This window comes from Diuraphis noxia, unplaced genomic scaffold (assembly GCF_037042655.1).
Source record: "Diuraphis noxia isolate RWA-SAM2 unplaced genomic scaffold, SU_Dnox_SAM2 contig0002, whole genome shotgun sequence".
Taxonomy (NCBI): Eukaryota; Metazoa; Arthropoda; class Insecta; order Hemiptera; family Aphididae; genus Diuraphis; species Diuraphis noxia.
Genome location: NW_028301712.1, coordinates 16,228,484 through 16,451,444, shown reverse-complemented (window position 1 = coordinate 16,451,444; position 222,961 = coordinate 16,228,484). Strand labels below are relative to the sequence as shown.

Below are 222,961 nucleotides of genomic sequence, written 5' to 3'. Positions count from 1 at the left end.
CAGACGGTCTGTTTTAACCTACAATATTACCAAGCATATTTGATGATATTATTGTGATTAAAGTAATTTATTTTACTGTTAGGTATAGTTGTATAAATACTATAGCAGGTTAAATTAATTTTTATCAAAATCTTACATTTGAAAATGGCATTATGTGTATAAAATATAATAATATACGTCAAACGTTTCAAGTACCCACGAGTATTTATAATATTTAATAAAATAAATATAATAAATAATATATAATGTAATTATTATTATTTATTAATAATGTTAATAATTTTTTAAATTATAAGAAAATAACTAAAACCAATATTCTTATATATCTATAAATAACTCATTATAAGTCAAAAATATTAGAGAAAATGGTAGTATACACATTTGATAAATATTTTATATATCAATAATGGTAATATTTTTTAAGTTACACAAACACAGATTTTGCACAAAAATTGTGTTTTTCCTTAATATTAATTTATTTTTGGCAGTTTCTTTTAAACTACAAGACTCACTATCGGAAAATATAATGAAGTTGAAAGTCGAAGCATTACTTTTATTAGTTTTATTACTTATGCGTTATGATGGATACAGGCACAACTAGTTCTGCTCAGAATTTTTAACTTCCATCAAGGCAACAAGGGCTACAGCATTATTTGGAAATGTTCGTTGACAAATTAAATCAAAATTTGAATTTCAAATGCTTTTAAGGAAAAATATGGTGACTATAATGTGTTGTTTCGATAAACTAAGTATCCATAAATTTATGAAGTTTGTTGTATTAAATTGTTGACTTAAAAAACAATAATTTAATTGGATATGAATCAAAATAAAACAAAAAATAAGATTTTAGATTCTAATAGGTCTAGAAATAGCTCAAAAAGAGACAACATATTTTTAAATTTATATCGTATCGCAAGAAAATCCTAATATAAATATTTGGGGAAAATTTCAAGTGTTTAAAATCTGTATATAATTGACTGAGAATAATATTATGCTAATTAAAAACATAATAATATTATAAGAAATATGTTAATAATCTCAGACTTCAGTAAGAAAGATAATTATAAAAATAATATCGTATATTTGTAGGAAAGTAATTACATGATTATACTGAAATTCAAATTTATTCATTTTATTTGCTTATATCTTGAATACAAAACAACCTTTAAAGGTACTGCACACATTTTTTATATTATTATAACACATTTATGTGCTAAGGGCATTTTTTTTCCATTTCTAATATTTAATGAAATAAAATACATTTTGCAATTAAACAAAATTGTCTTATATGTTTGATAAATTGTAAGGAAATTAATATAATACATTATGTAAATTTTCTAGCCGTTATACTTCGATTAATTAGATACTGTCCTATAAAAGATAATAATATATGATGGTAAATTTATGTTGTCAAGTTATTACTTATTAATAATTATCATCAATTAGATTGATAATGTAATGATTACACATAATGAAGACGGAAATCAACAACTATTAAATAACTAACGCTTTAAATAAAAGATTTTAGAACTATCTACATGCAATTTTATACTGAAGGTAAATTATTAATTATATTTATGTTTATGATATGTAATGATATATTTTATAGGTATAACAAAAAACATTAAAAATGATAAACAATAAATGATTTCGTGAAAATCGGGTGGTAAACATAATAATATGAACTCTGACCTAGGTGTAGTGATTAAGTATATCACATGAACAGCGGGTGAGCGTTTGGAAAATATGTTGTTGAGTGAAAATCTTTTAGATTAAAAATTATAAATTACAAAAATATCAAAATTAGCAATTATAAAATTAAGATAAAAACCTAGGTATAATTAATTTATTAATTTTATGAAATAAACAAAATCTTATGTATTTACATTAAAATGAATGTAACCCCACGCAATAAATAACAATATATAGCCATATATAATAATATACAATATATTGTATTTCATTTCATAATTCAAAACCTGTTTGTAACCAATTACCTTTTTTGTGGATGTTATTATTTTTTTTTTTTTGTAAGAAATTAAAATTTCAAATATTTTGATTTAATTATTTTTGTGTTTATACATAATAATTTGTATGAATTTTAAATTTAATTTACCCTCAATTAAAATTTTAAATTATTTGGGCGACTAAAAAAATTAAACGAAGCTTTTAAATAATTTTACCAATATAAGGAGTGATAAAAAAAAAATAAGAATAATAATAAGAACTATTATACACCTATATAGTAATATATTGGCTGACAGACAGTCTTCTATCAGAAGTGTTTTACTTATATCCAATGATTTATTGTTGAATTAAATTTAATACATATTATATTCCAATGCATTACTCAATGACGAGGTACACTTGGGTACACGCAGGACTCAACTGTATTACTATACTGTAGAGCAGTTGCCTACCTTCTCATTTTTTTCATATGCAATTTGACCATTTCCGTTCCCGGTTTTTTTTTTAAATATTTAACTTATTAATTATTGTAGTAAGTACATACAAGTATGTAAACACGTTAATATTTTTGTTTACCCATACAATTTCAGCGATAGCAGTTATGTACAGTAATACATAAAATATTTCTTTTTACAACAGAGTGTTCATAAACGTTTTCCAAAATACCTTTGACCTACAGATAAGAACTATTGGGACTCTCGTCTCTTGACGTGTATGGAAAAAGTAAGGTATCTATGTAAAGCATAATGGTAGCGTTCAAATTATCTTTACCTTACGTTTTTAATTTATATCAATAACTAAACATTAGCAAAAATAACAATATATTATATTTGATTGTTAATATACCTATTTCAAGATATTACAATTTAAATTTGTGATAATATAATCCTTAATATGTTATATATACTTATATTATGTTTATTTACTTGTTTAATCTAAACTCTAACTTAAATACTGATAGGTACATATAATTTATAATATATAACAACAAACTATTGTTAAACGTGTGGCCCGTATTGGAGGTGACTAATGACTTTACAAATATTCTACAAGTAGTAATAGTAATATTATTCTATATACTATATACTATATTATAGTATTGTATTTTCAATAGGAAGAAAGAATCCATTATGGGCATTGTGCACGTGGACATGGTAACCGCAGGTGGTTGTCAGCCGTTTTAAACCAATTTATTAGTGGTGATGATAAGGTATGTAGTGCCAAACGGCAAACGTAGTCGACTTATATTATGACTCATCGACATTTCAGTATAATATATACTTCGCCATATACTTAGACCTATTAAGAAGTCAGAAAGGGCTTAGTTATGGGGGCGGGAAGGGTGATGGAGATCGATTCCAAAAAGCTTAATGAACGGAGTTATGAATCCATTGCAACAAATTTCGATGAAGTTATTTTTAATTTTTCTTTTTGTGTGAAAACTGATATTAATACTTTAAACAATTTGCCACTTAGAAGATGGTTTCTGAAAATTCTCAGAACTTAAACAGCGTGTATACAATGTACATTTTACTTCGATTTGTAAAAGCACTGAAGAGTATGATTATATTTTAATACATTTAAATCAATTCGGAATGCCTTAATAGAACATTTTAGTACAAGACCATCAAACTATTATGTTTGTTAAGATAATTATTTAAATTTTAATTTGTACATAGAAACAAAGATGCACATTGGAACGATTAAGAGCAAATTGTGTAAATATGTAAATGATTATCATACCTATATAATACATTAAATTAAATTAATATAAATTATGGTAAATATCCAAATATAAAATATTTATTTATTTTAACATATAATTATTATTATGTTATTACCGTATCAAAGGTAATAGCTAGTATAATGGCAATAATCAAATGTATTTTGTTATTTTGAAAGAAGAAATTGTACTCTATAATCTATTGTCTATAGTATAACATTTTAACAAATTTATTTTAAACAATTTTATGGTTACACTTGTACACTCACATATAATCGAGTCGCGATAATTCAAAGTTGAAGAGGGATCAAAATTGACTACGAAATACGTATTGTTCGAAATAACTAACTCGAATTTTTAAGTTAAGTTCTTAGGAGAAAAAAATCGAGTTGTCAAGTTATTCGAGTTATCGCGACTCGACTGTATTTAATAAATTAAAATAATATAAATTAAAATTTTTAAGATATTATAAAGTAATTCAGTAATCTGGTGCCTGATATAGTGGTTTCTATTTTTTTTTAATTTGTATTTCTCGTGCAAAATAATATTTTAATATAAATTATTCTTAATTCAACCATTATAAAATAAACCAAATACTGCAGTCTCCCATATAGCCTTTAAAAGTTTAAACAGGATTGTATATTCTATGAAGTTTAAACAAAACTTTATCTGTTATATCAAATAATTACCGAACAGATAAAAACGCTAACCCTCATAAAGTTAGCAGCACAATCATAACCTGTTACAGACACTTATCTTATAAAATACAATTTTATAGATCCAACACATTTGAACCTATACAGGCCCCATCACTACAAAAATAAATATCTAAATAGGTACCTACCTAGTTATACCAAATTAAACATTTTTAGATTAGTCAATTAGTGTACAGTCGTGCAGGTGGGTAAAAATTGTCTATATATATATACAGCTATATCTGTTTTATACAGTTTACAACTTTAGCTTCTCGGTGACAATTTTAAATTCAAGTTCACCCTACACAAGATTAATAATAATTTGCAGTACGTCAGCACTAATCTTGATCTACTAATGTACTTACTCATATAAAAGAAAATAAATAAATTCAAATACGATTTTTGTAAACGATATTTTTTCGAGCTTACAGATAACCGATTCCAGAATAGATGTTAGCCGAGGAAGCCTTACGTGATTATTATCGCCTTATGCTATATTCTTGTCATTATAAAGTAGTACCAAACTCTTAATACGCATGCCGGCTAAAATCATAATGTTGTGCACAGACTCAGCTATTTCTGCATGATCGAGTAAATAATAATAATAATAATCAGACAAAAAGTCCAGTTTGAAAAAAATTAAACAAAAACACAAAATATTCTATTAAATTGCATTCATAATATTATATAAATAATAATGTAATATACTTTATAGATATTATACATACGTAATATATATGTATAACATTTATAATGTTTTTTTAAATCACATAATATAAGGTTCATTATTTAAAAAAAAAACGTAACTATCCTTAAATTATTATTATTGTAGAATTATTTATGTTTGTATTGACTATTTTAGATTCTGAGCGGAGTTATTAATGTATGATTTTAGTGATTTTACAATGAAGTGGGTTTTTAAAATATTTATGTATGTCATTACCTTTTGGACAGTAGAAATGCTTAGAATTTCTTCAACAGCATCTTTTCTGGTTGAAATGTTTACTTAGTTGGCATAACAGGGGTCAAAATTAAAAAATTCCCAATAGCTTCAGAAAAAAACAAAAATTGAAGGGAAATCTGAGGTTTTTACTCAAAATTGATTTTTCGTCAAAGTCGATTTTGGTTTTTGATATAACTCTAAAAAAAATACTATAGTTATGAGAAATGTTCACTCGTTTTGACAAACGTTAAACTATTTTCAAGTGAGTATTTGAAATTTTCGATTATTATTAGAGTTTTAGATTCTGAACGAAGTGATGAATGTATTGATTTTACAATGATGTGTTTATTTTTTTTTGGTTTTGTGTCTGTGTACAGCATAACTAGTCGAAATAATGCTTCAATTTCAAACTTTGGGGGTGGTTTCCGATGTAAAAGTGAATATCTTTGGTGCATTATAGAGGTAAAAAACATTTTCCAACAGTTTTCAAAAAAATCGAGAAAAACAAAAAAAAAATGACAGAAAAACGGGAATTTTTACGCAAAATCAGTTTTCGACCAAATCGGTTTTCTTATATGGTTGTAATTCAAAAACTAATCACTGTAAATACTTGAAATTTTCACCAAATGTTTATGTTAATGTTATCTATATACAGTTTAATTTTCGATGATGTTTTGACTTTTTTTGAGTTATTTATAGACCACTGAAATTTTCAATTATTTTTAGAATTTTATTTTGAAGTGCCGGTAAAAAAATGTTGGACGACCGAAAAATTGAAAATTTAATACAAGGTTCCTTATGAGTTGTTCTTATTGTAGCTAAAAAAATTAAAAATCGTAAGTCACAATTTTTTTTTATAAGCGTTAATATTTCAAATTTTTACGAAATCTGTCGAAAACGCGAAAATTTGCAAGTGATTTTGAAGTTGAAAAATCATAAAAATTTTTGTGTTTATAACTAAGGATTAAAAATACAACACTAAGTTTTCCTTAAGTTTTCCTTCAAGTAGCTATAGAGAAAACTCGAAGCATCATTATAGGAACAATTTTAAGTGCGTTTGAATTCTAAATTTTTACGAAATAGCGTAACGATAACGATTTATTCTCAAACGATTTTAAATATTTGTAATTATTCAAAAAGTATAAGTCGTAGATATTTGAAAATTTTATCAGTTACTTAGATTGGCGTTTTCTTTACATGATTTAATTTTCAAAATATTTTGACTTTTTTCGAGATATTTATAGACAACTGAAATTTTCAATTTTTCTGAAAATTTTTTTTTGAAATGTCAATAAAAATTTTTTGGCCCTATCTAAATACTTGAAAATTTAATACAAAGTTCCTTATAAGTTATTCTTATATTGATTAAAAAATTATAAAAATACATAGGCACAATTTTTTTTATTAGCATTTGAAGTTCAAATATTGACTTAATACGTAAAAATTACGGCAGTTTTCAAATTATCTTAGATAGAAATTCATAAAAGTTTTTCTCTTTAGATCGAAGATTTTAAAATTAAATTCAAGGCTCCTAACACAGTGTAACAATAGCAGTTGAAAAATATTAAAAATACATAGGCACGATTTTTTTTTTATAAGCGTAACTAGAAATTCATAAAGTATTTTCCTTTTATATCTAAGATTTGAAAAGTTAATACAAGGCTCCTAACATATTTTTATAATAGCAGTTGAAAAATAAGAGAAATATATAGTCACAATTTTTTTTATAAGCATTTACAGTTCAAATATTGACTAAATACGTAAAAATTACGGCAATATTCAAATTATCTTAGATAGAAATTCATAAAAGTTTTTCTTTTTAATTCTAAGATTTGAGAATTTAATACAAGGCTCATAATATATTTTTACAATAGCAGTTGAAAAAAAAAAGAAATATGTATATAGCCACATTTTTTTTTTACATGCATTCAAATTTTAATTTTGACAACATACGTAAAAATCACAAAAATTCGTAAATTATTTTATCCTAGAAATTCATAAAAAGTTTTTCTTTTTAATTCTAAGATTTTAGAATTTAATACAAGGCTCCTATCATATTTTTACAATAGCAGTTGAAAAATAAAAGAAATATAATATATGCATAATTTTTTTTAAAGCATTCAAAATTCGAATTTTGACAAATTACGTAAAGATCACGAAAATTCGCAAATTATTTTAGCTAGAAATTCATAAAAAATTGTCTTTTTAAATCTAAGATTTGAAAATTTTTAATTATCTATAATATATCCTAGACAGATAAACCGTCTCCGTTCAGAATCGTTTTTCGTATACAATGATACCTATCATTGCATTCAAATTTAACCTACCCTAGTCAGAGGTTCACCATACCCCCTAATGTACAGCAGAGCGATACCCATTTACCCGCTTTTTTTTAAATTAATGTCGATAAACACAATTTTTCTCAGTTAAAAAACATGAAAATGTTATTCAAAGTTCCTCGTAAATTTTGTTAGTGGAAATTAAACAAAAATGTTGAGTGTAAATTTACAATCATTTTTTATGAGCGTTTAAATATTGAATTTTAACAAAATTTGTAAAAATCACGAAAATTTGCAAATTATTTTGAGTTATATATATAACTTGAAAAAATTACATTTAATTTCCCCTAACAAAGCTTATATAAGCTCATAAAATATTTTCTTTTTAAACCTTATAATTTAGAATTCAAAATGTAATACGAAATTTCCTACGTTTAACAGAAAAAAAGTTTACTGGAAAGTAAATAAATAAATGCTTACGTGCGATTGAAGTTAGAAATTAAATATCTGCCCACTAACAAATTCTCATACCTTCAGCGATTTCCTTATTTTGCTGTTATTCAAAAAATAATAATTGGACATTTTCATAAAATGTTTATGATATCATTTCCTTTACATAATACAATTCGCAAAATATTTTAAATTGTTTTGAGGTATTTGTATCCATGATAATTTTTCTTTGATTTTTAAGTTATAGTTTTTTCCCTTGGTATTTTTCGTCTACCCTTGAAATATGTGCCCCATTTGTCTAGAAAAAAAATTTGAGGGTATGTTAATAATTAGTAATGGTATTTTTATTATTAAATATCTCAATAAATACTTTTAAATAATATCATTCTCTTTTATACTAATATACAGTTTTATTTATTTCAACAGAATAATAGTCCCCATAGCATGCTTATATGTTTAATGTTTCTGTATATGTGAGAAGAAAAAATAAATCAGGTAATTTTTAGCATAGACGTTGGAAATATTTCCCATCCCTGGACTATATAAGTATTCAGATAAGGTCATCTGTCGTCCTCCATTAGAATAAAAATGTTCACCAAAATAAAGTAAAAATTAAATACACATCAACTTCATCAACCACATTAAGCAATTATTATGAAATGCTCAAGTAAAGAAAGAAGTGAATTCAGCTTCAAACGACCTAAAAAATCAGATATATTTAAAAAAATGAACTGCACGCCTTTAAATAAAACGAAACGCGAATCATGTACTTATTCGTTTGCACTTACCTCTCCTCTCGGAAAATACCCCTCAGTCACACATGACTACATTATCTGTGATAAATGTTGCAATTTCAAATACTATTTGTAAGTACCTGGTGGCTGCTATATGGAATAATGAATAAATTACCTATAATGTGGATTTAACCTAATAGACATTATTAGTGACTACCTATGTCCTATTATATTGTATTTTATAACTTATATAAGCATTATAGTGGCACATAGATATACGATTAGTTTGATTTGTGCGGGGTTACAGCATTATTATTAAGCGTCGCACAGGGCAATTAGGACGACATGAGTCAGGGGTAGCTGCTTAGAAAATCTATTGCAGATAATGACGTACCTACGTATTTGGCGATAAGAGATATATCCAATAATAAACCGATGGGCCCCACCACGTGGTCTTATCTCCGTGAATAGGCGGCGGCCGCGGTCGAGCATTTGAGTCAAATGTGTTACGATTTTTCAATCGAATAATTCGATTATTTCTGTGTAATACGCGTCCCGGTGCAGATGACCGAGAAGAGTCTTATTATACTATTACACATTATTAATAACTTACTGAGGTAACGCGAGCGCGCACCGGTTTTCGTATTATATATTACTGGTGTTAATATTACTGTTACTAAATATTTTTTTTTATTTCAATTTTTCCTATTAAATTAAAAAGTTTAACGTCATGCAATTATCGTGAGTTTTGAGGTGCAAATCATCATCACCGCCGTTTTTTCTCTCGTCGAACCACGGCTGTTGCTTTGAAAATGTTCATTAACGATTTTCCATTCATGGAGTCCATGCCGTCCAACAACAATTTCGTACTCAAGTCCGAGCCGTTTAGTGAAGGCATTTACAATGGGAACGTTTGGATCACAGGTAATAATTTCGACGACCATCGCGCGTTATTCGTTGTACAGCTACACGACCTGCGCTAAAACGGGTTGACGCTGTTGACAAGTCGTTATAAATAGGTAATAGGTAGGCGGAGAAGAATATTAGATATTTTTACGTACCTCACTACCTTATATTGTTCTATTTATATAATTATATATGATTTTCCAATCGAAACCATAATACTGTACGCTATGATCGTATTATTAAATGTACCAATATTATATTTTATACTCATAAAATAAATCATGATATAGATAGCCCCAATATATCTACAACACAATATTATAATATATTACTCATATAAATGCAATAATATAATATTGCACATAGGCATAGGTAATAGATATACGTAAATATATTGAATCGTGCAGTTTGTCTAATATAATATTGTTTTATTACATTTTCCAATTATATCATTAATATTACTATTATTATTGCTGATCATATTATTGTGTCAGTATAATTCGTAAGTATTATCAGCAGCCATATTTCCTGTTTGTTCAATTGCCAGCAATTCGTTGGGAAACTAGTTTTAAACGCTATTTCAATTTTTAACCTATTTAATATATATTTTAATATATTATGGTCTCCTTAATGTCCCGAAAAACAGTATACTATACAGGCATACAGCTAGTTATAATATTATAATATTCGAACAAATTCATTATTAAAATATTATTGTTATTACAGTTATCACATTTTAGGTTAGTTGGTTTTTTTTTTTTGTAATATCCTAGGTGCTAAATTTAAAACCTTACATCGACGTTTTTATTTGCACATTATATTTGTGATGATGTCAAATTTATGTTATTGTAAGGTTGGTTCTTGACATCAGCGGAAGTCTCTTCCTCCGAAAAATGAAGAATATATTTTGTTATCACTCGTACTGGATAAAGATACTATGGTCTGTGTCTGTAACTCGGTCTGTGGTAGCTGTGAGCCACGGCTGCAGAATGTAAAATGTAATATAATATGTTATAGTTTATGGACTGTGGTGATAGTCCGGACCGTCAGTGACATAATAATGCCTTATTAATGATGTGATATCGATATATTATATTATTATGAATATTATGATATTTATATATTACATCGTTACCTATGTTTTTGATCGCCGTAACGAAAACGATCAGTGCCTAATACAGTGATACCTATTCACGTGTTGCCGTGGCCGTTTTAATGTTTATTCTTGCGTTTCATTATTTTGTTTTAAAAGAAATTAACAATACGAAATAGATAGTAGTATACTAGTATACTATCAGCCATAATATTATACTATTCGTTGAATTAATACGTATTTTATACAATCATAATGTCTAATATCTGTTAGATTTGGATTTACGATTATTAATTACTCAATAGTCAATACCCAGCAGTATGATTAAAAATAAAACAATAACAATTTAAAATGTATTTCAATTTAGGGTATTCCACGATATTTTAACTCTCCACTGTTCAGTACCTTAGTTTTAGATAAACCAATATTTAAGTAATATCTAATATGGATCTGTGTAGTGACGAGAAGTATCAGTATACTTAGTGTTTGGACAAAATCGATCGTCGGGTGTTTGCGGATTCTTTGGATATTAGCTTAAAAGCTTTTGTTTTCACATTATATTTTAACTATAAAATTAGTTATTTTATCACTCATTATAGTCATTATTATCTGTACGGCTTTAATACCTATTACTCGATTATTATAGAATTATGAATTGGCATGTGTACTGAATAGTGAATACTAACCTCATTAACACATTAAAGTGTATAAAATATATATAATTATAACGAGTATAGTTCTGATATTGATGTGTAATAGTTTAAATAAAAAAATTAATATACTTGTTTAAAATAAAATATATTATAAGTTGTACGAGCCAAAAAGGAACATAAGCAACATTCTTGATACGTTATTATTCATCATCATTAAATTTACAAATAATGAAACACATAATGTTGGAATTGATTAAATGATCTTATACTATGTCCAGCGAGAAACTACTTCGCGATCCGACAAAAATAGGTTTTTGCTTATGCCACCGTGACGCCCTGCTACAGTGGAACTAACTAGTGCCTGAGGAAATGCGCAGAATTGTAGTATTCTCTCGCTGGACAGAGAAAGATACGAAAATTGCCGTAAATGTTTTCAATTACAGCACAAAACATTCTCGATGAGTATTAAAAGTACGCATAGGCATTAGGTAAACTGACTTGCATTCGGTACTATTTGTATTTTATATTTTTTAGTCAGTAAGTTAAAAATTTTAATTAACACATCTGCTAAAGGAATTTAAATAATAATATTGATGCATACACAACAACTTTTGTTTATTTTATATTTTAAATTGCAGGCATATAGTAGCTAATCAATACTTAATATTCATCGTTTGTCTTATCTTATCAATTATAGGTATAGGTAGGTTAGGTATTCTGTAACAAATCCATCTAGGAAAAATAGTGTTATTTATAATTATAATTTTAAAAAAATAGCTCAACATTTGTTAACCATGATATCAGGTTTGTACATCATAATGAAAAAAAATTGTATTCGATACATTTCCAATATTATTTTATTCAATAAATTAATTAGGTAGCTACTTAAAAAATAAAATTAATAGATAAGTATATGAATATTTTAAAATATTTCAGATTTTTTAAATTAATAATAAAATATGTTTTTATCATGTTCAGCGTCTAAAATTCTGTTGAAAAATATTTATGAGCATATTTAATAGCACACACATCATTAGCTAATAATTACATTCCAAAATTAGATACTTCAAAGCCATCACACTGTGTTTTCATTTAAAGTGATTTTAGTCACGAAAAAGTAGATAATTTCTAGTAAACTGCACGCTCTATATAAATGTATTTTATTTTTTATATTAAAGGATCTAGTATAGTTTATTTGATTGTCAAACGCCGTAATAGATATTTTACGATTTTTAATATATTGCATTTGACATGCTACATTATGTGTAATAATAATAGCGCATTATTGCATGTACAGCATCGTTCTACAAAATACAAATAGAGCACTCTATATTCTCGAGGCTTGACCATATATATATAAATTATTGTAACAATAAAATAACCAATGCACCAACAGGTAGAGTGTTGATAATCTTTGATCTTTCCTCAATTGGCCTCTTAAATGCTTATAAAATAAAAATGCATTTTAAAACTAAATGTATAATGATATGTGATATTGAGGAATAAGTAGCTGATGTTGTATTATAATTAATACACATACATCAGATTATTCGTGCTCGAGTCTTACATTATCGTATTTAAATTTTAAGTTTTTAGAAATCTTTTAATTATATAACAACAGCTTATATTCATATTTAATATTATTTATCCATGATATTACTAATGGTGTAATAAAAAATTAATGTTTTTTCATTATATAACTTACTTATTATATAGATACCTACGTCGTTATTCCATTAATATATTAAAGTAGCGTGAAATATTGATTTATTTGTATAAGATTAAAACTAATATAAATTTAAAATGCTCATGGATAATCTTGTAAAATACTCAAGAATATTTTCTAAGAATGAGCATTTTCCTGCATTTGAATGTTTTTTATTACTTATTCATACTTCCATAGAAATGTAACTACAATATAAATATCTTGCAATTTTTATGTAATTTTTATGGATACGCGCATAACTAAGGTCTAAGCAATAATAAGCTAAATAAAATATTTATATCACAGTAAAATTTATTAATAAATGTACCTAGGCCAAAGGGCATTCAGAAGAATTTGTCAAAAGGTGGAGGTGGGCAAAATGTTTCATTTTTCAATTTTTCGTTTTATGTATACTGTCCGATCAATGATTAAGTATTGTTTATGAATTATAATATGTACCTAGATAGTAGATATAGTTGGGCAATTAAAATTTATTGACATTGTGTAATTTTAAATTAACAAATGCTATTTTTACTAAATAAAATGAGCCAAGGTATTGGACTTACCCTATTTCCCTTTGCGGAAGCTCTTGTCAAGTGTCCTATAAACTATTCAAACACTGAAATACATATTCTATGTATATTTTGTTATTTATTTGCTTCGATAATGTTTATTTTATATTATATTATAATATGAATTATTATGAACATAAATCAACAATATGGAGACAACTTTATGTAAATATTTTAAAACGGATACATTTTTTTTAAATAATATTATTGTATTATCATAATGACATAACATAAAAAAAGGTGGCAAGTGAAAACCGCTATGCGATTATCAGAATATTAGTATAGTTTTTATTATAAAATTTATGTAACAAAAGAAATAAAACCGGAATACAGGTAGTCTTTAGCATTTAATTTTCTGGGGTTCTAAAATATTTATAGTTTTAGTAAATTAGCATCGTCAACAAGTTAAATTTAAGTAATACGTTAAAAACAGAAATTAAAGTTAGCAATTAAAATGAATAAAAAACACAAATAAGTTCAGTATTGTAGGTGTCGATTGAGTTATTGACTCACTGTAATGGATGTACCTACAATTTAAATTCAATGATATCAGTGTTAAAAAAAAAAAAAACAATTCTGAGCGGAGACAGTCTGATAGTCTTATAGTTAAGTTTATAGTTTCGTATTATATTTTTTGATATTGCTATTAAAATATTTATTTTACTATTAGCATCACAGTAGGTTGATTTAATTTTTTCCGAAAACACTACGCATGTATTATATTATTATAATGGTTTTATAGTCTATATTTCTATTATACTATATTTTTGTTTATTGTTATTAACCTTCGAGTTAATACAACCGTCCTCACTTAACTGTAAAACAGTGTGAATAAGTTCATGGTATATATTGGTATCAATAGCTTTTAATTAGTCTAAATATTTTAGAAATGTAGTTGTTAATAATAAAATTTGTAATTTTAAGTCTCCGTGAAAATAATGTTTTTAAATTATAACTAACGTCACGTCATGATTCTTCATTTAAATGTCTAATTTTATCAAAATTTTAACTTAGTAAATAACATAATAAATCAAACTGTGTTAATCAATTTTTAGATTTATTGTTTACAATATTGATTACTTGTGATGAAAAAAGTTGTTTTAAATTGTTAATCCATAGCTGTAAAAAATTGAACATTTAATATATTTTTAACTACAAAATAATTTGCAATTTTTCGTAACTTTGATGTATTTTGTCTAAATGTTACCTAAAAAATACCTCTTTTTTCTGTTTAAACCGACGAAGCCGTGGGGACTACTTTCGCATTATTACCACGGCGCAAAACCTAAAAAATACTTAACTTAAATACAAGTTATTATAATTTACATGAGTAAATTAGTAATAAATAATAATTATTAAATTATGGGCTATACTTTTTATATTTTTGGCCCTTAAATTCTAGATTTTTTAACCTTTAAGTAAAAATAATTGCCAATTTGAGATTTATATTTTCTTTCGATAATCCACAATTTTATACAATTGTTCAAGACAAGTATGTTATTCTCTTCTCGTTTTTCCTTACATTGTGACGACACTCGGTTCATATATCATATGTATTTCACTTTTCACACATTCACGATTAACTGTATTTCCTACAGGTTAGACATGACGTATTGGAAGTTAAATAGGTTCACTATTTACTTATTATAAACCTGGATAATATTAAAATTTTATCTAAAAATAAATTACAAATTTGTTATTTTGGTCAACATTAATGAAAATGCTAAGATGTTTTGTCTCGGAATCTTAAAGGATTAGATTTCTCTAAAAATTAATAATCTAATCTGAAAATTTAAAAATCTTTTTTGAACTTTACTTATCATTTGCATATTAATACAATCCCAGTTCTTATTTTTAATATTCCTATGAATAAATACCTAATTGAATATACATTTGTGTGACGTTTTTAATAATTTTATGTCGGTATCGGAAGTAAATTTTTAAAAATAACCAAAAATGTATAGGCATATTCTATCTAAGGTAATTTAGTAATTCCAGTTTTCAAATATAATGTACAAACATTAAGACGCATGATGTACTTTGTCTGCGTGTCTGTCCCCGCGAAAAGAACGGGTGATAGAGCAACGGTGTGACATTATCGTGCGTGTAGGTTACCACCTCGTGGAGCCGGTAAACGCAGGTGGGACAAACTACTGAACTTTACTTTTCATAATAAATAAATATTAGAAAATAATCGCCATCGCGATGGCATCATATTATTGTAACACTGTGCGGTATACCCGAGCTTACCACGGCGCTGCTGTGGTGGTGAGCTTGTGTGTGGTATAACGGGCCGCGTGCGCCGTGTCTCGTGCAACAGGATTCTATTAAATGTACATAATATTATTATTGTCATATTATAAGTACGAATAACGATACAAATTCATTTATAATAATATAATAAATATATATGAATGATAAAGCGTTGTGCACAGAGTGCTCAATACCATCTTAATTATTGTACGTATTATGATATAGTACCTATATATTATTGATGTACCTATATTATGTTATTTACGTCGAACAAAGTCCGCGGCCAGAGATGAAATTTTATTATCTGTTGGTTTTCGTGATATCCAAACAGTGAGCAGCGCGCATATAATCCACACACACACAAATATTATATTGATAAAACCTAGTAAATAAGGTAATTTGAATATTAATTTGTAAACACAAATACGATGATGTCAAAAACGACGGTATAGACACCCGACTATAGGTATAATAGATACGCGCGGCAGTAAATCGACAAACGCTGTCCGGTGTGTATATTATCGCGGACGGCTGCGCGGTATGTTTTAATAATAATATTATAATATATTATGTAGTCCACGTATACTGTATATATAGGTCTCCATCATGCCCGACCGTTACTGTTGTTCAAGAATTATTTATGTTTTCTTTCTGATCATCATTATTGTAATATCTTTATAAAATATTTTCCACGTCCGTCCGTCCGTCACCGCCGAACGCGTTCTGTCGTGTAAACGTTTTTTTACTGTCCCGTTCATATATATTTTAATAATATCGTAGGTAAATTTCAAAGTTCAACAGCGTCCTGTGCACTATAATAGAACAAACACCAAAGCGGAAATGTGTAAGTTATTTACAAGAGACGTATTCATAAGAACATTATTGTTATTATTATTATTATTGCATTGGTTTTCGGTATGTAAATTGTTTTTGGTGTTCATTGGCTTATAATAATATACATTCATCACAGTTTCACACTGACTATGATAGTTATACTGGTATAGTGCATCCTGCTGTAATTTTGCAACATATAGGTATAGGTACCTATTTACACGGCTCTAAACATTCTGAACGGTTTTCAGTATTCACTATTGCGTATAATAATTATTATTATTACAAATCAAATATCATACACTATAGGTATAGGTAGTATTACTTACGCAAGCACTAAGCGATGGTCAATAACAATGCATCGGGTTGTAACAGGATTTTTTAAGTGAACTGATTCGTATACTTTAACTCCCGAACACGATGCTGTTTTTAATTCAAATGTTGATGTATTATTTTTGGGTGTAGAACGACCCTTGTCCCTTGTAATAACAAATCATGGTGAAATATTTAAAAATAATGTACACCTATACGGGCGGTTAGGTAACAACCGGTTGGTTGTTAAATATGTATTTATATTTAACAACCAACAATAACATTGATCAAAAACTATAGTTTTTGATCTATGTTATTGTAGATGTTCTCTTTATTTTCTTTCATACACTGGTTCGCTGCAGTGTACCAGTTGCAAACGCCTCGACATTTCGACATTTTCCTTTGTTTTAAAAGTCAAACAGAATGTATCAAATATTAGTTTTTCGTCGAGACCGTTGCGATTGTTGTATTCGGGAGCAACGTTCAATATTGCTTCTCCTCCTTCAGAAATATAGGTAAATTGAAACGAAACGAATTATTATAATATTATAATATTTCTGCGCTGTATACTGCCCACAGTTATCAATAGGTAGTATACCAATTAGGTACCATAGATTATCGTAGGTACACAAACAGTGTATGGTGTATAATATACAATACATACATTGTAAGTCCAAACAATCATTACCATAATGGTAATAAATAATTAAGTTATTTTTCCATCTGTATTATCACATTCATTAAATAGGATTTAAACTGTATATAGTAATGAAATAATGATAAATACCTACTAAAATAATAATTGTTTATCTGTACTTAAAAAAAAAAAATGTGTATTTTCTGGCCTACAAAAGACTACTCTAGGACTGAAGCATCACGATAAAAAATATTCACGTTCCCTTAAACTACGTTTCTTTTCCTAATCAGAGATCGCACATTATTACACTATAGTTTTTATATAAAATATGTATTATCATATTATAGTAAGTTGAACGTTATTTGGTGTATTTTATTTTTTAACGCCAGTCAAATCACGTAGGTATACAATACGATTTATTGGCGTTTTGATTTATTACTTTTAATTTTTAACTGCAACATATCGCTAACATCGTATGCCAATCATAAATCACATTAGCTATTACGTAATTCATATCGATTATATATTATTATATTTCGCAGCCATAATGAACGATGGAAATATTGTGGAAAATTGGGAAGTATTACACATATTATGGTGACCTCGGGTATATCATAGAAACTTTGATATATAATACAGAGAATTGGGATTTCATAGGTGAAATACCCAGACACTGGTACAATAGTAATACTCACTAATCACCATAATACCTATTATAACAAAAGGAGGGTTTCCACTATAATATATACGTTTGCTTAAATCTGATGCTGTGATTGGTTGATTAGGTTACCACGTGACCACGTTAACTACGTTACCGTGTTATTGGACATTGCTGAACATTTTTCGTGTGCACGGCACTCATTGTACGTATATAGTGAAAACACTGAAAACCCACTTTAACATGTATGTTAAACTTGGTTGTACGCTAGGTTTGGCTAATTATCAATCCATGTATCTAATTTGTAAAAATACCCATAAAGTTGCAAGTTGATTGAAACCTCTCGATATAGAGTCACTATAAGTCTATAACTATATATAATGTAATAATGTGTTCTTTATAAATATAATAAATAAATACTAGACAGGTATTGATGCGAGACAGCATGCTTATCGGTTATATTACGTTGACCATATTTACCCATATTTTCTTTAAGTTTCTGTTTATTTTCTCTATCCATTATCTTGTTATTATAACTAAAAGTCTTTGGGTGTTTAAGGTTTTAAATTAAAAATAATTGGTGATCATATTGTGGGGGAGGGGTATATAGGTCGTAGGGGCTACTTATCTGTAATACCCAATTACACAGTTGTATGAAAAAAATATCGTTTCAACTGTTTCAAGTAAATTAAGAGAAACTGATTTATAGCAGAATCGGACCTGAACGGCATGCCGGTGCACCGCGAGCAGACCTATTTGCAGACCATCGACACGCCGCAAGTACACTCGCCGCCCATGACCAATCAGAACCAGGCGTGCTCCATCTGCGGCGACCGGGCGACTGGCAAACACTACGGGGCGGCGTCCTGTGACGGCTGCAAAGGATTCTTCCGGAGGTCCGTCCGCAAGAGCCATTTCTACTCGTGCAGGTGAGTCACTCATTGCGCAGATCAGAGTTTTGAAAATCATTGTTTTTCGACAGACCGACCGACAGTTGTAGTTCCCCGCGTTACCCCCCTCGCCACCTTCACTAATAGAAAATTTATTGCACCGCGATCGGCGGATTTCATTGCAAATGTGTATAACCGCGTTGGTGCCATTATTAGGATATAACGTTAATAATATTATCACAGTATGAACTAATACCGTTTGTTTGTATCGTTGTGCTGACAGATTTTCGAGAAACTGCATCGTCAACAAGGACAAGCGCAACCAGTGCCGATACTGTCGTTTGCGGAAATGCTTCAAAGCCGGGATGCGAAAAGAAGGTAAGTCACTGACGGCGAATGACCGCGGATTATTCGACGGTAGCTCGATCGATATCTGACTTAAATAATATTGCAAAGTACTGGGTACTTATCGTACTGCATAATAATAACAATGTTTTTATGAACTTTCTAGCCGTGCAGAACGAACGCGACCGAATCAACTGCAGACGACCCAGTTACGAAGAGCAACCTTGCGCCAGCGGTTTGTCCGTCACATCCCTGTTGAACGCCGAAATTTTGTCCCGCAGCGAATCAGATGCAAGTGATATAATTGATATAATATTTCAATAACTATATATAAGTAAAATGTGTATTATGTTAAAAGCACCTGGAGTGCATCGTTGCAAAAAAAAAAATCGTTTCTGCTGTAACATTTTTTTCCTTTAGGATAATTTAAAATCGTTTCACCGCGGTCGTATTAGCGAACTGTATTACAATAATTATTTATAAACCACATCGTTTTATCTATAGAATTATTAACATTTTATTTTTAAGTGTCCGTAACATTGTAACAAATTTATACGTGCATTGTAATAATATACCTGCAAGTATACCTATAAGAAATGGAATAGTTTCGAGTAAGATATTCAAAAACCAAACAGGTCAAATATTCATATCCGTTAAATTAACATTTCAAATGCGATAACCGAATATCAAAATAAAAGTTATTCTCACGTTAATTTCTTAAAAAATAAAAGTATAGGCCAAAACTATAAAAATAGACAAATGATTTAATAGGTCGCTTTATTTATTAACTTTTATTTATATTATAATTTTTATTTATCCATCATAATATCAGTCCTATTTTACGGTATACACAGATATTTCTTAGATGTCGTGTACAAAAAATAAACTAAATCTACAATATAATAAAGTTTTGGTGAGTGACGTCCTAGTGTTAACCCAAGCCAATGCTAAATTGTCCTCAATATAATAATACTATCAGTTGTCAGGTAGAAATAATATTTTTGACCGATCAAAGCACCCCCCTATTGGTTTCGTGCGAATCGTTGTCTTTATTATTTATTAGCGCGTTCAAAATTTTTAGCTCTTCAGCTTTATAATAGATATTATTGTCACTATAATAATAATAATCATAATAATTTTAGCCATAATGGCTAAAAATATTAAAATTCCTCGATCTGTTACATGGGCGTCCCCACGAGGGGGCAAGACGGGGCACTTGCCCCCCTTGAATTTTAAATTTGTTTTCCAAAGCATTATTTTTAACGTGCCAATTTGGTAAACATAGATTAATTTTAAAATGTATAAAAAATTCTTCATTTATTTTTTAAATTAATTTTGCCACTCCCTAGAAAATTTTTTGGAGACGCCCATGATCTGTTATATTCTTCATGACGTCCAATATTTATCATGATTTATGATTGTTTACAGGCGGCCGAGGATTCTAACCTAACGAACAAGCACGTGGCAAACATCGGGGACGTGTGCGAGTCCATGAAAACCCAATTGCTTTTCCTGGTCGACTGGGCCAAGCGCATACCCGCGTTCACAGAACTCCAGCTGAATGACCAGGTATGTTACAACGTCCGTTATTTTCTCAATGGGACTGCAGATAATAATAGATTACCTACATGTTTTCGTAACTTGTTTCACTGTTCCATTATATAGGTTTCGTTGTTGCGGGCTCACGCTGGAGAACACTTACTCTTGGGTTTAGCTAAGAGGTCGTTAATGCTCAAGGACGTTCTGCTACTGGGAAACAATCGCGTTATAACCCGTCACGTACCCGGTAAGTGAAAACTAATTATTGCTATTAATTAATAAATAATTATCTATGATTATAAATTATAATAATAGGTATCAATCGAAAAAAATTACATTGTGTGCTGTCATATGCGTAACGTGCGTAATTTTTTCGTTGGGGCTTTAGTCCTCTAATATAATGACTTTAAATGCGTATAGCACTATAGCAGTGTGCAGCCCTCTTCTACTACCTCCCTCTCACTCACCCACAAACTGTATAGTTTATCGATATAATACGAATACAAATCGTCATTTACATTGAATGTATATTTTTTATAATATATCTTGTTTATGAATCGAACGGAATAAAATCGCGACTGACAAACACTGCAAATACCTGTGATAAAAAATGTCAATACAGTAGTGCACAATTGGGTTGTATTATTTTCGAATGTTTTTCACCTTTTCAACTGTTCTTGTCGTACGTGTCTATCAGAAATACTACTTCACAAAAATTTATTAAAATTATTTGAATATTATGGTATACCTCATAGTATAATACGCGTCTAACATTCAACTATTGTATTTGACCACCAGACAACGGAATTCCGTCGGACTTGGACATAAGCAGAGTGGGTTCGCGCGTACTAGACGAGCTTGTCAAACCATTGAATGACGTGCAAATCGACGACACTGAATTCGCGTGTCTAAAGGCCATCGTTTTCTTCGATCCAAGTAAACAACATTTTAATTTATTCAACAATAGATACCTATTACCTATTGATCTTTATTTTGTTATTGTATCACGATACCGTTTCTCCGTTATCGTGACGTGATGCCGGATACAGTGTACTGTGGAGTACCCACATGCTAATTGTTGTTACCGCCAAAGCGTGCAAACTGCAAAGAGATTTGTATGATCAGATTTGTAATTTATTTATTTTTATTCATACAGACGCCAAAGGCCTAAACGAGTCAGACCGCATTAGACGCATGCGCAAGCAAATCCACAGAAACCTAGAAGACTACATCAGTGACAGGCAATATGAGACGTGTGGCCGATTCGCCGAATTGTTGCTTACGTTGCCAGCGTTACAGTCGATCACCTGGCAAATGATCGAACAGATTCAATTCGCAAAGTTGTTCGGAATGGCACACATCGAACCACTGTTACAAGAGATGTTACTCGGAGGTATAAACGTCCTTAATTATATACGATATAATAATAATACCAATATTTGTACCTTTGAGAATTTCGACAAGTCGAGTGACTCTTACCTATACAGTCGCTGCATACTGATTGAGTCACAATGTCTGGACGGGAAATGATTTAGGTATATACGAGTAATACCTACAAACTGTGTCCCGGGTACAAATGAGAAATAAAATAATTGAGTCCGATTATTAGAGTAAAATATAAAATCAATTGTAATGTACGTATATATGGGATTACGTGATATCGTTCTTTATGACTTTCATCAGTAGGTAAATCTAAACACATATTTAGCAGTGGCATAACTAGACACTTGTTTTTGGGCAAGCCCAATATTTTGACGTAAAGATTACCAATGAATATCTTTATAAATTAAAAAGAATCTGAATACCGTATGTTATACATTTATTTATTTATTAGTATCGTGTCTAAAATTTCACGGTACTCTGTTAGTATAGCTATGTATATATATGCCCTAAGACAACTATCAACTCAATTTGTCCTAAAATGTTTTATTGTGACTCAGTTTGTACTTTGTGTCTTTGTAGGTAGCCTTACGTTACTATTTTTCGAGAAACACAATAGAGGGGGTTAAAAGACTTCTAAACCTAAATATGAAACTGAAAAGCTATACTCAAAACCTTAATTTTTTTTTATTTTAATTGGTTTTATTAGCATAGCTATTGCCGCAGTCTTGTAAAGTACTCGAGTTACTAAAAAATTGAATTTACTTCGACATTATTTTGTTTCTGTTATGATGCAAACACTTATGAGGGTTAGTTAGACATTTTAACGTTGAAGTAGTTTGATTTACGTTTAATGGTATTAATAGTTTGACGGTTTTTTTTGTTAATCAGTAATATTATGTGTCATAGAAAAAGAAAATTATTTTCTAACATGTTTTTTCTACTGTTATAGGAGCTTCAATCGATCCTGAAGCAAATGCCCATCAAGATAACAAAAACATCAATGTCATCAATGTGCCATAAACTAAATATGGCATTAAAATTCCAGAACATCTATTGCGATTGACCACATCATTGAATTCTTTATAATACAGTGTATATAGGTTGATACTTCTATTATCACTTTACATAATATTATAATGTTGGATGTTAATAATCGTCATAATTTATTGCCCGACTTATTTGAATAATTATTTTAATATTGCTATTAATTTAAATACCTACTTGGTTAACATACTATTTTTGTTATTGTTTTATTTTTATAATTGTAAGATTTTTGTTTAATATATTTCCCTACTCTCAAAATTAATTCAGTAATACAACAGACAGATTTAGGATCTCTTTAAAGTTTATACCTGTGAAAAATAGAATTATTCAATAACCATCTTTAAATATTCAAACTATCTACTATATCGACATTACAAACATATTATGTGCACCTTTGTTTAACAAATTATATTTTTTTTATTTATGTTAGATTTATCGTGTTAATTTACTACTATTCCATTGTCAATAATATACATATTTACAGGGTGTAACACAAATATATGTCAAATGAAACATATAAAAGATATGACATTTTGAAATATCTTTCTGTTACACTCTGTATATTCAAGTACTTTTCAAACTAGTATAACTATTTTGTACATTGCCATTAGATATAAATAGGTAAATTATATTGTATGATAATTCAATCGTTTTATAGAATTATAATTTTTATTACATTTTTAATTAAAATAAATAAGTAAATTGTAATTTATACTTTTATTTGAATACCTATATTCTACGTATTATAATAATTTATATATTAGTAAGACATAAGTAATAAGATCATAATTGTACCTTTATTAAGAAATGCTTTTTTTTATTTGGAATGTTTAAATCAATAGTTATTATTATTATTATTATTTATCTGTATATTGCATTATTATTGTATATTTTATTATCCAATTGAACTATAACGCTTTGCCCTTCAAAAACAAAAAGTTATGTACCTACATAATTTATAATTGTAGTAATACTGCTTTGTGAAATATGCACTATTATAATAATATAATGAAGATGTATTTATATAATCATTGATATAAATTTAATTGAAAATAAATTTTATTGTAGTGATGTAATATTTTAATAAATGTTTGTCAAATTTATAAAAATAAAATTTATTATTATTGCTTATTATTGCACGTCATTTATTGACATCTTTAGTTGATTATTATGCGGGTGTGACTTCCTCAGGTACATTAGTAATATTTGAGTGAAATTTCTTTTATTAATTTCTTCTCATCACTCATTAAGAAATAAATAATAACCATAACTAGGTAGTTATAGAATTATAAATTAGCTTTTACGCTTATTAATTATTATAGTCTTAATTCATTAAACAAATAACTGAATGGATAATTACATCATTTCCGGAAACTTAACACACATCATATATGTATTTTAAATTGTCCGATGTTTCCCTTTCCCTTTACAGATAACAATTAATTTGGACAATCTGGTCTTTACATAATATAAAGCTTGTGCATCGATTTTCTAATGTTAAAATTGTATGATTACTTATGTTGATTTAGTACTAAAGTGTTTTTATGTGGTATATTATATTTTTCACACCGTTATTTGGTTTAAGGATAAAAATCATTAAAATAAATTGAGATACTAATAAATTAAAAGTAAAATAAAATTAGTCAAAATGTAACTATTTAAGTACTTCAAGTAAGTGTCATCATATATCAAAAATAAACTTGGTGTATAAACAGACTAAATTCTATATTTCATTATAGTCTATGCCTCTATGGTATGTCACAGAAAAATAAATTTGGATAAGTAAATACTTATAACATTTCCAACTGCAATAGTATTTGCAAAAGTTCTACAGATATTAACCTTTGCTCTTTTGATGATGTAAATAAATGTCAAGTTATTAATTTTAAATATAAATTTATAAATTTTATTTATAATACCTTATTATATAAATTACAATTTCACTATTATGATGTTAATTTAAATCACAAATTGCTTTGGTTACTGCACCCAAATCCATTGGCATCTGCCATAAAATTGTTTTATTTTTATTCTAGAACACGACTTTCATGCATTTTTCGTTTTCTGTAATTCGATATCATGGCAGCAATTTCCATTTGACCTGATCCTTCGGTTAAATAAGTATTTAAATGTTGCTGCGCTACTCGAGCATCATTAAATATTGACCTTTCGAGACAGTCAAGTCTATTAAAGCATGGCAGATTATCATCAATATTTTGTGCCCAATCCATTGTTTGTTTAAATCTGTCTATGAATGTCTACATAAAAACAAATAATGTAGCTATATATTTTTATACTGGAGGTAAATGAGTAAATTATAAATTTAATCATTAGTACTTGAATTAATGTTCTTCGGACTTCATATGCTTCTCGATGTTCTAATTGAGATAAAAATTTTCCAAATAAATAGAAATGCTTACACAACTTAAACAAATCAACTACGTTCGCATCAGCCGTTAAAACACCCCTTTAATCAAAAATTAATGTTTGATTATAGCTTAAACTAAAAAAATTGAATTTTTACCATAAATACCTGTAAATTTCATTATATGCTTTGGGCATATCAAAGTTGATTGATTTTCCTGCTAAAAACACTTTAATCATCCATAGGGGAAGTTCAATTTTTGGATCTGCTTCTTCATCTTTTTCAGTGTTTGTCATATCTAAGAAATCTAAAAAAATATAATAAAACATTTTATTTTACTAATCACTGCATTTTCCAAACTATAATACCTTATATTTATATAAAATAGTGTTTTTAATTTGATACAATAGACATTGCAAGGTATAAATACAATACAAATGTATACTTTTATAGTGTCATTTGAATATGAAAAAAAATAAGTGTGATACTAGTATGAATGAATCTAGAGAAATTATTCAATATTAAAAAAGCCAAGGAGAACCAAATTGATTTATATACCCATACAATTATCTGGTATCAATTAAATATTAACGAGCTGGCAAACAGACAGAATATGCTGGTAATAAAGCACAAGAATAATAGAATAACACAATATACAAATAAAAACTTACCGACGTGCTCAACTTTTTTAATAAATGAACACTGAATTTTTTCTTGGGCGGCCATTATAGCATCAATTGAAAAGTAATGTGGTTTTATATTTCTGTACATACTAATCTGCAAACATTTTAAACAATCTACATAATATAACGATATAAAAATAATATTGTGGAGAAAAAAAGATTCAACATACCAGTTTTATTATATTCAATTTTGATACAAAATAAAAAAAAATGTTTAATGATCAGTTATTTGACGTATAAATAAACAACGATATTCTCGAACGTGTCTTAAATAATTGTAACATAATCAATCGACGCGAAATTCATTTTTAAATCAGTAATCCGTTGCAGCAATCTTGCGATTTATTATTTCAATAACAGACATTTTGACATTTTGTATTCTGTGATTATATTTACACTTATTGTAGATAAGCAGTCTATTATCACAAAGATAACTCACTTAAATTTTACAGTTTCTGAAAACAAAAAACGGTAAAATGCCAATACTGCATATTTAGTTGCCTGTATATTACATATAAGGGTTTGTAATTTGTAATAGATGTGTATAATTCAAAATTGATAATCTTATTTTATTTTATATATAAAATAACTTGTTCTGATTAATTAACTGACTGATTTATCATCACTCAACCGGAACCACCAAAGTTATGAGTGGGTATGTCATTTGTTCAGTATTTTCGCTTATTATGATGTAAAAATCAACTAAAAAAAGATTTTCCGAAATTCGGATTTTAAAGTGGTTCTCAAACAAGGATTTTTAAATTCACTGTGGAAAGTGAAACTTGTATTTGGTGTAAATGATTGTCATTTGTTAATTGTAACTATGGCAGATAAGGTATAAACATGCATGAGCATGATGCATAGGTGGCATTATTTATATACGATTGAGATTGACAATCGAAGAGAAAATTTCAAATGTCTATAAATAATTTAAAAAGATTTGATATACAGAGTGTAACAGTACTATTTGACAATTATAGTAATATTTGTAATGTAAATTTGTTAGAAAGTCCTGTTACACCTTATATTTTTAAAATTGTATCAAGTATATAAAATACCAGTATAAACATTCAGTGAAAATTCCATGTGTCTAAGGTAATTTGTTAGTTATACCAACATCTAAAATCGATTTTTCTAAAAAATTGGTTTTGCATACAAATTCGCCTTTTTCCTTATTTTTTTCCCCCGATGCTATTGAAAACTACTGGGAATTTCAAAATTTGACCTCTCCAATGCATCAACTAGATTTACTTTCCAACCGAAAGCTACTAAAGTTGAAATTTAAAGCATTATTTTGACGACTTATCGTGTATAAAGACACACAAAAAAAATAAAATAAAAAAAAATTTAAAAAAACACACATCATTGTAAAATAAATACATTCATAGCTCCACCCAGAATCTAATATAATAAGAATTTACGTATAGTTATATTCATAAAATTGCATCGACTTAATAATATTTTTATTATTATTTTACTCGCAAAATAAAATTTTAAAATTCAATGTTTACACTAAAATCCAAAATCAATTTTCGTGAAAATAATTTAAAACAAAAATTAGCAAATTATTTTTTTTTTTTTTTGAAAATGTATCATCCACACCTGAAAAACTTAAAGCTTTAACGCTTAATCGTACGTACAATAATTCACATACAAAAACATCTACTCCATCGTTTTCAATTTTCAATAAAAGTCCTGAACTCTTAACATTATCGCCTACAAGTAAAACATTAGGTATCGCAATATATTCGGCGTATATTCAAAATTGTGTTTAATAATATATAGAATAAGATATTTTTAATATCAATATGTAATAATATTATTACTATGAAGTATATATATATATATAATATTTAATTCCAGCAACAACTTATGGTGTGTCTTGTATAAATTGACATAAATCAAAAAAACCAACAATAAATTGTAATAATGGCTTTTGTTTAAATTGTACAATCTGTATAAAATATTTTTACATCAAGCCCCAATAAAGTTAGAAGAATACATTGAAGTCTTGATTGGAGAAACTATTCAATAATAGGATTTTCTGACATGGGAGAACGGAGATTAGATTGGGTTTCGGTGATTTGACTGATTTGCTTATTTAAGGTCACGTTTGTTTAATTGAGAGGTTTCAATCTTCAATTCTCTTGCTATTTAAGACTGCTGATTCCATGAGTTGAATTTAATGTAGGTAATATCACAGATTATATATAATATAATCTGTTATAATCTGTGATTGTATTGTTTTGAATAAATTATTAATAGTATTTGATAAGAACACTATTGATAACACAACTAATGACGTCATGGATCAGGAGTTTTTTCTTGCGAAGATCTATTCGTGAAAAACCGCCCAGTGAGCTATCTATAATATTTATAATCAACGCTATTACTTATCTGTGATAAATGATAATTATTATTAATTATTAATTTGTAAACACTAAATTAGTAAATTGCTTAAATCTAAATTGAATGTTTTAGTCTTCTACTATTCAGTATTTAAAACATTGTGTTGAACTATAATATTGGTTATATAAATATAAATATTGCTAATTTCACCGTCATATTATGTAGTATTAGCTATTTAGGAAGTTATTATAAACTGTTTATAGTTTGAACATACTGATAGGTACTCGTATTATTCAAGTTCTTAGATGTCTTGTGAAATTGTTAATGAAGTATTAACATATAAAGACAAGAAAAATAAATACCATTAATTTGGCATTAAACTGATATATTGTTGATTTAATTAATTTATATATTACAATTAAGGATAATGACTTCAATATTACAAAAAGTGTTGGATATCCCCAGTGTACTTTCTCATTTCTTGGAGGTTGATAATAAAGGTAGACTTTACAAGAATTTAATTAACATTTTTTCAGTATGCACTTGCACTAGTGTACTTAAACATTTACTAACCTATTTAATGTTTGAAACAGATATTACCAATTGCAAAATTTTGGGACAGGAACAAAATGGAGAGTTTATCTTGTGTTGGAACTTTAGAGATCAAGAGGGATCTTGTACTGCAGTAGGATTGTTTTTTTACACTATCAAAAAAATACAAGTAAATATTAATTAGATGTTATAATTGCAGTGGAGTACCGGGGGTAGTCAACCCCAATATTTTTTGAACGTGTTAATTTTTCTAAAATATCTGTTTTGGTATTTATCAGATCATTTATTGTGACTATCTTCCATAAGTTAACACTGAGGCTATACAATTTTAAAACAATTGTATTATATATAAGACAAAACAATATTAGTAGGTAGGTCTGCCCAAAAAACTTAATGTGTAAAGCATATAAAACCTATATTTAACTATCAACCAACATATTCCCTGTTATGTGTATTTTCACATTTTGAAATTTATCATGAAAAGAAAAATTTACATAACTTTTCCATAAAGTGTTGATTATGGAATTGTATCAGAGAGATGACACAAATCAAAATGTGGGTTTTCTACGATAGTTTGTAGTATGCGTGTCTAAAAAAAAGTAAATTATAAATGCTCATAATTCACTTAAAAACTAAGTTATCATAAGAAACCCTAATACAATCACAGATAATGTTTTTACCATCAAGTTTCATAATAGGTCAATTTACTCTAATTCTTACACTAACAGAGTTAAACATGATCTGCTAAGCCTAAATTTGTTATGTTACACACTTGCAAGACAAAGACAACAAATATGTGTGTAGCGTCCTCCAAGTAGATGAGGTCTCTGTGTTAGCAATGTAAGATACTAGCTTCTACAGTTATGAGTAGTAATTTTATTCCAAAATTACTAGGATTATAGTGGTTACATGTCTAATATATATACACTTTTTGTATCGAGATAACAGAAGTATTTTCATTGAAAAATAATATAATTAAATACATATTATTCTAATTTTCTAACTTCTAGTAATACCAGATCTATCTTAAATTATTTCCTTCATATGATTGTATACTTATACATATAATACATATAACAAAATAAATACGATACCTATTTTTGTTTTAAGTGAATAAAATATTTTTTGGATTTCTTAATTGTATAGGTAGTTTTAATTGAGTAATAAATTATATATTAATTTAATTTATATAAATTAGTTATGTCGTAATAAATCAAGTAATGAAATCTCTAAGAAATCGAATACCTATCTATATATTAATAAGTCTTAAATAAAAGTATTCAAAATAATCTTGATTATAAAACAAAATAATTTATTTTATACTATTTCATTTCCAGGTTTTAATTAAATTCAAATATTTGTTGAATATTGTTCAAGCTTCAATCAATTATAAAAACTCAATTCTTGGTAATACTATTTCTTGTTACTGGATATTAGTAAATACTAATGTATTTTTAAAATTTACTTTCAGGCTATGTAACCAAAGAGCCATTCGAAGACTGCGTGGAATATTATCGTGTTTTTATTATCCACCTTGATTATCCTAATTTTGAGCCAGTTGATTTATGTCTTAACAACCGTCGTCAAACAATGATTCAATTTTTATACAGAAAACGTAAACAGCCTGACAATGATCGTTTTTTAGTTTTTATTCATGAAACTTGTAAGTTTTTATTTTAAATTATTTTAAATTATTTTATGTTTATAATTTTAATTGAGAAAATATTCAATCAAAAAAATAATCTAAACCTAACAACTGATACAAAATTAATATTACTTCTATTTAGCTATAACACTTTATCAAGTGGAGGAAACTGATAATGTAAAGGTGAACAGTTCTTATAATAGCATGCTCAGCATTATTTTATAGTTGTCACTCATTTACTTTATTATTATTTGATTGAATTTGATTGATATTTTTAGAACCATTTAAGTATAAAAAATCAAGAGAAGGTTGTGAATCAATTTTCATGGGCTCAGTGGGAGCCCCAGCATCAATGTTTGTTTTACATTCATTATTCAAATATGGCCAACAGTAATTCAGATGAAGCTAGTCTCTCTGCTCTACAATTTCATGATGAACCTCAACATGAAACTGTGGTATTTATTTAATATAGTTGGTCTGTTGTTGTTTTTAATAATAATTATAATATTAAATAATATTCTAGTTAAATGTTCCATTAAACTTGCCAAACAGAAAAAACACTGCAGAAAATCTTTCCAATGGTTATTTTGATATTCCTGTACCATTGTGTGTTCATGACAGTATGTTAGATGTTCGCGTGTTGTCAGATGCACGAGGATTTGTTGCAGTTTGTCATTATTATTTATATCAAGTATGTACTTGTTGTATAAAATTTTTATTTCTTAAACTATTTATATTATTCTATAGAATTTATATTCATAACAAATGTGGACGACTAATAAATAATAGTTCTATATTTTTATATTTAATGATTCGATCTAGCTATTAAAAGGATTGGCTGTAAAAACTCAATCCATTTATTAACATAAGTTAATTTCAAAAACTTATTTTAATATCATTATTTTTGTACGAAGGAAAGTAATCCTTAGTTTCACTGATATTTGTTTTATAAGATTTTTATAAATTTTCATAGTGGTCACTGTTATATTAATTGATGAATATTATAATTGTATAATTGATCAATACATTTTGAAATGTTAAACACTTAGGTTAAAATCTAAAATTATTAATTTTAGGGAGTTAGTGCTCCATTGGCCAATGATCATTTGAGAACAGTGTATTTGGCTTTTTCGATTACTCTTCTGCACCACGGCAGTGTAGTTCACTGCAACATAGCTGGTGTACCTATGGTTCGTGCATATGAGTCTCGTCCAATATTTACTATGCAAGGAGGTAGTTTAAAATTGTTAACTTCTGAATGTATTCAAAGTTATATCTTTTTATTTTATTTATCTAGTCTTATTTGTGAGGTTCTTGTTGTGAGTCAATTAGTTACACTCAATTATATAAATAAAGTTTGTAACAATTGCATGAAAATATTTGAATTTGCATCCCAAATATTTTGCATGGTACCTACAATAGGTATAATTTATGAGTGGTCATAAAAAAATTGTTTCTATACATGCAATTTGCTTAGTTTAGTTAAGTTTAATTGTTTAAATATAATTTTACTATTGATGATTTTATGCTGTTGAAAACTGAAATATTTGGTATCTCTTCAATAAGTAAAAATTGAAAACCTACCTTAAAGTTCTCCTAATCTTGATGTACTAACAGGAACGGCGCTAGGGTTTGCGGGGCCCCGGGCAAAATAAATAACAGTCACATTACATATTATCCAAACTAACTAATCTCTGAACAGTATAAAATATAACTTAAGAACTGCGGGGCCTTGATTATAATTTTAAAATCGCGGGGCCCTGGGCAACTGCCCTTATTGCCCCCCTCGCGCTGTCCCTGTGTACTAATAGATGAATGAGGTACTTGATTCTTTTGAAACCCTTCCTCAATATTTTGATGTAATAGAGTCTATGAAATTTTATTTTTTAAAAAAAGGTACTATTTAAATGTTAAACACAATAGTACAAAAAAAGGTAAGATAGTTTTTAATTTATAGATATCTATATTAATAGAACAAAATATTTTGTGCATTGCCTGTTATTAAATGAATTTATTTTGATTTCTAACCATTTTTTGTTCTGTATATGAATATATTTTAACTATAAATCTGTTTTATGTTTTTCAATAAATAAACAAATATTGATCAAATAAGTTAATTAATTGTTTTTTATTATAGATCAACATCTATTGGTTCACTTTCCCAACATGTGTACATTACTTCTGGATGTAGGCCCTGACCATGAACCAAATTGTCATATTGTCATACCTTGTGCAGATGAAAACAGAAGTTGGAAGAGTACAATTGCCACTACAATCGGGTCTGCGGGTACAGTAGTAGATTTATCTACAATGGCTGTATTTGAAACAAAAATCACTAAACGCCACTTAATTGAAGCGTTTAAACAACCAGATGCCGTACTTGCCAATCAACAAGCCATATTGCACTATTTCATTGTACACAGGCGAGACATGGATATTGTTAACCAAGTAATGCTATTTATGATCAACTCTAGAATTAAACTCATAATAATTAATAACTATCAACTATTCAAAACTTGTATAGCTTTTAAATTCGGTTGTGGACAATAGTTTGAATATTAACTGTTCAAAATTGCTACAAGAAATATTAGTAGGCAGTGCTTTTGCCCAAGTCAAGCGTAATTTACTGTCTGACTCTGTAAGCCTTGCTAGATATTTACCTATTACAATATCTAAACATAACATACCACTAGAAATTAAGGTAACTACATTCACTTTAATTAAAAATTAAAATTTTTTACATTACTATACTCAGTTCATCGTAAGTTGACTTACTCACGCAACAAAATCTGGTCACCATCTGCTTAGAGCACTAGTTGCGATTGTATGCATGGCAGAAACTCTATTACGATAAGTAAACTACTCAATAATTACAGACCGCTGGTCTTCGACCAAGTGGGTCTAAACTTAACGTTTTTACGGTTCAGTATACATGTGCAGAAGTGGAACAACTATGGTGAACAGAGTATAGTTATTTTCAAAACAATACTTTTTCTTAAGAGTGATTAATGTGCTTGCAGTATTTTATGCGTTAAGAAAACCCCATACCCATATGTGTTTTCTCTGTTACTAATATAACAAATTTATGCTCAGCAGCATGTTTAGCTCCGTTAGTTTAAAAATTAAAGTGGATTGACCTCTTATACAATTTTAAGGTAAGAAAATTATCTATGTTTGTTTGTTTGGTTTTTTATGATAGTTCAGTTTTTAAGTTTGTTAAGAGCATTTTTAATTTATGTTATATTATATACACCAAACTTGCTAGAAAATTGAACTATCAATAATGTTCTAATCTTTTAATTTTATAAGAGATCAGTTCATTTTAATTTTTAAACTAACGGAGCTGAATGTGATCTGCGGAGTGTATATTTGACTTGTAAGACAGAGACAACACATGCGGATATGTCGTCCTCTTAAGTTTATTAAATTCTTATTAGTTGTTTTTTTTTTCTGTTACTTACTTCTTTAATTTTTTTCTAGAATTTAAAATAATAATAAATATTTTATTTATAACATAGGTAAATGGATATACACTTGCACTTTCTCAAGAAATGTTAGAAAACCCTAGGGTCATGTTGTTGTCTCCTCGACAAAGATTGATACCATTTCGAGATGACTTGTGGACAAGATTATGGGAACTCTTACCCGGTGGGTCTTTTGCAGAAGACAATGCTACTTCGAGACAAGAGATTCCTCGTTTTTCAAACACAACTGTTGCAGTCAAACTTAATGTATCATTAGTATGTTATCAGGTAATAAAAATTGTGTTTACATTTACGAAGTAATTCAAAAAGGATCATTTACATTTACCAAGTATATTTCTCAGCCCGAAGTTCTTTCTCGATGTAGCACACCTCTAACACCGGGAGGATCAATGCTTTCTAACAGCATTGCCAACATTGCAATATCTGATCTATCGCACTCGTTTCAATCGTCATCGGTGCAATTACCATTTGTAGAAACCGATACTTCAGCTGCTAGTAAACAAGAACATGTCATCTCTGTTGTGAGCTAAACTTAACTATACCAAATAATTATTATTTTTATATATTATAACTTGATTTTGTGTTCTTACAGAACCTCCGAGAACTAAGCATGCATCTACTGAAACAAAGTTCGATGCGTTCTAACAAACTTCGTAGCAGAAACATGTCTGAGCCTAATGCAATGCATGTACATGCTGTGGCCACCAAATATGCATCATCTCAGTTAGAGATCTCAAGGTCACTGTGTGCTCACCTAACCCTAGCAGCTGGTGTAGATGCAAGATTACATAAGCAAATCGGTTTCCAACTCATGTATGCTAATATCAGTTATACTAGTAGTTGATAATAGACATATAAATATGTCACTAAATAGTTATTTATGTTCGTTTTGTTCCTATTAATAATCGTAAATAGTCTCCTAATTTTTATAATTTTCAATTTGGTATTTATATTTTTGTAAAATAAATTAAACAAAATTATAAGCTTTTTGAATTTTCTTAAATCAATCTAATTTGAGCTAGTAGTTTTTGAGTTATTTAACTGTGTACAAAGAATAATATGTTTATGGACTTATGGTAATGTGTTGAGTAGCTGTAATGCCTTAGATGATTTGAAAATGTTAGTAATAACACTAATAACACTTAATATATCTATATCAATAAGTTTTTTAAATAGTTTAAGTATAATTAACACTACATCTAATATTACATATTATAGTTTATATTTTTGTATAACTATTTTAATAGTTCAATTTACTTATAAGAGTTTTGATTTAGATATATAAAAGTTTTTGAGAAATCCATCTACTAAATAATTTGCAGTAAAAAATTTTTTTTTTGGTTTTCATTTGAAAAATAAAAATGTGTATCCCCACAGAATAGTGTGAACTAGTGTAAAATATATTAAGAATTAGAAAATATGGTCTTTAAGTAGTTATACTTAACAATTCTGAAAATCAGAATTTGAATAAATGTTATCTGGAAAAATTGAGGGTGGAGCATGTTTAAAAGATTACCCTGGTAGAAATCTGTTTTATATTTTGAAGAATGAAGATAATAAAATACAATTTTTACATTATATGTAGTCCAGACTTGCAGTTAGAAATTATTGTATTTATGGTTTTTTTTTTGCTTTTCAGTGACAACATTGAAGATGAACAACGTCGATCACTGTTAACGGTGTTACAAAGACTCTCACATGCTGCAGACACATTGGCTTTCCCATTGCCTCAAGGTTTTCCATCATTCATCACATATCTCGGATACAAAGTTTTGTCAGCCACCATATTTGGTCAGTATGTTCGATGCAACACATTTTCGCTCAATGTGGACGTTATGAAAAAAATACTGACAGGTAAGTTAACATTTGATTATGATAATGTTATTTGTGATAAATTATGTATATTATTTAATCTGTAAAGCTTCAAAGTACAATAAAAAATGATTGAAAATACAAAAATAGCAAAAATTAATACTTTTAAACAAACATTATTTTTTTTAAATTAATATTAAGTATGCTTTTTTTTAAATCTGTAACATTTATTATTTCAAAATTAAAATGAAAATATTATTTTCTTCTAGGTAACAGTTTTTCATTCTTAACATACAGCTAGAAAAAAAAATTTATATGAAAAATGGGAGTTTGCTTTTTATATTTGATAGATAGCTGATGCTTTTTGTTTTTTTTTCATTTTTTTATTAAATAAAGTCTTACTGACGTATGTCATCTTATTATACATTTTTTTTTTACATTTCAAAATAGATAACAATTAGTAATAATTAGAAAAATTATTAGTAAAAAAGATACAATCAGTTATGTAAAGTATTTACAAATCAGAAGAAAATTAAAATTAATAATCATAGTTATAACAACAGGTTGTGTGGGCGTCCACGCTTGAATCGGCATACAGAAGGTGAATCACTTAGTCTATAAAATTATACACTGTGAGCAGAATTGATGTGTTCGAAGAAGTAAATTGCTAATTTTTTTATGTACTCAGTTATTGTGGGTAGCTGAACGTGTTTGTGAAGTGCAATAAGTGCATCATTACGTACAAACCATGGAGCATTAGAAATTATTCTCAGGACTTTTGATTGGAAAACTTGAATTTTGTGTATGTGGGTTTTTGTACAATTTTCTCACACAGGGACTGCATATAGAAGTAACGGTCATAGGATTTGCATATATAACATAAGAGAACATCTCCAGCCTAATGCAGTTTGTTGGTTGATCAATGGGTATAGTACTTAAAGCCTTTGGTAACCTTGTTGTAGTTTGGAGGCGATATGTGGATTCTAAGTTAATTTTTTGTCAAAAATTACACTGAGGTATTTTATATTAGGTGACCATGAAATACTATTACCATTCAATTTTAAGTTACCAGGAGTTTTGGGGCACCGGTTGAAGAAGAATACCGCATTGTACTCTTATGAGGGCTTAATATAATATTCCATTTATCTCCTCATTTTTGAATTTCATTCTAGTGGGTTTAATAATTTTGGATTATTGTTTCGGCGTCTTTAGCGCTTAAGTATATAGCACTGTCATCAGCATACAGTGCTACTTCAGTATTATTCGTTGTAGGGAAGTCCGAAACGTATAAGTCAAAAAGTAAAGGTGACATTTTTGAACCTTGTGGTACTCCTGTGTTAATTTGTTTTGTTTCCAATGTGGTGTTGTTGATTCAAACTTTAAAGCAGCGATCAGAGAGGTAGAATTTAATTAGATTATATATTGCAGTTGGAGTGTTAAATGTTTTTAATTTATATATAAGATGATACTAGTTAATGTTGAATTGATAGTATTACTTATTAACCTATTATATACTTTTAACAGATATAGTAGACAATAAAGAGGGGGTGTTGAAAAAATTAGATCTCTTACAGAGTTTACCACACTCTAGAGCTAAACGATTAATGAACCAATGGTCTCATCCCATGTCTGTCATGTTGAGAGCAAGAGAACATGCTGCAGAGATATTGGGTGGGATGTCTATCAGGACATCCAATTACCGTCGCAATGTAAAATACCGATCAAATTCTGGTTAGTTTAACTTTTTTCCAAGCATTCTTGCTTCATTTTTTTGGCAGTCATAACACATTAATATTGTTATTATTTTTTGTACATAGGTGTAACTTCAGCTTTTCCCTCACAACATCGTATGTCACCACTGGAAACATTTTTAGAACTCCTCACAGCTAAAGGTATTTATAGCTTTTAAATATTTTTAGAGTTGTGGTAGCAATTTTTTAAGCTTTAGTGAATACTTATAGATAGTAGAAAAAATTAACTATTTACACTCTGAATAATTTTTTCATATCACGATAGAATCCTTAAATTTTATTTTCACATGTATTTTGTTGATATTAGTTCAATTACATATTGCCAATATTTACAGCGTTTTGCATAATTATACCAGTTTGTCTAATAATATTTTGTAAACTCTTTATCCTACATTAAAAAAAAAATATATATAAAAAGTGTCCTGTGCGCATATACCCATTAGCCATAGAGAAAGACTTGCCGCCTGAACAAACCCAGTTTTTTGCTGTTTTACCTATAAACTAAAAAAATTATTAAAAACCATGAAAATAAAATGTTTAAAGGTCTAAACCTTCATCAAAATAAACTCTATAAAATTGGTATCTTTATATTTTTTTTCAAGAATTAAAAAATTATTTTTAAAATTTTGACCAAAAAATAAAATTAAAATATATGTAACCCTTATCTATGTGAGTTAAATAAAAATAATTTATTTATGATATATTTATTGTCTCAGGGTAAATCCTCTCAGGACACTCTGTATATTGAAATTTTAAATTATGTTCCCATTGTACAGTAGGGTCTCGATAATCCGAACACAGGCTAATCCGAAAGACGCGGTAATCCGAACGGGCTTGAGAATTATCTTATCGCCTAATATGTACATATGTATGTATTTATAAATAATATTTTCCGGTAACAAAGTTTTTCAATTATGTGGGACAAGGCATACCAATCCATAATGGGAACCAATGTATATAAAAAAAAATAAATCAATATTTTAAATGGTAAAGTTTATAATTATACTCATAATTATATTAATATTTTTATGTATTCATTGTCTTTTGAAATGACGAGTTTTTACACGATTAATACAAATAAAAATAAAATTTCATATTTTAAATTAAAATAAAATTGATGTTTTTTTTTTTAAGCCATATGTAATCCGAACAAATCGCTAATCCAAGCGACCCCTTTCTCCAATCTCGTTCGGATTATCGAGACCCTACTGTATGTATTTAATAAGTGATCATTAACTATTATTGTTTAATTTTTATTGTATAATATTAATGTATTTATATTTTGTTTTTAGCCATGTTGGCTGACATTGATTACAACCTGCTTGTTGACGCTACTGTGGCATCCACTAAAGAAAATATGTTCAACTAAGAATTTATTACATATATTTTATTTAAAAGTTGCACATAAGAATAGTTTTTTATAATCTTTGTGTATAAATTAAATATACTATAATATATATTTATTTATGATGTATAGAAATACAATCTAATAATTAAATTTAACATAGACAAAAAAAAGATCATAATATAAATAGTAAATAGTACCATAATAGGAATTAAATTACATGATACCAGTCGACTTTAATAATTTTGTATTAAAACATCGCAAATTAATAATAATAATAATAACAAAGTCCATTAAAATAAAAGTATTTTGTGTTTACAAAGTGTAAGATTTATAAGCCGAAGCCCAACCAGTCGTGGTAGTCCATTGTGGGAGCTGATTAAATAATTTTTTTAATTCAGGTGTATATTGATGTGGTCCGTGCATTCGATGCCCGGATAATCCAACCTCAATTTGCGGTCCAACATGAGTTTTTGGAACCTAAATAAAAACCAATATAGTTATGAAATCTATTTGTATAGAAGCAACTATAATTTTTTAATTTTATAGTTACCTCAATATCAATCCAAAAGTCCCATGGAATAATGTCGTTTGCACATGAATAATACACAAAATAAGTAGGACGGCCATTCCATCGTGGTCCTTTGAGAGGTTCACCACTACTGAAACTCCAATCTTTCAGCTTGATATCATCGTACAAAGATAATGTAAAAGTTATATGGTCAGGACCTATATATTAGAAAAACATTGATTTTATTTTAAACGTTCTGTAAAATTAAAAAAAATGAATACATACCAATGGCAGAGAACGAGAGCCTTTGGACATTATTTAGTCTGTAATCCCTATATGTTAAATTAAGACTCAATGGTATATCAACATCTAATGGTTTCGTATCAATCCAATGAGTTTTCCTAAAGCATTCAACAGTTTAAATTAATTATACATACAAATTATATAGACAGTCAACAAACCATATAAATGTAATAACAGGTATAAAGTATGGTAATCCACAATACAGTTCTTTGTTACACTCATCCTGGGTTATTTGACGGGCATTCATTAATTCAGGCGCATGCCTGACAACAGAGTGTGGACTATTCACATCCAGGTTTACAATCCACAATCCATTTTGATGGTCCCTCAGTGAACCGTTATAGCTGTAAAAACTGCGTTCGACGTGCTGAAAACAACAATAGATCAATTTGAATTTATCATACTAATAAATTAAATAATTAAAATAAAAAATTACCGCTATCATAAACCGTTGAGGTGCCAAATTATCAGGATCGCCAGAATATGGAAATCCGAGTGGTGTAAATACTAAAACTAGAAATGAAACAAATAGCACAACTGCTAACGAACTAAAGACAGTGTATGCTTTCTGAAGTAGTAACACCAACGGATTCTGAACAAAAAAATAAATCTTGAGTTGTCACTTATCATCGTGATTTCATAATATAACTTACATAAAAACTGAATACAAGAGTGAACATAGCTGATGTTATTAGTGACATAACTGACTCAGCATGATTTCCAGATCCTGATCGACCCATGATGGGAACAACTAAGAGAAGTGCCGCTTGAATCATGTAAGCAGACAACATAAATGGTACTAGCATACAGCCCCAATGTAACCACAATACTTTATAGCCTAATCATTACAAAAATAAATATTACTTTCTGAAAAATATTGGCAATTGAAAACCACTTTACCATAATTATTATTTAGTATGGTGTTGTGTAATATAATACTGATTGTGTTGCAAGTAACAAAGAGGGCAACTGCAAATCCTGATCTAATACGCAGTAACACACACAGCAAAAGAATCATAATGTATAGCAATTGATTTCCATCACGAGAAACGCAGTACATTAAGGATTGTGGGTAGTGGGTTCCTTTTTTACCCTGTGAACAAAACCAGTCAGTGACTTCAAAGTATTTAATCAAACATTTATTTTCAATAGCCTTACCCATAGGAATTTACGACCAAATAAAACCAACAGAACCATTGGTACTAAAATAGTTGGTGTAATATACAAAAATAACAGCCAAGCTGGTTGAGCAAACCAACTCAAACAGCGGTCAAGCAGGACAACAGTCAGTGACAATAGGGCTATCGTAAATAGAGTAGTTAACCATATTAACACGATCAAGCTTGAGCACTTGAAACAAGATTTAAAATAATCTTTAACACTAAAACCTAAAAAAAAATTCATATTAAATAAATGTGTAATTAAATCAAACAAATTTTAAATATTAAAGGTAATTAAAGAAGTTACCTGTAACATGAGTATGACTAGCATTGTACAAAATGACTAATAGAGAAACAATAATAACACTAATGTTGATTATATCAGATAACACTTCACTCCAATGAACAATAAAAATACCCAAAAAATCAAAAAACACCTAAAAACAATTAAGTAATTAATATCAATATGTGTAAAAATGAATAAATAATAAATTGTTTACTAAATTTCCCGTGCTGTACTTTTCAACATCTGATATTTGTACAGAGTTAACTAGTTTTAAAATTAAAGGTAGCATATTATCTCCAGTCCTTTGAAATGTACCTAGAGGAATCTTATCTACTGTGTCTGACTTAGTATGGTAAACATAACCATTAGCTGACCAAGCAAAATCAAGTCCTTAAAAAAAAAAGTAACAGTCAAAAATATTATTGTACATTAATTAAACATCATTACCAGAAACACGACCAAAGTCACGAAATATTCTATAATCAGTATCGCCTGGTATGATGCCGCTTTGAAATATTTCTTGAGCCATAGAAGAGGCCAAAGGATAGGGCACAGCATCTGAATAAGCCTAAAAATTTAAAAAAACTGTACTTAATCAAACACATTTAACCAATCTTGAATTTCGAGTTATACTTCCAAAAGCCAAGGATGATTAGGGCCAACTTGAAATAGTATTTCTTTACCACCAGCACCACAAGCTTCCATATTGATGAATGCACGTATGCTAGAAGCCCATTGATGTTGAGTAATGAACCCGTGTGATGCCTGCATCATATTTTCTTCGGCTCCATTGAAAAGAAAAATTATGTTATTTTTTAATGGCATTTTAAGACGTGATATTACACGTAATAATTCTAACATAATGGCACAACTGGCACCATCGTCACTTGCCCCTATAAAACAAAATTATTTATAAAAATTGAAAAATGTTAAAATGTATTTTATATTACCAGGGCTGTCCACGACTGAATCAAAATGACAATTAATCAACAAACTGTGACGAGAAGTTTGAATAGGACCAATTTTAACAACAATATTTTGCACATTTCTGTATACATTAGTCATACCATCTAGGAATTGCAATGAAAATGCTCCACTAACCCTTTGTAGATCCCATTCCACTTTATGTGAAGAATCAGCTTGTTTGATAATTGTCTTAATTTCATCCAAAAATAATTTCACAGCTAAAATTTCATTTTCTTTGCTTCCTACAGGCCTAGGTCCCATTGATGTCAATTTAACTAAATGATTTCTGGCTCTTTCAGCAACAAATCGGTCTGGATAATTGTGTTCATTTGATATTGTCACAGGTTCAGGTAAACTTTTTTCTAGTATAGCTAAAACTATATAAACAACAACCGATATCACAATACATAATAGAAAATGATGTGGTCCTGCAGGTGATCGTATTCCTTTAGAGTTGTTCACATATTTGAAAGCTGTATCTTTTACATGTTTTGGTAAAACATCATACTGTTTTGATGATTTTGTCCGGAAACGTAATTTGGAATTAAAATTAGAAAATGGTTCATTCTAAACAAAAAATACGATAAATTATTAATGTTATATATTATACCTACATTGATAGAAACAAAGAAAAAAGATTCATTACATTGCCACGAATCATGATGGGAAAAATTCTTTGTTACTCAGTAATATTTGGCTCCATTAATTCAATAAATTCCAGAATGTGAAGATTGCTTTTACAGTTTTGATGAACTAAATGTTTTTGAATATTGAGAGGAAATGTTCTGCGGTAAACATCCTGATAAAATTAAATATAATACAGAGTTTAACAATGAGATAATATCATAAGTTAATTATTTATTACTTAATTAGAATTTATTAGCATGCTCAGCTAAAAATCTTGAGAGTTTCTTAACCTAAAGAATCAACATGTTTATCAAATACTATATATACTCATTAAGATTTCAACAAATCAATAATAACCAATATAAACTATACCAACTAAAAACCAAAGAAATAATCCATTTTAAAAACTGTCCCATAATATAATAATTTTTTTTATTGCTTAAGATCAATCAAAATAATATAATAAATACTTATTTTAATGAAGTGCTTTGTTAGACAATTCAAAGAGTAACAAACATACGGTGAATATATTATATAATCAATGATGAAATAGTGAAGATGAAAAATGTGATTAAGTCAGTGAAACGTAAAATACAATATTAACAGACCTTAACTACATTACGCAAAATCACAACTTATTATATTTTATTTTATTAATCCACGCTTACCCGAAATGGTAATTGGTAAATAAATTATTATTTTTTTTTTCTAATAGGAATCGTTAATAAGTCAGTCTTAGAGATTTTAATATTGACAACTGACGTCTGAATGTCTGATTACATCTGATAAATGATCGAAGTACGAAAATTGCCTAATAGGCTAGCGTTTCCTTTGTGACTTATACATCAGTATTCAGTAATGTTAAATGTAGTGAATTAGTAAAGGATTCCGTAATATTTAACAATGCGTTATCGGCACAACTACAATCGTGCTATCAATTTAAAAAGTAATAATAATAATATTACATTATTAATACATCACAGTTGCATCTTATCAACCAATTCGTATCGCACAATAATAACAATGATAATAATAATAAAAATTATTATTCTGTGCAGCAGCTGTGACTTGTGAGTTGTGACTGACTCGACACTCGGGTAGAAAAACAATTCTAAACTCCAAAGTGTAAAGTTGTACAACACTGAATAGTGACACAAAATAATTCTATGGAAGTGACTGCTACTTAAAGAGAAACAATATCGTGTAAAATTCAAAATGTAAAATAATGCGTACGTGATCTTGCTTCGATTGTATCATTGATTTTAAATACTTCATACCTAATCGAATATCAATGAGTAATGACCGTACATAATGATTATTTATTATTTAATTAAGAGTAAAGGCCAAATCCGGATACGAGCTTACACTTAACGACATGGTGATAAGCAATAGACATATAATTTGCACATAGTAAACATTTTGCTATTACAACAATTGAGTATTGTCGCAAAGTCGTATAATGGGTACCTACTAACCTATAACCAAAATTATCTATAAAAAAAGTGTATCAACTATCAATCCAACGCGTTAATGTAAACAATACAATAATAACAATAATAATTATCAGCACAGTTAATGGTTTATTTGATTTAATTTTGAGCAATAATTAGAAATAATTCGAATACCTTATAACATCTGATCACTTCAAACGTCAAAACAATGATAATGATAAAAACTCAAAATATATCAATAAATAATAATACAATATATTTTGGTGCCTATATTATATAATGTAGGCTACATACAGAGGCGCAAACTAATTAAAATTATGGGGGGGGGGGCAAAACAAAAGTATTCAATACCCACCTATTAAAAAAAAAATTTTCACTGTGCTCACTTACATATAAATAATAATTTTAAAATATATCAAATAAAAATATAATATAATTACAATGTGAGATAACAGTATTCACCAAATTTATTTTAAAAGAATAACCATTAACTTGACTAAAATGCATTTTCAAAAAAGGCATGATAATAAATAAAACTAATACCTCATTTTTCAAATTTATTTTTATATTTTCATTTGATTATAAAAAAAGTATAAAATATTTGTATACAAAATGTTGATATCTAAAATCTTTATTTAAACATATATTTAGATATTTTCATATAGGTAGCACAATACTTGTTTACGTTTTATTCTGTTACGTTGTTACGTACTTCAAGTCGCCAATTGATTTTATCACAGTATAATATAATATTTAAGTTATAATATTAATGTTTTCATTATAATAACCAATGGGTTCAACGTTGTACCTACCTAACACAGTCACGCAGAACATTGTAAATTACGTAGTATAAGTGTATTGATGCATGCTTATTGTAATGTCTGAAAATTGACCATCGAGTATCAATCAATTGACCACCTACCTACCAAATGAAGGGGGGCAGTTGCCCCCCCCCTGCACCCCTAGATTTGCGCCTCTGGCTATATACATGTTTAGAGTTATGAATGCAGCCATCACGTCATATACCATGCCCTCGATTATCTGTTTAGTATAATTAAAGACCGGATTTTTGTGCAGCTAATACCTAAAAAACGTGCAATTAAAATGTGGAAAATCGTGCAAAAACAAAATTTCCATTATAGATACTTCAAATTTTATTTTAATTGCTATTTTTTCTTTCCATATAATATTAATATTTTATTAGTTGGCATTAAACATTATATTATATTCTGGCTGCTGCGGATAGACTGTAATACTGTATATATGTGTACATGTAATCGATAATCTGTCGACTATATTAGTACCTAGTCATTATATTAATTAAGTCGTATTATATACCTATATATAAAATTATATAATTATATTATAATATCATATAAAAGTCCAATATTTCATATAACAATATAATACAAAAATATTTGTATAAAAGTACTATTTAGTACATTTTTACAAAAAAAACTCAAAATGTGCAACTTTGTGCAGTAAAAAACTTTCTTTATTTTAATCTACATCTTTTGATTTAGATTTGTAGCTTGTTTATGTAGAATTTAGAACACGCCATAAAAAGATGCAATTGCGAGGGAATCCGGTCTTTAATTATAATAGCACCCACAAACTGAACCTGTATTTTATACAAGCTGTAAAAATATACAGTGTGTGATTTTTTAAGCCACTCACAGCTCACTCCCATTTTTCCTATTAATAGTGCATTTATTCAAATTATTCAAATTTTCAGAATTTCCAAGTATTCCCGAAGACCACATTTTCAAATTTCTTATATTATTTGCAATTTGTATTACTTAACCTTGAGGAGTGTCCTGTGGTGATACCAACTTTTATTTTTCAAACAAGAATTCCTATTTCTCACTGAAAATCATTAAACGGATGATTCACCATAGACATAACATTAACCTTAGGCTTCCTTAGCACACAAAGTTATAGAACCTAAAAAATATTCGCTTGAACATTGATTTTGAATACATTAAAATTCTCGAAAAAATGAAAAAAAGTTTCAATTATTAAAAATGAAAAAGGGGAACTCTTTATTTGAAGAACTAAAGTTTGTGTTTTCACATGAATATCCTCGAGGACTCGAAACTATGGCCTTCAAGTATATTTAAAAATTCCAAAAAATCAGAATTTGGATAAATATGTAATTTAAGCATAAAATAGTTGCGGGCAGTATTAAAAAATCACCTCGTATATACAAGTATAATAGTATTCTATATTATGAATTATGGCGTATATCTGTGCAGAAAGGTTTTTGGACATATAATGGATAATAATATTGAAATATTACATTTTTATATTAATTACAACTGATCATAATCTTTGTGTTGACATTGAATTAACCTTCTGCTGCAGTGCTGCTTCATCATTTGTTCAATGACCAAACATTTATTTATTTATCGAATGAAATTCAAACACAACGATATTACACAAAAACAACATTTTTGTTATAGTTTAAGAGAATTGGTTACCTAATGGCTTGTTTTGTCACCAGTTCTAATAATATCTTATTTAAATTTCTAATAATACATGCCTGAAAAATTGAAGTTACATTTAAAATTTAAAGAAATACATTTATCGGGTATTGCGAATTCGGCTTCCCAGAGGTAGTGGGGAGGAGGAGAAATTTTCGAGTCCGATGGTCGGTCACCTATTGTGGAGGGGTAAGCCGACCGATAACAAAGTACAAATGATAGTACTATGGTACCTAAACGGCTAAACGGTACCTAAAGTCGTATATTGTAGTATATTAGTATGCACTCATTGCATTCAATTAATTGATGGTTATAATGATAACTTTACAATTAGAGTAGGCACCCCTAGTATTGAAACATTTGAAACAGTCTTGACCCCATTATATAAATAAATTATACATTATTCATTAACTTTTTATAGGATGTATCGTCGTATATTTATTATTTAGAGTGTATAATAAGAATATAAACGCTGAAAAAAACTTGTAAACTGAGTATACCGCACAATATTACACTATACCATAGCTGTTGAGTGAGGGAGGATGACCTAATGGTATTAATATACTCACTATCACTGAAACGCTATACGAAACAATTTTTACTTTTATACTACACATGGATTTAAATTTAAAATTATTTTAGTTACGATTTTAAAATGTATTAACCTACTTCAAATTTGTCTATTATATTATGATATGGTAACAAGCAGCAGCGGTGGTCAGACGGATAGAGGGGGGTGAGAAGGATAGATCCTACCATGATCTTTCATTATCTATGTATAATATATCTGATTACCATAAGTTATATATTTAATAATTAAATAGTGCATGATAAAAATAGCCATATCCCTCCCCCATGACTAAATCATTAATTGACCGCCACTGTATGGTAGGTTGAAGAAATGCTTGTAAAAACTGATATCTACATAATATGTGACATACTGACATATGTCATTTATGGCCTTATGGGGCTCGGAAGTTGATGCATAGGTATTGCATAGGTATTGCATAGGTATTGCATTTTTTGTTTTTGAAACTTTTTAGACGATGCTCTCCTGGTCACGAATCTGTTTCATTAGCATGTGAATCTGAATAACTAATTTTTATTTTGCATTTTTTGGTGTTTATTACTTTTTAAGTAATTTTTTGACATTTTTAGGTCATTTTCCCACATTTTTAGTAATTTTTACTGATTTCACACTAGTTCATTTCCTATAATTTCTTGTCGAACATTATGCCGATAACTTAAAACTTATGAATAATGTTTTTGAATGACAACAAAATAACTTCAATCATTATTTTTCGTTTGAATATTTAATTTTGTACCTAAAAATTTAAACTTATCATTATCATATAATATTATAATAAATATTTGAAACACAGTTAAACTAGTAGGGATTTACAAGATAACTATTTATACACTTTATAGTATAGAACTCATAAGTCCTTATTTCCGTAGTAGATCAATAAGCAAATTGTCAATCAGAAACACTTGATCATAATTATTGGCTATCTCTATCGCATGAAATTTAGTATTTGAAATAAATTTGCTGCAAGGTGTGATTCTCCATTTCACCTTGATTTACATTTGAAATATTAAGTCACGAAAATATATATAATATTAGGGATAAAATGTTCATCGTATTTTTGAATGCTTTATCAATTGCTAATTATTTTAACTAAAAATAAATAAAAAAATAATCATTAGGTCATTATTATAAATTATTGATTAGTAATATACCTAATTGATATGTTTATAAACTAATAATTATTAAAAAAATAAAAATATAATATTATTAAGAATATTACTATAGGTACCTTTATATAAAATGAGTATTTTATCCTTGATAGATAATACTTATGTTTCAAGTGCCAAACTTAAGCATATATTACAATGTAGGCGCTAGGCATCAAGTAGCAACATAAGAGAATATGATTATATATTTTTACTGAAAAAAAAAAATGAACAAAAAATACATATTATTGTATTGGTTTTTATAATATTATCGGTTATTATAAAATGTTTATAGTAAAAAAATAATGATTATTCTTAAACCTTTTGAATTTCAAACATATATACTGATTAAAACAATGACTTGTAAATTTGTAATAGCTAGAATTCTATGATTGATGATCATAATGTAAACAGTATGATTTGAAATAGTCATTCGTTAAAATTTGCATTTACCGCAATTTCAATGCTAGGTAAAATCTTAGTTTGGAAAGAGAAACCCTTTTCAATTTCTTTTTTAAATTGGTGTAGTTATGGTATGGTATTTATCTAATAATTCTAATATATTCAGCAGATAAACTTCTCTCAGATTACTATAGAAAGATTTGAATTGTTTAATTCTATTAAATTATTTAATTCAATCTGTGTTTTAAACGTAAGTAAGGTAACATAAGTACGTATAAAAATTATCAAAATAAGCAATGTAATTTTCATTAGAATGTACTTATTTAATATGTATGTCAATAATTCTACGTTATATGTATATTTAGGATTTGCACATAAATTATTTGGTAGTTTGTGCTTATAGTGGAACGCAATGCAATATAGAGTGTTTTTTTATTGATGGGCACTTGATACAACATTAAATATTTATACTTCCGAAAACATACATTTTTAATGCACTGATCACCACATTAACAACAATTTTATGGCGTTTCAAAAAATAAAATAATAAGTAGGTATAATATTTACCAGATCAAACATTTTATACACGTATACGATTTGTATTAGCGTATTATTACAAAAGTAATGAAATTATATTATAATTGAGTATTTGAGTGGCATAGAACTTCTAGCTCACCACATCGATCACCCTTGATTAAAGTGTATGATAATAGCTACTCATTGCTTCCTGTGGGCTACAAACGTGGAATTCGTACTGTTTAACTGCATAATATTATATTTATTTTGATTTCATACTGCTTCCTAATCAAAATGTATTATTCAGTTTGGATTTTACAAACCTGTATATTATGAAGATGGAAGTGAAACTATGAAATAGTTCTTGGAAATTCTTAATGAATTAGGTACACACTAAAAAATTCTTTAATTAGATATGAAATTGATTTGATTTAAAAAGTATGAAATTTAAAAGTTCCATTTCACTATTGAATCGTGGGCTACACGAATAAAAAAACATTTATAGATATTTTTATTTTTAACACCGAAAATAAAAAAATCCAAAATGCTCAAATTGTAAATCTGGCCCTTAGAAAAACCTAACACTATAAAAATATTTATTTAATCATTTTCATTTGTTATAAGATTCATTAATTTGAAAAATAATATCTTGTAAAAAAAAATATTTACATATTATAAAATATCCATTTGAAAATTCTCATGAAATATTAACAGCATATACTTTTTAAATTTAAAATGCTTTTTACAACTGGATCAATATTACTAAACAAAAATAACAAGATTATAGAAGTAGGTAAAAATAAGCTTTTTTTCATGTTTTATCGATAACGCCGAGTAGGTAACTACTTTCACATTAGATACTTCCGCGGAAATTTAAAAATAAGCTACATGACTTAAATAAATGTTTTTACAGTCAATTTTTTTCTGTAAACTAGATTTACACATTTTTATTTCTAGTATTTTTTACATGATATATACAATCTGTACCTTGTGACACAATAAGAATATGGGCTAATTTACAATGACATGAATCATGAATGAGTTGTTAGGTTAGGTTAGTTGGAAGAAGCCACCCAGTAGATATTAAAAAAAAATTAGAATGAAAAATGTTATAGGTACTAACGTGTAGCGATTGCGCAAACATCTGTTAGACATAAAAAACAAAAATTAAATAATATTGATTAAAATAAAAGTTATTTCATTTGTCAGGTATTCCTATTACAGTTTAAACACGGATGGAAAATTGGAAATTCACTGCTTCTTATAGAAAAATAAATAAATATTTTTGTCATTGTTTACACAATCGTATACTGTCATAATTCAGTAAAAATATATCTTGCATCATTACGTAAATATTTATGACAAAATATTCAACATTTTAGAATTAACAAAAAAAAACTATATCTGTGTTAAGCGATATTTATTATTATTATACAGAAATTAACGACATAGGGTAATAGTTATTACCTATTTGTTGTTTTATCGATAGTTGAACTCAATATCCAATGATGGTTATGTCTTATATGTATAATCTAACCCATAATTAAATTTTAATTTTAATATGTAATATGTATGTAGCCATGTAGGTATTATGTATGAATAGTATTTATTACTCGTATTATCAATGCGATATAAAAGATTTCTAAAATATAGGTAGGGAACCTAGCTATACAACAAAAATAAATAAATTCGTGAATATTCTGATTTCAAAATATTTAGTATGTGTCTGCCTTCGTTAACAAAAATTTAACTTGAAACTCCAATATAGTCAATACCGAGATATTTTTTATAGATTTGACTGTCTATTTGTAAATAGTTTGATACCTTTGTACTATATTGTATGTCTTAAATATAAATCTAGATAAAATCAATAGATATTTTCTGGTTGCTGGAAGGTAATTAACATACTATGTATTACTTATACACTACGGCAATATTATAGATGTAGTGACGTACACATTATAATCGTTAAACCATTTGAATATATCATTTTTTTTTTCAACTACAATATAAGAACACTTGTTAATAGCATATGTAGTTATTGCAAATAAAAGTATAGGTATATATTTCAATTGTTAATATGTAATATTTGTTTCTGACTTCTGCAGTGTGATAAAAGAATACCAGATATTACACAGTAGTAAAATATCAATACGTGAAACAAACTTTGAAATATATTCAATACGATTTTAAATTGTATTCGTTGATATTTATGTATCTCAATATGTATTAAATTCAAATTAAAAAGACGTTTCTATAAACTATATAGTAATTGTAAAAATACGGTATTATAATGTACTTTAAAAAATAAGTTTTTATTTTAAATATCAAACTATTAAAGTTTAAATGATATACTTAAAAATTCAATACTGACCATATCAATATTATTTTACAATTCGGGTCTCGGAGTAAGTTTAAAGAATTATATTTTGGTATAATTAATTGTTTAAATAAAATACATAGTTATAGTAGAATATTGAAAATAGTTCTTTTAAAATATTAACTATTCATTTTCACATTTTCTTTGAATCAACTTGTTATTGTTTCAAGTTCATTGGTAAATGGAGCTTGGGACAGCTTTACTTTATTATAAAATTAACTATGTTATTTACTTTTTAACAATTCTATTAAAAATGAAAATTTCATATTATTATGTATACAATATTACGCCAAGAAAGTTTTATGCAGACCTTTATAATGGCTTTAATATGATTATATTTATATAATATATTAAATATATAGTTCTCAAATATAAGAAAGCAATCACGATATTATCGATATTTATTATTCACCTACCTAAATGGCTAAATATTAAGAAAGGCTTCCAAATGTTTATAGACTACAGTTTACTTTTGAAAATTGAAAGCGTAATGGTAGTTTGGTAATATTAAATCACAATTTACCATGGATTTTATAAAATGGACAATAGTTCTTTTGACTTCAACAAATGGATTTTGTACAAAATAATATATTTCTTCAGTCTTAGCAATAACTAGATTAATTTATAGAATACCAGTAGATATTATAGAATACAGATTAAATAAAAAAAAATAATTTACAAGCATTTCCATTTTCAATGAGCGTAAATATAGGTACGTTTTTCATAACTTAATTTATATTGTCTAGGTATTATAAAAAAAAAAAGTAGTTTTAATATGAGATGTAGTTTTATATTGAAGAATAAAGGAATGTCACGTTTCTCAGCCTCGTCCTATCTATTAATATTATAGGTTATTTAGCATATTGTGGTATACCTAATATTAATGATAATAATGAAACGGAAATTCAAACATTACATGATGCACTTGATACCTTCGATAGGTATGCATTTGAACGGAACACCTGCATGACAAAATATATGTAGATAACAATTACCAACGTACGGACATCCGACGTCGAGATGGCGGAAGATTGCAGCTACTGCAGTTGCGATCGTTCTATCATTTACGTGCTCGATTTGGCGACTCCACGGTTCGAGATCGTTGTCGGCCAACCACCATCACCGCTGGACTGCGGCGTACTGTCGTCGAAGAGGTCAAGTCGTGCGTACCAATCGATGATCGCGGTCGGAAAACCGGACGCGGTCCGGAAACGGTGCACGGCCAGCGTGGAATCGTTGCCTCGCTCGCCCGCGGACTATCACTGCGGGCATGTCCCTGTAGACCTGCAGCAGGAGCAGAGCAGCCGCTGTGGTGAGGTATTTCCGGCGGCCGACCGTGACTCTAGCGGAACCGATGGTCCACAAGCACCAGACTGGCAGGCGACCGACCCGCAAACTCCCGACTTGTGGGCTACCGATTCGCAAGTTCCTGATTTTTGCACTATCGAGTTGCAGAGTCCGGACATGAAACTGCAAGAGTACAATTTCCGCGCAACACATGACCCAGATGTCGTGCACAAGTCCTATGCTACCGACTTCTTTGCGGTCATCACACCCAATGCTAGTGACGACTTTGACGCGGTGGACTTAACCGCAGGAGATGACTACCACATGCACAGATCCGTTGACCTAGACGGCTGGGAAGAACGTGCGCCCACCCACTCGGTTCAGGCTCGATCTCTGGAAAACGGGGCGTGGGACACTTGCAGAGTGCAGTTTTCTGTAGGAAATGCCCGGAAAGATGAGGAAAGTTCGCTGTGGACGAGGTGCAAAAAGTACATAAGTCGCGGATTGTGCTGTCGACAATGGTCGGCTTAGATGAGGTATCTGAAGAGTAAATTTTCGGAATTTTCCTAGTGTTATAGGAAAAATAAAAACATTCACCGAAATTGAAAAACAAATGCCACCCATTACGTTATTATACTTGCATGTGTAGTCTCCGTCTTACAATTTAATGGACAGCAATATAATTAATTTTTCAAACTTTAATAACTTTTTTTGTATTTGAGATATCGAAAAAAAACAATGTTGTACAGTAAGGTAATGTAGTCTTTGTGGTGTGGACGTTTTGTATCTTATTCATGACTGCTGCTTTTTTGGTTTTTTGCCTCGAAAAACGGGTTATTCTATATTAATATAAGTAAAACAGTGACAACTCATGTGGGTATAGCGTCCACTTAACTTGTGACAGGAATCTCAACTATTTTACCACATATTTGCCGTTATTTTCTATATATTTTTGGTAACGTAAGCCGCAGTATATTTAGTTTAAACCACGGTTCAAGATAGAATCTATATATCTATCTATCTTAAACCGTGGTTTTAACCCTTTCGAGTATTGGTAAAAGGGAGTACTATTCTGCGGGCGGAACCTGTAAACATAAAAAAATGTTACGCTCAGCAGATCACGTTTAACTCAGTTAGTTTAAAATTTAGAGTGAATTGACCTCTCATAAAAATTAAAGGTAACATTATTTTCGAGGGGTTCTCATACGCTTTTTATTATATATTAATTTTAAAGCGAGTTATGAGTATTTTAAAATTGTAAATCGTTTGCATCTCTTAAAATACTCAAAACTCGCTTTAAAATTAAAACATAATAAAACGCCTATGAGAAGGACTCGATAATAATGTTACCTTTAATTTTTATAAGAGGTCAATTTATTATATAAATCAATTCACTATGAATTTTAAACTAACGGGGGTAAACGTGATCAGGTGACCATAAAATTTGATATTATGTTACGCACTTGTAAGACGGAGACAACACACGTGGGTGTAGCGTCCTCTTAAATCTTTTATGTTTAATTTTAGAAGTGAATTGACCTATTACTACATCGTTTACACTGTTGATCAAAATATAAATATAGGCTTATCATATAATAACACTTGGGCGTAATTAACGAGGCTTTGTTCACCAAAATATAATATAGGTACCTACCCAGAAAAAAGAAAAACAAAAAGATTTCTGAAAACCTAACTGTCATAATGACTAAATTAAAATGATTAATGATTTATTTTCATTAATCTTTATTTTAAAATGTATAAGAATGAAGTCGTAAAATAATAAAACCACACATAAAACACGCACACTTATAAACTCATGGACATAACTCCCATAATCTGGGAATTAAAATATTTGATAATAGTGAAATTAATATATATGTATATACTGTGTAGGTTGTAAGGTTGAAAAAGACATCCATACAAGCATAGGGTACTAGGCATACTTTTCAAGCGTCCAAGTGTTCTTAGTATACTTCTAGCTATGCACTACAGCCCACTTTTAAACTTTGAATCAAGTTTGACAATGTATTACAACCAATATTTGCTTACAATTATAATTTTGTAAAAATTATGTTAAACATTCTAATATAATTGTAGAAATTGAGGTGACACAAAATAACATATTGATTAATATTAGTCATAAATGTTTTATTACAACTAAATTACTAATATTGTATACAAATTATATTTTTTTCTACACAAATAGAATTAATTATAGATAGAGATAATATTAATTTATGTAGGCACAATTTTAAAATTAAGATGTAAATGTGATATTTATATAGTTGTATACATGTTAAGTAGGTTATATCAAGCTAGGTATTATTATAAAAGCATAATAATAATTCGTGTCGATTTAAAATTCTTGCATAATTATATTTTTGGTAGAAATTAAAACTAAACATGTAATTTACATATTGGTATTGTTATTCTGTTTGTATACAATTGGCTTGACTGTATAAACAATTTGTAAAAATATCTTACATCAGACAATAAGCATTAAAATAAAATATAGTTCAACTACAATCAAATTTATGAATTATTAAGAAAAATATAGTCAATATTAAGCAATAAAAAGTATATAAAAATATGATCAAATTCAAACAAACTTTTATATTATTTCTATATAATTTCAAAATATGAATGAAATATAAATCCAGTCTTAATTTTTTTTTTTGTAAAATGGTGAATTATAAATTGTTTTAATTATTGTACATTATTAAAATAAGTTACATTATAATATAATATAAGACAATATTATTAGCTTTATATCATAAAAAAAATTCTACATTTAAATGCACATTCTGATTGAAAATCAATGTATTAATTATTAATTAAATGTAAGTTTATTAGTATTAAGACAGTATAACTATTGAGCTTAAATAAAAATATTGAATAAATAAGAAATTCTTATACACAACCATAGTGAGATTATTTAAAGACACAGTAGTATCAAATTACACAGTAGTTTTAACTTAGACCATATAATTGTCAAAAGGAAAAAATAAAAATTCTAGCAGAATATGTGTCATAATATAATAATTAAATTACAAGCTATACAGACATTTTATACGTTTTAAGATCATATAACTTTTGTGTTGAATACAAAACAAAATACAACATTATAATTCGATATTGAATTACTATTTCTATTAGTAAAAATATTAATCTTAGACTTAATGTAAATACACACAAAAATAGTGTTCATTTAAAACCAAAATTAATTTTGACAGTTAATCACATGTAAATCATCACAATTCAGTTAATACGTATTTGGTATTTCACTATTTGACAATTATTGTTTAGAAAGGAACCAACAAAATAAACCAAATAAGGCAGAAAACAAATAATATCAAAAAAACTTTATAGCTTTGCGATTTTTATTTCTTCCATATAAATCGTCAAAACTCAGGAACAACGAAAAAACTAAAACTAATTATTACATATTAAATAAGACAATTTAGAATATTTAAATTATTGTATACATTTGATTAAAAAAAAAAATTATAATTTTGAAGAATCAATAATGAATCTGAGAAAAAAATAGTTTATTGAAATATACAAAAATACTATTTTTTTTTCAAAATATTTGTTTTATATTTGACTCACATTTTATGATAAAAATTATAAATATTTATACGAAATATTGTGCTGGTATATTCTTTAAAGGTAAACACATGAAGTCTTATTTTTATGATTATATATGAAAAGTAATTCTAACCATAATCAGTTCAAAACTAGGTAACTTAATATTTAAGATAATAATATTCTTTTGATAGCCAGACTATAAAAGTCGAAAATTTAAAGATAAAAAAAAAAAAATTGAGTCATTCACAAACCTTCGTTACTCAGTTGATGGCACAAATAAATTTAGTAATATTAATAATAACATGCTATGCTTTGGCTTTTTATTAGAACAGTTCATGTTTTTGTGATGTGTGAATTAACAATTTACTTCAGTCGATTTTAATGGTTGCATACCTGAAATAATTAAAATTCATATTAATGGAAATATAAACAAAATGTTAAAAACAATAGTCACAGAAAATAAACCTTTTCACTGGTACACTAGTTATGCTACGTAATATAAAATATTTTTAACTTTTAATGATGCATATTTTTTTTAAATTTTAGTTTTGAGATCTTTATGATCTAATTATTTAAGAGGACACCACACTCGCATGTGTTGACTCTGTCTTACAAACGTAGAACATACCAAAATCTGTACTAGCACAAAAATGCGTGGGACAACTGTTTCTCCTCAGTATTTATAGTAGAATTATCAGAATCCCACAATGGATAGGAAACAATTTTATCTGGGTCAATTTTTTTTGAGATATAAATATAATTTAAGTAATTAACTTAAGAAAATATTATTTAATTATTTAATTATTAAAAATTATTGGTTTGTGTCATCAAAAAAATAACAACACTATGACACAGATCTTTTAAGTTTGAAGTATTGTGATCCAAGGTTTTATTAAATTGTACTGTTACCGACAAATGATAATATTATAAACAGGAATGTAATTGTATGTCTGAAGCAGTGAAGTGTGTAAATGTTTTGGACATAATAGTATGTATTAGTACATATTATATTGATATATTAATATTATATATTATTACATATTATTATGTATTTTCATGTACTACTACAATAAAACATGGTTGTATGATTTACATAGTTATAGTCAATATCAATGTCGTTTATTTAAAACCATAGAAAATTATTTATAAAAATAAATATTGTGATTTATTTAGTTGCCAAAGAAATATTGAAGAAATTTGGGTTTTCTACAAAAACAGTTTTTTTCTGTTAATATAAAGGCAAAGTAAAACTATTTAAATATAATATATATAATGGGAGTTTTTATACAAGTATGGTATATAGAACATGGATAAAATATTTGATTTTGTATTGATGATATATAAATTTAACTAATATAAAGTGCACAAACCCATGAACTGTGGATAAACAGGATAAGCTCCAGGTGGCAAATGATGAGTAACTTCTTTTTTTGGTATATTTTGTTCTTCTGATTCATTGGGTAAAGAAACGGCAGCAACCATATTTGCATTATCATTTGAGTCTTCTATTAAAAACAAAGCAAAAAAAAAAAAATTGTAAAATATATCAATTTAATAGTAGATTCTCTATAGATTAATGAGTCAATTATGAATCAATAATGGAAAATGCATTATTTTTAAGCAAATTTTAACCACACATATTTTTATCATATGCCTATTAAAATATAATTGGAGTGTTGATATAGATTAAACATCATGATTAGAAAATTTAAATTGGTAAGTGTATAATCTTATAATATTTTGAAGGAAATATATAAGTATTTAAGCTATGAAGAATTTTCAGTTAATTATTACAGACACAAATTGACGGTCTTTATTTGAATAAATAAATATTGCATTTAATGAGATAAAGTTAAGTTAAATGCAAAAAAAATCTAAATTAAAGGAAATTCTAAAAGATTTTTTATCTATCAGTTTAAATCAAATTAAGTATAGGATCAAAAAATAAATTGAGTTCAATTTACCACTTGGCTATAAAAATTAAAGATGTACAATTAATTTATGAATCAGTTATTATTAATAATAAATTATTATGATATAATATATATCACTTAAATATGTGGGTATTAATAGTAATGACCATCAAATTGAAAACACTAAATTCATGTAATTTATGAACTCGAGAATTAAATAAATTGTTGTGGACTATTTTGCAAGCAACATGAAGAAAAAAAATTAATAATGGTTAACATTTTGGATAGAATTAGGTAGATTTGGGAAGCAATACTATTTGAATTTATTATTTTAGTGTATTAATCAATTTTTTTTAATGAAACGCATTTAAAAATTTTAATTAATACACTTTTAAGTCATTTCATTAATCTATTAAAAACTAATGAGTATAAATTATGTAAAATGCAAACTAATATACAAATATGAGTAAAATATTGGTTTTCTGTAGTTTTGTGTAACAAATTTTCAGTATTATATAAAATTATCAATTCAAAACAAAAAATAAAATAATAATTTAAAATTTTGAGAAATATACACAACTACTGTTAACTGATATATTAGGCATTATTTTAAGTTAAATCCACAAAATTTAATATTTTAATAGGAATGAAAAGTTTATTTTTACTGTTTAAAATTGTTGTATATACTAAATAAAGTACAGGTAATTGGTAAAATAATTTATAAATAAATAAAGTAACAAATATTTAAAAATAGTGATAATGATATTCATATTTTACTACTTAAGTATAGAAAATATTTTAAGCCATTAAGTAAACAATATAAACATGAATATTTTATCTTTAAGCTTTTTTCAAGTGACAAAGACAAATTGTTGTTCTAATCAATAAATTATACACTAGTATAATTACTATAATCCTTGTATTGGTACTGATTTCTTTATCATTTATTAGATAAAAACAATATAAATATTTATCAAATATGTACTAGGTAAGGTAGATTAAAACATTCTTCTAGAAAATAATTTATCAGTGATATCCTTTACTGATAAAATCTTATATTTAGTTTAATATTAAATAAATAATGCAATAATGTAAATATACATACATTTTTACTAATAAATATAAGTATAAAGTTCATATAATGTTTAGACCATTTATTTATCTATCCTATGTAAACGGGCAAATACACTTAAACAAATTATAATTTATATTTATATGACTATATATGTAAAAATATATACTGTAATAATTAGAGTAGTTTGATATTGTATTACTTGTAAAGGGATTTTGTAATTATTGTTGGATAAAATGGTTACTGTTCTCAAATCTTTCTTTATGAAGAAAATAAGAACTTAAAAAAAATTTAAAAATACTGTGCATATAATAATTAAGAAGAAATAAAGTATTTAAATTTTTATTATTGATACCTATACACCATGGGCTCAAAAAATTATAATTTATGTTAAATGTTAAATAAACAATCATAGTTAAAACTGATAACCAAGTTATATAAACTATACTCCTATTATACAATATTACAATATATACTATATTCAGTTTGGAGAATGTACAGGCTCTGCATTCAACATACGGTATCCGGACATTTTCCCCCTGATTGTTTTTGGTATAGTAGGACATTTTCCCCCCAATATATTTTCGATGCGAACATTTTCCCCCCATTTTTTTTTAAAATGTATTATTAAATAATATAATATAATTTATTGTTTAATAAGAAATTATTTTTTTTTTAATAAAATATTATTTTTATATTAAATAATATTATTTCCTCCTTATTTATGGAATGTACATAATACTATAAAGAAAAATACAGGTAGAACAAATAATATAAGTGAAGGTTTCAATAATAAATTTAAAACTTTGGTAAGAACTCAGCATCCAAATATTTGGATGTTCATTGAAGCACTACAAAAGTCAAATTCAATGGCAATTAATAAATTATTAAAAATTAAAACAGGTACGGTTTTTTTACAAAATAAAATAAATATGAAAGACGATTACAAAATATGTGCTTAGATATAAAAAAAGAATCAGAAATTAAATGTTTTTTACAAAATATATCATTTTTATGTCGGAATTTTTAGACTATTATACTTATATAATTTTTTTACGTTTTATTATACAATTTTTATTATATCTATGAAAAAAAATCTAATTTATAGTATAAATTTATAAAGTTAATAATAGTATAATTGATTGTATTTATAAAAAAAAAATAATATTTTATTTAAAAAAAAATAATTTCTTATTAAATAATAAATTATATTATATTATTCAATAATAAACTTAAAAAATAATGGGGGGAAAATGTCCGCATCGAAAATATATTGGGGGGGGGGGGGTGGGGGAAATGTCCTACTACGCCAAAAACAATCGGGGGGAAAATGTCCAGGGAGAAATTGTCCGCCATTCTCAACATACTACTAAAAGCTTAAGCCTCATTTATCTTTCTAAGGAACTTAGCTCTTCTGAAAGTAGTCGATTGGCAACTGTTAACATATATACACCTTGCAAATATTGATATTAAATTTATGGATACAGCGTTCTATACAAATCTATAAGCCAATATAGCTAACACTAGTGTTAACCGTTTATCATATATTCTTTCTTACTTAAATACATTTTTTGTTGCTTTAAAGTCAAAAGTTTTTGTGTGAGTGCGAATGAGAGTTACTCTCCATTATGAAGACCTTAAAATGTTTGGTCGGTGAAGATAGGAATGCCATATCCATATGTTTAATATTAATAGTTGCAAACTACAGTAGATGAGTCACAGGTGAATCATATATTCATATGCAACCAAAACAATTAAATGAAATGGAATTCAACCTCTACAGTAATTCCTAAATAAATGATTTTAGTAAATAGTTGTTTGATTGTACCATGTAGTTTCAATATTTATTAATGTAATTGATATTTTTATAGATAAAAAATACATGATTTGCTTTAAATGTATAGGTATTACCATGGAATCTAGGATAAGATAGCTACAAAATAAACTACATATATAATTTTTTGAAAAATGCCACCCATTTAAAATATTTTTTTAATAATGCTTAAAAATGTTGTCGCCTAGTGTTTACATGGTTAATTTTTAACTTATACTAGAATATTTTAAGAATATACATACTATAAATTGGGCGACGACGGCTCATAATGCAATAACATGGAATACAGATACAAATAACACAACATATCAATAACAGCCCAACAATTAACATCAGAACTATTAACAGGTCTGGCATGAATTTTAGAATTCTGAAAAACAGAAAATAAATAAATTTATATTTATAAAAATTATTGTTCTCATTGAGTTAATGATGTGGTACGGTTTTCATATGTTGACCAGTTATAATATACTGCTTTAAATATTATATCTGTTCTGTGGCAGAGGAGTCGCAGCTTGAAAACCGTACCTTAATAAAAATAAATTATGAAGAAAAATTATTTACAAATGTCGTAAATGTTCAGCACCATTGCAGCAATCGACACTATCAAACTTATCATAGCAACAAAATTTTGCATCTTGATCTGATTCAGATGAAGGGCAAGTCATTAAACGTTCTCTTATAATAGTTCCATTATATGTTTTCTTTACTGTACAGTTTTCACCTGTAATCAGTAATACATTTTTATTTAATACATAATTATAAATGACATGTGGAAGTCGGTAGATTCTAATAGCTCGAAAGCTACTTACTCTGAACTAATGTGACCAATATTATTAGATATGCGACTGACACAATCCTTTTAACAGTGTTCATAATGAAGACGCGAGTGCAAAGGTTAACACTAATTGTATTTGATAATTAAGTCACTCGAGTTAGATAACTAATGACGGTGATTAGTTATAAGACATAAAAGAACAACAAAAAACATTCATGTCTTATTAGAAAACACTAATATTAATAATGACAATTATGAGCAACAATGCAGTTCAAGACAACGTCGGGACGATCATTTGGGCATACTGATAAGTGAATTGTATTACTGACGGGCGACGGGCGACGGCTATTCAGCCAGAATGATCGTGATGCATAAAAAAGTAAAAACATACAATAAACATTAAACAGATCTAAACCTATCCGGTTCCAGTATTCACTACAGCTTGCTATATAGTATATACAAATACATATATATAGTACCTACCTATTGTAATCTTTTTCAATGATTATTATGTTTGCCGTTTGGTGTGTTCGGAGTTTGGACTGTTTTGTGTGATATTTATGGGCGGAGAAATCAGGGACGATGAAACGCAAAGAGGTTGTACGTGCGATAAATACAATTCTCTTTGAAATGTCATTTTGACCTTGTGAGTTGTGATAAGATGTTTCAAATTGACAATTTATGTTCACGGTGGTCGGTGATACGGCTTTGAAAATTTGGAAGGGTACTTGAATATAATTATTATTTATTATACTTTAAATGTTTAAATTTGATTATTGATTTTTATTTGTTGGTTTGTTACAGTTTGATTTTTGAATTTTTAAATTCAGTTTATCGAAAGCCATATCATTTGTACTTACAATATAGTTGGCAATATCTGGTTAAGGTGAATACTCTGGTTTTCACGCACCAAGCTCAAAGTCCGAAGGTGAGATTAATGATTACTGATTAGTTCAGTTGAAGCTAGGACATCTTCCGAGCATTAATCGTGAATTCGTATAAAGGTTTTATTCTACACAATAGCAATAAGCAATATTCAACATGAATTTGAAGTTCTGTGCCAATCTATCTTTCATGTATCAAGAAGCGAATTGCCTTTTGGAGAGGTACAGTTTAGCGGCTAAATCGGGATTTGCTTCTGTCGAATGTGCATTTCCTTATTCAGATACTTTAGAAAAAGTAGTAAAGGCAAAAACAGATGCTAATGTACAACAAATTTTAATTAACGCACCAAAAGGTGAAGCCCATGAACTAGGGTTTGCAGCAATTCCAAGTATGGAGGATAGATTTCGTTCATCTATTGACTTAGCTGTATCTTATGCGAATGCATTGAACTGTTCCAAAATTCATGTGATGGCTGGCATAGTTGCTCAACCAACAGAAGCCAATCACGAGGCTTATGAAAAAAATTTAACTTACGCAGCACAAGTATTTGAAACTAAAGGCATTATTGGTTTAATTGAGCCAATTAATAAGTATTCGGCTCCAGGGTATTATTTAAATTCATATGAACGAGCAATTGATGTTCTGAACAAAATTAATAGCCCTAATTTGAAGCTACAGTTGGATATATTCCATTTACAACAGATCAAAGGGGACCTAACAAATAATATTAAAAGTTTGTTACCTCATGTTGGGCATATTCAATTGGCTCAAGTTCCAGCACGTAACGAACCAAATACATCAGGTGAAATAAATTATAGTTATATTTTTCAATTATTAGAAGAACTTAACTATAATGAATGGATTGGTTTGGAATATAACCCTAAAGGTGATACTGACAAAGGCTTATCGTGGTTAAAGGATATAAAAAGAACTGTAACATTTTAATGAGAAATATTTAAAAAAGTATATTTTAACTTACAAGCATTTAAAAAATAAGATACAACACATTTCAATTTATTCTAAGATCCAGAGCATATTTACACCAGTCTTCCCAAGGTTGACACTTTCCAACAATCCATTTTCAGTTGTTTTGATGTGATGTAGGAACAATAAAACCGTATAGAAAAAATTATTACGACCCTGAAACAATATCAAAATATATGGATGTTCTATGTTTTTACTTTTTATTTTATTTATTGTTGTTGCAAATTCTATTGCTATCAGATTAATTACTAAGCCCAAACTTATGTACATTAATAATATATTACATTACCTTTGGAAAGTTGTATGTTTCTTTACCAATTTTTAAACTATAATGAGGTGGAATATTTGATTGTTGAAAAATGACCACTTGCTTATTATCAGATTTTAATTTTTCTGGATATTTAATCAGATGTTGAACAGAAAATGGGTTTTTTCCCTTAAGACGTGTTAATGGAGATAACTGAGAATCTAAGTATGTAGCTAATAAATGCATTACTAACTAAAAAACAAAGAAAATAGTTATATAGAATTATAGAAACTTAACCATTGTGAATAACACATTTGAATAAAATAAATAGTCCTTACAACTGCATCAGATGGTAATTCACTATTCCATTCTTTTCCTTTAAATGTTCCACCAGAATTCCATCGATATTCAGTTAAACAAGAACCTCTGGCCAATTCTGAAACAAAAATTAAACTCTTGATTACAAATATTTAAGTATCATGGGAAGGCCCTATCCTAAAAAAATCATTTGGAAATATCCCATCGCATAATTTATTATAATGAATTGAAGAAAATGTAATTTACCTTAATGTTCATTGAAATTAATTGAAAAAAATCACTTATAAATAACTCTCCATTAAACTGATGGTGACAAGATAATGTCTCTGGTATTTTTTTTAACTTATCTACATAAGCGTACAACAGTATGTTATAAAATTTAAGTACCAAAATATATTTTTATCTACTGATGATTATATATTTATTTGCTGCTTTTATACAATATTTTGTATGATATTACATGGAAATCACTAAAGCATATATATAAGTAATTTATTTTATGAATATTAAAGTATTCAAATGATAGACAGTTTAAACAAAGAAACATAAATTATGAGATTAAATGCAAGTATAAAAAACGATAAAATGAAATTTTTTTTAGGGAACACAATAACATACAAGCATCTACTATTAATTATTTGTTTACCTCTTATACGTTGAACTACATACTCTTGATTTGGGGATACTTCAAAGTATGGAATAATATATAGTAAACTAGGTATAGTTTGAGCGACCTGAATTGTATGTGCAGTTTTTTTTAATCTTTCTAAACCAACATTTCCTATTGATACATCTACAAATCCTTGGTTGTATAAAGCTTGATCAACATTTTCAATTTCTTTTACCAATCGAGAAATAATAGTTTGAGAAATCCACTAAGAAAATCCAATATTTTATTAAAACTCAATTAAATTAATTTTAAGTAAAAATTCTACTTACTGTTCTCAAATTAACAGACCATCTTTCAACTTTATTATTGTCAACTTTAAATTTACGCCATACTTCTGAAGCCATAGCTACAGTGGAAGTACTTTCATTCAGTTCAGATTTTGATTGTTCAGCTAATATTAAAAAAAAATTATATGTGAAGTCTTGAAATAATCTATTTTACAAACTTACGTGATGAAGCTACTTGGTAAATAGAATTTTGAAGCATTGAAGAAATAGATGTATTTGAACAACCTGAACGTTCCCACAAAGACATGCTCCGTTGTTCAGAATCACGTTCTAGAGGTATAATTTAATCAATATAAATTTATTGTTTTCAAGAAATAACTATAATGAAATAATTATCTAAAAATATATGTAATTCAATTCTGTATTCTCAATAAATTTAATTATTTAAGGCTTGTTACATATAGGCACATATACATTTATATTACTTATGACATCAGTGTCACGAGTGCAAAATAATATAAATGTCAACAATCCACATATGATCTTGTGAAATAGTAAACAAACTTAAATGTTTAGTTAGTAACAAAAATTAGTAATTACATAACTGACTGATCCACAAGTCATGCATTATAATAAAATATTACCGGTGAAAGAAAAGCTATTTTTGTTGTCATAGTCTTTAAGATATTGTTCCAAGGCAGAAATATCTTCTATAGTTTCATCATTTGTACTAGTCATATACTTAGTAGCACTTCTATTTTGTTTCTCTGGTCCAAAGTTGTCTGTTAATAATATAAATAATAAATAATAAAAATAATTTGACAATTAGTAGTTTAAAATGTATTTTTAAATAAATTAAAAATATTTAGTATTATGGATACTCTGTCCAATGAAAGTTTTACAGATAAATTTGAATAAACAAACAAACCGATCTGTCAAGTTAATTTAAATTAAAAATGTAATATATATCAATTACATTTATAGGTAAAATATACTAATGATCCAAAAATGTGAAAAGTGTATTATAATAATTATATTACAGCGTTTACCAGACAACATGTATTTTAAATTATGCGTGAAATAGTTTTTTGTTTATACATTCTAAACTTAATTAACATTATTAAAATATTCATTTTTAATAATACTCATCTTTATAAAACTAAAAATACTTGTATGGTTCAATAATAATAAATGATTAAAATTATATTGTTTGTTCTTGAAATAATAACTTACCAGGTGAAACATGAAACTGTTGGTTGCTCCATTTATTAGATATCCAGTTAATTGGTGTACTTGTGGTCGCAGGAGGTGTTATTATACTTGATGAAGTATCTGGTGATTTCACTTTTATATAAGCTAAAATAAACAAGACCATATGTTTAAACTATTGTATAATATAAATTTAGTTACCTATATGCTTACAATTGGAAAAGCCGAGTGTCTGGAAGTGTTCCGGTGCCAAGTGTAAGGTATTAGTGGTTACCCATAATTTTGTAAGAGACAATACATGATATAAAAGACTTAACAATACAACTATTGATGATACTGATTCAACAAATCTCCACCAAGGAGTATACCAAGAATATGGCAATGCCAATCTTGAAAAATAATAACACATTCAATTATTACACTTTAATACTTAATATCTTTAAGAAAAATATATTAGTATTCATGTAGTATTTAGTCCATAAAAATAACACTCATTTTAAAAATACAAAAACAATGAAAAATGTAATCCTTATGAAGTATAAATTAATAACTTACAGATCATAAGTCAGCATGGATAATACTAGGACATTTACAGTACCCCAAATAAAATGTTGCTTCATTCGGTTAACAGTAATCGTTAGCTGAATAGCGTCTTTCACTAAATCCTTTTTAAGTGATTTTTTTGATTGAAATTCTGGTGGAGTCCTATTAATCAAATTATGTGAATGTATGACAATACAACAATGAATTTTTAAATAGGTACATACCTCATGATTAAAATTCGTTATTAAGTAATTTTAGGCACTTTATCAATAAATAATATTTGTATAATATAATAAGCTGATTATAAATGATTAAACATAATATCGCTAATTTCTAAGAATTAAATCGTATATACACAAAAATAATAATAAAGATTAATACTTAATTGTTTTTAACGGTCACACTTTTAGGAAATCAAAGAAAACGAAAAATTCAAATAAGTAAAATCCGCATGTTTAGTGTTTACAGTAATGAATAATGATATCATTTTTCATTTCATCATCCATAATAGATAAGTACAAACTAATAGATTTTGTTTTATACCTATATAGATCATAATATTATTCTTATTTCTTATAGGTAAGTTATATTAAAACAAATTTAAAAATAAAATAAAAATGTTAGAAATTAATTTATAATTATTATAAACGTATTTTTTGCAAATCTCCAAAACGGTAAAACCAAAATGATAGTTATTTATTATTCCGTTTTTAACTTCAGTATATTATACAAAAATCAGCTCTATTATAGACGCGGACCACGATAAAAATGATAATGTCATGTCATGTCATAATAGCTAATAGGTATAGACTATAATAGACTGGAAAAGTAGAGAAATTGTCTTTGTCTATGAGTTCTTCACACCGGCACCGAATGTTTTCGGACTTCAGTGCTAACGGTGGTTATTTTGTTAATCCATGTTTTATACAGTCATACAGATGGCGTTGTAAGCAGGCTCTTGGAAATCGGCGCCAATAATTTTTTTATCATTATGTGGTATTATCATTAATATTGTTATTGTTGTTTTCGTAATTTCGTATTTCATTACAAGTTATTAAAATAATAAAATAATGAATAAAATATTAATAGTAGTAAATTTGTAATTTTACGAATCATTATAATAATTAGTTTCTATTGATTCTTAATAATGACTCTTATAAAGTAATTTGTATTTGATTTTTTTTTAAATATATTTTTAATTTTTATATTTTTAATATGTTAGTTAATTGTTAGCTTGATATTTGTATTCAAAAATGCGAGGTAAAAATCAAAAAGAAGAAAAAAAAATACTCAACTGCATTTGTGAAGTCAATATTGATGGAAAAATGGCTTTAGTGTCTTTGTACGATGATCTTCCTCATTTTGAATATGACCTGACAATTGATAATGTATGTATTTTAAAGATTTGAAATAGTATAAATCACTTTAAAATAAATCAATGATATATCTCATTATTTCAGTTTGTAAATATTTAGAGATAGTTTTGATAATTTCTTGAAATTTTTTAAAGTAAATAACGTATTCAAAGCCATACAATTTTATAAACATTTGCTGTCTTACATTATTCTATAGGGATTACTCTACTAATTTTCAATTCATCTGCAGGAATAACTATATTGTTACTAGTATAGTTAGACTCAGTGTTTAAAATGTTTGGATTCATATCTGTAATTAATCATCTGATACTTTTATAGGTAAATTACATAAATATTCAATTTGAATCTTATTACCTATTTCCATTATGCAAATATGTTTTAGTGTTTTACTCAGTAGTAATAATTATTATCTATTTTAGTTTATCTGTTTTGCAGTAGTGACTTAAAAAAAAGTACTTATGTACTTATGTAATCTACCTTACATCAACCTCAAGCCTGTGATTTGTTTAGTGTAATTGTAAATAAATACATTTCTTTATTATTCATAGTTTTAAAAAGATGTGCTTATGTTAACTGCTCTATTATACATGAGGTGACTTGTTGGCTACTGAAATAGATATGTTAAATTTAAATTCAATGGTGTACTTTAAATTATTGTACAAAAAAAATGATTCCAAGCAAACATAGTATGTCAGCCTACAGCCTATACTAAATTTATATTTTTAAATTACAAAAAAATAACTAAAATTATAATCTTTCATTTACCTAAATATCTATTTTTGTTCAAATTTAAACTTCAAAATTCTATGTATTTTATTTAAAAGAAACTTAAGTTTTTTAAGTTCAAGCTTTTTAATCCAGAAAAAGTTTATCTTATTTATATTTATTTAAAAAAAATCGAGTCTTCAAATGTGAATATAAAATGATATTTTGATGAAAAAGTCAAGTACCCACGATTATTCTATTAATTATTTAAAAATACGAAAATCATTCCATGAGTACTTGTTAGTTTAGGTTGATACTTAATATTCAATTTCAAAAATATTTGTATTCCAAAAGCTATTTGACATTCTGGTAAACTCTTTTATAAAGGTAGACAAACTTGTTAGGAATTTGTTTAAATTTTCAAATCTTCTAAGTACAAATAAAAAATATAAATTCTTTTACCTAATTTTTAACTCTAAATAATTTGTGATTTTTTAACAAAATTATCACACTTAGTAATCGTGAATTTATAGTTAACAATTTTTTTTTAATTACTACACTTATAACAACTAATGAGAAACGTTTAAACTTTGAAGTTTTTTGAGTAAATGGAACATTTTTTATTGACAATAATTAAATGAAAATTAAAAAAATTTGAAAATTTCTTATGCTTATTAATATCTGAAAAAAGTCAAAATATTTTATAAATGTCAACATATACTTATAGAAAAGGCTAACATTCGGTAAAAATTTTAAGTAAATATTAATGGTTATTCATTTTTTAGTTACACCAAAACCTAGATTGATTTTGTTAAAAACTGATTTTGAGTAAAAATTCCTGGAACACCTGAAATTTTCAATTTTGACCTCTCAAATGCATCAATTAAATCTAATCACTTTGCCACTAGATATGTTACTGAAGTTAAAAATCAAAATTTTATTGTGCACACAATACCTTACAACATTGTGAAAATAATGTATTTATATTTCCTCTAAAAATTTAAAACGGCGGTCATGCTATAGATTTTTTCTACTGATTTGTTATTCCTAAATTCTATATGTTATATCTCTATATCTTTGTGTAAGCCTAATGATTTATTTTAAATACACCTCATATTATAGTTATATAGATAATAATATTACTACTTATCTATGTGTGTTGTTTTATTATGCTTTAATTTTTAGTTGAAGAATTCAGTTACAAAACTAAAAACATTTGTTCAAGAATTGAAACAACGTATACAAAAATTGGAAAGTGAAAATAATCATTTCAAAACTGTCAATAAAGTATTGACTAAAAATATTACATCATTATATAAAACTGCTAGCATTGAAATCCAAAGAAAGGATAAAATGATTGATGATCTCCGCAAAAGGTACTTAAAAATAAAATTTTGTAATTTTACAAAGAAATCACGTTATTGTTTATTAATAATAATTTTTTTAATTACATTTAGTCAAATTGTTCCATTGCCATCCACATCAAAAATGTTTTCTTCTACAAATAGTTTTCAAATAGAAAATACTAAAGTCAATAAATTATCTGAAAGCAAGAAGAATACAGAACAAATTAAGAATACTATAGAAGATACAAAAGTACCAAATCAAAATAATAATGATAATATTACGACCATTGTCATCAAGCCTAACCATGATATTCCTAAAACAGTTTATTATAAAAGAATGTGTCAAAAATTAGCTCAACAAAATTATACCATCAAACCTAAAAATCAGACAGAACAGATAGAAAATAAAAATACTAATGATAAAATAATGCAAGATAAAAATGAAGAAATTAATAACGATAAAAATACATTAAAAGAAATTTCAACTTCTCCTATTCATAATGAATCTGAAGATATTATTAATTCTACACTAGTAATTTTTGAACCCGATATAACACCAAGTGACCGTGAACTTGATATTACTCAAGTTATTCAATGTAACAATCAAGAGAAAAATAAAGAAAATGTTTCCATAGATTCATTTGGTCCAAAATTAAAACAACCAGCCAAATTGAAAAAAAAATTAATCATAACTCCAGCTACTATTGGTGTTCATAATACACTAAATACAGCTAAAACTTTGAAATGTGCTAAAAAAATAAACCAAATAAACTGTTTAGCTTCAACAACACAATCTGAGATTACTAATTCACCTGAAAAACCAATAATAAAATCTTTAAGTAAAGATGGTCTACCGACATCTATTGAAAGTAGTTTTCCTGAATATGATGCAAAAATAGAAGATAAACCATTTACTACAGACATACTTCATAACCAGCAATTATTCACTTCTGAAAAAAGTAATCAAACCCAATCTATAAATATTGAAGTTGAACAATTCCCTATTAGAAGAAAAAAAAAAGTTATAGAAAAGGATAGTAATACTCTTGCATTAATTAATACGAAAAAATGTTCACAAATAACTGTTACTCATTTGGATCCATCAAATGACAATGAATTTAACAATTCAATAGAAAATGTTAAATGCTTGTCTACGAATAATGATAGAGAATCATCAAGTCCATCTCAACAAAAGAATAATCAATCAAAATGCAATTTAAATATCCTTGGTTGTGCAAATAGTATATCAGAATCTAAACACTTGAATAATTTTTGTAAAAGTTCCTCCAAAAATACTACTAAAACAAGTCCCACTAATAAATCTGTTGTATCATCTACCAATATCGAAAATAAACAAGTTTCAATTACAAGAACAACTAATGCATTAAAAAGGAATAGTTATACTTTAAATAAATCTAATGAAGTCACCCAAGAATTATGTATTAAAGATCATAAAAATAAGTATGACTCAAATACGCATGATAAACAACTTTCAACAGATACACTTCATAACCAAAAGTTATCTACTTATGAAAACCAAAAACAAATATTGTCTAATAATACTGAAGTTGAACAAGTTCCAGCTGTAAGAAAAACAAAAGTTTTAGAAAGCGACAATAATACTGTAAACAAATTCAAGAAGATCACTCAGGAACCATGTATTAAAAATTATAAGAATAAGTATGACTCAAAAATGGATGATAAACAACTTTCAAAAGACATACTTTGTAATCAAAAATTACCCACATGTGAAAAAATAAATCAAAATCAAGTATCGTCTATAAATATTGAAGTTGAACAATTTCCTATTAGAAGAAGAAAAACAGTAATAGAAAAGGATAGAAATTGTATTGATTTAAGCAATGTGGGAAAACGTGCATGTGTTACTTATATGAGTTCTTCAATCGACAATGATTTTAACAAGTCCCCTGAGAATGTTAAATTTTTGTCGATTAATAATGATAAAAACCCATCTAGTCCATCTCAAAAAAAAAATAATCAATCAAAATGTAATTTAGATACCCTTAAATGTGCTGATAGTTTAACAGAATCTAAACATTTAAATAATTCTTGTAAAAGTTCCTCTAAAAATACATCTGTTGAAACAAGTCCCACTGATAAAGCTGTTATACCATCCATCAATATTGAAGTTGAACAAGGGTTTGTTTTTAGACATTCTAATAGAAGAAAAGTAATAATGCGTTCAACTTCTGACGATAAACAAGAAACAAAGAAAGGAAGACGTGTTCAGTTGATAACTATAAAAGATCATTATTCAAAACCAGAGCCTAGTTTTAATGGTGCTAAAAAAACTGAAATTGATGTTAGCAAAAATTCTATTCTCTCAGAAAAAGTAGTTGAAAGTAGTAGTCACTTTTATGTACCACAAGTAAAAAGAAGAAGAACTATGAACTTTGGCAGTGCTGATTCATAGTTTTTTAATTTTTCATATTTCTAACAACTATTATTAATTATCTTATTCTCTATTTTCTCATCTATACAATATAATATATTTATTTTGTTACATTTTTACTCATATTTTACATAAATCATGATAACAGTGCTGCTTAAATGGATAAAAATAAGTTTTGTACATAATTTATAGTCTATAAGCATTAAAAAAAATTATTTTCAAAGGAGCTCAATTGAACAAACTTTGTTAAAAATGTATTACAATATGTTCTTGTATTGCTCTGCTTTTTTTTTTTTTATTAATTTATTCAATCAATTATTAAACTTTTTTTGCATGACAAAAACGTGTAAGAAGAATAATGTATACATTATAGCTCCATTATTGGATTTAGGATTAAGACAGAACATACAATGTAAATTCATTTGAAATGTAGTTAACTTAAATGCGACTAAACTTCAAATTTAAGGTACCTGAATAACCATTTAATATTAATTGATTTGATTTTAATTATTTGTAAATAATATTACCAAGTTAGATGATAAATTGTTCTTATATACTATATATATATATATATATATATATTATTACTGTGTTATCTGGTTTTAAGAGATTTCTAAAATATATTATCGCCATATTTTATATTTTTTACTGTTTTTATTTATATTTATTTTAAACACAAGATAACATCAATTTTATAAAGAGTTAAAGTATTTTAATCAACATATTTCACGAGTGCTCTACTCAGGTGTACCCAGTGGTGGATCCAGGATTTAATTTTTTTTTTTTTTTTGGGGGGGGGCCCATAGTCCAAAACGCAAATCTTAAATTTTTTCAGTAATTAACAAATACATCCAAATAGACAATAATTTTAAATGTGTATTATTTTTATTTGTAGATTATATTTAAATTATAATAATATTGTAAAAAATTTATAAAGATAAAGATAATTGTAAAATAATTATAAAAATTTATAATAAAAATAATAAAACCTAACTAATGCCAATTGGGGGAGGGGGGGCGAGGACCTCCCTAAAAATTTTAAAATTCATTGAAAAGTAGCGTTATTTATAGCCATTAGATATTTTGGATTTTTAGTTTTTAAATTTAATTACTCAGTGGCGCCAAAGTGTTTAAAAAATAATAAGACATAGTACATCAAGGGGCCCCCATCATCCTCTATTTTTATAATTTAACCATCAGATGCAAATCAAAGCATCCACAAATAAGTAGTAAGTACTGTAACGTTTAATCGTATATTTTTGAATTTAAACGCATATTCTGGATGCAGTAATAGACACGGCAGTATCTTATGGGGGGCCCCTAAAAAACGTGTAAATCTAAAAAATTTACTATGACAAATGTCTATAGTACATCAGAGCGGTACCCACTTGTCTTCCTTTTTTTAAAAATATTTTTATTTCGTGACATTGAACACAATTTTCAAATGCTGACATATTTTGTAAGTTTTTGGTAAGTACTTGGTGCCCTTTTTAATAATAGATTATGATACCCGAAATCAAACATTTTTGTTGGAGGATACCTCATTAGGGTTACTAGCTATTTCAAAACGCAATTGCTAATTATTACTGTTTAGTATCCAAGTGGTACATACACTTGTGTTTCACTTGTAAAATTTGCAATGACCCTTTAAATCCGAAAATTTACGAAACATAATTGATACAATGATATGTGACAACTGACAAGTGCCAATAGTACTATTTCACTGAACAAGTGGTTAACCTAATAAACCCGCTATAATTATAAAAAAGATATGTATATTTTACGTAATAATATAGGTATGCGTATTTCTGCATATTCTTGTCTTTCATGCTGCATTTAGTAGTTTTTTTGTTGCATATAATCTGTGGTAGGTATACAGGGTGATTTTTTTATCATGAACCACTCATTATTTCAAAAAGTATCAATGTTTTTGAAAATATTTTTTTACAAAGTTTCATGTTGTTAAAAAACAAGTTTTTATTAAAACATTATATTTTTTATCCTTATAATATTTTAAGTTTTTTACTTTTTTGAATGACAACCTAGAGTTTTAATTTCATATTCCAAAGCAGGATATTTTTCTACGTAAAAATCGAATTTTGGACGAGTAGTTTATGAGTTATAAGTATTTAAAGTTTAGATTGGCAGAGTGAAGTGGTACGGGGTTACCCTGCAAAATTTTTGTCCACTACTCCACTTCTCTAAACTTTTAATACTTATAAGTTATAACTCATAAACTACTCGTCCAAAATTCGACTTTTACGTATCAAAATACTTAGAACAATATTCTGCTTTGGAATATGAAATTAAAACTCTAGGTTGTAATTCAAAAAACTTAAAAAATATTTAAAAATATAATTTTTAAATAAAAAACGTTGTTTTTTAACAACATGAAACTTTGTAAAAAAATAATTCCAAAAGCATTGATACTTTTTATAATAATAAGTGGTTCATGATAAAAGAATCACTCTGTACATACAGTTATAATTTATTATATAGTCATAACAGAGGACACTTCGTGTGTAGTCTCTGTCTTATAAACGTATAGGTACCTACGAGGGTACAGCATGGCCAATTTGTGTTTATAAAGTGACACTTAACCAGTTATATATCAAACTTAAAGGTAAGAACATTATCTGTGTTCTTTCGTCGTCTTTTACAATACCTATTTTAATTTTTAATTGACACACCCATTTATAATTTATAAACTTATTAGGTAGGCGCTTATTTAAAAATTAAAATATTGTTAGCTACCCATTAGAAAACACAGATAATGTTCATATTTTTAATTTTGAGAATATGGCAGTATTCACTCTATTATTAAGCTTACTATACAAAATTGGGATTACGCTGCAGAACACAAATTTGTCGTATTGTCAGTTATAAACAAGCGTAAAAACATTCGTTAATTATAAACGGAGGCAACACAATTCTGGTGTGAAGTTCTGTCATAAATTCTTAGCATTGATAAAAATAGGCCCTAATATTTATACATGTAGGCCATATTACATGCTCTTATATAAGTAAATTGCAATCTAGTAAAAGATACTTTTTAAGGTATTCACAATTCAAGTACAGATACAAAAACTATAATACTTATTCTATAAAATGATTAAAATTCCTACGCATTTGAATATTCAGCAAAAAAAAGTATTTATAGACACCTTCAAATTGTTTAGGTATACCTTATATAAATGAACTGAACCGAATTTCATGTTGTGCGTTCATATTTTTTTTATAGCATACATTTAACACCGATCATTTTACATTTGATGAATTTTCACATGACTACTTTATTGTTTTTTTTTTTTTGTCGAAGTATTTTATTTTTGAGTGTGCATAATTCATAACAAAAAGATATTTAATACTTTATAATATATACATACTCTTATATTCTTAATTTCTTTTTCTACACGATCATAGTTTAAAAGAGAAAATATTATATAAACCAAAAAGAATTATTAAGGTAGGCACTTGAAATTAGTATTCGATTTTAAATACAGATATTTATTTATACATAATATTTTATTATTTTTTTATAAGATATTCCTAGCCAACAGTAGGCTATCTATATCTAGAGAAAGTATAGTATATTAATATATACGTACAGGTATATGTATATTTACAATTATAAATACTTTGTTGATGAACTTTTTTAAAAGTATTTAAAATGTATTTGAACATTTTAACTCAGATGTATTTATTCAAGTATAATACTTGACGAATTCAAATAATTTACCAATACTTGTACATTGTAATACCTGTAATGGTTATAGACATAGTTATAGGCATGACTAAATAATAATTACATGTTTAGCCATGGTAATTTACTATGTTATATGTATAGACGTTATGAATATATTTCTTTATCAAAAGAGTACACGACAGTAACCTTAGATCATATTGTATTTGTATTGTATATTATTGTATAATATGATCTAAGACGGTAACAGTAGCAAGGTCATTTTTTAATAAGGTACCTATTATGTCTTATCTTCTGATAAGTAAGTGCGTTACAAGATAACGATAAGATTGGTTACATGTGCCAAGCAAAATTAGAATTTTTGAACGTTTTAATATTAATTAATACTTGTCTTATTTTTCTTATATAGTTGTTTTTTATTAATCCGTAATCGAATATTATCTCTGGTTGTTTTTTAAAAACTGTTTCCGACATCGTTGAAGAACGTCTATAGTCTATATAAATCTATAAAATAAAGGTAAAATATGTATACATTATTTTTTTTACTCTGCATAATATAGGTAAGTAAACTGGTTAGTGTAGTTATTAATTCATATAAACTTTTTAAGTACTACATAAAAATGTGTTAAAATTATAACAAATAATATTACAGTATTTGTATTGATTAGCTGTAAACGAGTAGCTACTTGCCTAAACTACAAACATAGCCACATTTAAGCCCTATATAGAATAGAATATTAGAATAGAGAAAACTAATCTATGGCAGCATTACATAATTCACCTTTTCAGTTTACCTAATACTTTTCCTAGAAATATTACTTGATTCATATAGACCTTTGCATAGGCATCCATTACAGGGTCGCAAGAGGTTGTAATTGCTATCCCATCAATTCTATTTTTCTATCTAGCGACTGCTTTTAGACTTCATTTGACTACATACAATTGAATTATAAATATTATTCAACATGCTTCCTACCCAATGACTTTACTCCCAATAATACTGCTGAACCTTGGAACAGTTGGTACAGTTGTGTCCCAAAATAAGGTATTGACTAGTACCTATATTGTGTTCAGCGTTTGCTTTATTATTAAATGTTATATTTCTACTTTCTAGTACTATAAAATTGTATCTCTAATTAAAAATAATTGGTTAATAACAGTTGGAAAAAAATGTGTCATAAATATATGAAATAAAGGATATTATAAATTATTTTTTTAAGGGTTTAGTTGACATTTTTCATTTCAAGTTTTGTAAGAACAAGAACAAGTCCTTATTCTATAGAAAATCTTATTATCATAAATGATAAGCATTAGGTATGTCAAAAATATATAATGATAATTTAAAATAAAGTAATTTTTTCTTTATTGAGAATTTAAAAGATAAAACACTTGATAAACATTTTCAGTAGGATATTTGATTACCTATTTCATAATAACTACATTTATAATTTCAGTACATTCTATTTAAGTAGGTTATTCCAAATTGTACATTATAGAAATATGCTTAATATACAATACATTTCATTTATCATTTTAATTCATTTAAAATGTTAAATAAACCATTAGATTTTTAATGTTAGAAATTAGATAGGTGCTTATTTTTCTCTATTTAACAAAAATTTTTTTTTTTAGGGTTAGGGCTTAGACAACTGAGGTCATTAGCCTGGGGAACTGTAGGGGAAGGTATTGTAGGTTTTAACATGTGGGTTTTTGGTAGAATTTTGAATGGGCACCCGTAGGTTTCTGCCATGCCTGGTTGGGGGGGGGGGGGTGGCCTCTCTCTCCAGACACCGTGAAATGCCCAAAGAGTGATGCCGCCCGTGACTGAGATTCAAACAGGCGATTGCGTGCATCGCAACCGACGCCTTAGTCCGCTCGGCTACTCCACCCCCAGTTAACAAAAATTGTTTTGTATAAAGTACCTATTAATTTTACAATTACATTATATGTTTAATATCAAGTACTTAAACCTATTAACATACAGTTTAAATAATTAATGAATATTTTACAAAATACTGAATACTTGTATTTCTGTTTTTGCAGGTCTTGATAATAGTTATTCTGTGATATAAAATGCCAGTGAACGAGAATGTAATTCTTCTTGATATTGAAGGAACAATTACATCTATTAGCTTTGTCAAAGATACATTATTTCCGTATGTCACTGAAGTCCTCGAGGATTACGTTGAAAAACACTGGGACGATGAGAGTTTTCAACAAGATTTAGAATCATTACGTGCACAAGCTGTTGTTGATTCCAATATTGAAGGTTTTGTACCGATATCTACTGGCGATAATGCAAAGAAATCTGTAATCAATAATGTATTATGGCAGATGACCAACGATAAAAAAACTACAGCTCTAAAGCAATTACAAGGTCACATATGGAAAGATGGATATGAAAGTGGTCTTTTAAGAGGTCATTTGTATGAAGATGTATTACCAGTTTTAAATAAGTTAACTGAATTGGGTAAAAAGATATACACCTATTCCTCTGGAAGTACTAAAGCTCAAGAGTACTTATTTCAATATTCCATATATGGAGACGTGTCTGGTATATTTCTAAAATATTTTGACACTAAAATGGGTCCAAAAGGCTCAGAAACCAGTTACACAAATATTGCTAATGAAATAAATGTAAATTGTAGTGATATTTTATTCTTAACTGATGTAATAGTTGAAGCAGAAGCAGCTATAAAGGCTGGTTGTAATTCAATTCTCTTGGTAAGGCCTGGTAATGCTCCTCTGGATCCTGAGAAAAGTTCAAAGTTTAAAATTATAAAGACACTAGATGAATTATTAGAAACTTAGTACAAACATAGACACACATAAAATACATATTATGTGAAAACATAAAATATTTAATACATATCATTATTCATCAATAATGTTACATTTGTATTTTATTTATTATTCTTATAAAATAGGTTAAAAATATATGTACATTTTATAGATTTTAAGTAAAGTTTATTTTATAACTGTATAATTGTTTGTTTAAAAAGAGAAATCCTAAAGTAATTATTCTTTTTTAATAATAACATTGATTAAATTTAAAATTAAAATTAAATATTTAATCAATGATAATAAAGAATACTAAATTTCAACTTTATACTTTCAACAAAATTTTTTTTTAATTTTCTTATTAATTTCAAAAAAATTTTGTTGAAGTGTTGAGTTATTAATATAAGTTTTAATAACAAGTTATTAAGCAAGTTGATTATTTTTTTGAAAAAATTTAGAATATATATTTTCACAACTGTCAAATAAATATTTATTTTATACAAAACAAGCTAACCCCACACAATTTGTTGTCAGTTAAAAAATGCCATTTATTATATGATTTAAATTTGGTTAAAATTGTTATTTAATATGCTATATTTCTACTAATTATAATAGTATAATATAATATATACTATGTACTTAACCAAAAAGATATTTGTGTATGAGATTATTTTTAGCTTCCTAAGTATTTATTTATTTATTTATTGGTAATTAATTCAAGTTAGGTCAATTTTATAAAGGTGAATATACTAATTAGATATTCCTACATATTATTACAATACAGTTTATTATTATTTTTTTTTTATAATTTTCATTAGGTAACTTCCTTGGTATAAAACCGAATAGGATTGAAAAAAAAATATTAATTCCTGCTTATATTATATTGTAATATGAAATCTGGCAACCACTTATGAACAAAAAACAATTTATCGAAAAATCTTCTTGAAAAAAGGCCTATCAGGTTTTCTTGAATTTTGAAATTTTTCCCTTAGTAAGAATTTCATTCGGAAAATTGCGGACGTTTATTAAAAAAAAAACCCGGTCTAGCCGTTCTCAATTGATGCTTCTACCGGCTACCAATGAACAGTTTTTCATTTTTACTATAGCTACTTAAGCTACTTATAAGAATTTAGAATATGGAAGTCTTATAGTAGCAAAGAAATTACAATACTAAAATATCAGGTTAGGTATCTACCCAAGTTCAACGTTTTGTTGTATAAAAATATGTTAATAATGATAAGCGTAATGGCTTGTTTAAGTATTATTTTATATTACCTATTTTAAAAAACAAGGATATCACTTTAGTATTTTACTGTATAGTTGGTAGGTTTCGAGGGTACCTTGTCATTAAATAGGTCAATGAAATGCTAACAACACAAAATTGGTTCTGCTGAATATACATTTTCTATGTTATAAGTTTAAAAATGGAAGAAAATACGTGTGGGAGGCGTGACGTCCTCTTTAAACTTTGGTATTCAGCTTTTAAATAGTTTGGATTTTATAAATACGGCTAATCTATGTACCTGGATTCCCTACGCTTATATGAAATCGCATAGATAGGTATCGCAAGGAAATGCGATCGTCTCTGATCAAAATATTTTTTCATTCACAACAATTTTTTACGGAAATCATATTTAATGCGTACATCTATGATGCATTACAACGAGTCAATGAATTACACTAATGGCAAGGTACATTCATTAACTTCTTAATTATAGAAAAGCGAGTTTTCAGGATTTTTTTTTATTGTTTCCTTTAAAATATTACAATTTATTTCGTTTATGTCAGTTCTAGATCGTATAATAATATTTTTGATAATACGACGATTAGGTATCTGACACTGAATATTGATTTAAATAAAAAATTAAACATTTTATTTCAGTGATTTATTATGACGGTACTGTACATAAAGAAGAGTTAACACTATTGTCTACTTCAATTTTATCATAATGCATAATATTTGTACCGTGGAAAAATATTCGATTTTATACTTATGAGTTTTTTTTGTTAAAGATTATAACATAATATATAGTCATAGCAGTGGCGTATTTAGGTTTTTGTCATGGGGGGGGATATGACTTTTTATGATAATTATTAACTTGAGGGGGGCTACGCCCCCTCACCCCCTCCAAGTTTCCATGAATTATAAATATTAATATTAATACATTATTAATATTAAATATACTTTCTACGTTTGCCAAAATTATAACACACAACACATTACTTGAGATTAAATGTTTTATTAAACCAAAATCATGTTAATCATGTTATTACAATACAAGATAAAAAATATGAAATTCAATTGCTCATAAAAATTTAATTTGACTTTCCGGTAGAGATTTTTTTTTTTTTGATAAAAGTAGGCATACTTATGAAGAATCTTATATTAAATTTTCAAATCTTAGATTCAATAAGATCAATTTTTATAAATTTCTAACTCAAAATAATTTGCTAATTTTCGTGTTTTTCCGTATTTTGTCAAGATTTGAACTTTAAATGGTTATAAAAAAAAACTATGACTAAGGATTTTTAATATTTTTCAACCACTATTTTAAAAATATATAAGAAGCATCGTATTCAATTTTCAAGCTTTTTTACCCAACAAATAAAGTTTTATTGGCATTCAAAAAAAAAAAAACCTAAAAAAGTTGGAAACTAAGTATATCCATAAACAGCTCAAAACAAGTCAAAATAAATTGAAAATTGTATCAAATATAGAAAGTGTTAAATTAAACAACCAGTGAAAATTTCATGTATCTACAGACATTTTTTTTTAGAATTACACCAAAAACCGAAATCGATTTTTACCAAAATAGGTTTGCGTAAAAATTCCCGTTTTTTCCTTAATTTTTCATTTGTTTTTCACAGTGCTTTTGAAAACTACTCGGAAATTTTTACTTTTGACCCCCCAAAGTACCATATAGGTTCATTTTCCTATCAGAAAAGATACTGTTGAAGAAAATCTAAGCATTTTTACTATCCTAAAACGTGATGACAGACACAAAAAAATAAAAAAAACACACATCATTGTAAAATCAATACATTAATCGCTCCGCTCAGAATCTAAAAAAAGTATTTGAATGCATATTCATATTATTACATTTATTCGAATGCTTAACAATTTTCCAAGACTGAACTGCAGTCTGCAAGCATAAAACGTTATTTTCTATAGGGAATAATACAAATCTAGCCCGTCTGACTAGCAGCACTCGGCGGTTTTATTCATGCAAATTTAATCAATTATTGATAAAAAAAATAAAAATAATAGTCATAATATTTTAAATAATAATCGTCAAATTATAACCAGTCACGAATATAATTAATTGTGTGAATAAAGTCTATGGGGGGGGGGGGTTGATCCCCTTGATCCCCCCCGTAAATACGCCACTGAGTCAAAGAATACAATAATGTACCTAATATTTTATGCATAGCTAAAAGCCAAAAGGTAACTTTTCAACACATTCAAATCCGTTCTCAGATATTTGCATCAATATAGATTAGTGGGTATTGATCTGTGTTAGCTGTTTGGTCTAAGATAAGCCGTAAAAGTTTAAAGCTCCTCCGGGCATTGCAGGCGGTTGCTGCACACTCTTTGGTTGGTTTACCTATAAATGTAAATATTTTTACCAGTTAGATGATTATTCACGATTAACTACAAAATAAATGATACACAAGGTACTCATTGCCAACAATCTGTATGACTGTATTTATATTATAATCTGATATATAATTCATCTAAAATCTCTAATAGAGATAAAAGTTATTAAAATTATTATCAATGTATATGATAATAATGTTACAACGATCACTTATAGGGATTTATCAATAGATTTCCCACGAATGTGTAATGAATTATAATCATAATTATGTGCAACGTTTGTCATTGCTGATGTTTGATAATACTAATTAGTAATATTATGTAGTACCTATCCGATTAGTGTTGGCGACTGGCAAGTGGTTAAATGAGTAGGTAATAAATAATAATAATCCTTTAAAACATTTGTCACAAATCACAATTATAGCTATAGGTAATAATGTTTAACCTAATTATTTATGTGTATTTGCCTGTTTAAAATATATGTAATTATGTTCTGATTTGTGTCACGTAAAATGTTATGTGTAGGGGTACCTTTAATTGCAATACAATAAATACATAATATAATAAATTAATAACTAATAAGCATTAGTACTACTACTGAATGCCTCTCATACGAAACGGATAGACGGGAAGCAGGCATCTCAAACATCCTGTCAGAAGCCCTCCACTCAGACAACATAAGACAAATAATAATCTTTATTACTAAGTCCAACCTGACCAACCTTATCAATAGTATTTAATAAGTTACTTAGGTATATAGCATGTAAATAATTTAGAATTAAACCCATTGTTGCCAATGGCCATAGTTGCCGAGGCTTAATTCAAATAAAAAAAAAAAAAAGCATTATACTCTAAGGAAGAGTAGGTAGTTAAATATATTTTATACTGTGAATATATTATATACAGTTACAGTTCAGCGGTCGTGCGATAAACATCTATGGGGACTATCGGTGTCTTATCTGTTTATTTTTAGTTTCATTATGCCTACATCAACTAAATCTAAAAAAAACTCTCCAAACTTTACAGTTGTTGAAATCATCTATCAAATTAATGAACATCAAACTTGAAGGTATCTAAACTTCAGTTTTGGAACAAAAAACTGAATTTTTTGAAATTAGTAAATATCGCGATGAATTCTGGATGATATCTGGTACTGTTTCTACTTTGAAAACAAATTAAGATATAGTGAAAACGGAGGTACTTATCGAATTTGCGCCAACAAATCGATTTATTGACGAATAGCAACACTATCTTATCTTTTGAAGCAGTCCACGAAGTACAAGTTCGATTAAGAAAATCACATAATATTATAATAATTTTCAACGTTCCCGATAACAATGAATCCATTGGTGAAACTAATAAGCCTACCTCTAACATAATAAGCTACATGGTTCCAAATACACCTAACCTTAAAACTACCAGGTCGGGTAAAAACTGTAATAAACCCTGACTTATTTTAGTAGAGTTGGAAAATAATGATGCAGTATTGTCAATTTTGAAAGCATAGTCTGAATTTCGGCAATCTGATTACTGGAATCACGTATGGATCACCACAGACCTAACGATGACGCAGAGAAACCAACTCAATCTAGTCAAGTTGCAACTACGAAATAAACTCGACTATGGAGACCTGAGCTGGTACATCAAGTTTGTTCATGAAAATTCAATCCTGATTCAAAAACACGCTCAATCTGCCCAAGTATAAATACACTTTACACGAGTAACCAAGATAATCTTATTAGTACCTACTTCTTTTAATTTTAATGTAAATCTTTTATAGGCTATTATCATAATGTTAGAGACCTTCGTTCTAAATTATGTTTACTTAGACGCGATATTCATACTATATGTTTCGATTATTTTATATTGACCGAAACTTGGCTAAATAATAATATTAACAATTGTGAACTGGGTTTTGATTACTTTTCTCTTTATAGAACTGATAGAAACATCAGTAACTGTAATAAAATCGGTGGTGTTGTGATATGCATTAGTAATAGATTTTTGTCTAAAATTATAGATACCTATACCTAATTATAACCACTTATCGATCAATTTATTGTTCGTTGCCGTTAGTATCGGTAAGGTTATAATGTTTATAATTAGAACCTGTTATATCTCACCAAATAGTCACACAAGTCTATATTCAATAATAATTTAATTCATATTTCGCTTCTGTATATTTTTAAACAAACACAACCAACACGAATTTCGATAATGATAGAATGAATAATAATTGTAATGTAAATGTATCTAACGTAGATTTCTCGTTAGGTGAAATATTCAAAGCTCTTACTCAAGTTGGCAATTACCCTTCTCCTGATTATGACTTAATCCCTGCTCTTTTTTAACAACAATGTAGACATGCCTTATCAATTCCTATATTTATTATCTTACTAATGTCAATATCATCATTCATCAGGTATCTTCCGAATTCTTCCCCGACAAGTAGAAATTAAACTATGTAACACCAATTTTAAAATCTGGCAATAAAGAATACGTCACAAATTATCGAGCAATCTCAAAAATAATTGTAATTCCAAAACTTTTCGAGAAAATTATAAATAATAAACTAACAACCACTTTTAAGCTAACTCTATATCATCTAATCAATACGGCTTTCGGTCACAATGGTCAACTAGCACTAATTTATTAGTTTTTTATTCCGATTTAATATCCACAGTCGAAAGTGATGGCCAAGTAGATGTTATCTATACTGATCTTAAAAAAGCATTTGATACCGAAGATATTTAAATATTATTGTATAAACTTAAATTAATGGGTGTACATGATACAATTGGTACATTATTAAGCTGGTTAGAGTCCTACTTATCTAACAGACGATAGCAGGCAAAAATTAATAATATATTTTCTGATCCTATTGAAGTTACCTCCGGTGTACTTAAGGGGGGTCATTTATCTCCATTACTATTTTTATTATTTGTTAATGATTTAGATAAAACTTTTAAATATTCCAAATTTCTGCTATTTGCTGATGATTCAAAATTGTATAACCCAGTTAAAACATGACGTAATAATTGTTTAAGAGTTACAGGAAGATATAGATCACTTTTCTGAATGGTGTAGAATGAACAAGTTAAACATAAATGTAAATAAATGTCAACAAATATTATTCTCATGTTGTACTAACCCGATACAATTTAGTTATCAAATACATAACGTATCCTTGAATGCAGTTTCTTCTGTAAAAGATTTAGGTGTTTGGCTATCGAGTGACTTATCTTTTAAATTTCACTTTGTCAGACAAAATGTATAAAAAAGCATTAAAATTATTAGGTTTCATTAGACGCAATACTTGGGAATTCAATAATCCCACATGTTTTAAAGTAACTGTATTGTTCATTAGTACGTTTCATTCTGGAATACTGATCTATTGAATGGAACCCTTTAACTGTTATTTGGGTAAATAAACTTGAAAGTATTCAAAATCACTTTCTAAAATGGTTAGGTAGCACCTAAATTAAGATTACCAATTAATGATATTTCTTATGTTGCTATATACACGGGGCCTTGATATATTATCTAAACGCAGATTATTTAATTACGTTAATTATATATATAAACTTATAATTGATTGTCCCGATTTATTAACTAAAATTAAATTTAAGGTACCTACATTCAACTCTCAAAATCATTCATTATTTAATATTGATTGCCACCACCAGAATTACAGTTACTATAGTAGGTATGTGTAAGTTCAGTAATAACTTTACAAATTTTGATTTTTTAATGATCCACTGTGTTTAATTTATTCTTTATTAACTAAGTATCTAACTTATTGTATATATATTTTGTTACTTTTGCCCATCTTGGGCGTAATAAATAAATAAATAATAAATATTAAAACTGGAAATGACCACGTAATTTAAGTTATTTTTTTTTTACTTTAAAATTATGTTATTGTTCAAAAACAGCAAAATCAAATTGATATTTATAATTGATATAATTATTAGTTAAATTTAATTATACATACTATAGAACTTTTATAGGTACCTATCTCCTATATTATATTTATATTAGGTATTAATGAATTATATTAAAAACCTATATATTATCTATATCCTAATAATATTTTTTATGTATTACGTATTAGTTGTAAAATTTATCAGTTCATGAGTACCTATTTGTCTGTTATCGTTATATTTTACCAATAATTTACAGAGGGCGTATAAATTTTTTATTCGGGGAGGAAGAGCAGGAGTAGAGGAGTTTGAATATTGAGTAAAAAACCATTAGAGTCTAGATCATAAGTATTAGAAATCATTCTACATCCCTATTATATTTTAATAATAACATTTGGAAAATAAATAGTAAAAATAATATTTTGATTAAAAATTAGTTACTAATAAATTATTACACTAAACTTAAATGTTGGTTCTTAATTCGGTAGTCCAGTTATTAATGTTTACTCAAGTTTATCTAATACAAATTCAGTGAAACCACTATATATACTTATCCATTAACAGAGAATATACACCCACCATTACTATATAATACTGCAGTTTTAAATCTGTAATATTATGATTCCTTGAAATAAAAATTTCTTTAAACTATGTTTTAAATCTTATTGATATTGAACAATTGCGATCGGTCGATATGTCAGTCTAACAGAATATTTGATATAGTGGTAAATACATCATTATGCAAATCCATCATGCTAATTTTGGGCAAACTATTGATTAAAAAAAAAGAACTGGATTTACTGATTTCTTAATTGGCAACGCATAGGCCAGAATAAAATATTTATATATTTGTAAGTATATTATATAAAAAGTTTTTATTAAAGATATATCTATTTTTGATATCCATCTGTGATGTCACGTTTAAAGTTTGAATACTGTTTTATTGCAAATAATAAAAAAAAGTATATAAAATACTATAGCATAGTAGTGCAGCTTACAGGTATTTGATCTCAAGTATTCTAAATAACAAAAGTCTTTACTGAAAGCACTTTGACTTTGATAGGAGAGTGTAAACAATGACAATAATATAATATATAGGTGTATAAGTGTAACGTAAACAAGGTAAACGCTTGTAATTTTGTAGAGCACGTGGCTGCACGTTAGCGATTCGACCTATAATATTGATAATATTGTCGAAGTGCTCTAATTTATCGGCGTGTATATAGCATATATAGTAGGTCCTTGACTTAAAACAATTTCAATTACAATAAAAACATCGATGATAAAATAAATTGGTGGTGACGACAATAATATGTAAAAAAAATAAAAATCATAATAATATAAAGTGTTAACACTAATAATAATATAATAATATGTTATACATAATTATATTAAATTGTATAAATTATTTTATTGTCTATATGCGTAAAACATCACGTACACGTGTATAATGCGTATACATATATAATGTGAGATATATCTATACAGAGTACAGCAGGAGCGCTCACGACGTGTGTATATAAGGGTTGCGCGCGCCGGCCCGTCTGCTCATGGTCGTGCGTCGGCGACGAACGTTTCGCCGGCGGCGGAAGTCACTGGCCCGACGTTGTCCGGACCGGAAGTATTCTCTAATACGCAACACGCGCTTAACACGCACGCACGACCGCGGCGCGTAAATATAATACACGAACATTATGCACATAATGCATGCATATTCGTAAGTGGCATAATCGCGTATACACCACGGAAAGTCGTACCGGGCATCAGGAAATCGCACGAGGTTTACAGTAATAGTCGCGTACAAAAATTAATTAAAGTATAAATATTTTTGACCGCGGCGGCGAAAGTGCGGGAATATTAATAATAAAATATTACTATAACATCCATTGTATTATATACGTTGTATAATATACGATATATTATTCACCCTGTGCGTATAAGTGTCTAAGAGATTATAATTACTATACACACGTGCTGTGCTCTTTTTTCACCCCCACGAGAGTGGTGACCGTTTCCGCGAACGTGCGTGCGTGCGGTGCCGGCAGCGGAAACGTCTGGCGTTGCAGTTCCTCCGATCGTCGGACTCGCACTCGTATATATTAGCCCACTCGTAGTGGTCTCGCCGCTACCGTCGGTCGGTCGGTCGGATCGCGTGATCGCGTTTACATCGGCGGGCGCGGCGAGAGACTTGTGAGCGAAAACGAAAAACAAATAACAATTAGTAATAAAGGAGCGGAAAGACGAGAGAGAGGGAGAGAGAGAGAGAGAGTATGTGAGTGTGTTTGTGTCAGAAAAAGTGCGTGTGCGAGAGAGAGATATATATAAAAAGGCGCGAACTACCGCCCGCGAATCTTGTGGTATCGCACGCATCATGTCTAGGAGGAAACAGGCTACACCTCGTTCGCTGAGACGTAAGTACACCGATATTATACATCAGCTACATTCTATATATATATATATATATATATATATATATATATAAGGTGCTCATAAAATACGCTGTGTTCGACTATACCGTGTGGTGCTAAATCGTAGAGTTACATCGTACATGCACTGCGCTGGTTTTTATAGTTACGAGTCCGGAGCATGCGATACATATTGTACCTATATGTATACACTGTAACGTCGCTTTCGAATAACGTTCGCACATATATACCTACGTGAAATGCATCATATAGTGCATTATGTTATGATGCAGTGGAGTGCGCGGGATAAAAATCCACTTCTGTTTTTTTCGAAAGCACCGGAGGGTATGACATTTTTTCCTCGACGAGTGGCGGCGGTTATTATTAATGCTCGGCACACATATATGTACATGTATTTATATACAGGGAAACTCGATAAAAAAATGTTTATTATACCGTCGCGTCGGCATACTTGTGAAAAACTTCCAAACTTTTTAGACACTCTGTACCTGTATTAAAATAACGCACGGATGGGGAGAGATGTGTGTATACAACAGCATCATGCTTCGTCAACATAATATGCATGCCATCTGATACCTGGTTACCTTCCTATCTACAATTTTATTTGCTCGAATTTTTACCGTATATTTTCGTTACTAATAACTATCATCAATATTATAATACTATTTAAAATGACGTGGGTGGTATGGACAAGCGTAAAATACGATAATTGGCAACATGATATTATATTATTTATTATACATAGCATAGGTATACGGGGTATCGGTATGCCACATGCCACTGCGTGTTCGCCGACCGCGACTTTGCACTGATTAGCTGCACTGGATTTATAACAATATTATGTATAACTAACTACACGTTGTGTCTGTACCAATATCCGCGTTTTTGTAACAGCAGGTAGTCGATTTTTACTGTCTTAAATACTTTACTCGCTACCGTTACGTGGAGGACGTGTCGACAGCTATTAGGTATATATTATATATAGACAGATAAAATATTATACGTACGCAAGACAACTGTTGAACTGTTGCCGGTTTGAAACCTTTCCGTCTATTATTTCTATAAGAGTAACCGGTTGACACGGTGACGTGTAATGTGTAAACATAAGAACAATGTCAATTTTTATTTTCACGAACAATCAAATTGATGAACCACAAACGCGGGAGGTATTAAATTAGTTCGGCGTTGCATGTATATGATTGCGAGGACTTTTATATTTTTTTTATATCTATGATTGATTGACCGAACAATCTACGGTAATTTCTAAGTGTAATGAATTTATAGTAACAACTGTGTTAGAATCTAAAAATGTGAAATTATTGAGTTGTTAGTTGTTACAATCTGATAACTAATGATATAGGCTACTGTGCTGTGTTCATATAATAAACATGAAATTTGAGAAAAACGTTTAAGTATTTTATACATAGATAGGCCTTTTCAGTTCTCGCAAGGTATGTAATTATCATGCGCAATCTGAATTTTAAATTTAAGCTCTCTGCAGGCTGTTCTGAGGGCTGGGGCCTGAGCCAAACTTGACTTTTCGTAGAAAACAAATCCGATAATGTTGATCAAGCTTCATCACACCATTACCTCTCATGTATATAAACACGGTTATTGGTTTTAGTGACGGTGCAACTAATTATCACGATGTTGAATTTTTATAAATTAATCGGCTTTTGTTATTTGTTGTCGTTTAAATTAATTTAATCTAATAATCTATTATAATTGTACAATGTATGTATACATATATATTATAAACTCTGTATTATACTTATTACTCATATTGGTTTTGGGCATGTCTGTTGTTCACAAATTTATATAATTAAATATATTAAGTACATATTATTTGAGATTATTTATAAGACAATATTACAATAACACAGATACTGTATGATTTTGTAGTCACTAAAAATATTATGTTTAACATAAATAATACAATTCTAACTCTTATACTTCCTAAATGTATTAATATTTAAATTTGTTAATAATATCCATATATTTTCAACGAGGTTTTAGATTGAAAGTCATGTGTCACCTACGATATATTTTAGTTGTACGAAATAAATATAATGCTTGTATATATTCAGACAGGTTGTCGTGGAAAAATAGAAAAATTTCCATTGAATTATTACAATAATACAAATTTGTTGACGCATATATATTTAGAACTTTCCATAGAAATTCGTACCTAAGATGGAATGTACAGAAAGACAAAGCATGTAAGTATGTGGTAAATTATGAATCGGAAATCTGTAATATTTTCATAATATAGTAAAGTAAAATACAACGTAAGTATATTTGCATACAAAAATGTCTTTACCAATTGAATGAATGTTATAAATTATTTAAATTAGATATAATAAAATAAGGCTTAGCGGATTTATCCTTAAAATCATTTACTCAGGCCTATTTTGTAGATGCCACTAATACAGTGATACCTATCACACGCCAATAAATTACCGGCTTGGACGCTAGGTGAGGTACAAAAACAGTTAACATGAATTAGTATTATCACCAAAATTGTTTTATGATAGGAGTCTATGCTACAAATAATTATGTTACATGTATGTATAATACTTGACGATAAGAAAAACATAAATTTTTCATAATTATTTTTACGAAATTAACCAATTAGCGGCACCACCCAATACCGGATTATAAACATTAAGCGATTTAGGCTCATGCCGAGAGGCTTCGTGAAAATGGAAAACCTTTTTTTTATGGATTAACAGATCATAATTTGATATGAATATTGTAGTGTATATTATTATTGAAAACAATTTTTTTTAGTTTGTCGAAATTTAATTATTACTTGTTAGGTATGTATATATATTGTATATAATCAGGTGGTGACGATAACATTACAATCGTGCATTTCCGGCTTTCAAGTAAATATTTGAAGTTCAAATTTTTTAAACGAAGTATTAAAATTATCTATTTATTTACCTATTACCTAATTTTTTTTTGCTAAGCATATTTATTTTTTTAACTAATAGAAAAATTAAAAATATTAATTCAATTTTTTTTGTAAACTAATAAAATAGAGTTATGGTAAAACAATTGAATAAACATTATTTTATTTATTAAACTTAATTGGTATTATTAAAAATGCTTATTTTAATTATGAAGTAAGGAGTAAAATTTAAGACTTAATTAAGTATTAAAAATTGTTGTACAGAGGGCCTTGATATTTTATAACTACCTAGGGGCCCACAAATGTTTAATCTGACAATGGCACCACCGTCCAACTTCCATAGTATCACGGTTAGGTTATTGAATATTTTCACAGTTATTTTTTCTATAGAATAGCGCGAAAGCTGGAATTTCTACCACTGGTCACTGGTGTATGCGTTTACGAATATTACGGAGTGCTCGAAAAACTTTGCGAATTTCTGATACATTATACATTTCGTCATTTCGATAACCGTTCCAAATTCTAACAATGTAATACGGACGCAAGCATATAGGTACAGTTATTATAATATTATGATAATAACATCTTTTTCACATTCTTTCGACACGGACAGTTTCGTTGTGTCGTTTCTTTATTTATTCTTAATTAATACTTAGTTTTGTTATTGTAAATGTTTATCGAATGCTGTTGGTTTGCGTAAGCTCATAATAACTTTTTCCAGTGGGGCGCCATTTCAGTTTTTGTTAGACAACCACTCACTGATTTGCTAACTCAACTTATTTTTTCACGCAGATTCACTTAGCAAAATATTGTCTTAGTAAGTGAAGAGGGCGGGAACTTTACAGGTATTTGAACGTCACACATCGTAATCTGGAGTATTAAATATAAGCAATTTTGTTGTCAAACGAACTGTCATAGGATAAGCAATGCTTATTAAGCATTGTATACCTTAGTACACATTATACAAGTATACCTACGTTGATGTTTTAATACCACATTTACGTACTTACCTTACCACCGTCTAATGTCTAAAATCTAAATGTGTGAGCGCCAAGTACCAACTGCCTCACTTGGAGACGGCGGCTGATCGGCTATTTGTAGTTAGCACGATTTAAGATATTACTGCCTTGAACCGTGGTAATTAGTTGATAAAATAATTAAAAATTTATTTATTTATCAAAAAAATATCAATACCATGACAATGGCCTAAGAAGTTAAAAATAAGATTTGGTATAATTTTTAAACGTGTCGACTTATAGTTAATGTAAATGTTAGACAAGGGAAAATGCCCAAGTTGACTCCCCCCCCCAGATGACATCGCTGATTATTTGGCAATTACTTAACAATTAGAGCAGTGACGCGGGATCGCATATAATATTTATTTTTATAAATATACGAGTATTTTTAACCATTATAAATGTATAATGTAAAGTTATCCATGTCTCTTAAGAATCTTAATAATCTCTTATTTAAAATCCTTCAAAAAGTGGCCTAAATAATATTGGCTTTTTTAGTTATTGTTACCGACCAATAATATAACTCGAGTTCAGCTTTTTTTTCATAAATATCTATTTTCCCTTTGAGGAGCCATACAAATATAAACAACTATACTAAGTATAGACTGCATCCGTCACTAGGATTTTATAGGTTTAGGCTATTAAATGTATGGTAGTAAATAACAATGGCTGGTCTCGAATCTCCCACTATCGACTATTTGGTCGCCTCTGCTCTATATATGTTAATTAAATTATATACTTATAATAATAATTTAGAGATCTGCAGTATATTTTTGCTCGTTCTGGAAACATTATTACTGTGCAGGTATCTATATATATATATTATATAAAAAAAAAATCGATTCGAGATCATAATTACTTTGGGATGTCCGTCAGCGAGTTGTGCGCGGGAGGCGGTGGCGGCTGCAGGAACATCGGTCAAAATGAATTCCCATTGTAACGCAATGGGAAATTCAACGGGCACGGTCAGGTCTCTGGGGACGCGGCGTTGCCGGCTCGGTTTTCCCGCCGGTATACGCTTCTCGCGAGTGTGCCTTCAGCTCCACCGCCGCTCGCACCCTTTACACGAGCACAAAGGAGGAACGGTGGTAGTCGTCGTCCTCGGTTTTCCCTGACGAGGCGCCACCACCCCCTCTCCCACCCATCACTAGTGCCGTCACGTACCTCGACTAGACGGCCAACTGCAGGACGCATGGCGGCGGAGGTAACAAACTTTTCCGTTCCGATTCGCGTGTATAGTACCATTTGTCGTATATTAGTTGTAGTAGTAGTAGTATTATAGTTAGTACAAGTATTATACAGCTATATAGGTACGTATATATAGTATATATAGAATAATAATAATAATATACAGTCGTATAGAAGTGGCAGTAGTAGTATAGTGGCGCATAGTATACAAACCGTGGTTGTCGTCGTCGTCGTAGCCGGTCTCTCGAGGGTACACTATATATATATTATATATACCGATAGACGGACGGGCGCGGCGTCGACGACGATGCCAGTTTGTGCGTGTGCGTCCGTAGGGGGTGCGCGTATATATATATATATATGTGTGTGTGTGTGTGTGTGTGTGTGTATGTGTATGTTGCAAATACGGAGCAAGACGGTGGAGTTATATCGGTCGTGTGTGGGTAGGAGTGGGCGGTGGCTGCTCTCAGCGGCACAACTGCAGCGGGGGGACCAGCTGCTGTCTCTCGAGCGTCTCGGCGGCTGACGTCCCCCGGGGGATGTACGTCGTATATATAATATGTACTTGCATGAGTATAATAATATATATATATATATACGATGATAGCGCGCCCGTGCGGTTGTGTGTGAGCACGTATAAATTATATTATATGTGTATATACTTGGGTGTGGGCTCGTCAGACGCGGGTCTTTTGGTCGGGTTGGGAAGCGTGGTTTTAATGGAGGTATGAGTTGTGTGGAAACCCGGTCAGGTGTGGCCACGTTAGCGTCTCATCGGGGCGCCGTATAACCTTTTCGACCGCAAACCTATATCACGAATTCACGACCGAACGAGTGGTTCAGTGGAGGCATGATGTAGAGAAGATATCTGAGAGTGAAGGATATGTATATATTATAATAAACGTCATGTTGGCGTTCACTTCGTTTGAATTGGTACATGATATCTTGCAGGGTTTTCATGCATAATACTCATATGGAATGAAAAACGGAAAATAGCGAATGTTTCGACCACCTCGACTTAGTTATGGCGTTGAGCTTAAACCCGACGACGGTGTGCAGTGCGTTCCGATACATATTATATCGTTATTATTACTATTATTATTATTATTATTATTATTACTTGTGACAATATGACAACGTGACCATACCTAACCATACGTACCACGTACGGTTGTAATGTATCTATAATGTCTGATACATTTTTCACGGGGAGACGGTGGTTGGTGCTACAGATGTGGTGCTCAGCCGGTCAGTAAGGAGGCGCGGGAGCTTGCGGGCGAACAGCACGCGTGCTCGTCCATGTCTGTAAATTCAAAATCCTTCTTTTTGAAATCGATGTTATTATATCGCTAGTTGATCAGTTGTTCGCCTTACGGAAATGACCTCCCGGCTATGTCATAAATTAATCTCTCTCCTTTACGACCACGAGGAGCTGAGAGCGTTACATATATCTACGAGTATTTATAAGTATATGTCCATAATATCATAATATAATATAAGGTAAATCAAATTTGTAAAGCATGCGTGTTTCACTGTTATTCCTAGAAATTTCGATTTTTTTCTCAGTTCTAACTAGTCTGACGTGATTTTAACAAATATCTATTTATTAATACCAAAAAAAAAAAAAGTTGTCTTCTGTTGAGTCCGTGATGCATATTTGTTTGTAGGCAATTCCCAATTAATTGAATGTAGATAAAAGTTCATATCCATTAAAATTAACCGTATAGTAATAACGTTATTTCAAAATGTATCCTGCCGTTAAATCTATATAACATCAACTATCTGATTTATTATAATAATTATATATTAGTACACCATTACACGAATACGATTTAATAATATTTATTAAATATACACATGATATATTATACAGTATATACAATATTGTGTTTATATAATATAAAAACAATTATTAATGAGTCCAAGAGTCCATATAAAATACTAAAAACTGGAGTACATATTTTATTTTAAATTCACCAGAAACAGTATTTTGAAAAAATCATTGAAATGGAATTTAAAGTTTAGTTTTAAAAATCTCTAAACATCATGATTATAACACTTTGATATACAAACTATAGGATATCATAATACTATGCATAGTATATGTTTTATATTTAAACATTTTATAATTATTTTTATACCAAGCGTTTGAACTCTGTGACGGTTCACATGTTGTATCTATGATATTATATGCTCAACTATCCGACTTCTGATACAAATTACAATTCACATAGCTATATTATTTTAACAGGTATTCAATGCAAGTTAATAATAGTTAAAAAATAAAAATATTTAGATGAAATTGTGTAGGTATTAAATTAAAAAAAAAATATCAACAATTTTATTTTTCATATTGAGCCAATAGATAAAGAAAAACGGCAATAAATATGACTATATGGAAGTGAAATAATCTTCCGAAAATATTGATATTATAGTATTTCCTAATTAGGTAGACTATATTTCAATTAAAATACCTCAGCCACCATTAAAACATTATTACCGACGAGGAGGATGTTGTTAGATCCAATTAAATAATATACTACATTAGGTGTACCTAATATTATCTAAGATAAATATGAACACGAATAAAAATTACAATTAAGAAAATGACAATATTTGAAGGTGTTTGAAATTTATTAATTTTAATACATAACTTCTATTAAAATTATAACTTTTCATAATTCACATTGAAATTAGTTGAAATTTAAAATGAAAGTGCCTGTAAACTAAACTACAAAAATCTTAAAAATATGAAATTATGACATAAATTTTGTTACCAACTGTTTCTAAAATGTCGGAATTATTTTATTTTTTCATCATTTTGGGTATACGAAAAACCGTAATTTCCCATTTCCGTTAATTGTTATGGATTCCACCTTCTATTAATTAGGTATGTAGATTGCATAAAGTGATAAAACATAAAGTAAAAAATGAAACAAAATGAATGTGATTTGTTGATTCAAATAAATTGCATTCAATTTTTTTATCATCTCAAAAATTCATGTAATGAATAGATGCGAACATATAATTCGAATTGTATCTGCATTTATATGATCAAAAGTGATTCCAAGAAACTTTATTTTTAGAATCGTAATCCGCTTTTGATACAAATTCCGGTGCTTCAAGTTAATATTATATATATATATTTATTAAAAAAGGAATATTTGAAACGTTGGCGAATAGTAGTCACGTGGAAAACTTAAATACTATCCAGATTTTACTGCGCGAATACTTTCAAAGGGGCGTGCATAAATTCAAACATTTTTCGATGCCAATTGACGATCTCAAATATTTCGTTTTAATTAAAATAATATTATTCTATTCAGTATTGGCATTCAAACGGAGTTTGGGTAGAGAATTTCATGAATTTGTGCAAATATCACAGACGTCGATCCATATGAACAAAAGTATATTATATAACTTACAACTTAAATTCGTAAACAGTTTTATGAATATTGTTTAACAACTGAATTATATTATTTTAATCACGTGGAATTAAATTTGACACGTTGTCTTGTATAAATTATCACACATTAAACCATGCAGGGAATTGATTTTTCGGAATATTGTCGTCTTAAACATTTTTTTCCGCCGTAGTATTATCGAATGTGATGCCATCACACTACCAAAGTAAATAGTATTATTATTATAGTGCCGTCGCAAGTGCAATTACGTTTTACGATGGTAATAACAATAATGAATAAATGATAATATAATAACGACGGCCACACCACCTACACTCCCTCCCCAGAGACGGATTTGTCAACACTCGTGTCACTGGTTGACGCCGTTCATGTGCAGGGGGTTGTAATGTATTAATGTGCAGCAGCAGTGTACAACTACTACTGACGCCACTGTCATCGCGCCACGACGGACACACTGTATAATATTATACATAACGTCATCATGTTTGTTATACCATGTACTATATTACTACTTAGGCCCCTCCCTCCCCCAAGTCAAGTTTGCTGCACGAACTCACGCGTCGCTGGATTAATTGGCGTTACTGTTGGAGATATTGGCGCGGGCGCGGCCGATTGGACAAGCACTATATACTGCAGTTAGATGCGGGACGCGACGTGTTAAACTCACCCCCTGCTCCTCTCATCAACTCCATCGACACCTACCCGCCCGCCAACCAAACAACCCGGCCTGGAGAAAATAATCGTACAGTTTGCCGCTGCCTGCGGATAACAAAATGCGATTTGTCCGCGCACGGTGATAAACTACGAGACGCCAGAGGTCCCTCGAGCTATATTGTACAGTGACACGCGATCATTGCCACCCTTGAACAGCACGTCTATTATACTATTCCCGTGTAATACGCGATATTATTCGTTATTATATGTCAAATGACGTATTTATACGTTAGTTACAGTCGCAGTATACATTATGATATATATATATATATATACGTGACACGTGCACACAGCACATTAGATACTATATAACCTATATAGGTATAACCTAATAAAGCAATGATTGCATGTGTGTGTACAAGGTTCATTGGATAGTCACGGATATATCCTGCACATCATATAAATGGAGTCTGGTCAAAACTAGATAGTCATTCACTCACTCACTCGACAAAGTCATCGGCCCTGTTGTGTGGTGGTTAATTCTGTGATTTGTCGGGGGACCTGGTTTACCAGGCGGAATAGGTAACCAGCCTACCACTTTAAGAATCTAAATTGATGTCTAATTATGTAGTTTTTGGTACATTCAGTGTCGGCCTGATATTTAAAGGGTCCTGGATGCATTTCTTCAGAATGGCACCCAAAAATGTAATTTCATAAAAAAAATGCTTATGAGAATTAAAATATTATATTTTTAGTAATATCAGGGCTCCTCCACATAAATACGGCTGGGGGGCACGGATGTGTTCGCGGCCTAGTGGCCATGGCTAGGCCGACACTGGGTACATTATTAATTGGCTATTAATACTTATCACATAATACACTATTTTAGATCGAAATCGGCGATATATTTAGCGTTTTACATTATCGCTTTATGCGGTTTAATGTCTTATTTTAAATTCTGAGCGGAGCGACATTCTGGTCCGCTCAATTTAGTGCTTGAAAAATTCGAACTAATATTTAATTATAGTAATGATTTATAAGCGTTCAAACTACAAATGAGTTAATTAGAGTGACACTAGGGGTACCCGCAGAAAGTTGGCCCATCATAGAATACACGACCGTTCGTCTATACTTTAAACAAGTATAATACCTATATGTCTGTCCGATTTTTAAGTCATCTATATACATTACGCCGATCACCATTACACAGCCCTCACAAAACCCCCTTTTCGGAGGCGCATCAGGGAACTGTGTTGATGTTTTCTGCAGTGATTGTGACACTGTCTCATCGGCCAAATGTTTCGCAAAATCAGTGCCGAATATGACAATCATTTTACACTGCAGTGTTATCTTCGACTTTCGATTACAAACTTGCAGCGTCGATTGCACTCCAATCTCATTTGTACCACTTGTATAGCAATCATAGTCTTCGTACTTTTCGGCGACTTGAAAATTTTTTTTCTCGGCCAATTTGTGTCCCGGGAGTATTATTGATATACGCCTACTGCAGACTTGGACAATATGGACTTAACATCCATCGCCACGCCTCTCGTCGTCGTTCACTCCAATTCGCATCTCGTTCTGACTCTCAAGCGTTTTTGCTTTCTGCGTTTTAACACTTTGAGTCTTTGACATATATTTTGGTCTGAACGTAATGTTGTTCTGCAGCTGACATGTTTCAGGTGTAATCTGGTTAGGTTATATAAAGATTTTGAAAACAGTGTTTACATTTCTTAATGGAGTACGTATATTAAAGTACGATTGGTTTATGTTTGGTTATATTATTTTAAAAATACGTTTTTATATTAATATATATTTCATTACACATCACCACGCTAATAGATCAATTAAAACCTTTTTTTAGATTTAGTTATTGAATCGTTTATTTTACTGTACGCCGTGATATTTGGCTTTGAAATCCCTTATAATTTAAATAATAATGATGTTTGGAATTTATTTTAAGTTAAAAATAATTACAAAATAAATAGGTATCAATAATTATTGGATTAAAAAATAAATAGATTTAAAAACAGCAGGAAATTTCATAGAACAGTGCGATATAATCGATTTATTTTTAAATGCATTAAGTTGATTAGTGATGTCTCTTTTTACCCGTTGCTAAGTCTAAAATCTCAAGCGTCGTATCACGTTGGCTTGTAAAATTTCAAATAATATAAAACTTGTAAATAAATCAGCAACATCCACTCGTACAAAAATACAAAATATATTATTTTGTTAACCATTGTCGATTCGTACATAAAACCAGATGAGTGGTGGACAGGTGGACGTCATGTTTGACACGGAAATTTCGACGAATCGCGGAGGACGCCTCGACACGGTATTTTATTACGGCCCGCGCGTGTTTACGGTCTAATACGAAGTAATACTTTCAATTACGGTTGCGTGAATAATAATTATGGTAATAATGTACAAGTTTATGAAATGTACGCTGCGTCAGCGGTGAGGGTTGGTTCGTGGAAGACGTCGGTTGATATGGAGGGTGTAGAGGTGGGCGCGATAGCCAGTCGTACGTACCCTGCTCACGTATATCGCCGACCGCCGGATCTGTTATTAAGGGCGGCGGAGGCGGCCGCTTTGACTTTCTTAGAATATTCGTTATACGGCTTAAATGCGTTTCGGTTGTAGCACGACTTTGAGTTTATATATATAGTGGGGTGCACACGCGTTTCAATAACCATTGGATCTCGCATCGTAACAATGAAACGCGGTATACTATAGATAACAATTATATTATTAAATTTCGCCGCATACGAAAAATCCTCTATTAAAAAGTCAGCTTTTTTTAGTATACATTATACAATATATTGAACAACGCACGTGTTTGAAAATCCTTATTAGCTATTCTTATTACTGATTATACTTCGCCCGACAAAAAACCTTTGATTCTATAGTATATAACAATACATAATATAGATATTGACTGTGGCGTAATGGAGAGTGCGTACACCTCTCCCACAGATATGCCGTCAATATATATCATTGAATATTTTGTAATAAATGAAAATTGGATTTAACATAGGTACCTAGATATATGTATATTTTATATAAGATTTTTAATATTCTTTTCTCTCAAACTATTGCGTAAAGTACCTGCATTTATTTCACGGCTCTCCCGTTTTATAATAATAACGTTTTGTGGGTTATTAAAAAAACCCGATAGTATTTTTTCATGGATTATGATTACAGGATTATCATCACATAATTTCGGTAAATAAATTATATTGCTTCCCCCTTCACGCTATAGTTTTTTTACCCAGTTATACCGTACCATGGTGGTAGAACTGAAGAGGATTTTAAGGTAATACACCGCATACATAGAATGTCTTACCGATTCTAATACATCGATATGCCACGCCTCCACGCTCGAAAGGTCATGTTAAGTCCACTATGTGATTAGATTAAAAATAGAAAATATATTTATATAAAACACGTATACAACATATTATTATATAGCGATGGACGCGTCACTGGCCATTGAATTATTGAAGACTGAATTGTAGGCGTCACAGTACATATTATAACGATAGGTACACAGACGATATCTCACGTGAAATGTGCCAACCGTGCGAGCTATTCGCACTATTCGCAGTACTCGTATAATAATATGTAATATTGTGGCGTTTCGGATAATTACTCTTGAAACGCATTTGTCCATTAGGTACATATATGAAGTGCTCACCTATGTGACGCAAAATGCAGTTCGAGTAGGAATAAATCTCACGACAGGCAGAAAAATATTTTATTCAGCTGTGACGACGATGACAGGATGATACGTGGAATTGGAATTATCCGAGGGCTTAATGCACTCGTATAGTATACCCAGGGCGGTTTTGCAGGATATATTAGCATTATATAGCTGGTGCGCGACGCGCATAATATGGAGTACAAGTTTTTCGGAAACAACGCACTCGCTGGCGTTGCTAGCATTATGCGTTGTGTTATTATCATTATTATTATTGTACCTGCAGCCATTAGGATAAAATATTCGACAAGTAAATGATCGTTTTGATGGGATACATTGCATTGCACTTATGCACACCGCGTGCAATAGTCGCGATCGAAATCCCATCGCAGTTATTCCCATTTGGATTAAAATAATACCATTTTATCCCCGAGGTACACGAGCCATCGTATTATGATTATTGTTAGGTAGGTAATAAAAAATTCATCTACGACAAAATAATGCGTGCATTTTCGCCATTCCACCTATATACTTTTAATATTGATTGACTTGAAATGTTCGTCTTCACACAAGATTAGGTTATAATATATATCGGTGTATTATAATGTTTATGGTTTGCGACTGTGTTATAAGAAATTATAAATTAATAAATAGGTACAATGGTTATTGGTTTATAAAAATTTGATAATATTTTATGGTCATTAAATCAATTATTGAGCTAGTGGCGATGTAATGTAGCGTGTAATGTAATGTGGCGAATCATGTTGGACGTAGGGCGGTGGGTTTCCCGTCGACGATGTGGAAGACGAGAATACAATACGTTGAATTATGTCATCGTAAATTCGTAACCGTAAGAACCGTAGGTTAATAATACGTATACTGGCAACCATCATAATATATTTTTTTATCATAATTTGACGTAGTGCAAATAGGTATCTATATAAAACGACATGTTAAATCTATAAATATACAATGCAGTAAATATAATGCATGTTGGTTAAATTAAATTCGACTTTTGTACAGATATAAACAATACTCACTCATTCATCGTTACAGTGACCAAATTAATAGATAATAAAAATATTGTATTCAAATTTAACAAATTAGGACTGTGCATTATAGTGTACCGAATTATGACGGGTTTCACTAGATTCGAAAAAATAATATAAATTAAATAAGTTATGTGTAACATTATTATTATGTGGTGAACTGTAAATAAATTAAAATGTTATACTTCATTCGTATTTTAGTGACCGTTCAATAGTACGTTATTTTTGAACGAAAAACGCCGTAAATAATGTATATTTTGATGACCTTTAAGCGGTCATAAAATCACTTCTACTCTATCATAGTATTTTCAAGACATCGTAAAGATACCACTATTTAGAAAATGTTAAGTTGACATTTCATTGAATCGAAATATGTACGGGTAGGTACTATATAACTATAGGATATATATATTTTTGATTTTAAGTTTAAAGTTTAAATGAGAATACTTTAAGAATATTTTAGTTTTAATTACTAATTAATATAGAGGAACAAAACATATTGTCTGAAATAGAAGTACCATGCTTGAAATTTAAACTTATATTTGTCATACCTACTCATATAATTTAACGAATTAATATATTTAGAAGTTATGGTTTATTAAAAATAAATTAAAATATTAAATTGATTAAGTTTTATATGACATGTACCCTGGAAAATGTACTGTTTATATTTCAAATTAAGTTTAAAAAAAATATTTAATTCCGTAACTAAAGGTTGATGAAATTATGATATTATATTAGTACTGGATAAATAGTTAAATGACTTTTAATATTATAAGTATTAAAGTATCTATAGGTATGTGACTATTTGTATAATTGGTGAAATTATGTAATTATCAATAGTCCATATGGATATTTAAATTTTTTTAATAATAAAAAACGATTGTACAGTAATTAGTTTATAATAATTAATTATTATAATAATCATAATAGTTGTAATTGATGAATGATAATAGAATACGAATATGATAATGAGAGTATTAAAAGGTAAGAATGTGCCTATTGGTTCGGCTAAATAATTGATCATGTTAACAGTTTATCAGTTTTATTAGTTTAAAAAATGAGTCATAATTCTTAAACAAACGTTTAATGAAATTAATTTTAATAATTTTGCTCTTTTGTTTTATGTACAAATTTAAGTCAAATCTTTTAATAAGATTTTTGGAATTGAGTAGACATGGATCTATTAAAATGTATTACTTTGATAGTTAATATTTTTTATATATTTATTTGGTGCAGGACACGTAATATAGTCTCGTGTTAGATATACAACTATTTTTTGATGTTTTTCTCTTGCATAATAATATTTTATATACATATCTTATAGTGTTGTCGTGTTGAGATGATCGACAAGTCTGAAATAATATTTTCGTATTAATAACACACGCGTAATATATATTTCATATTTGTATATATTTTATGTTTTGTAGATGGAAATCTTGACGCGGAAGACGTATTTGACGACGAAGACCTCGTGCCTCCACTATCTCCTACAGGTGAGTGAAAATGAAAAAATAAGGATAATAATAATATAAGGAATTTAAAAAAAAATCATAAAAACATCGATTTTCCACCCTCTTTTTAGGTGTTTGTGCATAATATAAACGTATGCACAAGCACGCACGCACGCACACACACACGCGCGTCGTTTTCTCTTCTATTTTCGTCGGTAGGTCATAGGTATATGCACGTGTATTACATGTACATGTATATATATATATATATATATATATAGGTTTTCGTCCCAGCAGCACATATATGTGAATAAAATCCCAGGATTTTCGAGTCGCTCCCGCAGGTGCCAGGGGGATTTTCGGTGTCCCTGGGGGACGGCCGTAACGAAGAAACGAGGTGCAGGATAACCCCTTTTGCAATTTCCACTACTGCACGCCACATCCACCGTGAGCCTGACACGACGACGCGAGGTTACGTTTCAACTAAATTGGCCGCTTTTCACGCGGTATTTCCATGGTTCATATACGTGTTTCATTATGCCAATGGGAACGGTTTTGTTCTCTCCATCCTTTCGCATTCCCCACCATCAATGCTTAACCATCTCACCTACACTCACCATGAGCAAACTCCCAGACTATTTCTTTCTCAGGTGCCTCATCTCTTCTCTTATTATATTTTGCAGCCTGTCCATTTGGCTCTTTCAACTGTACACGCTCACACACTTATTTCACTAGTTTTCTTTCTCTTATTTATTTTTTACGTACTCTATCATTCTTTCTATCTATTTTCACGATTTTTTTCGTTTTACTGGTATATGTTATAAAGGTTTACTGAAAGTACAGTAAAAAAAAAAAAAAGAAAACATCATATCCATTAAAATTCCATTTAAACGATTTTCATAATATTTTTTCTATCGTTTATAATGGAAGAGAAAAATATGTGTATATATATCAAGACCTGGTGTAATATTATCTTTGAATGATGTATATGTATAATATATACAAGTTTATACATAAATATATATATATATAACGAGTGGCAGAGATAGAGTGGTAAAGGCCAAAGAGAGAGATAGAGTGATAAAGTGAGTGTCAGTGAGTGGGAGTAAGAGTGCAAGAGTGATAGAGAGAGAGAGAGGCCAGAGAGAGATGCCATTTCAATTACAGCGCGAAGAGATAAGAAGAAAAAGAGGGAAAAAACCATCGGTATGGCGTAGCGGGATAGAGAAACTTACCTTTTATTCGAGGGGGTTATGGTTCTCGAGGGGTTTGCCGACTAATCAGAGTTTTTCTTGTGCGCGTTTTCTCTTTTTCCCGGGTACCCTCACGGCACATGCAGCAGTAGCGTAAAACGACTCGACGGCGGGCAAGTCAATATTAGGTATGCGCCTTGTGGTATCCCCCCGGGGCATCGTGCCCCGCTTTCGGCGCCTGATTAATTGCATTCTACAGACTCGAAAAACAAGTTTTATGCCCTCTTCACCCCTTTCATCATGAAATCTATTATGGTTTTAAATATATTTGTGTGGTTGTTATAAACGTTTTTCTCAGTCTTTGGACGTTGAATAGTGTTTGTTTGGTTTGACTCCAAATGTCTGGTTTATTTGGTTTTTCAATATAAAAATTAAATAAGCAAATCAATTAAATACGTTGACAATTTAAATGTTTAGTGATACTTATGTCGATAAAACATAAGACCCTTGCCTTAATACCTAATATCTCAAGATTTATAATTATTTTTAAAAATGTCACAAATGTAAATATGATATAGTATACAACAGACTGCAGTTCCACAGTGGTAGTTTATTTAACGTAATACGTATTATACGAAAATTCAGTATTCAAAAAAATAAAATAAAATAAAAATACGTTTTAAAAACATTATAAATAAAGTATTTTATACGATGAAATATCTATGAATTTTAAAATGTATATATACTACTATAATATTTTAGTTTTATAACACAAAGTTTGGAGATTTTTCTAAAAACAAATCACAAATAAATTTGATGTATATTTATTTTATAATTAATAATAATATCGAGAGACGTAAATGATGCGGTACACGAAACATTCATATTTTAGAGGCAACTAAAATTAAAATAATTTGAAACGTACACTGTAGAAGCAGATTGTATATCTTTAATAATAAAGCATTGTGGTGAACTTAAATGCCTTTTTGGCCGTACAAGGAAACGGAAAGATTATCCACACGTAATTTAAAACGAAGAAGGTAGGAGAAGTTGAGCGAGGTGACTCCGCTTATTCCACAACAGTAATTTGTCATGCCTGAATGCGTTGAAGCCATCAGGGATCATTGCTGTCACCGATCTCTCGTAGTCGCGTCAGCTGTTTTCTGATATACACGATTTTTGTTTTATTATATTTTATTAGTAAATTAATCTTGAAAATTTCATAAATAAAAATTGTATAAGTATTATTTGATGTCTGCACGGTAATTAAACAACCATTTCCGAGTTAATCATCAAATATCAATAATACTTGCATGTGTGATATTGAATTCGGATATGAATCGCTAACAGTATAACAACTAAATTTACATTAAACTATTTTTTTTTTATAAAATTCTATTTTTAATTGTTTTCGTAGTCAATTGATATCAGATTACTTAAATAAATATAATTGTATTACATAACAAGTATATTATACGTGGCAACGCGAGTAAATAATTTTAAATTGCATATGTTTGATGAGATAATAGGTAACATTTTCAAGCATTCATATTATTGAATCTGGTGATATTATTTCACAATATTTATCAATTAATTAAATTAAATTAATATTTATTGTATGTTACATAATTTAATAAATTATATAGCTTTAATATACCTATATAGGATTAGCCGGTCCGACATATTGTACCTATAGGTTTCTGAAGCCTTGATCATTAAAATATAACATTGATCAGTTTTTTATAACTGTTTATTGTATTTCGTTTACTTACTCAACATATTTTATAGCATGACAGCGTAACAATAACACACCTATACAGTACTAAGTCATTTAATATTAATACAATTATAGTAACGCGGCGCATTGGTTAGGCAATTTAGGTACATGCACTATACTTTTATGAGTTTATGATCCTGGTATTTTATAAGAATAGTAGTTGTTGTACGTACATCAAAGTGAATAAGTGTAATTAAGGTTAAATTAGTTTATATGTATATATCATAATGTAATTTATAACAACTAAATGCAATTTTAGGTAGTAACCGGTGAAGTATAGTTTGTATTTTAATATATTTTTTTTTTATTTGGAATAAGCCGAGTATTTTGATAGTAGTTATTATTTTTAACAGAAAAACTGCAATATATTATCATTATTAAAATACTTTTTTCCAATAAACTATTTATTTTATTTTGTTTTTTAAATTTATTAATGTAATTGTTTCAATACACCAAGTATTTGTACAATGCTTTTACAATATTATAAAATTAATTAATTAATTACAGTTTACAAATAAGTTTACGGATACATCTTAGCTTAATTATGAGTCTGGATTTCAACTGCTTCAAGCAAAACATCTTATTGTAGCCGTGGTAGCTTTAGTCTGCGGTTTGGTTCTTTTCTCAATGTTGAAGTGGAGGGCACCTTCTATTGTTTCTAGTTTCGAATGAAGTTTTTTAATTGTTCATTGATCCAAGTAGTTAAGTATTCCAGTGCCGTTGTTTGTTTCGCATAAGGCCTTAAGAGCTATTCTAGGAAATTTGTTTTGTATCATTTGTAATTTTTTAATTTTTGTTGGGAATGCGGTTGCCCATATTGGTCATGCATATGTAATTAATGGTCTAATTATTGATGCCTATATTATAAGAGAGCATTTAACCTGAAATGTTGAACTTAACTGTTTATTAGAACGAATGAAATACCTGACAATTAATTGTATTAGAATATTGGATATTTTCATTAAATAGTGTTTATACTATAACTATAATAGAACTATACAAGCTTAATACAATATTTGTTCGGATTTTTAGTAATTACATAAATTACAGTAAAGTAAAATAGTTGAATATTATAATAAGTATATATGATAAATACTAATAGTACTATACAATAAAAGGAATAGATGTTAATGTTGGTCAAGTATAATTGCATGATGGTACGAGATAAATTATGATAACCATAAGAAAGTTTAGAACCAAATACAGAAAAGGTTGGTTCTAAAAGAATTGTAAGTATGAAACATACATATAGATTATAAATACTATTATAATTTATGGTGATGTGACAGTATATAATATATATATATGGATGACAAAAATGAATAGAATTTCAATATTTAGAATAAAAAACATGAATATAGAATTAATTTAATTTCAACTATAATTAAATCTTATACTTGTTATGTAAGTATATCAATTGATATTGATATAGATATAACAAAAATCGATTTATGATTAAAAACATGTGTTTATAGTTGGGGAAACATATAGTAAAATAAAGAAGTACCTATGTATTTAATTGAGTACAAATGGAAAATAAATTTGAGACGATTTTTAAGATTTTCATAAGTGAAATTTATATTTGAAGATTGGCTTGTGGCTTAGATAGTGATACTGATAACGTATGTATGATCAATTGATAAAACATCCATAATTATTATGATAAATGTTTGATTATAGAATCGTCGCAATCCGTCGGTAGTTCAATATAATTCGATATGTTATTATCTTCCAGGATGTATGCAATAATAAACCAGCACGTCTAATTCGACCAGACGTTCGTATAAATACGGAATACCGTTCGTTGGAAATCACACAATTATAATATTACAACCGTAAAGCATATGGAAGAAAGCATAACAATATTCACGCGTGACGACAACATACATATTATATAGTTTGTGTATGTATAGTACCTATATATTTTACTACGATGGTATACGAATTTTATTTAAAAGTCAAAAAAACACACATACGCCTTGGAACGTATAATAAATATACCATAGGTAGCAGATGTATAGGTACATTATATTATACATAATATGGCATGCGCGGTTTTCAATTAGTCGATGTCGGGGAATCAACTCGTTTCGCATGCACTCGACGTTGTTATGATAAGCCCTTCGTCGGGCGGTGGTGGCGTCTGAAAAAAATAAAAGCACCGAGCTTCCGCTTGCGGCAGATATCCTCTCGAGTGACGTAGACGGCGGTGCCGACGGTGGAGAGGCGAGTCAGACCAGTCGCAGGGGGTGAGTGGGCTCGGGTGCGCGGCGTTGTCGGTGTACGAGTGTTTGGGCGGGGGCGGCTGGGCTCGGGTTCGACCGGTGCGAATTCAGAGTTCCGGTGGCAGCGGTGGTGGATGTCGGTCGCGGTGGGAAAATGGTGAGGGGCGGGCAGATAAGCCGAGAGGCCGCCGGCCACCTGGGATTGCCGGCAACTCCATCAGAGTGGCTTAGCGAGGCGCAGCAATTTCCCCAGAGTAACGCTCGCGCTTTCGCCCCCCCCCCCCCACTTCACCACCACTGCAGCCGTCACTAAACCCCTCTTACCCCTCTCGTCCAACACACACTCGCACACACACTCGCACACACACTCGCACACACACACGCACACGCATATATACATACGCATTCTCTCGTACACACACACGCACGCGCGCAAGCACCTATACGCAAAAGCCGCTGCTTGTCACTCGCTCGCATCCTATACGGTTCGCAACTCCTGAAACCACTAGGAGAATTGATGAGTCCTACACGCACACTGCACCGCCTGTACATTACCGGATTTCACCCTGCATGCACCGGTGCAGCTTTTGTCGGCAAGGGTCAGACGTGTGCGCTACATAGTATGCATGATGTGTACGGCGCGATCGCCACATACATATGCGCCTGCCTAACATATATGCACTTATTGGTATGATATGCTCATCCGTACGTTTAACTTGGTTGGATAGGTACACATCGCGGTACAATATTCGTGGTCCGGACGATTTGGCGAAAAACTAGTTCGCGTTCCCTTCCGGCCCAACACCAATGACGGGCGCGAGCAGCTGTTTACGCGCGTCTTGCCGAAACCATTAATGGCATCCCGCGCGTACTGTATATACGTATATTCTTTACAATACGACATTAACGCACGTTTATCGGTATAAATAAAATAAAATAATGGATATACCTCTACGTATTTTGAACGGTATAATAATATTTCTATATACATACACGTACGAGGAGACCGCAGTGCGTCGGGCGGTAAAGTCGGATTGCGGTGGCAGAGTCGGGTAGTCAGCGTGCGGGGTGGTCGTCGAACGGCCTCCGGGGTGCCGTTCGCGTATAGAGGTAACCTTCGGAAAACGGTAGCTCGCTGACATATTAGTCTACGGGGGATACGCGTGTGCAACCCCGCAGCCAGTAGGGTGGGGGGGGGGCGGTAGAGAGCGCACATCATACTGTCGCCTCCCAGAGGTACCTGCGCTTACCTCTCCATACCTTCCTCACCTCGCCGCCGTCTTCCTTATAGTCTTTCTCCCGTTCGAGCACAGCATATAAATATACATATATATATATATATATTATATAGCACGTTATTGTTGTTATCTCGCGTGCACATGGCTTTTGTTTACCGGCTGAACGCCCGAAGGCGTCGAACGTCTCTTGGGACATACCGGCAAGTTTGCATTTTAAAACTACTCCCGGGAGCACTTCTTTCCCGCCGCGCGGTGCCCTACGAGTTGTATGTGCGCGTCTTGTGTGGGCCAGTGTGTGTGTGCGTACCATCGCGCACGCGCATATTTATACGCGAAATGTAATTTATATACGCGTACACAAAGGTGGTCGTAAAATAATCGTCGACGACGGCACGGTTTAGATTTTAGTCGTGTTAGCAAAAATTGACAGCATGAACAACTGAGTTTTTTTTAAGGGCGCGAGCGGAGGTGGTGGTTAGTGTATGAAGATATAAGATAGTTCTTAAAGAACACCTTTGAAAGATAGTTGGTGGTCATCCGTAATCTCAAAAATCATATTTTATCATTGCAGTGCTTCAACCAAGTTAGTGGTTAGAGACAGTTGGCTTAAAATAGAGATTAAAAATAATAAATATTACGTATAGAGCCGTATGATATTTTAAGTAGTGAAATAAATGTAGGTATTATACACGACAGTAATTAATATGAGTTTTTGAATATATGGTTCACGAACGTCGATGGCGATATTATATGACATTACGTGATCGTCCTCCAAGACGCACCCACCAAACAGCTTTGGCCTATATTACACTCTTCAAATAGCTTCGTGTCTAAACTTATATTTGTACACAATTACTAAACTACCTTATGAAAAATGTTAAGTAATTTATTCAAATTTTAAAATATTAAAATAAATTAACTCTATAGCTAATTCGCTATCTGTCGGATATTAAAATATAAAAATATAAATTATTACATTGTAAATAAATTATAATCATCGCGTATCTCGAATATGATTCCACAAACTGCAATATTTAAATGAAACACAATTATTAACGGTGATACTCCACAGATAACGAGACACTCCGTTTAATGTATACATATATTACGAGATGGTTACGTTACTAATGTATTCATTTGTAGCGCAAAACTATCAACATTCCCGTACTAACATATTATTAATTGATGACGGGAATTTTGACAGAGAATTGATTTTGTGTTTTTCTCGTCGGTTATTTATGTCACAGTTGTACGCGCATTACACCTACGTACGGCAGGAAACGAAATACTTATATGCGCAGGTATATGCATTTAGTAAATATGCGTATTAAGAGATATTTTACTATATAAATTACAACGGTAGGCCTGCCCTGCCACCACACCGGAATTAGTGGATTATGCACCCACCGATGTTACCTATATACAACATTATGCTCCGTAAATCATACCTATACGGTTGACAGCAAATTACGAACGTTTATTCACGAGTAGGTACGTCGTCGATCTGTGACAGGTGGGTCGAGTGCTTAGGCGCGCGCGTATACGTCATGGTTGAAGGTGGTTTGTACGTAATATACCCGGTATATACCTTTATAAGCACCGACATCGTTGCCCAAATGGTCCGAACTGGCAAGATTTGATTGATATATATTTTGCACATCGATCATTACGTATTTTATCACCCTGCAGTGCGGGTGTGCCGCATACAGCACGCGTTGTATTGAGTGCCTTTTGCGTATATTTAAGCACCTGCGCAGGAGTTGACGTCTGCTTAATATTATAATGCATATAGTAATATGCGCGAACACTTTGCGTTTGAAAAAAGTTATTTTGATGAAAAATATTACGTTGTATTACTATATAATATTCGTATAAAATATCCGGAATAAAATAGGATAGTTGCGTTTATTAATATCGATGTCGATGCAAATGAAAATACTTGTATAACTCATGCCTCGTGCACACCAACGTACATTATATATGATTATATATATATTATATATAATATATATATATGTACATTATATTGCGGTGGTATTTGTATGAACACCCATAGGATGCAAACAAGTAACATTAATCACGTCGAATCGTTATATATTTTTTTTTCCATAATAAAAATGGATTAAAAACAAAATCAGTTGCTACAAGTGTAATCAGATTGAAATAGTTAGGTAGCATACACAAATACAATAGGAATTTAAATACTTTATAACTAGTGTTGCTGGCGTGAATTCAAAAAAAAAGTTTCAATAATCGTCAGCATACTTATGTTTATGAAAATAACATAAATTATTTTATTTTTTATGTACAAATTTTGAAATCCATCACAAAACTAATAAAATACAGTTAATAGACGTGTTGTATAATATAAGTTAGTTCATAATATATAATATGGTATACCATATTATTAAAGTATGTCTATAAAAACTAATTACATAACTAAACATCATCTGGTGGATGATATGAGTAAATTTAAATTTTTTTTTATAACGACAGAGAATTTAAGGTTGCTTGCACGAGACAAGACTGCATTCTAAACATATTTGTGTGTTGTATGTAAATAATAGTAATAATATTAATATATAACATGACTGTGCATTCATGCGGTGACACGACAGTTGAAAATTATTGTTGTTAGACTTTGGTCTTTGAGTTATGTATGTTGGAATTGCTATTTTTTTCTCAAGATAATACACCGGAACATTTGGTAAATATCAAGTTAATTTTGATAAATCGATAATGTTATTATAAATACTTGTGAACACTTTGATAATAGATACCTAATATAATATGTAGGCAAATAATAGTTTTAATTAAGTCAATTGCTGTGGTAGTACAATATATGTTTCTCAATATTCATATTATTATCAAGTAATATGATGCTGCCGATGCAGGCGGCCACAAAGAGAGTAACGACTAGTGAGATACCTAGCATTCGCAGTAAACAGCAGTTACGCTGAGTTCGACTTAAGAGGGAAGCCATTGCCATACCTGTGTATCGTTTTCAATTTTCAAACTCATGACATCGCACACTGTACGTTCAAAATAATCAATTTTTCTTTAACCTAACTTATACATTTTAAAGGTAAGATTATTATCTAGGTCATTTTGAACCATTTTATTGATGTTTTAAAATGTGTACAGTTTTAAAAAGCACAATAAGACTTGCTACATATTTAAAATAGGTCAATACATTTCTCCGAGATGTTCTAAAAAAACAATTTCATCTTTATAATAGGTCAACTCACAATCATTTTAAAAGTAACAGAATAAAATGGATTACTGTGAATGTACACGTTTGCTATATTTGTAAGACAGAGACCACACATGCGACGTAGCGTCCCTTGAGATAGTATAACAATATTAGATTTTAGATTTTTACCGGAGTGTCTGAATCAGGCATATCTATTGGTTTTATATGTTATGTATTTAGTCATCATTCGAGTTGCCTTCTTGTTTTTGAGGAAATCGTCATAGTCGTTATAAAGTTAATCTATAATTTGATCAATTTTGAATTTTGAACGAATTAGAGTCACTCTGTTTTGTGTAATATTAGCTATAATAATAGCTATTATTATAGCTAATTATAATATTGTAAAAGAGCTTATCAAAGTCTCATTGATTTTTACTACTTTGCGGACATTTTTTTTAGTACTGGCATGACACGATACTTATCATTCAAAAGTATGTTCAATAGAACGTATATTGTTAATTCACTACATTACACATTATGTTGAACATAAATGGATATTTTATACTTGCACATTGTTATATAATTTTAGGTACAGCTCTATTGATATGTATATATTATATTCGAAACAAAACCTTGGAGAAAAGAATAATTTTTTTTTTTTATTAAACAACTATCCACGGCGTCTATGGCCATTGGATGTAACAGTACATTATCTATATTAGTATATTTACATATTACATTAATATTTAAAAAGATATACAAAGTAATTTAGTATTTAAAACAAGACAAAGTAGTAATAATTAGGAGTTAAGTGATTAGTATTATTTACAATTTACAGTTTGTTTATAAGATTCGTTTGTTTGAGAAATTGTATGATCTTGTGTATATTGTTGGGGTCCGGGTTGAGTGCTTCAGCGAGGTGGTTGGATATTTGATATAGCCTTCTTTCTTTGTCGTATATTCTGCATTCGGTTAAGATGTGTTTCACAGTAAGGAGTGTTCCGCAACATAAAGAATAATTTATTTTACTCAAATATATTATATTGTCTAAGTACAATATGATTAATTGCCATAACAACAAATTACCTAATAAATGTATATTAAAATTATTTTTACAACAAAATATTTCGTTTTTTTTTTTCTAGGGAACACTGAAAATTAAAATGTATCTAAAGGAATTATTAAATCATAAAATCATGACGATATTATGAATTCAACTAATGAAAAAATATAGAATTTACATCGTACATGTACAATTTATAGACACTAACTTGAACTAATAAAAACGTTATACGAATATGAGTTTACAATTGAATACCTATACGGCTATACACCATCAATTCGAATGTATTTATATAAATGTTACTACAAGTAAATCATTGTTGTTGAGCTTGCAAGATTTTGCTTTTACGTCGACGTTGATAAAAGATCTATGAAATAAATTAAATAAACTATAAACTTATATTTATGAGATTTAACTCATTTTATGTACATAAAAAAAAAAAACGTAATTTACGTTTCGCAATACCGTTTGATTATGGTATGGAAAAAAAAACGTTGATCCACGATAGTCGGCGTCGTCGGTAAAAACGAATACTTGGTTTACCACGACTATGTATAGAATTCTATCAGATGTTATTGCGGTCCACGTTAATAACGAATTATTAGGTATTAACGTGAGGTTTTTTTCCCCCAGTTTCTCTTTGTTTTCAATATCTTCTGTGCATGTGCATTATGTACAAAGTGCAAGTATATGACAGATGGGGATGGTACAATAATATTCTTGACCAATATATAGTATCACAATTCGGGTAAACAGAAAATGCATAATAGTACCTAGGTAGTGACATTCTGCGGCAAAGTGCATGTACTGCAGACGGTGGTGGTATGGCACTATGGCAGCAACGGATAATTCAATAATATTAACCGATAAATTATATTATTATATATTATATAAACTAGCAGGTATCACAATTATCATTCGAGAAAACGAGCAAAATAATAGTAGTGACATTCTGGTGTAAATGATAGTGTTCACTATTATTATTATCGGTATTATCATTATCGCCATCCCGCCTTAGGTATAATAATGCATCATCATAGGAAAAAATAATGAAACCTGCACCGCGTGCACTATAGACGTGCACTGTTCAGCATTTCAGTACCATGCAATTACCGGTGGATTCCTTGTATCGGGACGTCTGCGACTGCAATTTTCCGTATGGACGTACTACACCGTTTGCAGTACACATACTTTTATTATTATCATCATTATTATTATTATATTGTTTAGGTAAGACTGGCGTAAGAGCAATCGTACGAAGAACGCGCGACCGACCGATCAACTTAAACCCGTCCACCATCGCACAGCAGCGGGGTGTATGAAATTAAATTATCGGATATGCCGTTATTCGTGCAAATACCTTTATAATATAATATAAATGATTTTATTATATTATATCACTAGACCGTATTATTAGTATACTTTCTTTTTTTTTATTCTCGCGAAAACAACGTAGTGCAAACATAGGTATTACGTTGTTGATGTATTATATTATACTGCAGGATGTCTCATTTTGTCACTTGCCGCTTGTTTGCTCACGCAATAAAGTTTTGTTGTTGTAAATAATAATAATCATAAAGATAGGTATTAATAACTATCACATCGAAGATCGACTTAACTGTTTCAATTGTCACTATATATCTTATAATTTTTTTCAACTCGAAATATTAATAATAGTAAAAAAATAAAATTTTATAATAATATTGCAGTCTTCGCGTCCATTGTTTGTCCAAACCGGTCGAGGTAACCAATTCATAGCGCTGTAGTTAATGTAAAATATATTTTAAACAAACATTAATAATTATGAATTCACATTATGAATGCGATTGGCAACACACGAGTTTTAAAGCATAAGCGAGAGGCGAGTATAGTAGAATGTCTCTATACATGTTGAAGGCTGGTGTGGGCATATGTGTGTGGGGATAAACAGTGTGGCGAGAGTCTGCACTATGTGTGCTCGTATTATATATAGGTATATAAATATATATATACGAGTACTACCAAAGGGTTCGGTGAGGAAGGGGGGGGATTAAACCCTCTCCGGTATATCGACGCACCAGCATTCGCCGATATTGTCGGGGGACCGATAGACCGATGACCTGGACGACGGTAAATCGACGAGGATGAGCGGTGCGAGAGATGCGCGAGGGGGTCAGATCTAATAACCTGCGGGTACGGCCGACCGCCGCCGTTTAATTGATAAGTCCGGCGGGAAACAAGCGATAATTTATAACGTGTACATATATATTATATATATTGTTTGTATGTACCTATGTATAGAGAAAACAGTGAGATTTTTTCAAGACTTTTCACTATTCCAGGCCCAAAAATTATACGGTTTATGACGCTGACTACGGTTTTTTTTAAAGTAATACGCGTTTTATCAAAACTATTTACTAATGAAATCGTAAGTAAACAAAAACCGATTATTTAGATAACTTATGATAACTAATAAATAAAAAAAATATAAATATAATATGTTTATTGACGTTGTTGGTTGTGCAATAAGAGATGATAAATTACATGTGTTAGTTAGGTGAAATAAGGTTTAATTGCGTTTCAAACTGTAAATAGTACCTATATTAATTTTAACATAATTCGAAACTGAACTCTCGTGTCTCGTCAACAGGCGGTTGTAATTTATTATTAAAGTATTGTCCCAAATATTTTATTATTATTTATGAACCATATTATTATGATACGCATTTATGCCAGTGATATTTTCTGGATATTTTGGACTTAACTTACCATAAACCATAGGCACTAGAATTTGCAGTCACAGATTTTTTGTAGACCTAGTATAAACCAATTATCACAATTCACAAGTAGGTACACAAATTAAAAATGCAGTTTAATCAATATAAATTTATGAACATTATACTTTAGCGCATAATTAAAGATTTGAAAATGAATAACAGAATTCAGTAATTCATTTAATATAGGTACTAGGTACAATGTACCGAGCTGTAAAATATTGTCGGCGAGGTTGATGGATATTTGAATTTCAAACATTCAGTTAAAATTCTATGACAGCATTTTCGTCCGACGAGGCAGTTTGTTCAATTTAATTTTTTATAAGTATATGCTATATATTTAATATTCATATGGCATATGTTTTTGAACCAATTTAGATTTTAGAAAAAATTAGTACAGGATTAAAAGAGAATCGCAATAATAATAGACGCCTGATTTTTTTTTTAACCAAATTTTTAAGCCTACTTTACCTAGATATTCAATAATTATTGTTAAAACGAAATGTTTTCGAAATAAACTTTAAAATCATAACTTCTCGATAAATAAAAGCTCCCAAGTAATAAAAAAAAAAGACGAATAACGTTTAATAAGAGATAGAGCGATTATAGAACGTGTTGCGTAAATGTCTTATTTACTACAGATATTACCTGGCTCTGTGATTAATCATTTAATAATATTATAAATTATAATATATGTCACTAAGGATATAATTTAGTGAGTTATAACAATTGTTAATTGATACTCTCAAATGTCAACCATAAAATAGTTGTAACATAAACAAATAGGTAACAAAAAAAAAAAAAAAAAATGGTTTAACGTATAAAATTAAATAGTTAAATTAGTAGAATTAATTTTGTAGATCGTGATTGTATGGTTATTTTTATATAATCATATTCATAATATTTAAAACAACAAATGCTATTATGTAGCAGTTACGAAATAGAAAGTAAATAGGTACAGTAATTGTATTGACTAAGACAAATGTTTAAGTAGTAAATACTGGGTTTTCTAGTGAACACTATACCAAGTCTGGTTAAAAGTGTTAAAATCGGGTATTAATTAAGCCATTACTATTGTGTCAGTTACTAAATTGTAGAAGTTGTACTTTGTTTATTTATTCAAGTCAACGAGGGTACTGGGCGAGCAGTGCCAATCATTATTTATTTATTCAAGTTGGTTAATATTATTTTTTATATAACTATTATTATTAATCATATTTTCAAACAATTAATTGGTTTAAACAGTTTTAATCATAAACTCGTATAGACACAAAAATACAATATTTTTATTCTGATTTTTTTTTTGTGGAAACTTGCCGACCCCACTTATTATTATTCAATGGTTTTTTTTGTGTACGTTTTGTAATTTTATTTCATATTTATATGTTTTTAAAAGCCATAATGAATTAAAGTATAAATCTCTATCTGATTATTATGATCAACTAAAAATTAGTTATAATTGTTATGGTTATTTATTTTTATTATTATTAACATAATATTTATCTTCACATGGATTATAACGGTATGACTTATGAAATGTCGTATTTTCACAAATCATCTGGAATTCTAAAAATTACCTTTTAGTACATATTTTGTATGATCTAATAAATGTATAGAGTTCATATAATAACACTATTTCATTGTTTCTAATTAAAAATTATATTGCTAATAATAACATTTATAATATTAATTTTTCATTGGTTAACCCTTAGACATATACTTTCAAAACAGTCGTATGATTTTTAATTTAATTTGGGTTTTTTTTTTTAAAGAAGTAAGAAACTCAGTACCTTACCAGAAAAATAAAATACAAAATAAGTTTGGTTTTTTCGTGAACCGAAGGGAGCTGAAGTCGAAATGAATGTCATAATGATTTAAATCCAATGTCAATGCTTATTTTTGCAGAATTGATTGATATCATTTGAAACTAAGTGTTGTTTATTGATTATTAAAATAGTTTAATAGTTAAGAAAACATTATTTTACTTTAAATAGAAAAATAATTATAGACGTATACATACACAACACATTTTCTCAAACATAATATTAAAGTTTCAAGTACCAACTATAATTTAATATACGCAACAGCAACATTGAAATACAATGAAAACAAATTAATAAAGTCTATATCCTGAATAATAATAAAATAATTATTTCAAAGAGTGGATTGTACATTTGGTGACAAATTAAGTATATGTAATAACAACTGTATGATTGCTATTATTTTAGTAAAACTGTTTCTGTGGTTTTTTGTCTCTGGTTGTGTTATACCTTGGTTGTGCCTGGTTATGTTACAGTATTTAAACTATTTAAATTGCTATATGTATATAATGTATATTACTTAATTTACTATTTATTGTCTACAGGGTCAGGAAGTACGAAAAGCGACGAAGACGAAGGAGACGAAGACGAAGAAGAAGAGTGCACTGTTGATGATGATGATGACGTCGACGACGACGATGACGTCGACGACGACTTGCAGTCGGTCAGTTCTACTGAAGGATCAAATCACAGTCTGCTTTCCGGTAAATATTATAATATATTGCACTTTAGTAATATACCATAACCATAGTTACTTGCCTCCGCCTCGTATCGAAAACGATATTTCATGTCGAAAATTCGAAAATTTGTATTATTCAAATAGCTGATGAGAAATTCTTAAGAGAAAATGATGAAAAATTTAATTGGTGCAGATCTTACGGTTGGCTAGGTTGGGAACGAGGAAAATAATATCCGAACACCGATTTTATTGTGTTACGTTATACCTATATTATATTATTGTTTACGTATATCTTAGTGGACGCATTGGCACGTGCAACGTTTACAAAACTCCATGTTTCCCGTGTTTGTTTTGCGCGCTCGAAATTTATAGAATCCGATTAATGTAATATAATCATTGTTCATTATCATCATTATTATGGTGGGTAGGTACCCATAATATGTTGTGTAACGATATTATTCCGAATGGAAAGTCGCGTGACACGGCCTGCCTCTGAGCATTTCACTGTACTACATTTAATACTATTGACGAAATCATGTCTTTGTGGCGACGACTACTCCCCCCCCTCCCACTATCGTCTCCGTAGCACACTCAACCCTTACACCGTCTCCTCACGCGTACCACCCGTCGACGAGCCGTGTCGTCGTCGGAAGCGGAACGGTCGCATGGTTGTCGTCGTCATCGTCGTCAATGGGACACCGAGCATTGTTAGTCCGGCGGTGGTGTGTGTACCGGAAATAATTGCAGCCGCCACGGTCCGCATGAAAACCGACTTTAATCACCTTTTCCAGTCAGTATATACATGCAAGCCGAGAAAATCAAATATTATTACATGGAGAGCAAATAAAATTAATAATAATGATGTGACTATAGGACGTGTGGATGGCGTCCCCCTTCGTCGTCGCAACATCGCACTCCGCTATGGCATATTTTATTGGTAACATATATTTGAGTCAAAAATACTTGTATACCTCTATAATCGTGTTGTTTATGAGATCTACCGAAATTCGGGACTTACTGTTTAATACCAAATTACCGAATCACGGATACAAACGGACGTTTGTTTTTTAAAATTAAAAAACAAGATCGAAAAACAATGTCATACAGTCGTCTATTGTTCAAAGTTAAGGGGCCAAGAAAGATCAAATGACCAATAGAATAAGACCGAATCCATATATACAGAGTATTAACAATACGGTGAAGAGCGATAGTAATAACAGTAATCACTTTATACACTTCCGGATAATATAATAAAATAATTTGACGAATTTCTAATTCAATGACACATGCGATTTTGGAATTTTGGGATTTTTAATTATAATATTATATTCACATACATTCATCTATTTACGTGGTATATTTTAGAGAAGTTTGTTATTTATAAACCGCTATACTTAATTGTATATGTGGGAGCTGCAGGGAGGCGACTGTTTTGTGAAAATTTCGGGAGACAACTCGTATAATATAAACTACCTGATCATCGGACTACCATCGAAGACAACCATTATATATACTAGTGTGTTTTTCCGTATTATTTACGATAGTAATATAATAAGGGTGAGTGACAATTCGTATAATATTTCGTGAGTCAATTATATTATAATGATAGTCATATGTACGAATACTGATATTATTTCATACATATTATTAATATGCAAGCGCGTGATACGTCCGTGGAACCAATATTATTGTTATATCATATTATATGCACAAAGTACGCCTATGCACTCGAGCCAGCTGTGGCTGCAGTGAGTTAGTCGTTATCGCGTTTTGCAAACGTACTTTTTCTCGCGCCTCGATAGGAGACAAACGTCGCGAATGGGTTGTGCGAGAGCTTTCCGGGAATATAATAATAATTGTACCCTTGCTAAAAGTTGCCGGCGCCGTCGTCTGCGCACCGCTCACCACACACTAAAACTCCGGAGAAGAGCGGCGGCGCGGTCGTATCCCGCGGGAACCGTATAATAAACCCGTGGCGGAGATCGAGTGCGGGTGGTATGTGTTGCAGCGTATATACATATATGTATATGTATATCATATACGTTCGTTTTGTTTGATTGTTATTGCCTCGGCGGCAGTCGGCGGTCGTGCAAATGTGCAGCGGAGGGGTGAAAAAACGAGAAGTATATTCCATCTCTCTTTCTCTCTCCGCCGTCGGAGAGAAGAGCGAAAGAGACGGGGGAAAAAAAATGAAATGAAATAAAATAAAAACACCGTCCGTCGTCTACATACTTTATACAATATTATATAATATTATACGATGTTATATTACGTACTCGTCGCTGATGATGCAGCTGCAGCGAGCACTCGTACCTCTGCGCCTTGGTCGTCGGAAAATCGATATGACATGGGGTTTTTGCCCGGTCCGCCGTCGCCCGTAGACGTACGAAATTAACGAGAGCCGCTTGTCAATTAGCGACGGTGACGGCCGTGGATACAACGGCGGAGTACGACTGTCCCGGCAGTATATTAATATGATCGCGTATAGGTCCTTCCGGTAAGTCTGCCTCTCCCCATCGCTCCGTTTTCCGTAGTGCACACGTACATTACGCAGAAATGCACTTCGCCCCGTAATAATATTTCTAGCGCAAAAGTGCAATTCAATTATTTGCAAGTTTAGTTTAGGTATATATACATATATATATATATGTGTGTGTGTGTGTGTGTGTGTGTGTGTGTGTGTGTGTGTGTGTGTGTGTGTGTGTGTGTGTGTGTGTGTGTGTGTGTGTGTGTGTGTGTGTGTGTGTGTGTGTGTGTGTGTGTGTGTGTACATATATACTTACATAAATGCATATTATACATTCATTCATGTATATCAAATATAACATTGTATGCAGGTTTGTAGCTCTGTTGGTATAGTCTCATAATTTTATATATTATTATTATACGTATACACACAAAGATATGATAATATATCGTCGTGCCATGCAGTCATCGTATCAACGTATACGCGAACATTCTATTATTTGTATAAGTATGTACAGGGCAAACCGTCAGTATTGTTAACAAATTACAGTGAAAAAGAAAATTTGAAAAAACAGAAGTGTACTGAAGTTTAAAGACGCCGTTAGAATTGAAGAATTTTTGAAAATATGGTATCTGCTATAATACGTAATAGGTACTTCAAAATTCCAAAAATCAGAATTTGAAATATACTTATTTAATGGGAAAATCGAGAGAGGTAAATCACCTTGCGTAAAACATATGTATGAATTATCCAGTTTATGAGTGTCACATATATGTGTAAGTGCATGCGTGAGTGAGTTTATTTCAGAATCGTTCATATTATATTATATATACGATCGTAAGTCCCGCGCTGACATAACATTAAATTATTATATACGAATTTAAATAATAATAATAATCATAATACGCGTCTCCCCCGAGTACTCACTATGGCTCCTCCGTTGTACATTTCATGCATTGTAATAATATATTCGAGTATCTATATGTATGTATATATTATAATAAATACTCTTCTCTCGTTTCATTGTACAACTGGGGCGCGTGTACGACATATTATTATAATACGTAGATATAGGTCCTACACTTACGCGGATGTGGAACAGTACCTAATACTCGTGTGACCTAATCTTATGACACAGCGAGTACATATATGTATATAACTCGAGGTTACCGTATAGCTTAAAAAACATCAAATAGGTTTACGCATTAAATATAATGTATATACAATATTATAGGCAAAGGTGCATAATAATATTTTTTATTATACAATAATCCATAACAAATAATAATAAAATGCAGTTCGAAAATTGTTAAGATTATTACTAAAGATATTTTGAAGAAAAAAAATGTTTCGTATTTAAAAATTTAAAATCTTTTAATTACTTTACTCAAATTGTATAATAATTTATACTATACCAGACATCATTGCGTAAGCTAGGTGATAAATAGGAAGGGGAAGTATAAGCGTCAAGCGATACCTAAAGAACAAATGTTTAAATAGGATATTGGACCTTGGGTGCATTTTGATTGATATATTTATAGTAGGAATCGTGATAGGGGGAGGGGGCATAGTCAACAAGCATACATTTAACATATTAAGAATATTAGTCTACTCACATATAATTAGGTACCTACGTCAATTTTGAACAGTGGTATACAACACAATACAAATTTGAAAGGTACCTAATAAAGTTGATTAATTAATAATATTTGAATGACATGGTGTTGTTGTTTTGGTGCAAACGTATGGTAGTACTACGGTATAAATCTTTGCAAATAGTATTGATCTTTTTTTTTTAAATCGTTATAGGTAGCAAATATTTATGCATTATTTTTATAAATTAAAAGAATTAAATATTAATAAACAATTTTTTTTATCTTTATATTTTTTAATTTTGTTGTGAAACTAAAAAAAAATTGATAAAATGAATTAATTCATATTTAATTTCCAATATACATGTAATTAAATAAATTGTATCTAAAATTCATTACTATATACACTATTAATCATACACGCATATGTTATTTTCTGCTATACATTTATTTTTTTTAAAACAGTTACATTGTATCATATATTTTATTAACTACCTAATTGCCGCCGAGTGGAAAGGTTTGAACACAAATATATGTTTATTTGAAAACACAACATTTTTTTCAAATTACGCTACTGATAGGATAGGTAAGTAACATAAAATAACATTGTTAAATATACATTTTATAATGTTCTTATAATTCCTATTTGTATTATATCTATTGTATTTATAGTCTTGGTGTTTATATATTATTTTAACATTTCTCGTCAAAATAACCAGAAAAAAGCAAAATAAAATTATGAAAAACCAGTTTTTGACAAAATTAATTTAATATTTTCAAATAAATAACTATAGGCATAAAGTTTTTGGTGAATAATAATATTAGCATATATGTTTTATGTACATTATATTTTTTTTTAAATGGCTATTTTTCGGCTATTTATGGCTATGACTTTTTTGGTTGTTTACCGACGTATGTATAATACAATTTTTTAATATAAAGTTCTTCATATGATGTCCATAAAATTTGAGATAAATTAAATATATCAGTTTAGAGTAACAATATTTTTTTTGTTAAGTTTAAAGTTGTAAGAATTTTAAATTTATTTTATAATTTAAAATTCATAAAATGTTTATTATTTAAACCAAGGATTTGAAAATTTAATGCAAAGTTCATCCAAGTATATTATTATACAAGAAAAATAGAAATAAGTTGTATGCCATTCCCAAATTCCCAAATAACTTTACTGTTGAAAGCTTTTACACACAGACACACACACACATATATATATAACACATAGTAATTAACAATCGTCAAATACTCATAAAAACTTAATTTGACTTTCTGGTGGATTTTTTTTATGATAAAGATTAACAAACTTTTAAGGAATCTTGTATCAAGTTAAAAACTTTTCATGTATTTCTAGCTTAAAATAATTTGTGAATTTTTGTGATTTTTACGTATTTTGTCAAAATTCAAACTTTGAACGAAAAAAATTGTGACTATTTATTTCTTTTATTTTTTAACTGCTATTAGAAAAATATGTAAGGAATTGTATTAAATTGTCAAACTTTTATACTCAACAAATAAATTTTCATCGACATTAATTTAAAAAAAAACTAATAATCAACGTAAATTACATATGTCTATAAATAGTTCTAATAATTCAAAATTTGATGGTGGATAGAATATACTTATATAAACATTCGGTGAAAATTTCATGTAACTATAGTAATTCGTTTTAAAATTACATCAAAAACCAAAATCGATTTTGTCGAAAACAATCAGTTTTTTACCTACAATTTCCCTTTTCCCCCATGATTTATAGTTTATTATCCCGATTATTTATAAAAATACTGAGAAATTTTTACTATTGATTTAACAAGGTACTGAAGTCGAAAATCGAAGCATTTTTACTGCCCCATAACGTGATGATAGAAAAAAAATGAAATGCACATCAAGGTAAAATCTATATATTCCTCGCTCCGCTCAGAATCTAAAAAAATAAACGAAAATCCGTTAGAAAAAGACTAAAAATGTTCAACATATTTTTTTAATCTTCTGATTTCTTGTATTATTATTTTACATAATTTTCCGGCTGAAGTTTATATATTTATGGCTTAGAAGGTTAACTAATTACTATCCGTAAATTCCATGGACAAACGTTGGAATTGAATTGTAAGACGTTAGGTTACATTTTAGGATAATAGATACCTCTTACTATTGAAAAATAAGTTCACTACCAATGTTCCAATCGAACAACAACACTGTTAATTTATTAACGAATATACCCGATTGTGTGTATATATGTTATGAATCTTGAACAGATAAGAAAATGTCCACTTAAACTATTTAGCGATTGTATATTATTATACTTGTAAATGTACAGCGATTTGAATGTGTTGTATTTATTCTGTAGGTAATTTTTTTAAATTTTTTTGTCAATGATTAGGTTAAAAACTAAACAGTTGTGTATCACCTACGTCATTATTAACCTGCTATAACAAATATTTTTCTCGGCAACACCGACTTAATAGAAATGGATTTTGAACAATGCCATCGGTCCTTATAAAATGTATAATATTATGAACGTTGAACGCATATAATCGATTTACAGGTGGGTATGGCACGTGGTAATGCAGGTGCTCTCCGCGCCCGCTCTTCTTCCCGTTTGTTCTTCCATCTAATTTATGCTCTAACTTACTGGTTGTCCGCGGTCGTGCAGTAACAGGCCAGGTGACACCTGCTGCGAACCTTGTGACCATCGGATATAGCCTATTTGCGTCCAAAATAAAAAAAACTTTACACCCTGATTTATAACCCAAATGCGCCCATTTTGCATGCAACGTTGCCGGAAGTTCGTTTAAAATCGTTTAAGACAAATTAAAAAAAAGTAATTATTTTCAGAATAATGATAAATACTACACAGTATAAATATAATATATCAAAATATTATTTATATTGTATTAAATTATAAATTTCAAATAGTTAAATTTTTTTGTATTTTATCTGTAAATAATTGGCATTTGGCAAATAAAGTTCCACATACCTCGATAACATTCAAATAATTTTGATGGCAAAAACGCAATAACAAGTGGTCTATAAAATCTATTTACATATATATGAATCCCATTCATTTGACAAAAATGTGAAAGTCTATAAGTAAAAGTATCATCACCAAAAATATTAAAATTGTTGAAATCAGATAAAAAATTTAAATTCGTTTTGCATGTAATCAAAATAATATTATTTACATTATCAATGTAAACTCTTCGTTTTTATTTGTTAAAATTACTCAATTAGAAATTTGTTCAATTGCTTCGTTGAGTGATTTAGGAACTGGCGGTAATATTTTTTGACGTTCGCGGCATATAGATTTCCTGATATCATGAACATCAGAATGCTTAGCTGTACTGCACATGGAAAGCTCTGTACGTAATATTTTATTCGGTCTTAAAGTTAAATCTTCGCACGCTTTTTTTACACCTTCTTCGAACGTCCAGTAAGTTTACACTTTCTTCAGTTTCCGGATTATGGGTATGACTGTTTTTAATTTCGGTTAACTTCGTTTTTGAATTATTGGTTTTAACATATGCACTACAAGTTTTTTTTACACAACGCCAACTTATATCTCCAGAAACGAAGTTTCTGCTCACGTGATATTTAAAATAACGAAAAACTAAACAATGTTTTTGTTTACTCGAAATAGTTATATAAAATTTCATTATATTATAGTAGTGTTCACCGTTCATGTGCTGATGCAACTGACATATACAATACAAATGATAAATGCATTTTATATAATATTATCTTTATCGATTTGGATATTGGTTTCGATTAGCATGGGAAACGATCAAATATTATTTTAAATTTTATAGTTATACCAATACAGATCGACTATGGTAACTATAATAACATAATAACAATATAATACTCGGTTTGACCTTTGTTTCAACGATCAGTTTCCGTTGAAATGTCAGAATATTCAATCATATACTGCGCCGTATTTGCGATTGGGTTAATTATCAACGTGACTTAAAAAAAACAATACTATACAATACACACAACTGTAGTTGCAGTCATACTAAGTACGAATACGAATCTATGCGTAGCAAACAACACCGAAATAAAAGTAATAGTAAAAGATTTGCTCCTTTTTTGGAAATTAAAGAGTTCGAATTTTAAAACGTGAAGAATTCGTAATGTTTATAATGAGTAGACAATAATATTAGGCTGTATGTTTTATATATTAATTACAATATTACGGCTTTACATGGTTAAAGGTTGTTATAATTTAATCAAAACATTTAAAATAGTTCATCAAAATCCCAATTCGTTTTGTACATGCCTGTGGCAGAGCTATATCATTATACGTTTTTATGTAATTAATAATATAATCAAAATAGGTAAAACAATATATTATACAAGACGTTGTAATCATTTTCCCTCGTATTTTAATCATTCATACTTCTATATTAATCGTTATTTCACAATTTTATCGGATATGTGAACAACTTGAAAGATGGCATATTTTAACATTATAATCATATCATGAGTTTTGATTTATAGGGTGATCATATTTTTATGTAATTTCTATATTAGGTTAGGTTGATTATTATTTAACTTAAATATAAAATCAACAAAGTAATCGTTAAATCGTTAATTGTAAACTGTTTATTATTTTATTATGACCAATATGATTTTAAAATAATATAATATTATTATTATTATATGATAAAACAAAAAGGTACGAACGAATTTCGAATAGCATATAACATTTATATACCACTCCTATACGTGAAGTATGAGTAAATAAAATTTGTCTCCCGTGAATCTTATTTAGTTTAGGTGGGTAAACCCTGAATAGGAACAATAATTTAAGGTTAATACAGATCTGTAACGTATACATAAATAACTTAATAATAATTCATTTTTATATCGTATGTCTATACCAATAACATTAATTTGTTCTATTTCACTTTAATTGTTCAATTACTTATTTAGGTTATTACCTATTATTTAAGTTTTTAATAAGTTCAGCAATTTTTTGTTATGCCTACGTTTGTAAAAGCTAGACTAAAATATATTGCGCAATATAAGTTTCGTTTAACTATCTCTTTTTTTAGATTAATTTTTTTTTATTAAAAACTAATAAATAAAAAGAATATATTTACAATCTTTGTTAACACAATAAGTAAATCTGATAATTTATTTATTTACAATTATTAACATGAATAATATAAAGAGGGAGGCCAACCAGTGCTGGAATCCAACGTGAAATTATTTTAGATTTGTTTTAGATTATCAAATCTCTGCAGTATTTTCTCTTGAACCTATGGATGGGATTAATGGTTTGAGTATTTGATGAGATTTGTGACACTAATGGATTAGGATGGGAAGGTAGTTTGGAATAGAAAGATCTGTAGTGTTTTGTGACTAATTAGTCGATTGACTCAATTTTTAGGTCAGAATGTAGTGTAGAGTTGGATACAAACCACTGTGCAGACGTTATCATACGAAGAGTAATGGATTGGAAATTGGAATGCTTATATGGTACGAATTGGGATAGCTTAATACATCCCCAGATTTGGATTTTATATGTCCATATTGGTCGCAAGAGAGATTTATACATAATAAGCTTGGTGTGTATTGGGAATTTTGATTTTAAAATCCGACAAAGTATAGGATTAGTCGGCTGTTTAAGGTTTTTCTTTTTAGTTTAAGGTGCGGGCCTGAAGTTAGTTTTTTATCAAACGTAATGCCGGGATATTTGACATTTAATTATCTAATATTTATTTTTTATCATCAAGATATAAGTTATTCTCATTATTTTTAAACGCGCCCTGTGTGTAAGCATAAGTAAATTATAAGTTTAGAAATCATAACAAATGACAATGGAAGTTTCCTTAGAAAACATTTCGAATATTAGAATGACTTGTTATTCACTTGACGAATGATTGTGACAAGCGTCTGCGAGGTCTCTATCTCTCTTATTAATCCTTCAGCCCCTCACATATCGTTTTTGAAAGAGTTTCGATTACTCGGAACAGTCGGAACTATAATATTATATTGTGTCGGGTACGTAATCCATAAGACCATAACTGCAATTATTCGCTGTCTCGGTTAACGTTTAATCGTAAAACTTAGCCGTAATTATATATGTACGTTTGTGCAGGACTGCATCACAGACATACACACACACCAATGCTTGAAGTAATAATATTGTAATTACTCAACAAGAAATATTCGAGGGAAAGATTAAAAAAAAAAAACGAAGAAGGAAAAGTATTTAAAAAAAAAAATAATAATAATAAAACAGAAGCGACGTCAGACTCCCACAAGCTGTCATTAATTATGTCGTCGTCGCACAGCGGGAGGGTGACGGGCCCCAAATGCCATCCACACTCTGCCGCCGCCGCTGTTGTTACCACAATAGTTTTGTCATTTATTGTGTGAGTAATGGGCGGTGGAATTATGGGAACCGAGAAACCCAGGTGCTGGGACCCCCACGCCGAGATATTACGGCGGCGGCGGTGATATAATAATAATAATAAGACGAAATCCATTTTTGCCGCAATTCGGACAAGGGTTATATATATATACCACATTACCGGATTGTACACACAAACACACACTCACACATAAAAAAACACACACACACACCCACACACGCAATAGACACGTCGCGCGCAAAGGGGACCCAAATTTCAGATTACTCGCGAGCATTACGGACGAATGAATAATATATTATAAATATTCTTGCAGTGCACGCGGTATTGTGTTATGAATAGATTGAGATGTACGAAAACGATACGGAATAGTTGTTTGCTCTTAAAACAATAGAGACACACTATATAATATTATATGCGCCGTTGTCGGGCATTTTTTTTTTCTCAGCCTAATTATTATTATTGTTCCGACCCGAGAGAAAAAAAACTCTTCTTGAGTTTTTTATTACCGCCTTTTGTGCATAAAGGATGCTTAACGATCAAGTGGATATATATGCCATGCAGTCACCGCCATGATCTCTCCTCGTCTTTACCTACAAAATAATATATATACCTATATTGAACACCATCTCGTTAAAGTTGGTATCTCAACTTTTGTACAACTATATATAATAATAAAACATATTATGTACTTGTAGAAAATAATGTATTTTTACACAGAGTCCATCAAAAGTTTATATTCTTTGACAAATTACATTTTCATCCAAATGTTATCAAACATAGTTTATAAGCTTACAATATATTACAAAACTACTGTACCTACTACGCAGCAATGTACAATACACTTAGTGTAATATATATATTATGACATAAAAGACATCAGAAATAAATAAATAATTAAAAACTCATATTTTGATTTCTACACTCTTTAATTTAAATTTTGGTTTCAGTGTTCCGAAACGTATTTATTTATAACCACACAGATGAATAATACGTAGTTTAAAACTTTATACTTAAAATAATTTAATATTATACAGCTATTTCTTCTTCTGTAGACAATTAAGTGACAAGTGATCCTTGTGTTTAATATAAAGTATTTCCAATACCTAATTAAAATAATTTATGAAACGAAAGGTTTTAAGAGCTATAATTTATCAAAAATTTTCATAAGTATTCAAAATATTTTATTTGTATTAAACGATTATGTGTTTTGAAATCACGTTACCTATATGTATAATATGCTATGGCATTAGTTTATGGTTTGTTTAGTACCCACGTTTTATTCTTTCATTGGGTTCATATGAAATTGTTTTGGACCAACGACCATAGAATATCAAAATGCATAAAAGGTGATGGGGTCCGAGTTTGCTTAATGTCACAGTTTTTGTTCTGAACATAAAGATACAACTGATACAAGATTATAGTTAAGAAGACATTTTTAGATCAATGGAATGTACATACACTTAAATATCATACTTTTTATTAGTTACTTAATTAGTACTATGGTTTTATTTCCTTTCATCTTATGCTGGAGATTGTTTTCTATACAACAGTAAGCAAAAAGTTTTTGCGTTAAAAACTTTCATCTTTAAAGCTATTCGGTTCAAACGAAAAATAAACTCAACAGACAAAGATAAATTTTTAAATTCTGCATTATTATAAACAATTTCTAAGACGATTATAAATTGTTCAATTATTTCTGTTGACTTATGATATTATAACTATTAACTACTTTTGTTTTTATACAAACTCATTATAACAAAATACAATTATACTCTAGGTGGAATATTTTATATCCAATCGCATTTCGTTATTAGTGAAAGATATCTCCTTGAAATCTATAGAATCGCATAAACACAACTTATACAATACGAATTTTACGAGACATTTTTGGCAATTATTATCATTGATAATTTATCACCTTCGTTTTCACGTATCTACATATGACCAAAATAATATAATATAAATAGCATTTAATCGTTTCAATGCAATTTATTAAAATTATGTATATTATAATATAATAGCAAGTAATATTTTCGATGAGCAAAACAAAAATTAGGATTTTTTTTGAAAATTAATATTTTTTTGTTCTTGAACAGTCAAATCCATAGAAATATGATTATTTTTGAAGGTTTTCTTGAATTAAATTAAAATTTTCAATAATTTGATTTGTAGGGAACATCTTTCAAATAATATACAGATTATCACAGTGCAGTATACACAAATGTCACGAACATTACACGCACGCTGACACTAACGTCACTAACTAACCTGACACATGAGAAAAAAACCGTTTAGTTTGTGGCTTTCAAAAATAGTAAAATACACGAAAACAACAATTTAATATTTTTCTTTTTAAACACGTGTGCGGTTTCAACGGTCAATTATTTTTTATTACGTTCGTTGTTTTATTTTAATAATAATAATAATATCATTTTCATTCGATTTTTGCGGCCAAGACGTCGCTCTGCTCGACTCTGTCCACACCACACTATATATAATATTAATATAAAATTACATCGATCACGTATTATATTCTCTATGTAACCACATGTAATGACATGTGTGCACAGTACCTACACGGCTGTACGGGCGTTATTAGGTACCTATATTATCGTGCCAACTGTGATTTTACGACGACCACTCGGTCGGTTACAGGGCCGTACGACGACTGCACCAGTAATAATATTAAATAACGACAACAACAATTATACTGTAAAATACTGTTAAATACTGTAAAATACGTACACGTCGAGCAGAAGCAGTCGGAGTATCGCTGGCTAATCGATTTTCTAGACGGGCGCGAAAATATTGTGGAGGTGTTGGCCGAAGGGCCTTATACTTGCACGCCCCAGGTATCTGGCTAGGTGTTACATGAGTGTACTCAAGTGTGGTGTGTGTGACTGTTTGTATGTAGTTGTATGTTCCTTGCCCGGTGATTTTACTTGTACCAACGACGCAAACGATATAATATAATATCTTTAGGTATACATGTATAGTTCAGGTACTATTGCTGAAATAGATTCAATTCACTCTTACACCTCTCGTGTACGACAACCATTGCGAGTTGTCACTTCGCCTCTGCTGCAAAGTTCTAGTGGAGTCGATTTTCTTCATGTGCAGTATAACTACTGTTATTATATATAATATAACCAAAATCAGATCGAATTCCCAATAGTTTTACAAAAAACGACTAGTATCGCGCTGCAATTCACCGAAGATACAATGCACTTTATTATGAGGGAATACTCGTACGTAGGTACCATCAGATGTTTTCAACCAAATTGATTTTGGAAAATTTCATATTGTGATTGTTTAGAAAACAATGGTATAGTAGGATATATATATATAAATAAAATATAGATTCATAATCTGTCTCGTTGTTATCTCATTATAATACACATGTTATAAATACTTATTTATATTACTATATCAGTTACCTATATATACATCTTGTTACTATTTCGATATAAAGTAAAAGCCGAACGTCGTTAATTTAAAAAAAAAACGAATTGTCACGGTGGTGTATAAACTAAAAAAAAGTTAGTCGTGCGATTTTAAAAATCATTGTTTTCATTATTATCTCCGTTTTGTTCTTAATATTGCATTTAGTTCTTCTATATTTTGATTCGTCAAAATAAGTAATGACTGTTAGAAGAAGGGAAGTTCTCCAATTTTCAAAATTAGACTTTTATTCCAAACACGAGTTTGTAAGGACTCTACTAATACAAGAATTCCAAGGTCGATTTTTCATAAACCGTATTAATGACAAATCTTCCGAGTTTCTGAACAATTTGATTTTTTATTATGTTTATGTAACTAAGTCAACACATTTACTATATTATTATGTCCTTATTGCAACGTTCAACGGATCTCTGGCTTTGGCTATGAAGTGGTTTTCCATTTTCTAAATTAACTAAAACACTTTTAGTTATTACTTGTTTATTTGCAAAGTCTGTTACATCCACTTTGGACAATAGCAGTATGACCAGATTCAGTGATATCGTTTATTTTATTGACTGATAAATAATAGCGTACTTATTCGTTTTTTTTTGCGTTCTATTATTTTTTCTTTGTCACAAATTTTGATGATGTTGAATTGTTATCAAACGTCTATATTGTGTTGTAGTTTTAACTGTTAAATTTTTCACACTTTTAATTTCTCATAGTGGTTAAATTTAATAATTATCAATAATTAAAATACAAAAATGAAAATCTATCATATTTAGAACTTAAAAAAAAAAAAATTAACTGTAAAAATAATTATTATGTGATAAGTATAATAAATAGTGCACAATTTACATCAATCAACAAACTCGTTATATGATCATTTGCAAAAGATCACTGAATTGTCTTACCTATAGCGAAAATACTATCGACTTGTGAGGTCAGTACTATATACTATATCTTAATTACTTAATGAAAATGTGAGTTTCGGTCGCATTTTTTGTGGCACTATACCTATCTAAAATTCTCAACATTAGAATAAAACTAGTATTTATTGTAATGTCATGTGTTAAAACTAGTTTTATTGAAAATTTAATAAAAACCGTATGTAAATAAAATGTTTAAACATTATTACTCTTGTAATTTTTAAAAACTAGGTGTCCCTAGAAATACGTGTATCTTGCGAATACTTTTAGATATAACTCATTTTTAGTTTTCACTTGTAAATCCTAGTTTGAAATGATTTTATGTATTTAGTGAAACGTTTACACTTAGACACCCAATGGTAAATATTATTTGTAAAAATTTGGTGTCAAAATTTGCACCCGTTTAAATGTGCGATCACAACGTGTAGAAAAGATTAGATTGTAGAAGACAGTTGACCTACTTCGTACAATCATTTTCTCAGTGAACAATAACAATTAATATAAATACTCGTTTAATAAAAGTGATAATTTAACTAGGTACCTAATCAACATGTTATCAATGGATAATATATCTAACACAATTTTATTTCAGTAGCATAGTAAATATTGTAAGTTTTACGCATAAAGTAATGAATGATACTGAACGCCGATTACATGAGATTACATTATAAAATAAAAAAGTACATGAATAATTAATATAATTTGAACAAATATGTACTTACACCTAATATAAATTTGTAAATAATTTTAAATCAAATTGTTTTTTAAATATATTTTTAATTTGCTCTACTTTGCAATTTTACAAAAAAAATATAATACAGTTCTAGTATCGTATTCGGTCAATAGGATATTCTTATAAAACAATTAGTTATAGATATTCTGGATAGATTATGGTTGACAAAAGATTTTTATAAACTCATTTTGCAAGTGTACATTTTTGGGGGGTATGACAACTGTAGATATGCTTATTTTTTAGCATAGTATTATTATTATTATTATATACTACGAGCTGAATAAAAATAAAAATAAATTACCATGCATTATATTGGAATTTTTACTTCTAAAATATATGTACTAATATTATAATATAATATTAGATAAGAAAATATATCTATGGTTTTCATTAAATAGTAGGTATGTGAAAGAACTGAAAATGTTGAATAAATACTGATTTAGTGTAACAATATACCTAAGACTTAGAATATGTTGTGAGGTTAAAATAATTTTGGTAAATATACTTATTTTTGTAATAGTTTAAATGTGCAGAATTTATTTCATCAGTTCAACGTTAAGGATGTTACTTTTGATAATTTATTGACTAAAATACTGAAGAAAAAAATCGTTGTAATGTAGTTATTGACGGTTCAAACTTATTTCGGTACTCCCTTGAGACAAAAAGTATTGCATTGTAAAAGTATACTTTGGGGTCACACCCAACTTCCATAAAATTCTTTCGAGTTTACTGCGATACTTTCCACAGTAAATACACTATGCAACAACTATTGATAAGTAACTTAAAAAAGAAGAAAGTTAGTCGGTAATGATAGTACAAATTTGGAAGGTATTTCTAAGAATATTCAAAGATATAAAATATATTCCATTAATAACATTCATTTTAATATTATTAGTTTATTACATTGAATGAATATGCAAAATATTGTCTTTCAATTTTTGATTTTTATACTATGAAAATATCTTTCTTTAAACGGAACTACTAAATATTAGTATTATTATATTTTATCATTAGAAAAAATTATAAATCAATTAAACATTTTTTAAATTTATTTACTTGTATAAATATAACTTGTGGATAATTTTAACCACGCGATAGAATAAAAATTGTTGGTTATTTGTCAATGAATAAAGTGAAATTATACGCGCGTAGCATCTTAAATTCATAAAATAAAAATTATTTTATTTTAAATACGTAGTAAATACCGAACTTGAATACCGCATATAAATATATAAATAAATAAATATATATGTAGAATCAACTACTGTTTCTGGTAAACCACGGTATGGTGTACTATTTTTAATTTAAAAATTATAGCCGTCGAGTTAAAAATAATTAATTTTGATGAATAAATTACAATAAACGATTTCTTTGAATATTTAGTAAAAATATGTATATGCTTTGAGTAAATGGCTTTCCATCACAGTATAATATTAAAATATATTTTGTTTAATGTTATTAAAGATTTTTATTTATCGAGTAATTATTAAGAGATTACTGGACATTTTCCTTAAAATGTTTGAAATGTACTTGCAATTGATTTTAAAAAAAACTCAATTAAAACAATAATAATTGTTTATCTGATTTATTTTTTACTGCCCCCCTCCTTAATACGTCACTGTTATCATCACTAAATATTCCCAATGAACATGACGTCCACTGTCCAGGTTTAGATAGTTCATAAGAAACTATAACTGGTGTTAACGTCCGACTAAATGAGGAGCAAATAATATTAATATATTATTTAATATTTTGTGACATCGTTAATTTTTTCTTTTATGATATGCATATTGATTTCGTTCCACGATGACAATTAGACCTAAACGGATGTAGGAATGGATTCATATATATTTTACAAGAAGTGGTTGGCGATGAATGGTAAAGCAATGATGGATACAGTGCCAAGTGAGGTTTGAAGTTTTCCGTGAAAGCCTGATATAAATGTATTATTACACAATATTTAATTTACACAAATGGATGAATATACCTTAGATATCTATAAAATATTATGCGTTGTGTCCTGCAAAATAATATCAATACTGTCTGACTATAGATTGCTGCTCACATAACCCGCTATTTAGGTAACTTAGGATTATAGAGTTATATAAAGAGATCTATTTTAAAATGATTTCGTGAACCTTACCTATGAAATATTTTTTAACTATTATTAAATGTAAGTCAATTATATAGTTTCGTATTGTCATTAGCGTATCACCACTGCAGTCGGGTGTTCTATAAAAGTATATTAACTGACGAAGACGTATAATATTTGGGTTTGCGCCGTGATAAATGTTTATAGTTTTCACGATTCAAATGTTTCAATAAAGAAAATGAAACATCTGCGATCTCGTGGAGGCATATAAAACGCTCTTTTTTATTTAATTTTTATTTTTGTGGGAGGGGAAGGGAAGAGGCGAGATTCATTTATTATCTTTTGACAAAATCAGTACTTGTTTTAGTTTTTTCTCGTATTCCCGTAGAAATTATTACTATCGTAAGTTGTAATAGTTACTTGTAATCCAAAACTATTTATTTACAAGTATCTGAATATTTTTGAATAGTTTTAATACATCCAATTAATTGTAGTTAATAGAATAGTGATAATACAATTATTAAATATTATTTTTCGTTACCTACCTTTTTGTTTTAATATTCCTTGCGGCGTTGCAATTCAATCGCTCGCATTTAGACTACAGAAATTGCATAGCATCTAAACATAATATACAAATGTCAAATGTCAACATCATAATGATTTCAAAAATGTCAAGTCTTAAAATGTACCACACTAATGTGGCACACGAATTAGCGTTACATCGTTACAGCCTTATTCATTTACTAGGTACTAAATACAGCTAGGCAGCTACCTTTAATGTATAGATTAGAACTTCGAAGCATAACACAACTTAAAGTTAGTTTTATCACTGAGCCATGGCTTGAAGTACGTAGCCAGTAGTAGGTAGGTACACTATGACCTCTATACAGTTTTAAAGATTGTACGGTGAGTCAAATGTAATACACTTCTACACCCACCCGCTGGTTTTGGTCGAGGCACGGGCGGCATATATAAAACAAAAACGGATTTCACCACCCCACTGGGCATGGCGGAGAGCGTAGTTATTTTGGTATAATGATGATAAAAATAATAATATTAAAACGGTCGTTGGACCGCGTAGACTACTCATACGCGAAACTAAACGTCGTCGGCAATTTGATTTCGGGATCTGGTGCGGCGCGATATCATTCGCGGTCCGTTCGTTTACGGTAATGCGTTCGGAATGCGATATAAATCGTCTTTTTTCCCGGCTGCATCCACACCATGGTCAATGGGTTATTTTCGCCGACCTCGCCGGACATTCTCTATAGCCGCCGTGCTAGAACACAATAATTTATATAATATATTTGCGGTATACATCCGACGGAAATAGTTTCAACGGGCGAACCGCGGGTCCTATCATCGACTTGTCCCCGCGCACGTCACCGTAGCTGCACAATATCCATCATGTATATATGACGAGTGCTTACGAGTGTGAGTGGGTGGGTGTATTTCAAGTGTGCGATACTAACGGCAGTCTGTCGATATCCGGGCGGTGTGGCCGAGTGAGACGATTGATGAGGGGTGAAGAGGAAAGAGGTAGAGGCACGGATATCTGGTGTGTGCTCGCGATTCACGTGATAGAAAGTAAAGTATATATGTGTGTGGTTTTCTTGTATGGGTTCTATATATAATATATTATTATACTCTTCTCGCAGCAGCAGTTCTTATTCGCGGCAGCTTTGTTCTGCTGGCGGCGGAATAAGAGTCGAACCGATGCGGCCGCCTGTGGGGACCCATAAACGTTACCTCCGAACGGGTCTCCGAACGCCCATAACCCGACGGGGCCCGAGCGCTTAATGGTCATCTCCGGGCAATTAACTAGGGACACCTTTGTTACCCGAACTGCCGTTCCGTGAGCTCGTCGGTATACGCACGTATAAAATATATATACACATATATACAGTATATAGGCACCTCTATGTATATAAACGATCACCAGCCTGGGTATAGTCGGTAATTATCTGCAGTATCGCCGCGCGTATCTGTACGAAACCGCGGCATCGTATTTATTTTCACCTCCACATCCGTTTTTTCGCTCGGACGAGCGCGATAAAATTCGTAGGCCGGTCAAATGGTTTTCGTGTCGATATTGATTTTTCCTCACCCCTCCCCCCTTTCACTCTTCCACCATTCACCGGATCACCGTACCTTCTTAATACCGTACTTCCAGAGCGCCGGGTGGGGGGGGGGGTCAATTAAATTATTAACGTTAAAATTCAACTTATTACCCATCGAATACTTAAAGTTTATACTATATATATTTTATACTTGACCGTAGCGGTTAGGTACCGTACGGTAATTTCCACCACGCCTGCGAAAATATATCAGTTATTGTTGTTCTGATCGCGTCTATATGTGATTATATTTTCCTATCTTTGCAGGTACCTATATATTTTATATACCTAGGCACATAATATCTACGTGACTACATCGATATAGAATCATATAATAATAATAATACATAGTATATATTGAATATCAAAGCGAGAAGGTACAATACGAGTTCGTTTTTGTACATACCAATTATATATATCATGTGTCACACATGATGTGTGTATGTAAATACTTAATATTGGATGATACAATATATGATGTGTATGTACTTTATAGATACATTCAAAATCATCTGTAGCTCATCAGCCCGACCGCCGTAAGATGACCAGCATAATAATATAATATAATTGTATATCATCATTATACGATATTTCTTTCGTTAATTATCCAGTGAAACACAGAATATGAATACATTTCATTCACAACTGAGTCTATTATGTTGGTTTTTATAATATTAATTGTTTACGATATTGTTTTTTAAATATCTAACTTTTTTCTTCAAATTAACATCTGATTTGATATACGTACCTAGGTATAAATGTACAGCTCAATATTATGAATCATTTCGATCGTAAAAATTATAGTAATTTCATGTTATATACTTTTATAATTTAGAATATTTTAATTTATACGGTGTGCAGGCACGTACAATATTCGTAATAATATTTTTTAACAGTTAAACTAATATAATAGCATAATATAATGTGTTTCAACAATATATTTGCACATTAAAATTATAATAATAATAAATGACATGGTAGTATAAGCTATTATAAATTAATTTTATGTGTACCTATAACAAATAATTTTAATTCAAATATACATTTAAATCTCAAGTGTATAAGTAACACTGACAGAACAAAAATGTATTGTTACTATTATTAGTATTATTGTTATACGTGTAATGTAATGTTTGATGCAATATTAAAATCAATATTAATTTTAGTGAGTAGTTGCAACAAATCTAGAGTTTATAAATAAATTTAAAAAAGAATAAAAATAAATAGGTTATGTGAGCGTGCGCTGTGCGCGTAATCATTTGTCGTTGTATATGTTTCTGGAGTCTTCCTAAAAGTCTCGTGGCACCCGTGGTCGTAGACGTAAGATAATTTATAAATCTATAAATAAATCATCATAAACAATTTTTCATTTCTGTTTTCAGCACTTTTTAGGTTGATTGAGTTTCATTTAAACTAACATTTACAAGGTGCCAATGTTAAAATTAATACATTATTTTAGGAAATTGATAACCATGTCTTATGGCCCAATATTGTGTGAATTTATACACTATTTCCTTTGTTAAATAACAATTCACCATAAAAATTATTTGGACAAATATTTGATAAATACAAAAATATTTTAAATCTAATTATTGCACAATACTATGTATCTGATTTGAATAATTAAACAAATTATAGTATAAAATGCATTTACATTTCCGTTCGATATTAAAAATGTTTAATAATCTGTATCGATTTTTAAAAACTTATGAAATGTATTAAAAATACTTTAAGTATAATTTTTCATCAAATGTTATATTATGACTACGTACGTTGTTATATAAGTTAATTATTTCACATGCATTTTTTCCATCGGTGTTGAGTGATTGGTACTTAATAGATATCTATAAAACATTTGGTCTTCTATGTTTACAATTTAGTCAGACGGACCGCTTAAACAATACCGATCCATAATCTTTGTTTACGTTTTTGTATACAGTATGGTTTATTATATTATGCATACACACAACAAAAAATTTGAGTAGATATAATTATTTACTGCGAGTTATTGTGTATAATATAATATTGCTATAATCGTGGTTTATACCTTTGTCTCATATTAACAGAGTGTATATTTCGTTACAAGGTTTCAAGACACAAAAAACGATCTAATTTAATTTAATTTAATGTAATACACAATATACGAGTATGTTATTCAAAATGTGAATCTAACTACCTACGAAGGTACCTACCCATAAAATATTATATCGGATATGAGTTTTGTATACATTTTTGCGAATAACATTGACGTTCGTTTTGAAAGTATTTTCGGCTGCGACTGGGTTCGAATATTTTCGGAATCAACATTCTGGGTGGCTTTTGTATTTCTCTAGTGGGAGAGAATATTGTATATAATATACGCTACAGTTCCGGGAATGCACGTTAATCATACACTTGTCGATCCCTTTTCAAAATAAGGTGCCTTTGGTGTTTTTTTTTTTGCCTTTAACACATATTTGTTTGTACGAATGTACACGCATTCTGACACACAGTCGTACGGACACACACACATATGGGATCAGAAAGGGTGCGACGCTCATTGATCCGTTAAAGTCGATTGTCATTTTTAAAATACACACATCCTTTGATCGAAACATGTATCCATTTTTTTCTTTATTATTATTTTCTCTTCCTCTTGCCTGGCTATACATACGTGTCTTCTTCTTTATGCTATTGTATGTATTTTTCTCTCACTATATTGACCAACTATATAATATTATATATATATACCATTTTCTATCAAATGAAAATTGTCTCAAATTGACGTGGAAACGAGTATAGACGTTAAATCGAATTGCAGTCTTGAAAAGGCGATAAAAAGAAGGGTGATTTGGGACCCTGGGATAATCATCCATCCGGGAGTTTGACATTGACCGGTGCGAACAGGATAGGGCTGAAAGAGTGGAATAAAAGGAACGCTCGTTGATTGTCCGAGAAAATGAAACAATTCCCAGGTCTTATTTTGAAGCCTGTCCCTGCAGGATCCCCTCTAACATTATTGTCCCCCGAGACTCTTTCTTTTATTTTATTTTTTGTTTGTTACTGAAAAAAAGAAAAAAAAGCTAAAACAATACACTACCCGAAAGTCGTTTAAGCATTAAAACTGTTTTGTTCTCTTTTCACCGTCAAACACCATTACTTTAATTGCATCTCTTTGTATATATATATATATATATATATATATATATGTTTATTAAATACTCCGTCGCTCTTCTTTGACACTTGTTTCTTTGGCCTTTAATCTTCTTTAGTCTAACAACAGAGTTGAACCGGAAGGACAATGGTGAGGGGATTATGTAGGTTTGGAAAAATGCACCCAATCTTCACGCATGAAATACGGAATTAATAAAAGAATTCGTCTGACATTTTATGTATGTTTATTTTGGTTTTAAGATAAATAGCCTATGTCCACTATATGCCACCCAGTGCCTAATGGGTCGAATCGGATGATTGACTGGAAGCCCATTAATCTGGTCGTTCGGGTAGGATTAAAAATCACTTACCCATGGTTATTATATTATTGTATTCACAAAAAAGATCGAGTGTTGGGTTTCTAAAGAAAACAAATACATACAACACTATTATAATACTTAGGAACCACGTTGAAAGTGGATAATTCATATTATACAGATACATAATACAGATACATATAAAATAATCATTTTAAGTTTTTTCTTCTTTGTTATTATTAGTGTTGTTTTATATAATCTGAATAATAATATCAACCCCAGGCCCACAATTCACTTGAGAGTTTTTATAAAAATGTTTTTCAGAAATAAAACATTTCATATTACATCTTAAAAAATAAAAATATGAATTAATTAAGATTTTCAAATTAAATCTATATAATTGTAATATATTCGTATTACAGGGGTTCGTGAAATTACCTAATTTCACAATGTATATAAAATATTTTTAAATTAAATAATTTTTTTTAATTCAAGACAATTATTCAAAGAATAGTCTTAATATTTTTTATCAATGGTTTTATACAATAATATGAAATTAATTTTGGTAGTAATAATCTTAAAGTAAACTATTATGATAGTTAATTATTAAGCTAATAACATTAGTTGGTGATACTGGATAAAGAATGAAAAAAATCAATTTCTAACTTCATAAGAGTATTAGAGAAAGATTCGAAAATAAGTATAATTATTATTATTACAGCACTATGCTGACTATACAGTTATTTAAAAATACATTAAGCACGCAGTCGTTCTTTATTGAGTTTAACTAAAATATTAGTTCGGTCAGATGATCGTTACTAAAAATATTACAATTTTATATTGAATAAAAATTATAATTGTGCAGCTTTATAAAATCTGTGGTTGTAAATAATAATTTTATGTTTATAACGGACCTAATGAAAAACTATTTAATTCTTACATTTTTAACTTATCAATCGAATTGTTTTAACTGTATAAATGCTGTATACGTAACAGTCAACTTTAGCATAAATTGATTATCATTCATTTATATCAATTCTAATATTATGATATTTTAACTAGTGGTCATAAACATTTGTTAAATTAGTCTATTTAACTAAATTGTATCATGAAAAACATTTTAATAAAAATAAATATCCTTAAATCAATTAATCTTTTACATGAAAAATTCAAAATCTGCTCACATCCAAAAATGCATAGGTACTTCAAGGTAGCCGCATGGTTGTCGTCTTAGTAAAATTAAACGTAGAAAAAAAATGTACATTCTTCGAACAGTACATTGTATGCTATACGATGATGGCGATGGCGTTTTTATTTATTATTTCGTTGTACTCGTTGACAAGTGAGCTGTTACTTCAGGCTTATTGAAAATCTTTGGGGCCACTGTGACGAGACACGATAGCTACGCTTTGTCACTAATTCACTATAGTGACCACCTCTACGCAACCATGTACCGTGTAATGCCGATAATATTTCGTACCTACTTGGCTATATAATGTACCACACTACCACGTATTTGTCGACGATGTATTATGCAAACTTAATATATTACCATCCCGTAAAATGTAAATCACATTGTGTACCACTGCCACACTGTTGCACAGTGTAACCTACATCGACCAATAATCATATACCTATCTACATATCACGTTTCGGACACGGGATTTTTCAATGCGGGTTGGCCGGGTTGGGGATAAACAAAGTAAATCAAAATCTTATATCCGTACTCTGTACTAGGTAGTTATTACTATACTCCGTAACTGTGATAACCTATATACAAACGATAATTGATAACACACAAAATGTTTCTAGAAAACCGTTTTCAAAAACATCGTGGTTTGTACTTGCTAAGCCCCATTAATCTCTCATGGATACGCCACTGCAGTACATAAATATACCTATACTCGACTACAGAGTATATCAAAGTCGTATCATAATAATATTATTGTACTAAACACGCGCGCATGTGAGAATAATCAGACACACCTATTATGCATTAATAATACCTATGACATGTTTACTGTTTAGTATATTATAATATTACATATTGGGAGTGGAGTGGCCGAGCGGACTAAGGCGTCGGTTGCGACGCACGCAGTCGCCGGTTCGAATCTCGGTCACGGGCGGCATCGCTCTTTGGACATTTCGCGATATCTGGAGAGAGAGGCCGCCGGCCCCCAACCGGGCATGGCAGAAACCCACGGGTGATGCCCCTTCAAAATTCTGTCAAAAACCCACGAGTTAAAACCTTATAGTACCTTCCCCTACAGTTCCTCAGGCTAATGACCTCAGTTGTCGAAGCCCTAACCATAAAAAAAAAATTAAATAAATAAAAAATATTACATATTATAGTACCCATACAATATCGTCATCGGTATCGCTAGATATCAACGCAGCCGCACTGAGGTCTAGCCGAACAGATATTGCGTCTAGTCCGCGGCTCACAAGTATCCGATATATCTAATATTATCATTATATTATAATAATATATATATCAGGCACGTCGTATAAATATGTTCACCGTGGGAACTGTCCGAGGCGGATGGCCCGTGACAAACTCAGCGCGCATTACTTCTGCTGCAGGCACCCCATTATCGCGCTTGGTCTCAGAGGACGGTAAACGTATATATATATAGCACGTCGTTTTATGTACATCTAGTATGTACTGAACATGAAGGATAAAACACGATATATATATATATAGTTAAGTTAGAGCGGAGTACTTTCTTTTATATATATATATATATAAGTTTTTTAGGTATACCTACTGTTATTATACGAAGAAGGGGTCGACGCATTATTGTAAGAAATCGGACTCTTATCATATGATACATATATAATATATATATAACATAATCTATGTCTTATTGCGCTGCGTTTGACCCTCGTGCCTACTATCGCTATATAAATACGGATTTTCTTGACCCGGCGCTTGGTGTATTTTTTAGTATCATTATTTTTTCTATATTTTTTATTGTAATTGCGTACACTAAGCTCATCGTCGTGAGAACGCATTTCCCGTCGGAGACAGCGTTCTAGAAGTGTATATTACACCCAACATACGCACGCACACACCTACTATACGCGTATATATACGCAAAGACGACGACTAGGGTTTCTTATTTTTCCATATTTTTTTATGTTTAATATTACTTTTTAGATGTCTTTTTTTAGTTCTTTTTGCTATATAATATAATACGTACCCGTGCGCGCGTGCACGCTCACACACACGCGGCTTAGAGACGAATATTGAGGTTAGGTTGGTCGTTGAGGGAATACGTCCACCGCCGCCGGCTGTGGGTCGGAGGTGCTTGCATATCGTCTTAAAGTTTAATTGAGTCTCGGAGACCGAACAAAGATTACTTTTGAGGCGTCCGTCTCTGGGGACTGGTTGCTGCGGAAACGTTACGACGCCGGGGCTGGCGGTACGGTACACACACACACACACACACACACATATATATATATAATGCATTGCCACCGCTATATAGTGATGAAACAAATTATAAAAATCCCCGGGCCTCCCCCACCCCCTTCCGCGAATCTTCACCCCGGGTGTATATGTCTTATCTAGTTTTTATGTAATGTCCCGTTTCTTTATTTCCATCCTCTCTTCGCTCGCCTCCCCCCTCCCCCTAGCCAATCTTTCACTAAAACAGCTCTCCCACACCGCGGACGACCCTGATTGCCCGTTGGCGATGGTCTGTTGCGGCGCGGTGGTTTAGACACTATTATTATTATGCTAACTGTAGAAAGTGCCGTGGGGTCGGTTTTCGCATTAATCACCATGCTAAATATCAAAATCGTTATTATATACATTATAATATTATTATATACGTCATAAAACATTCGCCCCGGACACTACGCACGAGAGTCTTGGCGAAAATGCCAATTCGAAATTTCCTCTCGCTATACAAGCAATTATACCATGTACTATACGTACCACGCTGTGTTATAAACTTCGACTGAGAAGTTGCGCAATAACTGTTAAAGTAGAAAAACAAATATTAACAACAATAATTGTAAATAGGGTGAGCGTGATCTGGACGAAGGGGCGTGAGACAAGTAATGATTAGAGTAGTTTCTTTGCGAACGTTTTATTTTTGGTTTCGATTTTTCATCTGTCCCATCGGACACACATTATTATTATTATTATCATACTATGCAATGGATTTGGGTTCATTAAACTCGTCCACATCAGCGTTCCAAACAATTGCAAATCGACTGTTTTAATTATTGTCATTAATGTATTGTTGTTCTAGTTTCGCATTCATCTACTATTATAGCAATTTAGTTATTCATTTTTGAACTACTGTATTTCATATAATAACGTATAGTTTTTTGTTTTTTTTTATATATATATTAAATATAACTTATATTTATATTATATAAGTATTTGGGGACATAATAATAGTATATAATGATATTAGTTAATTGTTGAGCCAAATTTTTATAAAGGCTAAATAAAAATATATTATAAGCATTAAAATATATACCAGCACATATAAATATATTAGATAATTTAAAAAAAATTTCAAACCAATAGGTATTGTACTATACAATGTTATATATTGGTTAAATAAACATTAAATTAATTTGAATTTAAATTTAAATTTGAATAATTACTTATGATGAGTATAACTGTATAAGTAATATTACCTATATAATTCGGTGCGTTATAAGTAGATCATAATTATAATGCATTGTAAAATATTATATTTTATATACGTGCATTTTCATATTATTGTATAAATAAATATAACGAGCTAACTTTCAACTGTTTACAAAGCATGTACAAGTAAATGGATGATTCGAATTATTTTTGCTGGTAGAAAGAGAGAGAGAGAGAGAGAAAAGAAAAAGAAAAACGATTTAAAAATACTCTTTTGCAAGGTCCGTATGAGTTTGTATACTGTCGCATTTTAAATGAGTATCAATTCCCTTTGGATATGTAAAATTGTTTGTTTTATAATGCTGTATGACAATCTAGACGAATAGTTTATAAGAAGTAAAATGTAATTTGTGAAAGATTTTATTGAAAATATGCTAATAATAAAAAAAGAAGAATTATCTCGCATAGGATTTCAAATGACAAATGCTACACTGCATATATTGGAACGGTTAAATGTTTTTAATTATTTCAATCATATTAAACAGGCGTTACATAGTATGCGTAGATGAAATACTCGGTAAAATTTAAGCGTTTAAATAATTGTGTACACAATTTAAAATTTAAAAATCATAAATAAAATACTTAGTCCAAGAATAAATATGTTATTTTTTAGTTTTAATAACTCGAATATTTCATTGGATTATTCTATGTGTGTGTGTGTGTGTGTGTGTGTAAATTTACTTACTCAATATCGTTGTATACAAATTAATATTGTACTTGGATCTATAACCATTATCAGAAAGCGTAATTTGTCAATTTACAAAAATTACCTATTTATATTTTATACACGAAAATTATGTAATGACAATAATATTATTATTTAGTTATCTTCACACGCTGCCATTAACGAAACTAGTCAATTTTAAATTCTATTAAACGAAAATGTTATCCAGTCAGTATTAGGTTAGGCCATGGTCTGGCCCGTGGATTCAATTATGCATGTTGGCACATTGAAACAAAATGCTAATGGTCAAATGATTGTATATTTTTGGTATATTTACATTATTTACAATAAGAAATATATAATATGTACCTACCCACTTAGTGGCTACGCCGTTTTATAGAATTGTGGATAGACACAGGTTTTCGTTGTGGCAAAAGTATTGGTGTACTTACCTATTTATTTAATTATTGAATTTGAATAATCTACAAAAGATGCTTCACGAGGGGACCTAATGCTTCCGTGATCCCTCATCATCCTCACGTGATAGTTAAAAAAAAAAAAAAAGAAAGAGAAAACACGTATATTCATAATTATTCTACGAGTTATTATTGAAAATTCAAACCAACTTCGTCACAGTATATAAATTACAAACAATATATAATATTATAATGTTATATATTTTAAAGCAGTTAAAATATAATTTATGATTTTAGAAAGTATTACGTATCATTAATATTTGACTATTCGATAACAATATAGTTCATTGTTTTATAAAATATAACTATTCACAGTGTTTTTGAATACTAAACAATTTTTAAAACTAATTTAGTTTTCTATTATTATTTTTCCATAATATTATGTTACAACTTTTCTTTCATAAATTGTTCAACAAATCTGATTACTTTATGGTTATTCATAAGAAACCAACAACTACATAATAGTCTTCACAATTCTTAGGTAAAAAATATTTTAATATAATATGTCAATAATACCAAAACATACGAGGAGATTAATAATGTAATAATATATATAGTATTCAACGTGTTATTAAACCTTAAACCCATGTAGCATTGTGTTCAATATGCTTTGAAAAAGGCAAGTTCGAGCGATTATGGTTTTATGATACACGGTAATAGTACTTCAGTCTTGAGCAAATATTTTCTGAATTTTTATGTTCCAGGCGTACATTTATTACGACCTTCCGACAATTATAAACCGCCAACCCATTATACACACTTGCTGATCAAGAATTCCGTTTCATAGTTTGAATTCTTATAGATTTCAACACCATTTAGTTCACAGTCGAATATCGTCGTGAATGGCATTCAACAGGTTCAACTTTCTACATTACCTATGCTATAATAAACCTTAATAATAATCTAATATATACACCTACAAGTTAAAACAATGGTTAAACAAAAATGAATAGCGTTGTACACTATACCTAATAAGTTATTAGTAATAACTAATAATATTTTTTTCTATTTTACAAGGTGTAACAGAAAGAACTAAAAATGAAATAACTTTATTATAATTAATATTAATATTTTTTAGCTTATAGACACTCAAACTGTAGTATGCAATTTTTGATTTTTATTTACTAAAACTCAAAATAAAAGTAATTTTTTTAAATAAAAATTCTAAATCTCATTAAAAAAATCGGGTAAGTCGTGGATGTCGCTCTGCTGTACAGTAGGAGGTTACAAGTGGGTTACTCTAAATGGATAGAATTAAATTTGAATCCAATAATATTATATCATTGTATACGAAAAACGATTCTGAGCGGAGACAGTTTATCTTTTTATGATATATTATACATTATTATAAATTTTCAAATCATAGATTTAAAAAGAAAATTTTTTATGAATTTCTAGCTTAAAATAATTTGCGAATTTTCATAATTTTTACGTCAAAAATTGAAATTGAATGCTTAAAAAAATTACCTCTCTAAAGTACCAGCTCGAGAACATTACCTTTCAGAAAAGATGCTACACTTGATACTTTTTAGCAAGTTTAAAGGGTTAAAAAGTGTTTACAGAATAAAAAAGAAAAAGAAATAAACATCATTGTAAAACCAATACATTCTTCCTTCCGCTCAGAATCTAAAAGTAATAGTATTAAAAATGTAAGTATATTTAAAAAGACTTTTTTCAAAATAATGTTATTTTTGGGAATTTCCGGACATAAGTAAATCTTATACAATTTACTATCCATATAATAATTTTAATAATTTTTTTTGTACGTTTAACTTGTATTGATTTTTTTCTTTTTCATGTCGCTCTATATTCTATAAGGTACATTCTACAATAATATAATTATATACTTAACTATATATTTCATTATTAAATACACTTGCAATTTACGATGAGTCTGTAAAAAATTATCGAAAAAAAGTTGTTTTTTGTTCGACTAATAATAATAATGTAGTCGTCAGAGTTGTCGAAACGCGCCCGCTTTATGAATTGGTGCGAGCTCTATAATAAAAGGAGAAGAAAAAACGTAATGATTGAATAATAATAATAATAATAATAGTAATAATACTGATAATAAAAAAAAAGACAATAAGAGATAGGTATATTGTATACTCTCGATTGAAATTAGTATTCTCACGGGCCCTATAATAATATACTGCTTATGTATATAATGGTATAGCGTAGCACCGGTGCAGGATGGATGTTTACACACAAAACGACGCGACTGTCGTCGATTTACACGGCGGATTGGCGGCCACCGCCTCAAACGGTGGCTAATCGATTTGCTGGTGGAAATTTCGCCTTATCATCGGTCCGTGTTGTTTACATTTTAATAAAGATATCAAACCGACGTCCGAGGAGAGCTCCCATTGTGTGTATGTGTGTGGTTTTTTATACAACTGTCTTTTTTTTCTCTCCTCTTTTTTTTTTGTGTGTATTTTTTTCTTTTCGTTTTTGTTTGCGTTGTTGCGTGGGCGACCGCATGTATATTATACGCATAGTCGTCGTCGCGTACGACCAACACGCACACGATAGTATATAGTGTATAGTGGTGTGACGGACCAAGTCATTGTTCGGCCACGGAATGTCACGGGTTTCCAGCAAGTCATCGTGTTCCCGAGCTCCTCCTAGTCGGTTTCCCCGGAGACGGCGATTCCCGGGCCAATATTATTTTTACTTATACCTTTACCTATTATATTGTATAATATATAATTCAAAAAATTATATTAAAACCACACGGGCACAACACATTTTAGGTAGCATACCTAAACATTGTTGTATAATATACTAATTGATGTGTTATTAGTTTAGTCTATTTATCATTAAAGTACGCATAACAGCCGACGCGTGTTCCGGGAGACGGAAAGAAAGAGACACACACTCACGCGAGTATAAATTGTTGTCACTGTGGCGCACGCGCGATGCCGTTTATGAAAAAAACAAAAACACGCTTTTTGGGAGAGTATAAACAGAGAACAGAGACTAGTCTCCGAAGGTATTATTTTGGCGACGTTGACATCTCGCGCACTGACGCGTCTACCTCCACTATCCCCCTCCCACGATAAGGGGCGCCCGTGACAGAAGGGCCACCCAACCCGTCCGGTTCGGCGGTGGCGGCGTCGGTCTTGTGTCGGTAGCGACGACGGGCGACGGTGGCGTCGGTTTTGTGTCGGACCCTCGTCAAAAAAAAAAAAAAATTAAATCTCACTACTGTTTCTCCGGTAGATATACATAATGATAATAATAATAATATATTATATTATTATTATGCGCGCGTAGTGCGCGTCGCATCACTTTAGTCGTCAGGTCGGCGACGGTGTTGTCACAGTGTGCCTATGGTCGACGACCGGCTCCCGTACAAAATATATATGATATAATATTAAATGAAATATTATTCCGGTCCAGTGTAACCATACCTACCAGACACGGTATTATTATACACGCGCGCACACACATCTACAGGTTGGATATACGGTTGACGAATACATTATTGGTCGTTTATCGGAAACGGGGTTGATGGGACCGACGACGACGTCTATGCCGCCAGACGTGAGCGTGTGGTAAACCGTCATAATACTTGCAGAGTATATAATATAATATGTTGGAAAAAAAAAATTGAAAGAACGCGCGCACAGAAGATAATAATAATAACAATGTACCTATATAATATAGGAGTCGGCCGAGAGAGACGGAAAAATAGCCAATACTCGTATCGCCGTCGTCGTGTACACACATCGGAGTAAAAAAAAAAAAAAATCATACATTTATTATATAGGTATATACACGAATAAATAGAACAGGTTTCGCGTACAGAATTCCCGTATACAGGCATTGGATTTTTCTACGGACAGTACACCCAGACTCTCGGAAACGACGATGCTGCTGCTTCTGTAGTGGTTGCGGCCCATCATCATCGTCATCGCCGTCGTCGTCATATAGGACTAGTGCGCAGACACGACAACGTCTGTCTGAGAACAAATAACATAATAACGACCGAACGCGGTGCGACGACGTTCAAAGTTTATATAATAACACCAGATACCATATTATTATAGCTATATAGTATGTACCGGCCGACCGCTGCAGCACATCTCACAAGCTCCCTGCGTGTGTCCCATCCGTACGACTGCGGTATAACGGCGGCGGCGGCGGTGGCGGCGGTGATCTTGAAAAAAAACATTTTTTTTTTTTTTTTTTCTTCAAACAGTCGTCGCGTTCCTAACCCGTCCTACTAACTATGGTATGATGTTGGAAAAAAAAATACGCGTATTAGCAATGACCTCTGCAGGCTAGTTTTATTCTTGCAATGTATATTATACGCATTATATATCTATAAATATAATAATTCTCCCATAATAGTTATTGCGAATTATTCCAAATCGCCTCGAGATATATGAGCGTATATGTATTATAGCTACATGTAGTGAGTACATGAATTGTCGATTTAATACATGCGCGTATACAACAGCAACGAACGGACGACGAGAGATTGCCTTAAAGTTTATTTTCAAACACCTTGGGGTATCGAACGTGACAAAATACGTTTTTGACAAGAGAATATAAACTCGCGGGGGGCATATGATGAATACGATATAGAATCGACTACAATATTATTTGAATGCCAATGTATATGTATCTTTGGACAACCCCCAGTGAAAAATCAAAGTGCATAATAAATACGCATGTATACACATACATATATATATATATATATATATAACTACTGCACTTGCAACGCTTATAGATATAATATTATTATATTATATCGGTACATTAAGACAATGGAAAGTGATAATAATAGCTGCTCGGTCAGAACAGAAAAGCTTTGATTTTCGTTTTTAAGGCCCACTTATGCCGACCATACGTTATGTTCGATTGTTATTGAGTTTCGACCCCGTAAACGGACACAAGAAGCCACTATCTACCTATATGTATATATATTATACGTTCGTCCGTCTAACATAATTATTGTTGCAGTTCTTCTTGGGAACTTAATAATTCATCGAGTTCCCTGTAGGAAGTGAACCGAACAATGACCATCTTACACCATGTATAATGTAGGTAATACGTGGACTGTATATATGTACTACTATAGTACTATCGGAATCAAAAGTCGTACATTTTCATTGAGACTTATTGAACACAATAGGTATGTGGAAATTAATCAAAATCTACGCCGCGATAAATTGAATTTTCTATCGGAAGGAGGGGGCGGAAGTCCGATGTAAGTAATACTTACTAAGTATGCATGAAATATACCCGTAGGCTATTGTATTATTATTGTCATTTCACAATAAAGAATAAATTATTATAAATATGTTTGCATAAACGCATTAAATTTTTTTTTTGTTAGCATCATCTACGACAAAATGTATTTTATATTATATTCCATTAAACCAATTAATCATTCAATGTAGCCATACTATTTTTTTTTTTAAATGTTTTTAGTTGAAATTGAAACTAAAATTAATAAATTATATACGAGTGTATATATTGGATTTTTTCGTACTCAAATCTGACAAGGATGGGAATGGTTCAAACCAGTTATTAATAGTATTAATATTATGGAGGGTTGACGCGCTATAGAGAGGACAACGGACGACAGACACCCAGACGAAGAATTCGACACGTAAACGACTGAATGTGGTTTTCAAAGAGCCATTGACGAGTCGCAAAAAAAAACTAAACGGAATTTTAAATGTTCGATCACCAAGTGAAACAGAAATTAAACTTATGCGTTCTCTTACACCTATATCAATCGTTGATTTTTATTGAAAGTAAAAGGTATTGACATTTGTTTTCGAAAATAAATTAATAAGTTGATATTCACTATAAGCGATGCTTGTGCTGAGAGCAGGTCGTTTATAACAATAATATTATGTATTATATTTTATACAAATCAGCGATAGTAACTATGCTAATGTAATACAATAATATAATATAGTAAACAATAATAGTTTCTTGGTATAGTATTAAATATTACAATAGTATTTAGTCATGTAGGTATACGTGCGGTTAGTCTGGTTAGAAAAATAACACAATTTATTTCGTTTTATTATGAAAGGACAAAGCCAAGTGACGAAATCCACTACAGACACATCACGACGTGTGCACATTGAATTTTCACCCGTAATTTAATCGGAGGCATAGTTGGCACGTTTCGTTTTACTTATAGATATAACATAACAATTTAATGTATGAATATACTTCACTGCATAATAAAAAGTGTGTACACAGTACTGCAATAATTAATGCACCTATCCAGCATATTTTAATTTTGAATAAAAGCCTATAACTATAATACTTGTATAAAAAAAAAAAAAAAAAAAAAACGTTTGTTCCTTAAAAGTGTAACGATCGGCAATAGGCGTTTAATAATAGGTATAGGTATTATGGTACACAATATGTATAACTAAAAAATATTAATAATAATTTCAACAATAATAAATAATAATAGGTGTGATATTATATATTGCCTGCGTGACGTCAAATCGTCTACATCAATTGACAATTATACTATTATTATGATGTCCGTGTAATTGTATTTTTCGAGTAGTTTAATCTGTTAATATTCTTTGTAAACATAAAAAAAAATATTTCACTATTATAATGTTAATGTGTGATATACTCTAAGTATATAGTACGGGACGGCGTATATTGGGTCGTTTTATTTTGACCACGTACTATGTTTTACGGTTCTGATTAATCGGCGAATCTCAACCGTGATACGTTTTTTTATTTCGTGAGGTTTTCTCCCGCGAGTTTAATTCGACCATGGCGTATATTATAGTATACACATTGTACATGTATTACGGCGATTACGCGATTACACCTACAACTATATTATAAAGTAAAACACGAACCACACTTTTGATGGTCTCTAAAACGCACGGTGTGTTCACTTGGATTAAAATTAAAAAAACTATATTTGTTATTTAATCCTCACGAAAAGATAACGTGTAAAATCATGGAGTCCTGTCCATGGGTTTATATATATATGGGAATAATCTGATACGTCACACCACCACCGACACGTGGACGCGTGCATACGGATAATATATTATTATAGTACCTATACAAGTATATACATACGATTTTTCACAAACGGAGGGGGGCATAAAAATAACGTGCGCATTTATTGACGCTGCATTTTTTGCCTAGAAAAACGTCCAGAGTGTATGACGTATTATATAGCTGTAATGAAAATAACGGTCGATTAAAAAATTGAAAAACGTTTGGACCATCGACACAGATCCCGACCATCATTATATCATAATAAGTAACGGTTTTGCGTCTCGGTAACTGTGCGTAAATATGTATATGTGTATGAATACATAACAATATACATAATATAAATATTGCACATTTATATGTATACAGGCATGTCCGAATGGCTTACATATGGTTATTACCTTTGTCCTTTGCACTATATATTATATTACTTATCAAACGTTTTGAACCTACGTACAAATTGCTCGGACGATTTATATACCGCGAACCGTTCGATGTAACCTATAGGCGTTGGTATAGTGTTTATTTCTCGGGGGACCGTGTGCAGTTGACCTAAACAATTTATATCGGATGGGTGTCCTACCGCGCGCATTAGCCCGGTCTGTGTTTATCTTCATCCACAGGGTACAATTAACCTTGGTAATTTATAGCGCACTTGCGGCGGAATGTAGTGGGTAAGATCTATACTATCTATAGTTTATATATAATAATATAATTTCGTCGGACGTCCGTTTACGCCAACGTCGGGCGATGAGTAAAGTCAAAGATCCCGTACGGTTAATTGCTCAAAATTCATGGCGAATATTAAGTTGTTTGCATAAAACCAAACAGTGATTCACCCGTCACCGTAAAAAAAATTAGTTAGCTATATTATATTGTTTGAATTGTTATATACTATAATAATACACTAATATTATTATAAATACTGCAGAGATATGATCTTTGAAAGTGTTAAAATTAATAATTAAAATTAATCAGTGCTAATAACATATGATATCATTAGAATTGAAAATAATATTTCTTTAAATGAAAAAAATTGAATTTATCTCAAATTTTAAATCACGTAATTTTCAAAATCAATGGATGACGTTTTACTTTATACTCATTGTATCATTAAACGACAATTAATTTGTTGTTTTAATTTTAAAGTGTAGGTAAAGTCATTTTTTTCGTGAAGCTATAGAATTAGAGGTAGGTACCTTTTAATTATTGTTTATTTTTTTTAACTCGAAACGTATGGACTAAATTAATAATAATTATGAACAATTTACTATTGTTAAAAGGAAATCTAACAGCATATGATGGAATTTCAAAGTTAAAATTTAGTGTTAAAGAATGTAATATATAACTTGTAATCCGTTCAGTTATTAAAAGTTCACAAAAAAGAACATCTTAAAATTTTAGTCATTTATCCAAACTAAGTATTTAATTTGTTTGGAAATAATAAGCAAAATTTAAAATTTAATGGAATTAATTCACCTATTAACAATGTAAAATATTTTATGAATCATGTCTGATCCGTTATTCACTGAAATATGTTTCAGATTAATAATCGAATAAAGATCATTGCGCGACCACTAGCTGATCAATGATAATCAGTGCACAATTTTCCATTTTATCCTTTAATAGAGCAATAATAATATTTTTATTTTTCGAAATTGAAATATACTATTAAAGTCCTAGACCATATTTTGAGGTTCTTAGAATAGTTATAACATTTAAGGAATGTCTTTAGAAATATGAATTTTATTTTTATTAAATAATCAAAAATTGTCATTTTTCCTTTAAAATTTTGAAGGACACGATTTTATTTGACATATTGATAAATATCAAGAACTTAATAACTGAGTCAAAATTAAATAAGGTAGTTTCTGAGTTATTCAGCTTTAAGTATTTAAGTTAACATTTCCTTTAAAAATATTTTTATGTATTAAATAAAATAGATTTAATATTTAGTCTAGTTTTTATTGTACTCGAGTAATGTTTATATATTTAAAATGGTAATATATTATAGTCAGTCATACATTACCTCAGTCACGCCCATTTCAAAGTTTCCAAATTTTCCAAAATTCTACACATTATGAACATATATTTACTACATAATGTTTAGAACCTAATACATCACAATTTCAAATTGTTTTAACATATTTTTTACTTATCTTGAAATAAGGTTCTTATTACAATCTGATATCTGTATATAGTATAGACTTTCAAAATCTTATCGTGCAAAATTGTCAAAAATTTAAATAATACTTAAAGTATTATTCATTATTTGCTAAATACTTATAAAATGAAAGTGACAATGGCTAGAATTCAAATGTCCATATAATTATAGCAAGTATCGATTAAGGGAAGATTATAAGATATTTCTAATGATTTTATTTTTACCCTTCTTACGTTAGACGAGAGAATTTGGATTGTCCTGAGGGAAAAATATGTATTGTTTTAAAGTTTACCACAAAACTCTCATCTGATTTTTAAAAGTTGTCTTAAACTATATTTCATAATATATTATGTGTCAAGTATCTTATAAATACCATTTCATAAAATATTATTTTACAGCAATTGTGATTTGTTAAATATAATTTTATGTAACTCGTTATATTTTATTATTTGTTACGTTTTTAACAAGAATCGCCATTGCCAATAAAAAAAAAAAGAAATTTTTTCAATATTACAATATTATGATGTGTAGTTATGATTGATTATAGGTCGTAAATCGTAATTATATTAATATTCGTCACTTGTTAGTTTTTGTTACTCTAATAATTAAGGTGATATAATTAATAATGCCCATTCAATCATGAAATATAAATAAGACTTAAATATTAAATTTTATAGAAATTATATGTTTATTGTTTTGATGATATTTAAAACATTTCATTAGAGTCGTTCTGAATTAGTGATTTTAGTCGCTCGCGTTTTAAATCTATTCATATTATATAATTCGATGAATAAGCGAACACTGAGCTATTAGATAGGTAGATAATATTTCCAGCGGATGGTCTTATCTTATATTTTAATCCGACAGCACCGTTTATAATCGTATGATAATATCATGATGTTTAATACTGAAATAAAAAACGAGAATCGATAAATTTGTCTGTACAGCGTTAATTTATTACTTATTTTATACTTTAACACTAAGTCATTAACATTTATTAAATGGATTCAACAAAAATGAATAGAATAAAAAAGTATATTACTTTACGGGTGAAAATATAAATTCTTTTTTTCACAGATTGATTGAGATTATTGGTCAGAGTTTGGTCCTATAATATCGTTATTTACAGAATTACAGCTATAGGAGAATAAACAAAGTCAGCGTTATACAATTGACCAATTGATATAACTTACGATTTTAACGAATTCATAGGTAGTGCGATTACTTAACCATTACAACCGAATTTCGACTTAACAATAATCCACCAAACCGTATAAATTTAGTGTAAGCGGCTTACAAAGTTTTAATCAACTTAAGTATCTCAAGTAATTTACGAACAACATTAATCCATTAAGATTGGATTTCGACTTGCCATAATATTAACATTACATGTATTACCAAATCACATTAAGGATCGTACAATGTATATACTATACACGTCAATACAAAGACGTTCAGACATTGAAACTATCGCGAAACGTTCATGAATTAAATTCGTATAAGACACCTAATTTATGTCATTATGATTTGTACTGTCCAATTAATTATGTAATTTGTATGTAATTCAGTCTTAAATATCAAATCCGTAATTGATAACAAAAATAATAATAATAACGTATTCACTCGTATACGGATTGTAAGAATTTCCAAATACAATCAAAAAGTAGCGAATGCCAGTGTGTAAGTAATTTTTATTGAACGTTTGTCATGTCTATCTAAATATCAATAATATCAAAATGATAATTATTGTAATATTGTCTAAATGTAAATTTATAATAGAGTTCTACGCTGGTGCATTAGGTACTCCAGTTAAAAATGAATGTAATGTCGTATAATAAATATTTTACTATCATTTCTTACTTTTAAAAACGAAAACTTTAATTCGATATTATTATCTGCTCATATATTTTTTACTGGTATACAATTAACAAGATTTTCTGATAAAAGTTCACAATAATTATGTAGGCGTATAGATCGAAAAGAGAGATTATCAGATCCAATGTACAAATTACAGAACAAAATGTCAGTATTTGCTATAATTCGTTGGAATTTGATTGAAAAAAAAAACCATGTAATACACTTTGCTATTTCAAAAAAACTACACTCCATTCGTATAAGTACTAACCCTAATAAATATAACATACTAGAGAATGATGTTTTCTAAACAAATTTTTTGATGTGATTCATTTAAGCCACACTCAAACATACAGAGATTAAGATTAAGATAGCTTGTATGGCATCAGACCCAGTTAGAGTAATTACCGGTTTAAGACATGGTGATGATGCATTCTCCCCAACACGCTTCAACTATTATTACCTACTTAGTATTAGAGAAATTACTAAGATAATTCAATGGAAGGAATTATTGTATATTAATGAGATAGATGGAGAATTGTTCTAAAAAATAATAATAAAGATTTAAAAAACAAATAGATATATTGGGTAGAAAACTAGAAAAAATTTTTTTTTTAAAACGAGTATTACTTATTATATATTCATCCATTCGTTTTACGCATTATTTATTTGTGTTCTCAATGCAAATTTATTTTGATACAATGCATTTTACCGTGGTAATAAGGGCTGGTTATGTATATGAACAATGTTATCATTACCTAGAAATTTATAATAAACATAGGGTACAAATGATAACAAATATAACATGTTAACAGGGGCTCGCGACAGAGCTCGAAGCAGACGTGTAATTTTATGTAGAGACGTCACGCCGATTCCAATCCACGGGCGATAAACACGCACACATTCAAGAGGGGTGGCTTTTGGTGTCTTAGTATAATAAACAATTACTGCGGTAGGAGCGTGTAATGTGCCTAATATAGACTCGTGAATTTTAATTCGACAAATAGTCGTACAACGGGGGCGATATGGATTATACGGTACAATGTATAATTAAACAACAGCGTGTATCAAATACGACACAAAGACGGTCTGTGAAATACGCGTATTGTTGTTATTATGTATTATATGTAAGCGACGACGACGACAACGATTATCGAACCGGACGGGGAGAGACCGGTGTGGAGGTGACGCGGCGGTGGTGACGTTTCAATACCAGAATATTTCGTCTGGAGCGCACACACACACGCGCACACACACACACGCACAAGAGCGCTCACTACACGTACATAATATTATATTGTATGCGTATACGCCATCAGGTCATTCCGTACGTAGTTAGTGCAGGTCAGTTACGAGCGCAGATCGATTTTCTAGGAACTGCCGCCGCCGCCTCTCATTGAATATCCGGTACACGAACGCAGCAGTATCGCAGTCGTCGTCGGCGACGATTATCGCCAAGCCGCGCTCAACAGTAGCGTTTATACGCGTCGTCGAAGGAGACGATGACGGAGGGGAAGAAACGGCGCAGGCTGCAGTCATCCCGTATATATATGTATATACCATATTTATATGACATTTGTGTGTGTGTGCGCGCACTTCGTATGTATGCAATCAGACAAACTGCTCCGGGTCCAATACCGGTCTGCAGGCGGTCTATAATAGAGGTCGTATACACGCCGCAGACACGACGGAGAGTTGGGTATGGAGAAAAAAAACCGTCGGACCGAAAGGAGGGAAAAAAAATCCGCACTTGGGTTTTGCGTGCGATTCCTTTTGACGACCGGGTGAGTGATTGTCGTCCGGTCCGGTACCTATACCCGGCTATACGACTCCACTGTAGCTGCTACCGCTGCTGCTAATGACCCTACTCCGCCGCCGCCGCCGCAAAACACAATAAAATAAAGAAGAAGAGTTATAAATACATCCACTTTGATGAAGTTCCGAAAAGTTCAAAATGATATGATTCTATAACTTATGAAGTCGATTAAATGCAATAAAATGTTAACACCATTATATTATTATTATATACATTTCTACCTAAATCTATTTGTTAATATTAACAGTTCCAAAATTAAATAGTTTTTACACTGTTTGACATGAATTCGTGTGTATAAGAGTTCCAATTACTTCAACAAATTGTACCTGTAAATTGACTATTCTGTTTCAATAATTCTCAATTTTATTTTTTAATAATAAAATTAAATATGTTGATTTATAAATTTACAATATTATTTTATAAATCATAAATAAAATTCAATTTCAACATAATTGTTTGTCACTTCCTTTTCTTCACCATTTATTATTATACACATAAGGTATTAATAATAAGCTCGTTTAACATACATAACAATTTTTTGTTAAAAAATCGAGTGTTACTGATTTCATATAATATTTATAAATATTTAATAATTTTAATTGTTTGGTAGTGAAACAATATTATAATAATTTAAATTAATTTCGTGATCGCCAATATTCAAAAAATGTTTCCAAGCAAAATACCGGCAAGCTGCAATCATTCAAAGAGTTGACAACCAGATAACCTTTATTATACTATTATAAATATATGAATTGAATACTTCGTCATTTTGTAATCATATTGCAAATTCATAAATACTTATGGAAAATAGAGCATTACAGAAACTTGAATTCAAATCGTTTAATCAATAATTAATCCTCATATAATCGTACAAATTAATAATTATAATCTATGTATAACACTATTTAAGTCTTATATTACTGCTGAACCTTGCCGAATCAATCTTATTCTATCTTGTAGTTTTGATAATGTTTTAATTACTAAATCATATATTCAAAAAGGAAACATCTTGTTTTCTTCGTTATCTTCTCGCGATTAAAATATGAAGTCAAGATATAGGACAATTTCAATATTATTTAGTTGACAATGAATTACAGACAAATTGTAAGATTTTACTTTAAAACTACAATAAAGTATGATAAGACATAGGTGAACATGCTTACACATTTCTATTTATATAATGAATAAAACTACAAGATATGAGTTTTTCAGGTTTATAATTTGAAAGTTTGAAATGTTTATATCTGATTAAAAATCATTGTATCTTAAGTAATTAATAATTGCAAGTGATAAATTATATAATCTATATAGCTCTGTCATCCATCGAATTCTCGTGTTAAAGTCGTTCCAAAAAATTTAATATATTATATGAACTACATCTACAACAATGCCTATAATCTATAAGTAATAATATAACATTATAGATAATTGTATTATAATTAATAACTCAATTACTGCAAGAAGGTCAAATAATATAAATAATACGTAGTGGATATTATAACGGTGTAGGAGTAATTAGATATCTTTCAGAAGCAGCACTATCTAAAAGTTTCCATCGTTTAGGGTATTCATTTTCATTATTAATTAGTTGATAAATAACCAATATCACGATCACCAAAACATTAGACCACGTCAATATTTTCCTCGGAACACGTTTAATTAATCAACGTCGTGGAGAGTCGAATTTTTGTTTGGAAAAAAGTTTTAAGGGTTCGCTCATTATATTACGTAGGACGTAGGTACATGAAGAAGGTAATATTCTGTATAGATTTAATATGGCCTGGGGCCGACAACAGGCCAAAAAACAGGCTATACGGGACAAAAAGCTATAAACTGGCTACCTATGTCCAAAAATATTTTATAAATATTAACTTCATGGGTTTATGTGAACAATGAACATAATATTTACGCATAAACTATACGACACTCTTCGTAATTGTCACACTGGATTACTGGACCCTATCTCTTAAAAATTAAAATGTTTGTAGTGGAAAAGGATATGTTCCAGATTCGTGCAATCATATTTTATACCTTTAGATTGATGTGACACATCAATTTAATTTATAAAAAAATAAATAATTTATGTTTTTAAAATATGTACCAAATGTATATTATATCCAATTTAAAAGTTCATCGGTATTTATTTTTTGTTTGTTTTATAAACATGAAATTGAATCGAAATATATTGGCCCTGTTTGTTAAGTTAAAAGCATACTGTTTGTTCAGCAAACAAAACATCAATATATATTTTACACTATACAAGTATATAAATATTAAATGTCATCCGATAAATGATCGTGTTCGTAGGTGAAAAACTCGCGAAATATTAATAAAAAAAATGAACGTGTCAAGACGCCTGGAAGATGTGAAACATTGAGATTATTCTTTATTATAAAGGTGCATTAGATGTTTTGTGCGTGAGGTTACATGCGCGTTGCGATGGTCGCCACTCCGACAAACGGTATCACCCACCGCATTACATGTTTCACCTTTCACATCAAAAAGATTCTATTGAACCTGCAAAATCAACCTATATACCTACGTGGCTACATAATAATGACGAAATAATGTCAGTTTTTTGAACATAACGGCTTTGGTAGTGTTGTATGATGTTATAAACTCATACAATAATCGGGTGTTTGATCCTCTGCCTTTATGATTACCGGATGTAACTTCCTCTGATGTTAAACCTGTCAGTTTTCCCGTGTTCGAATGATCATAACAATAATTGTGAGAGGCATATATACTAGATATTAGATTATGGACACTTGGTAGTTTCGGGTACTTACTAGCAGTACTTATGTATAATGCCATAGTTTTAGTGGGTGCCCTTGCTTTTATGAATATTACCACTGAGGGGAATTATATCTTTGCCCTTCAGATATGCCAATAGGAGAAATCTTTAAATCTTCTTAATTAAATAATAATACGTTACATTTATAGGATATAGATTTTTCTCTTAATTATTACATATGAGAACACATTATTATATCTACTAGTTGTAGTAGTGGTATTGTCATTGTCATTGTCTGGGTCACAAAAATAAAACATTAATATTATTATTATTATTATTTTTTGTATTTGTTCATTGAAACGACCTCTAGGTCTTCGTCAATGCTTATCACATTTGACTCATTTGAGTAGTAAGGAGATCGTGTGATCTATTTATCTATGTATATATCACTATATACATGATACTACCCCCTTCTCTAAGAGGAGACATGTGCGATCTTCATTCCCAGTGAAGTGCGACTTAGTGGAAACCGGATGACAACTTTTTTTTGCACTTTGCCATAAATCGAACCGATGACTGTGTGGGTCGTAGTCAACTGCATGACCACTGCGCCATTCCGGCCTCCATTACTATAAATTATTTCATGAATAATTATCATCAAATTATACGTACTTAATATTATTTAACAATATGGGTACGTATGATTTGCATCAATGCCATCATACAATGAGTTTTGACTTTTAAGGCTTGCCTTTAAAAATCAAAAAAATCAAACGGGTTATCGTTTCGATTTTGGTGAATAAATACTCCCCCCCCCGTCGTTTTATTTTTTACCCAGTTGCTGGGTATACTATTATGCACTTTAATACCTACCGACTTTCGGGCAGGTCGTAAGTGGCACTATAACACTGGCGTATCGCCGCGCAGTGCAGGCGAAGCGTTACACGGACGTGCACTTTTTACAGCTATTTTATCGGTACAAACGAGGGCAACTCGACGGTGGCTATACCGTATATTATATACCGAGAACCAGCCACCGCCCGGTGCAAGAACATATAAGTAATACCTACGGATAATGCGCGTGTCGCATTCCACTGCGAACGCGCGCGCGGTACAGTATGTATACAATCCTTTCACTGCCAAACAATTAAAATTATTAAATATTTATGAAATCAGTAACACTCGATTTTTTAACAAAAAATTGTTATGTATGGTAAACGAGCTTATTATTAATACCTTATGTGTATAATAATAAACGGTGAAGAAAAGGAAGTGACAAACAATTATGTTGAAATTGAATTTTATTTATGATTTATAAAATAATATTGTAAATTTATAAATCAACATATTTAATTTTATTATTAAAAAATAAAATTGAGAATTATTGAAACAGAATAATCAATTGACAGGTACAATTTGTTGAAGTAATTGGAACTCTTATACACACGAATTCATGTCAAACAGTGTAAAAACTATTTAATTTTGGAACTGTTAATATTAACACATAGATTTAGGTAGAAATGTATATAATAATAATATAATGGTGTTAACATTTTATTACATTTAATCGACTTCATAAGTTATGAAATCGTATCATTTTGAACTTTTCGGAACTTCATCAAAGTGAATGTATTATAACTCTTCTTCTTTATTTTATTGTGTGTTTTGTAAAGTTCATATACTTTCTATAACTTTAGAGTTCAGACTGAATATATTTTGATACGGCGTTGGTACCTACTATCAATATACGTTTTATACGAATACCTACAACACTTTGATGTGATAATAATTTTAAAGTCCAGTATAAAGTTCTATATTGTATGGTTGTTCATTGTTGTTGTACTATTAAAGTTACACAATACACTTTAGAATGTCTTCAATTCTTCATATTCTTTTCACATTATATCAAACAAGATTTATTGAAAATTTGATTGTCATTAAAAAAAAAAAATTATTTTCATAATATCATAATAGTTGTTAGTAATGACTTATTACTCATTATTGCATTTGTCTTTTACAGATAGTAATCTTATTTTTTTAAGTCTTAGGTGTAAGTAGTAGGTACTTATATTGTTTGTTAAATAAAACCTGAAATGAGAATTTTTTAATAAAACTAGTTAGGAGACCTGTATCAATTATATTGGCAATGCAGTATTTTTTTATGTACATAGGATATGAACAAAGAACAAGTAATAACGTATACGTGGATAAATTATTGTTCATGCAGAAAAAATAATGAAAGTGTTAACTCAAGTACTCATAACATACGTCTCTGTTTAACTTGTCTTCTATCAATGTTGCATATAGCTAGTCATAGATAATATATTTTTACCTAAACAATCTAATTTTTACACTTCATTATTTATTTAAAACATAAAAATGTAAAAACCTCTTATGTAATATTATGTGTTCTAAAATGTTTAACTAAACAAATTGTTATTCTTAGATATAAATATTTTTGTTAAACTTTATTGAACATTGTTTAAATCATTATTATCAATCAAATTACAATATCGAAATTATAATAATTTGTATATAATCATGTACTTATGTTATTTTATGGCTAGTTACACACACACTCAAATAGTTAGTATAATGAGTATATATATTAATAACTATTGTGAATATTATTTTCAAAATCCATACTTTCATAATATATAGTATGTACTAATATATTACCAATATATATTGTTTTCAAATAATCTGTTTCATATTTTTACTTATTGTATTATATATAACGTCATAATTACCGATGTTTGACTAAGTATATAATAAGAAAAACTAAATTTTCAAAACATTTAGTGTAATTTAGAGAAATTATAGAATAGATACCTATTTTAAATATGTATTTCAAATCAATTATTTATTTTTATATTAAAGAAATATTCAATAAAACTGTTATACATACTATAGATAAGTATCGACAGTATCGTGTACAATTTTAGAGTGTACATGTAGGTATAGAATAGATTGTAATAACTATATAATGTCAAATAGTAATATCAAATAAAGCATGCAGCCACGAAAGTATAGGAATAATAAGATTTAATCACTGAATTATCAATATTAAATTAACTCAAAAGCTAGCAAACGAGATCATTCGACTCTAACAAATAATTTTATTGAAAGAAAGTTCTTTGTACATGTTCACCTTTTATAACTGAGTATATTTGTAACTATAACATCTTCCACTCCATATAATTGACATTTAGCAGAAATAATCAAATCGATTGTTCAAGTACTTCCATTAAATTACATCGTGTATAAATAATATCAGACTATGTCAATTTAAAATAAATTATTTTCCTATATTATATTTATATATACAGGGTGATTCTCTATGCATGCACGCCCCCATATTATCTTTATTTATGCCAGTAGTTCTCAATCTTTTTAAGGAAAGGCCTCATAAATGCATACATTTTATGTATTTAATCGAATTTTAAATCGTTTTATGTCATCTTTATTACACGGAGAAACAAACTTCTCTTTTTAAATTAGAATCTTTACTTTAAGTCATTAAATGGATAATTTTTTTTAAATTTTGATAAAATTTAAAACGACCGAGCTATACAACTATTTTTAAGTGTATGATGTTCACGGCAACACGTTTATAAAATACGTAGATGATGATTTGAAAACTATAAGAATAAGTATTAATGTATTGCCATTCAAGTATTTAACAATTTGTATAATACTTAATATTACATATATTTATTATTATATGTATCTATGTCCACTTTAAGGACTTCCATCCTTAGTATAAAAGAAATGGCATGTTTTTAAAAAAGTTTTAAAAAAATAATACAAATGTTAGTGATAACAATTTAAAAATTAAAACATAATAATTAGGAAAGTGTTATCTATTTATAATAATACGTGAAAAATAGATCTGTATTAAAATATTTAAAGAAAAAGTAATGTCAAAAAAGTGCTACCTATCTATATTTTTATATACATATAGCGATATTTGTTTTAACTTTAGTAGTGTCAGAGTTACGAGAATGATTATTTATGCGCTTATGAATAATTAAATCAGTTTCATCAGTATGGACAGTATGTATAAGAGTTTCGCATTTTATTTTATATCTACATCACCAAAAACGTTTTAAACCGTCAGAACTAAAAGCGTCATATAAGTACGTAAAATCGTCATTAAAAAAAAAAAATAAAATAAAATTGTCAACATTGACATCTAGTCACTACGGTACTTTTCACTTGTAAAAAATTTTTACACAACTAACACGATTACTATAATTTACATGTGTGTTCTGTAATATATCACTGTACTTCGATTAAGTGTAATATATAAACGGTTGTAATATTCAATATTTAGCCTATTTATAAATAATCAGTTGTTATTTTTGATACATTTGTTAATTTTGATACATAACACAAGTGTTTTAAATTTGATTAAAATCAAATACTAATCTACAGTACAGCCGCCATTCACGAATTATCTAAGATCCAAAATAATTTCAATATTTTATGATTGCATCGATTATATTATTATTTCGTATAAAAACTCAAGGATGAAATTAAACAAATTTACATTAACTAAGAGAATTTATGTAGGTTATTAATATTTCAAATATACTCGTAACTCGTAAGTTCAATAGTTAATAATATTCATATTTATTTCAATTAGTTTTTAATTATAAGTTAAACATTTCATTTTGTGGAATTTTAACAAAGTTATAGATAATATTAAAATGTGATGAAAAATATATGATTGTATTATGGTTTCCAATATGATAAGATGGTTCTGTATGCATACTATAGTGTCAGTGTGTTAAATTGATTTAGCCTGAATCCGTCTCTGGGTAGTGGGTATACAGAAAAATTCATCGAAGGGCAAGTAGCAAATGCATAATAATCTATACTTTATAATATCATGTTTCGCTTTGAATTTAAAGTTTATATACCGTAATGGATCTGCGAGTTGGGATTTGACGAAAAAAAGGGTGCCTGCAATTACGGAAGGGAGTAACACGCCATATCCGATCGATTGTTTACAGAGTACTTGCAATGCTTTAGTTTAACGTTACCTATTCGAATTGCTTTCATTTAAGACATGGTAGAATATTTGACGTTTAGGCCGTCGACTCACCTTGCATTTACAAGTACCTACGTATTTTCAACGTGCCTATAGGCTTTAGTGTTTACATTATCCAAAATCGTTTAGATAATTGTATCAGCCATCGGACGTAGGTCACTATTAGAATAAATATACATCATACGACTGCATTTCAACCTACCGTTTACTTTATCTAACCATGTGCAATCATAGCCGTGTGGAAAACAAATGTTTAGCTGCGTACTAAACAGCAGATAGGTCGTCGCGTACGTCATTGTCGTATACAAACCCGTCGTTGACATGTTCAACGTATCGTAAATAATGATTACGGAAAACAAATCGGTGACTTCTTCGCAAACCGTATTAAAAACGCTATTATCTCTTAACGTGATTCTTCATACATATCACAATAATATATACAATACCGAAGTTTTTATATAACATAATATAACATCTGCACAGTACCGTATATAAATTCGAATTTGTCCAGTCGTATACGTATCGATTTTTACCGTAAAACGACGTTCGACTAGTCTAGTAGTCTATATAATAATAATAATAATAAAATCTCAGCGGTATCTACGACTGTTGTAGAACAACAATACGACAACGATAATATATTATTTAAAACGATTCAAAATACGTCCGTGTCTTGTCGTCAAAACGGAATACTAGTTGTAACATTTTATTTTAATGTTATAATAATATAGTTCGTAGTGGAAAATGACGCGGATTGATTGCGCCGAATCTGTATAACTACCTATATTATAATATTGCATAAAAAACGAGGTGTATGAAATATTACGTGCGATAATAATATTCATAAAAAAGGTTATAATAACAGAACGATTTTTTGTTTTGTTCTTGTGGAGTGCGATCGAACCAATTTATTCATTCGTAACGGCACAAACGTCCGATGTGCGATCAAAATTATTACATGAAAAACGACTGCGACGACAACTGCGACGACGACGTTATAATATTATATTGTGACAAGCGTAATTTGGAGTTATCACGCCGCTGCACCGGAACGCGTCCGCGGAAATCCCGTTATCACGCACGCAGATACCTATACGGTAATACGGTATATATTATCTATTTGCACAGTAACTATATACCTCATAACGTTATATATATTATATATAATATTTACTCGACGGCGGTGGTGGCGGTCATCGGCGGACAGACGAACCGCGACCGTCGTGTTACGGTGTTACCATAACGCAGCTATAAGCTGCTAACCCATACCACAATACGTAGTATTGCAATAACAATATAATATTATTGTATTTTATGACAATATCATTTATATACTATGCTATAACGAAATTTCGTATTTATTACACCACGATTGTTGAGTGTGTTTTCATTTTCTAGGCAAACTTATAACAAGCAGGTACCTAGATATTACTATATAAGGTACTTCTACAACTCATGAATTTGAAAAATTATTTTTATTTCACGTCTTAATATCTTTACAATGCCTACGCAAAATACACGGCTATAATATGACATAAGCATCAAATGTGAAAAATGACATATAATTTGCGCCAAAATTAATATTTTATATAAGTAATCATTTAAAAATTGCTATTTTATAAAAAATTCTATTACGTAATATATTATATCAAAAAAATGTTCAATAATAGATTGTTAAATTATAATATACACGCAAATCTGAAATCAGTATAAATTTAAGACATTACGATTTTGTGAAAAAATTTCATTAATAAATTGTGTTGATAAAATATAATATACATGCAAATAAATATCAATTTTATAAATCGGTTGTAGTTTTATAAAAAAATAATGTCAATAGTAAATTATGATATACATATTATTATGCAAATAAATCGATATCTGTTATTTAATATCTTTTCATTCTATTCAACGTGAAACACAAGTACCTAGGATTTTGGTGTTTATATATGATTCGATTTTTTTATCTCATTTTGGCGCTGATGTCTTTCATCGTAACGCGAAAAGGTACGCGTGTGTAGAGATTGTAATCCATGTTAAACCAAAATATATACAGATTCACTGAGCATCGTCATCCCCATTTTTTAATTTAATAACCATGTTATAATTAAAATTCTGGTTTTTGGAATTTTAAGTAGGTATATGCTTGTACACGAATATAACCAGATAACAAGTAGGTAGTGAAATAGTTACAAACTACAATAATGAAACATAATATTCCCCGATTTCCTTTTTGGAGCAATCTACAATTATAATTGCTGTACAGTATCTATATGGATTTATATATAGATTCGTATGGCAAGGACAAATTATTACCCATCGATATAATTTTCAACATGTTCCGTGTAAACAATATAACTGCTAAATCTTTGTTACAATATCGTTATTGCATAGTCACTATAGTTAGTATATATATAATGAATAATAGTAAATAAATACATTTTCATGAAATTAAGTACCTACTAATATTAAAATAAATATAAAATTTGAACAATATAGTAGTCAAAATTCCATAATATATAATATAATCTGTTTCACGAGATGTAACACCCTGATTATTCGTATCAACACACAAAATTACCATCGAGACCGTGGTTATGTTATTGTCAGGCCACGGAATATTTTTTTATACTAAACATTGTATAGGTGTTAAATGTTCATTTTTTTATGGGCGTGTAAATGCTGCAAATAAACCTAACACCTAAAATTGGGTGTTAAATGTTCATTTTCCATTTACGAATGTATAATATATGGTATTTGGGCGTTCTCCTCGCATTTTTCCACCCTTCCTTGACGATTTTAGCGCTACTGATCGTACCCCCCACCCCGGACTGAAACATTTCCCCCTAAATCAATATATTTTTTTTGCACGGAGGAGGGGGAAACGTCCTAGATTCATATTATATTATATACGATTTTATAGACATACATAAAAATATCGCTGTATGAATTTATAGTTTTTACCATAATTTATACCTATTAACATCTTCAAAGTAGCCAACTCAGCAATTTATGCAGATGCCGACTCTCCTTAATTTGCATTTTCGATTATGTTTATACGTGAACATTTAGTATATTAAATTCTTTTGAATTAGTTTATGTAATTCTTACTACTTTTGTTAACCAGGGAAGTAACATTTTTCAGGAGTTACTACTAGAAGATATAATTTTATCAACGTAACGTTAGTAGGTAATTTGCGAGTTAGAACAAAACCCTGCAATTATTACAACATTAATGACACTATTCATAAAAATCACATATTAAACACGAAATACTAACAAACCATATAAATTTTGATTCTTCAATAACTATATATTTCACCATTTTTAAAAACCTTGTAGAAGTGATGAAAATAATATTTTTATTGTAATTTTAATATGCAAGATACTTGGGTTTTTAATGTTTTTAAAATTTTTTTGTACACAGCGTAAATAGGGTGGTACCCATATCAAATAAAACATGATTGACAAATTTGCCAAGGAGAAAAAAAGATGTATCAAACTGGTTTTATAGATATTATGTAATATATTGATTTTATGATAAAATCATGATAAGTGATAACAGCATATTGTTTATAATTTCGTAAATTAATAAATAGTAAAAATAAATTACTTTTACATATTGTTTATATTAAGCTGATATTTATTTAGTTTTATAGGTGAAATAATGCAAATAATTTTAGCTTCTAATAAACTACAGGTTATATAAAACAGGTCTTAAATTTTTGAAAATTTGCCCCCCCCCCTTGGTGACCTCTGGATACGCTACTGCCAATATGTAATTTGTATACTGGGCTTGTTGTACATATTGTTAACAAATTATCATTTACAATGCAGGTTGACAAATGTATTTGTTGCCTGTGCGAGTTCTTGGCTTGTCTATACAGTATAGATACAAACGACTACCATATTATATAGAATAATAAAGGCTTTGGCCAGACACTTTCTACCTCTACCCTCTACGACATCATCATCAGAATATGAAAAAGGTTGTCTAAGCATTAGGCAATTGAGCTTGGTAGGTATTAATTAAATTGTTTTGAACTTTATAATTAAAACGAGTAGCAATTTGAAAAGATTACTAGTTTAAATGCTGCAGTTTAAACATAGCTTATATAGGTTGTTGATTTCATATTGTGCAGTGTGCCCTAAGTACCTAGTACCTAAGTACCTATTTACGTTTGTATATCTATACAGTACACATAAATTACATTATAATAATATTACATGTTATATTCCATAGAATATTACAACCTTTGTGAACTACGGAGTTCACAATTCGTGTTCCTAGGCTCATATTTAATACATATATATTTTAATCAACGTCTGCATCTAATAAGTTACATAATTAATTACGAGACTAATAATCGTCACGAATATAACAAAAAATCACTCTAAATACGTAATGTAAAAAGCGCGTCAAGGGATTTTAACAATTTCTATAAACGAGAATTTATTATATATAGATAACTATATAATAAATTATTATAATAACGAATACGTTTTGGGGAGTCATATAATAATATGTCTTAGATGCAGTCGCGGTTACCCTTCCGTGACCAACGAATTTAAACATATAATAATAATAATAATAATAAAGCATAAATTATCTCACTCAATAACATATATCAGATATACGTGTTATAATAGTGAACGATCTACAGACGTCTTGAACCGTCAAAATGTCAAAATGTTTTTTAATAAATATATACATAGCGTTAGTGCGTGAATAGTGATTGATCTAAGTCGACGGCCACAATGCGGCAATCAAAATAACTAAAATAAAATAATATAACAACGGAAAGACAAGTGGCAAACGGTGTAAATAGCTGCAGATGAGAGCACACCGCCGTGCCTCCGTCGCCGCGGACGGACGCCATCACGGAGAATGATCTGAAGAATCGTGTGTGCGTGTTTGTTCTTAAATCGTGGCAGTCCAGAGGGAAAAAAGTGTACGTAAATATATTTTTAATTTACTACGGAGCTATAGAATATATACCACCTAAGAGAATAGTGCGATACGGTTCGGTTTTTTCTCATCGCCATATTGCGAGCCTGCCACCATTTTCAACGAAGAGACCGTGTTTTCCGGTGTGAAAAACACCGCACGCACGAACGGCTGTGGAAAATGGAAATGTACAGAGTTGCGCGAAAACAATATATTATTATACATATATATACCTATATATAAATTTAAAAAAATTGCGGATTATAATCGGTGCGCGACGGCCACCGGTTGTTTGACGAACTACGCCACGCTGCGTTGCAGCGCGTATAGGACACGTTTGTGGAAATTGGAAGTATGTTATTATTATTATTATTATTATACACACCACCGACGCCTTGGCTTGAACATCTCAGCATATTATTATATATATATTAAAGGTATATACTGTAAGATAGGTACCGTTATATATGGTTATCCTGAAACTGTATACATATATACAAGATTGGCTTTGAGTGTATATATTTATTATATATACATAATTATTATCGAAACGCAACAAATTAATTTACCACACGAAACAGTAATGCGCGATTCGGTAGTGTCGGTCCACGATGATGCGAACGTCCATCATCATCGTAGGTACATTATAATAATTGTTTTTAATATTGACGAAATACCGTGTTATTTTATTGGCTATATATAATATAAAGAATATATACAATGTATTATATTATTTGTAGATGTGTCTGCGAGTGTAACGGAATGAGTACACTTTTTTTCATTGCGATGTTGACGATGTTGTGCAAATGATGAGCTGATTGGGTTCGCCGAAACCCTGTGAATAGTCATAACTTCACAAGAGATAAAATAAACTTAAAAAACAACGATATTCACTGAAACGAAAAAACCACGAAATAAGCTGAAAAATCATAATATTACTCTGAATATATATTATTAGGTGTATTGTAGCTAAATCGTGATATAAAACCTATCTAACATAGTAACTAATCTACATATTCCGATACTAAAATCCGTTACAGTCAACGTTTTCTGTCGATTGATATCACATTATAGAGTATCATTAAAACACATTTTGTCGTCTATAGTCTTTAGTTGTCGTCGTCGTAGTTCTTCTTATTATTTTTTTTTTTATATTAAATAATTTTTACGATGTAGAACGCGTTTTTTCTGTACGTCAATGGAAAGACAATATTATGAATTAACGTCGTCGGACAAGTATTTTGATTTGATAAGCACGTCACGTCTGTGCAACGAGTAGTGAGTAAATTATACTGGTTCGTATTGTACTTACCCGGTCGTAATAAAATTATAGAGAAAATTACCCTTCGACCCTGAAAGCGATTAATGATCATCAAAGATAATACGATGTATATTGTATATATACATACATGTACGAACAATTTGATTCCGCGTATTATATCAGCCTTGGCGACTTTATAGCTTCGAAATCTATTATATATTATAAGGTGAAATCAAATTGTCTTAATTAATATGAACCTAGTATAGACTATAGACATCTGGAAGTATATTATTATGTAACTAGTCACTAAAACGAGTCTGTATTATTTTCTATTTTACAGTATTAAAATATTAAGAATATAAATAAATTAAAAAATGTATATGTGTATATTTGTTTATATAGTCAGTCTCAGTCTCATTGTGTATATTGTTCTTGATCTTTGGTTTTTTTTTCGGTAGCGTCTCTTTAGAAATTATCTCTAAATGGACAATCATTTTACACATATATTTTCGACAGTAGGTATAATTTATTACAGTCGTGTGTACCACACGATGAAGCGATATAATATATATATATATAATCTATAATCTATACAATTCGACTTGTTTTTTCAATCGGATTCGGTGTAAACGCACAGGGTTTGGAAGAGAAGACTTATTATACCATAATACATGTTATTATTATATAGTTAGATAGTGGATACTTTGTGGGAGGTGAAATATTGTGACAATAGCAGTGGACAATGGGCGCGCAGTATTCCCAAAAGTATACACGTGGTACACATGTACGAAACGAATGTATTTTATACTTATTATTATTTACTTCTTTTTTTTGGCAATAATAGCTACCTACGATTTGCCTTTATACGCGCTGACGGACGGGCGGCGATTTTCACCCTGTCACGGTCGTATAGGGTAATAATTTATGAAGCTGTTCACAGGGATCCATCTCGTCAATGAACTCTGAGTCTCTGAACGATGTCGTCTTGCCGAAAAAACCTCACACACAACATTGGCAATCATGATAAAACGCATACTATATTATACGCGTCTAATATATTTATTGTTGAATTATATTGTAAACCAACATAATATAGTCCGTGCGGTGACATGTGTCGTTATAGGTATGTACATGTATAATACGACCAGACCATATCGACCCTCGTCGTACCCTAAGATGTATATAGACATCACAAACACACGTGCATACGATATACACGAGATGACAAAAAGGACAGTTTTTATGGCATGACGAGTATTTCGCGATACAGTCATATATGTATATAGACATATATATATATATATATACACATTCATATATTATATACAAATGATATGTGCGGTATTTCGCTGCAGTAGGTAAACGCGATTTTTCTCAAAGGCCTTGACGTGCGTATCGCGTACATATCATTATAATCTATAAGGTAAACGTACAACGCATTCGTCTTTGGGTTGCGGAAGAACATATACGACGACTCGCACGCGCAATATTATTATTACTTTTTTATCGTGTTCGTATACTTATCTATAGGTATCTAATACAGGTATTCACGCGAATAATAGATTTTCGCGGCGCATTCCTTACGCGCCTCGACAAAGCGCGTTTGTATAGAGCAAGTTTATCACACATAGGTATACTAATATCTACTATATTTTTATATGTGACACTATAGAGCACTTTTATATATCATACAGCCAGGTGTTTTGAGCTCAGGTATATTATAAGGACATATAATATTGTACCCGACACTATCCGGTATGCCTTATATACCTGTGTACTACATACTTGGTGTTGTGCATGATATAAACATTATAAACCATAAACGTGTGTAATACTCAATATATACGCGTATACAGGTGAAAAGTTCCGCAACGGCCGTGAACCTGATTAGGATGTATATTATATAATAATATAATATAAGAATATTGGATACAATTATTTTTTTTATTATTAAACCGCGCGTGCCATAAACAGTCGTATAACGACGGACAAAATGTATGATTCGCGTATGATTTAGAAACGTTTACGAGTATCTACTATTAAAATATTACACGGTGTTTTAAAAGTCTTCATCCGATTACGAACTGTTATAGTTCGGTAACGGTTAATCGCAGGTTAACGACTCGTGTATTACTGGAAAAGTAAGATAACCAAATTCATTTTAAGTTATTTGTGATATTTGGCACCGTTATGATTAGTGATCTAGGGGGGACGAGGAAGCCGAGTGGTCTAACGCGTCGGCTGTGGCTCAGCCGAACTGGGTTCGATCCTCGACCATCGGGTGACATTTTTCTCCGGGCAAGTCACGGTGTCCGGAGAACAAGTGCCGCCATCCCCCACTCCGGGGCATGGCAGAAACCTACGAGTGCCGCAATAGAAATTCTGCCAAATAGGGGTCCGAACTAGGCCTTCATGCCTACTCCCGGACATGGCACCATACGAAAAAAAAGAGAACTATATAGGCACTGCAAACTCCCCCAGCGATGGATAACAATGGATGTAGATGGATGCGATGGAGTAAACAAAGATTTGGCGATTAATCCCTGGCCACCACGTTTCTTTGACCTCACAGTGTGTGATTTTTTAAGGGTTTACGTAAAAGATGAAGTGTATGTACCAACATTACTTACAAACTTGTAAGAGCTAAAATTCAGAATCACGGACGCTGTGAATGGCCGTGACACTAGATATGATCAACAACATTTGGGAGGAATTTGAATCCCGTATACATGTATGTGGGGCGGTATATTGAACATTTGTAACCAAAGTAATTAAAACTTAAAAATATATTTTACTACCCTTATATCTTCATTTTTAAATTAAAATGTTAATTTTTTTTTAACGAATGAAGACTTTTGGAACACCACATATTGTTAATTAATTAAATACTTATATAGAGGGTCTGGAAAACTGACGGCCGAGAAAAGCGGGGTGTATAAGCTGGGTGAACGGAGAAGATATTGTAAAGATAGACCGCGATGATGAGGACAACATATTATATTATTATTATTTGTCGCTCTCTACGCCTATTATATCCGGATGCTTGCTGCTGCTGTTGCTGCGACAGCGTGCTGCGTGAGGCTATAGCCTATAATAAAATAAAACATAATATAGAAGAGAAATGATAAAATATAATATAATATTGCAGATATTCTGACGGTCATCTGTACCCTTGGCCGTCCGATGTGGCGGCGGATGTACCAGTCGGAACGCGCACATGAAACAATAATATTTATGTATATAATATAATAACATTCTATGTATATCATAATATTATACCATGGTACCTGTGCAGGCGGGCGAGGCGGCGCGCGTGTGCAACCGAACCGGTCCGCCGCACGAGACGTGTGCGCGGCGTCGGTGGGGGCAGCACGCCCCGCCCGGTCCGCTGGGTGACCGTCCAATCGGCTGGACCCGAGGCCCGACCAGCATCCAATCCTCCGGTCCACCTCGACCGGTGCGCGCACACCACGAGATCCAAAGCGGACGACGACCGATGTTAAAACATCACACGGCATTTACCGTCGCGCGTAAGGTCCGTCCATCAGTCCGTCCGTATCTCCCTCTATCTCGGCCACCGCCGCCGCCGCCGCCGCCGCCGCCGACGAGGGTGCCGCCGCGTCGTACGCGCGTCTCTCGAGGAGACGTTTCTCGCTCACACACCGCCGCCGACAGAGAGTCTGCGTGGTGTACCTATATCCGTACCTACTCGTGTGCGCTCACCCCGACGCGCGTTTTATAACGACGACAGTTTTTTTTTTTTGTTTATTTTCACCGCGACCGCTCGTCTGTGGGCACATGTTACAATCATAATAATAATAGGTATTTAACTAGTTATTATAATATTGCCTATATTGTTTTATATATATTATTATATACGTTTCGATACGAATTTTTCGCGTGCGCCAATGTGATGCTGTTCAAAGGTAACAGTAGTCGCCTACAGTTACTCATCGAAAAGATACAGTCCAACAATAAGGACAACAACGACGAACAAGACATAGAAGGTATATTATACAATATCATGATATATATTATATTTTTGTAACCCCGATATTACAAGACGCGTTTTCCCGCGAATAATATTAACGACGAGGGTGCAGGGTCGTTATAAGTTTTCGGTATTTTCCATTTTCGCTTTGGTTCTATTTTTTATACATACCTATGTTCAATTTGTGTAGATATATTATGTATGGGTAACGATTTTTTAACGATCAAACCAAAGTTCTCGTATTTCATAAATTAAAAAAAATATATATTAATGTTTATATTTTAATATACCTGCCATGGGTACAAGCATGATAAAGCATTTTTCGAACCCTGTACGAATAAACGTACACGTTTTATTTAAATATCAACATCTGTGGCGCCAAATCGTATGCTTGGATGGACTTTTGTTTGTAAACTTTATAGGAACGTGAAAATCTGTATTTTTTCTTAATGACATGCATTAATGGTTCAGGGCAGTTTTTTTATTGCAACATAGTAAACTTTGTTTTACCCTGTTAATGTTGATAAATACAAACATAATTGATGATCAATGACAATATTATACGGATGGGCAGTAACTGGTGATTACAGTATATTTTAACATCAATTGAATTTTTTTAATACTAATCATAACTTTATTGAATAATTTTTGGGGTTTGATTCAATAGGGGTTTCAGCGTGTTAAATAAATTATTTTATGTACATCTACGGTTTATGGTATGTTTCAATTATAATCTTTATTGCTAGTTAAAATATTGTACAGGTGAAAAATATAAAAAGAGAGATAAACAAGTAGAATTACTTTTCAATTCTTCACTGAGGTGGAATCTCTTATCAAAGAGCAAAAGTGCTTAGCTAAACTTGGTGTGAGACAAAACAATAAAAAATTTACAATAAATACTATATTTTGGAAAACTATATGACATGCATTAAAAAAATATACAACCTATATCTAGTTTAATTAAAAATTTTTAACTTCGTAGGTTGGTTTATTACTTCTTGCTAAATGTTGTATATCTAACACATATGCATTAATAATAAAAGGATAGGGAGTAGCTAGGACATGCACTCAGTTTCAACGTGGTAATCAGTTTGACAGCCGAAGGGTTTATTTTTATGTTGGATAAGAAAATTTAAAAATGCCTTATTTTACTATCCTAAAATGTATGTATAGGCACCTAACAGGTATTTGTATTATTTATTTATTAAAAACTTAATAAGGTTTCGTGTTGACCATTCTATTGTAATGTTAAAAATATTATAGCCTCATAATTGTGTTTGATATTTAAGGGAATATACATTTAAATTTTTTGTTAAAAACAAATTGACCAGTAAATAATAAACTTACTGAGCCCACGTTTATAAATCAGATGCTGAAATATATGCTGGTATGTGTGACATTTCATACTTAAAAATAATTTTCACGTTTTTTTTACAAAATGTTTACCTAAAAATTTTTTTATGTTTATATTTCATCATAAATATAAAAAAAATGCTCTTGGATAATGCATTCGAACCTATAATCATTATAAAATCATGTAATCTACAGTAGATTATTATAATTTAAACTGTTTATTTTTATTTATTTTTATTTTCAACATAAGACATTCCTAGCCTAGGCTATCTAAATCTACGGATATTTTGCAGTTTACATAGTTTTAAACTATTAAGTACTGCGTTTTTTGTCCAGTTCAAAAACCAGGAAAGGGTGGTAACTGTACATCACAATACTGCCACCAACAAACTATTACTACCTAGACTACCTATTAATAATAACAATAACAATATGATTATAATGTTTTAAACTGCCAAAATAAACTAAAAATAAAAATAACACAATCTCTGATATGTGTGTTTTAATCAATATTATATTGATATTTGAGACATCAAGTTTAATTTTTATATTTAAAACTTTTTGCTAGTTCTATAATTCACAAATTGCAAAGAAAAAAAATGTGGAGTACAAATATTTACCTAATAAAAGAAAAAAAACAGATAACAATAAAAAAAAAAAGCTCACATTTTAATCTTATTACCTACCTACTTAATACATATTAAGTATTTATATATATATACATATTACATACTATGTAGTATAACTATATAGGTACGTGGTATTTTAATGATTTTGTAATGGCCTGCAACTATTTTGGTTAAAATCGACAGTTAAAAAGCTGAATTGGTATGCCTGGTGGGAATACTTATTTTTATACTTCATAAATCTGCTTATTCAACTTCAACAATTTTTTCCATGCTGGTTTAAAATACAATAAAACAAGATTATGATAGAAATGAAGATCTAATAAGTTAACACGCTGGGTATTTTATACAATGCTATACCAAAAATGTCTTAAATATTTATTAAACTTTTAGAATTTACTACAGTTGTCAATATCCAGTTTTGTTTTTGACATTAATGTTTTAATCGTTTTATACGCATTTAGGTACTATTTAATACTACGGTTTTATAAGCAAAATATTATAATACGATATCTGTAGATAACAGTTATGATTTAAAAGTAAAAATCAATGCAAATAAAAAACCAACAAACTTAAATATAATTAATATTTAAAAGCATGTAGGTACTAATATTATGCAAATGTGTTAATGTTTCACCAGAAATATAATAAAGTATTGACTATATTATATGTATTAGGTAATAGACAAATTGGTAAAATATAACCTGAGAAAATATATAATTTAATGTATTGTATTTAATTCTATTATTATTATGTTAATATTATACATATTTTATGCAATCGCATAAATTAAATAAATAAATTAATTAAAAATTGATTAAATTTCCAGTTAAATTGTCGATAATAATTATAAATATCTAAAATCTAGACAATATTTAGAGTTATTATAATATCTTTAAAGTTTAAATGTAGTTGTGTACAGACTTAGACAAAATACATAAGTATGTTATTTTTGAATTACGGGTGGTAACAAATCAGAATTAAATTTTTAAATTTAATACAATTTAATTATAAATATAAATTGAAAACATATTCCGAGCAAAATTTCATCCTATAATGTCTTATATAGGTACTTTCATATATTCTTATATTACAATCATTGAAATATAATTTACAATTGCTTTTGAAATTAATGTTTATGATTATTGTTTATATTATATTATTTAATATAAATAAACTATTTGTTTTTATTAATATTATAATATTCTCCCCTTAAACAAAGACCCGTGGGCGTTATTTAGTGTTACTTAATGTCGAATTTATAATATTTATATTTATTATTTAAGTAAACATTGACGTAGGTATCAAATATGATTGACAATAATATTTGTATTCCGATAGCAGGGTCAAAATATTATCTAAAATATTAACTAACCAGTAACAATAAATGAATAATTTCACATATCCGAACAAATCTGTCAAGCACTTGGACCAAACCCACAGGATGTAAAATACTTAATTTTATTCTTAAAAAAAAAAACAGAATTATACAATTTAATTTAATGTAGAAAATTTATACTTAAAATACTAAAAGTGTAACCAAAAAAAATTTATTTTACTAATGGTCTAGTTGTCGATGTACTTGGATCAATAAAAAAAAAAATAATAATAATAATAATTGAATATATACTATATTATAATATTAATTATACAAAATAAATTATGCTAATATTACGTTATTTGTTATTTGTTATTTGTTATTTGTTATAGTATATATATATATATATTGGGGGCCGGAGGAGAAGTATTGGCAACATAGTTCCTTCTCCGGTCCTCGATACCATAGCAAAAAGAAAAAAGTATATATATATAAATTATATATGTATACTATCACTTATTAGAGACTAACAATTTAACTTAAGTAAAATAAATGAACAATATATTATTCAAATATAAAATTAATAACAATCGGATTTTAATTAATCTATCATGCAATATAATAATAGTGTTTTGTATACAAAATATATAGGTATATAATATTATACAATTATATATAGAAAATTTCAAAAATGATAAAAGGCTAAATATTAAATATTCGGTTACCTTTTTCCAGGCGCTTATATTTGTAAGGTATTGTAAAATATTTTAATATTGTTATTGTATAAGACTCCCGTTAAGTAGGTACCAAGTCATACATATTTTATACGTAAAAAACATTTTTTTTTTTTAAATTAATACAACTCATCATGTAATTATATTTTTATTATAGTACATTTAATTTTAAGTTCAATCAATATATCATGATTTATTGTTTTCATAAAAATGTTTGCATTTTTTCAAAACAGTAATTGACTAACTGTATATGCCATAATGGTATAGTTTACCGATATATTAAAATTTTTTAATAAATTCAATTTATTAAAAAAATCAAATTCATATCTTCATATTATATTATAATGATTATTGTTCAGTAATGTTATTATTTGTACAGTATTTTACCTAGGTATATGGGTGTGTATAATTATTATTATGTCATTAATATTGATTTAAATAGTATGTAGTAGTCAATAGGTTAGGTTAGCTTATAAAATATATTAAATCTTAAGAATAATAAGGAAATATTTACAAGTTTTGAAATTAATTGTAAAAAAAAAATGTCACTGCTCATACCTTAAACTCAAAAGTATATATTTAATATATTATAATATAATATAATATAATCTTAATATAATTTGTTCGTAAAATAATATTTTTTAAGATACAGCCACTAAGTATTCAAAATTTACTTCAAAGCGTTTTATTTTCATATTTGATTAGGTGCTTAGTGCAGTTGTTGTAGGTATATACTGTAAATATAACATCTGATTGATGCTAAAGGATATGAACTTACAACTGTACGTCTGTACGATCCAACTCTGTTTATCTAGATTCTAGAGTTAACTATCGGGTAAAAAGTCGCATTTTTATGTACTCTAAAATAAAATAAAAAACAGTGCTGATATAGTCTACCCAACGGGACGCGTTATACTAAATGACTTTTATATCCCCAAGGTCTCAAAAGCTAATGCTTACACGAACTTTACTCTAAAACATATCTTCACTCTTCTACACCCACCTATCGTAACGCGATAACCTAGTCAACCAATTTCGTTCCTATAATGGTCCACTGTTCCCTTATTGCGGCGAGAAACACCTCAGGGCCAATAACAACGATCTCCGCTAACCCTCTGCATACCGCCATCCCTCAGTCCGGCCGATTCTCTAATAAAATTAAATCGCCAACGTCATATACAACGAGTATAATTCAATTTAAACAGACTTTTATTAGAACGAATTTGGGTGTCACGAGTATATACAATGTCAATAATTATTAATAATCGAGTCACTTCGCATCATGTAATAACTATGCGCATTATGGGTCAGGTGGCAATGATGGAATACAAATAATTTTCGTCTTTATACTCATCACATAGGTATCGAATCGCTGGAGGTGGCGACTTGTTAAAATATTTTTTTTTATTATTATTATTAATTAAATGCTTCAAATACAAAGGTTTATTAGCCTACAATGGTAAAATAATTTATTGCTGCGTAAAATGCTAAAAACTAACAAATGAAAACAAATTAGAACTGTACTGGCCCTATTTATTATTTTATAATACGAAGTTTAAGTCTTTAAATTTTCGGAAACGTTCGCTTCATATTTCTACTTTTTCTTTAGTTCAAGCTCTGTGACGCGTATGGAAATATAAGTATACAAGTTGCAGTGTTATACTTATGTGTACAGACACGATAAAATGCGTTCTTATATTATTTTAATGTATTATATTATTTAAAAAAATAATAAGCAACCGGTAGACGTTGGGCATGTACTCGTATATGCAATTGTGCAATGAAAGATGATTGAGGAGACGTAGTCGTGTTTATACATTATATTCAGAACGCGCGGCGAGGGAAGGGTGAAATAGGTCGGAGGGATTTTATTCGTTTTGAAACGGAATATTATTTCTGTTTTACAAATAGCGTCCGGTCATTAAGCGCGATTAATAATCTACGGAACTACGGTGATTATATTAAAGAGACTAAAACGTGATGCGACGGCTGCTATTACACCAACAATAATAACGAATACTATAACTGCAGTACACATTATAATACATCAGATACCTGTGTATAGGACATATAGGTATATAATATAATATACTTGATATTTAAATATACGAATTATATGTAATGTTAAATTGTGTGTTATGACGTACGTACGCGGTGTAATACCTACGATATTCCTACAAAACGCACGCACGACGAACGCGGAAAACGATGACGATGACGGGACAGAGTAGGCGTGTGTGAGGCACGCGTAGGCAACTGCAACACACACGGCCACCGTCATACGGATGCGGAGACCCGTCTCGCGTAACGATAAAAATAATAATAATAATAGTACAATAATAATTGACGCCTACTGCACCACGCAGAGATGCAGTGGTGGCGTTGCTGCCATCGGCGCGTTTGTCGTCGGCCAGACAGTAACGATAATAATATCGCACGCTCCCCTTTCGCGACTTTGCGCTGTTATAAATCGTCTAAATCGTCTTTATAGATATTTATAATATAACAATGATTTTACACTGCCGGGATTATCGCATAAAGAAGGTAGGTACCTCAATACGGTTAATATAGCAAATATATTTACGTGCTGTTATATCAATTTATTATTACTTGGCGCTAAGGTGGATAGGTGGAATAATTATATTATATATTCATATATAAATTAAATCATTGTTAATCACGTGCAGTCATTTCCATCGTACTTAATAAGTACTACTTATATTGTATAATATTACGCGTTTACGTTATGACTACAGGCTACAGCGTGCATTATGATTTCTGAAGTCGTGGTTAAGTACGTTAAAAAAAATTTTTTTTTTTGAGATTACCTATTATAGCATTATAACATATATATAGTATATATATTTAGTATTTTAAGGGGTCGCGAAAAGTTAAAAGTTATAAGAGCTGCAGTCGTTTAAAATTCGTTATCCGTGTTAATTACAATTTTAATTCATTTTTTTTTCATAAAATAATTTGATAACTTACTAACAATTGGCCGTCATAATAAGCTGTCATATTATTATATATTGGTTTCAATTGTTATCGTTTTTCTGTTTGGGCTGCGTGATCTGCAGATAACAGGTACTATAATATGTATTGTCTTTTGTTATGAATTATGATAACTCGCTTAGGTTTAACTATTTAAGTTAAGCGATAAACTGATAAATGTACATATAGGTAGCTTAATATATTAAAACCGATTTGTCTAAATAAAAGTTGATCGTGAATTCTTTATTAAATTAGTTCTCATAAAATGCAGTTTTTAGTATCAACGTCTGAAATAATATTATACCTATCTATAATAATACTGAAAGAGGGAACACGTAGGTGGTAAGTAAACCATATCGAATAATATTTGATTACAGAGAAAGTTAACAATAAAACATTGGCTTAATATATTTGATGTTTAGTTGAAATAGTCCGTCTAGTCAGGTTGATCTTTCGTATAAATAAAAATAAATATCATGAGTAATAGCCATCATACCTAACTCATAATATTACTCACGATATTCGTTTTGACGAATCTAAGACACTTACCTTTTGGTCGAGAAGGTACTGTCATACTTTATATTTTATTTTTAATTATTATTAATAATAATATGTGAAGTAAATGTTTAGTGAATTATTAACAATTAAAAAAAAAAAAAAAAAAAAAAAAAATGATAGAAGTTATAACTGTGGCATATTAGTCGTGAACCTTGTAGAAAAAAATGTTTCGTGTTTATTTAATGCACATAACAACTTAACTATTAGTAATTGTATTGCGATAAAATACTAAAATAAAAATATTAAGTTCTTTGGATACACCTAACATGCAAAATACGTGCTCATTGGTACATTGCATTGGTGATTTGCTGATGGGAAAAAAATGATATGATGTATTTTGTTCGAAACACATTACACTGCGTTGGGTAGTTATGGTAGATATACTTGTGAATATCATATTATTTCAATAATTGCAATAATATGACTTACCATTTGTTACATATTATATACGGAATTTTGTCGGTTCACTGATATTTATTACTTGTATTCATAATCACAGAGTACTAAATTATTCATAAGTGATGCGATGATAATCATTTAATTGTAACTTTATCGTGACAATATCTTTAATATAGATATTATTTAATAGATCACGTACCAATGATCTTTCGTTTTTTTATTAATTCATTATACTTGTCCATAATTCATAAATTTTTAATACATATAATTCATATTCCCACGTTTCGAGACTATACGTACAGCTTATCATCGATGAGAAGATGTTGTCGTAATAATATCATGATCCTGATACTAAACTCACATTGTATGTAAGTATATAGAGGCTGTATCTATTTTAGGGCACTTGGGAGTCGATACTATATCGTATTAGTATAATCATATTGTTATAACGGCATCATATCGTAATAGTGTTATATTTATACTTGTTTAGTACTCAATGTAGTTTAGTTCGTTAGATCGATAACCTGCACACATAATGATAATATACTGTGTTATTAATACATCGGATTCCTCATCACGTTTTTGATTAATTTTTTGTCTAAAATTTCATAAACTTAGTTGTTTGCTTGAATACTCAACGGAAATAAGTTATCAAACTTTTAAAATAAATATAGATGAATAATTTACCGTCTCTGCTCTGGTCAATTGAAACACGAAAACACTAATCATACTTTTCCTATTTTGTGCATATACATATAATACAATTTTTTTTTTTTATTCACTTGAAATATTTTGTCGTTTTAACGGGTGAATCGATATACCGGTCCATACATACAGTGATGCTATACCTGATATTAGATACCTATACTCGCAAAACCAGAGCTATTATGGTATGGTAATTTAACTTGTACTGATTTTCCACAGAAGCACTGAGTGGCGCGGGCGAGGCGAGCACCGAAGAGGCAGCTTCGTCGTGGAGCTCGGCCGTGTCAGAGGACCACACGTCGCCGGACAGCTGCGCCACGAGCAACAGCCGGCCCGGTTCCACGGTCGACCACCGACGCGATCGCCACAGCCGTCCACCGTCGTACGCCACGGCCGGCGCCGCTGCCGTCGCCGCTGTTACAGCCGCAGCGAACGCCACCGACACCAACCCGTACGCATGCCAATACTGCGACAAGACGTTTCCCCGGGGAAGCTATCTGAAAAAACACGAACAGGTGGGTTTCGTTTTCGCTATTATCTAGTTTTGTTGTTGTTGCTGTCTCACCTAATCTACCTCTAAGCGTAACAATTACAACCGTAAAATACTATGTAATAGGTATACGCGTCAGAATATCAGATTATTAAGACAAAATACAGTTTTGAAAAAATATCGATTTATAAGTTCTGTATAGTAAATAAATTAAACATTTTAAAAATGTATTAAATTTTACTTAAGTATTACAAAATAAAACAATTCAGTATTTTTTAAATAATAATAATAAACAATTTCTGGTGTAGGTACCTACTTGAATTAAAATTCAAAGAAAACATATTCAATATTTCAACAATTTTTAAATACCTACCTACCTAGCGAACCGAAAAAAAATCCTATTTATATTATATATCTATTATAATATTTATACCAACATACTTCTGAGAGAATTAAGTCTCTTGCATTAATTAATTCAAATAAGTCACAACAAAATAATACCATACATTTATGAAAAACGGTTGTGTCTTACGCTGTTTATCTTATGAATTAAAAAAAAAATCAATTTTCAATCATAAGCCAGGTAACCATAGACGATCAAATAACTCCTTCTTGCTTCAGTAAAAATATCTCAGATCCAAAAATTAAACATACACATTATAATGTATTAAAAATAAATTTCCCTTTCACAAAAAAAAATTTATATTTCTTAGGTTACACCCTCTATGTTGGTTAAGATTGGATATAAAAATGACATTTTAGAAGTTTAAAATATGTAATCAGAATTATATATAGAATTATGCATGTCACGTATATGATTAATTTTTTGTCTAAAATTTCATAAACTTAGTTGTTTGCTTGAATACTCAATGGAAATAAGTTATCAAACTTTTAAAATAAATATAGATGAATAATTTACCGTCTCTGCTCTGGTCAATTGAAACACGAAAACACTAATCATACTTTTCCTATTTTGTGCATATACATATAATACAATATTTTTTTTATTCACTTGAAATATTTTGTCGTTTTAGTGGGTGAATCGATATACTGGTCCATACATACAATGATGCTATATACCTTATATTAGATACCTATACTCGCAAAACCAATACTTAAGACTCTACTTTATTAATTAATAACGTTAAACACTTCCATTTTAAAAGAAAGTTTACCTTTGATATTTTTTTTTTCAAAACATTTTATATTATAACCATGGTATCGCACCGGATATTTTTATCCTGCAGCAGATTCCTGATTCACATAGGTACAACTGATATACTAAGATTATCATCGTATAATTTTACATAACTATTATATTATTATACTGGAAGGGTGCTGTCGACTAGCTTGACGAAATTTATCGTTTTTTCAAACGTGGTGGAAAACCGTTCATCGAGGGGTCGGTGCAGCGTGTGCTGTAAGCACTTATATAATACATTATAATGACGATATGATATTATTGCATTACAATGCACTCGGTGCGTGTAATTTAGTGCGCATGCAGCTGGGGTGTTATTCAAATAATATTGTTTACCTATGTATGAAAGTAGGTTTACCAACGATGATATTTTTGTTTTGTATTTATTTGGTTTTATTTAATTCTTTTAATATTCAGTGCATGCGTGTACAAACACAACAATAAACGACCTTTTCCTTGAACAGAAGAGTTTTGTTTTTATTTTGTCTTTACACTTGTGTGTTCACATCATACTATTATTATTATTATTATTATTCAAATCTATACCACATTACTCATATATAAAGTAAATGAAATTTTTTTAATTTACACATTTCTTGCTCTATAATATATACAATAGGTATACAACCATACAGGTGGTCTGAAAGTGTTCACACGTTTTACTAATAAAGATGACTTCTGCGGGAAAAACTCAAGTCAAAACACAAAATAATACGAACAATCTATAAACTCTTTTGGATTTAAAATCATACGTTATCAATATCAATGAACACTTCAAGATTGCACTTGTTTCATATAATATGAGAATCATAGGCGCAAATATAGTGTTTGAAATTTGGGGAAAGCTGTAACTCAGGTCAGCAAAAACTACACACGGGTAAGTTCTAATATATTATGTCGTAATATCATAATATTTTTCCTGGGAGTGTGGTGGTGGGGGCTATAGAAACTCTATAGGGGGATAAACCACTCCAGCCCCCTCTATTTGCGGCTATGATGAAAATAGTTACCGCGCGTCATTGTACGTATTTTTTCGTTATCAAAAATAAATCTATGCTATCAGCTGGCAAAACAATGATTACAAAAGAATACGTTGTTGCACTGCAAGTTTTATTTAATACCACATTTAATGAATTATACAAAAGTAAAAAACTTAGCTCAATATACAACGTGGCGAATATACAAAAAAGTCTTAGGAACTCACTCTGCAGTCTGCTGTATAGTAAAAGTCCACGTGTATCACGACACATTGTCATCGAGTAAGTCACAAAAATAGTAGTTTAATATTTATTACAAAGTTGAAGATTGAAGTTATAAAACATCGTGTAAACACTAAATAATGATAGGTGCACCATACATATTAATAAGAAAAAAATATTGTAAAATAAATTTCGCTCTAAATTTAAAGTCATCATGCAAAATCTTTGAGTATATTATTTTTTATATATTTTAATAGAATATCGATTTAAGAACGACTTACCAGATTCAATATTTTAGATTTTTTATTATCACCAGATGGTGTAATTATAGTTTCTTACGCGTAGTATATACATAATATATTAATATGAATAGTTGCATCGTTTGTTGGATTAGCAGTATAAAAGGGGAGGATGATCACTGAGCACCTTGTGCAGTGGCTGATATTATCTTGCGTACATGAGTATATAATATTATAATAATAAATGCCACTATTTATAGGTATAACACAAGTACCTACCAAATAGATATAGATAATAAGTTATACATAACTTAATGAAGTTAACTTACTACATGTAAGCATTCCGCAGTGCGAACATAGAATGACGTGGTGATTACAAGTTATGTATAATACATACATATATAATTATATACCTTAAATTACTATATTGATTACTGGAAGAAGAAGGCAAACGGCAATTTATAACCGAGGCCTAAGATCGACCCCGGCCTCGTCCAATAAGGTATGAAGGCGCTCAACTCTCCCGAAGATGTCCACGATACCTATATATTGCATTATGTATATGTACGCGTATAACATTATTATATAGAGTGTCATGTAGCAAAGCACACGCCAAGTCGTCGTATTATATTAATATTATTGTTTTCGCCGTGTGTGTTTATTATTATTATTATTCGCGTTTAACACGCGGCTTTGCGTGTGACCTAAAACACCAAGTGTAGTGTGTCTGTGTGTGTCGTCTACGTCGAACGCCCGCGACCTCCGTTCGATGGTGCGGTCGCATGTGCTTCGAAAAATCGCCCATATTATTATTATGTTTACCACCGTCTGTGCAGCATCTGCTACGAGATTACCATTGGGATCCCCTAGTGGCGCAGCGGTTAGGAGTAGATTTCTGTTTTTTTTTTCAACTCTGTTGGTTCACACGTTATCATTCGTATATTAATATTATATACGTATATAAATTACTATAACTACAACTGCGGTATACGTGTACATAGTGCATAAAAAAAAATTTATAAAAAAAAAAATGCTCGACCGATTTATGTACACACTATACACATATCATATACATAAAAATTGTGTGTTTCGTTGTGTATAATATATATGTGTGTGTGTATAGTTATTAGTTATGTATCTTACATCACAGTTTAAAGATTTCCCAAGACCACGCGGGGACCACGCGAGATAAAAAAAAATGCGTTGATGATAATTTGAATTATACAAGTGATTTACGCTTAAAACCCTTATTTCGTTTATAAGAGAAATTCATTCATACACGATACACAATAGAAAAAAAAAAATTATACATATCAAGCGCCGTTTAGAAAAATATCAAATTTGTTACTATAAGACAGCATCTTATATTTTATTATATTACTCACGCATGTTCTCTACTTATTTAAACAAATTCTTCAAATTTAAAGAAAAATTCGTTTATAATTGATTGTACACAAAAGCTAAAATTCACAACAAGTAATAACCTGTAACTAATGAATAGTGTAATAATTTGTAACTTAAAATTATTGTTAGAATTTTGATGATAATATTATAGCCACTAATGGTTAAAATACGGTAGGTTAATTAAAATATTATTGATCGGTTAAGAGAAAAAAAAACATTTTTCTAATGCTGAATACTGGTTGTCAGATATCGGAATAAAAATTTAGATAGGTATTTCGACATCGATAGGCTAGTCGTTGAGTATTTAACATTAATTTACAACTAATCTTCTACTACAGCATCCAACTACTAAAACTGACACCGTGATTGTTGATAAGTAAAAAGCAACAATGGCTTTGGGAAGTCACTTAAACCCGTTTAAAAGAAAAGAAAACATTAAATTCTTTTGACGTAAATTATTAAATGTGTTAACCGTTTTCTTCAGGAGTTCCACGCTCATCTTTATAATAAAGTTACGAGTGTCTGTAATATAACTATTATTTGTTTACTTTCTTTATTCGATACAGCATTAAGAAATCAATTTTTACAACAAATCTTAAAAGTTCCACAACATACAACATAGTTGAAGTGCATCAAAGTTATTTTCACTCAAAAATCGTTGTTACCCGATTTTCACTAAAGTCAATACCTATAAGTTATTAATATAAAATTCTTATACTGATCCATTTTGAAATAATACGAATACAGTTTTACTAATATTTGGATAAATAAATTATGTTTTTCGTATAGTTTAAAAATCATATTATGCATATAAAGACAAATACAAATGTAAAATATAAACAATAAGAATGCCTATACCGTCGTATTCTTATCGTACCTTATTTTGATGGTAGGCCACTGTTTAAAAGAAGAAAAAAATAATTTAAATTATTTTCACTAAAATAATAAATCAATAAATGAATACTAACTATTAGCTAATAGCTATCTAATAGGCTATTATAGGAAAAAATAAAAATCGCTTAACAACATTTAAAAATAAATATGTCTGCCAATTATTTTTTAAATCGTTTAGCACCAATGAATTATGATCAATGTTATTGTTATCCGAGTGAAAAGTGGAAGCAGCTTGTGAATAAATCACATGTATAGGTACTTTTATTTTTATACAAGAATGGGAGTCAAATGCGGGTGCTCTGGGAGGTAACTCGGGTTACCCCTCGGGTTGATATGACAGTCGTCAAAAATATAATAATATTATGTTCGTTTAAAGAGAACAATATACATTCGTATTGTCATCGTTTATCGTTTAAGACTATAAGATCGAAAGATACGAAACACAAAAACTATTTTATCATTGCTCAAACACTTCCGCGAGTGTATTTTTTGTTTTCATTTCAGACAAACAAAAAGTACCATAGCAAGAATCGTTCTTAAATGTATTTGTCTTCGATTGGAATTCAAGGAAGTAAATATTATACGATTATCGGTATTACATAATATTATTATTTACTCTTGTTGTGTATTATATTATACTCAATAGTACATGGGCGTGGGTGTTTTTTTTATATACGAAACGTGTTTGCATTTTATATGACTCTGCCGTGTATATATATATACCAATACCTTCGTAAATAATATAATATTTGCGCAGACACGATTGATCTATATATATAATATGACGGACAAGATGGACGAAACTGTATACACCTATACTGAGTCGATCAAATGTCACAAAATAAAAAAAAAATTGCACTTGAACAATCTGTAGCGCGACGGCAGTGCACGTAACGACGTCATACGTTGCGTATGCATTTAATACATGTGCATTCCTAATATACCTATATAAACCTGTAATGCGTTTCTAATGCGCACGAGGAGAACGGCGGCAGTCCCAAAGTTGCAGCAATGTGCAGCATCTGTGGATGGAAACGGCAAAAAATAACAATATATTGTTATGTTCTCCTCGTCACTCAAGCACTCTCTTTCTCTCGCCGCCGAGACGAAGGAGCACGTCTGTCAGTCGTCATCGTCGCCGCCACTGCCACTGCCGTCGCCCCTGGGTGGTTGGTGCTCTCGAGCTCGCGCGGTGTCCTTGTTTGTTTGTAAATGGGCTCGAAAACTGGTTTCACGTGTATTATATTATCATAGGTATATACGCATTTTTATTTATCGCCCGGGGCCTACTTTTATTTTTATACGCGTGCTTACATATATTATTATCATCGTCATACACACTCGCACACAGAAGGGGACGGAGAATAGAAAAAAAAAATAAAAAACAAGCGACCCGTCGACACGATCGCGTTGGTGACATATTATTGCCGGACCCGATGCCATCACGTCCGCGTCCCCCTCGTCGCCCTCGCTAAGCAGAGCCGAATGGTTCACACGAATTTCTGTTCTTGCGTCCTTTTGCCGCCACACACACACTAAACGTACCTGCACATTATGATTTTACTAGATAGGTAGGCACTATTATTTTATTATGTAATCGCGAGGACACGCGGCGAGTGACTATAAATACGGTTCCACTAGCATCAAATTTTATACGGCCTGTATATAATACCTACTATGATATGATATTAACAAAGACAAAAGATGCGCACGGGAGATCGTCTTTATGTACACTTGTTATTATAACACCTGTATGTACATATACGACGAAAACTATGAGATAACCTGCACCACCGCCATCATGTAAAAATAATTTAGTTAAATCATACTATAATGCACACTGTCAAACATACTGTGTTCATGTGTTTGCTGGCGATCTCAGTGAGACACATCGCATCGAATCGTTCGAATGCATTTTAATTAAATCAAAATCGTTCTAATAAATACTGATATACTCCGAGCTTGGAAATATTTGTGCTTATTTATCAAGATAATATGATAAATTATTATACATTATCGGCCACGTACATTTTTCGGTTGATAATATATCACCTGCTGTGTTAAAATGATTAACAGTGGCGTGAAAAAATTGAAATAAGATTATGGTATACTTAGTAATCGTAAATACCTAGTTCGAATAGAAAAACTAATCATTTATATATATAATCACCTCATGGTTAGAAAAGAGAAAGACCCTTCTATATATGAATCATATTATGTGGTGTGGAGTTCGCCATTAAACATATATTAACTGAATGTTTAAAGTACACAAACTCAAGAATTAAACACCACGTACTATATAACTTAAGGTGAAGCCTTACCACCAAATCTCCAATCAAATAACAACATCATCAACTTACTTCTCAAAGGAAATCAAATTATATAACATAATCCAAGCTTAAATCAAAATGTAAGCCATGTGTAAAAGTAAAACAAATATATTTTAATAACTAACCACCTAGTAGTCGATTATAATGAAAAAAAAATTATAATCAGTTAAATTACAAAAACTTTTTTAGAACTCGCAAATAATGTTATACAAGGTACAGCTCAAAAACAATATAAATACCTTCGACCTTAATATTATTTAACGTATATAATAAATAAATAATAAGTGGTTATATAAATATGTAATAATATTTTTTTAAATGATATTAGTATATCATTACGATACAATGTTGTCGTTAGTCTGTTTGTGGATGAAACGTCACTGCTCGTAATGACGTATACCTATCTATAATAGCCGCGTGCTTAACACTGTCACGCCGTTTACATAATAAATTCGGGAGCCATCCATGAAAACGATCATAAAATCGTCGTACTATTATCACGCTGCACCAACGACACGCAAAAGATTTCGCTAAAATATTATCATCATGCTCCAATTTGTCCTCTCTGTCGTAGAAAGCGGGCAGACTAAAAACTGTGAAAGCCAAATGTTATTATAAGTTATATATGTGTAATTATACGACAATACAGTTTATACTTATCAGTTATCATACACGAAAAGATTATGTTCACAATATTATGGTTTTCTATTTGCGATAAATCGCATATTTTTTAGTCGACGGCAAAACCTTAAAAACCACGTCTGGCCAACTTGAGAATACAACTGTTAATTCGATGCAGTCCGTCGTGAGTTTGCAAGACTTCGTCCTCAAACTACATAAGTACCTGCTTTATAATTATTCTACATTAAAGTTTTCCTTGAGACGCGACTAATACACTGTAGTCAGCTAGTCATAACATGAATGGTAAAACTTGTTAATCAACTGTTCATTTTTAGTTTCTCGTGGTTACAATGGTTATGTCGGTGCTTGTATTTTACCATAATATATACATGCGGTGCATGATCTTATAATATAATTTAAAAGAAAGAGATTTCGGAGGAAAAAAATTTAAAAAATTAAGTTTTTTATAAGTCTTATAAAATATGCTATTTAAGTTATAGCCATTTAGGCGCAATGATGGAAAATGATTTTAGATGCTAACTTATTTGAATTATGAAAGTGTACGTCTAAAAATAATAGTTGACACTAATAATCGCACCAATAATGTTGACAAAATATAAAACCAATACCACAAAATATTATGTATCTCACACTCTCATATAAGCGAATATAAGTAAATTGACTATTTTTGTCACCCGCCGATTTTTAAGGATAGCGGACAATCGCCATATTGAGACAATTTCCAACCATAATATTTGATTGTAATGAGCATATGGCACACTTTTTTTTTTAAATTTCAGATGCCATCGGATGTTTTGAGTTTTGTGTGAAAGTTTTGAAATTATATTTTTATACAGTATTGGAGAAGGGAGATTCCTGTGTCGTTATGGATTTATCTATTCCTCACGAACCATGGTGCTTTGAGACATATATTCTTAAAAATTCCTTTTGAAGGATTTGGATTTTGTTTATTTTTGAAGAGGAAGCTGCAGCCCAGATTAGATAGACATAAGTGATCAGTGGTCGGATTATTGAAGTGTATATAGAAGATGGACGATCTCATTTGGAGGGTTGATTTAAAGTTAACCAGGGGATATAAATACCTATAATAAAGCAAATAATAATCTAAAACCAATACTATATTTTTAGCTTTTTAATCGCGTACGTTTATATATTGAAAGTATGGCACTGATTTTACATGACTATTATACGCGTAAGACGTGTTAACATCCTTTTGTCACTTGTTTTTTCCTCCAATAAACCTCTTCTCAGAGGGCGGGAGATGGAAGAAACGGGCCGTAAACGCGATCGGTGAGAGATGGTTTTTTTTTTTTTATCGTGAACGTGCGAAGTCTTAAGGTCTGTCATCCCGCCTCGCTTGTAGACCGCGGATTGCCGTCGTCGGTTCCCGAAAGCCGTCACGTTTTTCTTACATCACTCGCGAGTGCGAACTAAATTCACGTTACGATCACAAGCCGACTAGAGATGAAGAAATAAAAATGATAAAATTCGTAATATATAATACTATATTATCTACGTGTACGATGCAGACACGTAAAAACTGTTCGGGTCACACGGTCGGGAAAACAAGCGCCTACGCACGTATATAGCCCAAGACGACATATTTGATATTATAGATACATAATAATGTGTACGATATTTTATATTACAGCCGTCATACACGACGCGTTATATTATAATAACATAATCGTATAAAATAAAGAGCCATAGAGCAGCAGATACGGAACCGAAATAAAACACGACGCCGACGCCGTCAAAGACACCTTCGGCTCCACTAATAACAACTGTATATAGATACCCATCTGCCGACAGGTGGTGGTGGTGGTGGTGGTGGACCTCGAAACGCGGTTGCGATGTCTTGTATAAAGTGTGCGCTTGTGTGATTTTGTATGCATACGTGTGTGTGTGTGCGCGCAATCGAGTTTTAAGTCGTTTTCCCCCTCGCTGGACGTGGTTCATCGGATGGGCGCGTGCCCAGAATCCGCGGCGGTGCAGGCGGTCACCGTCATCGTAGTCTATAACACGGAATAATAATAGTGATGGTTAAGTATATTATTATTATTATTTATGTTTAGGTTTACTATATACGCTATATAGCCTGCCGACGTGCGACGTCGTGGACCGCGTCGCACCTGCAGCTGCGGCGTCGACAACAACAGGTGCTCTCGTCATCGCGCTTTTCACCGCGGCGACCCAAATCCGGCGCGCGCGTAGAATAACAATAATATTATCGATTAATCTTAAAATAAAAACCAAATCGTCACGTCAGCATCAGTCATCACCATTCCACCTGTTTTGTTCTTCTTTGAATCCTCTGTTAAGCGAACAGTGTATTGGTTTTCATGACCTTCTATTTTAATTTTTCCGTATCAGTTTGGAAGAGTGCTCAAGTTTTGTACGGAACCACTATCCATTAGTGTATTATTATCAATGGTAATAATGGCGAAGATTTATGGGATTTATTTGATAGTTTCTTTGAGTGTTTAGTCACCATATTATATTTTATAATCTTACAATACGAATAAAATAAAAGCTATTTCCCGAGTTAATCAAAAATCAAAATATAAAAAAAAAAACGAAAATTAAAATAATTCGAATTTAATTTTTAAAATGTGAACACTTTTTTAAAAGGAAATGGGCCACGCGACTTTAAGTTGTTAAGAGAAATTAGAATTAAGAATTATACGTAAAATTTGATAAAAATTATATTTTCTTAATAATTATCTTTTAATCGATTTTAATATAAAATAATGTACCTACCTATTTTTTATTTTTATTTCATGACTGTACTTTTTGGGCACTAGACATTATAAGAGCGATCATAATAGGAACAATGAAGTTTATAAGCCGCTCTGCTGCAAAATACGTACATCATTGATTTAGTAATATTCGTCTAATCGCATTATAAAATCTCACCCAAACGTAATGTGCACGTCATGTCTACACATTATAATAAAAAAATTCGCAAAAAGAAAAAAAAAACGTTTTTGTGTTGCCCATTACGCTCGATTTTTGTTGTCGACCCGTCAAATGCTTCGGACGTATACACTATACAGTGCGCATAATAATATTGAAGTTATATCATCACTGACATCGCGACGTCCGGATCTTAAACCTGCATGTCCATTGTCCATAATATCAGAAAAATTCGCACACTGCGCGGACGTTGTATGTAAGGTCACCGGGGCGGGACGAAGAATGAAAAACTTTTGTGCGTAAACTTCGTTACGAAATCGCTGTATGAATTTTAAAAACTTCACCGTAAACTCATGACAATAACGCTATTAACTAGGTACCAACTATATTATATTATACTCGCCACTTACACGCGATATATGTATGTATGACGTATTATTACTGTTTATCATAATACTTATATATATATATATATATATATATATGGGCGGTACGTGCGCGGCGGTCGTTGTAATGTTCTTTCTTCTCACCGTGTAGACTATAAAGGATATTATACCTACAGACAAGAAACTTATTTATAAAAACGATGGCAAGGAGGGCACCCAAAAATAATCAAATATATGTAGATATAACCATAACCATCGTTTATTAATGTACACACTTTGTTTAACATCAGGGCCGGATTGGTTAGGCAAGCTACCGAGAAAATCTCGGTGGGCCGCTCAAAAAAAATGTCGATCGTAAGTGTTTGGGCAATTATTTCAGAACACAAATTTGAATACATTTATTTAACTCTGTGCGCTACGTCAAATCTAGATTAATTTATACATTTTTATTTGAAAAAGGCACCTTTTAGGGCCGGTTAAAAAACTAAATCTCGGTGGGCCGATACCTTGTCTATCCGGCACTGTTCAACATTACACAATATGTTTTTGTAATTAACCTAACCTAACCTAACTTATTTTTATAAGTAGCAATATATTTTGATCACATTATGTGTCGATAAAAAAAAAATTTTTTTTGCTACAAAATAAGAATAAGAGCAATGTTCAGGAAATTTTCGGAATAACAGTATAACACAATAAAACAAAAATATCGGAAGTTATCTAATTTTCTGCTGCCATGGAGATTTTCGTCACTTTATAATACAGTCAAAGGTCTGGCCTTCTATGTACACGCTGAACACAGACAGTTTGTAATTAAATATACTAACGTATCATATTATAGTGTACCATAAAGGGTATTTAGAAAAATCGTGCATTTTTTATTTACTTATCCTAAGTAGTCAATCACAAAGTTTGTTCATTCGTCGACTATAATAGTAATATAATAGCCTGTAAAACGGTATAATAATTTGGATTTGGTACCTCGGGGACACTATAATATCTATTATCACGACCTCCACTAATATTGTGTTAAATGTTGTAAATCAAAATGGATCTCGGCTAATGGTATAAACATTTGCTTAAATACCCATTATTCCGATATCATACTCTATATCAGCTTTGGTAAATATCCGTGTCTTGCATGACAATTATCTACAATAAATATTATTAAAAACTAATATCAATTAAAATCGATCGTCTATCCTGCAGCTGAAGCCGGTCGTCAGGTTGCAATATATAGTGTTCGATCCGGTGCAACGATCGCACAGCCACCGTGTGTGTAACGTAATATTATATCGATGATGGTTATGACCACACGATGATGATACCAATAACAATATTGTATGTGATAGTTGTTTAGTGACGGTTGTGTTTTGCGTTGTTTGATTTCAGACTCATGGAGAATCAATGCCGTTCAAATGTCAATTCTGCCGGAGGCTGTTCAAACACAAGCGCAGCCGAGACCGGCACGTGAAATTACACACGGGGGACAAGAAGTACAAATGTACTCAATGTGACCATGCTTTTTCAAGGAGGTGAGTTGCACCTATATATACCTATACCTGCGAGACGTGCGCGTGCGTATCATAGATGTATAATATTATATTATGTGTTCCGAACGTAATGACTATATCATATATCATATTATTATATATTTATTGGAGACTTGTCCGTATTATCGGCCGGCGACCACATAATAACACACACACACACACATACACACACACACACACACACACACACACACACACACACACACACACACACACACACACACACACACACACACACACACACACACACACACACACACACACACACATATATGTAGCTATATACATTTATATATATATTCACCTATAATGTATAGCACACAATTCTGTATGTGCACGCGGCGACTACGACGCACGGTTTTCCATTGTGAATTCATAGTCACGTACGTCGTATAAAGATATTTGGTACCTAGTTGACTTATAATATACGCGCCGAATTCAATAGGTTATTTTCTTTATTTTTTTATTTTTTCACGTAATTACCGATGGCCACGCGTCCAACAATTATCCACGGGGAGAGACACACGTATAACACACACACGCGCGCGCGCACACACACACTTGTATAGGTACATGTGTATATACGGTCGTGAACTTGTCAAACAGACGGACAAAATGCACACGCGTATAATATATATATATATGTACACACGTATTATAATACCTGCACATATATATATATCATATAGGTATAAGCACGCCCACCCAAAAAATGTCATGCAGACGTGCTCCCGAATACAATGCTAAAGAATATTATCGTCGGCGCTCGCGCGTCTCTGCAGCACTCACGTATATATATATAGTGTATATATAGGTATGTATGTGCTAACAAACTATTGTGTGCAGCCACCGCCGAGTGGACGTGTGGCCGCAAGTACGTTGAACTAAGTAGAAGAAGAAACAGAAGACGTGTGTCCTCACACGGATGCACGCACAAACACTCGAAATACAATTTTATTTTTTTCTAATCCTAGCAAACTCCCATAGTATACCTATAATAAGTTATCGCGCCAACATTAATTTTGTACACAATCCCTAAAATATATATATATATATATAAAATAGTTACCTATTACGTCGGCTCGACCAGATAATATAACATAATAATTATTGCACAACTTTATTCGATTTCTACGCGCTTTATTATTAATCGACTGTTGTTATTTGTTACAGCGATCACTTGAAGATCCACATGAAAACGCACGACAATCAAAAACCGTTCCAGTGTACGGTTTGCAACAGAGGTTACAGCACGGCGGCCGCGCTCACGTCGCACATGCAAAACCATCACAAACGCGCTGCGGAACGGGCCAACTCGCCACAGATATCAGGCCCCTCGTACAAGTGCCTCCAGTGCACGCAGATATTCCGCAAACCCGACGAACTCCAGGTCGGTACCCGTGAAATGCACTTATTCTTCCCACCCGGTTTCCACCCCGCCGATGTCAGACGTGTTCCCACTCGCCCGCGGCACTCACCTACAGCCACGTCCATCCAGCGACGCATACCTATTAACGTATCCCTTTGCGACCACGAAATACACACATACACACACACACACACACACACACACGCGCGCGCGTGCGCGCGACACCCGTAAACCCGTTTACACCCGTGCGCGATTTCCGAAACGGGTTTTCCCGTAACCCCTCGATGTCAAAATAGTCTCATCGTAAACGATATTATAGTTGGCTATAGGTATAATCACGTAGCCCGAAGGTTTTCCTGTTTATTGGACTTTTCATTTCGACTACTTTCGGATGGTATAAAATTTGGTTACGAACATAATAAGTATATTACGTTGTGGACCACAACCATTTCTGAATGTACGTACCTACGAGGCACCTATATCTAATAACTATGATTAGAGTAAATTGCAAATAGTGACACCTATATAATTGAATACCTAATACAACTTTTCTATAATTAACTGCAGATAACGCAAATTTAATGGGCTGTATGACATAAGCGCCAAAGGTACAAAAATGACCTTTCATTTGCGCCAAAATCTGTAGAACATAAGCGCCAATCTAATATTGTATACCTGCTATACCCAACATATGACATAAGCGCCAAAGGTACAAAAATGACCTATCATTTGCGCCAAAATTAATATTTTATATAAGTATTAAGTAGGTAGTTATTTAAAAATTTCTATATCTTATAAAAATTATATTATATTAATATTAATATGTTGATAGTAAATTATAATATAGGTATAGGTATTACATGCACATCAATATTTAATAGATTTAATAAATTGGTTGATTTTTTATAAAAATAAAATTACGAAATTACGAAATAGGTACTAACAATATGTTATAACACAAACTTCTCACCCACTGTCTATTTGACAATCTATCGTAATCAGATAATACATATTTTGTCGATTAAGATTAATCGTTTGGAGTTTTTTTTTATTTAATTCTGTTATTTAATTTCTGACGCTTTTGTACGATACGACTTTTTTTTTCTTATCTTATTTTGGCGCTTATGTCTTACACCGATTTAATGGTTGACACAAATAATTTTAAATAAAAAAAAATGACAAACAGAATAGATTCAGCTTATTTACGCTGTAATATACGTAAATATACCATATAATGATTAATGTTTGAAATTGCTACTAAAATCTGATTAATTTTATCTATTAAAAACGATTCCAAAATCGAGTAAAATAGAGTCACTTCCTAAAGTAGGAGGCAAATAAAGCAAATAATATTATTTAAATCGGGAGACAATTCGAGTACATTTATAGTAAATATTATACTATCACAGATCATACCTACCTCATATTTTATTATATAAACAACTAACCACAAACTACGGTATTTTATAATAGAAAATTAATATGACACGACCTTGTCACCTTGAATGAAAGTCGTGAACACTGGAAAGTTGCGTTTAGTGTTTCTGAGTATTTTATTTGTTTGACGTGATCACCGCTAGATGGTACTGCAGAAATATAAATTACGCAAATAATAGATCGTTTTAAATTTAATGTAGAATGTTTTGAGTTATTTTTATTAAGCGTACCCTCGTATTTAAGCATATTATGATAATATATTAGTATCATAATGTATAATAATAAGTAATAGGTAGTTATAGGTAGTCTTGTACAAAACGTTTAAATTAAAATATACATTACAAGCAAACTGTATATTTACGGCAAGTACAAGTTATTAACCGAAATTTGTGAATTAATTTTAATCCTTAACTGACGAGTCTATATTAATATATTATAATAATTGCGAAATTCGCTAACCGCGAAAGTTTATTTTTAAAAATAATTTAACAGAGAAAATGTAGCGCAGATACTCAAAAATTATAAAATTTCACCATACTTATTCTATATTAAGTACTTATACTTTCTTAAAAAATAAGTGTTGAGGGTCTAATGTGATACGATGGTTGACCACAGTCACCAATATATTTTATGGTCATGCATTGGCCGCTATCGCTAATTCCCGGATGGGTGACCACTCGGGTTTTTAGTGACGAATCCTCGCCCCATATACACGTTTTCTAAACCAACCGGTACCATCATCCACCACAATAAAAACGGCACTAATAAACTTCAGGCTAATGACCTCAGAGATATTGAAACCTCGTCTCGATAAAAAAAAAATAACAAATTATGTATTGAAAGTTGAAACCATGAAAGTTTGTTCAATCGCAGCAACAAACAATAACGTTTTAGCCGACGTTCAGTCAACACAATTCCTACCATTGTTCCGTCTCACTCAGAAATACCTATTGCGTGATGACATTATTATTTTTCTGACAACCACTGAAATAATTATTATCTCACACACAGAATCACACTGCGACGCATCATCTTGGGGAGCAACTTTCGTCCAACTCACGGAGCTCGAAACGTTCGACACCGCCAAAAACGCCTAACCAATACATTTGCATGTACTGCACCAAAGAAGTGTCCAGCATGGACGCGTTGCAACAACACTTCCAGACCAAACATTGTAAGTCGTGTTATTGCTTATCTGTGTTAACAACCGCCACTGAATTTAGGGTAAACTGTTAAGTGTGGTGAACGGTGAACTATTTCTTTGAAATATATCGCAATATTATGCTATAATTTATTACCTAGTAGATAAAAGTGAATAATCCGTCAACTTGATTGTTCCGAGCCGATACCGCGATATTTTCGACAATTATTTTTAGATATCGATATCGAAATTATTCGGAAAATACCCAAGATATCGATAACGTTGGCCAACACTATCTCTAATAGTTATTTTCCAAGTCAAGCAACGTACGTGACATGTTAATCAAATATAATAGTTTCACTTAATCTTTGGACTTTGCTTGTTCACAGCTGCGATCGTCAATGGCAAGCAGCAAGAGGACATCTTCTCGGCCGTACCACCGGCGGCCGCGTTCCCGTGGCTCAACTTTGCCGACTCACCCGCCCTGGCCCTACCACCGTACTCGTGTAGGTTGTGTATGAGCCAATTCCCGTCCGTCACTTCGTTACAAAAACACTTTACGACCGCCCACTATCTGAATTCCGTCCTCAACAACAACATACCGAACAACAATAACAACAACAGCAACAACAACAACAACACCAACGGGTGCAAAAGTGGCGGTGGCGGCTTGGTGCCGATGTTCAACTGGCCGGCAATGTCTGGCGCAAACGGATACCATCACCACCGCCACTCGACGCCAGCCGGCGGTGGTGGTTTCTTGCTCGAGGAAACCGTTCAGACAGGTCCCACAGACTTGTCGCTGTCCTCATCCAAGCACGGCGGCGGTAAGCACCATCACACGTCATCGGGCAAACACAAGTCGGCGGACGACCAGCGGAACCACGCGACCAGCAAAAAGTCCCGTTCGTCACCAGGACGCGATCTGTCGGCGGCCGACCAGCAACGTCACATAAAACAAGAACGCGTCGGTAGTCACAACGCGTATGACAGCAAACACCTGCAGCAGCCGAGGCCGACCACGACTCGCCCGCCTTCGCAGTTAGGCATCTCCAACCACAACAACAACAATAACAACAACCACAGCATTAACAACAACAGCATTCACGCTGACAACAAGATCCAATTGCCGTGTCCGCATTGTCATCTGACGTTCGCGCTCTTCGAAGACTACCAGCAGCACGTTATCGGGCACTTCCTGATGGCCGCAGCCGAGTACTCGTGCCAGGAGTGTTCCACTTCGTTCGCCACGTCCGAACACGTCCAGAAACACCTGATGGAAACGCACGCGCAGAACTTTTACCGGTGCATGCTGTGCAAAGAAGTGTTCCCGACCAAGTCGGCGCTCAAAGTGCATTTCAGCATGAACCATGGCAGTGAACACCGCATGTTCCGCTGTAACAACTGCACGGGCCTGTCTCGGCCGCTGTTCCAGACGGAAATCGAGTTCATCGATCATTTACGCAACACCCATTACTCCGCGAGATCGCCTCCACCGGTCCAAGCGAACCTGGTAAGTTATAATGCAGCTGCATTGCGCATGGCGAGGGATAAGAGGTGATCGATATATTAATGCAAGTTACCATATACGTTTTTCATTTCTCATAATGAAACTACTTCGGTGAATGATTCGTAGAGTTTCGATCGATAAAAATCAAACTCCATGGTTTATTAGTTATAGTATTATAAGAATTTAAAGATTTTATAAGTGAAGTAAATAGTAATGGACCAATAATGAGCACAATTTAAGTTTTTGACTTGGAGGAGCTTTATTTATTTAAATGAAACAAACTAAGGCCAAGCTCTTTTAAGCCCCCTCCCCCTTAAATCGCTAAGTTATAATTTAAAATCTTAAACTTGATTTTTATGGATTTAAGTAATCTAAAATATATTCTGTATTTAAATTAGATATTGAAAATGCATATTTTTTGATAAAATATGATAACGAATAAAAACATTAAAAAAAAAAAATATGTACGCTAGTGAATCACTCGGTATTTGCTCGCTTATAGCTCTGTATATTTCGATTTAAGTAAAACGTTTTTCATCCATTTGCGTGCTTTTCAGATGTTGAGGTGTTTGGTGTGCCACGCCACGTTTAACACGCAGTCCGACATGGAACAACATTTAGCTAGTCACTCCAAACAGTTCCAATGCCAATTCTGTTCGGAAGCGTTCCACATCGAGTTCTTGTTGGACAGACACATTCAAACGCATCACAGTTCGAGCGTAAGTCACTGCGCGGCGGTCGGATAATCACCATACATCTAGATGATAGTATAATATTGTCAATGATTACAGATTTTGAGTCACCTTAATCGGAACCACAGGGAATCGCCGAGTTCCATGTGCACGTCTCCAACGTACATTTCCCGGACGTCAGACGGCAGTAAACATGCGACGGAGAACGGGACGACCGCTTGTGATATATGCGAGAAAAACGATTTTCGAAATGAGCTGGACCTAATGGCCCACAAGAGGACGATGCACCAGGTGAAACCTACAAATCTTTCGACAAAAGTGAGATAACGATCCTCCCGAGTATTTATATTTAGAAAAAACACAGATTTTAAACTTCCGTTTTCAACCCAGGTGAGCTTACATTGCGCTTATTGCAACGAAAACTGCAAATCGAGAACAGATCTGGAGAACCATATGAAAACGCATTCGCAACACGGTTCTAATGTCGGAAAGCACAAATGCAACATTTGTGACGAAATCTATCAATCCGCGATCAGCTTGGCCGAACACAAACTCACTCACTGCAAGGTGCGCATACTCGGTTATACTATAATATACTGACTATGTATAACTTAGTTAATTATTAATAAGTAATGACCATCGAGTATCGATACAGACCAAATTTTAATAATTTTATTAATTGAAATATATTAAGACGATGTATGTGAATACGCAATTTAATCTTTAACAAAATTATGGCAGAGAGGGGAAGGGAACGCCGGTATTCAACACTATTAAATTATAAATTAATACCAGTAAAATCGAATGTTAATAATTGATAATTGTAAATGTGGATTATATAATATTTATATTTTATATTAGGATTTATTAATTGATCATGTAGGTACCTTCGATAAATCGTAAAGTATTTTTTATAATAACTTATAACGAATTTATTTGTAATAAATTATATCATATAATTTTCCATTATTATCTCTTATATCTTTGTTTGTAATGTAATAACACAATATTAAATTGAGTGTGTGTACCGCTCCCCTCTATTATTAATGGCTTATAATATTTTACCGTTAGAATTATATATTCTAATTTCGCCCTTGAACTTTATTCACCTGTTGTTCACTAGTGATATCGTGTAATTTTGAATTTTAGTATTTACAAACAATACACGATTACGTATAATATATTTCACATTAGATTATCAAGGACTCCCAGAGTAGTGTATAATATAATATATTTAATATATTTATTTTATAAATTTATAAATTTAATAAAGGATCCAATTTGAAGTTCGTCGGGACATGATGATAAATATGGGACAATCTCGATTTGAACGAGACAAACAAATGCCCCCTCCCCCCAGTGAATATTTTATATAAAATTATCATATATTATAATATTTCATATAATGTTAACAAGATATAATTAGGATATTATTATATTGAAGATTTATGTCAGCTCTATCATAGTCATAACCATTTCAATCTTTAAACTTTTTCTCCATATCATTCTTACATGTATTATTAATATTTCTATCAGGTGGCCACGAGTACCGTGTGCAGTCACTGCAAGATGACGATCGACAACGAGGATCAGTTCCACCATCACCTCCAGAAGCACTGCAACCCGGTGAACGCGAACGGCAACCAAGTGGCGTTTCCCACGTCTTGCATCATATGCAGGCAAACGCTCGTGTCGGACATCGAGGTGAAGGTGCACGTGCATTATCACCTGTCTCGGCTCAAGGAACCTCCGGCCGTGTGCGGCAACTGCAACCGGTACAAGCGGTCGGCGTCGTCCCCGTGCACCGGCTGCAACCCGGCCAGGAACAGCGGATCGGAACGGTGTCCGGACTGCGGTGCGGCGTTTGACGCTTTCGGCGCGCTGCAACATCACCTGACAACTGTCCACAGGAAACCGTTTCACTGTTTTAAGTGCAAGGTAAATGCGACATAAACTATCCAAACGGTAAGCTACCGTGCACAACAGTTAGGGTGATTTGCCAAGCGTACCCATTCTTTTTTTTTCTTCTACAGTGACTACGTTAGTGATTCGAAATCTGATTTTAAGAATTTTCAAATATTCACGAAGACCATATAGATTCGATTTCTCGTGATTTTTTTGTGCGAATCGAGGAGTGTACTGTGGATGTACCAATTCTGTTTTTCAAACGAGAACCCATTTTTTTCTACTGTTAATTATTATTTAGTAGATAATTTTTCTAAGAATTCTGACATACCTATCTAAATCAAAGAGAACTATAAAAATAAACGTTAAATGTCTTGCCATCAACGATTTTATTTCTGAACGATATTTCTTCGAAATGTTATGGCAGACAGAGTTGTAGTTAGTATGTTAGACAGCAGGGGAGGAATGTATTCATTATTAGAATATCGCGAGTGATTGCGAGAGCTCTGATATGAAATTAAACATGTTTGAAAATCCACGTGACACACACTTGTATGCCACACGTAAATTATAAATTACAAAATATAATAATATAAAAAAAAAAGGTTTGCACTCCGTCGCAACGCAACATAATATTGTTGTGATGTCGCGTATTTTGACATGCATGCAATAACTCCTACTGCTGGTGTTTGGCACAGATCGGGTTCGAGTCGCAGCAGGAGGCCACGATCCACTTGGGCACCCACCTGGCCACGCTCAACGGTTCCGTGGACGGCATCGAATGCGGCCTGTGCCCGTGCGTTCTGCCCACGGCCAACAGCCTCCAGACGCACCTGATCGAGCACACGTTCGCCGGCTGCAAGGCGTTCACTTGCTACCTGTGCTCGGCCATATTCACCGCACCCACCGGACTCCAGGCGCACATGACCGTCGACCATTCGGCCGAAACGCCGCCGTACGACTGCCCCAGGCCCGGATGCCAGGCCAAGTTCTTCTTCACCGCCGAACTGGACAGGCACACGCTCGAGCACCAGGGACAGGACGTGCTGGCCAACGTGAGTTGATTTATGACAGCGCAGCAATGCACCGCCAACATTATAGTCGTGCACTGTGTTACGGTGCCGACCAGTACAGCCCACGTATAGACATGGGGACATAGCCGCGGCTTTCCTCAATAAACAGGATTTCGCCACAGTTCGATTTCATCAGAAACAGAAGAAATATAGTTCCTTACTATTTTCCTCCACTGTGCGCTCCTCAAAATAATCAAAATAAGAAATCGTTACTTCTTCTTTAATTTAAATATTATATATGTTATATAAATATTATAAATAAAATACCAACGGTATCATGATATTATACTTTATCATTTTCTAGTTAATAGTTTATTTAAATAATTTTTTTACCCATATAAGTCTGACTTTAATGGCCTTAACGATTTTTGTCACCAAACTTCTTTTAATACTTAATAAAATAAAATTCCATACAAAACAAACACTTCATAGAAATTAAAATTTAAAATATACGTAAAACCAACTAAACTCCTCTGTCATACCCATATGAGTTGAAATAAAATTGTAATTAATTATGTATATGTGCGATGAGCGGCGCATAATAATAATATTATCAAAAGTTAAATACCTAGTCAATAATTTTAACTTATCAGTTATCGAATCAAAAATTAAACGGTCGCTTCGTTTGAACTTTCAGATGAACTTCTACAAATATCAAAACAAGCTGATGTCCATCTGCGATAAGTTATCGTTCAAGTGCGCAGATTGTTATCAGAGCTTTTTGACCCAAACCGACTTGCAGTGTCACGTGTATGACCACCATCGGCAGCAGAAAGACGCACCGCCGACGGGACCGGAATCAAAAGACGTCAAACAGGAAATGAGCGGATGCGTGGTTAACGGTAACGCGGATGAATCACAGCTTTTGGGTGGATGCGAACGGGCTGATAACCCAATCAAAGAGGAGGAAGATGGGAACGAGGTGAACGTGAAAACGGAACATCATGAAAAGGACGACGAGGACGAAGAGATGATCGATGTAGGTGTGAACAACCGTGGCGAATTAAAGTCGGGAGACGATGAAGAAGACGTGGACATGCGTTGACGGAGTGTCGTCACTACTCGGCGTTTAGGATGGAGTGTTCGTCAACCAGGCCCAAAAATTTATGTTGTTATTCTCAAATTGTATTTCAAAAAGAATAATCACCTCAAAACGTATTAAGACGATAGACGTGTGAACTCGATTTTTCCCCAGGGCCTCTCTGAAATTGTTTCTTATATATTATATTTCACCGTCATAATAATGATTTATGAGAATACAGTTATTATTATTATTATTATATGATTATTGTTTTTTATTATTGTTATACATACGCGCAAATGATACGCATGATATTAGAGTATATTGTTTTTAATAAGTAAATTCGTATTATTGTTACATATTATTATTATTATTATTAACGGGATAATATAGTACACGTAATACTCAGCGTGTTCTGTTTATATTACTATTATTGTATGCATTACATATGATTGTATACGTTGTATTTACGGTAAATAATGCGCACACATAAAGTTTTAGGTGGTGAAATATTATTATTATTATTATGACCTCGTCGAGGAATGAATTATATTATTCGAGATAAATTATGTTATCGCTTTCTTTTCGTACGTATATTAATACTTTTTAGCGTTATTGTTCATAATATTATAAATATAGTATTAAACGAGTCTTACATATTATTTAACGTCACTTATTAGCTTATACTATTATTTAATGTCTTATAGGATTTATGTTTATGTTGAACGATTCATATAGATATTCTGTTATTATTTTTTATTTATTATTGTACAAATATCATTATAGTTCTATTATATAGAGAAAAAACACGTGTATATACAACGATAATGTCTTTAAGGGTTATGGCTATTTCTTATGGTTAACAATATTTTGTTTTTATTTTACTTTAATTGTGATACTATTTTATCAAAACGGTTTTTATTATACACGCCGTATTTTTCTTTCGTTTTATTTAATCATCCACTATAACGTCCTTGATAGAAAAAAAATGATCTACTTACTAGACAAATTGCTAGTTAGGTTGATTATAAGAACTTGGTTAACAACGCGCACCTATATAGTGTCTCATAAACAACATCCTTCTATAGCTGCACTTAAAACTGTTCAATATTCCAATAAAATTATAATATATCGTATTAGTATTGCAATGTGAAATTAATGTTTGGTATCATTGAGCACATAATAAGTAAGATAAAGTAATAATTATATACAAGGTACTTTTTACAAATTTGTATGCCCAATTACATATTAATAAGTAATAACATATAAAACTGCTGAAAATGTAATCCCTAGATAAAATATTTAACCACCTCATTGATTAAATCACAATATTATCATTTACCACAATCTAAATTAGTTTAAATACTATTTTCTAACTTTTTGAACAAGTCTCACGTATTTTTATCACCCATCTTGTAATTGACGCAACTACAATATATTAGTTTTTAATTTGATGTAGAATCATTTTTCAAAAAAGCACTTTTTGGAGATAAACATTTTATATTGATGTATTGTATTTAAGTACTAAAACATTTTATTTTAGATTCTCTATGAAAACAAAGTTTTTAGGTGCACTTGCCAGTTGCCACAGTGCATTATAACATTTATGTAGGTACTTTTCATATTTATGAAGACTTGTAACATCATATACCTATTAACTAAATTACTAAAGTACCTAGTCAGTAGTCACCGCATATTAGACCTACTTTTGAACCAGACCATTAGAGTTCAGTAATGAAACGAGTCAATCAGGTGAAAGGCAAAAAAAAAACTATATATACCTAATTATTTAATTAAAATATTTATTAAAATTTCACCCATTATAATATGTGTGGTAAATATATGTACAGTAAAAAAATAATGTATGAATATTCACAAAAAAAAATTCGTTTAATTAAAAATAATAAAGTAAAATATTGTAAGATGCTAGTTACTTAATTAATTTTTGATAAAAATCCAACCAGGGTTGATTAGATTTTTTCTTCTTAGGTTTAAAATGATCCCATTAATCGATTAATCTAAGAAACGAATTGTTTGCTGAGTGTTAGTATATGTGCAAATCAAGACAAGCCGTTAAGTTAGCCGAAATTTTCACCAGCAGAATTTTGTCTGTGCAATATCGTTTTTATTTTTTCGATATCAGAACCACAAAAAAGTTGTTCATGCTTAAGAATCACAAAAATAATGTAGACAATTGAAACAATAATAACTTTTTTTGTATAAGTGATATTGAAAAAATAAAAACAACAATACACATACAAAATTCTCCTTTTTATATGGTGAAAATTTCGTTTCTTAATTATAACTGTAGCTTTCACGGTTCTTTCCCACTTTATGTTATGTTACACACTTTTTTTTTATTATTATTTATTGATACGGCTTCAACATTAAAGTCATTAGCCGGGAACAAAACATGTTTACAAATTATTTATAGTCATCTTAATATTTAAATAAAGGAAATACAAGAATATTACAAGTATATGGTGATAATGATATAAGTAACAATAATATATAATTATTACACACTTCTTGTAAGACGGAGAAAACACATAAGGGAATGGCATCCTCTTAAGCCTTGAATCTTCCTTCTGCTTTACAATATTAAGTATTATTATATTAAATTTCCGTTTTTAAATATTAATATTATATAACATTATTATAATGTAAACTATAAACAATAAAGTAAATAAGTAAAAAATAATTGTACCCTATATTTTAAGAACTAATATTCTCAACAATATTAGGGACTAATGGATGAATTATTCTATAATTAAATTTTTGAAATGAACGAGTGTCTAAGTATATACATATAAAGGTATTAAGATGTTCATCAAAATTACAATGTGTAACTTTGAATGATTATATAGGTATGCTGATAATTACTATTTGATATATTAAATTTATATATTTTGGTATCATCGATAATTAAAACCATAGAAAAGTTTCAAAAAATTGAAAATTAATCACATGGTATTAAAATTTACTAAGTTTTAAAAGGCATGACAATTAAATCATTTTGTTCGTAACAAGATATAATAATATAATGTATAGTGACAATGAAATAAATTTTATGAATATTACTCTATCTTAAGTCAAGAATTACTTATCGATAAAAAAAAAATCGTGGATATGTATTTGGAAAAAACATGTCCGTTGATTTTTTTTAAATATTATGAAAGCAAATGGTATTTTAAAAATGATAAAAAAATAAGAAAAGTGAATAAAATTGTTTTTATAATATAAGTTTTCTGTAAAATCATAAAATTGTCATTATTGTGGTTTACTACTGACATTCGGTTGAAAATCGACTAATATTGAAACGAATTTACTTGATTTGCCATTTGTTGTAACGTTGTGTACAATAGCCAACAAATAATTTATAGGGAATCTAATCAGTCCATAACAATATGGGTAAGTTATGAACCGGCGCAGTGGATAGGCAATATTTATGATCGTAAGCTTAAGTACCAAATATTTATCGTTAGACATATCTATTAGTTTTAATATTTAATAACGTTATGTCGTTATGTGCAAGCCAGTTGAGATGTAGGCCCAATAGGATCAGCAACTTCTGTCTATTCACTACAACTATAACTACCCTACGCATTTATAAACACATATAATAGACTTATAAATTATAATATGTAATTTTCGATAAATTCATGGTCGTTGGGTAGACAAAGATTTGAGGCTTCGTTTTGTATAAATTAAAGTGAAAAATAAAACAAAAATTAACATAATAGACAATTTCTCCTCTAAATGGTCTATACAATTACTTATGAAATTATCTGGAAGCTATTTAAAAATAATCAGTCATGTAAAACCTCCAAATAAATATATTCAAATAAAAGTACTCAAATACTTTTATATTCTTAGCAGAGCGATGAATGTATTGATTTTACAATGATGTGTGTTTTTTTATATGGTTTTTTTTTTTTTTTGGTGTGTACACGTTGACGTTATCGAAATAGTGCTTCGATTTTTAATTTCAGTAGCTTTTTTGGTTGGAAAGTGAATTTAGTTGGAGCATTGGGGAGGTCTTATTAACATTTTCAGTAGTTTTTAAAAGCACAGAGAAAAACAAAAAAATTAAGGAAAAACGGGAATTTTTACGCAAAATCAATTTTTGAGAAAATTGAATTTTGATATTGGTTAAATTCTAAAAAAAAATTACCGTAAACACATGGAATTTTCACTATATGTTTATACTGACATTTTCTATACCTACTTGATAAAATTTTCAAAATATTTCAAATATTTTAAAGTCATTTATAGACATCTGAAATTGTCCAGTTTTTTAGTTTTTTATTCTATAAAACTCAATAAAATTATATTCATTTATATTCATTTATTCATAAAACTTAAAAATTTAATACAAGGTTTCTCATAAGTTTATATAATAAAAATTGAAAATTTTTTACTAAAAATGTAACACAAGTTCCCTGTGTTTTCGAAGCGGAAATTTACTTATGTACATTTTAAGATCAATAAAAAAAAAAATAAAATAATATAGTTTTCAATGTAAATAAAAACAACAAAATACAACCCAAAGTACCTAACTTAAATTTTGTAATCCAATGGCCTCTGTCGCCGAGGGTATATTTCGTGTTAATTAAAAAAAAAAATTGAAAAATATTAAAAATACATAGGCACGTTTTTTTTATAACTATTTGAAGTCCAAATTTTGACAAAATTTAAAATTGTATATGTTATCTTCAGATTAAAGCCTTATATAGTTGTGTGGGTAAATTAATTTTCAGTTTGGAGGAAAATTCACAACACGAACTAAAATAAATGCCCAAATGATTAAAAATTTACAATATTGTACTTAAACTTTTTATGTTATTTGTTATCATAATTGACAAATAAATAGATAAATATAAAGACAAATTTGGATTTTGAATTTGATAAGTTTGAAACGGAAGAAGTACAATGATATTGTGCTTTTTTAATCTTTAGTTCTGATATTTTCCAATAGATGGCATTATATAACATTATAGTGTATAATAATATAAAATCATAATACTATATTATTACAATAACAGTCGACTTTTTAACGCCAAATGGCAAACAAAAAAAATTATGTTCTATACGTATTTATGTCTCTACTAACGAAATGGATATAATATGTTGTGAAAGTTATTAACAAGTGTATAATTTATTGTACCTAAATAATTGGTATCGATCAAAGTATTAAATACATAATATGAATATTGTATTTAAAATTTATTTTCACAAATATGTCATTTTGATATCATACAATAATATATTAAAAAAATTAACTTTAAATTTAAATAAAATACAGGATTGTAAAAAAAATTATTATTATAATTATAAAACTTATTAAATAATAAAAGTTTAATACCTCCTACAATATTAATATACATGATTTTTTAAGGACTGTTTATGTATTTATTATTAAGGGGTAATATTTAGGCGATACACTTTGTACTTGGCGCTAGGTGGGCGCTTACACGATTTTAGACACATTGGCCCACTGCAAAGTACGTAATGACACATATTATATGATAATTATTATCATATAATTTGTGGTACTGCGTACAAGATAATATGTAGTGGTAACTGTGGTGTAGGTAACTAGGTACGCATAGACATTAGACATAAATACATAATGTTATTATATGGGGCATGGGTTTACGGCTGTCGGCAAGTAGGAATATTATTATATTTTAAGAACCATTTTTTTGAATAGAACAAATGAGATACAACATAATAGATGATAGAAAACAAAATTCTCATTATAAAATTATAAGAATTAAGTATTGGTGCTCCGACTATGGATCTGTTAATGAAATCCAGGCTATCCATACTATGAGCTTAAAAATAATGCTCAAGTCACTAATGGGTATGATGTGCTTCAATATTTTACGTCGTTTAATTTGTACATGATTATTTGAACAAACATTATTAAAAATACGTACTCATAGAACATACATGGCTGTATGGGTTGTATATAAAATTACACAACCATAAAACCTAAAATAATGGTGTGATCATCAAGTCATGGTTATTAACCAAAAATGCAATATTTAAAATCAAAAGATTTAGATAGTAATTATAAATTGCAAGTAAAAACAAAAAAAAATAACTCACCTAATAAAAACAATCATTGGCGCCCGCAGGAAATTTAGCAGGAAGGGGCATAATGAAATCATGCAAACACCATAAAATATATCAAAAAAAGTTTATTCCTTGAAAACTACAAAATGTATAAGAATTGTATGAAATCAAACTCCAAAAAGTACATTAAAAAATACATTTCTTGCAAACTAAAAAATAAGTTAGAATTATATGCTATTTGTTTGTTATTAAATAAAAACTGAAATCTGTGTTGTTGTTCTATTGCAAACTTTGTTATTAACTGTTCATAGGTTAGGTTAACCTAACCGGGCGCCTATGAAAACAATATAATAGTGAGTGGTGATAAAAATAAACCATTAATGGTATGATATGCATCATAAAATTCACTATTAAATCTGTGATAAATATCTAAAATAATGTCCTTTTAAGTATTACTTCATTGTTAAACTGTTTTAATAGATCAAGTTGTCCATACATTTCTTCAACATATATGATAATTCATTATTGAAATAATATCGCCATATAATGGAGAAAAGTGTTCCCAATAGATAGTAGGAAAATATTCAATTAAAATGACCCAAAATTAATACCAAATACAGTTTTATTTTATTTTTAAAACTATAAATGTTATTTTAATTTATACCACCTGTACAATTTTTTATATTATTTTCATTTGATGGTTGGAATACTTTTACGGGCCGCGGATTGAAAACGCCTGACGTAAACAATAAAGTTCAACCCGTAAGGCCGTAAGGATATTTTTATTTTTACGATTAATTCGTATTATTTCCAATAAGTTACGAATTATCGAAGTCATAATATTGCGTAATATTATTACATAGGTAGCTTACGTGGAAATCGTATAATGTTTATTATTCTAAAACGTTACCACTAGGCATTCTACGTAATCGAAAGTTTATCGTGATAGCACGGTAAATAATAATTATTAAGATTACGGGACTTAACATGGCTAGGGTGAACACCTATGGCAAGGGACGAATTGTTATAGGGCCAAACCCTTGCTGCACGTTATAAATTGGAAAAATAAAGCAATTGTCTGACGTGTAATTAGGGGTTCGTACTGGTCGACTTAACATCAATGCTGCGTAACGGTGGGTGCCAGGTGATATATACTTTGAAATTCACTGGTCGAATGTCTGTTTTTTATCATTATCATTATTTTTTTTTTCTAAATAAAACATACACCTGGAAACAGTGGAATATTATATAGCCGTTTAATAGCGGTAACTTTATTATTTACAAGTTACAGCTGATCCGATTCGGGACGCTGGCACGGAACACATTAGTTTCTAAATAACATGATAATAATTTTATAATATTATAATATGAAATACCTACTGAAATATTATTCAATACAATACACGTTTAAATATTTTAATCGCAATATAATAGATAGACTTTTAAGCTTACGTTCTGAGAAAAGATTAAATAATAAACACTTTAAAATCAAATGAAAATCGTGCAAATGTAATATTAAATAACTTACAGTATTTATAATTAATTTCAATCGTAGGCAAAACTTACAAAATATGAAATAATACATTTATAAAAGTCAGTAATATTTCAGCATGTTACCCAGATTATTGATATTATTAGAAAATAAGAAAATATTACGAATCTCACATAATTTATCATAATTCATAATCATTTGATCATAATATCTCCTATATAATTTATCTTTCTGCACAGTGCACTGTCGAGCAGTGTTATTCTCGAGTCCTTGCGACGACGAAAGAAAGAAAAATTTAGTTCCACAAACCCAAATAATTTATGTTTAGAATTATGTACCTATATACGTATTATATTGTACAAAACATCTACTCAGTTAATAACTTTATTGTAACTTATTATACCAATAATGTGACGAGCAGTCAAAAATATAATATAACTTACGGGAACCATACTCTTTCCTTAGAGGAGCGAATTTGTTGTAAAACGTATCTACCATCAACGACTTATATTTAAATTTCTTCATTATGTGTAGCGACTTTATTAATATAGTGGATAATGTAGAAAATTGTTTGATCTGAAATTAAACGTTGATTTATAGAACTTCAAGAAAGTCTGCAGTAGATATAATCAATTTTTCCGGTTCTATGTCAATTTGAACGGTCAAAAAGTTAAAAATGAAAACGCTCATAATGTATAACATTGGATAAAATTTAAGATGACAGAACATCTTTGTAACTCAAAAAAGAATCAATATATTTTTAAAATTATACTCTATGTAGAAAAAACTAATGCATATATATTATATATTATATTTAATGAAAAATTCAAAGAAATATATCTACGGTTGTTTAGTTTTGAATTACAACAAAATAAGAAAATGGTTCCTGAGAAAATTATTAGTTTACGGGGGAATATTCAATATCGAAAAAAATTTAACTTCTGATGCATTAAATAAATAAATTAGACTTTTCAATTACCTTTTATTTCATTTATTTATTTATTTATTTTTTTTTTTTGAGGAATATTGTATTCAATTTTTAAATCACAGATATAATATATTATAATGAAATGAAATATTCTATAACTTTCTAACTCAAAATAAAATGCAAATTTTCATGATTTTGATGAATTTTGTTAGAATTCTAAGACTTCAGTCATTCATAAAAATTATTGTCTTTTTATGCTCAACTTTTTGTTTGAATTACACTAATAACAGCTTATGAGATAGGCATTGTATATTAAATTTTCAAGTTTTTGATGCAACAATTATTACTAAAATGTAAAATGATTACATCCATCGTTCCGTTTAAAATCTAAAATAATGTTTAAATCCTCCGAACTTTACAGCACTTTAATACATACCTATTTTAATAAGTACTTATATTTACCCTTAAACTTTATGTGTAACACAAACCGTCTACGTTGTGCACTTTAAAGAATTGACCGTACAAAGTGACCAATTGACAATTTGGTTATCTAAGTAACTTGACTACAAAAACTTAAGTCTCGGTGTTTACCTGTTGACGCATATGATGTTAGTCAAAGGTCATTTCAGTCCACAATCATTTTAAACTGCTTAGAAGATGGCCTATTGCCATTCATATCTTGTACCTCAAAAATACCGATTTTATCTTATAAAATTTGATGTCGTCCGACCGTTTTAAAACAAACCATCGTACACCAGTAACGACAGACTGCATAAACCTACTAAACCTAAATAATATACGCAATGTGTGCAACGCGGTTATGATATACTTTGACATTTTGCAAAGTATAATAATATATTATAACAGTTATTCGTCGTATATATATTTGCAAACTGCGCGCAGCAGATAAATTCGCGCGCTTTAACTAA

The 222,961-nt window shown here is 30.2% G+C and overlaps 11 protein-coding genes across 20 annotated transcripts; 7 read left to right on the top strand and 4 right to left on the bottom strand.

The window, feature by feature from the left end:
* The first annotated feature begins 9,324 nt into the window (after nt 1-9,324).
* Nucleotides 9,325-24,257, top strand: LOC107172291 (transcription factor HNF-4 homolog). 4 transcript variants are annotated; one of them, XM_089220207.1, is made up of 9 exons: nt 9,325-9,716; nt 19,122-19,341; nt 19,586-19,680; nt 19,814-19,938; nt 21,076-21,216; nt 21,313-21,433; nt 21,985-22,122; nt 22,343-22,579; nt 23,519-24,257. In XM_089220207.1, the coding sequence occupies exons 1-9, from the start codon at nt 9,605-9,607 to the stop codon at nt 23,587-23,589; spliced, it is 1,260 nt and encodes a 419-aa protein (XP_089076333.1). In that variant the 5' UTR covers nt 9,325-9,604; the 3' UTR covers nt 23,590-24,257. The 4 variants fall into 4 exon arrangements, with proteins under 4 accessions (XP_089076333.1, XP_089076334.1, XP_089076336.1 ...); XM_089220208.1 differs by having other exon boundaries at nt 19,125-19,341; nt 23,519-24,255; XM_089220210.1 differs by lacking the exon at nt 9,325-9,716 and adding an exon at nt 16,478-16,818 and having other exon boundaries at nt 19,125-19,341; nt 23,519-24,255.
* Nucleotides 24,258-25,489: 1,232 nt separating this feature from the next.
* Psf3 (DNA replication complex GINS protein Psf3) lies at nt 25,490-27,033 on the bottom strand. The gene is made up of 5 exons (XM_015511393.2): nt 26,832-27,033; nt 26,650-26,755; nt 26,147-26,285; nt 25,951-26,080; nt 25,490-25,871 (listed from the first exon to the last, which is right to left on the bottom strand). The coding sequence occupies exons 2-5, from the start codon at nt 26,747-26,749 to the stop codon at nt 25,641-25,643; spliced, it is 600 nt and encodes a 199-aa protein (XP_015366879.1). The 5' UTR covers nt 26,750-26,755; nt 26,832-27,033; the 3' UTR covers nt 25,490-25,640.
* A 2,056-nt stretch (nt 27,034-29,089) lies between these two features.
* Nucleotides 29,090-39,718, top strand: pigeon (gamma-secretase activating protein pigeon). 4 transcript variants are annotated; one of them, XM_089219027.1, is made up of 18 exons: nt 29,090-29,510; nt 29,604-29,731; nt 30,900-30,969; nt 31,034-31,225; nt 31,350-31,384; nt 31,486-31,662; nt 31,731-31,898; nt 32,284-32,440; nt 33,345-33,655; nt 33,732-33,908; nt 34,726-34,959; nt 35,034-35,213; nt 35,285-35,505; nt 36,332-36,546; nt 38,029-38,235; nt 38,322-38,396; nt 39,390-39,465; nt 39,548-39,718. In XM_089219027.1, exons 1-18 carry the CDS (start codon nt 29,438-29,440, stop codon nt 39,558-39,560), a joined length of 2,709 nt encoding a protein of 902 aa, XP_089075153.1. In that variant the 5' UTR covers nt 29,090-29,437; the 3' UTR covers nt 39,561-39,718. The 4 variants fall into 4 exon arrangements, with proteins under 4 accessions (XP_089075153.1, XP_089075152.1, XP_015367149.2 ...); XM_089219026.1 differs by having other exon boundaries at nt 31,350-31,390; XM_015511663.2 differs by lacking the exon at nt 39,390-39,465 and having other exon boundaries at nt 29,092-29,510; nt 31,350-31,390.
* On the bottom strand, nt 39,622-44,380 carry LOC107163967 (endoplasmic reticulum metallopeptidase 1-like). Of its 2 annotated transcripts, XM_015511622.2 has the most exons (16): nt 44,122-44,380; nt 43,692-43,743; nt 43,473-43,625; nt 42,811-43,393; nt 42,494-42,753; nt 42,308-42,428; nt 42,075-42,250; nt 41,882-42,011; nt 41,573-41,802; nt 41,315-41,507; nt 41,068-41,252; nt 40,851-41,006; nt 40,573-40,781; nt 40,397-40,512; nt 40,154-40,329; nt 39,622-40,080 (listed from the first exon to the last, which is right to left on the bottom strand). In XM_015511622.2, exons 3-16 carry the CDS (start codon nt 43,485-43,487, stop codon nt 39,916-39,918), a joined length of 2,715 nt encoding a protein of 904 aa, XP_015367108.1. In that variant the 5' UTR covers nt 43,488-43,625; nt 43,692-43,743; nt 44,122-44,380; the 3' UTR covers nt 39,622-39,915. The 2 variants fall into 2 exon arrangements, with proteins under 2 accessions (XP_015367108.1, XP_015367124.1); XM_015511638.2 differs by lacking the exon at nt 43,692-43,743.
* Nucleotides 44,381-52,204: 7,824 nt separating this feature from the next.
* On the top strand, nt 52,205-56,410 carry LOC149058162 (uncharacterized). Its single transcript, XM_089218776.1, has 2 exons — nt 52,205-52,447; nt 53,361-56,410. The coding sequence occupies exon 2, from the start codon at nt 53,440-53,442 to the stop codon at nt 54,235-54,237; it is 798 nt and encodes a 265-aa protein (XP_089074902.1). The 5' UTR covers nt 52,205-52,447; nt 53,361-53,439; the 3' UTR covers nt 54,238-56,410.
* Nucleotides 56,411-57,585: 1,175 nt separating this feature from the next.
* LOC107163950 (uncharacterized) lies at nt 57,586-63,378 on the bottom strand. Its single transcript, XM_015511601.2, has 5 exons — nt 62,926-63,378; nt 62,678-62,837; nt 62,356-62,483; nt 58,665-58,799; nt 57,586-57,687 (listed from the first exon to the last, which is right to left on the bottom strand). The coding sequence occupies exons 1-5, from the start codon at nt 62,987-62,989 to the stop codon at nt 57,650-57,652; spliced, it is 525 nt and encodes a 174-aa protein (XP_015367087.1). The 5' UTR covers nt 62,990-63,378; the 3' UTR covers nt 57,586-57,649.
* A 141-nt stretch (nt 63,379-63,519) lies between these two features.
* Gip (hydroxypyruvate isomerase-like protein Gip) lies at nt 63,520-65,058 on the top strand. The gene is made up of 2 exons (XM_015511591.2): nt 63,520-63,615; nt 63,696-65,058. The coding sequence occupies exon 2, from the start codon at nt 63,933-63,935 to the stop codon at nt 64,719-64,721; it is 789 nt and encodes a 262-aa protein (XP_015367077.2). The 5' UTR covers nt 63,520-63,615; nt 63,696-63,932; the 3' UTR covers nt 64,722-65,058.
* On the bottom strand, nt 64,716-68,520 carry LOC107163932 (uncharacterized). Its single transcript, XM_015511579.2, has 11 exons — nt 68,199-68,520; nt 67,987-68,136; nt 67,645-67,820; nt 67,456-67,578; nt 66,867-67,004; nt 66,445-66,552; nt 66,265-66,386; nt 65,972-66,200; nt 65,346-65,443; nt 65,050-65,259; nt 64,716-64,916 (listed from the first exon to the last, which is right to left on the bottom strand). Exons 1-11 carry the CDS (start codon nt 68,201-68,203, stop codon nt 64,791-64,793), a joined length of 1,485 nt encoding a protein of 494 aa, XP_015367065.2. The 5' UTR covers nt 68,204-68,520; the 3' UTR covers nt 64,716-64,790.
* A 504-nt stretch (nt 68,521-69,024) lies between these two features.
* LOC107163734 (uncharacterized) lies at nt 69,025-74,439 on the top strand. The gene is made up of 3 exons (XM_015511294.2): nt 69,025-69,362; nt 71,241-71,431; nt 71,513-74,439. The coding sequence occupies exons 1-3, from the start codon at nt 69,228-69,230 to the stop codon at nt 73,833-73,835; spliced, it is 2,649 nt and encodes an 882-aa protein (XP_015366780.2). The 5' UTR covers nt 69,025-69,227; the 3' UTR covers nt 73,836-74,439.
* A 3,405-nt stretch (nt 74,440-77,844) lies between these two features.
* On the top strand, nt 77,845-80,405 carry Enoph (enolase-phosphatase E1). 2 transcript variants are annotated; one of them, XM_089221272.1, is made up of 2 exons: nt 77,845-78,077; nt 79,561-80,405. In XM_089221272.1, the coding sequence occupies exon 2, from the start codon at nt 79,591-79,593 to the stop codon at nt 80,326-80,328; it is 738 nt and encodes a 245-aa protein (XP_089077398.1). In that variant the 5' UTR covers nt 77,845-78,077; nt 79,561-79,590; the 3' UTR covers nt 80,329-80,405. The 2 variants fall into 2 exon arrangements, with proteins under 2 accessions (XP_089077398.1, XP_089077397.1); XM_089221271.1 differs by having other exon boundaries at nt 77,846-78,034.
* A 9,021-nt stretch (nt 80,406-89,426) lies between these two features.
* Nucleotides 89,427-214,686, top strand: L (zinc finger protein Lobe). Of its 2 annotated transcripts, XM_015511558.2 has the most exons (14): nt 89,427-90,230; nt 105,625-105,690; nt 121,456-121,614; nt 190,349-190,644; nt 203,223-203,365; nt 204,557-204,773; nt 207,201-207,363; nt 207,720-208,843; nt 209,398-209,559; nt 209,632-209,850; nt 209,923-210,099; nt 211,069-211,470; nt 212,136-212,492; nt 213,148-214,686. In XM_015511558.2, the coding sequence occupies exons 1-14, from the start codon at nt 90,191-90,193 to the stop codon at nt 213,553-213,555; spliced, it is 3,933 nt and encodes a 1,310-aa protein (XP_015367044.2). In that variant the 5' UTR covers nt 89,427-90,190; the 3' UTR covers nt 213,556-214,686. The 2 variants fall into 2 exon arrangements, with proteins under 2 accessions (XP_015367044.2, XP_015367052.2); XM_015511566.2 differs by lacking the exons at nt 89,427-90,230; nt 105,625-105,690; nt 121,456-121,614 and adding an exon at nt 180,954-181,461.
* The last annotated feature ends 8,275 nt before the right edge of the window (nt 214,687-222,961 follow it).

Bases quoted from the DNA above. Each gene is read 5' to 3' on its own strand.
- Psf3 (XM_015511393.2), bottom strand. From the start codon at position 26,749: ATGTACAGAAATATAAAACCACATTACTTTTCAATTGATGCTATAATG. The intron at 26,286-26,649 runs GTAAGTTTTTAT...ATATTTTTTTAG, and splicing joins TAAAAAAGTTGAGCACGTCG to ATTTCTTAGATATGACAAAC. The intron at 25,872-25,950 runs GTACTAATGATT...GTTTTTATGTAG, and splicing joins TCCGAAGAACATTAATTCAA to ACATTCATAGACAGATTTAA.
- Enoph (XM_089221272.1), top strand. From the start codon at position 79,591: ATGCCAGTGAACGAGAATGTAATTCTTCTTGATATTGAAGGAACAATT.
- LOC107163950 (XM_015511601.2), bottom strand. From the start codon at position 62,989: ATGAACACTGTTAAAAGGATTGTGTCAGTCGCATATCTAATAATATTG. The intron at 62,838-62,925 runs GTAAGTAGCTTT...TACTGATTACAG, and splicing joins ATTGGTCACATTAGTTCAGA to GTGAAAACTGTACAGTAAAG. The intron at 62,484-62,677 runs GTAAATAATTTT...TCTGTTTTTCAG, and splicing joins GCTGAACATTTACGACATTT to AATTCTAAAATTCATGCCAG.
- LOC107163967 (XM_015511622.2), bottom strand. The intron at 42,429-42,493 runs GTATAACTCGAA...TTAAATTTTTAG, and splicing joins ATCATCCTTGGCTTTTGGAA to GCTTATTCAGATGCTGTGCC. The intron at 41,508-41,572 runs GTAAGGCTATTG...TTTTGTTCACAG, and splicing joins TTGGTCGTAAATTCCTATGG to GGTAAAAAAGGAACCCACTA.
- LOC107172291 (XM_089220207.1), top strand. From the start codon at position 9,605: ATGTTCATTAACGATTTTCCATTCATGGAGTCCATGCCGTCCAACAAC. The intron at 21,434-21,984 runs GTAAGTGAAAAC...TTTGACCACCAG, and splicing joins TATAACCCGTCACGTACCCG to ACAACGGAATTCCGTCGGAC. The intron at 22,580-23,518 runs GTATAAACGTCC...CTACTGTTATAG, and splicing joins ACAAGAGATGTTACTCGGAG to GAGCTTCAATCGATCCTGAA.
- LOC107163734 (XM_015511294.2), top strand. From the start codon at position 69,228: ATGCGAGGTAAAAATCAAAAAGAAGAAAAAAAAATACTCAACTGCATT. The intron at 69,363-71,240 runs GTATGTATTTTA...TTTAATTTTTAG, and splicing joins ATGACCTGACAATTGATAAT to TTGAAGAATTCAGTTACAAA. The intron at 71,432-71,512 runs GTACTTAAAAAT...AATTACATTTAG, and splicing joins ATTGATGATCTCCGCAAAAG to TCAAATTGTTCCATTGCCAT.
- L (XM_015511558.2), top strand. From the start codon at position 90,191: ATGTCTAGGAGGAAACAGGCTACACCTCGTTCGCTGAGAC. The intron at 90,231-105,624 runs GTAAGTACACCG...TATGTTTTGTAG, and splicing joins TACACCTCGTTCGCTGAGAC to ATGGAAATCTTGACGCGGAA. The intron at 207,364-207,719 runs GTAAGTCGTGTT...GCTTGTTCACAG, and splicing joins ACACTTCCAGACCAAACATT to CTGCGATCGTCAATGGCAAG.
- Gip (XM_015511591.2), top strand. From the start codon at position 63,933: ATGAATTTGAAGTTCTGTGCCAATCTATCTTTCATGTATCAAGAAGCG.
- LOC149058162 (XM_089218776.1), top strand. From the start codon at position 53,440: ATGGCGGAAGATTGCAGCTACTGCAGTTGCGATCGTTCTATCATTTAC.
- pigeon (XM_089219026.1), top strand. From the start codon at position 29,438: ATGACTTCAATATTACAAAAAGTGTTGGATATCCCCAGTGTACTTTCT. The intron at 36,547-38,028 runs GTAAGTTAACAT...TACTTTTAACAG, and splicing joins TATGAAAAAAATACTGACAG to ATATAGTAGACAATAAAGAG. The intron at 38,397-39,389 runs GTATTTATAGCT...TTTTTTTTTAAG, and splicing joins AGAACTCCTCACAGCTAAAG to CCATATGTAATCCGAACAAA.
- LOC107163932 (XM_015511579.2), bottom strand. The intron at 66,387-66,444 runs GTAAGTTTGTAA...TTTTAATATTAG, and splicing joins TTACCAAGTAGCTTCATCAC to CTGAACAATCAAAATCTGAA. The intron at 65,444-65,971 runs GTAAACAAATAA...TTTTTGTTTCAG, and splicing joins TGTAGTTCAACGTATAAGAG to AATTGGCCAGAGGTTCTTGT.